This window comes from Uloborus diversus, chromosome 6 (genome assembly GCF_026930045.1).
Source record: "Uloborus diversus isolate 005 chromosome 6, Udiv.v.3.1, whole genome shotgun sequence".
Classification (NCBI taxonomy): Eukaryota; Metazoa; Arthropoda; class Arachnida; order Araneae; family Uloboridae; genus Uloborus; species Uloborus diversus.
Window position 1 is genome coordinate 58,150,275 of NC_072736.1, and position 288,358 is coordinate 58,438,632.

The following is a 288,358-nucleotide window of genomic DNA, read 5'->3' on the forward strand; positions in this document are numbered from 1 at the left end:
TTTGTCCAGAGCGAAAGGCGCACTTTTCCCGTTTATCAACGTCAAATTTATTACATTAGCTTAGCTTAAGTTCCAAATTATTTTAAGTCTACCTTTTCAACGGTTAGTTCAGTATACGATAGAACAAAATTAATCTGTTCAATTAAAAAAAAAAAACTATTTCTAATTCTAATCGATATTAAATTATCTCTGAAACTGATAAGCTTCTTACTGTCGGTATTTTTAATAGAAAAACTTTAAAATCAACCGCAGATTACCAATACATAGGGAAACTCCGAATTGAATCTCAACAATAATTCCATCCGGTATAAATCTTCAAAACTGAGGAGATACATTAATTGAATACGTAAAAAATTCAAAAGTTTATATAGAACTAGCAAAAATACCCGGCGTTGCCTGGGTTAGCAATAATTATCAGAAACAATCGTTACTTGCATTTGTTTTCTGTTTTAAGTGAAAGAACTTAAAAACACACCTTTTTGACGTGACTTAAAATCTAGCTTCTTCCTTACTCATAAAACTAAAGTAGCAGTAAGTAAAAAGAGTAAAATAGTATTCATTTAGAAACGAAAACATAAAATTTAAGCGTATACAAATTTGAAGAAATTCCGAAATATGAAATTAAACTTCACATGTTTAAAAAGATTTATCAGTTAATACTTTTTTTTTTTTTTTACATTGAGTCTTACCTTCTCTGTATGTATATTGAAGAACGAACTGTTTAAAAAAAATGTAGCCGCGCGCCCGTGATCCCCTTAAACTTGCTTTAGTTATTTTGGAAAATTTTAATTATTGTGGGTTCTTGGTGCGATTTAAAATATTACCAAATTTGCGGGAATCGTTTTGGGATACCTTGGATAATGCTCCCCCTCCTTAATTTGAAAAACGGTATGTTACTAATTTTTGTTAAAGAGATATTGTCGCCATATGCTAAGATACTTTTTGTCACCATAAAATGGCGCTAAACAATTTCATCCGTAATGTTTCCAAAATAAGTAGTAAAATTTGGCGATGGTTTGAATTTGTGCACAAAGTCACATTAATGAAAGTTTTTGTGCTGTTTATGGATTTGCCTAATTTAGTTGCTGGATTATTTTACAGTAAAAAAAGTTTTTAAAGATTCTCTGATTGACGATATTTTGTTTGCATGGTGAAAGCCGACAAACATTATTACGTAGTCTTTGACTTCAAAAACCGTGACAGTTGAAAAAATTGCCAAATGCATCCGCTACTGAAATCAACCTGCATAAATTTTGGCGAGGTTTCTGCTGTTAGATTGGATAATGATTAAAAAATCCAATCAGCACAAATAATAAAAAACCCTCATTAATTACACTAAAGTTCCGTTTAAATGGAAAATAATCAACCAAATCTATAGTTATTATTAGCCAATCTTGGGGGAAAAACGTTAATTTAAGATTTGACTTGAGAAAAGCCTCAAACAGTCAGACGAAACACAAAAACAATCAACAATTCTAACTATGAACTGGGAGTTGAGATGATACACTAAATAATGAATTGGAATGAGGAAAGCCTTCGAACATGGAACAAAAAAGGCCCGTAACTCGTTTTTCATCCAACTTAGAACTTTCTAACAGATGCCATCTTCAGCAGAAAAATAAGCGCTTTCGATGGACACATAATTTTAATATGTGCACGTATTTTTTAACCGTCATATTGGGGCATTTATGCGAAAATTTGGACAAATTAGAATAAAAAAGGAACTATCAATCGGATTTTTATCGAACTAGTCTACAAACCTCCCCAGTACCAAAAAGAACAAACGGTGAAAGTTTCAGCCAAATCTGCCAGGTAGTTTCTGAGATCTTAGGGAACAAATTTACCAAAGTCCATTTTTATATATATAGATGCTCTTACATAAAAAAAGTTTTTTACCTTGTGCAGAACATATATGACTTAAATTGTTAAAATAGTCGTAAAAATAGAACAAAAAAAGTTTTATTCATAAATCACCCCCCCCCCCCCCCCACACACACATAAAAAACTTTAATGCAAATATTAGTCTAAAAATTAAAATATTTACGTCTCAATGAAATTTTTTTCTGAGAAAAAAATCATTTGTAGGTTAAAATTAAAAATAAAAATATTTCATCTTGACTCGTGCCAGCACACAGACACAAACACACATGCTTACACACACATACACGTACCCCTACACACAAACACACATACCCCTACACACAAACACACATACCCCTCCACACACAAACACACGCGCCTACATACACACACTCGTGATTGCGAAAAACATAATTTGAATTCAAAATGACAAAATTCAAATTAATTTTCTTTTTTTTTTTTTTTTTAATATTACTTTGTCGAGAAAGTAGGCTAAAAATGAGCTCAAAATATCGCCTGTAATCAAAAAGCAATATTATTAAAAAAGGAAAAGGTAAAACATCGTGATATGAAATATACTTTTTAGTTTTTAATTTATCGTCTGCTACTGTTTAATTTTATAATATTTTTTTAATATCTATTGGCATCTGTTAGAGTTGTTTATGTTCTTAAGATTTTGTAGGGCAATTATTGCTATTCGGTGATTCATTAATATCTTTTTTTGTGAAGTAAAGCGCCTTCTAATTTTTTGTACTTAACAATGTCTATGTGCGCTGACTCAGTTCATGGCCCCACTGAATGCGCTGGCGCTTACCAGGCCTTGACAGTTTTTGACTTTCTTGTGTTAAACCGGGGCAACTATTTCTGCACTTGAACATGGCCACACTAGATGGAAAAACTTCAAAACTTCATTTTTGCCCATTCTGACCGCAAGGAGGCGCCACAAGCCACGATTGCATCAACCAATCAACGACAAGTTTCAAAGCTTGTTTATTTTAATTAATAAATGAAACAGAAAACAAACATCAATATTTCGCAAGATGCTCAGAAATATACCGAATTAACCAATTCGAATCGAATCAGTAATGTTATTCAGCTGATTATTTAATGCGTAAATGGAGCATTTAAAGTTGGTTTGGCAATTTTTTTTAATTTAATTTTATATGCTCATTTATAGTTTGTGCTTCATTTGTTGGATTATTTTACGCTTAATGGAGAAACTTAATTATTCAGAGGATTATTTTTTATTTTAATGGACTTTTTGATCTTGTTTCTAGGCTTGCTTCGCTTATAAGTCTTTAAAAAGACAAAATAGTTTATGGTATCGCCAAATAAGTAACTTGAAATAGTCCCTGACAATAAATAAAATTGAAACTAATCGCCAGCTTAAAAAATGCACCGCTACGTACCTATAACGGAAAATTACCCCCCTAACCACCCTTTTTTTATTTTAAGAAATGCTAGATATTTAGAGCTGCTCCTAATGCTATACAATTAGTACAAGATTACAAAAATTTGTAAGCAGATCTTAGACTCCTGCGGATTCTTGACGGTCTACTGTGTGTGTGTATTTTATTTTTTCAACAGAAAATTCATATCCTAATTTTCGCAAACTTGGCGATCAAATTTCTTTCAAAGTTTCTAGTTCAAAGCTCCTTCCTCATTCATTTTTCAAGTGTAGAAAATAGTTTTTTATGACTAGAATTCAATGTTTACAGGATTTTACATCGCTAAATATTTTAATTTTCTTAAAAATACAGTCGATTTGCGATAACTCGAAGTCCGATAACTCAAATATTACTATAACTCGAAGTTTTTATCAAGTCTCGACTTTTTTCTCTTTAATTCCATTCTAATTATTCTAAATAACTCGAAGTTAACTTCTTTCAACTCGAAGTTTTTTCCAAGATTACTCGAAATTTATTTCGAAAGAACGAAAAAAAAAAGAAAGAAGTGACTATGGGAGGATAATTATTTCACCTTCACTTGCAATCCGAATTTGAAACGAATAAAGATGTGCACATTTCCTGAAGTAGAATCAGCTCTATTCAAGCGGTTCCAGCATGCTTTTGATTTTTTTCTATCAATACATTGGATTAAACTGTGTATATTGTGCTAAAAAACTTAAGTTCTGTAATTTTGTCTGTTATATGTACATATTAATTAAAGTATTCGATGGTTTTTAATATTAAAATATCAAAAACCAAAACTATCGTTATGTCAAACTTTCGATAAGTCGAAGTTTTGCGTCGGTCTTTTTACATTCGAGCTATCACAAATCGAATGTATGTTTAAAAATATCTTAAAAATGGCAAGTAAAAAAAATCATATCATTGTTTTGCTTTTGCAACGACAAAATAAATTTTGTACGGAACTCTCCCCTGCTAGGATTTTACAAAATATCAACACTGTTGATATTTTGTAAAATAATCTGTTCCCCATTTTTTTATAAAATTAGTTTCACAAATTCATGTGTAGATATTTGAAGAGTTTCTTTCCCTATTGCATGTATTTGTTAAATGTTAAAAATAATTAAAAAAGAAAATAATAATTTGAATTTTGGCTGCTTGAGTTCGAATTAAGTTATTCAGAATCATGAATTGCGATAGGATCCTACTCGTTGGGTTTCTTGTTTCTACAAATGGAATGAAATGGAAATGACCAAGAAATTTGCACCCGTCATAATATGACTGTTGATTTTCTAGAATAGGTAATACGAGGCCGTAAATAAGATAAATATTTTATGACCGAATCTGACCTTTATCATAAAAATTATTTACTGCGTGAACACTTAATAACAATTGAAAAATATATTGAAGTAATAGCACCTGGGATGCTATAGGTAAGGCGGGAGCCTAGGGGTGGGGATAGAACCTGAGCTAAAGTGAACGCTCTCCGGTCTGTGCGCCTTCCGATGTGTGAGTGAACACCCAAACCTGTTTTTGTGCGGACTTTTTTTTTGTGTAGTTTATAAAAATTATTTATAAAACGAGCGAAAATTATTTATCAAACTAGTGCGTGGTAGTATCATCAAGGGTCGACAGGGATCCGATGGGAAATCACTGTGACTTTCCAAAAATTTCTTAATTCGGGAAATTTTTCGGGAGTCGGCAAAATGATCATCGCTTGGTTTATTTTGATTTCGTATAAATATAATATTTTGGGTATTTTCTACGTGAGACTCTTTTTATGCAGTCCCTATCCACCGCATAAAAAAATATTTTTTAACTCAGTTTCGAAAACGTTTTAATGCTACTGGTGAAGTTTCAAGCATTTCTTTTACACGATTTTTTTATGCGGTCCCTATTCACCGCATAAAAAGAGGATTGGGTGTATATATATATATATATATATATATATATATATATATATATATATATATATATATATATATATATATATATATATATATATATATATATATATATATACATTTTTTTAATGCTCAAAGCGTGTGAAGCAACAGGGTCGTTTCCGAAATGTTAAGGGTTTTTTTTTTTTTTTTTTTTTGAAAGAACATTTTTAAAATCATAGGATCTGACCATTTTTTAAAATAACTTGACTAAGTTTAATATTAAAAAAAAGCATTAATCGGTGCGCTTTCATTGTTTACGCTTTTGCCGATGACATCACAAATGATGAAATGCCATTCACTGATGCCACTCACAGAGCACAATGTTCAATTAGTTTCTTTACTCACAAGTGTTGGCAACTATACGATTGATAGTAAGCGTAGAGTGCAATATGTAATTCGCTTCTTGATCATCATAACGTAGAAACGCGGTAGACAGATGCGCCCAAAGTACATCATTTGTGACGTCATAAAGACCACGCCTTATTTTCAAAATCGGACATTAAAAAAAAAATAATTAAAAACTAAGCTTTGGGAAAATGAAAGTTTTTTCTAGCTCCATGTTATTTTTATTTATTTTTTGATTATGCTATGAATTTCCTTTTGTAAGGAAAAAAAATCTGCACTTTTTCGAAATAGCTCTTGTGCACTAAATGTTTGTGCATCTCTATGCGTATTGTGCACTAATATACTACTAAAATGTACACTAATTTTATGAGATGTGCTAAAAATGGACGGGGAAAAAGATAAATGACATTATTTTGGTGTCCGTAAAATATTGGTGCGAGAACCACGGACCCGTCGTAGAACCATGTATTAGTCACACTCTGATTTTAAATGTTTTTAAAATTATGTTAATGGTTCATTTTCTTAAATTGCCATCATATTTTTAACTTTTCTATTGCTCTTCTTCATTTGAAAAAGATTATTCCTAACCAGGCCTGTCTAGTGGGGATATCACGGGGGGGGGGGGGGCAATTATGACACCCCTAAATTTTCAAACATACTAAAATTATGCATTTTGCTCGTATTTTGTTGTTTTTTCCCAAACACAAAACCTTTGCCCCCTTCCCCCCCGCAAATTTTTAAATGTCGGGCCTGTTCCCAAGCGTACATTTTTAATTAAATTCTATTCGTTGTAAAATATACACTACATTACGAGCGAAAATAATGGCAATTGTTAACGCAAATTCCTATACCCCCCGCTCTAATCCCCATCAGGGTCAAAAGGGGCAATGAATGACCCTCTCAAGTTTTGATAAATGAATGTATTTACAGATTGCGGAGCGTGTTTTTTTTTTCTCGATGTAATTTATTGAGCAGAAAAATTTAGCATGGAAATGAGCATGTAAAATTAGAAATGAGGGCTGCCTGCCATATATCATCAATCTTAGAACTGTTGTATCCAAAAAGGAAACCCCAGGGGATTTTCAATAAAACATTTGAAAATTATTTGCAAAGCTTTCAAAAAAAAAAAAAAAAGTTTGAAAAAATATATTAAGAATTACGCATTAATATTTAAAAAAATGATATGTTTTCTGTATTTAGTTTAAAAAAAATATTACGCGTAATTTTTGATATGATATTAAAATAACAATAAGAAATGCTCTTCACCTTTGTATTACAATGTTTATTCAGCACTTTTTCTCTTTATTCCTTCTTTTGAAATTAAAATTTTCGTCTAATGACGTACGCTCGTTAATAATTCGAGAAATCACGTATTCACAGATGCCAAAGCGCCAACGCTCACAATCACGCCAAGTGGAAACAAAAACAGGGGTAGCCAGTGGCGCCCTCTTTGTTGCCATGAGTTTCAGCGATTGCCACGGCCGTTAAGTATTCAGTGGGGCCATGCTCAGTTGTAATAAACGAAATCTTGAGATGAAGATCATTCAGAGCTGCGGATCGATACAATTTTTTATTTCCTTTTAGTTACGAAATTACTAAACGAAAGTAAGTAATTTAAAACATATTAATAAATTTTGCAACGAGAAATTGAGCAAAACAGTAAAATTTCGGTTGAAAAACTGTTTATTAAATTTTTAGATTATAAATATTGTGTTTAATAGCGCCATCTAGAGACAAATTCTTTTGTGTAAGTGCTAACAGTCCACGGAACATAGTTCCTATTTCAATTACTAACTAAAACTTAATGAGACAATTTCAGCGTGTGAACAATGTATTTTTCTATTGAGTTCATCATTTATAGTACATTTCAAGCGAGTTCACGTAGTCCCTAAGATTGGGAAACGAACTTGAACGATATTTGCACTCGGCCCATAGACTATAGTTTCCTATATACTTATCAGCTTTAACAATTTCAGAAAAGGCTACCCATATTGCAGAAATTGGAGATTCTTAATTTCGTCACTGGAGCTCCACGTCGCTTTCCATTTCCATAGCAACGCACATGCGCAGCAAGTGTAGTGCATTCAAAACTAATTGCAATAGACTTGAGTTTCGCGCCATTTCATCATGGAATTATAAACATTCGTCTCTATCGTGCAGTTTGCTTATTGTTCTGTCAATTGTCATTTTCCAATTTAATATAGTGGCATCGGTGGAATGTTTTCTTTTTTTATGCTTTGTTACGTTCTTCAAAATGTGGATGTATTCCGTGCCAAGTTCATTATGGATTACTTTGAATACTTTTATTTTTTCCTAGTAAGTTCTTTAAAAGATTTCTCGTTTTACAACACGTAGTTGAATTACCGTCAAACTTTATCAGCGATTAAATTTTTCATGTAATATCTCGTTAAAATTTTTCATTTTAAATTCAATGCAGTTTAGAAAATTCCAGCCGTTGTTTAATAGAGCTCGATGTTCTTTTTTTTATTTTTTTTATTTTTTTTAAAGATTTTAACTTGAATATTAATTCTATCCTTAATACTTTTGGAGAAATTTCCAATGAAAATCCAAATTATTATTTATTATTTCAGTAACATAAATTTTCTGCAGCACTAGTAATTCTAAAATTATCTCTCGTAGCATATTTTGATTGAATAAAAGGGAGAAAAGGAGGAAAAAAACAAAAGAAGCGAAAGAAAGAAATTCCATGGTTTCCCTTTAATTTTCGTTTGCCTACAGAACACCTAAGGGGCCATTCATTAATTAGTAAGGGTCCTAAGGGGGAAGGGGGGTTAGAAAATCTCTACGTACCCTTACTTGGGGGTGGGGGGGGATCAAACCCATCCTTAGGTAGTATTTTCCAAGTCGATATTTTACTTTGAAATCGCGCTTTCAAGTGTTTTGGCAGGATCATACTTCATTTGCATCTGAAGGGCATGGGCGGATTGAACTTGGGAGGACTTTGTGCATAATAACGACATACCTCTCAAAATCTTAAAAGAAAAAAACCTTGATTTTCTTTCTTTTTTTGAATAGTTCAGAAGTGAAAATGAAGAGAATAACGAATGTCCTTTTCTGATGGGAGTGGGGGAGAGGGGACAACGTACACTGTAGTACAAGTAGTAAAGCTGTCAATGGGTTGCTGAAAATGTGTGAAAAACAGCTATTTTGAAATGAAAATGATTAGGGCAAGTATTTTAGTGAAAACATCGACTGATCAAGCTATGCGTTCAACTGCAAAACGTGAAATAATCGACAGTTATTTCAACAAATTAGAAGCTAAAACAAAGATTTGAAAAAAAAAAAAAAAAAAAAATCCAGATTTACCTATAAACTAAAAAGGCTATAGCTTAGGGCACCCACTTTGTTGAAGGCCCTCAACTCCCGAAAATTTCATGATCTAATATGTAAAAAGAAAGAAAGAAAAGGAAAATTACTTGAAAAAATAAATTTTATTTTAAAGTACTTTAAACCTTGAAAATAAGGACAAGTGTGGATACAAATCATAACTTTTTAACTTTATAACAAAAAGTTCAGTCTAGAACTAAACGAGCCTACTTTCCCGTATACCCATCTTACTTTCTAGTACCTGATCAATATTCTCAAAAATAGCAAAAATCGCAAATTGTTTCAAGCATATTTTTTAAATATTTTAAGCTTATTTCTAGGAATAAAATATTCCTTACTTATCTAAAAAAATTAGATGCGTAAAAAAAAAAAAAAAAAAAAAAAAAAAAACGAACAAATAAAATAGCAGCACTTTTTAAACAAAGCAGCTAATACGCTTTTTTCCATTAAAAAAATTCTTTAACAGCTTTCAAAACGAAAGACTAATAATTAAAATTAATAAGCTTATTAAAATAAATAAATACATCATTACAAAAAAAAATCGTTTCTGTTTCCCCTGTTGCCAAAAATAATTCTTAAATTAATTAATGCACTTACCAAAATAAATAAAAACAATAAAATGTCAACTTAAAAAAAAAAAATTTTCATTGCCAAAAAAAAAAAAATCGTCTGCGCATATCTTTATGTAGAAACAAAAATGACTTCGAGTTTATCCGCCGAAAACTGAATACCTAAATTAAAACTATAGTGTGAAAATAAAAACAAGTCATATCAACAATAATTATTTCACAGTTAAAACCATAGCTGCGGAGTCGGAGTCGGAGTCAATCTCATTTTGAGATAAAGGAGTCTGAGTCGAATATCCAAGAATCGGAGTCAGTCATTTGTCATTCGTGTATAAATTTTTGCCAAAATTACGAAGTCAGAGTAGAAGTCGGGGAGTCGGAGTCCGATTAATTGTCGGGCACAGGAGTTGGAGTCAGAGTCAGGTGCCCCTAAATTCTCGGAGTCGGAGTCTGGTGTCAAGAGCTATTTCCAAAAAAATTTGTTTGAAGTAAATCCGCCTTCAAGTACGGAATCTACATTGACTTTCAGTTTCCCCGTAGGCGCTAATGTTAACGGATTTGAACTGTTCAAAATTGAACGGAAAATTGTTCAAATCAAAAAGATATTTTATGTGCAAGTTTCTCATCAGAAACTTTTTCCTACGAAGTTTGTTTGAAGCAAATTCGCCTCACAGTTCGGAATTGTCTTGAATTTCCTCGTAAGCGCTAATGTTAAGTTTTTTTAAACTGTTCAAAATTGAACAGAAAATAGTTCAAATCAAAAAGTGAAATATGGGAATGAGGTGTCCTCGCTGAGATCTTTCGAACAAAAAGAAGTTTGTTCGAATCGGACTATTCATTCAAAAATTATTAGGGGGGGGGGGGGGGTGCAGACAAACAGACCGACAGACATTTTTCCCCATCTCAATACCCTACTTTCCAATTTTTAATTTTCAATATTTATTTAATTATTTTATTTATTTTTGACTTTTTTTTTTTTTTTTTTGAGATATTTTTAACATGCGTTAAGCCTTCTTTCACGCTTTTTTCTTCTTTTTCTGACTTTTACTGGGAAAGTAGGCTAAAAAATGGGAGGGGGAAAGGGGAGAAATGCCGAAATGTGTCAAATTCAGCTCTTTGCCATATCCTGCAGCTAAAATCCTGGTCCTTACGTTTCTGTAACATATTACTTGAGATATTTTTTGTGACTCATATGTTTCATATCTTTTTGTTCATTTAATTCTGAATGTTGTATTTTGGAAATTCTTTTGTATTGCTTGTACAGTGAAGCACCGTTTATACGTTTTTGAAGGAACCGTATGAAAAAAGCGTATAAACGGAAAAACGTATAATAGGTGTACGATAATGTGTATTAGACTCTGCAGGGACCAATTTAAAAAACGTGTAATTGATAAAAGCATATAAAAGAGAAACGTATAAACGGTGCTTCACTGTATTTATCTTACTTCTACTGCATATTGTTAATCTGTTAAGCACATAGACTAATAATAAGAGTAAACCGAGCTTTCCCAGACTTGCTGATGAAAAAATTGGTTCATGGATACATCATGTAACTGGTGGGAGGCTTGACCAAAACATTGGCAGTATGGTTGCTAGATGGCAGGATTATCTATAGTTTAGCACTCTACATGTATTTTAAGATGTAAAATGTTTTCATTATAATTTTTTTCCAGGTGCAGAGATTGAACTGTTTTTCTTTTAGTTATGCATTATTTTGACATTAGTAATTAGTTTTTGATCACAGTTTTCTGTAACTTTTATTTCATTTGGAATTGCTACGCAAGCGTTGGCGTAAACGTTTGCGTTAACGCAAAAATGTATTAATCGGTATCTTAAATTAAAATTGTAGGTAAAAATCTTACCGTTTGCCAATTCTTTTTGAGCGCTTGCATCTTTAATTGCTTAGAGAGTTATTGAAATTCAATAAAGAAAATGCACGATACTATCTAAACGAAAAACTCACTATATTAACATAATATTTACAATTTAGAATAACAAATTTACAAATCGGACTCTCTAAAAGATAATTCTTCCGTATTCCATCAATTCTATTTATTTTATTTCTCACCGGCGTTGATCGTCTGCTACGATCAACGCTCGATGTTGCTAGGATATCCACCAGTCACATGGTTTGGTTTATGAGCAGCAAAAGGGTTGCCACATAGCTCGGTCTATTCTTATTATTAGTCTATGGTTAAGCCCGAAAAGATTTTTTCACTACTTCTATTCCTTTTCGTGTTCTGCACTACTTGTAATTGAAAAAAAAAGTTGGTAGAAGTGCTTTTTTGATCCGAATACAAACGTGTTTTTCAGATTATTCCAAAATCAAATCGAGTGAAGAAATTGAAGTTTCACTAATGATTTCGAACATTTAGAATACTAATGTTTACCAAGTATGATTTGGAGTAATTTTTTTTTCCTTTTTTTTATTTTTCATAAATAAGATGAGTGAAATAAATTACTATGAATTATTCAAATTATTGCTTCTCTTTCACAAGTTCATTGCAACTAGTGTAACTGAATGAGTCATATTTATTGAAAGAATATCAACGAATAAATTTATTATCGCTACTTGAATTTCTTTTATAGCACAATTCTAGGGTATACTAAAAAATGGTTTTATGACATTTAATTCGTTGAACATCATACATACTGGTAACATTTTTTTGCAAGTTGGTGGAAAATAATTCTACACTAACACACATGATAGTCACGAAGGGAGGTCAGAGCGTCAAACGCTCTTATAGTCATGTGTAAAAATAAGTCATGTGGTGCCATCTGTTTCCATGATTTTCAAGGATCGTTACTTCTCTATACATGTAGATCTAGTGAAGCTATGTTTAGAATGACCGTTTGTGAAATAAATAAATATTATAAGTCACACGTAAGAGCTGAATAATCTGGCAACAAATAAATAAATGGGGTTTTTCCCACCAGTCAAAAGTACTACTTTTAGTCCCTGAAGTTCATAAAATAAGAAAAAAAAAACATGAAGCGAGGAAAATCTTTTATTTTCGAAACGTTAAAATTTTTTAAAATGTCCGATTTATCAAATAACGCGTGTTTTTTACGACGCCACAAGTGATGAACTTTGGCACTCACTCCACTGGCGTGCTGAATGCTTACGCTTGCTGTCTACCGCGTTTCCACGATATGATAATTCAGAAACGAATTAAATATTGCGCTCTACCAACCATATCGTTGCCAGTACAAGCTAGTAAAGAAGTGAATTACATATTGTGCTCTACGCTAATGGCATCAGTGAATGGCATTTCATCACTTGTGATGTCATGCGCAAAAACGTAAATAATGAAATTTAATCTACGCACCGATTTAGATTATTTAAAAAAAAATCCAATTTTGCAAAATTATTTACAAAATAGTCAATTCCTATGTTTTTAAGCATGCTCTTTCAGAAAAAAATACTTTTAAAATTTCGGAAACGACTCCATCGAAAAAAACTGGAAAAGAAATTGTGTCACTGGCGTCTTTTTCTATTTTAAAAAGACAGGATAGAGAGACATTGTCAAAATCTTTATTTACCTCGTAATACATTAAGAAGACTGAACAAGGCAGTCAGTAGTATCAACAATAACATAACAACGAACTGGCTATCGTACAAAACATTTAGCAAACTCTACACACACACACACACATAGAACATCGAACACTATGTACAAAACAAATTCTCTTACACACATACATGGTTGGAGATTTTCTTTTACCGTTTCAAGCAAATTAAAGAATTGGCACTTTCGATACAAAAGCTTCTATCGTAAGAATGCATCATTACTTCAAATTTCAGTTTGCGTTGCAAATTAAGAAGCAACCATTACGGTGCACCCATGTAAAGTAATTACATATCAATTCTGTGTGATGGATTCACATTCAAAACAAAACATGGTCTATTTCCCATTTTGAATTCATTATACATACTGTGTGAATCTGAGAAAAGGGGCCAAATTTTAAAAAGTAACAGAGTATAAGAAGATTCGTGTATCACATAGCTTTGCAGGATCAGAAATGCGTTCTTCGTTCAAAAAAGGGACGTTCTACGGGAGTTCGATGTTAAAACAAAATTCTCTTGGGATTGTGCATGTGATAAAATATGTTTTTATGATAAAATCAACGCTACCGAAGAAAAAATTGAACAAGAAGTTCTGTTTAGAACTAGACGAGCCTACTTTCCCGTATACCCATACTACTTTCTAGTACCTGATCAATGTTCTCAAAATAGCTAAAATCGCAAATTGTTTCAAACATATTTTTCCAATATTTTAAGCTACTTTCTAGGAATAAAATATTCCTCACTCATCTAAAAAAATTAGATGCGTAAAAAAAAGAAAAAAAAAACCAAAACGAACAAATAAAATAGCAGCAACTTTTAAACAAAGCAGCTAATACACTTTTTTCCATTAAAAAAAATTCTTCAACAGCTTTCAAAACGAAAAAAAAATAATAAAAATTAATAAGCTCATTAAAATAAATACATCCTATCAAAAAAAAATCGTTTCTTTTTCCCCTGTTGCCAAAAATAATTTTTTAAATGAATTAATGCACTTATCAAGATAAATAAAAACAATAAAATGTCAACGTAAAGAAATACTTTTCATTGTCAAAAAAAAAAAAAAAATCGTCTGCGCGTATCTTTATGTAGAAACATAAATGACTTCGAGTTTATTCACCGAAAACTGAATACCTAAATAAAAACTTTAGCGTTAAAATAAAAACAAATCACATCAACAATAATTATTTCACAGTTAAATCCATAGCGACGGAGTCAGAGTCAATCTAATTTTGGGATGAAGGAGTCGGAGTCGAATATCCAAGAATCGGAGTCAGTCATTTGTCCGTGTATAAATTTTTGCCAAAGCTAGGAAGTCATAATCGAAGTCGGGGAGTCGGAGTCCGATTAATTGTCGGGCACAGGAGTCGGATTCGGATTCAGGTGCCCCTAAATTCTCGGAGTCGGAGTCTGGAGTTCGGCGTCAAGAGCTATTTCCAACAAAATTTGTTTGAAGTAAATCCGCCTTCAAGTACGGAATCTACATTGACTTTCAGTTTCCCCGTAGGCGCTAATGTTAAGGGATTTGAACTGTTCAAAATTGAACAGAAAATTGTTCAAATCAAAAAGATATTTTCTATACAAGTTTTTCATTAAAACTTTTTCCTACAAAGTTTGTTTGAAGCAAATTCGCCACACAGTTCGGAATTGCCTTGAATTTCCCCGTAGGAGCTAATGTTAAGTTTTTTTGAACTGTTCAAAATTGAACAAAAAATAGTTCAAACCAAAAAGCGAAATACGGGAATGAGGTGTCCTTGCCGAGATCTTTCGAACAAAAAAAAGTTTGTTCGAATCGGACTATTCATTCAAAAGTTATTAGGGGGGGACAGACAGACAGACCGACAGACAGACAGACAGACAGACCGACAGACATTTTCCCCCATCTCAATACCCTACTTTCCAATTTTTAATTTTTCGATATTTATTTAATTATTTTATTTATTTTTGACTTTTTTTTGTTTTTCGGGATATTTTTGAGATGCATTAAGCCTTCTTTCATGCTTTTTTCTTCTTTTTCTGACTTTTACTGGGAAAGTAGGCTAAAAACCGTTGTATACATATGTTTTAAGGTAGTCACACATTTTTTTTTTTTTTTTTTGAACACAGAAAAAGTCTTGAGCTTGCGACATGATAATACGTCACCAAGAAAGCCAGTTTGTTCTATTAAACTAAAGAGCTTTTTTTTTTCTCTCAACACTTATAGTGTTCAACAGAAATACTATGAATGTATTAGACCAAGCTCATATTAGGCACTCAGTACGTGCAGAAAAAAATGTTGATCTTCAGAACTCCAGCAGAACGCCTTCCACCGCATGATGAAAGCATTTACTACCCCTGCAATGCTGCCCCTGGTAGCATATTTCGTTTCATAAACGTTTTTAAACGATTGTGTACGTTACAACAGTTTACAACGTTTATAGAATGTTTCAACGTTTCGTGTGCTGCCTGGAAAGTAATTCCGAATGGTCTAGGTTTACTCTACTCCCTCTTAAAGTCTGACCCCCTTTTTCAGATTCACCCTGTATAATGCATGCAGCATATATATTACAAAATTTTTGCATACCTTTTAATGTATATTTTGTCGTCGGATAAAATGTAGAAAATTTTAAATGTATATTTCATTTAATCAAAGTAATCACTAAAACAATTTCTAAATAAATGCCATTCGAAAACCCGTATTTTTACATTTAGAATATTTCTCTACATTTTAAAGCCTTTCTAAACGTTGTCAGTTTTTCTTTCTTCAAGAACTCATTGCAAAAAATCATGATCTCTGAATTTCTAATAATATTTTTGTTAAGTATAGCATAATTGCTTTATTATGCTATAGTTTAAAAGCTTTTTTCTAGTAACTCTAAATTAGTAAATACAATAGGCAACAAAGGAATTCGCATATTACTGTTCAGTTTTGCTGGATAAATATTGAGAACATTTTAAAAGAAATAAAGAAATTTTAGCGACAACATTTTTATGTTTTTCTGTTAATTGAAGCTAATGGAACTTTTGAAAAATTCCTATATACACTATTTAATTATTTGTTTATATTTTTTCCCTTTTGCAACAATTCAGTATTTTTCTTATTTTGAACGGTCTAAAAAAATTACTTCTATTTTGGATACTCACTCTAATTGACATTTTAAAAAGTAATTGTTATTTACAAGTAATTTCAACAAAAATTGTAAGCGAGAGATCGCTTACAACTCACTTGCGATTAATAAAAACGTTTGCAATTGAGAAAAAATAAAAAATCAAACTCATGAAAAAATGCAAAGAGATAAATGTGTCTTGACTCAGTACGACACAAATATATCTGTTTTTGCTTCCTTAAATTACAAATAGAAATTTATTTTTTTTTGCAATAAAATTTTTTATGTTATACCATAAATATTCTCAACTGCCAGAATTCGTTAGAACGGCGTTTTTAAAAATTTAATTTGGTTTTACTTTTTATTTTTTCACAATTACCCTACAGTTTAAAATGACTTTATTCTTTTCTATGGAGAAAACTAATGCTTTTACGTAGCTCGAATAAATAAGCATCACTTTTATTGCGAGTTAAATACATGTCGCTAGTAAAAAATATCGAACAAAGTTGTTTATTGTAAAAACAAGGAGGCATAAAATCATGTTAATGTTCCAGTCAACCGCTAAGTAATTATGTAAATCTAAATTTATACGGTTATAGTTTTCGACATTCCGCGTATTTCCTTTTCAGAATCGATTTCATCCCTGTCAAGTTGTAGTGAAATACGTCGTTTAATTACTTTAGTTTTTTTCTTGTTTAAAAAGCAAATTTTTCAGACAATGCAATTAGTGTAAACAAATGCAATTTTACACATGATGCAGAACGGTAGACGTTCCCAAGTTGCAACTGCAATATTGCAATAACTCAACTGAAAATAAGCTCATGGTTTATTATAAGACAGTGGGTACAATGCTGAATAATAAATAACAGAACAAAGCATCTTGTCCAATGAAGGACGAATTTCGAGAAAAAAGGAGCGCAGGACACACATGAAGAGTGACGGACAAACAAAAATATGTGCGAAGAGACAAAAATACAAAAACGAAAAATGATGTTCTTGATGCTTTTTAATCTTTCGGGTTGGCAACAAACGATCAAAATTGTTTACAACAGGAATATGATTAATGTTACGCTGTGATATATTTTTGTGCACCGTATTCTCATCACTAAGCAGACATTTGCTCTAAAAAGTAATCTAAACTCAAACTAATACCATAAGAAAATAACTTTATACTTAACTGTGCTTTTAACAAAGTGGTCTTTTAAATAAAAAAAAGTAATCGTTATTGAACCTTTTATACTGTTATTTTTTGTAGCAGTAAATGAGAACAAAGAACTGAATACTTGACTGAAGAAGATTAATTTAGAAACATTGATTTCATTTTTATTTTTAGTCGTGGTATGAAGAAATATCATGCAGTAGTTGCCCATGGTTGATAAAATATTTCGTCACACCCCGTTAACTGGTTAAACGAGTTCACAGCATTTTTGTGAAAAATTCGAACAACTTAAAAAAAAAAAATAAATAAAACTTAGGAAAAAAAATATAATTTTGCCATATTTGTAAAATCTTATCAATTTAGGAGGTGTGAAATATCTTCTTCATCGGTACCAAAAGAGCAAAAGGGCGGGAAAATCGTGTTTAATTTCTGGTTTCTCACTGTTGATAGTTTTTTCTCTTTTCATTCAAAACTCCTTTTCGAAAAGTTTTGTATTTTTTCATTCGGACCAGTGTTAAATTAACTCACGTTTCCAATACATGGTTATTCACTATTCCATCTGAGATTTCGAAGAGATGTAGCAAAAAAAAATCTAAGACTAATAAAGCAAAAAAGAACATTTGAAAGACTGCAGAAACTATTCATTTAATTTACATATCCTGCAAGTATTCTAGGAGTGAACATTTGGTTATACGACGTACGTGCAGGCGATAGTCCAGTTCTTGCCACAGTTTAACTTCTCAACGTTGTACTTTCAACGTTCTTAGCAGCACGCGTTAACGGATTTCGTCCAAATCATACAGAAAAAGTTGTTAAAATATCTGTATTATTTGGTATTTTGCAAACTCCCTACGTACATAAGGATGGCATGTTAACGGGTACAGGCTTTTCAACCTCTTTTTTTGCGTAATTTATACTGCATTTACGGAAAAAGTAGACCAGAAGTAAACAAACAAATTGCCATAAGGTTTGCCGCTATCCCAGTTTCGGGGATTTTTTCTTGCCGTGAGAAAAAAGAAAGTCAACCAATAGTATTCGCATTCGTCGACGTTTTGGCATCAGTTTGTTCTCATCCAAGCCAAACGCGTGATGGAAGTCGCCAAATAGCGTATTTCTTTGTTTAAGGTTAGTCTATCTTTCCCGTGAACGCAGTGTAGAAGTATAACGAATAACGGTTAACGCGTGCTGCTAAGAACGTTGAGAGTACCAGATTGAATAGAATGAGGTAGGAACTAGACTATTGCATAGACGTATCCTTTGACCCAGGGTTCCTAAATATAACACTTGCGCGACAAGTAAACAAAACTAGAATGCGTTTTGTAAACTATCAAATATTTTTTATGCTATATTCATCTGAGTTTTCTTACTGCGGTGCCTCGAAAATTCAGAGGGAATTATGAATAGACCTGAATAATTTTCTTCAATCGAACTTATGCCGCATGAGCAACAGAGCGCTAAAATGTTAAAGATTCTCTTTGCACTGATAGGTCCTTACCATTGAGAAGGAATAAAAGATGGAGAGCCTTCATTTCTTGAAGCAAGGATCCCAAGTCACGTTATATATTTGAAAGTAAAGTCTTGGAAGAAATCAGGTTTCTATCACACATTTTACTTGAAATGTGTCTCAAATTCGTCGAAGTTGAGCGATGTGACTTGAGATCTTTGCCTCAGCATTTCTTAAGCCAATGATTGGACTTGTTCCCTCCAGTCACTAATTACCGCTCTAAGGTCCCTACGGTTGCTTTGAACTTACATTTTTCCCCTGCGAAATGTATCCATAAAATAAATGCTTTAATTCCATAATACGGAAAAAGTATCGTCGTATTGAAGAAGAATTACTTCCCACTGCTTACTCTGTCGTGGGTAGGTAAATGGCAGTAACTGCAAATTTTTCATTTTCCTTTTTTTTTTTTTTTTCATTTTTGTCACCTATTGTATGTTAGCTTCATTGTACAAGCTTGCTTATTTGGTTTCAGCTTAAAAAAAAAAAAAAAAAAAAGCAGCTCGAGAAGAACGTCTAACTGCAATATTTCCTTATTGTTAGTATTGAATCCGAAACACGTTTCTTCAAATATCTTGAAAACTCTTTTCTGCACATACTGCCGTTAACCTGCCCGGGCAGTACTGTTATATGAATCAGAGGAATAGGGTTTACAGAAGAAATCGCTCAAAACTGAAAGATGAATGTGACTCAAGACGTTCAGTTCTAGTGGCTCAACGAAGTACTGATACATCATTCAGCGACAGGAATACATTTTGCCTAAACTGTGATATGTACATAAATATACAAGGATGAAGCATTTACATAAAAGAATTACCGTTTCATCATATGAGCTGTCGTAACAAGTAAGCTAAATACAAGAAATTGAAATTTTTGCAAAAATTCAAAGGATAAACAATGGTGTTAATAAATAACATGTACATTTTCTGTCTGATTACAAAGTCAGCATTCTATTTACAAAGCAAAATGTTAATGACTCTCCAAATTCTACAAAATGCATTTTATAAAATAAACAGTGAGATAAGTTTGCAAATGAGTAAGTAATTTCAACACACACGATTTACTAAGCCAAAACTTTTCAGTTAACTATGGGCGTTGCCATTGGAGTCATTAGAAATTTTTAGACGATTTTATACATTTAAAATACAGCTGCAGTGGATAGAACACAAGGAATATTACCTACTTTTTTTTTGCTATTGGAGATGCTTATGTTAGGGCAAATTATAGGAATATTTGTAAATACCAACCGTTGAAACGAACATTTAAAAGAATTTCATAAAATTGCAAGAGAACTTTTAAATGATTTTTGGAAGATTTAGAAAATGTTGGTCCGATATTATAATGTTAAATGCATTTGTACTCGTATTTAGACTAGTATACTGTTCTGAGATTTAAAAAAAAAAAAGATTAACAGTGAAAAGATATGTATAATGGATAAGAAACAATTTTCGGGGTATTAACACTCTTTAGTCGGGGAAATGTTTATTAAGGTAGCGTAATTAACTATCGGAATGGTAAACTGGCTATTATTCAGGAGCAAAACAACAGAACAAATATATTAATTGATTTTTGTTTTATTTTTTGTAGTAAAATAGAGGTTTCTTAAAAACCTACTAGTAATAAAGCAAATTTTTCAATTTCGTATAGAATCTGTAAACCGAATTGAATATAAACGTAATAATTATATCTTCTCTCCTACTTTTCATACAGACTAGCGTTTAAAACAATACAATCATTCGTCATTTTAAATTGTTGACCAATGTAAAACACAGTGGGGCCTCTTCTGTATTCAGTTTGAAATATATTTTCGATTAAAGTTAATTAAATATTGTTCCGATAAAAATTAGAGCAAGGTAAATGAACAAGAGAAAAAAAAAGAAATTACAGAAATTTTTAAAATGAATTATGGAAATTAAACATACAAATAAACAGTACTTTCAACTAGACCGCTTACTGAGATCAAAATTGCTGGTATCTGTGATTCCACAAAGGACACACCATTAAACATTAGATATTAAAGAGTTAAAACTTGCATTGTAAATATATTTTTCAAACTATTTCTTTCTTTTAGAAACTACAAAGTCAGCAGAATTAGCACTTTTTGAAAATTCCACATTCTTAAGAATTTTCATTGCATGTAGCCTACAATCATAATCACACAATGGAAAATGTGTGCTTCATAATCAAATACAGAGCAATGCCAGAAAAATTAGCTTGACAGCAGATAGAATTCAATACGAAAACCAATTCTGTGTTGGAAATAAAATAAAAAATACTTTTTAATGCTGTTACAACGAATTGTAACCTTCTCGTTTATTTTTGTACTTTCAATTTAAAACGTATGGAAATATACAGGGTGATTCATAATGAATTGAACAAAAAGAAAACATGATTGTGAACGTTGTAAATGATATACAGTGAAACCTGCGTAAGTTGACCACTTGCGGTGCACTACTCGAGTGGTCAACTTAAACAGGTGGTCAACTTATAAAGGTTGATTTGTATGATAATGGCTAATTTCGTGCCTGAAAAAAGCGGTCAACTTAGACAGATGGACAACTTTACAGGTTTTACTGTATTTAGAAAATTCAAATTTACCTCAAAACTACTTTTATTCAAGTTTCTACAGGTGTTCAATATGTGCCCTTCGGTGACACAACAAATGTCTACACGATAATCAAGCTCCTGCCACACTTGTGATAGCGTATCCCCTGTGATAGAGTTCAACATTGGAGTTATCCGCTGCTTCAGTTCCTCTAAGTCTTGAACAAGTGGAGGCACAAACACCTTGTCTTTAACGAAACCCCAGAGAAAAAAAAATCACAGGGCGTTAGATCTGGTGATATCGGCGGCCAATGAAGACATGTCAAATCCTGTGGCCCAGCACGGCCAATACAGCGATGGAGTAGACGCTTGTTCAAACGGTGGTCCTTTACGAAATTTCGTGCGAAAATGTCTCTGCACATCAGTTACCGAAGAGGTTTTGGCATATTCGAAAACGCAATACGCTTTCTCCTGCATGTACGACATTTTGTTTAACAGCACCTCTAGTGGCAAGTTCGCCATTCGATAATTTTTCAATGTTGTCAAATAAAACTTGTATAATTGTACTTGTAGAATAAATTTGTTTCGGCTGAATAAATCCATTACGGCAGTCACACTGCGCTATTCTTTTTGGCCTATTCATTATGAATCACCTTGTATTATTATTACTTGATCATTTAATATTTCTATTTAATTTAAACTGACACCGATTTTATGGAGTAAGGTTGCACAAAGTTTTTTACAGTGAATGGAGAGATACTTTTGAATCAGGTAAATAATTCATTTTAACGAGTTTTTAAAATGTTTTATGTTTATTATTTCTTAATTTTGAATAACTGTATAAAACTTTAGGAGTGTTGTACAGTTTTATGGCAATAGATGCAATAACGCTAATGGATTGCGTGTGGGACAGTTAAAAATAAAGAAACTGAATCAAAGTTATCTTGGATGACTAAATTTCGTTCAAAATGCTAAGTCAATATTTTAAATTTCAAAAGAAAGAAAAAAACTGAGGTTGTGCTGATTGAGTAGCATTTTGTGACGTAAGGAACAAGAGATGCTTTGTCCAAAATAATAATAATAGTAATAATAATAATAATAATTTCACTTTGTAAATAACATTTGCGAGGAGTCATATCGCTACATATCGGAGAAATATCGATACACAAAACGTTTACACATGAGATGAGTGATACCCGTTTCATTGTTATAAATAGCATCACCAATTGAGAACACAGAATTTCATAGATTTCCATCGTGCCACGAAATTAAAACATGCATCACCACGCGCAGCGGAAATAGGTTTATCTTTCCAACACGAAATTTAAGCTGTTCGAACATTTCCTTCAGTTTTGTTCCTTTTTAAGACATTAAAGGGCTGAATTTAGTATAATACTGTAACTTTTTTAATGCAAACTTGTACCTTAATACCGCAGCCCGACCACGAAAGTGACACAACTCAAAATTGTTCAAAAACGTACAATTGATTGAAGAACATTTTTTTCTTTTCTAATGGGGCTGCGTTAGACGCTTTACCTCCTTGTAGGTCTAGTGTGATCCCCCAATTTTAATCCATTCTTTCGCGTGATACCACTATCGGCGGATGCTATTCAGGAACCGACTGGACTGTCGGCCCGCGGGACGGTGCGCCCTCAGGCCTGTGTGGCTTCGGATTTTTTTTTTGGCAACCTCAAACCTGTGCAACTTCAGTTTTTTTTTTTTTTTTGTAACCTCGAGCCTGTGCGCCCTTTGGGAGTCAAGGTTGGCCCAATCTTGGGGAACTCAGTCCGCTCTTGACAGCGGCGTACGCAGACAAATCAGTTCGGGGGGGGGGGGGGGCTGAGCTCGAAAGTCTTTGAGCTGGGGGGGGGGATACATCATCGAAGAGAATTCCACGCACCCCGGTGGCTCAGATACAACTTAAAGCTGTAAATCGGGTTTCTGAATTAAAACTCGTTACTAAAGACCGGAAGAAAGGAAAGAATAGCTTATATTTCATCTTGAAATAATTGAATTTCTCTTTCTCTTATCGTTAACAAATTGTATCAATGATCAATGAAGTAACTCAAAATAGTTAAGGAACATTTTGCTGACATGGGGTGGACCGAACTTAAATGTTCGGGAAGGCGGATATTCTCAATTTGCCGAATGGATTTCCAAATTTTGCCGAATGATAAAATGCAGGTGTGCATACAAAAGTACATCTAATGTAGAAAAGGACATTCGGGCATTTGAAAATTGCAATGTTACAACTATGTCTCTAAATTCGCCAAACTGTCAGACATTATTTGCCGAATGAGGAATATTTTGGAAGGTCACAGGGACCTCCATGACCTCCCATCCGGACACCCCTGCTGACATGGCACAAAACATTTGCCCTATCTACTGAAGAAGTTTAAAATCAACAATTTTGAAAACAAATAGTTGATTTGTTTACTTAAACCAAAAGATGTTACTCAACTACGAAGCTTTAAGTTTAAACATTCGATAGAAATTGAACGTTTATTTCAAAGGTTTTCCATCAGTTAGTGAGAAAACCATTGAAGTAGATGCTAAATTGATGTTGTTCTAAATATACTTATAAATAGAGTTGTATACCCTTACATGCTACGAACTTAAAACAAAATCATGGAGTGATCAAAGGTATATGCTCAATTGCCAAGTTTATCCTTTACATTTCCGAAAGTATGATACTTGTGCAATAGCCAAGTAAAACGCTCAATCGTTTCATCAATTTTCAAATTAAAAGTTACATCTTTCTTCAGGATTTAGTTTCTAGATAATCCTTTCGATGAAAACTAGGAAGCTATTTCGAGCCAGTTAGGCTACAAACTTGGCTGTATGTAAGTAACTATACTCGCTTTGAGATCAACCACACGTAGAATTCATTGAATTCAAGCAAATAACTGTTCAATGGAAAATGAACCTTTTTTTTTTCTTTTCGTGGCACGACGGGAGCGTACACAAAATAGTGAGTCGAGAAGAACACGAAAAAAGGAACTGTTTTTCCAGACTTAGAACAGCACAACACATCGAGTTAGTACTAGTGGCTGTTTCCAAAGACGGGCTAGGGGTGTGTTCACTTCTACTTGGACCACTAGAGGGCTCTTCGCCGCCGCAAAATCGGAATGTGATGACATCTACACGGTTTTGCTGCCTGGATCGGCAAGCAAACACACATCAAGGAGTGGCAGCAGCTACAGGTGGCCATCGAACACATTCAGGGGGATGAGATTCGTCTGCTGGACTGGAGTTTCTGAAAAGGAATCGCACACGTTTCAATACTTCTCCAAGACATAATGAAAGATCACAAATGCAGTTGGATGGATGAAAAAACTAATTTCGAATGAAAAAGAGAAATTACATTTAAGTCTACCAGCTTCGGAAACTCCTAAAACGCATATTTCTCAAAAAAGTGTTTTTTAGTGAAAGTGCATTTATGTGAAGCATAAGATCATTTCCTCCACCTGATCGCAGAAAAAAATGCCGTTACTTCAACGCAAAATTTTATAGCTTGATCATCCTAACCAAAACAAAAAAATATTTTATTTTTAAAGAAAAAGAATAATAATCGAAATTGTGACTTTTGCACCCGTTGAACACTATTACTATATATTACTAAAATCTATTGAAGACAGTTGATAATTCGAGCTCAGTATCAAAAGCAAATTTATGCGTATTACTTGTACAATTGGCGCTTGTGTGCTTATAAAAGTCATCCCTTGACCACCCTGTATGACGAGTCAACTCAAAAAAAAAAAAAAAAAAAAAATCTGATATTGAGAGTAACTGACAGTTTAAATTGAAAATGTATGTAAAAAATATTCCCGTACTATCTATCAAAGTAGTTACCTTGGCAGGGTCCGGCGTGCCTAGCCTCCAAAAGGACGCCGTACTTGCAGGCGTCCTGCATCATATGGCACCAGGTGCCATAGGTGTAGTTGTTAGTGGCGCAAAGGGGCTCCGTCCTTGGAACTGCTGGACACCGTCCAGGGCAGGTGACGCATCTGGGAGGGCCTCCCGAGGGGTCCACTAAGCAACGCTTACCCCTACGACAACGAATGTTGTCGCACGACGCACCAGCTGAAATAAAGAAACAGAAAAATTATAATTGTAAAGGAGGTGAGATCTTCATCAAATTTTTACAATGACTTATTTTAGCATAAATAGGGAAAGAGAGAGAAGGATCAATTTTATTTCCTCTCCAGAAGACCTGGGATATAATGTGTATAGTACACTCTACACTGCATTGATAAAACTAAAAGTACCCGACACTATGTGTTCCAGTGTATGCGTATCAATACCACAGGAGATCAGAAGGTCTACCAACAAAGTTTCTCATTTTTTTCCTTACCATAATAACTCGTATTGAGAATTAAAAACACCTCCAAAAAATTAAGCTTTTTTGGACAATGTAAACGGACTCATTAATGTGAAATCACACGCCCTTTTTTAACCAAGGATAGTTTTTTAACCGTTTAGAAAACCTTTCCTCCAGTAGGTGATCGCAGGAACTAACTGTTCCAGGCCACCATGCCAGTGTATGACAGTTATAGGCCAACTGATGAGTTTTTAGTCCTCGGACTGTGATATTTGAGTTCCAGTTCGTTCCACGCACGCTCTATATGATTAACGAGATGTGAGCTCTGTTGTCCACACTATTAAGATTAACCACCTAAATTGGTTCGGCCACGTTATCCGCCTTGACAATAGCTGCATCATATAAAGAGTTTTAATGGTCAAATCATGTTGTACTAGAAGACGTGGAAAATCAAGTTCCATGGATGCTGTGGAATAGGATTGCATTGCCTTTAGAACTGAGAGAGCTTTCCTGCGAATAGAGGAGGCTAAAAACTGCTGGTACAGAAGGCCTCGGCCCACTCTAGGCTGTCGAGACATGTATGATGAGCTACCGTGCCATGGCTGATGACGATGAGCTCTGAGAAGCAAGTCCAGTTTTTTAGAATACTGTTCACCTTTGGCATGTTGAGCTGCGCTGCATGACTGATTCAACGATTCCATTACTTGAAACAGGGGTGGGGAAAAACGGCTTAAGAACTTGCGAATTTAATTGGCAGTGTATTGTCCATTTGGCGAACAATATTACAATACCTAACTATTAGCAAGTGGTACAAGATTTTCTCACCAATAAAATGTTTGCAATGGTAGTCCAACCACACCTAACAATGCCTCTTCATACTGTTTGCTTTCCCTTGAAAAAAAATGGACTTGTTCAAGGCCATAGCTCAACTTGGCGGAGCTGAAAAGTACATATCATCAAAGCCCGGCTGTCCAGCTTCTTAACCGTATGTCTTCAATATTTCTATCAAAATATACATTGTCAAATCATTGGCCTGAATTCGATATTTTTACCTTTTTTGCATTATGGTACATTAAGAATTATATTTCACTCAGGACTGATAGCGATTAAAGATCCCAGTGCAAGAAGGGAGACCCTCCTCAACAAACTTCCAGGAATCACATAATAAGAGAAAAATAGTGATAATAATAATAATAATTATTACTATAATTTATTATTATTGTTATTATTATTAACATTACTATTATTATTATTATTAATGCTAATATTATCATTATGCTATTATTGTTATTATTATTATTATGGTAGTGATATTAACAACAATAACAAGTAAATAGCCGGCTGGTGGCATGATGGTAAGGCTCTGGACCCGGGTTCTGGCTTGCCTGCGGTGGCCAGTCGGTGGATTTTCGAGATGCAGGAAATCATCAGCGCCCATGTCGTATGATTATGCGGCATGTAAAAGATCCCTTGGGTATTCGCTTGGCTTAGAAATCCCTCAGCAATATTGAATTTTTTGCGCAATTTCGCATCTAAGAGAGCCCAGGTGCCTCCATCTGGTGGAAACTGTGCGTCTAAAACTACTTGTGTTATGCATCAGCACCTTTATGGTGGTACATGAAAGACTGATGCCTTGTTGGGGAGCGCACTAGGTCTGGTTATGGCCAAATGGCCTCTTACACAGCCCCACTTGGAACAAAGAAAAAAAAAGTAAGTTATTTTTTTAACATTTTGAATGTATTATTATATCTTATCATATCTTATTTCTTATTGTATTATTATTTTCCTCCATGAAACCCATTTCAATGGGTTGGTTATCAAATTAGATATATTTGGTTAATTCAAATTGGTTATACTTAATAAAATATCCAATGAGAGTCTAGTGATACAAAACACTTTAGTTTTAAAAGAATAATTAAGTTACTGAGGAGCTATATCGTTGTCCTCGTGAATCATCGCATGAAATAGCTTCTTTCCTTTAATACCTTGCCGAATAATACTGTTTAGGGGTGTCTCGTTTTTGTACGGAATGAAAGATAACATTTATCTTCACACAATTTCATTGTCAATCCCAAAATAGGCTAAAAAGAAATCATAGAGCTGTCCCTCTCTAGTACCAGTCTTCAATTGGTGCACTGAAACGACACAAAATTGGTTCGCAGGTTGTACCCAAGGATTCCCGAAATAACACGCCTCTCCACTTCCTCGTCCCGAGCGGGATAGGAATAGGACGAGAGGGGAGGTGAAGTTGTCTACCTTGGCAAGGTCATTGAAATCAAACGATTTGCATACGAATTTTGCCGACGGCTGGCAGAAAGAGAAAGCGAGGCGTGTTTACATTTCTGACCTAACCGGGAGCAACTCTTTCCCGGCTGGTGACATCTTCAACGATGGTACATCCCCTCCCAGACGAAAGGACGATTACAATGCAGCGTTAGCAATGATGCTGCTGCCCCTCGGCAAATCGTTAGGAAGGTTAAAACGTGACCGATAGAACATAGGATTTTTAACATTGTCGTTCCTCAGATAAGATGCAGTATAATTTCGTTCCACAATTTCTCTATTTTCAGTTGCCTCATTTGTATATTAATAGTGTTACTGCATTCATTGGCATAAAGCTGAAGAGAAATTCCTGAACTATGATGCAATCATCTAAAATGAAGAAATAATAAACATTTAAGACGTTTTAGAAACCAAGCCATTAAAATGAATTATTAAACTGCTTCAAAATTATTTCTCCCACCTTGAGCAACTTCAACAAAAAAAAAAAAAAAAAAAAAATGTAACTCATAAATAACTAATAAATTTAATTAAAATGTTTACCATTAAAACAAAAGAAAACATAATTTAAGTCGATGTGATAGGGTCTAATAATTTTAGCAACAGTGTATTTTTGTTTCATATTTAGTTGTGTGAACGTGAACTAGTAGCAGGTTGTGATTGAAATTTGACCAATTCAGTTGAAAATCTCTCTCTCTCTCTGCTTTTCAGTCCGACAGAGGCATTGCTCAAGAGTATTTTATGTTTACTTTCATGCAAAAATGTAGGTTTTTACTTACACCTTTGTAATTGTTGATTAGAAAAATTTTGCAAATAAACTTTTTCAGCCACTGCCAAACTAAAGTAGCTAAATGTAAAGAATTATCTCTAAACAAAATATTATAACAGCGAAGGAAGTAAAATCATAACAGTCATTTTGACATTGGAGGGGGAAAAGACAAGCAAACAATAAAGAAAATTTGACCAAAATATTTTTTATCTGATTGGTTAATGTACTTGGTATAAAAAACCATTTCTATCACAGAAAAGACAAACGAATATCATTAAACTTTTTTTTAAATAGCATAATAGTAATAAAACGAATTAGCTCCGTAATTTCTTGAAGATTTATTTTTTTACGTAGTACTTTTAGTCGTTCAAATCGACTTAAAGCTTTGAAAAAAGTTTAGTTTCTTGCACAAAATAAAATCAAACCTTTCGACTGATGTGCAATTTATGGCGTGAGAAGATTTTTTGCCCCTGAAATCGGAACTTTATATGTGAAAACGTTTCTTAAAATTGAAATAAAAAAATAATAGATTAGCGAATGTTAGAAAATTTATTTTTTGCATGCATCAGTGGCCCAATAGATTTTGAATTTTATATGCTTCTTCACCCTGATTTCATAGTTAAATACTAAAAATAGAAAGAAAAACTATCGGTGTTCACGGCACGCATTAATGTAACGATTAGGAATTCATTTGATTCTTAAAGTTATGTCCATGTTTTGCAGCTTGAGACTTCCGGTTAGATGCATTTTATGTGTGACAACATTTTTAAATGGTGATTATTTTAAATTAAAAAAAAAACAAAAAAAAAGAAAATAGTTGAAGATATTGACTGTCAGCACCGAGACCTTTTGCATCAAGATCGCATTAATCTTATAATTGCGTCAGTACGGAGTCTTAATATAATCGGTAGTATGTAAGGCAACATTCTTTTTCCTGTACACTTTTTTCATCAACTTGTCTCCAGATGAACAAGTAAAAAGCCTTCCGCATGAAAGAAAGGTGCTCATCTTTTACCAGTAACTGTATTTACGTAAAACAACTTTACTGTCCATTCAATTATTCCCTTCTGGCGTACGCTTTTATCACATTATTATTATTTTATCACACTTCAATTCATCATTTTTTGCACTTTCTTGTGGGATATATTTTTGTAATAAAACCAAATAGCGTTTCTTTGTTTTTTTAAATGTTATTTATCAAAGCAGCGTGAGTTTAATGCTCGATATAGCTACTAAGTTGCACATGTAAAAAAGCACAAAACATTAGTGCCAGGAGTTCGGATTCGAGTCCTGGTCATTAGTCGCATGGATGTCATTGCTGGGTTTGCTACTTTCTTGTCGCGCTCTGATGGTACAGAATCAACTTCAAACTTTAGATCCCTCTGTGATCTTTATAGGGGAGGGGGTACTTTATGTTCAGTCAAACCAGAAAATGCTTCTTTTTTTTTGCTTCAATACTGATGCAGTGGTCGTCGGGTCACTGTTTCAGTATTAATACAAACGAAAGAAGAATGTTCATTCTGGAAACAGGTGCTCTTTCTCAGCACGCATAACAAAATATGTTGCCTTTTGGCGACTTTTTCATCAGACCATTGGGAACCTAGTGAATAATGCGATGGACTCGGAATGGGTACAGAGCATGTCACTGTAAAACACCCACCAAGTACGTGTTCATAAAATCCTGGGTTCCGAAAATCCTGTGGTCGGTTCCGAGCAATCATCTTGGCATGCTACTGTAGAATTTCATTAGCATGCTGAAATTGAGGAGGTCTCAGTTACGCTGTGGCATTTTAAAAATCCCGATAAATTAATTAAACTGTTAGGTGCGGAGATCGCAGGAGTTGCAAAGTTACAACTTATTTTAATTGTATGTCTTATTTCATGTCTGATTTTGCGGCAACATTCAGGTTTGAGTACTCTCTCCCTATATAAACCAGCATGTAGATAAATTAGTACAAGAATAGATTTGACAAGTTTATCAAGAAAAAAAAATAGCTGAAGAAGCATTTTTACAGCAGCCCTAAAGAGCTGTCATGTTTGGCAATAAGATACACCAAGAGTGTGTTTTTCGGTCGTTTTGAAATTTGGCGAAGAAGGAGAAAACAGCGGAAGGCAAATGTCCACCAGTCAAAATACGCAAAGACGTCCCGGGCCATCAGGTGAAGCGGATGCGCAGACGAGGGCTTACGTCAGCGGCTGTGAATGTGTTAAGGTTCCATCCATCAGACGAGAATTAAAAGAACGGCAGCTTCTTTGTTGCAGTTTATGTCGGGAAGAGTTGTTTTCAAAATAACTAAGTTAAGAGTCGCTTTCTTTTCTTCTCCGTGCCATCGATCTTAGTGAGTTGTCACTTTGTACGGCAAGTAGCATTCGGGACTTTCTTGAATCTTCTCTTTCCTCGACTTAGAGCAGAACTTTTTTTATTACCATCTGACGATGTTGAACGTAACATTGCTCATATATTTTGGAACAAGTTTTGAACTGTTTTTCACAGTTATATAAAGCCTGTGACGCCTCAAAGTCTTAATATTACGTTCATGATGATAATTGGATCCAGTTATAGAAAAAACTGACGCTTCACACTTTTCAATATCACATTGATGGTAGTTTGAACTTGATATGAAAAGATTTACATCTTCACACATGTTTTATATTACTCTCATAGTAGTTTGAGCTAAATATTGAAAAATTCGTCACTTTACAACCTTAATTTCCTGTTCAAGGAAATTAAGGATTAAATTTAAAACCTGATTTTTAAAGAACACTGTCACTCTTCTCCTTACCATCTATCTTAGTGAGTTGTAACATTCGGGACTTTCTTGAATCTTCTTTCTCCACGACTCGGAGCAGAATATTTTTTATTACCATCTGACGATCTTGAATGCAACCTCATATTTTTTGGAGCAATTTTTTGGACTATTTTTCACTGTTATACTAAGGCTGTGACGCATCACAGCCAAAAAATTACGTTCATGGTAGATGGATCTAGTTAGAAAATCTGACTATTCACACTTTTTAATATCATGGTATTTTGAGCTAGATATTGAAAAATGCGGTACCTCACAAACTTAATCTCCTGTTCCAAGAATCTACAACTACTTTTTTCAGAACATCATCTTCTCCTTACCATCAATCTTAATGAGTTGTAACATTCGGGATTTTCTTGAATCTTACCCTTCTACTCGGAACAGAACATTTTTTATCATTTTCTGACGGACTTGAACTTGATTCATATCTTTCAGACTGCAAATTTCAAACGGTTTTTCACTTTAATTTGAGCTACATATAGGTATATTTCGCTTTACAATCATGCATAATTTATAGTAATATTTTTTCGAAAATGTGATTCTTTAAAATCGGGTCTATTATTCATGCTCACCCTGTAGTGTACAAGTAAATAGACTTACACAACATTACGATATCATCTGACGATGGCGATATAGTGAATCATCTCAAAAAGATCGTAAGCGTTGTGTAGTTTGTTTATAACAAAAAAATGTGATGATAATTTCAAACCCTATCATACGGTAAGAGTTAATGGTACCTACTATTCCGTCGATTAATCACAATTATCGCTAGCTTAAAATCATAAAATCTAGCCAGAAATCTTAATCCACCAAGTGCCAAATTAATGTTTGAGCGATGAGCTCACCTCTGCACTTTCCCCGGTAGGCTTGAGGCACGGCCTTCCCCTTGGTGCAGGCGGCCTGCCGTAGATGGCATGTGCTGGGATAGGTGTTGTTATCCGCCCCGCACACGGTGTCAGCTAGTAGCGGGCCGGGCGGACAGTACTCCTGGCAGCGGACACAGTGCGGTCGTAAGACTTGATCAAGCAAACAAGTCTTGCGGCCGCTGCAGTGCACCCGCTCGCAAGTCTCTGTAATAATTATATTTATGAAAATTATACAATATAAAATATTAATAATAATAATAATAAAGAGAGAAAGAGATAAAAAATGAAAGAAGAGGAATATATAGTGAAAGATGACGTTTCTATACGGACTCTTGAAAAATGACGGGTATAAAATAATGTTTGTTTTTAAATGATTTTAATTGCACTAAAAACTGCGCATTTTTTATTGGTTTTTTTGGTTTGAAGAAGTAGCAATGAAAGGAAAAATTTTGTAATTTTATTTTTGGAAGGTGGGTGCGGCTAGTGGCCGGAATGAGCTAAAAACAATTAGAAAAAAAAAAGGGGAAAGGCTTTCGCCTTGCTACCTTCGACGCGAACACGTAGAGCTTTTTTTTTTTTTTTTTTTTTTTTTTTTGCGTATGATCGTTTAACAATGGAAAACAACAGCCATTTTTGTTTTTAATTTTAGTGCACCCGAAATGACCTAAAAACACTAGAAAACATTTTTTGTCTCATTTCAGTGCAATATTTTAAAAAATATTTACAAGTAAAATAGATTATTTTCGCTTTCCTTTGAAACGGGGAGTCGCGTGACTCTCCGAGAAGTGATGTGCGTGTACCCCTGCTTCCCAGTCTCTTTGCGTCTCTGATGTCCGTGTGCATTTTGTAGGGTGCTTTAGGTATTTGTGTGTTTATTTAGGGTATTTCTAGTGTTTATTTATGTGTCAATAATATGTTTTTATTGATCATCACGTGGTTGAATGTTATCAGTTTCCAAACCATATCTTAACTTTAAAGAAAAAAAAAATCACTGTGTAATGTCTTCAGAAGAAACTGTTCTATTTTCTTTCCTAGCTCTTGCTTGCGCTATTGTTCAAATTTCAGAAAGTTCTCCCAAATTACCCTAGGGAATGAAGAATGAATAGATTAAAAGGGAATGACACTTTCCAGGAATTTTGAGAGATGTCACACCTGCAAGTGCTCAAAGGTCACTTGAGTTTGTTTTAGATGAACAGAAAGCATCACATAAACACAATACATATTATAATCAAGGTAAATAATCTTGCTTTGAAAGAATATTATCAGCACGGAATGCTGGCAGAAATTCAATTAATTTCATATACCAAACATAAAAGTTATTTCATGAGTTATGAAAAGAAGTTTACATACATTTATTATTATTATTATTAATATTTAAAAATAAAAAAGAACTATCGGTTTTTAGTATCAAATATATGACTTATCCAGACCCGGATCTGCGTACATGCAGACCCCGCAGTTCGGGAAGAGCGGAGGGGGGGGGGTACATCCTTAAACGGCCCAAGAAATTGAAAAGAACAAAAAAAAAAAAAAAAAAAAGAAAGAAAGAAAGAAACTAGCATGAGGACTTCTTAACGTTGCAAGGAAACACTGCTAGCCTTTGGGGAAGGGCTCTAAAGATTTTGTTGCAAAGGGGTCCAAAATTTATAGATACGGGCCTGGACTTATAGACCAAGAGCTGACCCCCGAAAACGCGATTTATCTCTTTTATGGATTGTGGCCGGTTAAAATAATAAAAAAATGCAATTTAAAACTTTGGCTCGAATCCCCCCCACTAATTTTGGGTCACACGACTGCGTGGGTGGATGAAAGGTCAAAAAAAAATGAAAAATATCAAAGTGATGAGTTAAATGGCTAAAAACTATATAATAGCATTAAATTAATAAGAAAAAACCCGTAGCGAATTTCCCCCCCAGCTATGTTGGGGCGAATGTGGTGCCCCCCAGGGGTAAAGTATCGATTATGAAACTTAAAAAAAAATGATCACTTTCGTGGGGGGGAATTTTACATGGTATTAGTTTCATTATTTTGATTGCCAAAAAAAATTCCCCCCCAGTAACTATGGGTCAATTTGTCAAAAAAAAATTTTTTTTTGTTCCTCTTTATTTGGTTCAAGTCGAGTATTATTCGAACTTACGCATGACTGTTTAAGTTGCAAAAAAAACCCCCCCAAAGTTTGGACGTTTTTTCATTAAAAAAAACTTGTAGCAATCCCCCCCCCCCCCACACCTATGGATGGGGTTGCTACGCGGTGCGCAGTTTTACAACGTGGTGTCCCCCCCCCCCCAGGGGTGAATTGTCGATTGATTAAATTAAAAATAAATGATCACTTTCGTGGAGGGAATTTTACAGAGTATACATTTAATTGCAAAACAAAATATCTCCTCCCCAGCAATTATAAGTCTACTAGCTGCATTGCCAGGCGTTGCACGGTCTACCTCAAAAATGTACGTGTATTCGGCGTTCCAAGCATTTTATACAATTATATAAATTTTCTCGCTTTCATTACATTTCTTATTGCTGCTCCACTCCTATTAGTCAAAGCGCAATGTTATATAGCCTATAGCCTTCTCAATAAATGGACTATTCAACACAAAATGAATTTTTCAGTTCGAACCCGTCGTCCCTGTAGACCAAGAGCTGAGCCCCCAAAACACGGTTTATCTGTTTTATGGCGGGTGGCCGGTTAAAATAATAAAAAAATGTGATTAAAAATTTTCGCTCTAATCCCCCCCCCTCCGCCCACTATTTTCGGGTCACACGCTGCATGGGTGGATGAAAGGTCAAAATAAAAGAAAAATATTAACATAAGTGAAATGGCTAAAAATTATATAATAACATTAAATTAATTTAAAAAAAACCACGTAGCAAATCTCCCCTCCAGCTATGTTGGGGCCCCGAATGTGGGAGCCCCCCCCCCCCAGAAGTGAATATCGATTGTTAAAATTAAAAAAAAAATCACTTTCGTGGGATTGGGGATGGGGAACTTTACAGGGTATTTGTTTCATTATTTTGATTTCCAAAAAATCTCCCCCTCCCCCCAGTAACTATGGGTAAATTTGTCAAAAAAAAAGTTTTTTGTTTCTCTTTATTTGGTCCGAGTCCAGTACTATTCGAACTTTCCCATGACCTCTTAAATTGTAAAAAACAATTGCAATTATTTATTCGGTAAAAAAACACCGTAGAAAATCCCCCCCCCCCATCTATGTTAGGTCGAACTTGTTGCCCCCCAGGAGTGAATTATCGATTGATTAAATAAAAAAAAAAGATTACTTTCGTAGAGAGGAGGGATTTTCTCAGAGTTTACATTTGATTGTAGCAGGAAAAAAAATCCCCCCCCCCAAAAAAAATGTTTTTAATTTAAATTAGAAATTTTGAAATATTTTTCAAAATGAAAGGAAGCAATTCAGCGTCCGTACATCTGCTTCTACCATTGTGTGCTCAGCATGAAAAGAATGAAGGGGAAAGTATACGCCTGTGATGATTTCTTCTTGCTGTTTCGAGGGCAGTTTCGTCAGTGATCAACTGTAGCCAACACAGTGAAGTCGTTATAGCTGTTGGTTTTCTTTTCGGAGCACGCTGTATCGCATCCTTAAACTGAAAACGTAAAAAAATCCTTTTTTCAAAAATATATTTTGATGTTTTTATATTATGAGTGTTTTAAAGGGTAATTTTAAGTGTAGCCAGCCACCAGATAAAAGATAATTTAGTATATTATCTCTAGAGTATACATTTAATTGTTTTAATTGCAAAAAAAAAAAAAAAAAAAAACTCCCCCTACCCCAGTAATTATGAGTTTATTTCACAAACAAAAGTGATTTTATGTTAAAATTGCAATAACGACTTTTTTACTTGTAAATGTTAATGTGTTAATCCGATGCGTTAAATGAATTTTTAAAATAATAATTTGGAAATTCATATAGATTTATTTACCTTCAGCATATTGGTTGTGATAGTGTCTATCTAGTTTGATAAAAATGTTCCTGAAATCTCGATGATATAAATCTGCTTCTGTTAAGAACTCGGAAAAATCTAAATGACGGAATTTCAGTTTTCAGTGTTTTCGAATCTTTGAAACTTTTATTCCTTCAAATAAAGTTTCTGTCAAAACATTATCTTTTATCTGGTGGCTGGCTACACTTTAAATTACCTTTTAAAACACGCATAATATAAAAACATCAAAATATATTTTTGAAAAAAGGATTTTTTTACGTTTTCAGTTTAAGGATGCGGTACAGCGTGCTCCGCAAAGAAAAACCAACAGCTGTTTTAATGTTTTGACAGAAACTTTATTTGAAGGAATAAAAGTTTCAAAGATTCGAAAACACTGAAAACTGAAATTCCGTCATTTAGATTTTTCCGAGTTCTTAACAGAAGCAGATTTATATCATCGAGATTTCAGGAACATTTTTATCAAACTAGATAGACACTATCACAAACAATATGCTGAAGGTAAATAAATCTATATGAATTTCCAAATTATTATTTTAAAAATTCATTTAACGCATCGGATTAACGCATTAACACTTACAAGTAAAAATGTCGTTATTGCAATTTTAACATAAAATCACTTTTGTTTGTGAAATAAACTCATAATTACTGGGGTAGGGGGAGTATTTTTTTTTTGCAATTAAAACAATTAAATGTATACTCTAGAGATAATATACTAAATTATCTTTTATCTGGTGGCTGGCTACACTTAAAATTACCCTTTAAAACACTCATAATATAAAAACATCAAAATATATTTTTGAAAAAAGGATTTTTTTACGTTTTCAGTTTAAGGATGCGATACAGCGTGCTCCGAAAAGAAAAACCAACAGCTATAACGACTTCACTGTGTTGGCTACAGTTGATCACTGACGAAACTGCCCTCGAAACAGCAAGAAGAAATCATCACAGGCGTATACTTTCCCCTTCATTCTTTTCATGCTGAGCACACAATGGTAGAAGCAGATGTACGGACGCTGTATTGCTTCCTTTCATTTTGAAAAATATTTCAAAATTTCTAATTTAAATTAAAAACATTTTTTTGGGGTGGGGGGATTTTTTTTCCTGCTACAATCAAATGTAAACTCTGAGAAAATCCCTCCTCTCTACGAAAGTAATCTTTTTTTTTATTTAATCAATCGATAATTCACTCCTGGGGGGCAACAAGTTCGACCTAACATAGATGGGGGGGGGGATTTTCTACGGTGTTTTTTTTACCGAATAAATAATTGCAATTGTTTTTTACAATTTAAGAGGTCATGGGAAAGTTCGAATAGTACTGGACTCGGACCAAATAAAGAGAAACAAAAAACTTTTTTTTTGACAAATTTACCCATAGTTACTGGGGGGGGAGGGAGATTTTTTGGAAATCAAAATAATGAAACAAATACCCTGTAAAGTTCCCCATCCCCAACCCCACGAATGTGATTTTTTTTTTTAGTTTTAACAATCGATATTCACTTCTGGGGGGGGGGGGCTCCCACATTCGCCCCAACATAGCTGGAGGTGAGATTTGCTACGTGTTTTTTTTTAAAATTAATTTAATGTTATTATATAATTTTTAGCCATTTCACTTATGTTAATATTTTTCTTTTATTTTGACCTTTCATCCACCCATGCAGCGTGTGACCCGAAAATAGTGGGCGGAGGGGGGGGGGATTAGAGCCAAAATTTTTAATCACATTTTTTTATTATTTTAACCGGCCACCCCATAAAACAGATAAACCGTGTTTTGGGGGCTCAGCTCTTGGTCTATAGGGACGACGGGTTCGAACTGAAAAATTCATTTTGTGTTGAATAGTCCATTTATTGAGAAGGCTATAGGCTATATAACATTGCGCTTTGACTAATAGGAGTGGAGCAGCAATAAGAAATGTAATGAAAGCGAGAAAATTTATATAATTGTATAAAATGCTTGGAACGCCGAATACACGTACATTTTTGAGGTAGACCGTGCAACGCCTGGCAATGCAGCTAGTAGATTTATAATTGCTGGGGAGGAGATATTTTGTTTTGCAATTAAATGTATACTCTGTAAAATTCCCTCCACGAAAGTGATCATTTATTTTTAATTTAATCAATCGACAATTCACCCCTGGGGGGGGGGACACCACGTTGTAAAACTGCGCACCGCGTAGCAACCCCATCCATAGGTGTGGGGGGGGGATTGCTACAAGTTTTTTTTAATGAAAAAACGTCCAAACTTTGGGGGGGTTTTTTTTGCAACTTAAACAGTCATGCGTAAGTTCGAATAATACTCGACTTGAACCAAATAAAGAGGAACAAAAAAATTTTTTTTTTGACAAATTGACCCATAGTTACTGGGGGGAATTTTTTTCGGCAATCAAAATAATGAAACTAATACCCTGTAAAATTCCCCCCCACGAAAGTGATCATTTTTTTTTTAAGTTTCATAATCGATACTTTACCCCTGGGGGGGGGGCACCACGTTCGCCCCAACATAGCTGGGGGGAAATTCGCTACGGGTTTTTTCTTATTAATTTAATGCTATTATATAGTTTTTAGCCATTTAACTCATCACTTTGATATTTTTCATTTTTTTGACCTTTCATCCACCCACGCAGCCGTGTGACCCAAAATTAGTGGGGGGGATTCGAGCCAAAGTTTTAAATTGCATTTTTTTATTATTTTAACCGGCCACAAGCCATAAAAGAGATAATCGTGTTTTGGGGGGTCAGCTCTTGGTCTATTATCCATGCTTAATTTCTCTTAATCATTGATTTAAATGAAAAATTATTTTAATAGTTTGTGTGTCCTATTAAGGTTACTTATTTTTCAAAATTCTCACAACTTTGATAGTAACTTTTTTTTAGGCCCTTTCTTAAATTTCTATAAATATTAATTTGTGTGTGTGTGTGTTTGCATAAATTTTTGAAAAAGAAAAAGAAAAAGCTAACATTGTTTAAAGAAACTTATATTACCTTAAAATGACCTAAGCTTAAAGTTATATTTTCATTCAGTTGTAGTTTTTCTTTAAACTGTCATTAGTAGTATTATTTTTGTATTTATATCGCCAACAAATGCTCTTTAGGGTAAATTAGAGTTGAAAAAATAAATAAATAAAGAAAGAAAGAAAACACTGTTTAAATTTTCTGTGAGCTTGGAAATATCGACTCTGTAAGAACACCAAAACACAATTTTGACAAAACCTTTTTCAAAATGAAACAGTATTGTATTTATTTTTGTTCTTGTATACTTTGTCCGCAATCTGTACCTATTTTTGAAGAAGTTGAATATTTGGAAGAGAAATTAAACTAAAACTGATTGTATTTTACGTTTTACATCAAACAACATCTCAGATATTCTTTTTCTATAAATTAGTTTTTGTTTCGCATACATGTTTTTGGCATTTAAATAACGTGTTTCATTTTTCTTAATTTGCTTATAAAATTTTTTCTGAGTAGCAGCAATAATGAAAGGGATTTTGGAGTTAACAATGTTGTAAATTTTCAAATTTAGTTTTAAAAGCATTGTATTTGAAAGGGACGATTAAAATCGCATGCGTGCGGTAGAACTATCCATCGATGGCAGTCAAATCACGAAAATATTTACTCTGCAGCCTATTCGACTCTATTTTCTCGTGAAGATTAATTTTCCCGGCGTATTCAGCACTAACTTAAAAAATAAACCAAAAAATCACACCTCAGAGCTTTCAGATACGTCATTGATTTTAACCAAATAATATTAATAATAATAATGCTGGTTTGTAATGTTATTTTCTGCATATTATTAGGGATGCACCGGATAGTGATTTTGCCGGATACCGGATACCGGATATCTGATGCCCCCTTACCTGCCGGATTCGGATATCCGGGCCGGGTATCCGACATTTCGATTGCATTGCATGTTCGCATATTTTTCTACAACGCCGTTTCAAAACAATAAATCAAACTTGTTCCACATATCATTTCTTTAAAAACATGTTAAGTACATTCAAATGTACTTTTTTAGAGCCTCTATATTTTAATTTAGGAATTGCGCTATATATAAAACGAAACATTAAAATATTGTTTTATTTCGACAGATTTTTTCCGAAAGAGACAAACTTTCGACAAAAATTAATTCTGTATGTAATGTACTACACATGGTTTAAACTTTTAATTATTCATAGTTGAAATCTTAAAGGTGGTATAAAGAGTCGTATTTGTTATTAGATTTGCATGACGTGTAGAATTTTTTTAAACTTCATCATAAAGTAATGCATTTTCTTGTTTCCAATTTAGAAAAAACAAAAAATAAAACTTTGCTTTGAAATCCTTTTTATTACAGATAATACACGTGTAAAATTTTTCTAACATACAAGTTAAAAAAGAAAATATTAAAACAGGGCCAGTTTGACTCAAAAAATAAATAAACATAAATAATCAACTTAAAATTTTACTTTAATTCCAGAAATAAAGGTACATTTTCTCTAAAGATGCAAATTAGCATCTTAAATACAGGGGTGCCCCCCCCTAAGAGCAAGGGCCCGCCCCCAAAAACCATAAATTGTATATCAACTTTCTAGAATCCTCGTTCTATTGCACAATAATCTTTGTAAATCAAAAATGTGTTCAAAATATGAAATGTACATTATGAATAAGGAATATATAGAGGAGCATCAGCGTTCAACTCCCATTGAAAACGTATTGCAAGGGAGAGGGACGTGGTGTACGAGGGCACAATGGGGTGGTTTCCTTCAGTCAAAAGTATTACTTTTAGTCATTGAAATGGATAGAATGAGCAAAAAAAAAAATTACATGGACCCAGAAAATACTTTTATTTTCCCAACAGTTTTTTTTTTAAATTAATTTTTAAAATGTCCGATTTTTCAAGCAAGGCGTGGTCTTGATGACGTCATAAATGATGCAATTTGGTGCATCTTTCTACAACGTTTCCACGTTATGATAATCAAGCAGCGAATTAAAATTGCGCTCTACGCTTGCTATCAACCATATCGTTGACAATACACGTGAGTAAAGATGCGAATTAAATATTTTGTTCTGTGAATGGCAACAATGAATGACATTTCATCATTTGTGATGACACACGACAGAAGTGTAAACAATGAAATCGCAATGAATTAAGTAATTTTTTTTAAATATTAAACTTAAATAAATCATTTAAAAAATGGTCAGTTCCTATGTTTTTAAGTATGCTCTTTCAGAAAAAAATACTTTTAAAATTTTAGAAACGACCCCATTGACGTCAGGCCAATCAGGGGTCGTTTCTTCTCGCGGCGCATTTGGAACAACTACAATGCTTAATAAATAATTAATGAATTTTTTGTGCGAAGAAAGAATTCGATTTTAGGATTAAGCTCATTTTTGATAAGTTAGCATAAAAATTTGGAAAATTTACGAGATGCTGTTGTTGTCCATTCATCTCCGTGGAGCAACCGGCTGTGAACCAAATAGTTGGCCGTTCAAGCCCACCCGAGAGAACGATACATTTTTTAACATTGAAGGGGAATAAAAATGGTAGTCTCGGGACTGTCCTACAGAAGTTATGCTTTTATTGATTAACATAATTTTCTAATGTTGAATGGTAAATTTAACTGGATTAACTAAAACTTAATTCGATTAGTTGTTTCAAAGTAGCTTCAAGATTATTAGCTTACGTTATTCAATAAAAACCTAGCTTCTGTCGGCCAGCTCCACGCCCCCCCCCCCCTTTTCAAACATGAAATGCTTTCAATAGTCTCAACCCACCGTACGTAAATTTAAAAAAAAAATTTGAAGCACTTAAAGCAAGAGCACTCACTCTGACACTTCCCAAAATATTCGACGGTGAGGTGAGGCACTCCTTTGCGGCACTGCCTCTTAAGGAGTCGGCACAGGTGCTTGTAAGTCCTCCCGTCGGAACCGCACACCTCTCCCATCTGTCTTTTGCGACGAGAACACGGTGGGGCGCAGACGCAAGCTGGCCGACCTCTCCTCAGGACGCATCGCATACCCCGTCCACATCTTACACCGTCGCAGGACACTGAAACAATACCACAGAAATATTCAGTAAGTTACAGTACACAAGCCAGGTCTAAGTCAGAACTACAAGCAATGTACCAACATTCCGGTTATGCCACCCAGGAACTGCAGTTTCGTCCTACCCTGTAAAAACATTTCAGTAACGTTCCTGGAAAATAATGGACAGCTAATGAGTCCCAATGTCTGCCAGTAACATATCTTGCAAAATACAGGAACGCTTTCTGCTAAAGAAATCTTCCGGTAATATGCAGTCGTATATCTGGAACCTTCAGAGAAAACTTAGTAATGTTTGGAACTTTCCTGATTTGAAAGAAAGTTCCTAAAGCATTGTTACAACCATGGTCAAAGCTAAGAGAAGACCAAATTGTAAGTAAGTACCAGCACTTGCAAGTACGCCTCACTTGCTTGTAATTCTTGCAAAGCTGCGGAATCCGGAGGCTTATATTTCACTCTCATTGGGAGCTTTGTCAATTTGGACAGACAGGCTGTAATCGAACTGAAGCCGATACACTTAATAAACATCCTCAGTTAATCTTTGAACAGGTAGTTAAAATTATTTCTCTCAACAGTGATAAGTCTGTATTCGTGCAACTTGTTGCAATTTATGATACTTTTGACAGATTTTCACAGGAAGTTGATATAAACTTGTAAAATCCCGGAACGTTGTTTGAAACTAATCCTTGACGTTTCAGAATTTTCTTACATTGTTGTTACGGACTCATCAGTCTGAATCAGGCTGAGGGTAATCCCAGTGGCAATGACAGGACATCTGCCTCTGACTCGGGTAGTGGCTGTTCCAAACTGATGAGTCCGTTACAAGGACGAAACTGCAGACTCTGGACGGCAAAACTGGGCTGTTGGTATATTGCTTATAGTTCTACCATAGAAATAGTCTCAAATTCAAAACATGCGCAATAGTGCAAAAAACGCTAAAATATGGATATACGTAGTGAGAATCCAAAGTGCTGTAAAAGCACTTATTTTCGTGAGTTGCAATTTTCGTGAAGAAGATATCGGTGATTTTGAGAGCTGAAAATTTCACGAATTTTAAACGAGCAAAATGAAAAAATATATACATATACATATTTCGCCAGGGTTAAATCTTCTCGATTACGAAGGGGGCGCGAAAATACGTGCTTTTACAGAAAACAGAGGCACTGTAGTGTGGCTCTGATAAATTTAATTATGACCGGCACAATGTTAACCTCGTTTTAGGGTGATAAGAAAGGGTAATTGGCGTTAGGTTAATTGCGTACTAGTTTCGCAAAAGTACTCCAACTGAAATCCACGCTAATAGTCCGTCCCCTTTAAACTCCCCTCAAAAAAGGTAAGCATTGTATAGGTCATAGCTCAACTTATCAGAACCACATTGTACTTGAGTTATTTAAAGGGCGTCAAATTACTCCTTGACATTTTTTGGAGGAGGGAAATTCATCATGGTGCAACATTTTATTTTGTTTCCAGTTTGTTTCAAGTAATTCCTGGTCTAATCAGCTCATTATAGCGAGATTTCACTACATTAGGTAATCCTTCTTTATTTCTAAAGACGAAAAATTAAAGAAAACCAATAATTACGAAAGCTATGAGCACATTGGAGCAAAATTGCGTTTTTAGATATTAGAATTAAGATTTTATGGTTAAAATTTATATTTACATTGGTTTTCTGAACAATGGACATGTTTACCATATTTGCGTTTAAATGAAAGATTAGTTTAATATCATACTTAATAAGAAAACTTTTCTAGGGGGGGGGGAGCTATCCATGATTTACCAAGAAAGGAATTTGGAACATTCATGATGTTGTCCAAGAAGACGTTACAGAGAAGTAGTGATCATTTGGAGAAATATTTTGTGCCAGTGTGATTCGCACAAGAAAATCTGACATAGGATATAGTTGAACTTGACTCGATGTTCGAACGTTACCTGTAATGACGCACGAAGGTTCCAATGACAAAATTTCTGTTGAAGACATATTCGTCGATGACGTGGGGGTGTGAGAAACTGGTTCCCTTCTCAGAGAAGACAGCTGTTGGCATTTCTCTTCTGTTTTTTTACCCATCTTCGCCGTGACTACAAACAATCGAGCATTCTTCGTCCTGTTACGTCACCCGGTTTCAGCAGAAAACTCCGAGATCAGCTTTGAGAAGACGTATGTACGCAGACTTAATTACTAATTAGCACCGAACTTGAATGCAGATATCTTCTGCAGAATTTGTAATTGACATTGCAGCCTATATTTGCGCTAAAAAATCGCATGCTAGTAATTTTTAATCACTAATGTAGGTTCAAGTTAGGGGGCCCCATGGGAAATAACGGTGACCTCTCAAAAAATCTTTTTTTCGGCAAATTTTGTCTTACGATTCGAAAAATTATCATGATTCGAAAAGTTTATCTAACGATTCGGCAAAATGGGGTTGTTTCCCTCAGTCAAAAGTATGTACTACTTTTAGAGTCACTAAAATTCATAAAATGAACAAAAAAAAATGGAGCGAGGAAAAAAATTTTTATTTTCAAAACGTTTAACTTTTTATTAATTTTTTAAGATGTCCGATTTTTCAAATAAGGTGTCGTCTTTATGACGTCACAAGTGATGAACTTTAGGGCACTACTCCACTGGTGCATTGAATGCTTACGCTTGCTGTCTACCTTGCTTCCAGATTAGGATATTTAAGAAGCGAATTAAATATTGCGCACAACGCTTGTTGTCAACCGTATCGTTGCCAGAACATGTGAATAAAGAAGCGAATTAAATATTGCGCTCTGCGTTAATGGCATTTCATCACTTGTAATGTCATATGCAGAAGTGTAAAAAATGAAATTTAATCTGCGCACCGATTAAAATGATTGTTAAAAAATATTAAACTTTGTCAAATTATTTTTAAAATGGTCAAATCCAATGCTTTTAAGCATGCTCTATCAGAAAACAATGCTTTTAAAATTTCGGAAACGATCCCATTCTGCAAATTTGTCCGACAATTCGGGAAAATTATCATAACTTGGGCAAATTTTATAACGCGATACAGCAAAACTATTATAATTCTGCAAAGTTTGTCTGAAGTTTCTGAATAATTTGGATTCTAAGCGACAAATTGAGAGTTTCCGACTTCCCAAAAATTTATTTTCCGGGCCTCCACTGGTTCAAGTGCTGGTTTATGTTTCTCCTAGTACTCAAAGTTATATGTATTGTTCTTTCTCTAATAAAATTACCAGTGCTGTACTTGGCGAGGGGGGGGGGGGGGAGGTGCCGACCGCCGAAGTATTTATGTTTTTTTTTCTTCCAAAAATAATGCAAAGGTAATGTAAATTGGTTCAAACCACCTTTTTTTTAGTTGAGTACCCCCAGATATTTTTTTCCAACTACATCACTGAATATGCAGTAAGTTACCGCAATTAAACTGGAGTGGTAAAATGCCGAAAAGCAAGTACTGCATACATTTTAAATTGGATGAGTACAGGTTGTACGTTTGCCAAACAACGAACCGAAAATTCCGTAATTTTAATGGGAACAGAATTTTGGTTAGTATAAGTCGAAATTCGCGGTCGTAGTATTGCAAATTTGAAGCGCGCGGAGTGTTTTATGTGCACAAATAAAAATTTTCATCACTTACAAAAAAAAACTTTTTTTTTTCTCTCTCTATCTTTCCCAGTTTCGTTCTATGCAGTTTTTGCTTTCTTTTGAATTCTCGAAATGAAAGGCTTATTTAAAAAGAGAATTTTAACGACTAGGGAGAAAAAAAGAACTTTTGGAAACTTCACATTAAGATAGTAGTTGATAGAATGAATAACATTTAATGAAAGAAAGATCAGTAAATTCAAAACTCATATTTACTTCAAGTGAAAAACCAATGAACATATTTATATTAAATGTTTGACTTAGTGCTGAAAGTTGCTTTGAGCTTTTAACTTACTGTTCCATGTATGTTCCATCATGGTCATTCAATGACTATGACGGAGCAAATACAATGATTTATATTCAATGATTTGTTGTGTTTTATTCATTCATATACATAAACTCTGTAGATCGTGAACTAGAATACTTAAAGATGGCAACAGTGCCCCCTTGTACAGGACGCATCTAAGAATCGCGTTTACTAACAAATGCAAACGCGATTTTGCTTCATCATTTTTGACACAAATGAAGTCAGTATTGAGATATTGTGCAAGATTTTACTCGATGTTACTTTTCGGGAAGAGAGGAGGGGAGGGGCGGGTACTTGTGAACTGATTGAGGCGGCAAAACAAGTAGCGCTTTACGTATGATGGCACAGGAACATTCAAGTCAAGCACTTACACTGCGCAAGTTTCTGTTGAACAGAAGCAGAGTCGACAGTTGCAGTTGATTGGCTAGTCACGTTTAGTAGAAAGCCAATCAGAGCAAATGTTCTTTCAAAGTGACTCCAACCTCTGTGCTTCAGATTCTTTTCGTGATAACACTGTTCAAACTTATGCGACGCTTTTAGAGTTTAATTCATTCCTTTCGTCTTATGAATGAACATAGATAATTTAGCAGTTCATTATTTTTCCTTCTTTTCATTGCTAAACTTGCAACTAGAACATTTATGTTTTGTCTGTTCTGATAAATTAGAATTAAAGGCAATCACAATAAGAACCGCTCGTCCATGACATTATCACTCTCCTCCAGCCTTCGGCTCCGACTTCAACTCCATTTCCCCAAAATCAGTCTGGCTCTGACTCCGACTCCTGTACCCCAAAATCTATCAGATTGTGACTCTGCAGCCTTGACAGAAATACAGACTCGAAGGGAAAATTACCGACTCCGATTATTTTTAAAGCCTTCGAATCCCGAATCCAACTCCTTTACCCTCAAAATCAGTGCGGCTCAGGCTCCACCACTACAACTCCGAACTTGCAGCCCTGGTGTTTGCTGAGAAATAATGATTGTTGAGATAATTTTTTTTTTATTTTCATTCTAAAGTTTTAATTAATTAATTTTATTTTTGGCAACGGGAAATAAAAGAAAAATCAGAGTGCATCATTAAAAAAAAGCTGTGCAGACGATTTAATTTTTTCTAGAAGAATATTAATTCGGAACTCCAGCGCTCGAATACGCTACCTTGCGGTGATTTATAAAACTGCGTCTGCACCTAAAACATTGCCACGTTGCGCATCACGTGTGTCTGTTGACGTAAACACAGGCAGTTTGTTCTGAGTATTTATTAACGTAATCGATGTGTCTTAGTTTGCTTTCAGCTACAGAAATTAATTCGTCCCTTAGTAGTATTCTCGAGCTTCTCAAAATATTGTTAGTTTTTCTTATTTCTTTCAAAAAAGTATTAAATGGTGGAAGCGTAAACAAGAAAAGTCTGGATTAACAAAATTGGATAACGTAATACCAGGTAAAATTTTTTATTGTTTTGTATGAATTTGTAAGAATATGAGTTTTTTTTTTAAATCTTAAATTAATTTAACTAATCATATTTTACAGCAGCATTTAGTTGGAATGGACAGTATGCAAAATATTTTCTTGAATTTATTATCGTAGAACAAAATGAAAAATGTTTAACCGAGAAAGAATTTACTTTATTCCTTTTATTCTCAGCTGAAAGGTTTCGCCAAATTTGTTTAGGGTTATAGTAGTTTTAGTATTGTGCAAGCAAAGTAGCCTTGGCGAGTTTTCGCATTTTTAGTTAAACCATTTTTAATTTTTATCATGAGTAAAATAAAATGATAGTAAGATTACAGAATTCGATAAGCAAAAAGAAATAATGGTCAATCAACTGAAAAGAAAACTACCACCATATATAAACTGTGAGTACACATTTTATTTATTTTGTTCTGAGTGAATTTGAATCAGTTTTTCAATTCGATGGAAAAAAAAACGAACTTAACAACATTGACTGGACACTTTTCCTTAACCTAATTCCACATAAATGATTTAAATAACCTTTGTTACTACAGTATCCTACTGAAATAGACAGTATGCAAATAAATTTTCTTGAAAATATTTATCGCAGAACAGATTGAAAAATCCAGAAAGAACGTTAAGAATTTGAACAATAAAAAATAAAAGTTCGCCAAAAATCTGTTTATAGGCTTATGGTTTTAAAATTATGTGAAAGAATAATGTATCTTGACAAGATTTCGCATATCAGGTAAATCATTTCCATGACGAATGAATTAAATGCATGATTTCTTTGGATATCCAATCATATAGTCATAGAAATAAATTATCTAGTGTTAAACGTTACTCTTGACAGTCTGCCACGTATGTGCACTATGTGACAAAAATGTCAACAAATGCTGGAAATGTCACGAAACTGAACTTAATATGTACTAATGTATAGAAAAAACGGTACAAAATGAAAATGCCGTTCGAAGCGAACCAAAAATTTATGAATTCCGAATTCAACATCGTGAAAATGGCTGCTTCAGAACAACTTACTGTGTGTTCTGCATTAATTGTTTACTTTCGTAATACTTTTTGGTTTCTAATCTCTTTCTATATGGGTCAGAATAACCAAAAGACTTTGAAAAATCTTTTCAAATGAATAAAGCGAAAAAATCATACATACGAACAAAAATCACAACACTTATAGCATTTTCTTCGTTACCACATGCGTTTGTTTTAGTTTTCAATTCCGCCATTAGACAGTGACTGCAGTGCCCCCTATAGTTCGTTGGAGTTGCGAATAAAGAGGACCTTTTCGCACTTATTTATTTTCTAAAGTAGTTTTTAAAAGTTTTTGACAACGGGGAAAAAATAAAACCAGATGCGCTCTATTTTTACTCAAAAGAAAGAGTAACAAACGATTTGTTTATTTATTTTTTATAAAAATGTATTTATTTTGATATTTTTTACATTTTGTTTATTTATTTATTGAAAACGATTAAAGAAGTTTTTATGGAAAAATATATTAGCTCAATGGCTCCATTATTTAAAAAGTGCTACTACTTCGTTTATTTACTTTTTACGTAAGTAATTATTTCATCAGATGAGCGAGGCATATTTTGTTTTTTATAATGAGCTTTAAATGCTAAAAAAGGTATGATTGCCATAATTTGCAGCTTTAGCTAATCAACAGAATATTGCTCAACAGCTCGAAAGTCAATGATGATTGTGGCGCGTAGATAGTGAAGTAGGCGCGTTTAGTTCTGGACGAAACTTCTTGTTCATGTCTTTCAAAAGTCCGTACAATTTTCATGAGAGTACTACTGTTTTTCGGGACGATTTGGGACACATGCTATTGATTCGCGGACCATAAAACGAGTTGTAGAGAATTGGGACACAGACAGAAAATTCGGCGAGTAGGGTCACCGGCTGCATCATCCTGTATGAATGGCCGAGTTTCGCAAGCCTGTAAATGGGTTTTTCTGATTCAGCTCCGAGCCACTGCGGTGAGTGGAAGTGGCGATCACTCTGTGGAATCGGCAGCGGTGCACCTCTTTTCACTCAAAGCCAATGATGTACAGGGTGCGGAGCAAGTTCCCACAATTTTGTTTAAAACGTTTTTTCGGCGTTAAAATCGTATGTTGGCGATTTATTTGGCACATATTGTTTATTGGAATTAAAAGTATTTGAGATTTAATCATTTGTTCTTTGTTAGTTCATTGAGTTAGTGAGTTATGAATCGTGAAAATGTGCGTGTTACTGTCGTTGAATTATACAAGAAGGGAATGAAAAAAGGGAATGAAAACAGCCGATATTATTCGAACGACTGGATTCAAAAGTAAAACAGTCTATGACGCTGTGAAACGCTACAAGGAGACATGAGGGGCTGCCGACCGTCCACGGAGTGGTCGTCCAATTACTGCAAAATGCTTGGAATGAAATAACGGTGGATGCGTGCGCGAGCATCGTCGGCAATTTCAGACTGCGGCTCCGTAAATGTATTGAAGCCCAAGGAGCCAATTTTGAACACTTGTTATAATGTTTTTATTACTTTCTTCTATATCTAATATATAGAAGAAAGTATTGGATTCGTGCAAATTTTCGAATTTCGAATTTTGACGGATTCGAACGTTTTGAGGTGTGCTGAGTCCATTTCGACTATTTTTGGAAAATGTCTGTATGTGTGTGTGTATGTGTGTCACGTCTGTGTGTGACCAGTTTTTTGTGGCCGCTCTACAGCAAAAACTACCGCACGAAATCGAACGAAATTTGGTACAAATATGTGCCCCTATGTGAACTTGTGCCCATTGGTTTTTGGCGCGAATTCCTCCAAGGGGGGTGGAGCAATGGGACGTTTTTTTGAGTTACGCGTGATTGCTATTCCTCAGGAAGTAACTGGCGGAATCAAATAAAATTTGGTCCATATGTTGCCAGTAACAGGAACAGGTGCTGATTAAATTTTGGTGTCAATACCTCAAACGAGGGTTGAGCTATAGAACGTTTTTTGCCGTCAATTGTGACTGCTGTATCTCAAGAAATAATGAACGGAATGAAAAAAAAATTATCTTCAAGTAGCCCTTAGTGGGTATAAGAGCTGATTTTATTTTGGTATCAACAGCTAAAAAGGGGGGTAGCGCAATCGCCCGTTCTTTTTTTCCATTGTGAGTACCCTATCTCAGGAAGTAATGCTACGTTCTGGTTGAAATTTGGAATATATGTGAATCCATAAGTAAACAGGCTTTGGTTCAGTTTTGACGCCAATCGCTTCAAGAAATATTGATTTTTTTTTTTTTTTTTTTTTTTTTTGCGAATAAAAATATCTTTATTAATACTACAACAATAAGAAAGATAAATCGTAATAGATGGTCGTCTGCGTATTTCTCGTGATCTTAATTGAATGGAAGTGATCGGAAATATTATTTCAATGACTTAAAATTTTTAACTGTTGCCATCTCATGTTTGTTAACAAATAAAATATTTGTAATTGATTCAAGCAAGGCTTTTAAAATAACTTTCAATTTTCGCTCTTTGCTTTGCTTTTGCAATGATTCAGACATTGGGATGGTCGTCAAGTTTTTGCATGTATAATTTTATTTTTGTTGGGAATATTGCTTCCTCGTCAAGCATGGGGAGGGATCAGAAAAAAAAGAAAAATATAGAAGAAAGTTTCGTGATGGCCACAACATACTAGTTTAATGTTATTATTATTGTTTCAATAAAGAGTTTTTATTGCTTTAACTAGTTGATTTGTTGAATTATGTGTTAGTTACAGCCTATTGAAATATCTAATAAAATTGTGGGAACTTTCTCCGCACCCTGTATTTAGAGGGCATACGGCGGTACGAGGCATATGGCTTCCGGTCTGTTTGGAAAAAGAGCGTATACCCTCTGCTTTTTCTTATCGATTTGATTTTTTATTTGAATGATTTTTTTTTTGATTGAAAGATAGGCATGAATTAATTTTCTTCCGATTTCATTTTCATCATTTCTCTTTCATTTCTGGTAAGTTTATCGTAGTTTAAATAGGAATATGTATCTCACCACCCTGCTATTAGGGATGCGTTTTAGAAAAACACTGCATACATTTTTTCTTCATTTTCATCTATAATCCAAGTTACCCATCATTTTTCATCTAAAGTTTCAGCGTATATCCACTTATTATTATTATTTTTTTATATATTTATGTACATTACACCTTCTGCTACTTTTAAGACTACATCATTTTTGACAGTCAATGTGGCAAAACTATAAAAAAAGTTTTAAGTTAAAGATTTTGCAATATTGCCAATAATAGGGCAAAGAAACTATAATTTGCAGTTTGGCGCTTGGCCTGCAGCGATATTTTTTTTTCCGCATTAACAAATATGTTTTCAGCTATTATTTTCTCTTTATCAAACATGTGTAAGCTTTGTAATTTTAAAGATAGTACTCATTGAATAACATAGACAAGAAGCATGCTTCTGTTTATGAGAAGAAGAGGTGAAAGATGGTAATGCAGAAAAGGATGTTATCAAAGTGCTTCATAAAATCTGCAGATCATTATAGATTACTGTCTCTCAAATACTAAAATAAATAAATAAATAAATTGAATGAAGCAGAAATATAATATGAAAATAAAATAGTAATTGTGAATGGAAGCGTAATAAATATTGAACGTCCGGTGAAACAGCACTAAAAATAAAAACAATACATACGGAAAAGAGAAAAAAGATTCAAATAAACTAGATAAGAGTCGAATAGCTTTTAAAAGTTAGAGAATATAGCTCGGTCAGCGAAAGTTTCGTATCCCTTTTACAATTCCCTCATACATGGTTTTTTCTAGAAAAATCTCCGCTATTTAACCGCACTCCAGTAATTTAAGTTGAGGTTCTAATTATTTAATTTAAACATTTATTTTGGTTTTGAGCAGTAAAAAATATATATTCAGAGATCTACACGTAAAACTCAACTTGTAATACAGACTAATGATAGAAACCAAAACAATTCGCATTGACTTTATCCGAAAGGTATGTAGTTGGGGAAATCTAACCTGGCAACGTCATTATGCTGTGATTAGGATCTGCGTAGCTTTCTCAATGCAGTAAGCTTAGGTTTGCCTCAATTATAGTAAATTTTATACAAAATGTGCACTGTTAAAAAAGATCCTGAAATTTTACGGTAAAAGTTACTGGAATCCATGTTGCCAGTAACTTTTACCGTAAAATCCTATTTTACTGTAAAATTTTACGGTAGAATAAACGAGAGTAAAAAAACGAAAAATGCCAACAGCAGGTTTCGATCCTGAAATCTTCGGATTGGCAGGCGGCTTTGCTGCCCACCATACCAGTCGGGACGCATCAAGTTACGGGAAATACGGTGTTATATGCTTCGGATTGTAAGTCACGTGGTGTATCAATTAGCCCTGCAGTTATTTATTTTTTTCGGTACAATTTCCTGTAATTTGTTCGTGTAATGTAAACACACCATTTTACAATAATATTTACTATAACAGATTCCTGAATTTTTAACAGTGTGTATGAATGAACTTTTGAGTTGATAGGTCAAATGCTGGCCTTAGGAACTTTAAACAATATTCAATACTAGCCTCTATGAGACAATACAAATGCTTTTTATCCAAAAAGATTATTAAAAAAAATAAATAACAAAGAAATAAAAATTCAACGAAAGGAGCCCGGGGGTGGGGGGGGGGGGGCTCTTCATGCTTTATTCCACAAAATTTTTATGAGTAAAAAGCAACAAAATATGTCCTCAGAATTTTCACTCATAAACAATTTTGTTCGTTGACGCATTGACAAAAAAAAAAAAAAAAAATCTGAATTCAAAATTTTCTTATCAAAAAAATAACAAAGTAGAATAATAGTTGGAGTTAACTGAAACATTATATCAAACAGTTTCAGAGAAGGTATTTAATGTTCAGAGAAAGAAATATCTGTACATGCACATTTCTTTCTATCTTCCCGTAATACATTTGGAATTTAAACAGCAGTTCTCAACGGGAACTTCGCTTATCGCATCCCAAGATGATTTGAGTCTCCCAAATCAGCTTTTATTTATAAATATTATTGTATTTGATTAACTTTTAAACTCTTATTATCTTCCTTTTAATTTAACAATTTCTTGAATGCCTTATGCACTTTCTACGCAGACGAAACGAATGCACCATACTGAGTGATATAAATGTTTCAGTAAACTTCTTATTTTTCAAGAAAATCCTTCCAAATATTTCGATTCATCTAGATATTAAATCCAATAACCATGATTTTATGAGCCAATAAAAAAGGAAACTCAAACTTAGTCCGTTATCATAATACTTTTCGAATCTGTTACAGATCTTTTCAAAACAACAATTTTCCTGTTAGAATTTTTTTAAAAAGGTACAGACATTCGAGAAATCACACACTGAAACTTGAAAAATGATTTTTATTCCATCAGACGGCAACACTGACGAATACTCTTCTTTTTTGTTCTTCAAAAGCGAGAAAAAATACGGCCGGCACTTTTATTCCACTTCGATAAAGGTTCGATTATTTTCCAGGGGAAGATTTTATCCTCCCAGTTTCTTCTCTTAGCTAGTTTGCAATGCGTGACATACGAAAGCGCATTCCCCTAAATTAGCCTTATGTCGTCGAGTGAAGTGGCAAAACCACTTCTGGGAAAGGGAGGAGGACCCCCCGACCGATACTCGAACAGCCCTCATTAGTCCGTCTGCGACTAGAATTGGATTTTGGTTAACAAGTGCAGCAGAGAGAAAGTTTTAAACTCTAACACGGAGGTCTGGTTTCGCATTGTTAGGGACACAAGTATCCTATGTGTCTGCGCTGCTTTTTTTTAGTTCTCTTATGAGCATAAAAGAGTTGTACCGCACACCACAGGAATATAGTTTAACTATAACTGTAAACTATAGCGTGGGAGGGAATAGTTTTTTCCCCCGTCGCAGATGACAATGGAAGAGACCGAATCAATATGCATTTCTTCACAAAAGACACTTTTCAAAACTTCCCATCTTTTTTATTTATAATTTTCTGAAATATTTTAAATAATTTTCTAAAATATATTTAATAGTTAAGCGAAGTTAAAAAAAAAAAAAAACTTGTTATCACTCGTCAAAATAGTTATTTGAAAAATTTTAAAGTATCACGCCTTAAACGGAGCGATGGAAAAATAGAAAAAAGGTATACAAGTAGGAAATTCGTCAAGAACTGAACGAGACAACTTCTCTACACGCCGACATCGATTTGTAATTTTAGTTTTCTGTAGGGTTTGGTTTCAAATAATCCTTCACTTCAGTGGAAACAATTATTTTTTACAGCACAATGTCTAAATTTATTAGGTGATAATTTGTTCAGTTCAACAAGGGAGATGTTATTAATAAAAAACCGTTGTAGCGATATTTTTAGGTGATATTAAGCTTTTTTTCGTAATTTAAATTTTTTCTCATTATTTTATGGGAAAATAAACTAAAAAATGAGCTTTTTCAACCTTAACAGCTAGTATGGGAGTAAAAGTCAAGTTTTCGAAATTGCTGCAATCTTTTCAATTGCTGCGTGGGTTGCCTATCTACAAAAAGATTTTTGCATAGACTGCAACCAATTGGCTCGTTATGAATCGTAACAGTTTTTTCATATCTGCATTGTTTCTTGCATGAGCATGTGTGAAATTATCCAATGAATTTCTTTGTATAAAAGCAGCAGCTGTACTTTATAGTTAAATAATCAGCAGAAAATGTGCAACTATTGTTGTGCGAGTAAACATAAGTATGATACCGGAAATCATTTATTATCCACTAAAAAAATAACAGAAAGAAAAGAAAAGAAAGAAAGAGAGAAAAGGGGGGGGGGGAGGGGTGTTTTTTTTTTTTTTTTCCTTTTCACAAATAAATGAAATTTTATTTCAACTATTTCCCTTGTTCCTGTTATGAGCATGTGTAAAATTATGAAAAGAATTTCTTTGTATAAAAGTAGCAGCTGTATTTCATCACTAAAAAATCTGCAGAAAAAGTCCGACTATTGTTATACGAGTAAACATAAACATGACACCGGAAATCTACCATCCTCTTCTGAAAAAAAAGGAAAAAAGAGAGAGGAAAAGGGGGAAATTATTATTTTTTTTTCATAGTTAAAAGAAATTTCATGCCAACTAACCGTAATTTTTCGAAACTGTCCTGCACGCGGTTATCAATATTTGTTTCGTGGAGAAAAACTACTTTTTGGTTTCCACTTAATAATGTCTGAAACGGTACTTTCTTCGTCTTGACAATAAATACATAAATAGCAGAGGAATTCAAAGAAAAAAATCCATCCATTGAAGAGAACGGACTCGGCCAGATTCCCCCCCCCCCTTCAGCAGATAGATGCCGCTGAATAATGTATGAGTTCTTCCTTCTCCACGTGCGAGCTCAAGGTCAAAGAAGAGAGAAAGAGAATGTTGTGGGAAAAGGATGAATCAGAACACGCGCTCAGTGCTTCGGACTGCAATTAGCGCTTTGCCGAATTATTGCTGAATTGTATTCTTCTTCAATAGACGCTCACGGAACGGGTTAAAATCAGGAACTTCGAATTGGAACTGAGCCGAAAAAAGGAAAAAACCGCTATTTTGGTTGGAACGAAAACCAGAACTGAACCGGAAAAAAAATTGTTTGTTTCGGTTCGATGCATTTTCAGTCATTTTGTTACTGCAACGAACTTGTCAGTACTACATAATTTAGCTTTAACCACATAATTATCGTCATGCGCAGTTCTACATTTATGACAGAAATTAAATATAATTCTGTCATAAATGTGTAGTTTGTTTCTAGTACAAACTAGAATCTACATGAGATAAATTTTTTCTTTCGGAACTGAACCGAAAACCGCTATTTTGGTCGGAACGATAACTGGAACAGAACCGAAAAAAAAATATCGGTTTATTTCGGCTCGATACATCTTCACTCATTTTGTTATTGTAACATTCTTGTCAGAATCAGAATTTTCTAACTTCAACCACACAATTATTATCATTATTTGCACATTTCCACATTTATGTCAGAATTTTATGTTTAGTATAAACCAGAATCTACATGAAATAAAATTATTCATTCGAAACTTTACCGAGAACCGTTATTTTTGGCGAAGAAAAAACCGGAATTGAACCGATAAATATTTTTTAGTTGAACCTAAACGAAAAAAACATCACGGTTCGAAGTCCTAGGGTAGACCGACCAGTGAATGAACAGTTAAGCACAATTTCATTTTTTAAAAATCCTAGTAATTTTAAATTCTATACTATATAGATCGTGATAGCTAAAACATTTTAATTGATCTATGTAAATATCTATAAAAAATCGCGGAAACTTAAATGGTAGGGTCTGGTGGGGGAAAGTGGTCAATGGGGTAAAGTGGTCATACGTCAAATAAATGACTATAGCTTGGAAATAAATGTTCGAATGAATGTGAAAATTTTATTTTAGATTCGGGGAGTTAGAAACTACATTTTGAATACAAAATTTCCAAACCTGGCAAAATTTTATTTGGTAAAAAAAATATTTTGTGTAAATATGAAAATTTTAAAAATCTAAACATCTCTTTTAACTTCTTTGGGAAATTTTGTTTGTTAGAATTATGAACAAATTGACGGCACAGGAAGTTTCCTACATGTCTTAAGATCGCTTACTCATTAGTAGTTAGCTGAATATATTTTAGATCATTTTTTAGAACAATTTCAGTAAGATGGGGTAAAGTGGTCATAATATTAGGCTTAACGATTATTGTTCTTCTAATGTCACTTAAGAGTTATGTATAAGGCAGATATGAATTAAATATTAATTTCACTTAATATGCATTGTTTTTACCGTAAATGGGGTTAAATATACGAGTATATACGTATGCATACGCAAATACTCGTGTAGGCACGTATACAAACGTATTCACATAAATGCACCAATAAAAACGTATATGGGTATCTGCGATATGGGTATTTTTTATCTATGCAGATATACATTCGACTATACAAGTATATACTTGCTTTTACTCGTATGTATACGAACACTTATATACTCAGGTAGACACGTATATACACGTACGTACTCGAGTAGATACTTACATACAAGCATATGACATACAAGTATACAGGGTTAGTTTAAACTCTTGGGAAAATTTTTACCAGGTGTTAGAGGTGAGGATAAGAAGTAAGAATCACAAGGAACATATGGTCACAAACACAATGCTGACGCGCTACATGCACGCAAAGCCAAAGACTGATGGATGCAAAACAGGTCACAAATTTGTTACACTGAGACAATTTTGCACAACATTTTAGGTTGTAAGAAGGTTTTAAAGCGATTGAAGAAATTTGCGGCCTGCAACTGTAATGCATGCGTCGCAATCACAAAGCACTCTCTGTTTTAATAACGAGACTTTTGAAAAACACTCATCCGTCGCTGCGCCTTTGTTGCGATGCGTGTATTAGAACTACTACGGACCGTAACTTTTAGAAAGTGCTCAAAATATTTCTTAAAAACTAAATTTTGAGTAAAATCATCTTTGTGTAAAAAATTTCTGACCTGTTTTGCATCCATCAGTTTCTGGCTTTGTGTGCATGTAGCGCGTCAACGACCATAAACTCCTTATTATTCTTTGCTTTTTATCCTCACCTCTCACACACCTTAGATTTTTGCTCAAGAGCTTGGATTCACTCTGTAGGCATACATGTATGTAAGCGTATATACTCGTGAATACATATATGTACTGGTTGACGAGTATGTACGGACACGTAAATGTACGTATATACGTTTTTCAGGTATATAATTTTGTTTACACGTATATATACGTATATACTCGTGCTTCCATATATATTTGTATATACGTGAGTAGACACGTACAAACACGCACTGGATGCATCCACGAATTAACTCGTGTATACCCGTATATACATTTATGTACAGTTATGTATATACCCACATGCACACTTGTACATATATGCGTATATACGTCTACTATACATGTATATACTCAGGTATGCACGGTATCTACTCATATATGAACGTGATTACTCATGTTTACACGACACGTATATACTCGTGAATACACGCATATATTAGTGCATATACTTGTAACCATAAATATAACTGAAATATACAAATATTAGGGTTATTTAATACGGTTTTGCATTTATTTTTAACTATGACCACTTTACCCCATGCTATGACCACTTTCCCCCATCCCATGGGGTAAAGTGGTCATAAATACAAAGGGAAAAGAAAGTGTTAGAAAACTAATTAAATCAATATTTTTTTTTCTAAACTTCAGTGTACTGTGTTCTTTAATAATGCAATGTAAAATAACAACAAAAAAAGTTGAGGTGTTTAAATTATTTGTTGTATTTATTATCCACCAAAGTTGAAAACCTACGATTTTATGACCACTTTACCCCACCAGACCCTACCGCTTCCGACTTTTTTAAGTGTTTAAAGAAAAAATGGCACAACGACCCAGTGAATGAACACCTCGAACCAGTAAATGAACACAAATTGGTCCAGTGAATGAATATGGCAAATTTTGATTCAAAGAGAAACTAAGTTTCTTTGCGATCTATCTATCTATCTATCTATATAACTATCTATATCTATTTATCTATCTATCTATCTATCTATCTATATAACTATCTATATCTATTTATCTATCTATCTATCTATCTAAGTGCTTATCTATATATCTATCTACTTATCTATCTATCTACCTAACTATCTAGCTATTTAACTGTCTGTACATCTAAATATCTAAAATCTATTATCCTAATCAATTTATTTATCTATCTATCTACCTGCTTTTTACCTGTCTATCTATCTACCTACCTATTCTATCTCTATATTTATCTACCTATATATCTATCTCCATATCTTCCTCTATCTATTTATCTATCTATATACAAACATACATACATATCTACCTATCTATTCCCTCTCTTTATATATATATTTCTATTTCTCTATCTCTCTATCTACCTGTCTATTTATCAAGAGAGATAAAGATATAGAAAGATAGATGTAGGTAGGTAGGTTAATATACAGATAGAGATATAGATAGATAAAAGATAAAACTCAGTAAAAAGTGCCGTGTTTACAAAGACAAAAATAAAGAAATTATAAAAATATATAACTAAATCTATATATGTATATATAAATGAATGTTTGTCTGTATGTCATCCATGAACTCAAAAACTACCCGGGAGATTTAGCTGAAACTTTCACCGTTTGTTATTTTTGGTACTGGAAATGTTTATAGACCAGTTCGAAAAAAATCCGATCGATAGTTCCTTTTTTATCCCACTTTAAGTCACAATCCATTGGATAAATACGAATAAAATTATCGGCTGCAGAAATTAATTCGCGTGAAAGATCTCATTGATAAGAAGTTAGCTGTTGCCATTTTTCTTGAGTTTGAGCAAATAAATTCCTTCTTTATTGTTTTATGACTTTTCATGCAACGGGGGGATTTAAAACTTTTTCTATTTGATATTTTCAGCGATTGATTGATCTTGCAAACTGCGTGAGTACAAAATTTGAGTATAGTCACGGCTTCACTTGATACCTGGACCGATTATTATAGAAATTGCTATATATATATATATATATATATATATATATGTGGGATGCCGAGCTACTGGTAATAACTATGAAAATGCTTGTATTCACTTATAGAAGCACTCATTGATGACATAATTTTAGCTACTAAACATTTAATGATAACTAAACTACACATAACTAATATTTACAAAAATGATTACAATGCAGAAGTGCAGCCGTCTTGCTGCTCGTCTTAAACCACGTCTTACGTCTTTCGTCTCCTCAAAGTTAATCACTAATCAAAAAGTTTTACCGCCCTTGGCGCTGTTCGTTTTGTCGCCGGACTCTACGTCGTCATCTCTTGGCGAGTTTTACATACAAGAAAGCTAAAATGTATGAAGGGCTGTGCAAGTGTACCAGGGTGTACCAGAGTAGGCACCACAAGTTCGGCCGTCCTGCACTCGACTGGACCTCCAGGCGAACCTGAAAATATAGTAAGCAAAAAAACAAAAACAAAACAACAATTAAACTAAAATTAAATTGGTTGCAAAAGTTTTTCGTCTTCAAAAGTTCAGTCTTTGATTTGCCCGTCTTAAAATTTCTCGTCTTCACAAAAATGTTCGTCTGCAAATGAAAACTGTCCGTCTTTAAAAATTGTTCGTCTTTAAAAATATTTCGTCTTTAAAATTTTTTCTTCGTCCTCGTCTTTAAAAAAATTCGTCTTCGTCTTTAAAAAAATATCGTCTTCGTCTTAAAAAAAATATCGTCTTCGTCTTTAAAAAATATCGTCTTCGTCTTTAAAAAATATCGTCTTCGTCTTTAAAAAATATCGTCTTCGTCTTTAAAAAATGTCGTCTTCGTCTTTAAAAAATTCACCTTCGTCTTTAAAAAAAAAAATCTTCGTCGTCGTGCGTTTCGTCTTTTATCATTTGTTTCGTCTATCTTTCGTCATTTGTGTTTTCTCTCATCTTTTTCGTCTTCTTTTGGTATTCGTTTTTCGTCTTTAAATTGAAAGTATGGACAGTTGGTTACAAAAAGTTGGTGTTCTCTTCTTCTATTTTTTTACACTACTTTGCTTCTTTTTTTTTTTTTTTTTTAATTAACATTCCGAAAAGTTGTTCCATGGTTTAAGGAATTCTGCGCATGTTGATGTGCAGTTTGGTCCTTCGTGAGTTCCTTCTTTGATGACATCAAACGTATTTCCTCCTTTCACCTTCGTTATTCTGTACGGGCCTAGGTACTTCGGTTTAAGTTTTAGGTGAGGTCCAAATTGCGTTCTTTTGATGGCGACCAAATCGTTAACTTCGTAAGACTTCGGTTTTTTCCTTCGTAAATTGTATGTCTTCTTGTTTTCTTCCTGAATTTTAAAAATTTGTTCCTTCGCATGTTTTCTCATATCTTCTCTTTGGGCTTCAAAACTGGCTTGAAATTCAACTTCAATCATTTCTTTCAGCTTTTCAAGTCCTGCAACCTTCATCTTCGTTCCAAAAAGTAATTCAAATGGAGTTTTATCAATGCTTCTTTGATATGTTGAGTTAATGGCTTGTTGCAGTTTATTCGTGTGCTTGTACCATTGAGTAGGGTTTTCCAAGGACAATTTAGAAAGAATTGCAATAATTGTTTGATTAATTCGTTCGACTTGGCCATTTGCTCTTGGTAATCCTGTCGTTATGAAATGGTGATTAATGCCTTCTTTTGCGCAGTAATCAGCAAATTCACTGGAAGTAAATGCTGGTCCTTTATCGGATATTATTTGTGAAGGGTTTCCAAATACAGTCTTTTGAAGCTCTAATTTGGCTATGGTTTCAGCAGACGTCGTTGTTTTTGTTGGGTAGATCCATACAAACTTAGTAAAGGCGTCAACTACAACAAAAATGTGTTTGTAATTTTTGTTAGTACTCTCTAAGGGTCCAATGTGGTCAACATGATACGTTTTCAGTGGGACGTCTTCTTTATGCAATGGATGCAAAAGACCTTCTTTTTTTCCCTTTTTATGGTTCAGAAGTATACAATGGACACAGTTTCCTATTATTTTTTCTATTTTCTGTCTTAGTTTTGGGATAAAATAATATTCTTCTATTTCCTTTTCAGTATACTTGATACCTGAGTGACTTTTCTCGTGCGCATTTCTTATTATCTCTGTTTGCATATTCTCTGGCACAACCACTAATTCTTTACCTTCAACAAATTTATATAATATTCCATTTCTATCACAATAATCTTCATAATCTGAAATTTTAAGTAATTCCTTAATAGTTTTAATTTCAGTATCTTTATCTTGAGCTGATTTCAGCTGTGGCAACAAATTATCGACTGAAATGCAAAACACATCGATAGGGGAGCGGCTGAGAGCGTCAACATGTGGCATCTTGCTTCCAGGACGATGTTCAATGTCATAATTAAATTCTTGTAGTAACAAAGCCCAACGAGCTACACGGGTACATAAGTCTCGTTTTGACAACGTTTTCTCAAACGCGGCGCAATCGGTTACAATTTTGAAATGGATACCCAAAAGGTAAACACGGAACTTCTTTATCCCTTCGATGACGGCTAGGGCCTCAAGTTCATAACTAGAATATTTCTTTTCGGCATCAGTCGTTTTTCTACTCATGAAATAGGTTGGATGAAAAGTCTTTTCATTTGGGGGTTTTTGCATCAAAATTGCAGAATACCCTTCTAGGCTAGCGTCCGTATGAAGTTCAGTCTCAAATTTAGGGTTGTAGATTCCCAAAACAGGTGTGTCAGCTAACAACATTTTTAATTGGTTGAACGCATGTTTTTCTTCGACTCCAAAATGAAATTTTCGATCCTTTTTCAAGAGATCACTTAACGGCCTAGCTATTATGGAATATTTCGGGATAAACTTCCTAAAATATCCTGTTAAACCTAAAAAGCTTTGAACCTTTTTCAAATTAGTCGGCTCTGGAAAATTAAGAACTGCTTTAGTTTTTAAAGTAGATGGGAAAATATTTCCACCCTCGATTACATGTCCTAAAAAATCAATACGTTTTTTCAAGAAATGGGACTTCTTAAAATTTACTTCAAGTCCGTATTCGCTTGCAGTTTTTAAGACCAGTTCAAGCCGTTCAATACCTTCTTCGGGAGAGGAAGACAAAATGATTATATCATCCATATAAGGCAAAACAATACCTTTATTAATTAATTCTCGAAAAATAGTCTTGATATATCTTGTAAAAACCGCCGGAGAGTTACATAATCCGAAAGGGACTTGGCAAAATTGGTATTGTCCTTCATGCGTTACAAATGACGTATATCTTCTGCTCTCTTCACTTACATTTACATGAAAAAAAGCGTTTTTGAGGTCAATAGTACTAAAAATATTGGAGCCCTGCAGTCTATCCAAAATATCTTCAATTAGTGGAAGGGGAAATCTATCTTTTACTATAACCTTATTTAGTTTTCTATAATCAATGCATACGCGCGGTGTCCCATCTTTCTTTTTTACAATAACCACTGGACTGCAATACTCGGAGGAACTGGGTTCCACTACACCTTCTTTTAACCATTCGGCAACCTGAGCTTCGACGATCATTTTTTCTGAGAATGCCAACCTACGGGGATGATGAGATATAGGTACGTCATTTTTTACCAAAATTTTTAACTCAACATTAGTGGTTTTAATTTTTTGAGGCACATAGTTGGAAATCATTGTCTTTACTTTAGATCTTAAATCAAGAGGAATATCAGGGGAAATATTCATTTCAACTTCTTCAACACATACATTAATTGGCAAGACAGATAAAACATCATAATGTTCTGCATCTTTGGGTTTAGCTTGAATCGTAACACCATTATCATCAATTATTGTTATTCCTTGCATCAAAACATTTAGTCCGATAATTACATCGCAAGCCATTATTTCGTTATTCACCACAACTACATCTGCTTTACATTTAAAATTGTCAATTTGAATATCACTCTCAAAAACTCCAACTGGTTTTACTTGACATTTACCGAATCCTGACAAAACAGTATTTAAAGGAAGTAATTGAAATCGCTCACCAAGAGAATTCAATTTCTTAAAAACTGATTCCCGAATTAATGTGGCTTGTGACCCTGAATCGACAATAGCATTTTTTACCACTGAGTTACCAATTTTTACTTCTTTATTTAAATTTTTCTTCTTTGGAACATTTAAATGAGCAACGTCTGGTTTCTTATTAGGGCAATTAGAAGCTTTGTGCCCAAAATTTTCGCACTGAAAACATTTAAGCCCCTTATCCTTGTGTACACAATTTTTTGAAATGTGGTTTTTCAAACCGCAATTGTAACAAATTTTTTCCACGTAGTTTTCCTTGTTGGTGTTATATCGCGTCTTCTCATTATTTTGTTCATAGTGTATCTTATTTTTATTGTTTAAATCTCTTTTGAAATTGGAAGTATACCCACTCTTTTTTAAGCGATCATCATTTGACATTTTTTGCTTGGTTCTGTCGAAAGGTTTCTCATTTCTAGCCAAATCATTTTTCATTACTTCGTATACTTTGAGTTTTTCTTTAAAATCATTTATATCGCGCGCTCCATAAAGAATTGTTTTATTTTCCGGTTTATCTTGAATTCCCTTTATTACATAACTGATAAGAGATATGTCATCAATACGTCCAGAAAGAGCCAATTGTTTCATCTTTAAAAAATATTCTTGCGTAGTCTCAGAATGTCGCATTTTACGCTCGCTCATTAAACTATGAAGCGAAGCCGAATTAACTTGTGTTGAGTATTCTCTGATTAGCGCTTTCTTTAATTTTTCATAAGAATTAATATTTTGTTCGATGTTGATAAATAATGCGGCATTTCCTCCAAAACAGCGTTTAGCAAAAATAAATTTTTGAACTTCAGTAAGGTTAAATAACTTAGAAACACTTTCAAAAGTTTCTACCCAAGAAGAAATGTTCTCTTGCGGTTCTGCATTAAATTTCGGCAGGGAGTGTTCAATATCAGAATAATGTAAAAGATAGCTCGTAGCCAAAACATTGCCTGAATCAGAATAATTAATTACAGGCGGCGGTGCTACTTTGTTTTCAATTCCCGCAGATAAATCGTTACTAATAACTTCCTCGTTCTGACCGGACTGCTGATGATCCGAGAATGAGTCATCTTCTGAGTGGGAATGTTGTTCGTCAAGCTTTGACAGTTCCCCAATATCTGTCAGAAAGGAGAGAATGCTTTTTGCCAACTCAGATTTATTTCCTTCCAAGGGAATGTTCAAAAGATTTGCAATAGTTATTATTTCGCTAAGAGAAAATTTTTTCTCAATGTCTTTTAATTTATTTTTGAATTCATCTGATTCTGAGTTGTATTCAAATCCCGTAAAATTTCTTAAGCGCTTTCTATTGGAACTATCCCCGTTATCAGAAAATATAAAACGGTGGAGAAGCACTATTTTTTCTCGCTTAAAGTTTCTGAGCGCAAAGTCAATGTTTTTAATCTCTTTCAACTGCATATTTGAAGAAAATAAATTCACTCACCCCTTTTCCGGATGCTTGAAATCAGATAATCCAACAGAGAATTTAAGATAGTTCACCAGGAACAGTCACATTTCACTCAGTTCTTTCTCTCTTTTTTTTTTTCGGAAACAGTATCAATTAGTTTTCCGGTTAATCACACTTGCAAACATTATACTCCAAAAGAATTTTGGTGTAGGCGTTCCTCATATCGATCCTTAATCCCACTTCTGAATTTTTTGTGGGATGCCGAGCTACTGGTAATAACTATGAAAATGCTTGTATTCACTTATAGAAGCACTCATTGATGACATAATTTTAGCTACTAAACATTTAATGATAACTAAACTACACATAACTAATATTTACAAAAATGATTACAATGCAGAAGTGCAGCCGTCTTGCTGCTCGTCTTAAACCACGTCTTACGTCTTTCGTCTCCTCAAAGTTAATCACTAATCAAAAAGTTTTACCGCCCTTGGCGCTGTTCGTTTTGTCGCCGGACTCTACGTCGTCATCTCTTGGCGAGTTTTACATACAAGAAAGCTAAAATGTATGAAGGGCTGTGCAAGTGTACCAGGGTGTACCAGAGTAGGCACCACATATATATATATATATATGTATTTTTCCACGGAGAAGGTGCATAATATGCTCATTGAAGCCACTCGTCACCAGGTGGCACTGCAGAGTAGCAACTTCTGCCCCGTTCAACCGATTGTCATGAAAATCAGTATAATGATGTATTTTTTTGGTTGGCGTAGCAACGCGCGTCGGGTACAGCTAGTACATAAATAAATAAGCATATAAAACCATCTGCATTACAAAAAAGTACGAAAATGAAAATATCTCAAAGAAACTTCAAATTTCTTTTTAAATCAAAAGAAATTTTGCCATTGTTCATTCGCTGAGTTTTCGCAATTTTTCTTACCCAGTGACTGAACACCCCTCTATCTGAAAATCTACGCATTCCGCATTGACTGAAACAATTTAAATCCATAGCCTAAATATGTATACTTAATATTTCTTTCGTAGAGTTAGAAAATAAAATTTATCGATAAAAATAATATGTATCAAAATAATTGCTAGCACGAAACCAGTCTTATTATTTTGAAAGAGAGAAAGAACGATTCACGGCAGTAAAAATTTCAATTTTTTTTCAGGAAAAAAATACGTATCCAAAGTAACCAATCAGGTGTCAGATAGCTTAGAATATCAATAAAGAACGCTTTTGTAGTGGATTTATTCAGAAAAAAATTTTTGGAAGCTTATTTTTTTTTAAAAAAATGACGCGCTGTTCATTCACTAGGTGGTGTTCACTCACTGGTCGGTCTACCCTAGTTAAAATACTTATTAGGGGAGGCTGCTGTACCCACGGACGGTTGTATCTACGGACGTTGATCGGGAAATTCCGGGTATCGTCGAGAGGTCGAGAGACACCGGAATTGGGGTTCAATGTGTGTGTCACAGCTCTCTCCAGTACCCCAGAAAATTTCAACGCCATTAAACGAACATATAGGATTCTATCACATTCTTTCGGTTTTAGTAAGAGCTAAGTAAAACACATGATTTTTTTTTTTGGTCCGTCGTGGATTGTATTATGCATTTTTGTTATGGGCATCATGTTTCCCTATGTTTTGAAGGTTTTGTTTCGGATTTTTTAAGGTTGTAAAACTGGGGTCCTGTCGATGTGACTGGCTTGCAAAACCAAAATGGCATACCTTTTTACCCAAGGACACATAACCATTTGTACCCACGGACGGCAATTTTTAGTCTCATTGTGTCACATGTGACTCTTCTTACAATGTGAAGTACCTCAAAATGGTTCCTTGTCCTCAACGTCTGAAATTGACTTTCAACAATGATGATGAATTTGAAGTATATGGCTAGAAGATATAGTGTTGAAGTAACCCCCACCTGTTGTGGGATCTACAGACCGTTAATCCCAGCTGTTTTCATTTTATGTCGACTTTTCTGGATTTTTACAGGTTTAATCTAAACTGAGTTTTTTGTAATGGGTTAATTTTGTTAAAGGTTTCAATTTGCATATAAATTGAAGTTATTATATAGGTAGGGGAAACCCGGGCAACGTGAATACCTTAAGACTTTCTTAATTATTGTTGTTTAGTTATAACTGGAGGAATTGAAACAAATGTTCATATTCAGTCTTTATTTAATGAACTTACATAATGCAATAACAGTTGTCCTTAATATTAATTAAACTATTAGATATAAGGCCAGTTTGCAACAATGGCATGAATATCCACTTTGCCCAGCACCCCGGGTAAAGTGGATTCGGTACTAGGGCAAAGCAAACACCAATATTATTTGTCATGGAACTAAAGATTGAAAATAAAAGAACAATCGAAAATTATAGGAACGTATTTAAAAAACATTTTTTGTTGCAATGCCAATTATTGTAGTTATTACAAAGAAAATTATTAGGATTAAATCCTCCTGCCCTCACCATAGACGTCGATTCAGGAGTTCATAAAGTCAAGTTAGTATGACGTGTTAAAATTCATTGCAGCCAGTCTTCTCCTGCTTTGTTATGTTTATTCCAGCTCTAAGGATAGTATAAATGGCTGCGTTTTGCATACTCAGATGTTGGACTCATAACTTCATCCAGAGTAAGGCCAAAAAACACCGCGTACATACACTGGTGTGCAAAAATTAAGGACGAAGTCGAAAAATTAGCATATCAGCTGAACGAATAGGCAGAGCGGACAGAAAGACCAATCAGGAGATTAAGTAAGGTGATGTTCAGTAGCACATGCGCAGATATGCAGGCAGACGTAATGTGGGAGTGTCTGAGTTGTATAAAGCATGTTGTCGATGTAAGATCAGTATTTCTGGCAAAGAGATTGCACGCCGTATAGCAGTTAAAATCACACCGAGTTGCTGCCTCAGCGAGAAATGGCGAATAATCAATCTGTTAGACGACATCTGGATGCTTTTACCCTAGGTCAAATCATTGGGAAGTTGGAGGAAGGCCGCAGTGTGACAAGTGTGGCTGCAGAGTTTGGAATTGCTCACAGCATCGTTTCACGACTTTGGAGACAATTTCAAACTACAGGAACAGCTATCCGGGGGTTCAGTAGTGGTCGTCCACGAGGAACTACACCTGCAGATGACCGGGATACTTACAGCCAGAAGAAACAGGCGGCAGGCAGCGGGAGAAATCGCTAGACACACGACACAGGCGACTGGACGACCGATATCGCGTTTTACCGTGGCCAGAAGACTGCATGGTGGTGATCTATTTGCACGACGCCCTATACGGTGTGTACCTTTAACGCCTGCCCATCGGAGAAGGCGTTCCCTGTGGTGCCGGGAACACCGGAATTGGAGAGACAATGAATGAGGACGAGTACTCTTTACAGATGAGAGCAGATTCAGTCTGAGTAGCGAATCTCATCGCATACTCATCTGGAGAGAGCGGGGAAGCCGCAATCATCCCTCGAACATCATTGAAAGGGACAGGTATGGAGATCGCGGTGTTCTCGTTTGGGGAGACATCATGCTTGGTAGTCGTACAGACCTTCACATCTTCGACACAGGTTCAGTCAACGGGACCCGTTATTGTAACGAGATTCTTCTTCCATATGTGCGTCTTTTTAGAGGCGCTATGGGTCCGCAGTTCCTTTTCATTAACGACAATGCACCATGTCATCGCACAGTAGCTGCCGAACAGCTCTTAGAGAGTGAGGATATTGAACATATGGATTGGCCGGCACGATCTCCGGATCTCAATCCCATCGAGCATGTATGGGATTTTCTAGGCAGACGCTTGGCAGCTCGTACCTTACCACCAGTAACGACTCGGGAGCTTCGATTGGCGCTGCAAAACGAATGGGCAGCAATGCCTCAACAACTCATTGACACCCTCATTCTCAGCATGGGCAGACGCTGTGAAACCTGCCTAGCAGTCGGGGGAGATCATATCCCCTACTAAAGACCGGATGTTTCTTGCTGAACACTCATCACAGGGATGTTTCGGCCTTCAGTCGCATTGCGCTCCATGCTACTTTTTCAATAAAGCTTCTTTTTATCCCTCTGATTTCTCTTTTAATAAGTGTTGCTTACATTACACATGTCCTTACGTATTGGGGATCTTACGGTATTAAATGTGTTGATTTGTAAAGCTTTTGTACAAAGTTATATTGAAAAAACCGTCTCATCCTTAATTTTTGCACACCAGTGTATCTTATAGAGAGACTATTTCATTTTCTTGATCCTCCGTGAATATAGGACGGAATCGACCTAACTGTGGAGAAGAAATTCCACTTTTGACATGTCAATATAGTTTAGCATAAGCTGGCGGTTTTTTTTTTTTTTTTTTTTGCCGTCCCTTTAATCATTTTTTCCGCCAAACACAACCTTATAGCCGCTTGCATGTTTTCTTTACTCCAGGACCCCCCTCCATTTTTTTTCGTTTATACAACATCTACAATTAATTTTAAAAAAAACCGCAATCAAGTACATAATTCTATAAAACTGTATAACTTGTCATGACCGAGCAAAGTGAATAGGGTGTCCACTTTGCCCAATCCGCTTTGCCCTTTCGGTATTTTTTTAGGTTATCTCAAATTACTAAAAAAAACCATAGCACCTAAACTCGTCATCTACAGATAGTTGAAAGCTACATAATCAAGCATCAAATCATACTCATAACGAAGAACATGTCCCAAATAGTATTAATGCTACAAACTAAACTCTTACCTCTGTAAAATAATATTGTTTTCCAAAAAACACATTCTGTCCGCTCATTGACAGCGCGCGACGCGAACTCGTTCCGACGTATTTGCCGCGCACGGAGTGCCAACAGACGATCTTTGCTATGACAACATGGCTGCCGACCAATGAAAAATTTGGGAGTTATAGGCAATATTCGCTTTGCCCGTGGTATCCACTTTACCCGGGTTTCCCCTACATAGAGAGCCATACTAGTCATAAATCTAGTTTGTTTTTTCAAAACATATTAATTATTCATAACATCATTGGTTAATTTTCGAAGTGTACTTTCTGTTGTTTATTTTGTATAGTGTTTTTTTCCAATGGATGTTTGAAGTATTTCAATACAAAATGGCTTATGAAAATTTATTGAGTATAATTGAATGCTTCAGACCTATTTATATGGTGAAGTAAAGGAAAAAGGAGACATGACACTTGAATTTTAAAAATGTTATATTCTTTCACTTGCCATGTACCATTCTCTTTAGAAATAGATGAGTTTTCTTGAATCTTAACCTGTTTCTCCCAAATAGTTTGATGACTTTTAGAAAATCAAGTGCAAAATCAAGTTTTCTCTTTGTGTTTTTACAGAGCAAAAAATCTCTTTTTTGTTACATGCTGTAACTTCAACAAACTTGTTAGCAGCACATAATATTTAGTTTAACTTTTATCTTTTGAATGTCTAGTTAAACATTTTGGTAAGTAATTTAAAACTTTTTTTTTTCAACCATGAAATAGGTCCATTACTAAGGTGACAATTTGCTCTCCTTCCGTTACCAAAATACTACATCTCAGTTAGTTCACCTAGTTCACCAAGAGCCTATTGAGTATAGAAACTAATGTTTTTTATGCAAAGCAGAATTATGTCCCTTGTCAAGGAGGCATAGTTAGAATTTTAATATAGCTTTAATTTATATGGTTTTTAATGATAAGGGGCCATTCATTAATTACGTAAGGGTCCCGAGAGGGGGGGTGTTGGAAAAATCTCTACATATCCTTTTTTTTTGGGGGGGGGGGGGAGTCAAACCCATTCTTACGTAATATTTTCCAAGTCGATATTTTATATTAGAAATCGTGCGGTCAAGTGGTTTGGCAGGGATCACATTTCATTTGTGTCTGTGAGGTAAAAAGTGCATTAGGATTAACTGTATTTTATTTGTTTTAAAAAGAATGAATACTGTAAATTATAATAAAAGAATCGCACTATGTATGGAATATTTTATTTTTAATTAGTATCGCATCATATACAAAAACAATGTCGAAAAAACATTCAGTCAAAATTCCAGCTTTTTAGTAAATATTTCTTTACACAAAAAGATGTAATTTATAATAGTGAATTTAATAATGATTCCAGCGATGTAAGATTCGTTATTTTATTGTTTTGAAAAAATGAAATGTTACGTAAGAATAGGGAGGAGGGGTTTGAAAAATCTTATGTACCCTTACATGGGGGGAGGGGGGTCAAAAATTGCCAAAATCATCCTTACGTAATTAATGAATGGCCCCTAACGGAAGGACAAAAAATACGGTAACGGAAGGACATTTAACTATAAGATGGTACAGGGTAAAATTTTAGAATGGTAGCACAAAACAAAATATTATTTAAAGTCTGTTTCGTGATTTTATTTCTTCTATCGTATGTGATGAAAATCATGAAAATTACACTTAAAAATTCCTAAGCATGTGAAAATCATTTTGATATGACATATTTGTGATATGACAAGCCAATTCAAGCAGAAACATTTGCTTAAAATCTTGAAATTTATAATGGAACAATACAGTATTGGAACTGCTTTCAGATTTGTTGCCACAAATCACAGGAAAGGACTGTTGAGAGCATTGATTTAACCGTTAAACGTACTGCGAAGACTTCAGTAAATTCATAGATCAACTTTCATAAAGGTGGATAAAAAATGATCCAGAAATATCCATTCTCATCTTGGCAAACAAAATATACGCTAATTTTTGAATCCTGTAACAAGTTACGTTATTGAATATACTTCAACAAATTGAAGGAGATTTCACTTTAAAGTCAACAGACTCACTTTGAAAGTCAATAAATAATGTTGAAAATGAAGATGCAGCTGAATCAAAAACAACAAATCATAAGAATATGCCAAAGGATTCATTAACTTTTGGACAAGAGTTGCTAGTTGGATGGAGGGGAAAGAAATTAACTAAGAGCAATATTGCACGGGTACTTCATATAGAACATGAAGGAATAGAAATATCTTGTTTGAGAATGCGCAATAATGGAGGAATGATCTTCGTGTTTGCTGAGAAAAAAGATAAATGTTCTATGGATTATGATAAAATTATTGAGTATTTAAAGGAGATAATTTCCTTTAAATACTCAATATGTATTTAAAGGAAATTCTCAGAGAACTGTTTCCAGAATGTAACAGTTGTCTTCGGCATTAGATATCATTGTTTCAGACTGCTGTATGAGCTGAATAAATGTTTGTAAGTTGAAATTTACTAAGTTTAATTGTTTTGGACTTCTTGTCCTTCCGTCACCCTTAACAAATACATAATTCATATGCTTAAAGTAGTTATTTTTTAAAACTAGAGGTCAAAATGTAATGATTGAACACTCCCACATGTGCTCTAATTTTTATAGAATTTTCCCTTTTATAGTTTAGCTGAACTTTTGGGGAGAACATGATAGTGTGAAAATCATGTGGCAAAAATGTCCTTCCGTTACCATTTTTTAAATTTGATTTAAAGAAAAAGTTACTAACAAAAAAATCTTAGCTTTGGCTTTTTTAGCAACTTACTATGATGTGTATAAAAGTTTATGCATCAGTTTTTAAAAGCATATGTATTTTGATATGCTCACAGACAGAAATGCATCGGTTTTTTGTAAAACTGTCGTTTCGTTACCGCTGGCATTCACCATATATTATTTTTTTTATATGTCCATGGGTACAAAGGCACCTGTCCTTGGGGTGAACGGAGTGTTGCACTCACGGACAAAAAAGATGGTTTTTACGAAAACTATTTTGCGGTTGAAAGCTTTGAGATTTTCACCTGACAAAAATTGCCAAATTAGACGATAAGCTGTAGATTCTGCCAGGACATTTTACCGATCGATTATCCATTCACAGATACCAGCAAAAATTGAAAAGCAAATTTTGTCCGTGGGTACAGCAGCTTCCCCTATTTTGTAACTCCCAGGAGCTAAAATTAAGACGCATTAGAAAAATATTTCATCAATTTCAATTTATATATATATATATATATATATATATATATATATTATACTCTGAAAGTTTCCTATTCTTTTTGTTTCTTCAAACAATCTTACGTTGAATGTGACATGACAATGCAGAGCTAGAGTAAAAGCCTGGAATAAAGTTTTCATAGTATTTTTCGCTTACGAACTTGGCGCTTCATTGTGGGTGGTATCATTAATGCAAACACATAAGCAGACATCTGGGTCGATTTGACGCGCGATCAATACGCTAGTGACAACTACTTGACAAGTATTTGCAATATTAAATGAGCTCAATGGTTACCCAATGGGTGGTCAAGGTGACCTTCTTTGGCAAAATCATCTTCATTCGGTGAAATTTGAAGTTCCATTCGGTAAAATCATAATCTATCTGTTCTATTCGGCAAATTAAAAATTTCCGCTCTCCTAAAATTTAATTTCGGGGCACCACTATTGATATCATTTCCATTTTGTTTATGAATTTTAAACATGTATTTCAATCACGGAAGAAACATATTACTTCTGCACTGTCTACGTTACACAAACTATCATCTTCGACATCTCACTATGATAAATAATAAATTTCGATTAGCTTTCTCGACTCGAGCGCAGAGGTGCGGAGTTGCAGGAAAAACGATCGACTCCAGAAATTTTAGAGCCATCTATTCCGACTCCTTTACCCCAAAATCAGTCCAACTCCGACCCCAATTTTTAAAATTTTAAATCTTCGACTCTCGACTCCGACTCCTTTACCCCAAAATCAGTCTAACTCCGATTCCGCCAAGCTCCGGAAGAGTTGCGAACTTTGGGAGAAAGTTAACGACTCCGATCCCGATTCTTGAAATTTTAAACCTTTGACTCCCGACTCCGACTCCGCAGCCCTGCTTGACCGAAAGCCCCATCATTCCGGTTCTGCTGTTGGTTTGTTCTGCGACAGTCAGCCCTGGAATGACCGATAAAATGCCGGCATGCGTTTTCCAGTCACTCACCTCGAGCGTTCATTTGAAAGAGCTATAATTCATATTCCTCTTTATTTACATGGATGTAAATAAAAAGAAGAGTTCTTCTTTGGGACTCTTGGCTCAAGGTGAAGGTCGTTGTGGAATTTACGGACTCGTGTTGTGCGAAGTCCATTCGTCGTTTGTTCCTTTGACCGACAGCATTCTATGCAAGAAGAATCTTTCGACTATAACAATGGAATTTGCCATGTGCCCTGGTAGATATGGGTCAATTTTAAGAAAACAGTACAAATCATTCCAGACACTTTTGAATTTTGCTTAGAAATTTTAATAATTTCCACCCAATTTCCCTAATATATTTAAAAATTGATTCTCCTTTTATTTGTGTATAAAAATATATCAATGGTTTGTACATAAATAATTTATGAAGAGCTAAAGTTATATTGACCTCTCTGTGCAGTTGAATGAGCAAACAAGTCTTTTAAAAAATCGTTCTAAGCATACATATTATTCCTAAAAGATTTTTTTTCTGGAGGGAGGGGGGAATTGCTTCCTTAATACCTTATCAAACTCAAAAAAAAAAAAAAAAAGCATCATTTTAAAGATTTCCATTACTTAGTCACCGCTTTCGATAAAAAATAAAAAGAAATTTCACATTTCGGTTGTTTTTGTAAAAAAAAACTGATTTACTCTGTATTTATTATGTATTGCTTCAATGTATAGCATTCCAAAATGGATACAAACTGTCTCGATTCGAGAATCGTGCTAATAACGCTGAGATTGTGAGTTAGAATTCTCATCGGCCGAAAAATACGGTTTACTTTCTAATTTTGTTCAGCAGAATTCTGATCCAAAGTCCCAAGAATCTACAATCTTAACTCAAGACTCTGCATGCTCCAAACCTATTTTTTTTTTTTTTTTTTTTTGTAAAAGAGAAATTCTAAATTAACCGAATGAAGCTCTAAATTTTTCCTACCAATAAAAAAATAAATAAATGAATGAAATTAAATAAATTATGTGCTTGTGCAGTTGTGCATGTCTACATATATCTACATCATATGAGAAGATACATTAAGCCTCATCAAGTAAGAGGTAATTGCTACGTTGCAATACTGTCTCTTTGTCTCCAAAATTTTGAAATACTCATTCAAAATTTGACAAATAAGAAATTTTTTCGAGGGGTCAGTGTCCTCCCACGAACTTCCATCGAGGTGCCCTGTATAGGAGCCTTTTTGAGGCATTTTCGATACCGATCACACTGTTTACCGGAACACCCTGAAAAGTAGTTTTTATTTTTGCAAGGAATCGCAAATTGATTTAAACCTGAAAATTACCATTTGCTAATTGCAATCATCGATTTTATCAACAAAACTTGGGTTCAGTCGGTCGGTTTTCAAGAGTTAGAAATCGGCAGCATCCATATCGTATGGTTATACGTCATGTAGAAGATGCTTCGAGAACTCGTTTGATTTTGAATGCTCTTAACAAAATTAAATACCCAGTGCAGTTTCGCATCGAAAGCCCATGTACTTACATCTGGTGGGGAAACGGGGCGTAAAAATTCTCGTGGTAGTGGCATCCGCCGATAGTGGCGCCGCATGAAAGAATGAATGCTTTTTCGGAGGGTTCACAACAGATCTGCAATAAAGTAAAGCCCAAAACGCAACCCCGTCAGAGAAAGAGAATAAATTACCAACAAACAATTTATCTATAAGGTAAGTTAATTTTCATTCAGGTTTTAGGTTTCAGAACGTGTGAAATACTGCCGTGCTAAACGCATAAGTCGTATCTGCATCTGAGTTCCAAATGAGAAATTGCCGTTTAAAGATGTGTGCCTCCATGTATTTGATACGGATGCAAATTTTTCAAATTTTTTTAAAAAATTGCATTTGCAAATGACCATAGAAAATTGTATGTAGGTAAAATTTGAGACAAGGAACTGCTTGGTGACCGTAACTCAATTTTGATTAAAAGTGCAGATACAACTTTTGTGCTTCGCATGGCAGAACACTGCTCTATGCTATTGTCTCTGATAACTTAAAAGCTCAGAAGCATGAGGGTCTTTTGTTTACCTTTGCAAGCCTTGCAGACAACCCCCCCTCCAAGTGACATCCAGAAAAAGAGTTCACCAGATCGCAGATCCTTGGGGCTCCATGCCGTGGTGGCACCACCGTCGCTGCAGCACTCTTCCCGCGTCACGTTGGTACGAAGGCTTTCCGAGCAGCGGCCTTGCCTATTCATGTCGCTCCAGCACTGGCCACCTGTAAAAAAAAAGAACTCACACTTCAGCCGAAAGTTGCAGGGATGAATAGTTGCTCATATAAACTTGTCGGGATCTATAGTTAAAAACACGCTCTCCAGCCTCTTTCATTGGCTCATACTGTTCTAACGGTCCTTCGTGGTGTACTGGTCTGTGTGGTACACTAAGACCGTGGTGGCCTGATCGGTAAAGCGTCGGACTCGTCACCGAAGAGTCTCAGGATCGATGCCAGCCGGTTGGAGATCCTCTGTGTTTGTTGATGGTGACTGCGGCACGTTAAATATGTCGTCGTCACAAAGTCCTCCAAGTGAATCAATACCCCTGGGGGTGATGGACTAGGCATTGCTCTAATTAATCTGGACCAAAAAATAGATCATTCTTCACAGTCCCATTCTATCGGTTAAATGACAAATAGGGGTAGGTATGGGGGGGACCCTGGAGTGGGATATATGATATGTGTGGCGGTACACTTGTGTTTTTCACCCAGGCGAACCATGTCAATCCCCAACAAGAAAAGCAGCTGACCGCTTCCACGCGGCAATGCATAGTAATTTAAATAATTCATCATGCTATAAAATAGGTAGTTGGAGAGAAAAGCAATCACACACACACACACACACACACACACACACACACACACACACACACGATCATGAGAGACTCAACATTCAGTACAGCACAAAAAAGTTACAAAACTCAACTATAACCCCCTGAGAACCTTGATTATTCTCAAATACTTTGATATATTTTTCGCTAAGTTTATAGATAAATTTCGCAAAGCAATCACAGTTAAGCACATCAAAGATTAAATAAACAACTAAAATCATATTAGTCCAGTAAAGTCTGGTAATTTTGCACGAGTAGGTTTTATACATGAAAAATTATGTTAAAAAAAATTCTTCATTTGGAATTTCAATCACCCTAGATCCCCCAACTTTCTTTGCACTCTTAAATTATCAAACGATATAAATTTATAAATTGGGGCGAAAGAACATATGGCATCCAATCACAGAGTAACTGCAGATCAGAGAGGCTCTCTAGCTGTTTTGTAGTTCCGCAGCGCGAGAGCCACCATGGAGTGTGTGAGGAACAAAGTGACATAAAATTGCATTTATAAATTTAACCCATGTGTGCGATATTTTCTGTGTTTAAGAAAGAAAGACGCATTTCTTTCTTATCTTTAGAATCACTTCGTCTGCTTAGCTTTGCATTGCATGTTTCTTTCAGATTTTCCGCAATTGGATCTTATTTTTAGCAAAAAAATGTTTTGGAATACATTTTTAAATTAAACACTCATTGAAGGTAGCTATAATTAATATTTCTTTAAATCATATCCATTCTAATTTTTAATCTGATCTGATTTATTAACCTTCTTAGCAACAAAATATTCAGTAGATTCATTTAAAACGTGCTTTTCATTTTATCCGCTTTTTTTTTTTGTCTTTAATATTACATTGGGGTCACTTCTGAAATTTTAAAAGTATTTTTTTCTGAAAGAACATGCTTAAAAACATAGGTTTTGAATATTTTTTAAAAATATTTTGACAAAGTTTACTATTTTTAAAAAATATACTTAAATCGGTGCGCAGGCTCAATTTTGTTTTTTATGCTTATGCGCATGACATCACAAATGATGAACTGCCCTTCACTGATGCAATTAGCGGAGAGCGAAATATTTAATCCGCATCTTTACTCACATGTGCTGGCAACGATACGGTTGATAGCAAGCGTAGAACGCAATTTTAATTCGCTGCTTGATTATCATAACGTGGAAACGCGATAGAAAGATGCGCCAAAGAGCATCATTTGTGACGTCATCAAGACCACACCTTCTTTGAAAAATCGGACATTTAAAAAATTAATTAAAAATTAACTGTTGGGAAAATAAAAGTATTCTTTGGGTCCATGCTTTCTTTTCTTTCTTTTTTTTTTTTTTTTTTTTTGCTTTTTCTATCAATTTCAGTGACAAAAAGTACTACTTTTGACTGAAGGAAACAACCCCATTGATGCAACAGCAAAGTCGGTAGAAGTAATTCGTCGCACTGCCTTGAAAGGCGCTGGACGAAATTTTTGACTGCAATTAATTTATTGGAATTGATATATATTTAGATTGGCCTCTGATCGGTAATTACTCTGTGCATCCAATACACTCTGAAACTAAAGCTAATAATGCAGTGCCTTGTAAAAAATTTAAAAATCGGGCAATTTATTTGAATTGAATTCTCATTTATAATTCACGCAGTACATAATAGTGATTTGCAGCATTTTTTTTTCGATTGCCGTTTAATTTTATGGGGAGAATTGTTTTGATCCAACTTCCAACTATTGTTTTTCTCAAGTGCGCACTGTTCCTCAACGCGTATAAAAACAGACAAAACGTTTACATCTGTAGCTGCTCATAGTAGAACAAGCGAGAAAATTCATTCACTGACAATATTTTATCGTAAAAACAAAAACAATGCGTAGTGGCGTAGATTCCCACGTTTTGGAATAAACAGAGCAATGAAAGAGAAAGTAGAGTGAACGAATTTGTGAATGAATGGTAAACAGGGATGACCTCAAACAGGAAACCTAGTTCAGTGTCGTCTTGCGTCCGCGCAAAACATCCGTTGACCGGCCACAGCTTCTGCAGATGCAGGTCTCTTGCTTCGCCATCTTTGTTTACATAACCTAAGGGGTCATTCATTAATTACGTAAGGGTCCCGAGGGAGAGGGGGTTGTAAAAATCACTACATACCCTTACTTGGGGGGGGGGGGGGAGGTCCAAACCTGTTCTTACGTAATATTTTCTAAGTCGATATTTTACATTAGAAATCGCGCGGTCCAGTGGTTTGACAGGAATTATATATTTTATTTGCGTCTGGAAGGTAAAACACGTATTAAGATGAGCTAGTTTTTATTTGTTTTACAAATAATGAATAAAGTAAAAAAAGAATTGCACTATGTATGGCATGTTTTATTTTTTTTTAGCATCGCATCATGTCCAAAAAAATGTCGAGAAAATATTCAGTCTAGATTCGAACTTTTTGGTAAGCATTATTTTGGAAAACGAAATGGAATCTTACGCAAGAATAGGGCGGGGGGAGGAGTTTGAAAAATCTTACGTATCCTCAGATGGGGGGAAGAGCGGTCAAAATGACTAAAATCAACCTTACTTAATTAATGAATGGTTCCTAACTTGGTATTTTATGTGAGAAAAGCGATACAACCAACCTTTTTCTTTTTTACTTTTGGGCAATCACGAATTGCTCATTGCTTGACCGCGGTAGATGTTCCTTTGATTTTATATATCTATACTTAAAATGCAAAATCTTGTGATCCACGGGCCCCGCGAACATGTCTCTTCTCCTGGGTGGTTGTGTCCAAGTTCCTAACTTCCGGATCCGGAATCAACTTAATTTCTTAAACCTGACCCTTTCGACTTCACACAAATCAGGACAAAAATAGCATTCAACATCCAAACCCTGGCATTCATTTGAATTTCGGCATTTTGATTCAAATTATGTTTTTCTCAATTATGATTCCGATAGGAGAAAATTGCAGAAACAAGAAATCCAACGTGAAGGTATCTATCGCAATTCGTGATTGCGAAAAACCTGATTTGAATTCAAGACTTCAAATTTCAAATGAATGCCAGGGGTTGGATGCTGGATGTTGTGTGTTGCTTATTAATATTTTTAATTTATTTTATTTTATTTATTTATTTATTTAATTATTTTGAAGAAAGGAGAAAGCTTTAACAAAAGCCTTCAAAACTGAAAGTTGAATCCTCCATTACTGCAAAACTTGTTTCTTTTTGGCAAAATGTCAAGAAGAGAAGCTATATTGGCGAACAAAAATATGTTTCAGAATATTTATTTAAACAAACTGTTAATAACAATATATAAGTTATTTAATAGCTTCTTTATTCGCACCATTTACTCTGTTTATTGATCTGTTTAAAATAAAAAAATCCTACTTTTTCACCAAAACTAACTTTTAAAAAATGACGTTCAGTCATTCGGAACAACTTTAATAGTACAGTAAAAATAGGGGTCGGACCCAAACATCCAAAAAAAAAAAGCTAAACCTGGTGCAAATTGTTTATTACCCTCCCAATAAGAACAGGTAAAAAGTCCCACCCCATTGTGCGTCGGGTTTTTGAATGGGGGGCATCTAAAAATTGCTGTTTTTGGGTATTTTTCCAGAATTTTTACAGAAAATTTAAAGTGAGAATATTATGTTGTACTAAATTTAAAAGCATGAAATTAAAGGTGTTTGACCCCCAAGAGGGATGACATAACCCACCAATGCTACAGAGCCCCCCTATCCCCGTAAAACGAAGCAGTACCCCCGAACCCCCCTCCATACATTTCATATGGAAACATTATTTTATGCTAAGTTAAAGTTAGAAATCGAGTGTGTCCATCCTCCAAGATCGATGGTGCACCTCCTCTCAAAGCTACAGCACCCCCCCCCCTCCGTCAAATAAAATAAATCCTCACCCCCCCCCCCTTTTTATTTCAAGTACAAGTATTATTCCATGCAAATCTAAAATGCATTAAATCAGGACTGTCCACCCCATAAGAACATAGCTCATCTCCCAAAACAAAATTATATACTAAAATATTATCCTCCCCCCCCCCCCACCCTCTCTGATGGTGCACATTTGATTAAATGCCCAGAAAAATTTCGCTGACCTGTTTTTTGCTTTTAAATGATTTCTTCTAATCTTGTAACAAAAAGTCTTCGTTATCAAGATGTTTTTTAGAATCTAGATCCTCAGCAAAATCGTTATTGTTGCAGCTATGTCTAACACAGTTTGAGCATATAATTGAGCACTTCAGTCCACTTTCAGACTTTTCAAACATTCACTATATCCAATGAACCCCTCAGAGCAAGCACAAGATTTGAGACGCAGAAAGTCTTCTAGAGCAGAAGGCTTGGCTGTTGTAACAGGACGCAGATTATATTTCTGTGGTGATTTCTTTGCACCCATCAAAAATGACACTAACTTTCCCATACTTACAAGTGACCACTGCATTGCTGGCATATTTCCTTGAAGCTTACATATCATTACCAAAAATATGATCAAGCAGGTATCTTCCATCCATTACATATGAGGCAGTGAGAAGCAAAGGGATGTAAATGGCAAAATTAAAAATTTGGAGATAACCAGTACAAATGGTTGGTGAACCTCTCCTCTATCTTGGGGCAAGAAATGGTACTAGTAGACCTGGTAGTTGCTTCTATACAGCATGATTTAGAAAAGAAAATCAATGAAAGCCTACCTAGGATCTTATCTTTAAACGCGTTTTATTCAAAACTTGAATATGTCCACTTACACCCCTTTGCTTCTCACTGCCTCATACATGACACCAGCTGTTCGTTCGGTGATGTTGGATGAACCTTTTGCTTCAGATAATAGCACTTTAGCGATACAAGATTTCTTTCCTTCTGAAACTAGATTCATCGAATACTGATGGAGGATCAGCGCATAACTCGTACCAGAAGATTTCAACAATTTGTTATTCCATCTTTACTGTTCATACCATTCGGTGTAAAAGATGGTTTGGGCTTACACATCTTTACAGATAGTAACTACTCTCTCAACAGAAGCTAAAGACATAACTGTTTACCTCCTTTGCAAAGAAATGCCACAAAATTGTTTGTCTTCAATATCCTTTGATGTTACTACCCGAACGTTATAGGTCTCATAGTAATTCATCTTATCATCAACGAGCAATACCACTACCAACTTGAGAGGGAAGAAACTTCTGGGAGCTTTAGAGACAGATTGTGATTTCTAAAATGGGAGACAATAAGGTGTAAATATTTAGCATTCTATTGTTGTATTGCTCATTGCTCTCATCAAGACTTGTTCTATCGTTGAATCACTACAGGTTCTAGACCACCTGAATTTGTCACTGCGTTAGATCGTTGGATAGCTGATGTTTTAGCTGATGTTTGATGTGATCAAATTTTTTTTATCGCATAATGCACTCAAAAGTTTAAGATAGTTTTGCAAGTATATGTCCGCAAATTTAGCATAATTCACATAACCAGCTGTGTAAAAGAGAGGTAGCTCGGTGTTTGCCAATGAGAACCCCCACCGACTTGGCAATTTTGGTTTGTCCCCCCTTACGGTGATGGCAAAAGATTGTAGAAAAGTTGAAGTAAGTTAATCAAGAAGTAGGGAAACTTTGGTCAATTTGGACTTTTTTTAAGCTGCACAGGAATTTTGTTTTCCAGCGCTCTAAACAGTTTAATAACTCCAATCACAAATAATTTGATAACTGAGCTCGCTTAGATCTTTTAGAATTATCATTCTGACATTACCATATCATTGTGTGGCATTTTGTACTTCGGAAAAGTTTGAATCAGGGAATTTTTTTCGTGAACTTCACTGCAACAGTTCATTTTAGAATGTAAATTCAGGGTCCCCCCCCCCCCCAAAGCGATGGCGCACCCCTTAAGTGTGACGGAGTATCCGTCCACAATAAAAGCCCTCAAAAAAGCAAGAAATACCCCTTGAAAAAACTGCCTTAAAAATTTCACTGACGCAAAGCTTTCCCCCCCATTCCCCCCACCCCGCCTGCGCACCCCTGTTAATTAGAATTTTTTTCTGTGAGAGTTTGTTATTTTACTATTATAGAGTGGTTTCTGCGAAGTTTGAGAATTTTTTTTAAGTAATAGAAATTATTTTTATTTAAATAGAGGATTATTTCGTCCCCCCCCTTCCCCCCAAAACCCGACGCGCAAAGTGCTGGGACTTTTTACCCCTTCTTGCTGGAAGGGTAAGAAGTAATTTGCAACAGGTTTCACCTTTTTTTTTTGGATGTTTGGGTTTGGCCATTTTTTGGCCTAATTTTACTGTACTATAAGCCGTGCAAGTAAACTTTACACCATTTGAAAATTTTTAGAGAAAGAAATACCTAGACTGCAAAACGCAGTGTTTATCTTTAAGGGTATAAAATACAATTTTCTTATCTTTATTTTACAAAAAAAAAGAAAGAAAGAAAGAAAACGATAAAATTGTGTACAGTTGTGCGATATAATTTTTCATGCAAACCAAAACCATGCAGTTCAGTTTCTAACTTAAGGTAACATGTTCAGTTGCATCCAGCAGAAGTCATTTGATTGCTGTCACATTAACTCACTATTTATGTAGAATTTCCGTTAGTCTTAGCTCTGAAGCAATGGTAACTTCGGGTTTCTTTTCTTAACTGTAGTGTTTCTTTGATTGCGGATTGAACGGAAGAATTAAATCCAGGCTCGACGAAAGGTCATGTCAGCCTAGTCGGAAACTAGAGACCCAGGCCTTGCGGGGGGGGGGGGGGGGCGACACTGACGCAAAAAAAAAAAAAAAAAAAAAGAAAGGGAAAAAAAAGAAAGGAAGGAAAAATAGAAAGAAAGAAAAGGGGGAAAGAAGGAAAAGGTATTTACTGTTGCGGCACTTAAAATAAACATAATTGTTTTCCAGTAAACAGTTTTTAATTTTCTTTTTCTTTTTTTTCCTTTCTTCCTTTTCTTTCTTCTTTTTTTATGGGGGAGGGGAGTAGTGACAAAACTGACTATAGGCCCACTTTGGCTCTTTGCAGCCCTACTTAAGTCTTTGACAGACAGGGAGGGACCCTGCTGCTGTAGCAAGAGCGCTACGGAGCTGTATTTTCTCTGGAACTAGAAATCTACTCTAGGGCTCTTCTACTTTTTATTTATTAATTTTTTTCTTTTTAACTAAGAAACTTAACTAATTTTAAACAACTATTCCGTGCTTTTAATGTCTGATCTGTTTGTGTGCGATGCGATAATATTTTCCTCACTAAGATGTTAAAATTTTAATCAGCGTATGAAATTTACGACCTCTGTGGCACATTGAACTCGGAATCGATTGGAATTTGAACATGTTTAAATTTAACGTAAAACACGTGGGCTAATCAGGGTTGGCCAGATTGGACCCAATTGGGTTGGACCCAATGGGTTTTTTTGAAAAAACTCATTTAAAAAAACCCATTATTTAGCCCACTTTTGTGTTTTTTAAAATTTTCTAAGTTTTTTTTCAAAAAAATTAATTAATTGAAATATTTTCACAATTTAAACTTCTTTTTTATTTGTTCTTCACCACAGACAGTGAACATAAAAAATGAATTTCGAACTTTAATAGTATTTCTTAACTCTTAAAAGCATTAAAAAATACTTCAAATATTTTAAGTAAATATATTTAACTTTTTTCTTTCACTGATCTCAATAAATAACTCAAATTATCTTGATTAAGTCCTGTCACGTCCGATTTTCTCAATATTTGTAGAATGTACAGAGGAAACGACTCTAGCTAAAAGGCTTTCATGTGAATTATTTTCTGCAAACCAACATGTCACAAATCTCGAATAAACAAGATATATTTTTTTTTTAGAAATTAACGGATTTTACAAACGGCCGGTTAGAAAACAGAGTAGGATGTACAGCATTTTTTTCATTATCTTACGAAAAAGTTTAATATTTCTTACTCCGTACAGAAATAGAAAAACCGGCAATACAAAATTCAAGGAAATGTCTTGATTAAGCTCGAATTCAGTAAAAAGGGATTTAAACTACTTGAGGTTCTACAGTAGTTTTGCATAACAAAATGAAATACAATAAAGTAAAATGCAAAAAAAAAAAAAAGTAGGTAGCAATTAAAAACAAACAAACAAACAATAGATTTTATCACTCGAGAAGTAAATTTGCCTTAATTGTTGGTAATTATGGAAACTAAAAAACCTGAAACTTCACCATTCGTGGGTTTCGTCATCTTTTATACTTTTCTTCAGAAAACGCTGAATTTTCCAGCTTCTTTTTTCCCCAAGACAATTTTTGTGCTTTGTCCATATACTTACGCTACAATATGCTACAAGTACTCCACATTTTCCCTAAAAAAAAGACAAAAAACCCACATTTCTTTTAAAAAACCCAGCTTCAGTTGGGTCTTTTTGGGTTTTATTTAAAAAAACCCAAAAAACCCTGGGTCCATGGGCTTTTTTAAAAAAACAGGGTTTTGGCCAACCCTGGGGCTAATTGAACGTTATTTGATTGAATTTTCAGTAAAAAATGCGCAAATGTATTAGGAATTTTTCTTTTTTAGTACAAGATAAAATCAAATTTAATGTTAAAAAAGTATATTTTAGTAAAACATCGACTGTTACACCTTAAGGCAGCGGTCGGCAACCTAAACTGACTGAAGATCTATTTTCCAAGTTCAGGGAATACGAAGATCGATTTGGAAGGGGGGGGGGGGGGTAAATGGTCGTGTTGCATTTGCGGTTAAGTTGAGGTTATGCAACTTCAAGTTATAGGCAAAATCTTATTAAAATAGACTTTATTACTAATTAAATAGTTGCATTAATTTCACAAAATAATGTTATGTGAACATTAACTCACATAAAATATTTTCAACCATAAGTATATTGCATGCTTTAAAAATGATGAAATAGTGACCATAAAAAGTTCCGCTGAACATAAAAAGTTTGGAAACTTTTCAAATAATTTGGACGTTAAACCTAATTTTGTTTCAGAAAATGGTACTCCGGTAGAAAACCAAGGGGAAAAAAATGTCACGATCGACAGCAAATAGGCTCGAGATCGACCGGTCGATCGGGATCGACGGGTTGCCGACCGCTGCCTTAAGGAGTAAAATAATGGTTCTTTTTGGAGTTCAAGAGATCCCAGTTCCGAATATTATCCGAACCCTTTAATCGTTTTTTGTGAGATTTCATGAATGTAAAAAATCTTGAATTATGTTGAAATAAATAGTTTTTCACAAAACAAGTAAAAATAAAAAATAATAGTAAAAAAAGCTTTAAAAAAAACACGCTTTTGTAGCAGCACAAACTAAAAAGTAAAAAATTATCTTTGGAGATTAAGTATGATAAAATATAACAATTAACTTAATGGTAAAAAATCGTGGAATGCTGTCCATTTATTCTTACAAGGACAACAAAAGAAAGAAATTTAAGACAAGTGATATGAAGCACCGCACGCTTTTTTTGCATTAAAGCTAATTTTTTTTTACTCTTTAGTTCATATTGCTACGAAAGCTTGTTTATTTTTTATTTTTTTAGTTTTTAAAAGAAATAATTTATTATTATTTGTTTATTTTTTTATTTATTTACTTCAATTTTCGCAAACATTCATACCCTTAGTAGACACTACAACAGCTTTTTTAGTCATGAATTTGTCAATCAGTGATTGAAGTAATCGGAAAAATGAATAGACTGAGAATTGAGTTGTAATGCATAGTATAAAAAATAATTAACTACAACCAGGTCCGCGCCAAGCCTGTTCGGCGCCGTCGTGCAAATGCAGTGTGCCTTTATGCAGTGGCGTCCGGCGAAAATATAGTTAATACCCGGAAACAGGTTTTTTTAGACAAATATGAAGTTGGGGGAAAAAGTTTGGCATTTAATTTGTTTTTTAAAAAAATGTGTAAAAATGTGTCCTAAATTTTGGATTACAGTGTATGTTTTTACTTCATATCTCGAAGATATTTCGAATTCAAGTAGCTCCTCTGATATGCTAATGTGTTTTGGTTATAGAAAATATTTTAAACGTCAATGTTGGCGCCGCTCTAAATATCTCTCTAATCTCTAATTGATGAATAATTAAATACTTTTATGCCTGTTAAAACATGACAACAGAGTACTACTCATTATATTTCTAAATTGAAGTATAGAGGGTATTCCACCCTAAAATCTGAAACTGAAATTCTTTCCGGTAAAACCAATATTTCTAAAATACGGAATCTTTAAGAAGGCATTGATTATGATAAATAAAACAAATTCATTGTCCATAGCTCTTTCAATGCGCAAATAATTAAAGAAAAAAGAGAGGGGGGGGGAGGAATCTAGTAATATGATCAACTGGCTATTTTTTGGAAGAAAAAAGGTAACCAAAATTGATGTCCACAATATATGAATATGACGCACAAATAAAAATATGCGAATGGACTTACATTATTCAAAACCAAAATGGGGAATGAATTTCTTGCCCCTCATATGCTCACTCATTGTGTACTATAGACATACCGAAATAGCATTCACGGCTCCACACGCTCCACATAAGGAAGAAAACTGTTAATGTATACAATAATTAGAATCATGTGTTTTCAATGTAAAAGATTGCGCTTTTGAATAGCATATTTAGATACAACAAGGCATTAATTTTTCCTTTTAGATAGGCAGCGATCGGATTGCTTGTTTAAATGAGCAGTGTAATTTCACAGCCACAATTGGATATAATCAGGGCCTGGTAAACGCACGGTTCGGCAGGTCCATGGACCTGAGCACCACAATTTTAGGGATACCAAAAATGGGGTAAATTTCTTCCTTCTTTTTTGGAAGCTTCCACTTGAAAAGTGTGGAGATTTTGTTGTAAGAGGGACTCCAAATTCTGCCAGGGCCCGGGCATCACTTTGGCTTGATCAGGCTCTGGATTTAATGAAAAATTTTTTTTTTTTTTTGGTAAGAGAGATTCTTATTATTTTTGGAGCATTTTTGATTGGTAGAGTTCGGCGCCTTTTTGACTCTGGCGCCGTCGTGCGTCGCACGACCTCGCACATAGGGACGGCGCGGCCCTGACTACGGCCTCTTACCCCAGAAGATTTTTAGTGTGTTTAAAAAGTTTCGTTTCCTTTCAAACAGCTATGAATAAAACATGTTTAAGTATGAAATGAATAAATGCCTTTTGTGTAACAAAGTAACAATTATCAATAACGTATATCAAGCACAAATTAGCAGATCGATTGCAGCCGCGTGTTTCGCTGTTTCAAGAAACCCCTTTTTCAATGAGAAACAAAAATGTTTCCATTCATAAGCTCGCTTATTTTGCATTGAAAAGGGGGTTCCTTGAAACCCCAAAACACGTGTCTGCAATCAATTTGATGATTTGTGCTTGATATACGTTGTTTACCATTAATAACATGTAAAAAGGTGTTTCCCTCTCTTGAAAAAATAAAGTTTTAATAAGTAATCGGTGATGTAATTCTCTTCTAACGATATACATCACATACTGCATAAAATTTTTACTAATAATAGAGCTCAAAGTTTGTCGGGATATCTGTCCGGAGTGACGTGCATAGCGCCTTAACCGTTCCGCCGATTTTCATGAAATTTGGAACAAAATTAGTTTGTAGCATGAGGGTATGCGATTTTTCAAGAATTCGATTTTGTTCTTTTTCTATTCGAATTTTAAGCCACCATTGGTCGAATTAATTCCTCTGCAGCAATACCGAGCGAATTATCACAACATGGACGAGTTAACTACCATAACATGGAGGAGCAAATTAACGCTGCATACTGGCAAGAAATTCGTCATCCATTATTTGTAAATATACAGGCGAAACGAAATGACCTTTTAATTTTCTACTACGGGAAAAGCCGTACGGGTACCGCTAGTATTTAATAAAAGAAAGACGACGTTATGCGATTGGTATAAAAGGAGTGTGAGGTCCAAAATGGCTTCGGAATGAGGCTGCAGCCGGCGGAGCGGGAGCTGGAAAATGCACCCGTGAAAGAAAAAAGAGAGTTGTTTCTCCTCATACTCCTAAAGAAAAACCTGTGGAGAGATACGTCTAAGCATCCAGCATGTTTGCATTTACGACTACATGGGATGCTATCCTCAAGAGTAAAATAGAGCCGAGTCAAAGTTTTTTGGAGGATGTTTCTCAAAACTTTTATGTGTTTACTAGAATAAAGTTTCAAAAGAAGAAAAACGAGAGTTAGAAAGATGGTTTACTTTATTTCTTTTGCCGGTTCTTTTCTCTTCCTCACTCTCTTTCTCTTTGTGTGTGTGTGAGTGTAAGTCTGAGTCTGTGTGCACGAGTGTGTGTTAGTCTGTGTGTACAAGTGGTGCATTTGAGTCTGTTTTTGAATGACTTAAGAGATAAAATTTTGTGCATTGCACCCAAAACTATACTTCCTGAAAGTAAGTGGGTATTAAATATTTGACTTAATAACTATTTGTTAACGAATGAAATCCTATTTAAATTTACTTCATCGTATTTGCCATTTATATCATAAACTATTAGGTAAAGAAAAACCAATTTCCTTCTCCATCCATGAAGTTAATGTAGGCAGATAATTAAGATTCAAACTGAGATGGACTGATGGGAAACAGAGTCCTATTCAGGGCCCCATCCAACCTGTTAAAACAGCCGTGGGAAGGTAAAGCGCAGTATCTGTAGAAATGAGGTTTTGAGATATTTGACGATTCGCGTCTTAGATTCCATACTAACAATGGCGAAATGATTAAATTAGACCTTTTATAGGTGCTTAATTTTCAGCGAAAAACAAAATTAGCAATGTTTGTACAATAAAGCTAAAGTAGGGGAGACTGGGAAATACTTGATCCCCACTTTAGTTTTCAATTTTTTTTTCTCTGCTGCAAATTATCAGTTTAAAAAAAAAATAAAACAAAAAAAAAAATGCTTGAACAATGGTAATTTTTTCCTTTATCTGAGAGTATTTTTTTAAGTTGAAGTTAAGCAGATAGTTTTGGTAAAATAATTTTTTTCAATATTTTTATAAAGGGATCGTGTATTCCCACATTAAGGGATACATGATCCCGCTGAGAAAATAGATAGACTTTCCATTAGATCAGCAATTTACTAATGGATTTTAGTTTTCTACACAATGCTTCTTAAAAGTAACACTATGTTTACTTTTTTTTAAAATTAGATTATAATAATGTGACCAAAAAATAACATTGTTTTAAATTCCACTGGGAAACTTGTTTTTAAAAAATGCACACAACTTTAACGTACTTTTTGATCAGTTATTTGTTATCCAATACAGTTGTGAACAATATATTTAATAATAAAACTAACAACTTTTTTAAAGTAGTGTAATGAAGCTAACATTGCAAAAAATACTAAAAACAAATAGGATGATAAGCACAAAAATCAATTTATTTTCTTCTTGTCTACTTGTCTTGCAATAATAAAATTAAAAGTATGATAAATTGAATCAATTTCCAAAAAGAGGGAAGAAAATGCAAGTATCGGCACACTTATAAAAAAAGAAAGAAAAGAAAGCCTAGCATATGTATTCAAAACCTGAAAAGTCAAATGCAAACAATTCGTTTGATGTAGTTCTTCAAGTAGTGCTCAACCCAACTGAATGTGTGCAACTTAACACATCTATTCTCATTTACTACCCTTCTGTCAATTTTTCGGAAAAACTAGATTGATTAGGCATATCTCCTTTTCGCTTTAAAAATCTTATTTCAACCTCTGGAAATCCAACTCTGCATTCTATTCGCTATTGGGTCTAAATATCGGGTAACTCACCTTTTTTTTTGTAAATCTAACTATATAGCAAAATCATTTAAATATGGATTCGACATCTGTTTCAACTTGTTAAAGCTCATTTGGCTGATCAGAACATAATCCATCAGTAGAGTTAGTTTATGTTTATATGTTTGAGATGTTATGTGGGTTACAAGTGCAAACTGATATTTTAATTATTTAGCATACTTACTGCAATGGTGTTTACATCTATCACTCATACTGTGATAAATTTAATTATGTTAACATGGTTTTGAATGTTTAAATCTAAAGTCAAATAAGTAAACAACAGTTATATTGTTTTCATTGTGCTTATATTGTCACAGAAGCACTTGATCCTTGGGATCATGTATCCCTATAAACGAAGGGATCAAGTATCCCTAATATGAGATTTTTACAAACATACTTGTTCTATTATTAACAATCAGTAGCAGTTTGCTAAAAATATGCGTTAATTATTAAAGATACTTTAAAATTACACGTTGCAATTTTTTTAAAGTTGTATATCGTCGCATCAGAGCAACAGTAAGACATTTAATCCCAGGAATAACATTAACTTATCCTACTGTTGCTCTGAGGCTTCGATATAACAGATAATGTAAACTTCAGAATGTTTTCCTTAAAAATGTTTTCCTTGACACATTTAGACAATCATTCCATGAGATAAAACAAAATGGCTGAAAGTTGCCAGTTTTCACGTACAAGTATAACTTTAACATTATTATCAGGTTTCAAATCTCTACTTAAAGATTTTGGTTCATTTTTGGCTGTGGGATCATGTATCACCAGTGATCAAGTATCCCCAGTCTCCCCTGCAGCAGATGACAAAAATGAAAAGAAAAAAAGAAAAAATTTAAAATGTGCAGATACTGCGCTTTACCTTCCCACGGCAGAACACTACTTAAGTAGGAAGTAAGGGGGGATCCTGTAATGTAGTATAGTGTGACTCACTGAATCCTTCAAATGCAATTTGAAATTTAAAGAGAAAAAAAATCATACAAAAATTAAACTACATGGAAAATTTGTATGATAAACACTAAATTATTGTTTATATCAAAATTAAATTTCCCAAAAGGATCAAAAGAATGACTTACAAGTTCAAATGTTTCCGTTTACCCCAAATTACAGCATGTATGTGGCAAGCGGAAACACCTAAATTACCCATCAAAAACAGAAAGGCAGTTGTAATTCGTTAATTTGTAACTAAATAATTATGGTTACATTCCACATGACAAAATACAAGTATAACAAAGAAAAGTTGGTTGGTTATTTCGCTTTTGTAGATCTTTTGCAGAAGAGAATTTAAGGGAATACCAAACTTTGGTAAACAGCTTTTTTTAGTGACATTTTCAAACAACGATGACTTTTCCACCCCGTTGTTTAGATAACATGCGGAACTCACAGAATGTCCTCTGTATTTTGGCAAGTCATCACTTAATAATAGTAAACACGCCAAGGGAAATGACTTTCTTGGGAGCACTCCACGTGGTATTTATTCTTAAAGTCATTGATCGGGTTGTCGCTAAGGTGCGTTGATAGAGTGAGTCAGGGGTGGCTCCAGGCCTGGAAATCTGAACGACAGCCCTGGGACCAGCGCGACTCGGGGTTGCGACTGATTTTGGAGTAAAGGTGTTGGTGTAGTGGGTCGAAGATTTAAAATTCCAAGAATCGGAGTCAGAATCGGTCATTTCCTCTTCGAGATCACAATCTGCCATAGTTGCAGAGTCATAGAGAAAGTCGGACTGATTTTGAGACAAAGGAGTCGGAGTCGAAGGCCCTAAAAATGCCTGAGTAGGGGTCGGTCTTTTTTCTTCCGACTCTGCAGCGGTCAGCGGAGCATTACACCGACTCATTGTTACTGGCCTGATGTAAAGAAAATTAGTTCCTTCCCGTTATAACTAATTTTCGTCATTTTTAAGTTTAAAAAGAGAATGTTTGATCTAAGTTCAAGACTCCAGGCGGTGATTTGTTATTGTCCATTCCAAACACGTGGTTGATATCGCCAAATAGCGTATTTATTTATTTGCATCGAATCTACGTTTTCCGTGAATGCAGTATAGGTTGTCTAATTTCTGGGAACCATGTGGGCTGCAAAAGAACGTAAATATATGGCTTATCATAAAACAATTATGCAAGTAATTTAAATATTATGACAGAGAGTGTCTTGACTTGATAATTTCTCTTGCAAAAGGGAAAATCAACAATCTTCAAGTTTATCGAATGCACTTGTTTTTCATAATCATAAATCACAAATTGAAGAAGCAAGTCCATTGATGAAAATCGTTTATATCTCGATTTATGATCATATTTTTTTTTTTTTTTTTTTAAGAAAAGCACTTTTTACACACACTTTGCAAAAGTGACTGGAATGTCGACACCAAACTCTGAGACAGTTGTGGGCTTTGATTTAGTTTGCCCTTTGACGTATGTCTCATCAGATCTAGTGTCATCAAAGCTTTCGCAAAGAGATTCCTCTTCGATTTCGCAACCCTTTGAGGAATAAATATCGTCTGTAAAGGACGTCTTCTCTCATCTGGCAGCACAGACTGCGCGTCGTCGTCGAGACTCATCGGTCAAGGTCACCCCGACCATCTTCCTTTCCTTCTCACCTAGAACGTAATCGTTTTCCACATCAAGCCAAAAGCAGCACAATCGGCTCCGTATAAATTAACGCAATCATACGCACCGAATCCACTGCGGCACGTGCCCCTATATGACGGTTTCGATGCTCCATGCTTAACAAGCAAATACATTTGAAGCTATGCTTCTTGTGGGACGTTGTGCTGTCTCAAGTGAACTGGTAAAAAAAATCGACATAAAATAGCGTTCCACCTCTTACCTTCGATGCGGCATGTGCAAAGCTTTCTTTATATAATATCGTTTAATAATTTATCTAAAGCGAAGCTTCCATGGCGTAATCAACTAGTGCGTTCGGCTGTTAAACTGTTGGTGGTTCAAGCCCACCCGGAGTAATAAGTTTTTAATTTTGTATTTCTTGATTTTTTTAAATACTTCTAGGGGTCATATCAATTTGAAAACTTGTATGTATACTCTAATCAACGGATACTTTAAACTCGAGAGAATTCTTAGTTAGATCTCATTTTTGCATTGGACGCAATATTAAAGGAATTGTACAAGAAAAATCAGGACACTTTTTAAATTTTTCAAAATGTGTAGTGTAATTTTCAAAATCTGGTCCTTTTTTTTTCTTTTTCCTTTAAATTTTCAGTTTCATTTCAATTTTTTCCAATAACCTCTTCTTTCCCCTTCTATTTCATTTTAAATAATAAAATAAAATAAATAAATAAAAAATACATGAATACGTTGTTCATACCCCTACCGTAATTTGAAAATTTTGAATCAAATGGCGACTCGACAGCTAATTTGAAGCCATTGGTTAGGGGTAATAAATTCGTTCAGCATAGTTCCTCGTTTTGCACTGCAAAAAGGTTCCGAATAGTTACTGATTATTTCCGTAGAACGTTTCGAGATTTCATAGGTTTTCTTCTATTTCTCCGTAAAATTAAGTATCTTTGCAAAAAAGATTCCTGAATTGCTGCAAGTTGCACGAATGCAGATATTTCACTGTTGTAAAAAACGTTTTTAGCTACCAGTTTAAAAATTGATTGAACGTGTTTCTTAAGCACATGGGCTTCAGTTCGATTATGGCCCGTCCAGATTGACAAAGCTACGAGAGCAAAGAAGTCACTGGATAGCTGAAATTTTGCAAGACAAGAATTGCATTCGGGGAAGATAGTTGTTCCTTACTTGCATTCTGTCTCAGCTTTAGCCATGATTGCATTTATACAACTGGCGCTTTCTTAGAAAATCAGGAAGCCTACTTAAAACCTACCAAGTTATCGTAAAGGTTCCAGAGACATTACTGGTTTAACCGGAAAAATTTCTAAATTTTTCAGAAAGTTTAGAGGATAATTTCAGAAAGGTTACCGAGATTTAGCGGAAAACTTTCCTGATTTTCGCAAGATATGTTACTGGCAGAAGTTGGTGCTGCCAGTTTTTTTCCTAGAACGTTTCTGAATTGCATTTTGCAGTGCAAGCAAAATTTCAAAAAAAAAAAAAAAAAAAAAAAACAGCGTATAATTGGCTGAAATTTATCCAGCGTAGCTACTAGTTCTATGTAAATGTAACTTCAATACAAAAATAATTTTTCAATCAATTAATGAGCTAAAATTGACTGATAGGTTAGTTGGCAAAATGTACCAATTACCAATCACTACCGATTTTGTAAATGCAAGTATTTTTGCGAAAATGAAGATATCAGTGATTTAGCGAGATGAAAATTTCGCGAATTTTATATGAACATAACCGAAAGTTGAAACATCTGCCGCGAAAAAATATTTTACTTGGCTTAAATTAACACGATTAAGACGGGTTTGCGAAAATTAAAGCTTCATGAAAATGCGTTGCATCACTAATCTAAACCCTAAAGTTAAGATTAAAGTCCCTTTTTTGAAGAATTTTGATTAAAATTCATCTAACTTATTTTTAGTTAGTTGAAGAATTTTTATTAAGACACTTTTTCCATAAGGACAAACAAAAAATCTGTTGGGAGCCCTGAAATAGATTTAAAAAAAAAGGAATATCAGGACCAAAAGCTAAAAATTGGGACAAATCAGAGCAAAATATATTTTACCAGGAAAACCAGGAATATCAGGACAACTTCGAACTTCGAACTCTGTCTTTGTAGAACTTCAATTACGAGAGATAATAATAAAACACCATGCATTTTTGTTTTCGTAATATTGGAGTGAAAACTTACTCTCATATAAAATATTAGAACCAATCGAAAGAAGAAATTTTTCGACTTATAAATGGAATTTATACGGAACTTCCAAATTAGAACTGGAATTATACCCTATTTAAATAAATTTTTAGTACAATTCTGAGCTTTGATTCACACGACTGGTAACGATTTCATTTTTGGCCAACACGGAGAGATAGCTCCATAATATGAAAATTTTATCTGTGGTTATTTTCTGTTTGTTAACAAATAAAATAGTTGTAACTGATTTAATAGGAGGATTTTTAAAAGATTCTCACTTTTCCCTCTTTGATCTGTTTTTGCGACTATCAAAACTTATTAGCTGTGACTAACTCATTTCCCGTGTTTTTGAATGTTATCTAGAAATCATTTTATTGTATTTCAGTTTTATGTGTGTTCTGACTGCAAGATTCATCTTAATGTGAGGGCGTATTTTGCAGGTTTTTTTTTTTTTTTAAATCTTTAACTGAATATTAATTCTTGTAATCCAAAATCATGATTTATGTCTTGGATTTTCTTGGTCAACGTGCACACACCGTATTGAGATTGGCAATACATGTTGAAATCAAGTGCTAAGATGGTTGACACCCCTTCTTTGATGAGCCATTGTTCTAAGGCCATAGAACATTCGTCTTAAAAGAAATAAATAAATACCTTTGTGAGACAAAGTAAATGGCAATAAACAACATTATGACGCACAAAATTAGCAGATTACTGCAGATCCATGTTTTGGGGCTACGGGGAACTCTCCTTTTCTCAATGCAAAATAGTAAGCATTTTGCATTGTGGATTGAGCAATTTGTAGCTTTTACCGGATATCTTTGCATCCAAAAGCTCACTATATGGGTTCCCTGTAACCCCAAAACACGGGTTTTGCAGTAATCTGGTAATTTTGTGCGTCATAATGTTGTTTATTGCCATTCATTAGTCTTTGTCTTTTTTAAAGATAAGGTTCCAAAGAACTTCAGCATTCGTAGTTTTTAATTGTGTTTTACATTCAATGGGGCACAGAATATTTTTTCAGTTATTGTACTCGATTCTGCTCTTACACAGTGGCGTCCTCACAAAGATTTACCTCCAAGGAAATAATGGAATAATTTTTGACTCACCCTCCAGATGACTCAAAATAGCACTCTCAGGTTGAATCACAAAAGGAGAAAAGTAAACAACACCATGACGGAAAAGAAAAAGTGCCACCTCCTCTCTATAAAATGAGAGTTACTTATTTTTGTCCATTTTTGAAATCGTGCCAAACAAACAAATTTATTTACTCGCAGAACATATAGTTGCATTACTTTTCTGTCGCTCATCAAAAGCTACTCTTTTCAGTTTCCTCTTATTCCTTGTCATAAAAAAGGAAGCAACTCATTGGAATAAAAGCCCGCCAATAACCAGAGTTAAGAGTTCAGCGAAATTACCAAGTGATAATAACAAATTATGTTAAGTTCATCCTCAGTATAATTCATTAATAGTTATTTTGTAAAAACAATTTCGACACCAGTCAAATTATATCTTAGCTTTTGTAAAAGAAGCAGTCGAAACCTTTGCACAATGAAATGAGTAAAAATATGACAAGGTGTATATGTTTACAAATAAAAGCATTTAAAAAGATTAAAAAAAAACTCTGCAAAAACAGCTCATCTTTGCTTTTGTTGGAGAATTCAGTGTAACATGATTCTTGATAGCCTGATTATGCAGTATGCTAAAGGTATTTGGAATCAGGTACTCTCGGCATCAAACGTAAATTCCTAGCGCAATTTCGCATCGCGAGAGCCCATCTGGTGGGAATATGGGCCACAAAATTATCTGTGCCATTGATATGAACACCTTAAGGGTGGAACATGAAAGGCTGGATGCCATATCTGGAGATAGCACTATGTCTGCGAAAGGCTAAGGTCTCTTACAAAAACCCACTTGAAAAAAAAATGTAAAAAAAAAACAGTCATAGGTCGAAACATTGAAAGTGTTATTCCGTGATGCATAACAGAAACCTGAAAAAGTTACTGAACTACGCAGTGAGAAGTGTGCACAGTAGAAAAAATCAATATAGAAAATATACAGCTAAAAACAGGGGCGCACACAGAATTTTTGAAGCCCATCACAAATGACATTTACGGGGGCCTCTCCATATTGTTTACCTTTGCGCTCTATATATATTTCACCCCTCATTTTAAAAATTTCGGACTCCCTTCAGGTTCGGGCTCAGGCCAACAGGTGAATCACCCCCCCCCCCCCCCGCCCCGTGCACGCCCTTGGCTAAAAATAGTAATTTTAATGTTTTTATAATACACTCTCTGTTTTAAAACAGACAAAATGAAAACGAAACACAAATTCTAGATTTTCTCTCTAATATATCTTTATCATGAGAAATTCTTGAGTTAGATCGGGTTTAAAAAATATCATTCATGTTTACACTATGTAAAAATTTAAAATTAAATAACCTTCTTAAAATATCAGAAATAATAAAAAACGCAAGGAATGTCCAATACGAAAGAAATTTCCGGGAAAAAAAAAGAAAGAAAAAAAGAAAAAGAGGAGAAATAGATAAAAATAAATGAAGCATTTTACACGCAAAAAAAAAAAATAAATAAATAAAATAAAATAAAAATAACTTGAATTCTGAAATTTTGAATTCAAATTATGTTTTTCGCAATCACGAGTTGCGATAGGACCCTGCTCATTGGCGGCTATTGTTTCTAGAAACGGCTCCTGTCCCTCCAAGCCAGCCCCTCCTCCAGGGCGGTTACGTGTGCATAGTTTCGTGTGTGTGTGTAAACCTGTGTGTATGCACGTAGGCGTGTGTATATGCACGTGGGTGTGTGTGTATGTGTGTAAAAGCTTGTGTATGAGCGTGTGTGTGTGTAGACCTGTGTGTATGTACGTAGACGTGCATATGTATGTGTGTAAAGGCTTGTGTATGAGCGTGTGTGCGCGTATATGTGTGTGTGTGTGTGTGTGTGTGTGTAGGCGTGTGTGTGTGTATGTGGGTGTGTGTATGTACGAGCGCGCGTGTGTGTAGGACATGGACGCCATCGATTAGGAGAAACGGATTCCAGAAGGCAGTGCTCAGAGTCGCGCCTGCAGAGGCCGGTGGGCGGTGTTGCTAGTGTACCTGGTCCAAGCTGAGAAAGGAACCAAACGCCAAGGACGGTCAAGTGAGAACGATAAGCAATCGTGATTGCTCAAAAAAAAAAGAAGTCGATAGTTTAAAAAAAAAGAAACAATTTTTTCCTAAATAATTTAGCTTTTATGAGTTTTATTCGTCACGCAGTAATAACAGGTTATGTGACTCGCTATCTACCAATCACAAAGCAAATAAAAAGATATAACACTAACCAGCTGTAGGAAAACAGCAACTTTGTTAGTTTAATAATGATGATAATAATAATAATAATAATAAATTGACTAATAATATGGATGATGATTCCGCCGCATGCAGGTAAAGGACCGTTGCTGTAATTTTTTGTTATCGATTCTACGTTAGTTTTACTGTAGAAGCTTGCTTAGTACAGTAAAACCTGTAAAGTTGACCACCCTTGTAAGTTGACCACCTGTCTATGTTGACCGATTTTGTCAGGAACAGAATTAGTCCTATCTCATATAATGAAGGAAAACCTCTGTAACTTGACCACCTCTCTATCTTGACCACTAATGTTCGTCAAATTTGGTTAGGAGTATTGTAAAAAACCCTTTGTAAGTTGACCACTTGGTTTATTATGTCTTTTTTTTTTTTTTTTTTTACTTTCTTCAGCAAATTATTTTATTTTATTATTTATTTATTTTTTATTATTATTATTTTTCATAGCTTTCCAAGAATGTTTTTAATGCTTTGATGACGGAACAGCATTTTACTAACTAAACAGCAGCATAAAGCTTAATGCTGCTCTTTATTCTCCAAACTTGTTTTTCATTTGTTGTTCTATTTGAGATAGTTTTTTGTACTCTGTTCAATGAAAATAGGTGTCAGTAGTAAAGTTCAAAGTCTTTTCTTTCAGTTGAAATTGTTGTGACAACACAGGAACTGTGCTAAAAAGAGAACGCCCGGATCTATACATTTTGATTCCCCTGCAACAAAATATGTAGGGCCCATACCAACAGGCCAGAAGTGTCTCTTAGTAAAGTGAAGAAGTCTTAGTAGTTTTTTTTTTCTATTTTTTCTTCAATTTCTAGGGCCCTTAGCCCCTTTAAGGACGAGGGCCTCTCGCACTGCGGGTACGCAGATCTGGGCTTGCTAATGAGTAAAGTTACATGTTTCTGGTGCAAGGGATTAAGAGATAGGACATTTTGATTTTGCCTTTATGAACTGGGAGAGTCGAGCTTGTTGCTCTTTGTGCTATAAGTTTTACATAAAAAGGCTTCAAAAAGAGCTGAACTTGAGATTAATAAAAAGTATGAAATATTAAATTTAACTGAAAATGGAAAAAGCCAGAGAATATTAGCTGGCATATAAGGAATTTCTAAAACTAAAGTGTCTAATATAGTTAAAAACAAGGAAAAACTAACAAAATTATTTGAATAGTATTTTTAATTATTGCTTCACTTTCAATAATATTAAACAATGAAAATGAGTTGAACAGAAAGAGTAAGGGTGAATTCCTCAAAAAATGAATACATAGTGCAAGAAATGACAAAAAAAAAAAAAAAAGTATTACCGCCCTTTATAAGTTGACCACCTGTCTAAGTTGACCGCCAAAGTACTGCACCGCGAGTGGTCAATTTACACAGGTTTCACTGCATTTAGTTTCCACAGAAAAAAAAGCGCAAAAAACTTCAACATTTTCCTATTGGTAGTATTAAATCCAAAACGCGTTTCTTCAAATATCTAGAAAACTTAGTTCTGCTGACACTGCCATTTACTTACAAACGACATAATAATAACAATAATAATATAATAATAATTACAAAAATAATAATTGGGACAACAATTTATTTTTGATTTCAAAAGACTGTTGCATTTTTAGTTCGCTGCCCATTATTATAATTAAGTCTCTCATAAAAAAGCTCATCTATCGTGAAACCATTCAATTTATAGTTCAGCAAAATTTAATAAAGTTATGATTTTATATAATTCTCTCAATTATATTCAGTTTGACTTCCATATACTTTTAACTAGCTAAGCTAAGTTTGTTAAAATTAATAATAATAACAATGATGATGAAAATGTAATAATAATAATAATGATGATAAAGTAATAATAATAATTGTTGTTCTTCTTCTTCTTATTATTGTTGTTGTTGTTGTTGTTGCTGTTATAATAGTAATAATAATGATGACAGCATTAATGATAACAATGATGATAATGATGACGATGGATAATATTAATGATAACAATGATGATGATGATAGTAATAACAATAATAATGATAACAACTAAAATCGTTCTTCGGTTTAGAAGATAGTTGTCAATTTGACTGCCCAACATTGGACTTAAAGGTTTCAAAAAGAAGTTTATCGTGAAACCAATCAATCTGTGCGTTTAGAAAATATAAATGAAGTATTAGTTTTCTGCATCTTCTCAGTCTGATGACCACTTGTTTTATAAATAAATATTTCTCTTACTGAGTTATGCAAGTTAAAATTGATGTTCTGAAAAACTCGTGATAAATACTTCAACAATTATTGACCAAATTATACAAATGATGAAGGGAAAAAAAGTCATCTATGTAATAATAATAATAATGATAGCAACAACAACAATAATTGGGACTAAAAATATGTTTTCCCTGAAAAATTCAGCTTAAAAAACTTAAGTAAAAACCTACTATTAATAAATGTGCTTATTATATATTTTAGTAGCTTAAAAGTTTTTTTTTTTTTTTTTTTTGTTAAGTTACTTTTTTTATTTAATGTGAGGCTAAGTATTGTTTACGTACTAGTTTAGATTAAAGCTGTGAAGAAATAAATGTACCAAAGAATTTCCGTCGGAGAAAAATAAGCTCACATAATAAAAAAAAAATGAAAAATCAGAAAGTTTCAAAAATTGAGCGCCCTTCTTTTTTTTCCAGCTTAAACACAAAATATTTTTACACTCGTAACTGTTTACCTACTGTTACACCCATCTCCGACTTCCGGCTGACAATTATTTCGCGAACGTGCTAGCTCGAAATATTTTCTCACGTGGTTTAATATCCACTTTCCTTTAAAAAATAAAATTCTGCACTTTGAGTAACCACTTCTCGTAAAAATCACGTGTCGATTTCAGCTGTGTCCTTGATGTGATTTTGTGTGTTCTCTTGACGATCGAAAGTTGGGGAAAAAGAGAACGCGCGGGAACGAGAGAGAAAGAGAGAAAGACTTTTTTTCTCCTCGAACAGGTGAGCAAGATCGTCTGCCAAGGAATTCCTCGGAGCTCCCAGACCAGACGGCAGGTGACCTTCAGCGACCTTCGTGGGTGGAGGGAGAGGGTTGATGAGGAAAGGAACGTCCTCGCCTCTCCTCCGCTGATTCCACGATCAAAACATGCAGGCGATCTCTGTTATTACGAGAACGCATACAACAAATACGCAGTAACAGCCGGTATTACTCAACAATTAACTGATTGTTTGAGAGTCTGCCAAGAAGCAGAGTTGGCGAGTCTTGAATCCTGCCATTTAATTGTTGGGACCGGAGTCATAGCCAAATGTACAACCAGCCCAGACTTACCGGAAAATTGCAAAACTGAGCGTTGCATTGTCCTAAACTCAACCTTGACTCAAACTAAACAAACTATCATTTGCATGAAAATCATATGGCAATTTATTACAACTCGTATTGTATTTAAAAAAACATAGCCACAAAAAATAACGTGAACCCTATCTTAATGTTTTGTATAGTAGGGAAATGTGGGGCAAAGTGAAATGGTGAAATAGTTACATCGTTTTTAGCACCACTTGTCTGGTAATATTTTAACTATGAAGTACCACATGTAGTCTACTCCAGTCAGAAAAATATATCTCTGAAGATGAAAGTATATGATAATGCAAGCAATTTTCAAAAATTGATGCTCGTATTAGAATATTTTGTTGTAAGTTAAAAATTATTTTTGTCATCATAAAATCATGAAGTTTTTATTAATTTAACATTTTTAATATGAACTGAGACCTACTAATATTCAGTGCAGTATATATAATGAATTAATATTAAGCTTATTTGTGTTTTAAATGTTTTGTGCAATTAGTTAAATGCATGCGGGACAAAGTGGATGGGGCAAAGTGAAATAGTTCATTTCGTTTACTTATTCAATTAGTTTTAAAATTCCTCATGCATTCATTTTCTAATTAATTCATTTGATTTGATTCAGTAGAAAATTCACTTATTTATTCAATCATTCACATATTTTCTTATTAATTCACTATTTTATTCGCTCATTTACTAATTCTACTATATGTTTATCAATTATTTTGCTTCTTTATTCCTTTATTGTTTCGCTATCTATTCATTTATTCATTCAGTATTTTAGTTACTCATTCATTTGATCAAAACTATTTTTAATAATCAATTTAAAAATATTTCATTAGAAAAGTATTTTATTTTTCACTTTGCACCGTAAAAAAACAAGGGAAATTTTCCCACCAGAAATAAAAAAGAATGTTTCGATGTAGGTTTTATTATAAAATATATTGTTCTTTCTTTATGTAAAGTCAATTCAGTAATGGTGGGTTGGAAGGGGAGGGCTAAAAGAACTATGGCCCCCTTCTCTAATTTGGTCAAAACTTGTAAGACATATTATAAGGATGCACCGGATAGTGATTCTGCCGGATACCGGATTCCAGATATCCTGCGTTCTTCATTTGCCGGATTCGGATATTCGGTCCGGATATCTTGCGGATATCCAGCTTTACAGTTGCTTTTAGTTACATTGCTTGTCCACATAATTTTATGTAATGCTGCATCAAGATAATGAATCGAACTTGTTTCACACATTATTTCTTTAAAAACATATTATTATTAAATTGTTTTATTGTTGACATTTATCTTTACAATAAGCCATAATTGTAATTAGACTTGCATGACTTAGAAAAAAATAGTAAAAACAAAATAACCTTGTTACTGTCCAACCACGGATTGCATGGAATTTCTAAACGTCCAGATAAGACGAATCTATGTGAATAAGGGGGAAAACTAAAAATTTGATGCGCCTATTCCACTCATTTGAATAAGACTCTGCTTCTGCAAAAGCTGACATCGGTAAAAAAAAAAAAAAAAAAAAAAAAATCATAGATTCGTCCATTTCCGGCTGTAAAATGGATGTTGGTCTTTCCATACAATTAGTGATGTAAAATACCCGGGTATTTATTTTTAGGGCTAAATACCCAGGGTATATACCCGGGTATTTATTTCAAAAATTTGTATTCAATTAAAATACTTTTTTGTATGTATTCTACTATGTATATATATAACCAATCATATAAAAAACAATAAATTTTTGCCCAAAATTGTATTTTGATCACATATTTAAAGAATTATTGTGTGAAACAACTTAGCAATCAAATATGATATTCACATTAAATGTGTTGGATATGCCTCATCAATGTTGATAGCCAAATTTCAGATATAAAAAGTAATTCTACAAAATGTAAAAAGCTTAACTGGTTACAAAAAAAAAAAAAAAAAAAAAAAAAAAAAAACATCATTTTTTTAAGGTTCTTGTCTTTTATAACCCAGTAATATGTCCCATGTCCTTGCATGACATCAAAATGTAACGAAATGTCGCTCAATTTGTTATTACTATTTATTTACCTATATATTTTGCGAAAAATTCCACCAAACCTAGTTCAAGTGTTCAGGCGTATTCTGCATATCATTTTCTCATTAAGCCTTAGATTTCATTAAGATTTTAATTAAAAAAATTATCATACATAAATTTTTATATTTTTAATCATTCCTTTTTTGGTTTATGTTTTTAAAAAAATCATCATCTTTTGATACCACCTAAATTTTTTTTGCAAAATGCGCAATTCCTAGGGGATTTACCCTGCCTTCAGATAAATACCGGGGGAAAAAATATTTATCTTCCCACCCTACATTACTAATTGGGTGTATTAAAAATAGTTTGAATAAATTTTCATCATGAAGTACCGGGGAGCAAATGCAATTGAGCAAGGCAACAGAAAACAATATTTTGATTTATTTATTTATTTTTTTTTTGCTTATTAATGTGAAAACTGTTTCTATATTTGCCATGTTATCACTTAAACAGCAATAAAATAAATAACATCATGGTTTTAATAACTTCTCTGTTTATTCTTCCAAGTTCATCATTGAATTGCTAATACTTCTCCAATTATGATATTGAAATGAAAGATTCTTTGGTTCACGATATGTTTCTTTCATAATTTCATCAAGTCTTTCAATTAAAAATATTATAAACTGTGTAATACATATGTATGTATCAGTTTTACCAATTATTTCATATTAAGATTTTGAAAAAAAAATTCCCATTCACTTTTTGCATTTTTTTTTTTTTTTTTTTGTAAAATACCCAGTTTTTGGGTATTTACCCAGGCATTGGGTAAATACCCGGGTAAATACCCCAAAAATATTTACCTACCCGCTGGGTATTTACCCGATCCACATCACTACATACAATCCGTGGTCAAACAGTATAAAGTAATACATTTTCTTGTTTCCAGTTTTGTAATGACATAAACAAAATTTTGCTATGAGATTATTTTTATTAAGAACAGTATACACATGTAAAAATTTTCCTACATTTAAGTAGAAAAAGAAAATACTAAAACGGGCAGTCTTCACTTTTTTTCACATTCTTTAAAGGTGCAAATTAACATATTAAATTTATTATTAAGAGCAAGAATCTGAGAGAGTGTCTCGCTTGTAATTTATGCCATCTCAGATTTTCTCCAAAAAATTAAAAAATTAAATTACTACTTATCTTATTAAAAGCCCAAATCCAGAATTTTTTGTTCTGAAGTTGAGTTGTTCAGTTTTGATGGGCCCCTAAAGATCAATGCGCGGCAGCAAAAATTGAGCGGATTTTTAAGGCATGGAAATTGCTTTGAGCCAAAATTGTTGCCGAGAAAAATTTGCCTCCAAATTCTTTTTATGTATGAAAGATAGAAGGTTCAAACTTTACAAAATGAATGCTAAATTTGTGGTAAGTTGTTGCAGCAAGGTCAATGAAGGTCCTAGTGGAAAGTGGCATTTTGGATGGTTTTTTTTAGCATTTTTGAGGTCTAAAAACAGATTGCATCAGTTGCCACGGCAAAAGTCCTGTCGCTTGAAAGGTAAGTATATGCACTTTAAAAACATGCATAATTAACTGAGGCAAGTTAAATGTGCTTTTCGATACATTAGGCCAAAATAGGGAAAATGTCACATTTTACTGATATTCGAACTGTCGTAACGCCTTGCGCGAACAACATATTGAAAATATTTTTCGCCCTTGTTATGCCCTATTATTGATCTTACCAGAACAGTTAATTCCATTGAGGCGAAATACTTTTAAAAATTTTTAAAAATTAATAACTTTGCTTATTTTTGTCGTCATGGTTTTTGCTTCTTCATGCTACTTGCCTAAATTACTGGTATCATAATAATCCAGTTTGCAATACAAATTGATATTTTATTGTTCTGTGACACATACATGAAATTTTCGACAGTCATTTAATTTAACAAAAGACATTAATAACATTTAAATTTTGTATATTTAAGTGCAAATTAATTTAGTCAACATTTTCAGTGTGTTTATATTGAAGGTCATGATGCTGCTTTAGCAAAACATGTCTATGACGCATTTACATGTAAAGGACGTATAAAAAATGCTAAAATTTAAGTTATTCAAATTAATATAGAAGGATGTTCCATTGAAAGAATTAAAAAGCCAGATATCCAAACATACCATTCTATTAAACGTAAAAATAATGGTATGATATTCAGAAAGTATTTTGAAATTGGTTCAAGGAAAGAAGTTACGTGTAGCAACTTGAACTTTAACTGCAGTTTTCAGATAATTTGGCTATTTAGCTCAGAAAAGAAAAAAAAATTCGACAGAAATTAGAGCCGGAAATATGTATGTAAAATTCGTAAGTTTACAGTTTTGTTCTGTACACGACTTTACTTGCACATTTGAAACTGCCGATGAATTATTAATTCATACAGTAAGAGGCGCGAATACAAAATTCCTAAACTTCTCTTAGGGATGAATAAAGCTAAAAATATATTTGCAGAAAGAATGGAGACCATTACAAATAGAAAAAGCTACCCAATTATCAACTCTTCTGAAAGTGCTAATGCATCGAGTAGCTATACAATGTTTTCAAGTCAGGTTTCACAACATGGGTGGGCACTAAAGCTAAAAAAATAAAATAAAAAAAATATACACGCAGCTAAACCAAAACCAAATTTTTTCTTGAGTGATTCAACAAAGGAAAAGAAAGAAAATATATGTACAGCTCATAATACAGTAAAAATGATGATATGTTTGACTGTTCAGTAGGGTGGGCCGAAATTTTTTTTTCTATTTTTGGATAACGTGCAAAAGTTGCGTAGTGAGCTAGTTAACACTCACAAAAAATTTCTTGGATATTAAAAAATGTCTAGCCTGCCCAATTTTACACTGAAAAACCGAAAAAAAAAGAAAAAGAAAAAAATGAATTTTGCTCAAATTTTCAAAAAAAAAAAAAAAATCTAAATATTTTGCTGGAATGCAACGAAAATGTTATATAATGAGTCAGTTCGAGCCCATAAAATGTTTTATTAATTTTAATGAATATTTAACCGCACCTTTCTGACAACAAAAATTGAAGAAAAATGAAAAAATATTGGATTTCTTCAAACACCAATATGAGTTTTTTTTTTCAAAATTTATTCATAGACTGATTACTTAAATCGCACTAATTATCACAGTAATTATTATCACGCAATAGTATCATAGATTTTCTAAAATTACATATAGAGAGAATGAAATTTTGAAAAAAAAATCTACAAATTTGATTTTTAACACCTCACGCATAATGTTTATTATATTTTCGAATAATATTGTCCCTTGTTATCAAATGATGGAAGTTCTTTCCTAGCTTGAAGTTTGGCACGAATATATACATCTCGTGCATTATTCACCTCAAACTCTTATTGCAGCTTCGGTTATTAGTTTCATACAACATTCCACAGCCTGCGTGGTCACAAGGAAATTTCTCGTAAGTTAACTCTGTTGGCTGTTCTTTGCACATTTCGTTCAAGTCTTGGTCTTTTAGATGCATTGTAAGAGGTATTTCTCTTACAACACAGTTGGCCCAATCAACTAAATCAACGGCTTCAAAATTGAGTTTAGAAAGCTTAAAAAGTCGCCCACCATCTGAGCTCTTCGTCTTCTTATTTCTAGAGTTGAAAACGCGCCCAACTGCTAATTCCCGAATGTATTTTCTAGAGTCAAACAACATTATCAACGGTAGCTGTTCAGGATGAGCGAAATATGCATTATTTGAGAAGACTTTGAAAATTATCTGCTTAACTTTGTCTGGAAATTGCCTTGCAAGAGAAATCATTTTCCAGAGATGTTGGGCACCATACTGGGCCACTGGAGACATTTTATGTGATTGGTTCTAGAGCTCTTTCCGGAAGTAAATTTTTTTAACTCACACAGTTCAGAACTGACTGGAAGAAGAGCTTTAAGGCGTGACAAAGGGGGACAAAACCAACGAGGATACGGACATCGGTGACACACAACCAAAAACGTTCACATTGAAATTTTTGAGTCATAGTGATAGTTGAGTCATAGAATAGAAATGATCTTTTTGGTTTGTTAGTGATTTAAGATTCTATCATGGAAATGGCGCAAATGATCATGGATGCTTTAATGCTCTTACAGAGAAAAATTCCTAATGAATGCCAAAAGACTATCATAGCCAGCTCCTCTTTATAAACACGATACGAAATTAATTTATGTTTTCTTTATGCATGTTGTGCATAAAAGTCGATATAAGTCTACATGAAACTTATTATACAATTAGTCATCACTAGAATGAAGTAGTTTGCTATCTACGGAACCAAACTCCTATTTTAACATTAGTATTAGGTCTCAATTTACGCGGTTTCGATTTACGCGGCATTTCCGTGGAACGTACACCCGCTTAAAACGAGGGTCCACTGTAATAAAGTTCGGAAAAAGGCTCGACGAGGAACCTCAGCCCCATTTCACCAAATGTTATCACCAAACTGTTCTAAAAATTGCGTTTTTGAAACAAATTTTGCAAATTTCTACCGGAGGGTCCTAATATATTCTTCATTATACTGTATATGTTTATTTCAGTAGTAAGAAACCTAATACGTATTTAAAGTTCTAACTTCAGGAGATTGAGGAGAGACCCCTTAAAGAGAAAATTTTATATTGTTTAAACAGGAGTGTCTGTCAATTTAAGAGAGCGATGGCTACCCCCCCCCCGCCCCCCAAAGATTGAGAATACTCGTAAAAACGAAGAAAAAGACTGTCTAACTTCTCTAAAACAAACTCCCCACTCAGACCCAGATTACCCCCCCCCCCCCCTTGTTCGAGATCCAGATCCGTCACTGCTCCTAACGCAACCCCATTAGAGAGAGAGCAAAAAAAAGAAAGTAGTAGCGCGAAAGATTTCAATTGCAGCAGTTTGGATAAAGAAACCGAGAAATATTCACCAGCAAGGCAAATATTTCAACTAGACCTTTTTTATCGCCTATTTATTTTTCTCTTGATCGGTATGATATACCTACAAAGTTTCGATGACATACCTTCATAAGAACGAGCTCTAGTAACTTTAATTAAAACCACACTGTGCATTAAACTAATTAATGTTGAAAAATATTCAAGTAAAAAAAATCATTTGATTATAAAAAGTCCACACTTAATATTTTGAGGTGTGTGACCTTCAATCCCCTTTCCCCGTGAATGCAGTATGGATGGATGAAAATTTTAATTAAACTTATTTTTAACTATGCAGACTATAAATTCAAGAAAAAAATTTAAATAATCAATTGTGATTAATATGTACATTTTTTCTGATTATGCCACGCGCCAGAAACTCTCATAGACATCAAATTAAAAGGTAAAAAAAAAAAAACCTAAATTATATTTTTGAAAGTCTGGGGTCAAAGCACCCATAAACCCATAAGGCACGCGATTCAATTTAAATTTCATTAGTATCAATTTCCTTTTTAATAACCTTTTTCTTTCCCATCAAAATTTTACTTTATATTGTAACTTTTTAAATAATTCAATAATCACTAAAAATCATTCCGAACACATCAGCCTCAATCTGAGGGGGGAGAGTGTTTGACCGTCTAGACGGTTTAATTAAATATTCCGTTAACCTTCAGGAAACTTTCTTTTCCCCGGTGATTTAAGAAAAAGGATTTTTAATTAAAATCTTTTTGATACATATTCTTTTTCTATTAATGAAAAAAAGCTTAAATATAGTCAAAACCGTTTGGGATATAGTTTAAGCGGCACGCGATTTTTACATTATACGCATATAAAGAATAATGCACTCATATTGGAATAGTATATATTAAGATCATTTGGCTGAAATAATTCATTTTCAAGTCCCAACTTTAAACGTTTTCCGGGCTACTTAGCTCTTATTTCTGGTTACTGTAACTATTTTAAATGCTACCAGTTTTTTTTTTTTTTTTTCAATTCAAAGTTTTTCAGAAACTTATTATATCTTTCTCCGTACTCTGATTTCGACGAGTTTTAGTTTAGAGATCCAAATAAAATTTTCAGTAAAAGAAAAACTATAATTTCAAAGGCAATACTTCTCTTAGATATACAGGGAGTCAGAAAAGTCCTTGACACATTTTAATCAGTAATCTTAAAAAAATCCCTCTTCCTCTTTGCAATATTGCACCCCATTTTCTTTGAAATTTGATAAATTAAATATAGTTATTATATGTATGGAAAAATTGCAGCATTTATATTTTTCTTAATTTAATCCATTTTGGGGGACAGATTCAACGGATGAGTGCGCTCGACCATTTTTAATTTTTTTGAAACTCATATCCCAAAAAGATGAATATGAATGATGTTTAAAACCACTTTTATTTTTTCTCTAACCTTAACCCTTGATTTCTTAAGGGTCATTAAAGTGATTTTTGCAGTCAAAAATGGCACTTTTAGACCTTTGCATTTTGACTAAAATCTTTTTGAATTACATTTATGGCAGTTAATTTTACGCTTTGATGTTAAAGTACATAAGATGATAGTCTCACATGCAGAGTTACGTGGCTGTAACTGAATAATTAAAATAATGGCAACAGGTTGAAGTTCAAGGTCAAATGTAAAATTTTTACTCATTTCAAAGGGTCATAACTCGCTTAGGGGACGGAAGCACAAAATGAAGTATGGCAAAAACTAATCGCTGGAGTCACACTAATGATAAAATATAGCTTTAATTGTATGTTTGTTTACCCTTTACAAATTACAGCCCCTCAAAAATCAGAAAATTGAGAAAAATGACATTTTTAGACCCCTGTAAACCAAAAGGGGATGGAATTAAAAATAAAATTTCTTGACCAATTGAATATTCCATTCAAGTACTATACATGTTATATATATTGTTTTGTGTATTTGGTTTGTAAAAAAGATGCAGGTCTTTGAAATTGAGCAATTTTGCTAGTTAATTTACGCACTAAAACAGAAATAAAAAGTGTGAAAACTTCATTGCACTTTCTTAAATGGCTTATATAGTAATATATTATACTGAAAAAACATATTTTAAATATAAAAAAACTATTTTAATTTGATAACTTAGAAATATTTGGACATGAATGAGGAGTTCATACTTGATTGACAGCTTAAGTAGTTAATTTATAGACTATCTACACACACAATTTTTCAATACACACAATTATATGCTCTGTACATTAACATATCTAAATTGCCTTAAACATATGCAAAAACATTATTTATACAAAATTTAAATTTTAAAAAGTGCGTTTTTTATTTCATGTTTGAGTGTAGTTTTGGAAAAATGAACTCACCTAGTAGTCCTATAGTTGTAATGGTGACTCAAGTATATGGCGTTTTAAAATGCTTTACCAAGGCACATTCAGAATTTGATACTTGGAAAATATATTAGGAGCAAGACAATAACAGGGGTTCTAAATTTAGTGATCAACACAAGCTATGTCATAACTTTTTTGACAATAATGGGCATTTTCCTTTGATAGTCTTTTTAGTAACACACTATTCTTCATACCTATTGCTAGGGGACAATAATTTTTCAGTGATAATATTTAAATACGGTGGCATAAAGCAGTGATTAAATGTTGTATTGGGAATTTTATTTGCAGAGTCAAACCTTTCTTACAGCATTTTTTCAGCTAGTTTAATATACTGAATGCTCACAAGGATACATGCAAAGTTTAGTAGCAAAAATACAGAAGGTATACATTTCTGTAGGAATTAAAATGTGACTTCTAGTAGTTCTTTGCAAGCTAGTCTTAGTAGTATCAATTCTTTTTACGGTTCTTCTGATTCTGTTACAATGTCCATTACCGTGTGATATTGCATAGAAATGCCATTCAGCTCTCAAGTTGACATCCGTTTCGTGATTAAATTAAGAAAGATCTTTCAATTTTTGTTGTGTATTTAAGTAAAGTATTTCAGTACGCCACATGCTGTGTCACCACCAGAACTATAGTACTACTGTGTGAATTCATTTTCTTAAAACTACACTGAAGCAAGAAATGAAAAACGCACCTTTTTTTTCCTTTCAACTATGTAGATAATGCTTTTGCACGTGTTTAGGTAAGTTACATAAGTTAATGTACAGACCGTATGTTTGTATGTATTGAAAATTTGTGTGTGTAGATAGTCTATAAATTAACTACTTAAACTATCAATCGTGTATGAACTACTCATTTATGTCCAAATATTTCTAAGTTATCAAGTTAAAATAATTATTTTTATACTTACAATATGTTTTTTCAGTATAATATATTACATAGAGCACAATATACGTAATTTAAGAAGGTGCAATGTAGCTTTCACACTTTTTATTTCTATTTTAGTGCGTGAATTAACAAGCAAAATTGCTCAATTTCAAAGATCTGTATCATTTTTACAAACCAAATACACAAAACAATATATATAACATGTATAGTACTTGAATGGAATATTCAATTGGCCAAGAAATTTCATTTTTAATTCCATCCCCTTTTGGTTTACAGGGGTCTAAAAATGTCATTTTTCTCAATTTTCTGATCTTTAAGGGGCTGTAATTTATAAAGGGTAAACAAACACACAATTACAGCTATATTTTCTCATTAGTGTGACTCCAGTGATTAGTTTTTTCCATATTTCATTTTGTGTTTCCGTCCCCTAAGCGAGTTATGATCCTTTGAAATGAGTAAAAATTTTACATTTGACCTTGAACTTTAACCTGTTGCCATTATTTTATTAATTAAGCTACAGCCACGTAACTCAGCATGTGAGACTATCATCTTATGCACTTTAACATCAAAGCGTAAAATTAACTGCCATGAATGTAATTCAAATAGATTTTGGGCAAAATGCAAAGGTCTAAAAATCCCATTTTTGACTGCGAAAATCACTTTTGATGACCCCTAAAAAATCAAGGGTTAAGGTTAGAGAAAAAATAAAAGTGGTTTTAAACATCATTCATATGCATCTTTTTGGGATATGAGTTTCAAAAAAATTAAAAATGGTCGAGCGCACTCATCCGTTGAATCTGTATGGAATGACCCTTGGGTGCCATCCGCCAGAATTTAAGATCTAGACTAGGAGTTCTAAATCCCCTGCCTGCCAGAGTCCTTAATAAATGGTAGCTCCTTTTGACTTTTGGTAGCCATTTTTTAAAAAATACATATACAGTCGACTCTTGATTACTCGAAGTGCTGTAACTAGAATATTCCTTTATCTCAAAGTTTTCATTTGGTATCAAAATAATTTAGTGTTTTCAATAAAGTTGTCTCTATAGCTCGAATGTTCTTCTTTTAAGTCTTAGTTTTAACGAAAGTTTCGTTTTCATGTTATGCATAAAAATGCAGCCAAAGTGAGAAAAAAAAAAGTTTTTTCTCCTTTAGACATCGATTTGCTTATCAGCTTGAGTGAGGGGAATAATTTATTTACAATAGGGGGTGCTTATAAATCCCCAGTGTTGCAAGTGTGAGCAGTAGCCGATTGGGCTACTTGCTGCCGTGGCTGACGTCCTAAAACTTTATTGCTGGCTGATCATTGAGAGACTTTAAATGTTGGCAAACATTGCAAAAAGTGGTTTTTATTTTTCTGGAAGACACAAATAAGCTGCTTCTAGGACAAAACAACGTTTAAAAGCAATACGAACTGAAATCAAGCGAAGAAAAATTAAGCATACAACATACAAACTTAATGAGGTTTTAAGAAGAGAAAGAAAAAAAATGTAAGCAGTCAAAAAAAAACTTCCTTTTTCGAAGTATCAAGATAAAAATTTATTCCTTGTACTCTCTTGAGATTAGTGTTTCCAACGTGGATCGCACGCCTCACCAAACGGCTTTTGGTTTTTCTCAAGAAGCAATCCAAAATTGTACTTTTAATTGTTTTGATTAAAAGTAATTTCCTTTTTTACGTCTTTAACCTTTTTTTTTTCTTTCATTATTGCATCTTGTTTGAAAACTTTTGAAAAATCAAATTGATGGTTTTTTTCATGTTATAGCCATGTGAAAATTCATACACATTTACATTAAAAATAATAATAATAATAAGCGTCTATGGGGAAATTTTAGACAACTATAAATTCTGAACTTAAAAGCGAATTTGCTTATCCTAAACTTAGTTCATTTGGATTTTTTAATTAGGCTATTTTCAGAGTAGTTTTTAAAACACGTAAAAAAAATACCATTAGCAATTACGTGCGAATTTTAAAAACCCATTTATTTATTAATTTTTAAGCTAAAAACTATTGTTCAATACCAAAAGGATGAAAAAACTTCAAATTCTGAATATATTCTTAATTTTTCTTCGCTAGAAATAGGAAAAATTTATTAATTAAAATCAAAATATTAATTCCTTTTACAAAAAAAGGAAGTACTGTATTCGCGAAAAAAAATTTCACTCAAAAATCGACCTTAATTTCCATTTTGCTCATTCTCGACTGAATGTTGAGTGTTGAGTTTTTTTTTTTTTTTTTTTCGATCCAATCACACGTGGATATATACCTAAGGACGTATATACGCACGAAATATCCATTTTGACGATTCCCGAGTTAATTACAACGAGCTTTCTCATGACGTCTGTATATACGTATGTATGTCCGTACGTTCATATATTATATTGCATAACTCAAGAACGATATGTCCTAGAAAGTTCAAATTTGGTGCGTAGACTCCTAGTGGAGTGTAGTTGTGCACCTCCTCTTTTGAGAACATTCGGGTGTTTTTAAAGGCGTCTTTCGCATCTTTTTGGGGAGAAATCAATGTTAATTTCGATACAAACTCAAATGGAGTTATAATTTGGCAGACACTTGGCGATATATCGCCAGTCTTTTGATCGCCAACTTTTGTCATCAACATGGCGACAAATTTGGCGATTTTCTTTTAAATTTGGTTTTTATTTGGCCACTGTTGGTGATATTTAGAGAGTTAACTATTGAATCACATTAAAATTTCCAATAATGGGGAAATCATATTAAATTGGTTTAAAGGGAGTCGTGTGATGCACACATCAGCTCGTTTTTTTTTTTTTTTTTTTTTTTTTCAAACTTAACGTAACGAATTGGTTGACTGAACCAAAGCGAAATAAATTCAAAGCGCAAATGATTTGATTGTTGCATAAAATGAATCTTGGGATGATTTTTGTTTAAATTTTAATTCTAAAGTTTTCAATAAAATTTTTAGTTCTGACAACGGAAAAAGAGTTGTAAATTATTTTATTTCTGATAAAAATTAGTTTATTTCTGTTTTATTTTTTTCAGGTGGACTTTCATTGCTTTTTTTTCCGCTCTAAAGTTAAAATTTAAAACGTTAGGTGATTTTTTAAACGAAAATAAAAACAGAAAAGAAACAGCTACCTGCAAATGCTTTTATTTTTTATAAAAATTATTTATCTTATTTTTAAAAAAAATGCTACGATTAAAGAACATTTTTAAATAGAAAATCTGCTGCTTTTGTGTTCTATAAAAGGTGCATTTACTTTGTTTATTTATTTTTTACGCAATGAAATTCACGAAAGAAATATTTTTTTGTAATTGTTCTGCTTCTCAATTTGCCTCTTGTAAAATTGTACGCTTAAATATTGGACAAAATTGTTGATCTTCAAGTGTTGATAACAGAAAAGTCATTAATAGTGGAAATTGACATAAAATTAAGGCATAATCGCTCGAGAAACTGAATTTTACGCAATTTTAAAACTGTTACAAAAAAAAATGTATTTTTTTTTTCTTTTGTAGCGATGTTGAATGTGGTTAATTTAGTTGTTAAAAGTATGTGGAATTAATTTTTATTCAAAATTCTGTCAATGAGTTCCTATTACATTACTAATGAACTGTATTATGCGTTATTCTTTGTAAATTAAAAAATATTGATTTACAATGATTCGTATGCACCACAAATGAATGGTAAATCGAAAAATCAGTTGAATGCAAGAATTTTGAATGAGTCGAAATATACGATAAAAATTATACTAGCTAAATTTTCCTCGTTTCTGCCAAAATTTTGTTGCACGCTTTAGTTTAAAACAAGACATAGGGGTTATTGAATAAAATAATTATTTAATTGTTGAAAAAAAGCATAAAAAACCGAGTTTATGAGATCTTAAGTTTTAATTCATTTCGGTTCCCCGAAATAAAATGAAATAGAAAAAATTTCAAATTCTTCTCGAAACAAAGAACAGAAAATGCAATATTTCTATCCAGCTGCAGAAAAAAAGAAAATTTCCGAATTTATTTCTTTTTTAATTTATCATATGAACACTTTCATTTTGAACAATTTCAATGCTATTACCTGCACTTTTTTTTTCTTTTTTGGCCTTAAGCATTTTTCAAGCAGTAAAAAGAGACAGAAATGGAGATTTTTTTGAAATTCTTTTATTTTTTTTCTTTTAATTTTTTCTTTATTATTTTATTTATTTATAGTTTTCTCATGACATTCATGAAAATAAACGAAAAATAGTTTATACATATATATATATGTAAACTATTTTCTTTTGTATATATCAAAATTGAATGTTACCCATGTGGGTTGTTCGTAAATTTTCACAAACGTCATCCCATAATTTGTTAAATTTAGTATTTGTTGAATATGCACAAAGCGATGACGTATTTAATAAAAAAAAATATTTAAAAAAATCTTCTATCCAGGACTAACTTACTAGGGGGGACCCAAAAATAACCGGATTTTTGTTCTAAAATATTTATACATTACTTTATTCACAAAATTTCTTTAGTCTCCTTCAAAGTGCTCAATACGGGGTGTCGAGGAACGACTGGCCAGTGTGTACGGGAGCGTTATCATGATGAAGGAACCATTCTTCCGATCGCCCGCGCGAGCTCCAACTCACTCTTGTTTCTTCTAAAGTTTTGTCAATCGAAAAAAACGACGACTCTCGTTGATTTTTTGGTGGATTTTTCAACGTTTTCATCATTTCTAGACGTTGAAGAGCGCTCAGAGCGAGCACGATATTTGACATTCATGCTACCACTTTTAAAGCGCCCAAACCACTCGAAAACTTGTTAACGGCTCATAGCATCGTTCTTGTAAGCTTGTTGAAGTATTTGGTAAGCTATTCCGTTACCGACTTTTCAAGCAGGAAGCAAAATTTCAAGCTTACGGTTTGTTCTTTCAAATCTGCCATAATGAGTTCGCATGCGGAAAGCAACAACACCTGAGAAAACCAACACTACGATCAGACGTTATCAACTAAACTGACGCCACTTGCACAGCTGGTTTGTGAAGGTCTCTACTTGAGCCGTCTAGCTGGAGAACACTCTACTACATCTAGGTTTGGCATCGCACCATTAGTCCGGTTTCTTTTGGGTCCCCCCTCGTATTTCGAGTTGAAAAAATTCACACTCGACTTAATTAGCAAGTTGATTACATACTTATTTTAATTAAATTGAAAAACACATAATTATGTTTTTAAATTATAGCAGCGATTGACAATAAGACAATAATAGCGTTACATTAGGTAAATTCTTGGACTAGAAAAAAAGGAACTGCCACTGACCCGGACCAAAATAGAGCGCGACGCGGAAGCGGATCGCTCCCTCTGTCCTGTTTACCAAAGGCACCTGCTCTGAGGGGTTAAAATTAGAGAGCAGTCCTTTACGAAGAAGAAAAAGTCTAGCAGCTAGTCGGGAGCATTTATCCATTTCCAAGTTAAAAGAATAATAAGAAAACATATTTAAAAAGTAGTAATAACAATCAAAAAACACATTTAGCATCCAGCAGCGGGTATTCATTTGAATTTTGACATCTTGAATTTGAATTATGCTTTTCGCAATCACGAATTACGGTTGGACCCTACTCGTTGGGTTTTCTCTTTCGACAAATGGTTCCTATCGCAATCATAAGGGGCCATTTATTAATTACGTAAGGATGATTTTGGCAATTTTTGACCCCCCCCCCTTCACCCATGTAAGGGTAAGTAAGAAGTTTCAAGCCGCCCCCCCTATATTACGTAATATTCCATTTCGTTTTTCAAACTAATAAAATAGCGAATCTTACATCACTAGAATCATTAGTAAATTCACTATTATTAAAAAAATTTTGAATCCTTTTAATGTCAAGAAATATTTACTGAAAGGAATCTAGACTGAATTGTTTTTTCAACAAATATTTTTTGTATATGATGCGATACTAATTTAAAATAAGACATTCTATACACAGTGCGATTCTTTTATTATAGTTTACACTAATTATTCTTTGAAAAATAAGTAAGAAACAGCTCATCCTAATACTTTTTCACCTTCCAGAATCAAATGAATTATGATTCCTGCCAAACCACTTGACTGCGCGATTTATAATACAAAATATCGACTTAGAAAATATTACGTAAGAATGGGTCTGACCCCCCCCCCCCACCCATGTAAGGATATGTACATATCCCCCCCCCCCTCGGGACCCTTACGTATTTAATGAATGCCCTTCAAGACATCAAAATTCACATGAATGACGGGGGGCTGCATGCTTGACGTTGCATCCTGGATGCTGGATGTTGTGTGCAGGATGCTGTTTTTATCTAAAGAGGATTGTGTAAAGTCGAGAGGGTCGGATCAGAATAAAGGCGATTCCGGGGGACATGGGTGCCTCCGTCATGCTCGCGGATGCCGGAGGACCTCAAAAGTGATCCGGAACGCCAACTTCAATCAAATGAAGACAACTTGCAAATTCGCTAGTTGTCCTCATTTCATAGAAGTTGACGATCTCTAAAATGATTAGTGATTAGTTCTAAAAAAAATTTTTTTAAAGGTAGTTGGAATTCGTTTTTGACAAATTCAAATTCAAGATTAATGTAGCAACTCTTTAACGAAACAAAAAAAAAAAAAAGAAAAAAAAACCTTCCGAGAAATAATAGTTATACGCACTAATAATTTTTCCTCTACTTCAACTATATAGTAGGGGAATGTGGAGCAAAGTAAAATAGTTAAGATAACTTACCATTAATGAACAAATTAAAAATTTGCTTTGAAATCTACAGTACACAAAGAAAAAACGATTTATTTTATAATACAACTTGCATTTAAACATTTTTTTTTCTTTTAGCAGTAAATTTGAGTCTTCAAACAAAAAAAGTGGAGCATCTTCACTTTCTTTTTCATGGGCAAAGCAAATATATATATCGCTCGTATGGAAAAGGAGTACAACAATACGAAATTTTAATTTTTTTCCCCCGCTTAAAGGCCTACAAAGGACGTACGTTATCTTCTTTGGAAAATAATGACAGATTTTTTTGTTCAAATATTAACCACTGGAGAGCACAGTAAACTTACTTTTCTTAATGCAAATTGCCTGAAGAGTTCAACTTCAAACGCTTCTCCTGTAAAATTTCATTTCTTCATATTGTGGCACTCTTCATCCAAATGAGCGATATATATATTTTCAATAAACAATTTTCTAATTTTCAATCAATTAATAAATAAATGCGTAAATAAGACAGTAAATGATTAAATATAAGTAAACGAAATGTACTATTTCACTTTGCCACGCATGCACTTCACTAACTGAGCAAAATATTTGAAAAACATAAGTTTAATATTAACTAAATAAATACTGCTCCGAATATTATAAGGTCTTAAATAATATTCAAAATGTTAGTAACAAGAACTTTATCATTCGATAATAACAAAAATAACATTTAACTTAAAACAAAATATTGCCATACGAGTATCAATTTTTGAAAATTGCTTGTATTATCGTCTGTTTTGATCTTCAGAGGTAATTTTTTCCTGACTGGAATAGACTATATGTGTTACTACTTAGTTAAAATATTACCAGATAGGTGGCACTAAAAGCAGAGTAAATATTTCACCATTTCACATTGCTCAACTATTTCACTTGGCCTCGCTATTTCACTTTCCCCCACATTCTCCTACTTGAGGAAATACAGTCGAAGAGTGTGAATAACGCTTGAAAAAGAAATGAAATAAAACTAAATAACATTAGAATAAGGATAACAATCATTACAAAATATCGCTTGCAAAAGACTTTGAAATAGGAGTAAATGATTTCATCAAACTTTTTAAGCAGTATACTGCATCAAAAGCCCGTAAAAACCCATTTACGAAATTGCTTACATTTTATTTTCATGTACTAAATTTCGTTCCCTTCAGATTACTTATTTAACGAGCTAATTTTTATATTGCAGACTCTCCCAAAAAATCAACAATATCATTTTGAATTTCATGATGTAACTCCCACACCTTAAGCATAATTTTTCACCTGTGATATCAATCTTCAAAATAGATTTATATTGTGTGCTAAGAGATCTACCTATTCGTAACAGAAAAGACAGTAGCTTATTGTCATTATTACTTTCTGCAAAATTTAATAAATAGATAAAAATATTAAATTCGTGAAATTTTTCAAATTTCAACAGATCGGCACGCTTTGAGGTGTGCTGAGTCCATTTTGACCGTTTTTTGGAGAATATCTGTATGTTTGTCAGTGTGTGTGTGTGTGTCTGTATGTGTGTGACTGTTTTTTTTTTTTTTTTTTTTTTTTTTTTGTGGTCTTTCTAGCGCAAAAACTACTGCATGAAATCGAACGAAATTTGAAGCACACATTTGTCCCCATGCAAACTGGTGTCCAATAGTTTTTGGTGCCAATTTCTCTAAGGGATGAAGTAATCGAACGTTTTCTCCATAATTCATGACTGCTATATGTCAAGAAGTAATGGATGAAATCAAACGAAAATTGGGCTTTGTTTAGACCCTAGAAAGTACAGCTGCTGATTCAATTTCTGGTGCCAATATCTCAAGGGGGAGTTGAACAATCGAGTGTTTTTTCTCGTTACATGTGACTGCTATATCTCAAAAAGTAATGAAAAAATTTAAACAAAAAATGGCCCACAGATATACCTAGAGGGTAAAAAAGCTGATTAGATTTTGGTATCAATAGCTCCAAAGAGGGTGGTGCAATTTAGCGCTCTTTCTTGTTCATTGCGACGGCTATATCTCAAGAAGCAATGCTACCATTTTTATAAAATTTAGAGTAAACGTGAACGTACGTGGAAACAAGCGTCGATTCAATTTCGGAGCTAATCCTCCAGAAGGGCTGATTTTGGTCATATTTTGTGCTAGTTAAACAGATTATTTAAAGCAACACTGTGAAAGATAAATCCCAATAAAATGTTTCCACTTGCTATTCCCTCGAGAAAGCCTCTCGAGCCATTTAATTGTTGGCAAATGACCGGAGAAATCTGTATCATTTAAAATATTTATCTCTTGCCATCCTCTATTTGTCAACAAATAAAATGTTCGAATAGTAGAATTTTGTAGCCAACGATTGCATGAAGCATAATACGTTAGATCCAAGAATTCATGGGATAGATATAAGAACGGATAAAAAGGTTTCGTGATGGCCACAACATACTAATTTTGGTTAATTATTAAAAAAAAATATATATATATATTTTTTGTGCACTAAAGTAATTTTTAATAGTTTGTTTCTCATTGTCGTAAGGGTGTTTAAATAATTTTATCATATTGAACAAAATACTAACGTGTTTTTTTTTACTTGGAGACATTGATCTTAAGAGAAGTTGCTAATATTTTTACAACTTATTTTTCCACCGTTTTTGAGTTCACATAATGGCGTTGTTGGTGTCTCGCACTTCAATCAACTTGAGACGTGTAACAACTTAATTCCCAAACATAAAAGTGTTTTTTCTTTTTCAAATGCTTAGAAATAACCAAAAAAACTCAAAGGAAAGAAATTCCTCTTAAAGTACACTTCTTAAAAAACTACAGGAGCACAAAAAAGTGAAGAAACCGTTGCAGGGTAACTTTGCAGGGAAATAAAATGGAACAAAATACATGTGTAGCAAAATGCAATACAGCAAAAAAGATGCAGCAGACATTTGTGTGGGAAATTAAGTTCCTTGGAACGGTAGAAAGAACATGAACTTGAGTTTCAGGGCAACAATGTGGTTACATGCAATTGACAAAATAAGTATCGTTTGGCAACGATATGGGATGTTAAATTTGTCGTGTGGTCCACCCGAACTGTTAAATATTGGGATTGGAGAATAACATTCTGCTAGTGAAGAAATGATCTTCAATAGATTTAGAGCTTCAAGTCGAAATCTTTTAACTCTTGAAGTCTTGAAGGGTAAAAGAAGGCCTTAGTCTTATAGCAATATGTCGTCTGACCTTGTCCCAATTATGCTGTATCCAGTTGTGAAGACAAGCAGTGTGAGATCTGACATTATAACGCCTTAACAGAAAGGAATCATATTATCAGAATTTTACCTGCTATCATAATTTTATAGAAAATTTCCCGCCAAGGTATGACGAGTGAAAATTACTTCTACATTTGAAGGAAGCAATTGCCAGTTTGGTGATAATTTGATAGCTGAAATTTTAAACCTAACTCCAGCCTAAATTTGATAGATGAAATTTTAAACCTAACTCCAGCGTAAATTTAGCCTAAACTTCAGTAGATAGCGCACATTGTTGACCGCTTTTTCGTTTCTTCATTCCCCTGAAATGACAGTCTTACCAGTAAAACAGTTGGATCCAGTTCAGCGTTGTTACAATAAAGCATTGCTCTGCATGTTGAACATTACCAAAACATATTATCAAGTTATCATGCCGTGGCGCGAGTTTCATCGTTGATGACGAAAGCGTTACTCGATCATTGGCTATTATCTGTACGAGAGCGTGAATATAAAAAGACCACAAAATATATCCGGACAACGGATAAACGAGTTTCTACTAGACTTAACAATTCTAGATTCATATAAGCAATATAAATTTAGTCATACAATATTCCGCACAAATAGGTGAAGGTCACTCCAGAAAATTTTCGATATTGTAGTTTTAAAATCGCAGTTTTAGATGATTTTTGATGATTTTTAGGGAAGAGAGGTTCAGGGACCACGCCCCAAAATAGATTATGCTCTTGATGATCGTGATCTATGCATATTCTTTCAACTACTGTGTGCTGCACGCTCCAGAAACTTATGAAAAAAGATCTCAAAACAGACAGTTTACTGTTTGTATCATTTTAAAAAAATGGGTCAGTGTCGCAGACGAGCTATTCCAGATACACCTTTAGAACGAACCAACAATTAGCAATACAGCAACCAGAATTAATTGGAATTATCATGTAAATTGTACTGAAATCAGTGAGATATGCTAACTAGCTCGAGTTATCTTGTTCTCCATGAAGAAAGTGATTCAATTTCTGGTAGCCTCTAACTTGAAAGTATTTTTCGTGAGTTCATCAACTGTCAGTAGATCATGTGATTTTGAAGGGTTTTTTTTGGTTGTTCCTTTGATAGGTTATTCGAAGATGCAGCATTGTATTCAACTAGTTCAGATGCTGGCACATCTTCTCATGTTGAATCGTCATTGTTGTTCTTTAAGGAATTTTCTGGTAAGTTTTCTGCGGGAAAAGTGGTCATGATCCTTGTGGTTCAGTCAAAGTTGTCACTTTGTCGAACATGACGTCGAAGTTCCCTCAGCGAGAGCCATGAGGGCTTGCCTCAAAGAGAGAGAAAGTGAGAGAATCCGACGCGAGAAGTGTTTTCGCTTCCCAAAATACTTCTCAGCTGGTAGAGCGTATCAGCATCGCTTAATGGATGGTGCCAATCTGTCCTCGAAAAGCAGGAACATAAATCTCTTCGTCTGCCAGCCCCATCCCCGAGAATGCATCCCAGGCACGATTCTTTCGTGCCGACCAAATGCAATGTCGACGTCACATGCCTTGTTCAGCATCTCCAAGAAGCATTCGAACTGAATTCTTGACCTCATATTGATGAAATACCTTAATCAATAAATTGTGGTTTGTATTAATACGTAAGAGTTTCAGGACTTCATTGTAAATTGTACACATTGACTCTCCACGTTTCTAATGATGTTCAATGAAGACATCGGACGCCATTTTAATTAACAACGTTTTGACAGACGATTTTATCTTTAGATGATTTTTCACTGTTGCCAGATATGATAAGAGGCCCGTTATTTCAAAATTTTCCGGAGAGGGGAAAGAAATGTATTCAACACATTTTATCGAAAAAAAAAAAAAAAAAACTAGCGAAGTGCATTAAAAAATGCATAATAACATTTTGTTTTTAAAATTGGGAGGGGGGGGGGCACCTGGTCACCCAAAAAACGGGCCAGCATAATAATATTTTACTTTTTATTGATTTAATTACTCTTGCTGTGTAATACATATGTTAGCGGCGGCCATCGTAAAATTATTACGGTTATTTGTACACGGAGATTTGAAGCTGAATATCATTCATTAGTGTGATGATTTTACGATGTTTATTGGTGCCCTAGCGGTATTAATTCGACGGTGTTTGAAAGTGTGAGAACCACATAATGCGGCTAACGGAAGTAGCCCTAGGGGGTTTTCCTGTTCCATCTTCGCCCCAACCTTACGAAATGGAATTTTCTTTCTGAATCATTCTACACATCCCGTTGCGTTCAGTTCTCACCCGTTAACAGCAAAACAGCATCCATCATTTGTTCTTATAGTGAATTCTTTTGTAATTGGATGCCGCTGATATTAAGTTTCTCAGTATTTAAGCGCTTTTTTTTTTTTTTTTTTTTTTTTTTTTTTTTTTTTGTTCCTCGTTTTGAAAGTATTTGTTTCATAGTTTTCGGTAAAAACTCTTCCATTTTTGTAATTCCTTACCAGAACATTTTATTTTTAACTTTCCACTTAAAAATGTCTTTATTTTTCCACTTAAAAATGTTTTTATTTTTCCACTTTAAAAACTGTTTCATCATTTTTCTTCCCAAAACTTTTCCGTAACTCTCTTAAAAAAGCATTTAAATTTTTTCTCATTAAAAGCTATTTTATACTTTTAATTCAGCATTTCCGTCTTTATGTATGTACCTATCCCGGGCAAAGCCCGAGGCCGGCCATGTTCAGGGGGTCATTATAAAATGAGAAATTTAAGAAAGTAAAATATTGTAAAAGGCTCCAGAGCATTTTTACACCCGATGGAACCTCACGTACTTACGACTGCTCTCATCATCGTAAATAACAAGTAGTTGCAGAAAGAACTTTCTTATTAGGGGAGCTAAGAAAAATGAAACCAAGTAATATAGTAACTTTTAATTTTTACTATCAAAGAACTCATTATTCCTGCTTGATTTCTTTTCTCTTGTGATGAGAAACTGGTTGCCAAAGCATTTTTTAGTCACCCGGGCTTTGTCGGAACCAGATCATCATAATACATTACTATTGTCATATTATTAGTCGCATAAACAGTACGAGTTATAGTAAAAAGATGCAATGTTAATGATATGAGTCAACTAAGTGAGATTCATTCACCTCACTCAATTGATTTGCATCAATAATCTTTTTTATTTATTTATTTTTTTAATGCATTTTTAATTGCCTCATTGATGCAACCCCAAACATATGAATGCAATTTTACACGATCGTCCATTTCAGCATTATTTTTACCAAAACATTTTCTGCACATTCTTCACACATGATTCTGAAAATAAAATAACTTTGTCAAACTAAGTTGAGGTTGTTTTAGTGCTTTAGTTCGATTCTCGAAAAGATGTCCCATGCGTAACGCTAAGTTTTTTATTTTATTCAAGTAACTATTAATTAAATATGGGATTAACTGTTATGCTTTGATAGTATATTAAAGCATGCATTATTCCCCAACAGCATTATTTTTTAAAGGCTTTGGTTAGCTGAAAAAATTTAAAAACTTAGCCTTGCGCACGGGACATTTTTTCGAGAATCGCCCATCAACTCTTCAAATGGACCTTTTTTTTTCCCATTTGATTCCCTTTTGTTGTAAAAACTAGCCTACGGTTGAATAAATTCGAACTATCAATGCTACAGTTACAGTACTACGTATATCGTATCAGTAAACAGTTTCTGATTTTTTTTTCTCCACATTTGATATTATTTTGATGTGTAAAGTATCTTATGGCTGAATAAATACGAACAACGGTTTTACGCGTTTCCAGAAGTGAAGTGATTAAACTCGCACAGTTCAGAACTCACTGGAAGAAGAGCTCTTAGAGTGACGAAGGAGGCCAAAACCAACGAGGATACTAACGTCGGTGACGCACAACCAAAAACGTTCACATTGAAAATTTTGAGCCATTTCTAGACAATAGAAATGATGTTTCTGATTTGTTAGTGAAGGGATATTCTATTATGGAAATGACGCAAGTGATCATGGATGCTTTAATGCTCTGCCAAAAATGGGGTCGTTTCTAATATTTTAAAGGTTTTTTTCTGAAAGAACATGCTTAAAAACATAGGATCTAACCATTTTTTAAATAAGTTGTTTAAGTTTAATATTTTTAAAAAGTTACTTAAATCGGTGATCTTTCATTGTTTACATTTCTTGCCGATGACATCATAAATGATGAAATGCCATTCTGTGTTGCCATCCACAGAGCAAAATATTTAATTCGCATCGTTACTCACGTGTATTGGCAACGATATGATTGATAGCAAGCGTAGAGCGCAATTGTAATTCCCTTCTTGATTATCATAACGTGGAAACGTAGTAGAAAGATGCGGCAAAGTGCATCATTTGTGACGTCATCAAGACCATGCCTTGTTTGAAAAATCGGACATATTAAAAAATGAATTTAAAAAAAAACTGTTGGGAAAATGAAAGCATTTTCTGGATCCGTATTATTCTTTTTTTTTTTTTTGCTTATTCTATCCATTTCAATGACTAAAAGTAGTACTTTTGACTGAAGGAAACCACCCCATTGTACACAAAGGGTAAAATTATGTTGTATCGGCAAACAGTTTCTGAAATATTTTTCGCGGAATGCAATCGCGACCAGATAAAATTGTTTACACTTTCCAGTGTCGGCTCTAGAACGCCCGGAACAGAAATACAAAATCGAAAAAAGCGCGCTCTCCTTCTCGAAAAAGAGTTAGAAGCAATAATGAAGTGTAAAACAAGAAACAGAAACGCGAGAAACGAAGAAAAGCAAAACACGCGTCTCACATAGCTCCGTGGGGGGAAGGGGCGGGGAAAAAAAGCGTTCTATTTCCGAGCATCGTAAATCTGCTGGCTTTTTTTGTTTGGAGTCTCTCCAGCTATGTTTACATCTATCACCGTGGCTTCGCATGTCCGTCTTCGACTCGCACGCGGACCACTACCCCGCTCCAGCATCATTTTCTTCGGGATGATGTTGTAGGATTTACTCCCCAGTGATTTTCCCTCTCTCTCTCTCTTTTTTATGGAGCAATCACGGATTACTTTCGATCCGCTCTTGACCGAGTTGATATAGCTCTGACTTTTCATATTTCCATGACGACGAGAATATGTCCAGCTCGTTGTTTCTGAAATTTATTTGAAAGAATTCTGTACCTCAAAGCCAGAGTGACGTTAATCCAAAAATTGCAATTTTCTGTTCATTAGTGCATTGTATGTGGAAGCCTATTCCGCATCGAGTCATGTGAACGAAGTTCTTTATGAAAAAATCCTTTTCAATTTTTTACCAGGGGTAAAAGAACGCGCGTTCCATCCTTTACCTGCGCCAGAAAAAAGTTTTCCTCTCTACTGTAAAATTATCATGACTAGTCGACTCGTGCAAAACTCCGCACTGTGCTTTGAGTCGTTTCAAACGGCATTCCACTCTTTAAAAATTTCAAAGAAAGAATGAAGAAGAACAGAAAAAAGTAAACGGAAAAAAGTACATGCACAAAAGAAGGCATGTAATTTGAAGACATCAGTAACAACACTTCGTTAAATACAATGTTGTGATAGTCTGTTCATCGCTCACTTTTTGGTAGTACGGTTTTTCAATGCAAACATAAATATCATTAAAAGCTTTTACTCGTAAAAAAGCAGTATAACTGTGCATGTGAAAAAACGGGTTGTAGCAAATACAATTTTGTGTGAGCCTCTGACGGAAAAAAAAAGAAACATTAAACGGATATTTATTGGCACGGATTCAAACTTGCGCCATTCTGATTATCAGCATGACACTCCAACCAACCGAGCAAATGTGCTGAATTTCGAATGCTATTCATTTGAAGCAATGTGTAATTTAAAAAAAAAGATCATAGTTCTATGTTTTGTTATTAGCCAGCATAATACGCTTTAAAAAAAGTCGTAAAATATGGAATTTGATTAAGGAATAAGGAAGATCTCACGTAGCGATTGAAACAAACATTCTAGAGAAATAATTAATATGGTTGAAAAGAAGTGTTTTTATTTTTGAAAATTGATACAATTTCCCATAGCAAGCTGCTGTAACCGTTACGGTTGTGATGCCAGCACATGTTTTTCTTTTAATCCAACACTTAAAATTCAAAACCAAAACCAGTTGAGCAGAGTCCGTTTTTTAAGTGTAATTTTTCGAACGTAGACAAATGTTTTTTTTTTTTTTTTTTTTTTTTTGTCGAAAGCAGAGGAGAAAATAATTTCTTACTTATGAAGTTGATAGTAATTTTAATGTTTTACTTCGTATTCGAATAAACAGTTAAAGGTTTACATGGCGAAACGTGTAATTTCAATTAGGAGTAGTATTTTTTTATTTATATAAAAGGTCGAACACTGCTATTAGAAAAACTACATTTCCTCGGGAAAAGATAAAAATTTTCAGCACAAAAAAGATTCCTTTGAGGTCTGAATATTCAAATCTATTTTTTTTTTTTTTTTTTTTTTTTTGCTTACATTGCGCTTAATTTTCTGAACGGAGTCAAATCTTAAAAAAAAAAGAAAGAACACCTTTCGATTAATAGTCAACTTATCATGTTTTGGAGATGTTTGATTACAATGTCATATTTTTTTACCATTTTTTATTTTTTTCACATTTCATGCATTAAAAAAATATTTTTAGTACTAGTATCATCCTTGAATTAGGTTCATACAGAGTAGAATTGAATAAAGAATTTTCATACAAATTTTCAGAACGATTGGTCAATAACTCTTTGAGCTAGAATGCCCAACAGTTGAAAAAAAGTTCTTTCGAGAAAAACACTTTTGAAAAAAACTACTGTGACGTTTCTGAATCTCCACAGTCACTTAAGTGTTCATTAGCATCGGAACTAATCGGAATTTTTCACTGAAATTTAGGTAACATATTCTTGAACAGTTTTAATTTTTTTTTTTTTTTTGACATTAAAAAAAGTGGATTTTTTGACCCGTCTAAACTGGTTTCCCTCCTTAAAGGGGGGAGGAAATTTGAAGTGCCAGCGAAACTGGAGACTAACACAAAATATCGCTAGAAAAAAAATCAAAAATGAATAAAATGATTTGTTAAATATTGAAAAATTATAAATTGGAAAGTAGGGCTTTGAGATGGGGAAAATGTGTCTGTTTGCCTGCCCCCCCCCCTAACTTTTGAGTGAATAGTTTGATTCGAACAAACATTTGTTTTTTGAAAGATCTCAGCGAGAACACCTCATTCCCACGTTTCACTTTTTAATTGAAACAATATTTCATTCAATTTTGAACAGCTCAAAATTTTTTTAACATTAGCACCTACGGAGACGTTAAAACAGAGATAGATCCCGAGCTTAAAGGCGGATTTTCTTCAAACAAACTGTTGGAAAAAGCTCTTGATAAAAAAAGAGCTATTTTAAGGATATTTTTTAAACAATTAAAAAAAAACATTAACGGCAGCACGAAAAAAAAAAATTGTCACCAAAAAATTTGAAAAAATTTGCAGATTCTGAATATATTCTCGATTTGTGGTTTCAAGAATCAGGAAAAAAAGTGACTAATAAAAATTGAGATACTATATAACGTAGACTTAACATTGACGCAGGTCAGAAATAAATATGACTGAATCAAAATGAAATTTTAGGGCCTTCGACTTCCGACTCCTGTGCCCCAAAATTACTTCGACTCATGCTTCATGCGCTTCGCATTTACCAAGGATGGGCAACTTAAGACCTCACGAATAGCATTCGGTCTACCTTGTACCCCTTTCCCGATCGCTGAGGATAAGGGACTAAAAATGCTCAAGTAAAGCACAAAATACAAAAACATGTTTGAATTCATAAATGGCAGGGCAGTTACAAAGGCTAAACAAAAATTGAGAGTCTAAAATTCGCGCTTTTTTTTAATCTAGGCAAAAATGTATTTTAAAAAAAAGCAAAAAAAAAAAAAAACTGTTCAACTTTAAAGTTTTACCCCATTTTTAGCAGAGAAAATATTACACCAACTGTTACTTCTTCGAACACTCTTTCGATGATAAAAACTCCTCTAATACTTATCTTTATCTTTTTTTACTAATAATAAAGCTGAAAGTCTCTCTGTCTGGATATCTGGATCTCTCTCTGTCAGGATCTCTGTAACGCACATAGCGCCTCGAAACGATTTTTCGAAAATTCGATTTTGTTCTTTTTTTATTCCAATTTAAAGAACATTTTACCAAGCAAATTATCATAACGTGAACGAGTAAATTACCAAATTATCATAACGTGGAATCGTAACACAGACGAGCAAATGAACATAGCAAATTGGCAAGAAATTCATCATCCATCATTTGTAAATATACAAGCAAACCAAATGACCTTTTAATTTTCTACTACGATCAATGCCGTGCGGGTTCCCTCGCTAGCACCAAACAACTATATAAAATTAAAAATAAAAAAAAACCCTGACTGAGTCGCAACTGGAAAATCAAGAGGAAAAAAATGAAAATCCTTTTAAAAGCCTTATATACTTATTAAAAATCAATTTCAATTGTGTTATTTGTGAACAAATAGAAACTGGCAACAGATAAACCTTTTAAGTCATTGCATTTAATTTCCTTGTCGCCCAATAATGAATTCTGTGACCAACCGCGTGAATAAAGGCTTAACCGTTATTAAAATCTGCTTCAAAAAAACGTTTAATTCGAATTCTATGTAACATGGAAGTTCCAAACACATTCTACCAGGTGCAGAAAAAAAATCCCTTTATTTTGGTATCAAATTTTAAATTTTTTAAATGTGTTTTCACTGCAAAAATCACGAAAAACCTTTTAGAGGTTTTAATTAATATCTTCGTTAATTAATGTTATCCAAAGACACAACCCAGCAAAAACACCCTCGATCAACTCTCCTTTCGAACATTTTTTTTTTCAAAATCAGTCCATCTGTTTAGACGCTAGAGTGCTATAGACAGATACACAGACACGTCAAACTTATAATCCCCTTCCTTTCTGTATCGGGGTCAATAACAAGCAACGGTAAAATTAAAAATTTTAAAAAACCCCGACTGAGTCGCAATTGTAGAATCAAGAAGGAAAATTGAAAATCCTTTCAAAAGCCTTGCATTATTAAAAATCAATGTCAAGTATTTTATTTGCTACTAGCAAAAATACCCGGCGTTGCCTGGGTCAGTAATAATTGTGAGAAACAATCGCTACTTTCTTTTGTTTTCTGTTTTAACCGAAAGAACTCAAAACACACCGCTTTGACGTGATTAAAAATTGAGCTTCACCCTTAACCATAAAAGTAAAACAGCAATAAGTATAAAGAACGAAAGAGTATTCATTTAGAAACGAAAGCGCAAAGTGAAGCATATAAAAATTTGAAGAATTTCCAAAATATATCTAACAAAAACAAAGATCACTAAAAAAACTGTGCACTTTATTTACTTAAATAGTACACACACAAAAAAAGAAAAGAAAAAATGCTCTCTACTATGCTTACCTAAGTGTGCAAAAAGTGAGTTTCCAAATGTTTAAATGACTTTAGACTCATGTTTGCTCCGGAGAAGCCTTGATTCAAAATTTACATTATGATTACTTTTAATGTTGCTGTTGTTAGGCAACGAATTTTCGAAACTATGGGTTTAACCTTTAATCATTTGATGTGGAAATTACATGACATTTACTGTTTTCGATCACGACGTTCATAAACTAAGTTTTTTAGCAATAAATTATAGCCTAAGTTTTTCCCCGATTATGTAGCTATAAATGGTGAAAAAATGGTTAAAATCCCTCCAGTAGTTTTGAAGTTTACCCCGGACATCCGGACAGAGATTAGCCTTTTATGTATAAAGATGAGGATGCAATTCCTAAGAAAGCAATGTCATGCTTGCTCCAGAGAGGCCTTGATTCAAAATTTACATTATGATTACTTTTAATGTTCCTGTTGTTAGGCAACGAATTTTCGAAACAATGGGTTTAACCTTTAATCATTTGATGTGGAAATTACATTACATTCACAGTTTTCGATCACGTCGTTTTTAAACTAAGATTTTTAGCAATAAATTATAGCCTAAGTTGTTCCCCGATTATGTAGCTATCAATGGTGAAAAAATGGTTAAAATCCCTCCAGTAGTTTTGAAGTTTACCCCGGACATCCGGACAGAGATTAGCCCTTTATGTATAAAGACTAGCAAAAATACCCGGCGCTGCCTGGGTCAGAAATAAATGTAAGAAACAATCGCTACTTCCTTTCTTTTTTCTGTTTTAACTGAAAGAACTCAAAACATATCACTTTGACGTTAAATATAAACTGGACAGGCAACAGAACTGGAAATTGGCAACAAATAAAAATTTTAAATCATTGCGTTTTATTTTCTACTCGGCCAACAATGAATTCGTTTATCAATCGCGTGAATAAAGGCTTGTCCGTTATTAAAATATGCTTTAAAAAACGTTATAATTCGAATTCTATGAAACATGGAAGTTCCAAACACATTCTATCAGACGCAGAAAAAAAATCTCTTTATTTTGGTATTGAATTTTAAAAATTTTAACTATGTTTTTTCCCTGCAAAAATCGCGAAAAACCTTTTAGTTGTTTTTAATTAATATCTTCGTTAATGAATGTCATCCAAAGATGCAACCTAGCTAAGAACACTCTTAATCAATTCTCCTTTCGAACACTTTTTTTTTTTGTCAAAATCGGTCCATCCGTTTAGGCGCTAGAGTGCCACAGACAGACAAACAGATACATAGATACATAGATACACAGATACATAGATACACAGACACGTCAAACTTATAACCCCCTTCCTTTATGTTTCAGAGGTTAAAAGTACAAATCTAGATTTTTGGGGAAGCACACGATCAGAAAAATACGTGGGATCAATTGAGTCAGTGAGAAGCAAAGGAACATAAGTGCCAAAATTAAAACTTTGAAGATAATCAGTACAAGAAATAGGGAGACCTCTCCTCTGTTTAATTGTACTGGTAGCTTTGGAAGGTACTGCTATAGAGCCTGATTTGGGGAAAAAAATAATGAAAGCCTACCTAGGACATGTACTTCAGACGCGTTTTTCTCAAAACTATCAAACGTCCACTTGCATCCCTTTACTTTTCGCTGCTCAGGGTCGCAGAGAGACAACGTGGGCCCCTACTCAACTATGTCACCGGGCCCCTCCCGTCCACCAAAAAAAAAAAAAAAAAAGATAAGGGGAAAAGAAAAAAAGGGCGGGGAGGGGGAGAGAGAAAAAATCAAAACTGCTAACGAGAAAAAAAATTAATTATATTTAAAGTGCCACAACAATAAATACCAAAAGAGTAAATATTACTTAATCTTTACGTTTTCTCTTATTCGGAGTTTTTCCCCCTTTTTCTTTCTTCCTTTCCTTTTTTTCTTTCCTTCTTTTCTTCCTTTCTTTTCTTTTGTGTTAGTGTCGCAGCCTCCCACCTAGTTTCCGACTAGGCTGACATGGCCTCTCTCCGGGCGTATCGCCGCCTCAATTAACAGCAAGAAAGATTTCCTTTTCGTTAAATCAAATCATTTGGTTTAGTGTCATGACTGTGCACAGTCAAAAAATTTCTCCATGATTGAAACAATAAAAAAATGTTTACTGATTAAGAAATCATTTCAAAGTAAAAATTAATTACGAACCCGAAAAGCAAGTGATAATGCAAAATTTGAAGACAAGATGCGCACAAGGAGTCCATATCAATCCAAGCAGTGGGTTATTTACATAGTTTCAGACGTTTTTCAATTTAACACATGTTACAATTAGGAAAAAAGTAAGTTACAGACATATTTTTGTTTTTCCCAAACATAAAATTTTGATCCGAGATACAGCCCACTAAATCTGGCAATCAAATGGCTATTCTTCACTTTCGATTTCCAACAAAATTTTCAACTTTATCTCCGGAAATGTGATTTAAATGAAAGAAATGGCTTCCCACGGGTCTCCCGATTTTTATTATTTGTTAAGTACATATTATTATTATTTTATTTTCGTGAAGCCAAGCATCTAAAAACAAGTGGAAAACGTAGTGACATGCAAACATTTCTTAAAGTTACAGTTTTTATGCAATTATATGCACTAACGTCAAAAGAAGTAAAAAAATGCAATTTCATATAATCTGAGCTCTGATGATAAATATAGATTCAGAGCAGGGCACATTCAAACTTTTGATATTTTAGCTGGCATCTCGAATATGAATCAATAACAGTAACTCAGGGGTGATCCCTACCAATGGCGATGACGCATCCATCACAAATCCTACGGATCACATGCCCAAAAACGAACCTCCGAAACGAGGTCAAAGAACCCTAAAATTATCCCCCGCATCCTTCTTGTGGGCACTCCTGAAGAACTAAATGGAAGATGAAAAGACGGCAAAAATAAGCATCATGAAAAAACAGGCATTTAAAAAGGGCAGTTAAATTGGTGACTTAAATGGAAGAAAGCCTCGAAAACATGGAACTATTTTCAAAGTTTGTAAAGTTTCAGACTTTTAAATCAAATCTGTACAAAATTATAATTTTTAGAAATAAGGAAAACGCTTGCCGTTCAATTCTTGGTATCGAAAACTCCAATTTGACGCAAACGAATTAAACGTTTTTACTTTACTTTTTAGTTTGTTCTGAACACTTCCTAGTTAGTCACGAGCGGATGCAGGAAAGATAGTTTTACAGAAATGGTTGCTGAACTCGCGCTTATAGTTGAACACGAGACTTTATGGAAAATTTGGCGACTATTAGCAGTTTAAGTGTGAAGTAACGGAGTTGCCCGAAGGACCAATTTGAAATATCTCTATCATACCTCTCTGTAAAACCGTTTTTCTGCTTTTGTTAACTACAAACTTAGGTGTGAAAGTATTTAAAACACGTTCGTCTCCTCGCTGTAAAAAAACATTTCATATTCTATTTTTGTTCCTCATATGCACTAGCGCAGCCAGAAAGACCTTCTGGAGGGGGTTATCTAATCAAAAAAACCTTCTGGAGGGAGTTTTTGATGAAAAATACTTTCTAGAGGGGTTTTTCGATCAAAAATACTTTCTGGAGGGGTTTTTTTATCAAAAATATTTTGGAGGGGATTTTTTGATCAAAAATACCTTCTGGAGGGGGGTTTTTAGATGAAAAATACTTTCTGGACGGGCTGTTTTTGATTAAAAATACGTTTTGAAGGGTGCTTTTTGATCAAAACAGCCCTTTCATTAGCATAAACTACTGTATTAGAATTTGCATTTATGTTAAAATCAATGGCTCTGGGGGGGGGGTTCACCCCCTTTCCCCCTTCGCTGCGAAACTGCTCTTATGTGTTCCATTTCGAGACTGTAAGTACAATTTCAGATTTCGAACGCCAGCAAGAACATCAAATTTATTTTAAGGGATGAGTACAAACTCTGTAATTACTATACTATAACAGGTGTCAGAAAGTGTAGGAATCGATAAAATTAAAAATTCGTAGAAAAATAGGCATTCACAATGCATAATCTCTAACACACAAACATTAAACTCTCGCTTATCCGTGGTTCGGATTATCCTCGAGTCAATCGAGAATCAAGGAAACGTATTTTCGCTGTAAGAAACAAAAATTTATGACTGATTTATTTGAAAAATTGTAAATTTAAAGTTCTTGGCTTTTGTTTAATGTTTTGCGCTTTCATTATCGCTCGGATGCTTCTTCTTAATTAGTGTGAAATTTTATTGTCAATAAAATACAAAACATTTTCACTGAATTCGATATATTTTTACTGTTTGTTCGAAGTTTTATGAATAATAATTAAGGTCAAGTACATGAAGAAGGACAATTTTTACCTTATTGGCTTCTCATTTTTAGCTTTTTTACGGTTTTGTTATCCGCGATTTTCACTATCCGCGTTACCCGTGCCACCAAGTAGCGTATTTTAGAGGGGGCAGGGACCCACCCCCCAAAAGGATGAACTAATTTAACTGTTTTATTTATTAATTTTTAATTGACTTCTCTTTTGCATTTTTTTATATATGTAGTTAATTAAAAAGAACACAAAACACACACACACAGCATATTTTGAATAAAAAAATTTTTGTTTTCTAAAGAAGTAATACTGGAGTCAGAAGCCTACAGTGGTAGAATACATTTAACTCACTGGTTTCGAATTTAAGGGAACGTTTTGTCGCGAGTCGTTCACTAATTATTCTTTGATGGGATCAATAATTAACATTTTTTCAAAAAATGTGTAGGCGCACCTCCTAGAGTCATTTTGATCCAGGAACCTATTTGCGAAATAATATATTTCTTTCTCAGCTTATCAAAATTGTAAAATGAAAGAAATCATATGGTAGTTTCTTGAAAAAAACCATGTAAAAAACCATGATTATAAATGGAATCGGCATGTAGTATCAATATGTTATCTCAACTGTATCATAGCTTTAAAAACAAATCAGCAACTGCTTTGAAATTCACACATAAAAAGTTTCTGAATTCTTCAATAAAACTTATATGTTATGAAGTTATGATTTTCTTAATCAAATAATATTTTGTAGTTGAAATATAAATTAATTTATAAAACCTCAAATGAGGTATGGGTTTATTTAATAACCTTGATCTCGTGTTTATATCATATCGTCATTTTGATGATGTTCCTAATTAAAACCCCGCTCACTTTATAGCATCTCGGTGACATTATATTGGGTTTAGTATTTAATTGGCTTGGAACGTTAAATATGTTGTCCGTCCACATTCGACGTATATTAGTGCAGCATAATATTCATTTACTTAGAAGCAGATTCATTGACCTAAAGGAATCCTTAAAAAGAATAATAATAATACATTTTTTAAAATAAAGACATGAAAACTATGTTATGAAACATCGAATCTGTGTGTGGGGGGGGGGAATATTCAATTTCTGGACCCCCTTCAAAGGATTTTTCTGTATCCGCCCCTGGTGCCACTCAATTCCACGGATAATTGAGAGTTTGCTGAACATGACCATGTAAATGCATTGTTTCTTAGTTAGAATGAAGTATATTTTTCTTGATGGGTGGAGAATAAAGTCATGTTGTGTGAGTAATGTACATGATCATTTTTTTAAAGCAAATTGATAATTTTGCTACTTCAGTTGGCTGATGCTACAATAGAAACATTAATGTCTAACATCAGGTATTAATTCTACTAATTGTTTTATGCGCGGTAAAAAGTGCACTTTAAAATTTTTAATAAAATTCTGCAAATGGGACACTTTTTTGAATACTTCCTTACTTTGAAAAAAAAGGCATCAAATTAATCGAATTATACTCTCAAAAAATGTACTCGAATCAGAATTCAAAAAAAAATTTCGTCGTTTCTCTTTTGTTATGCGCAATTGTAGGGGAGACTAGGGATACTTAGTCCCTAGGGATACATGATCTCATAGCCAAAAATGTAGCAAGATCATTAAGTAGAAATTTGAAACCTGACAGTTATATTAAAGTTATAATTGTACATAAAAACTGGCAACATTTTTTTTTCAGTCATTTTGTTTTATCTCAAGAAATGATCGTCTGAATGTGACAAAGGAAATTTTTATTTAGGAAAGCATTCCAAAGTTTACATTATCCGTTAAATGCAACTTTAAAAAAATTCCGAAGAGTAATATTAAAGTATAGACGGTCTTTAATAACTGAGACATCTTTTTAGTAAATTGCCACTGATTGTTAATAATAGAACAAGTATGTTTGTAAAAATTGCATATTAGGGATACTTGATCCCTTCGTTTAGAGGGATAAATGATCCCAGGGATCAAGTATCCATATGACAATATAAACGCAATGAAAACAATATAAATGTTGTTTACTTAGTTGACATTAACTTTTAAACATTCAAAACCATGTTAACATAATAAAACCAATCATAGTTTGAGGGATTGATTTAAACAATCACTACTGTAAATATGCTAAACAATTGAAATATCAGTTCGCACTTGCAACCCACATAACACCTCAAACATCTAAACATAAAATAAGTCAACTGATAAAGATCAGTCAACTGTTCAGATCAGCCAAATGAGCTTGGACAAGTTGAAATAGATGTCAAATCTTTGTATGAAAGAAAAAATAAATGATTTTACTATAGTTAGATTTACAACAAAAAAAGTGAGTTGCTCATTATGTTGACCCATTAGCGGATAGAATGCTAAGTTGGATTTCTAGAGTTTGAAATAAGTTCTATGAAGCGAAGAGGTAATACGTTTAATCAATCTATTTTTCCTGAAAAATTGACAAAATGTGTTAAGCTGCACACATCCAGTTGGGTTGAACGAACTTAAAAGAACTACAACAAACGAATTGTTTGCATTTGACTTTTCAGATTTTGAAAACATATAAGCTCGGCTTTCTTTTTTGTGAGTACACTGATACTTACATTTTTCTTCCCTCTTTTTAAAATTTAATTCAAATGATGAAACTCTTAATTTCATTATTACAAGACAAGAAGCAAATAAAATGATTTTCGTGCTTGTCATCCTATTTTTTTTATTATTATTTGTTGTAATTTTAGCTTCATTACGCTACTTTAAAAAAATTGTTAGTTTTATTTATAAAATATAGCTTTTTTTTTTTTAACAACTGTATTGGATAATAAGAAACTGATCAAAAGCAGTGGTTGGAAAAACTACATTTTTCTTTTCGAACTACAACTACAACTACTTTTTTCAAAATGTAGCAACTACAAACTACTTTTGAAAAGTAGTCACTACTTCGCTACTTTTTAAAAAATAAATGAATTAATAGCATACACATAATACACACCGTTTGAGGATTGAATGAAAAAATGAAAAAATTGTTCAGATTGATATATTGGCTTATTTGAAGATGGAATATTGCTATAAATTATTAATTCTTTCTTTCCTTATTGAAACGATTCCTCAATCCAAATTTTTTACCATTAGCACTAATATTCCCTGCAAGAAAGGATTTAAAAGCATCTTTTAATCAAAAGAGAAAGACTTTAATTTTCATTATATGAGTTAATTTTAAAAGAACTTATATTTCGTGGTAATTAATTGCTTTTGAGCTTCAAGCTAGCGTTCCGGACCTGGACACTATCCCTTTTCTTAAGCTCCTGATAAAATGAAATTTTTCAATTTTACCGAATAACCTCAAAAACTCACAACATTTAATAATTGACTTTTAATATGTTAATATATCAACACTCAATCAGTAAAAAAGAAAAAGTAAAGAAATAGGAAAAATATCCCAAAAGGTACTACTAATTATCCGAAACATGAAACATAACTAAAAATGCTTACTTTACTTCAATGTGCAATTTTTAACAACAGTGGACTTGGGCTACAACGTAATTCGACTAACGCGAAATGTCTATATAGCAAGTTTTACTCGAGAAACGAATTTTGCAGCTGACGCGAATTCCTCTCCTGCTACAAGAAAATTTTCGGAGTGGAAGCGCAGGGCTTATATCACCTTCTTTCTTGGGTATTAAATATTAGTTTCGTGAATGGAATTTCCCTTTAGCATCATTGAAAGCCGAAATTCCCTGCACCGTACAGTCGAAACATCAGATTGTTAACGTACAAATCGCCGCTCCGCATTTTTGTCGTTCTAAATATGAAGTTGATGAAACATAATTTCACATAAGCGAGCTGTTTATCTAAAGTTTAAAACGCAACCCTCGCGTAACTTGAGGTTCGACTGCATGTGCAAATGGCATTGATACCGAAAGCTTTTTGCTTAACGGGCAAAGTTTGCATGAAACGGAAAAAAATCGTTTCTTTCTTTCTAAGCCATTCAAGGCGAAAATTGGAAAAATGTGAAAGTTTCTATGCCAAACAAACTAATGGCGTCAAACAGATACAACGTATAGCGTCAAAAAAAAAAATGTCAGAGGCCAGTTCGTATTTTTCAATCTTACGAATCTGATTGGTGTAAGTTTTACTCACATAAGACATGCACCAGTCAGATTCATTTGAAAACGCGTTTTTTTTTTTTTTTTTTTTTTGAAACTTTATTCAAAAGGAGTTTCTAGAAATCGATACAAATTACTTTTTTTGTAGCGAACTACTCGCTAACCTACTTTTTTAAAAAGTTGTGCGCTACACTACAAACTTCCAAAAAAAAATGTAGCTACTACAGTAGCGTCGCTACTTGTAGCGCGCTACTTCAGCCACTGATCAAAAGCATCATAAGTTCATGAAAGTTGTGAACATTTTTTTTTTACAAATGTCTAGTGAAATTTGAAACTGTGTTATTTTGTGTTCATATTATTATAATCTAATAAAGGAAATTAGAAATTGTGTTTTTTTAGAAACATTATGTAGAAAACTAAAATCCACAAATAAATTGCCGGTCTAATGAAAAGTCTATGTATTTTCTCAGTGGGATCAAGTATCCCCCATGAAGGGATCATGTATCCCTAGATGTGGGGATACATGATCCCTTTATGAAATTTTTGAAAAAAAATATTGTACCAAAACTATCTGTTTCATTTCAACTAAAAAAATACTGTCAGATAAAGGAAAAAATTACCTTCCTTCGTATACTTTTTTTTTAAACTGATAATTTGCAGCAGAGAAAAAAATTGAAAATTAAAATGGGAATCAAGTATCCCCAATCTTCCCTATAATACAGTATTTATTTTAAATCTTGAACTAAATTTTTGCAATCAAGGATAGCTGGCATGTGATTGGTCATCTTTCTAAATATTAAAGTTTTGAGTAACTCTCAGTCTATTTTTAAAGAATTTTTATCAATGCTAAATCTTTACTAATAATAAAGCTGAAAGTCTCTCTGTCTGGATGTCCGGTGGATGTCTGTAAGATGTCTGGATCTCTGTGACGCGCATAGCGCCTAGACCGTTCGGCCGATTTACATGAAATTTATCACAAAGTTAGTTTGTAGCATGGGGTGTGCACCTCGAAACGATTTTTCGAAAATTCGATGTGGTTCTTTTTCTATTCCAATTTTAAAAACAAAATTATTTTAAAATGGATGAGTAAATTACGAAATTATCACAGCATGGAACCGTAACATGGGCACAAGCCAACTGGCGAGATGCGAAATTATCAGAACGTGGAACCGTAACATGGGTACAAGCCAATTGGCGAGAAAATTTACCATACATTATTGGTAAATATACAGGCGAACCAAAAGACCTTCTAATTTTTCTATTACGGGCAAAGCCGTGCGGGTACCACTAGTATTACATAAAAAGAACTTTAATGAATAGTTATATTTGATAATTTATCCCACAATCCATGAAGAAATGTCAAAAAATAAATTATGTACTATTATGTATTGAATAAGAAATGTGAACAATTCTAATATTAAACAAAAGATATTGATTGTTTTTTAATAAAAAGGCTTTTTTACTTTACAAGACATAAACTGAACAAGAAAAAACATATTGCATAGGTATATTGGTATAAAAAATATTTAAGTCAGGTATAATTATAGGAAATTTTTCGTCCAAAAAAAAACTGTCATTAATGCTATGTTAGGGTTTAAATTCGAATGACAAAAAATATATATATTGAATAATTTTAAAAAAATACGCAATTCGGAAAAAAAAATTACTGAAAAAAAAATAATAATAATAATTCACAAGATGAGATTTATTGTTTTAAAAAAATAATAATAATAAACAATTTATACATGCGAAAAAAGCAGCCAATAATATTCAATTTCAGAGAATGAATTTTGTTGCCACACCGCAATCATTCACGTGACTCGCTATCTGCCAATCACAAGGATTTTAAGAAACGACAGGCCTTGAGCAAAGTCACGACATTGTGCAATCTTGCTTAATCCAAAAAAAAAAAAAGTGGTTAAACAGGCATATACATTTTCCTAAAACCTTATGAAGAGGTTTTATGCACTTTTGCATGTGCTTTCTGGTTAGTGTTTTTGCAGAAAGGGACAGCCAGTGAAAGAATTAAAAGACGTATGTTGGAAGTATTATTATAACCTATTATATCAAATCAGTCGCCAATCAGTACATATAATCATGCATCATCACAAAAATAAAATTAAGGAACAAAATTCTTGCGTGTATTTTAGATTCTGAGACAGACGATTTAACTGAAACAGTAGCTGTCATATCCAACGGATGAAATTGCACCAGCCTTTTTGCAAGAAATAAATTCTGATCTAATTGCCATTGGAGTTGAGGGAAAACAAACGCTCGTAAATGTGTCAGAAATCGGTAGAAATAACGACAATTCGCCGTCAAAACAAACCATTAAAGTTAGTTCGCCAAAACAGCCCTCACGTAACGTGTTATTAAAATTTTTTTAAACAAAACATCGGAGTCATGTCATCCTAAAATAAAATCTTCGACCTATTGCGTGCTGTCAGCTGTCACCGCATTCCGCATGTGCTATATTTTGTTTTCAATTCAACGATCTTTCTTGGAACATTAGCTTATTTTTATTTATTTATTTTTTTCATTTTTATTTTTAGAGCTTTGCGATTGTTGTATTGTTGTTTTATTAGAATTTCACATTTTCTACTGAAAAATAAATGAAGAAACCGTTTAAATGAAACGTTTCAATCATTTAATGGTGTAAAGACATGATTTAAATTAAAAATTCTGAATATTAACAGCGTTTCATTTCTTGCTTTGGCAAAATTACTAGTTTGTAAACAATTTTGACTTCAATGTAGTCGACTGCGACGATGAGCTGGCCAATCAAGACTGTGCCTATTAAGGAGCTCCCCGGTTTTAAATTAATTATTCCCTTCGCAAAGCAATGCGTCAGGAGGGGGGGGGATGGCTTTTTTCCCTTAGTTTCGCTTATTTTTATGCATAAAACGAAAACGAAACTTTCTTAAAAACTTCGACATAAAGTGATAATTTTTAGAGATAACTTTGTGTTGATAACAGTAAATTATTTTGGGACTGAGTGAAAACTTCGAGATGAAGGAATATTCGAGTTATAAGACTTTGAGTTGTCGAGAGTCGACTGTAATTGAAGATAAGAACACTTCAGTCCTATTCATGAAAAACAAAAAAGACTTAATCTTCCAAAAAAAAATTTTTTTTTTTTTTTTTGAAAATGCTTTGGGATTCGGTAGTAATCACCCAATAACGAATAAGCCGATGTTAAAGTACGCCATATCTCTATAACTTATGAAAGGGATAAGAGCCCAATATTTTCCCTAGGGGGTCTAAAACGAATTCATTTCCTAACAGTGAGTATCCATAATTTCAACATGCTGAAAACTCAAGACTCGATTTTCATGAATAAGTGATGACCACTCGGTAAAAACAATCGTCTGCGATCGGAGATGCACCCCCGCCTACGGAAGAAGCACCCCTCCAACACGGGCTTAACTAAATGGCATCGGCATGCAAATTGGCGCGAAGATTCCTCCAAGAGATCTGTTGCGGGCATTTGACGGATGCCTCTAATCAGGATCCTTTTCTCTCTCCCCTCCTTCAAGAACAGGTGGGACTAAGAGAGAATTTATACGACACACAACAGTCTCGAGATAAGAAGAATTCTGAAGTTTGCTCTATAAGAGTTTCTGGAAACACTTCCGAATAGCAGAAATGATCCTCCGCAGATCAATGAGGAGTTTTTATGTTTAAAGCTATATTAGTGAAAAAAAAATCAACATTAAGCAATATCAACATTGATAACGCATAAAAAATCAAATACGTTTTAAGCAACATCAATATTGATAATGCATAATAAAATCAAATTTAAGTAATATCGACATTGATTACGCGAAAGAAAATCCAATATTAAGCAATATCAACATTTATAAAGCATAAAAAATCAAATATTAAGGAACATCAAGATTGATAATGCATAAGAAAATCAAATATTAAGTAATATCGACATTGATAACGCATAAGAAAATTAAATAATAATAATTTCAACATTGATAACGCATAAAAAATCTAATACGTACTAAGCAACATCAATATTGATAATGCATAAGAAAATCAAATACTAAGCAATATCGACATTGATAACGCATAAGAAAGTTAAATATTAAGCAATATAAACATTAATAACGCATAAAAAATCAAATATTAAGCAACATCAAGATTGATAATGCATAAGAAATTCCAATATTGAGTAATATCGACATTGGTAACGCATAAGAAAATTAAAAAATAATAATTTCAACATTGATAACGCATAAAAAATCAAATACGTATTAAGTAACATCATTATTGATAATGCATATGAAAATCAAATATATTAAGCAATATCAACATTGATTACGCGAAAGAAAATCCAATGTCAAGCAATATCAACATTTTATAACACGTAAAAAAAATCCAATATTAAGCAATGTACAGTTGTCCCTCGTATAACACGGTACTTCTACAACACAGTTTCGATATTACACGGTATGAAACTTGAATTTAAAGTTTCATGGTTTTGATATAACATGAATGTTATCTTTAAAAAAGATGGAATTTCATTTTTGTTTAATACTTTCTGTTAATGTTTGATAACTGTAATACACGTTTTCACTTTGTTTTTATGAAACTTGGTTTTGATATAACGCAGAGTACACATCCCTTGATTTACAATATTTCTTAGTCTCGAATACCACGTTTTCGATGTAACACGGAACACGGTTTCGATATAACACGATACATCTTATATAACCTGATTTTTCTCATGCACATACATAATTAGTATTAAAAATAAGTAAAACGGTTTCGATACTACACGGAACGAATTAACCGTGTTATACGAGAGACACCCCTGTATATCCACATTGATAACGCATAAGAAAATCAATTATTAAGCAATATCAACATTAATAACGCATTAAAAAAATCAAATATTAAGCAACATCGACATTGATAACGAAATGAATTTTTGATTAAAATCAAAGTTCGGGGGTCGGAAAACTTATCTCGGGGAGCTTTTTTTATTTGTAATAAACTCACATTGGCTTTGCTATGTATTCAAGACTAAAATCCTCTTAAAGTCTCCAGACGTTCTAACCTAGATCCAGAGATTCACCATAGATTTATTGAGCCCTGATTAAATACCCAGGTTTAATTTCTGAAAAACGTAGGGGAATGTGGGGCAAAATGAAATAGTTAAAATGACTGAGCTATATCAAAACGAACAAATTGGAAATTTGTTTTGAAAATTTCAGTGCATAAAGAAAGAGCACTTATTTTATAATAAAACTTGCATTGAAACAGTATTTTTTAGCTTTGGCAGTAAAGTAAGTCTTCAAAAAAAAAAAGTGGAAAAATTTCACTTTTTTTTTTCATGGGGCAAAGTGAAAAGTAAAAAATTTTTTGTATGAAATACTTTTTATTCGGTTATAAGAAATATTTTTTATCGAATGAATCGGTAAACAAAAGGTTGAATGCATAAATGAAAAAATTCTGAAACATTAAACGAATAATTAAAAAAAATAATTAATGTATGAAGAAAAATAATTGAGCGAGTAAAAGAATAAATGAATGAGAAAATAAGTGAATGAAGAAAGAAATAGATAAATTACAAAATGAAGAAATGTAAATGAATTAATAAATGAAATTGTAAGTGATTGAGTGAGTAAACAAAATTAACTAATTCACTTTGACTTGAATAATTGAAAAAAATACTAAAAATACAATTAAGCTTAACATTAACTAAGGTAATATTGCATCTAATATTAGGAGGTCTCAGTTAATATTTAAACAGTTGATATATAACAAGAACTTTGTCATTTTACAATAACAAAAATAATTTTTGACTTACAGCAAAGTATTACAATATGAGTATAATTTTTTGAAATTGCCTTTATTATCAAATGCTTCAATCTTCTGCGATATGTTTTTTTTTCCTGAAAGGAATAGTATACAAGTGGTACTACATAGTTAATATATTACCAGATATGTGGCACTAAAAGCCAGGGGCGGCAAATAGGAGGGGCAAGAGGGGACGGTCGCACCCCCAAATTTTTAGAGAAGAATGGTAAAAAAAATGGAAGAAGTCAATTCATGTTAATCGTAAATAAATTTTCATGAGCAAAGATTTTCACTGGTTCTCAGTAATATAGTTGATGAAACTCAATACATTTCCATACATGAGCAAGTGTTTTCCGTTATTTGGATGATGATTTAGAAATTCATTAAGCATTTACCGACCTTTTCAGAACAGCAAACAGTGATGGAGAGTGGTTGTGGAAGGCCTGTGCAGTGGCGTAGCTGCATCGTTTTCACAAGAAAATTCCTTCGTATTTTACGTTCATTGTTATTCTCATATTTTTAATGTTTGTTTATTTAATGAGTGTTCATCATTTTCTTCTGCTAGAAACACATTTCAGCTACTCAACGCATAATATGTTTTCATAAACTTCTTAAAAATTCATGCTTTTTTTGAAAAATATATCACACATCCAATATTTTCTTTGGGGGCTCTTTCTATACAATCCTGGAATGACTCAAAATGGTTTTCAAGTTTTAAAACCATAAAAATGCTACCATAAAACGATAATTTCAAAGCAATGATTTTGGAAAACGACTCTTTCAGTGGTGAAAGAGTTGATGCCCTTTAACATGTCTTCATTTAAATTTTTATTCGCTTTGTTTGTATAGTTTTTGAACAGTGCTGTACTCCATCAAAACATTTTCAATCCGCTAACTTTAATTTTCGGACTGCTCAAGCTTGAGTTCAGTCTACAATTGACACTATTAATAAACGTCACATAGTTGTATGTATTTCAACAAAGCGAGGAACTTTTCAAAAAAAAAAACTTGAAGTCAATTTTAAAACGGCGAAAAGAATATTTTTATAGTGAATTTAGTGTATTTAGAGTGAATTTAGAAGGGGTGATCAAAATGTGCATGATGATGTCGAATCAAACATTGGTTTAAAATTTCGAATAAAATAATAGATTCAGTTTCTAATGAAATCAACACAAAATTTGATAAATATTTTTCTCTATTATTGGCTCTATAATAACTAGATTGAATATTGAAAACTAAAAATAAAATGTTTCAATTATGAGTAAAATTTATAGCATTTAGTATAATTTATAGTAAAATTTATAGAAAGAAGAATTGTTTAGAGAGTAGAGACTAGACTAGACTATTCGATGATTAAAAATAAAGACCATCACAATTTTTAAAGTTACCTGGAGGATTTTCAAATGCAAGGTCTGAAAGGTGTGCTTTCATACGTAACTTTATTACTTCAATTATTTTCTTAACTAGTATTCCAATCAACACAATTAGTAGAGAAAGATCATTTTAGTGTCTTAGGTAAATTACAGTTTTTGTCATAAAAATTTAAATCGTTTTTTAACACTAATTTTTATTAATATTAAACCCGTTTTATGATTACTTCCTGTTCGCCAATATGTGTTTCGTTCTATACCGAGGTAATTCATGTGTAAGAAACTCGACCACCCAAATGAAATGCTGAAATGCCGCCCTGCTAAAAGCAGAATAAATATTTCACCATTTCACTGTGCCCCGCTATTTTACTTTGCAATCACATTCCCCTACTATGAATAATTTAAATGCAGATTGAAATTCAAGCAATTGCGATTACGTTGAATCAATTTGATTCACATTCTTTTAAAGCAATAGATAGTCTTTCGTTTCGTTTTCGTTTAAGGGAAATAATCTTTTCATTCGTAGCGAATATGAAATTTTAAATCTATTTCGGTCACAGATTCATTTTTCCTGTCAGTTTCAGAGAATATTATTACCGTGTTTAAACACCTTTCTAAGAGGTTCGTTTTCCACGATATTAATTTTACTGCAGCCAGTTCTTCCGTTGATTGTTAAAGTATTTTCATCGATTTAATTTAAAATTATTATATTCCAAAAATAAGGAAATGAGTAAATATACCCAGTTAAAAAATTTAATAATGATTAAAAGAAAATAGCTCTTTATTAGCTTTGTTACAATTAGTTTAGTACAAACTTCTTTTATTGATTACTTTAACTCTAATGTCTTTACATTCATTTAGTTCTCTTTTTCATTGGCGTTCAAAAAGGGGTTCCTTCTAACCCCGAAACAAATATCTACTCTTTTTGAAAACTTGCTTTTTTGGTGTTTTTGTTATGATATTTACTTTGAGCTGTTTTCTATCTTTCTTTTCACGTGTAGAATGGAAAATTTTTAAAAAAGTAGAGAATATGTTCTTTAAAAAAATCAACTAAAAAAACATGAAAATTGGAATAAACATCACAAAAATGAAAAGAAGAGTAACTGCAGAAAAATGAAAATTCTGAAAGTAGGCTTATGGAGAGAAAAGAGTTTTGTGCATATGTAAATGTTCATTCAGTTCCTAATAAGTTTTAAGAGAAATATACGATTCGAGGAAGACTTTTTTTTTCTCCGAATATTTTCTTCAAAGAACCTTAGACTCACGTCTCAATTTTTGAGTAAAATTATTGTTCACTTTTGGACAACTTAAAAGGGGGAAAAAATCTAGATTTAACAAAACGAAAAATGTGTCCTTAAACAAAAATTAATTTAACGAAAAAAAAAAACCCTACTAAAATTGGTTCGATAGTAAAAAACATCACAATAATGAAAATAAGCAAAAGGTAATGCATTCCTAACATGCATACTGTGTTAGTCCCTTCAGTTCTTAGATTTTCAGAATTCTACTTCAAAAATGTTACGAAATACAGGGCTGTTAAAAACTTTAAAAGTGCAAAATAAACGGAAAATTGTGACATGCAAATGAGTGTAACTTCTATCGTTCTATCCTAATTACAGTAGAATAAAAATTTAAGAACCATTGTAAAATTAAAGAATAGAGCTTTCTATTGGTATAAAACATGGCTTTTTCACGACAGGTTTAAGTTTCAAGGTTCACCGTGCGTCAACGGTGTGAACGTTTTCATGTGTTCACCATGGTTCAATTCACCGTGAATTTCGACCTTCAATGTCTAAAAATACGCCACCTTAGAATTTCTTTAAAAATGTATATTATTAGCGTAATTAAAACAATAAAATTAAAACAATAACATTAGGACAGAATTAATGTAAAACATGTAATAAAAATACGTAAATATTTCTGATTTTTTTGCAGTCCCTTGCCATTGCGATCCCAGCATAAGTTTTGGCGTAGTAGAAGAACAGTGTTGGAGCTATATAAAATGTATTTTTTTGGAAAAATTCTAAGGGAGCGTGTTTTGAGATATTCAAGGTCAAAAGCCAAGGTGAATGACCTTGAATCTGAAACCTGTCATGAGAAAGCCATATTTTATATTAATAAAAAGCTCTAGTCTTTAACTTTACAATGGTTTTCAAATTTTTATCTACTGTAATTAGGATAGAACGATATAAATTAGTCATTTGCATGTCACAACTTTCCGTTTATTTTGCACCTTTAAAGTTTTTAACAGCCCTGTATTTCGTAACATTTTTGAAGTAGAATTCTGAAAATTGGCAGGATTACTTATCTTGTTGTATGTATCCTTCACACGAAATTTCATTAAAATTGGAAATGGTGAGGAGGTCAAGAAGGTGACTGACCTGACATATGGAATTCCACAATGTAAAACAAGTAAACATTCTTGATTTTTTTTCAGTACCTTGTCATTGCGATCCCAGTCTAAATTTTGGTGTAGTGGAAGAATAGTGTTAGAGCTATAAAATATATCTTTTTAAAGAAATTCTAAAGCGGGCATGTTTTGAGTTATTCAAGGTCAAAAGTCACGGTGAATGACCTTAAAACGTAAACTTGTCGTAAGAAAGTCATGTTTTATATCAAGGGAAAGCTCTATTCTTTAGCTTTACAATGGTTTTCGAATTTTTATTCTACTATAATTAGGAGAGAAGTTACAGTTATTTGAATGTCACAACTTTTCGTTTTTTTTTTCGTACTTTTTCAGCTTATTGACAGCCCTGTATTTTCGTAAAATTTTTAAAGTAGAATTCTAAAAATTCGCTGGATAACTTATTTTGACATATGTGTCAATCACACCGATATAACACGGAACACGGTTTCGATATAACACGGTACATATTGACATGATTTATGATATGTACGTGATTAATTAGGTTAAAAAATGAGTAAAAAAAACATTTATAAAAAAAGTCTTGTATAACACGGTTTCGATACTACACGGAACGAATTAACCGTGTTATACGAGGGATACCTTAATAGGACTCTATAAGTAAAATTCAATACATTATTTATTTTAAAACTTTCGATTAACCAAGGTTCGATTAACCAAATTTTGTTAAAACGAAACCATGAAAATTGGTTTGATGGTGTGAACATCATATTCAATCTTCATATATATAATAGCCAATGATCGAGTAACACTTACGTCATTAACAATGAAACTCGCACTACGGCGTGATAATTTGATAATTGACATGCAGGGAAATGCTTTATTTTGACAGGGCTGAACGGGATCCGGTAACTTAACTGTTTTACAGGTAAGACTGTCATTTTAGGAGAATGACAAAACGTAAAAATGGTCAACAATGACCGCTATCTACTGGAGTTTAAGGTTAATCCACTGGAATTAGGGTTGAAATTTCAACTAAAATCGCCAAACAGGCAATTTCTTCGTTCAAATGTCGAAGCAATTTTCACCCGCCATACCTAGACGGGCGTTTTTCTAGTAAATGCACAAAAACAAAAAATTCTGAAAGTAGGTTCATGGAGATAAAAGATATTTGTATCTCTGTATTAGTCCCTTCAGTCCCTAAAAGGTTGTGAAAGAAGTATCCGATTCGGGAAAGTCTTTTTTTTTTCTCAAAAGAATTTTGTTTGAACGTTTTAGACAGTTCAAAAGAAAAAGAAACTACAATAGGGCTCAAATGATAAAATTCAGTTAATCATCCACTAAAAAAAATTCGATCCATCAACAAATTTCATTAGAAAGAACATTTAATATAGAGTGCTTGTATGCAATTGGATTTTCTGATTTCCTTATTTAAGGTTGGTTTTGAACGGTTCCGAAGAGAAAGTTCTTCGATTTTTGTCTAAAAAACATTAACGCTGAAATAAAAAATCTTTAAACAGAATTTAAAAACCTAACGAATTCTTTTTTTTTTTTTTTTTTTTGAGCAATCACGATTGCTTATTGTTCTCACTTGACTGTTTTTGGCGTCCTATCATTTTATTTTCCCACCGCCACCGTCCGCACCATCACCGTCGACCGGCTCCTCACGATGCTGCTCCTATAGCGAAAGCCGCCTCCAGGTTGCATCCATGTCCTACACACAGGCGCATAGATACACAACTATACACACACGCACACATACACATACATACAGACACCTACACATATACACACAAAAGAACATCAACACACACATACAGACAACTACCCACACATTCATGCCAGCACACAGACACAAACACATATGCCAACACACACATACACATACCCCACCCCCACGCACACACATTCATACACACAACTACCCACACACTTATGCCAGCACACAGACACAAACACACATGCCCACATACACATACCCCCTACACACAAACACACATACCCCCACACACAAACACACATGCCCCCCACACACAAACACACAAGTCTACATACACACACTCGTGATTGCGAAAAACATAATTTGAATTTAAGATGTCAAAATTCAAATTAATTTTTCTTTCTTTCTTTCTTTTTCTTTTCTTTTCTTTTTTTTTTTTTTTTTTTTTTTATAGATGAGCTAAAGAAAAATAACGAACAAAAGTAATTTTGAAAAACATCTATTTTACATTGATGGAAAAAGTGCTTTATACATTTTACGGAAAATTCAAAATATCATTTAAATCATCATAATCACTAGTAATCGACTGTTTAAACCTTTCCACATCGCCTATTATTTAACCAAGCTTAGTTTTATTCGTTGCTGGGGATTATCCGATAACTAAATAGCAACCCGGTTACGAATTGACGTACTACTGTTTAAGTTAAGTTTTTTTTTTCTTTCCCACCTTCCTTCAACTTGCGTGCAGGCAAGTGATTTCAAAATTTTCCGGGGAGTGTGGGGGGGGGGGGTGCAAAAAGTTTGTATTCAATACATTTTATACGGAAAAAACAACAATAAAATACGTACACAAATGCTTTATTTTATTATGTTTCTAAACTCAGGGAAAGGGGTTAAATTGACCTCCTTCCCCCCCCCCCTAGATGGCTCAACTGACAGACCTGCTCGCGTGCAGTTTCAAATATATTCTGTAGTGAATATTTTTCTTCATGTACAAACACATATTTTTGTCTTTCAATTTTTCAAAACTCTAGTAAGCATATAAAATATTATACCCTCGTTGGTAAAGCTTGTTTACAGCATAATCTTTTGGGAAAAACTCGAACAATCATGAGAGGTGTAACTTAAGGTTTGGAACTCATGTTATACCAAGAGATTTCGAACTAAACATACTGTGCAAGTGCGGTGCTTAAGATGATTTAGAAAATCGACAAATTTCCAGATTTGTTTCGCATTCGTTCTAGCTTGTTCAAAAGGGCTTAATACTGCCAATCTTTACCATGCAAGAGGACACTATCAATATGTTATTGTAAAAAGCAAGTCTTCAAGTACTCTTTTCCCCAGATTAGAACGATGGAACACAAACATAAGTCTGGGATCTTCTTATGGTTCTGCAGGATGTCCTGGTTCCAGCAATGTCAAGAACTCGATAGTTTCAGTGTCAAGAGCAGATCCCGACACAGAGCCCGTGTTTCTTTCTTAATGGAGGAAACCACATCATTAATCTTCACAAGGGGCTGGATGCAATGAACTCTCCTACTACCTCGCACAAAAACTCTTTTGTTGGTCGAATTCTTCTTAGAATCAAACGGAAGTGACTTCCCTCAACCGATCACAAATTGTCGTACAGAACATTCCAAGCAGAGATTATGTTCCGCGACTGCTTTTACTAATATTCTGTTGAGATGCAGAAAGTCGCCATTTTACAATTTTGTTCAAAAAATGCTTCGTGGTAAAAACTCAAAACACAGTGTAGGTAGGCCAAAAGACGAGATTTCGACAACCTACTGTGCAACTATAATACAGAGTGTCTATGAATGATGGACCCGATTTTCAAAAATCGTATTTTCAAAAGTACTCGACGGAATACAATAATTAATGCGTAAAATTAAGGAGAAAAGTACCATGTTTTTTTTTTAACCTTATAAATGTTCTATATGGGACCCTCTTGTCGCACGGCATACGTCCATTCGATAATCTAGTTCATTCCATACATTTTCTAACATGTCTCTGTTAATGGTTTGTAATGCTGCAGAAATGCGTTGTTTCAATTCTGGGAGCGTTTTCAGCATTGGCTGTACAAAAACACCGTCTTTCACGTAACCCCATAGATAGAAATCGCATGGGGTTAAGTCTGGAGATCTTGGTGGCCATGTGAATAACGTTAAATTATCGTCACCCGTACGGCCTATCCATCTGTGTGGAAGCACATTGTTTAAGTAACTACGAACCGTCAAAGACCAATGAGGAGGTGCTCCATCTTGTTGGAAGATAAGATCGGGATTGTCCTCAAGCAGTTGCGGAAATAACCAAATTTCCAGCATGTCACCTTTTACAGTAAAAACTTGGTACTTTTCTCCTTAATTTTACGCATTAATTGTTTTATTCCGTCGAGAACTTTTGAAAATACAATTTTTTAAAATCGGGTTCATCATTTATAGACACCCTGTATATTTTCCAATATAATTCCATGTCGGAAAGTAGGATCTCCTTCTGTTCACATGCAAATGTAACGGGTTTGAACTCGAGAAGAATGTTTTAAATTAGTGAGCGAACTGTCTAGAAAAATATAACGTCAAATATTAATCGTTTACTAGCTGCGTGCCCAGCGTTGCACGGGCTACGTAAAAAACGAAAGAGATGTCCAATTGATGTTTTTGCATTACTCTGACATCAGTTTCTAAATCGCTAAGGAGTAAATAAATACGCGTAATGCAAGGTTTGCAAAACACCAGTAGAGCATATTTTTCGCAAAAATCTCTTTAAAGTTAATCCTAGTTATCGATAATGCAAGTTATGCGTATTTTCAATTAGCACAAAAGATAAAAATACATGCATTATCAATTATAATCTGTGCTCACTTTAAACTGAATTAAATCTAATAGACTATATCTGAAACATTTGTTTGTACAATTACGATCAGCTTTTTACATAAAATGACACATACTTTTTGGTTGCTTACGTGAAACTAAAGCACCAAGACTTAATAAATACCAATTAGCATTAATTTAATACCAAGTCATCAGATTCGAATTAAGCTTTAGTTAAAATCCTTAAAAACAATATTTTTGTTCGATTCTGTTTCACTGAAAGAAATTCAAATAATCTTAATTTAACATGTTCTTTTAACGATACAAACTGTATTTCAAAAATAGAAACAGGAAGGAAAAAGAGAGTTATTACAATTCGAAAACTCACCCATGTGACGGGAAAAAGTCCAACAAAATAAACATAATTAGTCGCACATCCTAAATGTACCAAAATATGAGGTCGATGAATAATAAACTTACACTACAATCAATAAACATAGCTAAAGAAACAACTTTCATATGCTGAAAAAAGTTAAGAACGTTGAATGTAAAAAATAAAAAAAGGACAGACGATAAAATAAAGGCTTTGTCAGAATAGGGCAACCAATTTTAAACTAATTTAAAATGAAATTCTAGATGGAAACGTTGTTTTAAGATTTGGACAGCAGCCAAAAAATCTCTTTTAAAACAATTATTAGAATTTTACTTGCTCGCGCATATGCAAAATGGCAACAGGAAAGAAATAAAAATTCCTTAATAACGTTATGTTAATTAACGTTTTAATTAATGTCTCTGCTAATTAAAGTCGCACAATTACGAGATTGGTCCCATTGTTTTCTTTGGAAAATTTCGAATTGAACGGTATCTCGTTTGACTCCCGATTCGAAGTGGTTCTAGAGAAGATAGATCTTCAGACAGACAGACAGACGCGAACAGATTTTAATATTATAGTGGATTTGACTCTTAAAGAGGTTTTTACAGCACAAAAAATGCGTTCGTTAAAGGAACTAAATAAAGGAACGAGCTGAAGAAGAATTTCAGCTCGTTCCTCCAAGAAATTTAACTGCTGGTGCTTCTTCGTCCCTCGTGAAAGATACTTTGACGGTACGTTACTTTTTGGTAAAAAACATCATTAATGCGCTGTCGGTTTTAAGCAAATTGATTCAAGAAGAAATTGAATTTTTCATTTAAATTTTGATTTCCTCCCATGCCCTAATTAAGTAATTTCTTCCCTTTACATACTTTTAAAGGCTGTTATGTGTTTTTTCATGTGTGTATTTTTCATGTGTGTTTTTTTATGTGGTATTTCATCTTGAATCTGTGAACAGCTTTTCATTTTTTTTTTTTTTTTTGAAATGAATTAGAATTAATTCCCACGACTTGTTTTTATTCTTCACTAGTGATACCCGCACGGCTTTGCCCGTAATAGAAAAATCATAAGATCTTTTGGTTCACCTGTATATTTACAAATAATGTATGGTGAATTTTCTCGCCAGTTGGCTTGTACCCATCTTACGATTCCACGTTATGATAATTTCGTATCTCGCCAATTGGCTTGTGCCCATGTTACGGTTCCACGTTTTGATAATTTCGTAATTTACTCGTCCATCTTATGATATTTTTTTTCTTAAAATTGGAATAGAAAAAGAACCACATCGAATTTTCGAAAAATCGCTTCGAGGTGCACCCCCCCCCCCCCCCCATGCTACATACTAACTTTGTGCCAAATTTCATGAAAATCGGCCGAACGGTCTAGGCGCTATGCACGTCACAGACATCCAGACATCCAGACATCCTCCGGACAGAGAGACTTTCAGCTTTATTATTCTAGTCCAGTCAATAGGTAGAAAAAAACGGGCTTGCCTTACAAAAAATGGGGTCAAAGATTTTTTTTTTAAATTTGTATATACTAGTGCCAATATGAAAAAACCAAGTTATCCAACACGAAAGACCTCGGGAGAAGGTTTGGGGGCCGAAAACCCCCCAAAATTTATGACTTTTTGTGTTATTTTCAAAATATCTCGAAAATGGTTGAAATTACAAAAAAACTTCCAATACAAATGTTAAAGAGGATTAAATTTCCTTCAACTTTTGTCGCTATAACATTTTTGTAGCATGAAAAGCAAGCGAGTTACAGCTTCTTGAAAGTCACACTTTTTCTGAACCCCTCAGCGAAGTGCGTGAAAGCGCATCGGATAACGGAGGAAAAAAGGAGAAACGCCGGCAATCTGACCTTGGAAATCATTTGTCTTTCGCAGCTGAGGGTAAATGCCTCTGTTCCCTTTAACTGAAACAAAACCCCTTCATTCCATTCCCCCTCCCCTTTTTTTTTTTCAAATGCGATGTATCGACTCAATAGCTACTCATGTTGGTGGTCACTTCAGAGTTCGAGCGAGAGTATGATTTATCAATCTGTATGTTCTGTATTACATATTTTTTTCCAGAAATGATTACGCCTGACCAAGGTTTTTTTTTTTTTTTTAATTTGCGAAATTAGTTTGAATGAACGCGAAATAAAGATTGTCAAGGAGAAGGGAATAGAAAATCTTCAAAGATTCAGCGCAAAACGTCGAAATGAAGAACATCAGCGTTTTTGTAGGACTTAAAAGAAGTGACAATTCACACTGCCTGTCACAAATGCTATATCAATGAGCAATCAATCTCTTAACTTGAAGTAATGGTTGAACCTAACATGTTAACTAAATTCCTAACGAAAGGTTTCTGGGAAATTATAACAACAAGAATTGTCTTATTCAACTTCTTGAGACATATGTATTTCGAAGAGTGGCATTGAAGTCAGGCAGACTCAAGAAGATGCCGACTTACTTACTATTCTTTCAAAGGCGAAGGAAATTGAAAATGTTGTAATAGTGGACGAGAGGATATAAATCTGTTGGTGCTGATGACAGCTTTAGGACAGCCTTTCAGCAACTTGTTCTTTTTAAAACCTGGAAGAGAGAATGCTTGTGATTTGTTCCCCCCCCCCCCCCCCCACTAAATCCTTTAAGTTTGACCCCAGCAATATTCTTTTCATCCATGCATTTAGTCGGTGTGATACGATTTCGGCAATCTTTGGCCAAGGGAAAATTAAGTTGTACAACATAGTCAAAAAAACTCCTGAAATTAAGGAAGCTATTGAAGTATTTATGAACCCAATCAGTCATCATGATGCCGTAGCTGCAGCTGGAAAAAGCATTTTGAAAATATTATACACAGGTGACTTAAAGTATTTGAACCTATCTTTGAATACTTTGCGATTTAATCTTTTTATAAAACTAGTATACAGGGCCAAAATAAATCTTGCAGGGCTACCTCCAACTTTCGAGGGGGGGGGGGGGAGATGCTGGAAGTTATCACTCATATCGGTGCTACCACCAAATTCAAAGTTGGTTGGGCAACATAATTGATCCAGAGAAATGGGGTTGGGAACGCAGAACGCAAGGTCTAATGCCTGTTGACACGAAAAGGGATTCAGTCCCTCAGACTCTTTTGAAGTGTACCTTGTACCTGCAAGAAAAATTGTACTGGAGCCTGTTTTTGTCGCAAGGCAGGTTTAAAATGCTCCAGCACGTGCAAACACTGCAGTGGCACAAATTGTGAAAATGTTGCAGAGATTTCATCTTTGGATGAGACTGCCGAAAAAGATGATTTGTTCCAAGAGCTTTAGGAATCACCGCAACAAGGAGATGAACAATTAAAGGACCACAGCTTCTTTCTACCCCCTACAGATTCTGAACTGGGAGAACCTGGGCTTTCAAAACGGCTTCGAAGAAGATAAACAGCGTATTTTGTTGTCCTTTTTGTATTTGCTTTAAGGTCAAATGAATCTCCCTGTAATTTTGATGTATGTATTAAGCTTTTACAGTTGGATTTTCATTTTGAAAGGTAATTCTTTTGGGTTTTTCATGCCTTAAAAAGTCAGTTTCTGCAGAATTTTTTCAAAGTGTTCATTACGTATTACTATTGTACCTTCATTTATGCATTATTATGTCTATTGTTTGCTTATTATCACCCTAATATTTATTCATTCATATTTATATTCAAATATCGCTTTTTCACTTGAAATAGAATAGATGGTACGAGTTATGTGCTTTAAATGAATGTGAAGATTATGTAATTCAATTGCAAACTGCAATATAAATCACATGTTATTGGAGTCTGATGAAGACTACCTCTGTCAGACCAGAAATATTAGTTCATGAGGGTTTATTATTATTATTGTATCAGAGCATAGGATGCATGATTGTGTTGATTGTGTTTGCTTATTAGCTGCCTAATATTCATTCCTTCAGCACATTAATATTTAAAAATCGCATCTTTGTTTGCAATAATTAAACTAGAATGTACGAATTATGTGCCTCAAATGAATGTATATATTGTGTAATCCAGTTACAAACTGCAATATATCATCTGTTATTGGAGTCTAATGAAGACTACCTCTGTCAGATCAGAAATGTTAGTCCGTGAGCAGTGGGGAAGGTTTTTTTTATTATTGCATCGTCGTATGTGCTTTAAATGAAAGTGTATAAATGTATTTCAGTTCCATATTACATAGTCTGTTTTTTGGAGTCTAGTGGGAACTAATCTGTCTGCCAGAATTTCTACTCCGTGTCCGGTGGGGGAGGGATGGGGCAAGAAACAAACTACTCAAACTGTCGATAAACTCTCCTGAAACTAAAGTTTCTATTCAAGTTCTAATAATTATGACGCCTTGCTTTCGGTGTGAAAGCTTTTTTTTTTCGGAGTGGAGGAAAATGACCTATTTTCAAAGAGCTATAGCAAGCTTGCTATTTGTGCTACAAAAAAGTTGTAAAAGCAAAAGTTGTAGGAAATTTCATGCTCTTTAAACTTTACATTTAATACTTTTTTCTAAGTTGAACTGTTTCGGAGATATTTTCTAAAAAACAAAAAAGTCATAAATTTTTGTGGTTTTTCGGCCCCCAAAAGTTTTTCCGGGGTCTTTCGTGTTGGATAACTTGGTTTTTCCATGTTGGCACCAATATGTACAAATTAAAAAAAAAAAAATCTTTGACCCCATTTTTTGCAAGGTAAAATGTATCTATTGACTGGACTATTAGTAAAGATTATTGAATTTATCAATTGCTTCGCGAAGATTGTACTACCGACGGTTGGACAAAGATTTTCTTTCTTCGTCTTTCTCTTCTTTCTTCGAGCACCTTCATATTCTGATTCATGAAAGTGAAAAATAAAAAGGTTGAGCAATACTCTTCATTATTAGTATCTGTCGACACAATGTTGGAGTAAACTAAAGTTCCACTTTCGACACAAAATGTCCTTTTTGAAATCTTTAATGAAATGAAGAAATGTAGTTTGTCTTCAAAACAGAACTAGCGGCACAAATATGTTTCGTTTAGATAGATAGCGAAATAGCATGTTAGTAAGCCTTTGTACAAGTTAGTGCTTGAAATACAACTGATATTATTCCTGAATATAATACCGGAAAATTGAAACATTATCTCTGTTATTTCCGCAGTTGGAGAACACAGTGCGTAGAAGGACAAAATCTAAACAAACTGAAAGCTTAAAGACAAACAGAAAAGTTTATCTACAGAATAATGTTCACCAGATAAACATCTGCCAAGTTTAAGTTTACCAGCTGCCTCTGGTTACAAGATAGTTTACGATCCCCCATGGGAATATTTTGAACATGGTTTACGTTTTCTAAACAATACACGTTTTGCTTTGAAATATGGATTTAAGGATATCGAAAACTTCTCCGTCGGACGCGGGTTTTTATCTAATTTTTCCTTTAACTTGAATATTATTCAATATGAACAAAAATAGTGAGGGAAGAGAAAAAATAAAACAAAGAAGAAATTTCTTTGGAATTCTTTTGGAAGAGCATTGTTATTATTTTTTTCCTTACGGAGCCTCCCCAAGCTCTTAAAGCGCACAATTTGATATTGATCTCTAAATGTAGTCACGATTCAATTTTTACCGAGAAGTGTGAGCTCAAGCATGTAACATACTAAGTCAAAATTTCATTAAACTTCCGATTATTATTTCTAACCAATGTTCGGAAAATTTCAAAGCTCCGATAATCGAATTGTACATGGAAAATAAATTAAAAATTATCAAAAATCCTCTTTTCCTCGAATTTTTAAGTAAAAACTCATAATCCTACATTTCACGCAAGGCCCGACTATCACACTGGGCACGCAGTGTAAGATTTTGCGCCTTTTTTTTTTTACGTGGTGAGTTTTAATTTTACATAATGCAAAACTAGCACATTTGCCTCTTCTTCAAAATCTAAACCCCTGGGATTGCTGACAACAAGCAATAACGAGAACATTTCAATCTTCTTCAAAATCTAAACCCCTGGGATTGCTGACAACATGCAGAACAGTATTTTGGCGTGCTAATAAGTGACTTTCGGTCACTGAAGACATTGTTTTTTTCTTTTTTGTTATTGCTTCGATTAAGAAAAATTTCTGGAACCAAAGTTATCAGTCTCTTTCAAGTCAGAGCTCAAGGAAGAAGAGCTTTCAGAAGGGACAAAGAAAACGAAACCATCGAAGATACTGACACTGATGACATAATCAAAACCTTACACATTGAACGTTTTGAAACATTTCTTCACAGAGGCAAATGATATTTTTTATTTATTGAAGATCTCGTAATGGAAGTGACGCGAGAAATCAAGGATGCGTTAATGCGCTTCAAAGAATTGCAGTAAAAGATAATTAATGACTTCCAAAAAACACATAAACAGCTATTTTCATAAACAGTTAATTTATTAAAACATTCTTATTGAACGTCGGGCTTATTTATCGAAATAAACTTACATTCAGAATGCTAGAATGAAGTTTTTTTTTTATATTTCAAATCTCTGGAACCTAACCTCTATAAGTCTTCAGTTACGTGGTTTTGATTTACGCGGTATTTTAGAGGAATCTAACCCCCGCGTAAAACGAGAGTCTACCTGCACAGCTGCTGCAGATTTTTTCAGACTCGAAGTAAACCTGAATTTCTCACAAAATGTGCTTATTCCGCTCTAGACTTGACATTTTCGCATAATAGTAATAATAATAATAGTCATTATTATTATTATATGGGTGTAAAAATCGCTCGCAATTTAAAGGTTATAGTGTTGCCAAAACAAGGACCAAAATGCGACATCATATTTCAAAGCAATTTAAATAGAAATAGTTTCGTTTTCACAGTCCAAAAAATTTTTTAAAGGGAATTTTTTGAAGCATATAGATCTTCATAAGAATATAGAACAGCCTCGTAAGCTCATAGGAAACCTTGATAACCGTATAGAAAACGGTAAAATTTCAGTGGTTTCTGCCATCCTTGGACATCAGGTTTCAAAGCAATTCATATTATAACGGTTTTGATTTCTCAATGAGGAAATTTTGTATTTCTCATACTTATGTCTGAAATATTAACAAAAATATAGGGCATTCTGATGGGCACATAGGCAATCTCGATAAGCACATAAGAGCCAGAGTTTCACTGATTTGTACGCTTTCGATTCAATCCTCATATTCAGGATCACGATGACACTGAGTGGTTGATTTTATTAATAACTAATCCACTACTGTGTGCAGCAAAAAATCACCATATATCCGACAATCAACAAGGGGAAGTCGTTCAAGAGCACTTTTGCTGATACGCATTAAGAAAAAAAGTTAGAGGATGGAATGTTCTTAAGGTGAACGAATTGGAAAAAATGAATTTTTGTATCTCCATACTTCGAGTCGACAGAAGTAAAGGGATGAGAGAGAGGAGGGGGATCGGAGCGAAGGACGTTGCCAACTTGTATCGCTCTAAGCTTTCACGTCTAGCAGATTTGTCTGTCAAGGTCACTCGCTTTCCTTTTTAGATTCGCACTTTTTTCTTCCTCTGGCGTTCGTTTTTATGATCAGCTCCGATATTGGCGGCAGCAGATGTCGAACAGACAGAACAGGCCCCAAGAAGAGCGTTGAACTTCGCGCGCGCACCCCCCGGGCGACAGACGGCGGCCTTTTGTGAGCTCGGACCGACCCCCCCGGCAGATGACCCTCTCACGAAGAACATTCCTGAAACAGACGATCATCACTGGAGACACTCTGGATGGATACACACGATACTACTTTGCTGAAAGTGATGTTAATAATGTCGAATGCAAGGGGGTGGTGCTCAGAGTCCGAACATCCCCCTCGAAGAGAGGCTAGAGATTACGCTTACAATATTAGATTTTTACCTTTTCTTTTAAGACATGAAGGAAATAGGCCAGAACACGAAAGATATATTTTTAACTAAAATGTCTGAAAAACATCAATGTGCTCAAAAATAGCGTCTGTTATCCAAACGGTTTTTTGGAACACGTTTTGTGTTCTTCTGAACTGAAGTCAAGAGCCTCTAGCGATGTCTTTCTGAACCACTTATGAGCCTCATTGCGTTTTCCTTCGTCCTTGAGAAAAATGAATGGCAGCACGTAGAATTAAATAGAGTAAATGAGGGAGTGAGAAACCGTTGTCCCGTCACTTTCCGCCTATAAAACCGCTTTTTTTCATTGCTGTGTACACAGATGCATTGTCATCACCGAGCAACGGTTTCCCCACTCGACAGAACTGAAGTCGATTTTTTCTCTCCATTGCATCACGCAATCGCTTCTGCACTTCCAGAATCCAGAAGTGATAGGATGAATGTTAGATACTGTAGTTTACTACTGCACAACAACCACTGAGAACTACTATGAGAGAAATTTAAGAAAGCACCCACATAATCTTTCGTTTTGCACTGGTTTCACATGACCGCTCCTTACTTACTGGAGATGATAGGCGAGGATTACCTACAATAGAACACACCAAGAGCAGTCAACGCAAATATATTGATTACTGGAGATGGTAGACGAGGATAACCTACAATACACCACACTAAGAGCAGGCAACGCAAAAGTGTTAAGCGCTGGCGATGGTACATGAGGATTACCTACAATAGACCACACCAAGAGCAGGCAGCGCAAAAATGTTAATTACTGGAGATGGTAGACGAAGATAACCTACAATGGACCAAGAACAGGTAACGTAAAAATGTTAAATACTGGAGGGATACAAAACAAAGGAAATACAAAACAAAACAAAGTCAATTCTTTGAATCAAAGGAAAAGTATAAGAAAGATGAAGATGAAAAAATAATTTATTGAGGGTTTTATGGAAGTGTTATTATCTTCGTTTGACAAAAACTTTTTTTTTTCAACCAATCTTTTTATTGCGAAAATTCTTCTTTCTGACGGTCAAGATATTCAATTATACTGCATGAAAAAATACTTATCTGTTCATGTTTATATTTAGTCAGAAAAATCAGATAAACCTGGGGAATTCTAAGTTTGAACTGTAAAGAAATTGGCAAATGCAAGCATTATGATCCGAAGACTAAAAATACAATTTTTGTACCGCATAATCTATATTTAATTGCTTTTCACAGCAGTAAACAGTTCATTGAATAACAATCGCTGTATGACAATACGTTACACGTGCAAATCGTGCAGGTCGCACCCATAACAAAACTCACATCCGCAATGCAAGGTTAAATATTGATTTAAAAAAATTAAGAAATAGAACGGCAGCATTCCCCCCCCCCCCCCCCCCCCCCCCGAGATGACAGCTGGTACATTTTTGTTCAACAACAAAGAAAAAAAAGAAACTCATGTGTCCATGATCATTTTTTGCAGAGATTTGGATGTAAGTCCGTGTCTTTTTCATGTCACACCCACAACATGCACAAATAATTATTTTTTAAATACGAAACAGTTTGTAGAGAGTTGATACGTCATATTAATAGTTCCCAACCTAGGGAGGATATAACTCCCCAGAGGACGATAAATTTATGGTGGGCGATAAGTATTCAAAGAAAAAAATAAAATAATAATTTAAAAAAGAATAAATAATTGAGAGAATAACTGAATTGAAAATGGATACGAAATTTATTGTTCCTTCTGAATTCAGAAAAATAATTATGGATTAAGAAACGAAACAAACTGTAGTTCAGGAGCGTCCTCCTCATCCTCCGGAAAAGTTTACAATTTGCTCTCTCGGTAAGTCTCGGAGGTCGGAACGAGGAGAGATTCGCTCAGCTATCTTTTCTACCACTATTTCTTCTGCTATCACTCTTCATTTTATTATCCATCATTTATAATCCCATTTATTTGATGTCCAAAAGGTAAATATTGACCGTACAGAGCTGATTCAGTTTTCGACCCTTAAAAAGTGTTTAGTGAAAGATCTAACGCAGGCCTGGGTCTATAAATTTTGGACCCCTCTGCAACAAAATCTGTGAAGCCTAAAGGCTAGCATTGCATATTTGCAACGTTAATAAGTCTTAGTGCTAGTTTCTTTCATTTTTGTTTTAAATTTCTTGGACCATTAGGCCCTTTAAGGACTGCCCCCCCCCCCCCCCCCCCCCGCTGCAATTTGGGGTCTGCGGATACGTAGATCCGGGCCTGATCTAATGAGAATCCTGAACTTTTCGAGAGCAAATATCTTAATTTTTATTGATTACTTTGGTCAGTTAAAAACTAACATGGGGGAATCGAGATTTGACGACTTGATCAAACTAGACAATGCGATTTTTTTTTTTTTTTTGATTTTTTTTAAAGCCTTGATAAACTTGAAGCTTGATAACTATTTGGAGACAGAGTTTCCCGCTTTCCAGTATATGACTGTGAGGAGAAATTTGTTTCTGAACAGTACAGTTATGATTTAGCATGTATGGATGCATGGACACTTATCCACAACCATGGGGGGGGGGGGGGATTGAACCACTTATCTCTTTGGCAACATAATTTTTTAGTTCTGCTCCTCGATTTCTCACAAAACAGAAATAGACATTGACAACAGAATTTGACAGTTTACTGACATTACCTGATCTATGATTCAACCTGTGCTTGAATCTGATGTACATAATGACTGACATTGAAACCAGAAATGAAATCCACAAAGCACAAGGCAGTCATTGAAATGGTAAAAATAAACAAATAAGTTTTCAAAGTTTCTTTTTTTATTTTCTTTTTTATTTTTATTTTTATTTATTTATTTATTTATTTATTTGAATTTTAAATCTTAATGTTTTTAGTTCTGAGCTCACTCTTGATTCAAATTAAAAAAGAAAATATATTAAAAAATTTACTCCTGTTTTTGATGAGTAGGTCAATGATCTTAGGTATGTATTTTTCCTTCGAAAATCAGTTCTGTTTGAAGAAAAACGCAGAAATTTTTTTTTTTTTTTTTTTTTTTACTTTCTTTTTTCTTTCTTTTTTAAGTTTAAGAGTTACTGGGAAAAAAGTAACGTTTCATTTCAAGGTTCAAGGCATTAACATTTTTATAATATTGATGCTCACTTACACCAACTTTAAGATTTTTGTAAGGAATAAGAAATGAGGGAGGGAGGGGGGTAATAGCTGTTAGTCAGACTCTAGAGGGGGAAGATGGGCCAAAACAAGTTGGAAACCACTGCGATGAAGATACATTAAGGTTACTTATAATTCAAATATATCAAAATTAAAAGTCAAACTTTAAATATCCTGGGTTAAGGAAAAATAATATATGCGTACAAATGTCACACCAGCAGCAATGAATTGCGTAATGTACTGTACAAGGTGTCCGAAAAGTCCGTGAAATATTTTAAAATTTAATAGAAAAACAAAAGTTTGTCGTATGAATATGTTGCTTGCGACATAATGCTTCACAGGTTCAAGAATTGCTTATGACTTTGTAAAAAAAAGGAAAATAACATAAAGAAAGAAAAAAGGAAAAGGGTAATTAGGGTAGACCGACCAGTGAATCAACACCTAAGCGCATTTTCAGTTCCAAAAATTCATAGCATCGTTAAAAATTGTAGTATCTGCCTCATGACAATAAAAATGCATTAAATGATGTATGTAGTTATTTTTAAAAAATGTGAGAATTTTTATGGTTCTGCATCAAGTTTTTTTGGGGGGTTGAAATAAAAAAAAACTGCCCTGAAGCCATAGTGTTTCGATTAATACAAGCTAGGTGGACAAAAGTCAAGTTCTGAATTCATCATTTCATCTCACAAAATTCAAGTGTTCCTAAATTCACATAATTTAATTGTTCAAGCTGGATATTATTTATACTAGTAAGTGCCTTTTTTCCCTAATTTAATTATTCTATCTAATAATTAAACAATATTTTTTTTAAAAGGTAAACGGAGGAGTTTTTGCTCGTTTAAAACCTTTCAAGTAATGGTAATGATTTCAACCGTTTGTACCTGGACTAAATTTTTTGTATATAATAGCTGCACTTCTGCCATTATTAATAAGGCGTATTATAGTCAGCACACTCGAATACAATATATTTTTTTTCTCTAGAGTACTTTCTTTCGAGCAAGTATTTCTTTGAAGAATGATAGAAGCACCCAAAGCTTGGGTAAAAAACAATATGGTGTACTCGAGTGTGCTGACTATAATACGTCTTATTAATAATGGGAAAGCTGCAGCTACTATATACAAAAAATTTTGCCCGGGTACAAATGGGTACAAGTCATTCCTATCACTTGAAAGTTTTGAAACGGGCAGAAAATCTTTCGTTCATCTTTAAAAACAATTTTAACATCGTTTAACTATCAAATAGATTTATTAAATTAGGGAAAAAAAGCACTTACTAGTATAAATGATATCCATCTTGAACAATGAAATCATATGAAATTAGGAACACTTGAATTTTGTGTGTCGAAAGATGTCTCTTGTTTAGTCTATTACACCTTTGAACCTTATTACTCACGTGACGGAAGGGAGTTAGACATCTCTACATAGTATAAAATGAAGTCTCCAAAAAGCGTCTGTGTGTTTGAACTCGCAAAACTGGAGAACTACCCGCTCGCTGAAATTTTCACAATTTGTTCCTTTAAGTCCTGAAAAGGTTTGCAGACAGATTCGAAAAAAATTCGATGGATAGTTCTTTTTTTATTCCGGTTTAGGCCCAATTTTCACAAAATTTCCCGAATATGGGGGTGAAAAATTATTTGCACATATTCATATTATGTATCAGTGGAAAGAGTAGAGCTTCTCGCGTTCTACGCAATTTGTTTCAATGCTCTAACTTACTTACGGCGGGGGTTATTTGTTTTCTTAGCTCAAATTTGTTTAGGCTTAGCCGAAATTTCGGCAATACTTTCTTCATTGAATCTATCAATAATAAGTGAAGAAATCGTACCACAGTTTTCTTTTTGACACCATTATAAAAAGCGACATTTTTTACTCCAGATCTATCTCGACCTACGGTCGAAAACTAAGCTTCTATCTCGAAAGGAAAAAAAGTTACAAGCCTTTTTAAATTAAGTTCAAAAAGTCTCATTTGCATTCAAATTGTTAACCATTTTCTTTCGCATTTTAATTCCTTAAAATTATCTTATTTTGTGTTGTTCTCATGGTTACGCTTTTTAAATCCATCTTTCTCGATTTAATTTCTTTAAAGTATTTTAGTATCTGTCGTCATTGTTTGGGAGGGAAACTTTGCATGATGTTTTTTATTTATTTTTTTAAGCCTGATTGTTGAATATACGTCACTTGATACAAGTTTTATTTTCAAGGTAGACCGGGCAAAGCCGGGCAACGCAGCTAGTAAACAAATAACTAAGTATCATGTTTGGTTTATTGTTTGCACTATCCCAACACCAAAACTTAGAATTTTGAACATGACTTTTGTCCATCTAGCTTGTACTAATCGAAACACTGTGTGACCCAGTAAACGAACACCCCAACCAGTGGACAAACGCAGCAATTTCTTCTAGTCGTTTTTCTTTCTGGAAATGGGTGGAAGGGCGATACTATTACAAATTCATGTACGAAAAATGTTTTAAGACCTTATTTTTTCTCAAAAAATACGACGTGTTCATTCACTGGTCGGTTTATCCTAGAACCCCTTTAGAGGACTGACCACCCTATCCGACATTTTGGTTCCAAGACAGCTTTGGATCCAGCCCTGTTTCAAATATTTAGAAATATGGTATTATAACTCCAGGTTGCAATGTCGTAAAATAATTGATGATAAGTTGAGTAAAACGTCCCTTTAGGTAAATTTAGATGGGACATTTTTTTCTCAAATCAAATAACAGTTCAGCAGCAGATATTTCCTGTAATGGACCCCATTCTTATACTTTACTTAGTTTAATTAGATTAAGTATATCTCCTCCATATATCTCCTTCATTAGGACAATATAACTATCGAAAAAATTTTTAACCAATGGCATCTACAGCTTGGCAACTAATTTTCTGCAACGTGGTTACAGTACAGACACTAATGTTTTCAAGCGTATAAATTTGGAACCAAAGTGTCGGAGATTCAACTCCCCTTTTAAGTGGCCTTAGTCTACCCTATATAAGCAATTGCTGTGACCGTCAAGTGAGGTGTTAAATCATTTTGTTAGATACAGGCCTTGACAATTTTTGACTTTCCTGCGTTAAACTGCCACAGCCACCAATCAAATTCAGCGTTTCAATGCAGCTAAAACATCCACCAATAATAATCAATGTTTCAAAGTTTGTTTATATTTTTGATTGGACGTCGCCCATTTTGACCACAAGAGGCACCACTGGGAACCACTGCATCGACCAATCAATGGCAAAGTATTGGAAAAAGTTTGCCCTGTAGCGTCCTCTTTGTTGCCATGGGTTTCAACGATTGCCACGGCCCGTAAGTATTAAGTGGGGCTATGGTTAGGCAGAAAGCAATACCTTTCATTTCCAGAGTTTAATGTGTGTACCGTTTGTGGACATGGGCACCGCTTAGATGTAGTTCGAGCAACATACGGTGCACACATTGAGCTCTGGTAATGAAAAATATTGGTTTATATTTAATAAACAGATGAAAACACCTCACGTGACGCTTATTTTTCTTACTGTCACGATATAGCGATCACTTATAGTTACTTTTTATTTATTTTTTATTTTTTTTTTTTTTTTTTAGGATGTCATAAAAATTCTTGAAATTGTTAAGTATTATGGCGCAAAGTGTATATTCATAAACGAAAATTTGTTGTTTTTCAATGAAACTTAAAAATAAGGACTTTTATTCAAGGACTTTTCGGACACTCTGTTTTTAAATCAGATATTAAACCCATCTTCAGTGTTTTTTTACGTATTAATTATTAAGTTAAAAACTAGGATTGTAGTTTCTTCTACACAGTATTTTGTTGGCAATGACGGTTGATGGTTTACAGAAGGTTGAATTAAAACACACACACATTGCGTGTTCAATCACACCTGTAAAAAGAAGATACAAATTTGACCGACGAGTTTAAAAATAAAAAAAAGAACTGGTACAATTTTTAAATATATTTATGTTGCGATGTTGAGGTATTTCAAAGAACATATATTTAGCATAGACGTCTGTGTTAAAGACAATTCTCGCAATTCTGACTTCCAGAATCAGAAAACTCAAAAGACACAGTGCTTTGAATGCTAATGACATCGCCAAAAAATCGTCTCGGAACAAGCCCGTGTTTCAGAATGTGCAAAAGCACGGAGTATAAAAAATGCTAATAACTGATCTCTTATTCAAATAGTTCTCCGAATCAAGAAAGAGAAAAAAAAATGAATTAGAATGTAGCAAATAGGTCGTGTAGTTATTAGTTAACCATTTTGCTCGAAACTGGTCCGTCTAGTCCCGAGACAGCGATCTGGCTGACAGATTCTTATACAATGTCGTTAACTATGAGTAATGGTAGCTGAGAGAAGTGTTGGCCGAAATGATGAATTGGCGAATCTTACACTTTCTCCTCGTAGCGATCACCAATCTCTCTCACCCATTAAAGAATCATTTTCCATGAATCTTGACAGATTTATGTTCTTCGCTTGCTGATGGATATCTAACCGCTAATCTAACTGATTGTATTTTCGTGGATGGCTGAGGACTAACTGTCGATTAAATCAGTTAGTGGCCGTTAACCAGTAACACGGAAGCCTTATGCTTCCTGTTGTTATGAAAAAAATTGCACCCGACTTGTGGATTAGAGATAGTAAGACACGTGGTTTGAGGTTGAAACAATCCAAGTTCGAATACTTGCGTTGTAAAGTTGCTTTCGAAAAATAAGAGGCAATTACTTTTTGAAACATATTCGGCTGTCATCAAAGTTTCTAATGCGAGACTTTCTATTTTTTTCCTTGGAAATGCATATGGGGACAACTCTCCCTCGAAGTCCTCAAGAAGACCATCTTCTCCAAAACTAGCGATGAAGCTGGACTTGAAACCTGGATGGTTACCACGAAGTCAGCAATGCTCTTACTCTTTTTATGCATCTGGTGCTATTCCAAAATCGAAAAATAAATATTAGAATATAGAAACCCATTTCTCCCTTTAAACGGCGCGGTCCCTCTAATGCTATTTAGTAGCCCCTTAGAATGATACACTCCGCCCAAAAAAGAATAATCTCTAACAACCCCCCCCCCCCCCTCCTTAAAAATTTTAACTGCACAACCTGTGCCATGGGCGACCACCCCTCTCGTGAACACCCATGAGATAGTTGAAATCTATAGTTTACTGAGCGTTATTTTAAGAAATTTATGAAAGTGTTCTTGTCGAAAGCTTTCCTTTATGACAGTTAAATTTAACTGTAACCGACCGCTCTTCCACATTTATCACCCTTTCAGTAAATAAATAAGTCAAAAACTAAATCATCGTGAATGGCATCTTTTTAGAACACCCATCTTCTGTCACTTTATAACTATCAACAAATCAAATTATAAATACATACATTGGTTGTTGGAGTTGATGGAGAAAAGACCTCTCTAGACACATATCTTTTTTGTAAACTATTCAGCAAGTGTCATTTGATTTTCGTTTGGAGGACGTTTACCAATGCACTTGATGATAACTCGAAGATATCTTTCGTAATTTGGCACCAACCAGTATCAGCATGTACAGACAATTGGAAGCTCATATATTTTAGTTTTACATATAAAACATGATATTTTGGCTTAAATAAAGTAATAATTTTTATTTTTCATTCATAATAGAAATAGAATATCTAATAATAACATATTTCACAAGATTCTATTCCATACTGCTACTACTAGTTTTTCTCCCGTACTTTTGCATTCTCATGCCTCATCGATAACTTAAACTCTTAAATACTTAATATAGAAGCAAACATATACAGAAAATTTGCTTGTTTACGCAACTACCAAACTGCAATGAAACTATTTCTAAAAACAGCCATCACGTTCAACTCAAAAAAAAAAAAAAGGTTATTTGGGCTTTAAGCCTAAAGCTTATGCAAGCAAACCTTACAATGTAGCAGCAATGAGAAGAAGGTAAATCTTGAAAATACAGTAGAACTCAAAACCATAGGAAATGACTTTCCCGTTCGTATAAGTCTAAGATTATCACATTGTCTCATCATCAGGACACTCCTTAAAAATAAATAAATAAATAAATAAAATAAAAAAGAAATCCAGTTCCGTAATTTATCTATTTTGCTACTTGCAATTCTTTTATCGCTACAAAATCATATTTATTTCTGCTCCAAGAGCATAACACTGCAGCCTATGTTGACCTCCTTGAAGGGGAGAAATTACGCCCCGAATGCTAACAGTTTACAGTACTTGTACTCGAAATTCCACAGAACAGCAATAACCTCAGGAAGCAGTAAAACTAATCAATGTTTCTAGCGTACTTAGCATAGGTGCTCAAGAATTCTTAATTATCGAACTAATATTCTGAAAATATCCAAGGACAGCTAAAACTCTCCCAATTTGATTAATCGTTGTTTTAAAAGAATTAAGTCTGCAACAAGTAAAAATTTCTTTACACGTGCCTTCGAATTCGTTCTTCCGCATCCCCCCCCCCCCCCCACCCCCTGATCACCTGTGCTGAAATACCGAGGGCCAATTATTCGAAGCTCGACCTTGGGTTCGAATTCGTCATCTGTCACGCTGTACATTCTCTTTCGGAAAAAATTCCATTATGATGATTCGATGCCATTTTTTTTTCTCTCATAGCTTTCACTATTTTTTCCCCTCGTGCCTTTGATTCTTCGCAATTTTGCACAGCACACCTCGTGACTTGAATCCTCCCATCCGATGATGAATACTATGTGAGGATTGGGGATTTGGGACACATATTACCTGAGTGCACGGCAGCCAGAAAGACGTTCTGGGGACAGAGAACTTCCTTTTACGAATACATTTCCTTCAAGTTCGGCTGCATTAAAAATTATACCATAGACTGTCTGACGCTTAAGAACATTTCCACGGAAAACGGTAATTTTATTTCCGCACCTGACGCCTCATATATTTCTTTAAATATAATAATAAAAATGGGTAATGATTTTAATGTTATTGCTTAACAAATTACAAACGAAATGTGATTCCTTAACCAAAAGATTTCGTCATTACTTTTTTTAATAATTACTTTTTAATGGAATCGTCACGTGCGAGGCTAAGTGACTACTTTTTCGCCGAATGGCCCTATACATAATTTGTTTTCAATGGCTTAAACTATTGTTTCTCAACAAATGAGATGTTTCCTTTACATTGGAAAGTTTGCTCTCAAAATCTACAATTTATTTAATCATTCATATACTAATAGAGCCGAAATATTAACTAATTCATAAGCAAATAACAAGAGGTTGACTCTGGATATGCCGCACGTGACGCATGCAAATAAATAAAATTATAAATAACAAAATTGGTTAAAAAAAATATAACTGTGTCAGGAGTAGTTTTGTATTAAATGTAAATTTTAAAAAAATTGCTTACCCCTGTTTAATTAAAATATTAAGACGCATGACCATGGGCGCCCATATGCAAAATTCAAAGGGGGGGAGAGCTCAGAAATTTTTCCAATGGTTTAGCAGAACATTTTCCCCATAGAAACCGATTTCAGTACAGATTAGAGTTATTAAAATTTGAAATTTTTAATAACTTATTCATCGATGAACAAAAAAGAAAATTTTTTACGTGTTTACAAAGAAAAACGCACTAAAAGCAAGGAAGTTCTCATCTCAATGGGGGGCTCGAGCCCCCAGTTGCCCCCCTTGCATATGACAAAATGTTAATAAAATTTAATCGTCTTTTCGTCCCGCACGTGACGGTGGAATGGCCCTTAAGAACAGTTTCATTTCCAGAAGTTAATAATATCGTAAAAAGTTAGCATATGGTACATGAATTCAGAAATTTAGAGGGGAAGGGGGGAAAAAGTGCAGCAACCCAATCAATGAATTCGTCCAATCAGACAAAACAAATTTTTTAGCTTTATTTATTGTTTTGAAATTTTAGAGACAAGATATTGCTGCCGATTCAACTAAGAAAAAAAATAAGTCTTATTTTTTTTAAACAGTTAAAAAAGTCGATTCAAAACAAACTATTCATTCACTAAAATACTAAAGGAAAAAAATGAATGAAAATAACTGCACGAAACTAATTGTCTGTACTTCAGCTGATTGCGAAAAAGAACTCAACCGAAGTATATCATTATTACACCCACTCGAACAAAGATTACACAATAACAGTTTGAAACACAACGTTCACACAGCACCAATCAGAAAATTTGTACCAAGGTGTAATTTCAGGATCAAAAGGTTGACTGTTTTACCAAGAGATGACGGTACACCTTCTACAATAGCACTTACACTAATTTAATATTTAGCTGCACAGCTATTTTCTTTTGCAATGAAAGGGAACAGTGTAGTAGCCTAAACAATTTCCTTTAATGTTGGGTATTTTTCGCAACGTCAAATCTGTTAATAATACACATTTAGTGCTCTTTTTTTTAACTATAATTTGTTAGTTATTTTTTAAAAGAATTTTGCTCTATTTCTTGATGTTATTATAATTAACATGCAGGCTTTGGAAGATAATTTAATGTTACTGACAAATCCGTTACCGTGTTACCGGTAACGGATTTGACAGTTTTCCACATTAAGTTGCTTTTATTCGAATTTAAATAATCCCCAACTAATAAACGGTCATGCCTCTATTAACAGGGACAAAAAACCTAAACAATTCAACTAAGTTTTATTTATTTATTTATCTATTTATTTTTTACTGCCTCGTGTGTCAGAAATCAATTTGAAGTGCCTGGTAACGGATTTGGCATAGTGATCCCACAATTTTGAGAAAAAAAGCTCACAAGAAGTGTACCGCAAATAAAAGCTCTGAATTAATTACATTTTCAAATATATCTATCAAGAACATGAGCAACGTTTTTACTTTTGATGTGAAATTTAAAGGAGAAAAAGTGTGTGTGTTTTTTTTTAATTGTATGAATTTATTAAAAACTAGTGGTACCCTCACGCCTTTGCCCGTAGTAGAAAATTAAAAGGTCATACGGTTCGACTGTATATTTACAAATAATGGATGATGAATTTCTCGCAATTTACTTTCTTAATTTGCTCGTCCACGTTATAATAATTTGCTCGTCTATGTTATGGTAATTCTCGCGGTGCACACTTCCATGCTACAAATTAATTGTGTGCTGAATTTCATGAAAATCGGCAGAACAGTCAAGGAGTTATGTGCGTCACAGAGATCCAGACACAGATTTCTGGATACCCAGACAGAAATCCGGACATACAGACAGCAAGTTGAAAACTCTTAGATCCCATAAGATAAATTTTAAAAAAAAACATCCCTTTTTCATCAGAATTCAGGATGGGGCATAGTGAGACTGTTTCAACCTTAGAGCAGGAATAAAAATGGAGGGAGCAAGTCCAATCATTGGCTTAGCAAAAGCTGACCCAAAGACCCCAAGCCACGTGACTCAACAACGGCGAATGGTTGGCACGTTTTGCGTGAAACAACTGAAAGAAACCTGATTTCTTCCAGTGCTTCGCTTTAAAATCCATCACGTGACTTGGGGTCTTGGTTCCATGAATGAAAGTCTTCACTCCCTCCGTTTTATCTCTTCTAAATGGTCTCAACCTGCCCCAACTATCACTGTCTCACTGTACCCCACTCCACCTTTTTCTTTTCAACATTTTAAAGAGTTTGTTTAAGCCTGTACTAAATGTTTTCAATGATAAGTAGCTACATAAGTAGAACAATGAAAGTTATCAAATGGTTATTTTTTATTCATAAAAGAAAATGTTACAATTATTCGAGGCATGCGGGAGTCAAAGAAAAAAAAAAACTGCCTTCTTGAAATCAGAAAAATAACGCTCATTTGATTACAAACACAAGCAACAACTTCATATTCCAGAATTTACAAGGTTGATTGTTGTAGATTCATGGGTGTCTGGCATTATTTACCTATTATAATTGAAAAATCCAAAAATTAACTTTGTTTCACTGTAACCCCACGTCTCACTGTGCCCCACCCTCCGCTAACTCAGTGGCATTGAAAGATTACTTGAAAATTGAGGAAAATGTAACAGCACGTGAATGCTTGTTCAACGAAGCTCTCTTCGTAGAGAGTCTTGCTTGTGCAGATTCTGATCAAGATAATGATGAAGAATCTTTACCACCTTCCAACTAATCGGCAAGTATCAGATTTTGCAAATACTTTACTGTAGAACCTGAGAAATTCCGACTACGTGGATAAGTATAATTATGCTTACAAACATAATGCAGTGGCGCACCTAGCATGGGTGAAACCCGGGGTGGTAATTTGTGTTGCCCTACCCCCCCCCCCCATGCAAACGCAAAAAATAAAAAAAGTTTTTATGTTCTATGTAAACAGGAAAAAGAAATTCATTAAATTTTAAGAAACAACTACATTTTAGTAAGAATGAAAGCTTTCACGGCCGGTATCAATGAAGAAAGAAGCCCCCTTTTTCCGCTGCAGGAGTTTACAAGATCCCCTGTTACTGCGGATAGACTTACATTGAAACAACAAAAAGAAGCGTTAATACGCGAATAAAAGAACCCAAGGAAATTGCCGTCTGGGCCACATTGAGAAACCAGCAGTCGCGGAACACACTTTTAGTGATGGGATCCATGATATTAAATTCAAAGAGACCAAAATACTTTCAAGGACTTCTCACTATTACGCCATATTCAACAGAGAAGCGATCGAAATTTTCAAACATGCCAACAATTTCAACAGAAAGGAAGAAGGAATTAAGATTAACAAACTCTGGCATGCTGCACTTAGACGGATCATCCCGAGAGATACTTTCAGCCAACCAGAAACAGCGACGGACGTTCAGCAGCCAATCCCCAACTAGAAAGAAGAGAGCTCAAGTTTCAGCCAACCAGAAACAAGGCCGAACGTTCATCAGCCAATCTTGGCCCAAAACGAAGAGAAAAAGCTAGTTATTCTTTACTAATAATAAAGCTGAAAGTCTGTCTGTCTGGATCTCTCTCTGTCAGGATCTCTGTGACACGCATAGCGCCTAGACCGTTCATTTTTTTTTCATGAAATTTGGCAAAAAGGCAATTTAGTTTGTAGCATGGGGGTGTGCACCTCGAAGTGATTTTCCAAAAATTCAATTTTGTTCTTTTTCTATTCCGATTTTAAGAACATTTTACCGAGAAAATTATCACAATGTGGACTAGTAAATTACTAAATTATCATAATGGGGAACCGTAACATGGGAGAGCAAATAGCCATAGCAAAATGGCGAGAAATTCATCATCCATTATTTGTAAATATATAGGCGAACCAAATGAATTTTTAATTTTCTACTACGGGCAAAACCGTGCGGGTACCACTATCCCACATAAATAGTGACAATACTTCGAAATCTGCATCAGTGGCTAGGAAGTCGCTTCCCTGGAAGCTTCGACCACTTAAACACTGAAGATGGCCGCCGCAGATGCGGTCGAAACGTTTGGGGAAACAACACTCAGACCACGGCACAAGAGCCCGGAATCTCACAACTTCATCAACTACATATTTGTTTCTCGAGATTTTAAGTGAACTAATCTACAAAAGACAAATAAAAATTAGGAAGACTTTTCATAAAACTATCCCTAGACGCACGTGTGCAGACAGTCGATATGTCAAAAAAGTAAGGTTGGTAGGGGAGGGTGACCCAAAGCGGGTAGGCCTTCGTATGCCCCCCTAGGAGCGTGGGCAGAGCTTTAGTAATAAGGGTATCACTATACCATGGAGCTTGGGGGGTTTAGATAACCACCAGAAAAGGGGTGCGGATGGAGGGTGGAGAAACAAAATTAGGTGAATGTAGAACATTGGTGGCATCTGAATTTTTTCAAAAGGGGATTTTTAAAATGGAGTCAGTGAGTCAAAACTAAAACTGAGAATTGGAAAAATGAACCTAATCGTAAGCATAATATTTGCATTCGGGAATGTGGGGTTCGGGGGTTTCTCCCCCAAGAATTTTTTGAAATTTTAGTCTTTAAAAATGTATTTTAGATTATCTCTGGTAATGTTAAGGGGAAAAGGTTTAGGGACGCTTCTCCCGTCCATTTTCCGAAATCGAAACTTTTAAAAACGCAATTGTTATCTCCGATTATGTTGAGAGGTGAGGTGTTATAAGGAAAAATCCCCCCCCCCCGAAATTGCTTGAAATTTTTGCTCTGACATTGCAGTTTAGACGATCTTTGATGATATATAGGGAGGAGTGATTTGAGGGCTCTCCCTCGGAATACTTTAAATTTGATCGAAGAACTTAAAATGAAGTTCAACGATCTTCCAACGATGCTGTTGAGAGGGGGATGCTCTCCCGGAATTTTTTCGAAGTTAGCTTTTAAAGCGCAATTTGGAAGATCTTTGGTAATATTAGTGGGCGGAAAAAATCGTGGACTGCCTCGGTATTTTCCGAAATTGAAATTCCAGATATGCAATTGCAGGTGGTCTTCAATGATAATATCAGGGAGTTCGGGTGCAATCCCTCGCAATTTTTTTGAAAATGAAGTTCTAAAGTAGAAATTTTAGACGATCTTTGATGATATTAAGTTGAGCGGTGGTTTAGGGATTCCCGGAAAATATTACAGATGGAGGTCCTAAAAACGAAATTTTAGACAGTCATTCAGGTGAATAGGGTGCGTTTCTCGTAGATTTAGGTTGGGCGTTTCTCGGGAATTTGAGTAGGAGCGCTATCCTTGAAGCTTTTCGGAATTGACGTTCTATATATGTAAAAGCCATTTCTGATGCCGATAGTTGAAAGGATTGGGTTTGGGAAATGTCCCTCGCCATTCTTTCAAAATCAAAAGTTTCAAAAACGCTCTTCTAGGCTACCTTTGGTAACGTAAAGTGAAGGGATAAGTTTCGGGGACCCCTTCCTTCCCCCCCTTTTTTTTTTTTCGATATCCCTATCTTCTTTTTTTGTTTTAATTACTGATGAAAATATTGTGGAAACCCTTCCCGAGTTTTTCTTTTTTAAAACCATTTGAGTGATTTTTTTTTTTTTTTTTTGGTTATAAATATTTCAAATCAAGGCCTGATATTTTTATTTGTTTCGAATACAAGTGTTTGCGGTCTTAGTAAACTTGCCAAAAGTGCAACAGAAAGAGGAACCGTAATTTGTCAAGATTATTTCGAAAAAATATTACGAGTTTAAAGTTGATTACTTAAATAATTTTTTCGAATGAAACTGGTTACAATAGCGCTTATAAGAAAAAAATTAGACACTCTCTAATGCTCTCTCCCCTTCCCCAAAGAAGAAGAATTTTGCATGCATCGCGCGTCTCCTGGTTCTGCTTAATACTTCTACATTGTAGTGACGTAACTGGGAGTGGTACGAGACTACTTTTCGTCCAGAATAATCCCTCATTTTCTAAAAGGGAAGGGGAGGGCATTTTAACTCTGAATGTGAAAAGAAAGATTTTGAAACATTATTCAAACACGATAGAATATATATTACAAATTATAGGGGGCAAACTCCTCCCAGAAATATTACAAAAGATAAAACTAAACCTGTGTTATAAAAGCGAAAAGTGCAAAAATTTTCTGGGGGAAAACTTCTCCTCTGACATTATCGAAAGTCGGATAAAATAGCATTTTTGGAGCTAAAATTTCGAAAAGTTTCCAGAGGAGCTTTGAATCTCTCCTCTCTCTAACATCACCTGAAGTCGTCTAAAAATACGTTCCTCGAACTATAATTTCGAAAATTACAGGGAGAGAACCCTCGGAGTCACTCCTCTCCCCCCCCCCCCCCATTTAAAATAGTCAAAGGTAATCTACAATTACGTTTTTTAAAAATTCAATTGCAAAATTTAGCGAGGGACGGACCTTGAATCTCTCCCCTCCCGAGATCTAACATTATCAAAAATAGTCCGAAACTGCGTTTTTACTACTACAATTTCGAGACTTTTCTAATGAAGAAATCCCCGGAACTCCCTACTTCTGCGTGAATATTTTACTTACGATTAGATTCTAATATTTCATGATGAATTGCTAATGTTATTTTCAATGATGAATCGAAGGATGGTATGGAGGGAAGATGCTATCCTTTAAGGTCACCAGGGACACTAAAGATCCCATAGGTACGCCACTGAGCATTTTTAGTTATCACACCAGCATCTTAATTTTTCTTTCATGAAAAGCATGATGCTCCTTTTACTAGGTGTTAAAATCTTTGAACTTCATTTGTGTAAAAAGGGGGTAAAAATTCATTTGAAGGTTGTCAGAAAGAGCTTCCATTCAAATTTAGAACCTGACTTGATTTCGTGAAACATTAGTTCTTCCTCTCTGCAGCGTTTCATGAAACCATTTTTTTTAAAAAACTTTCATAGCATAAATGAAATGCATACAAAGAAGCGATGAAAGCTGGGTGTTTGTTATGTAGAAGCTGGGTTAGGAGAAACTTTTTTGCCAGTCAGTCACAGCAAAACATCATGATGCTCTGGACTTTTAACCTCGTTGATTTTTTTTTTAAACTAATGGGGGTCCCGCGGTACCCCAGGTGACCCCGTGCGCACGCCTCTGTAAAAAGCCCCCCTTCCCCATGGTGTGAAAGCGGCGATACATACGTATGCCGTGCTTATATGAACACCCTCGAGTTTTAATTAGTCCCAGCGAAACAACAGTGAAGCGGCATGGCACAACCAGGCTTTAAAAAAAAAAAAAGATACATTTCTAAAAAAAAAAAATGAAGTTTTGAAAATTGTAATTAGTCGAAGACCAGCTTATTTTTTTTATTGTCCATAATATAACTTTATTCTGACACTATCCACCTACAAACTACGATAGTCATTTCATTTGATTCTTTTTTTGAATTTAATGTTATAATTATTGAAATAAAAACGTACTTTTGGGCAAAGCGGGTATAGGATTTAATCATATATTTATTTATAATTTCTTGACTCGTGTGCTAACTTAGATTTTCTATTTCAATAGGATAAGTACAACGTTAAAAAGTTATTTTTTAGGAGGGCAATTAATTAGTATATTAATTTAATCAGTTATTTCTTTATTTTTACTAGCAGTACCCGCACAGCGATGCCCGTGCTAAAAATTTAATGGAAGGCCGTTGAATAAAAAAAATTAACGCCACCTCCCCTCTGATGTGAAATGATCATTTTTCTTTGTATAAAATGCGTACACACCTTTTCAAAAAAAAAAAAAAAAAAACTATTACAGTTTCTTTGGAATTAAAAACTTTTCGTCAAATCATTAAATTCGATTTACAGTTGCTTTAAAACTCTATTTAGCGAGTGAAGCTGTTTTTACTGCAAATTTAAAATATTTTCCCAAATAAACAAAAAAAAAAAAAAAAAGACATCAAATAATATCTTTCAAATGCAAAAATAGTTCCGCAACTCTACTGTTTATCGCAAACTCGCCCAGCAACCACGCTATCATAATTCATCCGTCTAACGGAAAAAAAAACATCCAGTGGAACCAGGGTCGTCCGAAGAGCAGACGGCGCCCGGGGCGAAAGTTTCCAGGCGTCCCCCCCCCCTATACACACAGAGAAATCAAGTTAGTTATAACATCAATGCATAATAGATACTTATTTTTTTTACTTATTAATGAACAGAACAATCAAAGGGCTATGCATGATACAATTTAAAACAAAAGCAATGAATCCGTTTCGAATATTTGTGAAACATTAATGCCCCAAAAACTTTTCGAAAAAAGGGAAATTTTGAAAGTCCAAATATTTATCTAGTAAAATGTTATCCCACTAGATAAAAAACAATCAATCAAAACTGAGTTGGTTATTCATATTGATCAAACTAAGAACACAATTAAATAATTTTCTGATTATAAATAAGAAAATGTATTTATCGAAGTAAATTACATCAAAATTAAATTTCGATCTGAACTCATCCACTGATTCTTTTCAAGAGTTTTTTAGTTTTACTTGTACCAACTTAATACCAGCTTTCATATATTTTATAAACAAAGCTGTTCTTCTTTTGCATCATGTTATTCTTTGCATTTCAATTAAACAGTGGTGGCTCGTGAGAGGGGCCAGAGGGGGCCCGGGCCCCCTCACTTTTTTCAGAAGACAATAATTTATAACTTTTTATTAATTTTCCTTTTTTTGTGCGTACGTGCTTGAAATTAAAAAAAATGAATTGCACGGTATTATCCTGCATATAATCCGCAGATTATCTGTTAAAAAGTGTAAAATTAATAAGGTGCGGATTATACGTTGTTGCGGAGTATCTGTGCGTATGTGTCCCCCGCCCCCTCAACACCAACGCTTTGAACTTCAATATTTACAGCAGTATTCGCAAAGACCATTACCCTGCTTGTATGCTATTTATTTTACATACCTTGAATGTTCTTACGCGATTCAGGTTATCATAAAATAAACAACATGCAGTAAAGGAAGAGGGCTTCATTTGCACAAGATTAGACCGTTTGCTCCTTTCTTGACTCTTTGTCTTCAAGTAATTCACGTATTATAACGACAATTTAGAGAAGCAATCATTATTTTTTAGATTATTTTTATATTAGTTTTGTATTTTCCTTGAAAGTAATTACTTCTTCACGTTTTAAATTTAGTTGCTAAAATAAATTCAATGTTAATAATTTAACAAAAAAATTTAAGAAAGTTTAAATATTAATTTTATTTTAAGTTCTTTTGTTTTCTTTCAAAAACTACGAGTGAGTGCACCCATGATCTGCCCCCCTCACTTTTTCAAGGCACGAGCCGCCAACTGCCCTTGAAACTTCTTTATGGTTACGTCACTGTACGCAGGGGCAGAATTCAAGCAAATTTGGAGAGAACTAGACAAAGGAGAAGTACCTTTTGTTTGATTCTAAACAGTTATATTCCCAAAAATTGTATCTGCTTCAATGATACAAAGGAAACGAATGTTTTGGAGACTTAGAGAGAGAGGAATAATTTCGTGTCCTAGAAAAAAATAGAGAATCATTGCAATGACTCCCTATTTTGTGTCTATGACTGTGTATGATACGCAAAAATCTGGGCATTTTATACGATAAGGGGCGCCGCAAAGTGCCCCTCGTGAAAATGTCGTTTTCGTGTGAATGTCGTCGTGTTCCGTCGAAACGAGGGGCGATTGCCCTGCTCGCCCCCCCGTTGGGACGGCCCTGAGTGGAACATTCAAAAATCATCGTCAGGAAAAAAGAAGAAAATGTCGTACATTTCACTCCGATAAAAACAAATCAAAAGTTTCTTTTCTTTCAAAACAAATCGCCAAAACAATGAATTACATTTACGGTTGCTTTAAGACAACAATCCTAGACTGAACTGCTCAGCGCCTAACGCGCCAAGCGACCACGCTACCGGAACCCTGCCCTTTTGCAAGTGAAGCAGGTGTTTTCTCTTTGGCAATAATAAGTGTTTCGCAAAACAAACAAAAAGGTATAAAATCACATTAACAGTAGCTTTCAAATCTTTATATATTAAGAGCTGCGTTGCCCGGTTTTACCTGGTCTACCTTGAGAATAAAAATTGTGTCAAGTGACATATATTCAACAATCAGGCTTAAATAAAAGAAAAAACACCATGCAAAATTACCCTTCAAAACAATGAAGACAGGTATTAAAATACTTTTAAGAAATCCAAATGCGAAAGATGGATATTAAAAACGTAACGATGGAAACACGAAATAAGTTTTTAAAAAAATGCAAAATAAGAAAAGAAACAATGGATTCAAAAGGCATAAAAGTGGAAATGCAAAAATAAAATGGTTGACAACCTGAATCAAAATGACATTTTTCGAATTTGATTTAAAAACGCTTGTAACTTTTTTTCCTTTGAAGATAGAAGATTCGTTTTTCGACCATAGGTCGAAAGAGATCTGGAGTATAAAAAATGTCGCTTTTTCCAATGGTGTCAAAAAGAAACTCCAAAAAATGGGGGGAAGAGGGGGAGGCGGGGGATTTCCCCCGGACATTTTCAAATTTGTAGTCTAAAAAATGCATTTTAGCTTCATATTTTCAAAAACTAACAATTCCACTCTGGGTGTCTCCCCCAGACAGATGACACCCAGGGCGAACCGCCCCACCCCTCTATTGACGCCACTGTCATAATGATCCCGGAAGCAGAATTTCTTTCACTCGTCTACAACGCAAATTGAAAACCCCAAAAATAAAATGCCGCCCCCTCCCTTTCCAAAAAAAAAAAGAGAAGAAATACCCCCCAAAATACACCTACCTAAAGTTTTCAAAACGCGCACCTTGACCCTCCCCTCCCTCTTAGAAGGGCATCTCTGCCTGAATCGCAAGAAGTTGCATGAATGTAGACTTCTCACTGTAATTGAAATATTTTTAACTACCAGTTTTATGATATACTCAACTTCTTTATTAAGTGTTTCTCCTTCATCTCAGTTACGGTTCTTTCTACAGCAGCCAACATAGCGAGTGTAATCACCTACAAGATTTTCAGTCAATAACAAAATAAGAACATTTCACCGTAGAAATGAGGAGAATTGATTAATTAGAATGGAATCAAGTGAATACCAACTATGTTGTAAAATGATGAAAAAAAAATTGCCTTAATACGTTATAGTTAAACGAACCAATCAAAAAAACAAAAAATGCTTATCAGTTATTTTCTGTTTATCAAACCACACACAAATATGACCATGTCCACTCCCTTCTCAAACCATTTGTGTATGACTTTTGATTTATCTGAAATCTAAGAAGATATATGAGTAACAAATGAGATTCATCATGATGGATGCTCTGAGTCAAGGTTAGACAGCTTCTAGGGATGCAACTATATAGAGCCGCAAAAAGTAAAAGGTGAAATCAAAAGCAAAACTAATGTTTGGTAGTTCGAATATATAACAAAATCATCACTGCCGTAGAAAGTTAAAGGGCATTACTGCAAAATTTTTCATTTTTCTTTTACTTTTTTTTTTTTTTGCATTACCCATCCACTCCCCCCCCCCCCCAAAAAAAAATTTCTCGCTTTCGAATCGGGTTAAACATAATAGTTTTAGAGCGTTTAATTTCTAGTCAAATTCACGGGGGGGGGGGGGGACTAACAAATACCATTTGAACTGAAATATTGTTGGATTGTTTCGCCTCGCCTTCTCAAAATTTACAACGTGGACTATATATATATATATATATATATATATATATATATATATATATATATATATATATATATGGTTTATTTATTTATTTATTTTTTCCGAACGTATGAATAATTACAAGGAGAGTGGATTCAACTTTCTGGTTTGGGATGGAGTCATTAATAGATGTATACAATATGAACCTTGAAACGGTAATATAATAGCCACTTAGCTAGGAGGCCCAAAGGTTTCTCCCCCGGAAAATTTTCGAAATTGTAGTTTTTTTAGGACCAATTTTAGACGATCTTTGGTGTTGTTAGGGGGATAAAAGGTTCGGTGGCCCATTCCCGTTAATTTTTCTGTATTGAAACTTCAAAAACGCAATTGTAGATTGTCTACTGTTGTGTTAGGGAGAAGGGACGGGTTCAAGGGCAACTCTCCTACGATACATTTTCAAAATTGTAGTTCTAAAAACGCAGTTTTAGACCATCTGTGGTAATGTTAGGAGAAAAGGAGATTCGGTTGCTCGCCCCCGGAAATTTTCGCGATTTAAGTCTTAAAAACCCTATTTTAGGCTATCTATGGCTGGGGGACAGGAAGTTTTCTGAAATTGATCCTCTAGAATTACAGTTGTAGCCGACCTTTTTGACGTTAAGAAAAGTTTTCCGAAGCTCTTCCGGAGTTTTCTTGAAATTGAAACCCTGAAAATCAATTTCAAGACGATCTTTAATAATGTTGACCAGAATGGGGGTAGGGAGAAGGGTGCGCCACTTAAATTTCCGAACTTGTAGCTTTAAAAACGCAGTTTTGATAGATCTTGATAATGTTAGTGGAAAATAAATTTTACTGTCATTCCCCCGGTTTTGATTGTGTTAAGGAGAGAGGTGTGGGATAAAGGGCTCTCTCTTATAAATTTTTCAAAATTGCAGTTCTAGAAACAGTTTTAGGTGACTGTTGATGATACAGAGGGTGCTATTCGGGCGTTACAGTGGGGGTGCCCACCTGGAATTTTTCCAAAATGAAAGTTGCATAGCCAAAAAAGATGGATCACACACAGCTACTCTGTGATAGATATTTTTCGGAAATCCTCAAAAATGGATTCAGCTATTCAGCACACATCGAAAATCAGAACTCGAGAATTTTAATGAATCAAATATCCGTCTATGCTTATCAGATGTTGAAGAAAGTAAAAATCAATACGAAAAATAATTAAAACACCTTAAGAACAGACTGTTCTGCTTCCATCAGCAAAAACCAACATCACTGAAAGTTTTAATAAAAATCATCTAATGATGAATTGAAACAATCAGTTTAAAAATGGTAGAGAAGATGATAGTAAAGTGAAATGATAATTCTACATAAACTTAAGCTAGTTTATGAAGAAAATATAGTAGTTGTCTATTGGAAGGATTAAAAATATGTTATTCACAAACTTCAAAACTAGTTCTTAACGATTGTCTAGGTGCAAATGAATCAATGAAAGACTAGAACATAGTGGTCAGAAATATTACAAACAATAAATAAAGGAGAGGGAAAAAATTTTTATTCTAGTCATTTTTGATCTCTCTCCCTCTCATCACTCTCACACGTATTCATCGTGCAGAATTGTGCTACTTCCATAAAATTTATAAAAAATTGAAAAGAAATCAAATAGTCTGATCCAGCTTTGAAATGGACACCAACTCCATCCCGTCTCTGATGTTCCCTTCATTGAAAAAGAGACACGGTCATTAAATTTTGAAAAGGGAGTACGTGAACAAAGTATTACTTACGCATCTATTTCTTGTTGAATAAGTTTAAATATTTTTTCCTTCCAAAAATCAAAAATTTCATGTTCTAAAAAAAAAAAAAAAAAACTTCTAGAAAAAAAAATCCCCCCCCCCCCCCCAAACCAAAGAAAATTTTTTTTTGATGGCACAACTTGCGCCATAACCCCCCTCCCCTCCCGCGCGTGGGCTCCCCTGCATTACGGTCTTTTTTTTTTTTTTTTTTTGCAATTTTGCTTTATTGCGCAAGCTTGCTTATTCGGTTTCTGCTGGAAATAAATCTCGAAAAAAACGCCTAATTCCAACATTTCACTATTGTTGATGGGGAATAAAACCCGCGTTTCTTCAAGTATCTCAAAAACCTGCGGATACTGCTCTTGACCTTCCCACGGCAGATTAGCACAAAATATTTTCAGATATATTAAATGTTTCTATTGGTCTTCGTTTTTGTGCAATTTTGACTAATATAGATAAGAATATCTGTCAGCACATTTGTGAAGAAAATCTGAAACAGAAAAAAAAAAGCAAAAAAAGAGAGAGAAAGAGAGAACGAAAAGGGTCCCCCCCCCTGCTCTGATGAGTCCAAGCAGGACATTCAAAACATGCATATATTGTGTATAGTGAAAAGTTGTTGCGGGAAACTTGCGCATGGTCTTATCCCTGACACATTCTCATAGGTGTAGATTGCATGGAGACAAGTAGCGCATTCTTACATAACACATAGGAACCCAACTGACCGGCCGTTTTTTTTTTTTTTTTCTTTTCGCTTTCAAACCTGTGCGCCTTCGGGTCGTTCTTATTTTATTTTGTTTTATTTATTTATTTATTTAACTTATTTTATTTATTTATTTATTTATTTTTTATTTTTTTTAATTTTAATTTTATTTTTATTTATTTTTTATTTATTTATTTATTTATTTATTTTTTTACGTCATTAAACCTGTGTTCTTCTAATGTGCTTGCTCCCTTTGGGGAGTAAGCACATGCCACCCTCTTGGGGGAATCAATCCGTCTTTGCATGGACATTTTGTGAGAGACCGCTCTTCAGGTACATTCCTTTCTTCAGAGGAAAATTTGGATAATTTTTATCTCATTTTAATAAAAATCGTCCAAGCAACTCTACTTCATTACGCTTATGTATTCCCCGGGAAGATAAAAAGCATTATCTACAAATTTTTCGTTTTTGTTTGTTTTTTTCTTTTTCAAATTTCTGTGCCTCAGAACCAGAAGGACGTAAGTCACATTATGGTAATTTTACAGGAAAGAGGAAAAAACTTTTTTCTGGCACATGCAAAGGATGGGACGCGCGCTCTTTTAACCCTAGTCAAAAATTGAAAAGGTTTTTTTTTTTTTTTAAAGAATTGCATTCACATGGCTTGGTGCGGAATACGCTTCTACATCCGATGCATTAATAAATGGAAAATCGCAATCTTACTTACGCTAGTCTAGCTGTGAGGTACAGATTTGTCACCTATTTTGCTCCGACACGTTTACAGCACAAGCATGCTTAGTTGGTTTCTACTGAATATAAAAAAAGCATTTTTACTCCAGTGGTCCAGCTTCACATTTTAATATTTATTGATACCGGTGAGAAAACAAAAATTCTTTTCTTCTAGAATCTCAAAAAGTTATTTTTTGTAGATACTGCTGTTTACTTGCCCGCGAAAAAGCAGCGATTAAATAATGATTTTTTTTTTTTAAATTTTGCATCAAGACATGAAATTTTTCTGTACTTTCAGGAAGGAAGTTTTACAACATAAATTTAAAAAAAAAAGAATTGGAGAAAATCAACAAAAATTGTACTAAAATTTTACGTAAATTATCGAAAATTTTACGTAATGCTACTTCGAGCTGATTTATTCTCAAATGCTACAGTAAACGATTTATAATGTTAAGTTTGCTGGTTGATTTTGAGTCTATATCAATAAGGTACAGTTAAAATTTGAGAAAGTTAGTTATAAACAGTGAAATTTTAATAATGTGCCACAACTGGGTATATCGTTCACACCCACCACGCACTAGTTACGTAAACTAGCTTTTCGACGGTATGGTAGAAAAAAGGCATCAAATTCTAGTTTGAAATTAATAATTACATTTCTCCATGTTTTTGAAATGATTTATGATTATTGCCGCTGGTGAGTGATGTTAAAATGTAAAGAATAAGAGTCTTAAAGACAATCTTGGGTTTGAGTGATTGAATGTGTTTTCGGTGTCATGAAGTATTTATGTGTCGCATCATCGGAGCGTAGAGCAGGGTGGTGGCATTGCTGACCTCAAAAGGTTTTTAATTTTTAAAAACGAGTAAAACATGTTTTTAAAGAAGTTGGGCATCTTTTTAATCAATGCAAAGTTTGGTATATTTCTCTAATGTCACATTCAATGTGATAATTTTTTTCAGTAGTTTCTTTTAAAGTAATAAAGATAACTTTTTAATAAATGAAGGCTCATAAATGTCTTGACGAATAGAAGAAAATGGAAATTTAAGTAGGTTTAATAAAAAATTCTAATGGTTCTAAAATTTTTCGGCTAAGAAGGGTTTTTTCCAGCTCTCAAAATCTAATACTACGTTTTAGAAAGTTTAAGATTTAACAAAATCTTAAGAAAGTGCACGACAGAAGTGATAATCAACTCAGTGGTGTTCCCATAGGGCAGAGGTTCCCAACCGGTGGTTCGCGAACCCCCAGGGGTTCGCGAGGTGCAGGAAGGGGGTTCGCGAAAATTTCGGTGCAATGACGGATTTTTCCTAGTTTGGTAAAAAGTTATAAAATATTCAATTTGCACACATAGTTACTAAAAATTTTTTTTAATTTGAAAGCACGCCAGACTCTTTTATTAAGCTCAAAAAAAAAATCTTTCAGCGGTTTTATAATCTTGGTTAAAAAGAAATTTTCTCATTTTTTTTCGATAGACAACAAAAAGAGATATCCTTCCTTCTTTATTGCGAGGCGTCATGCAGAAACGTTGTATTAAGCTGTGGCGGGGATCACGATGACCTTAAAAAGGCGCCATCGCGTGGAGTCAATCAAACAATATACATAATATACATATGTCGAAAAAAATAAAGAATTCTCAAACAATGCATCATAGGGGTATTATTTCTAATCTGGTTGAAATATAACTCGGGAATTTCCGTCGAATTCAGTCATCGAATAGCAGACATGACAGCAAAAGGCTCCAAACTTAAAATTTATTACTGGATTTTACCCATCTGTTCGTTTTCAAAAATATATAACATCAGCATGCTCATAGTTCTGGGGAAATAGTTGTTAACAGACGTATTTAGAGATACTTTAGAGATGCTTGAAAACAAGTGATTTTGTTTGCAATTGGTTTTGCTACGTGAACTTGCTACTCTGTTTGTGAAGTTATAATCGTGTTGGTAATTTTTATGATTTAATAACTTTCTGCTGTTATGGATCGATGGTTGAAAACTGGTAGTTTGGTTGAGCGACAAATGGACAAGCAGTCAATCGATCAACCCTCAACATCAGCAGTAACTTTCGAATCAACACAGGATATTGAAACAGATAGCTGTAATGAACTGCCGCCTCCCCCGACTAAACAGAAAAGTGAACTAGGGGAGAAAAAAGGAAAAAAGCGAAAATATGACAGTGACTATTTACAAATGGGCTTTTATTTTACTGGAGAAGAGTCTGAACCTAGACCGCTTTGTCTTCTTTGCAACGAAGTTCTAGCGAACAGCAGTTTGAAACCGTCACTTCTGAGAAGACACCTCGAAACAAAGCATCCGACACACAAGGACAAACCTATCGAATATTTTAAAAGAAAATTGGAATATAATAAAAAGTGTAGCGTTTCTACGTTCCTGTTAGAATCCAACGAAGATAGTAAAATGGCCCTTGAAGCTTCATATCGAGTCAGTTATAGAATTGCAAGATCTGGACAGCCACATACAATTGCAGAAAATTTAATTGGACCGTGTGCTAAAGATATTGTTAAGTGTATGCTGGGAGAAAAGTCAGCAAAAAAAAAATTGACCTGGTTCCGCTATCAAACAACACAGTATCACGCAGAATTACTGATTTGGCAAGTAATGTGGAGAAAGAACTTGTGAATAGAATAAAAGAGAATAATTTTGCGATCCAGCTTGATGAGTCGACTGATGTAGCAAACGCTGCAATATTACTTGTCTATGTTAGGTATATTTTTAACGATACAATTAAAGAAGATGTACTATTTGCAAAACCTTTGAAAACCAACACAACTGGAGAAGCAATTTTCGAACTGGTCAACAGTTACTTTGAAGAAAATGGAATAGATTGGTCTTTGTGTGTGGGTATGTGCACGGATGGTGCAAAATCAATGACAGGAAAATTTGTTGGCTTTGTGGTGCGAGTAAAGAAGATCAACGAGAAAATTGAATGGACTCATTGCTACACTCATAGACAAGCATTAGCATGTAAGCGTATTCCCGCAGAATTATCCGCTACTTTGAATGATGCGGTAAAAATTGTAAATTTCATAAAATCACGTGCCACAAACTGCCGTCTATTTCACGCGCTTTGTGAGGAATTGAGAAGCCTTCATGTTACTTTACTTCTTCACACAGAAGTTAGATGACTTTCCCGTGGCAAAATTTTGACACGCTTATTTGAATTGAAGTCAGAAGTCCAAGCATTTTTTGTTGATCATCCATTTCACTTGTCCACTTGCATATTCGATCCTCTTTGGATGCAAAGGCTTGCATATTTAGCTGACATCTTTTCAAAATTAAATGAATTAAATCTATCCTTGCAAGGTGCAGTTGTTAATATTTTCGTTGTATATGATAAAATTGAAGCTATGGTAAAAAAATTGAATTTCTGAATCCAATGCCTGGAAATGGGTGAGTTTTCTTGTTTCACTTCTCTTAGTAGTTTTTTATCAGAAAACTCAATGAAACTTGATGAAAGCGTTAAAAGAAATGTATGTGAACATCTGCAACATCTCGAACTAACTTTTGACGAGTATTTTCCTAATAGGCGTAACGTCCCTCTCTCAAACAACTGGATACGCAATCCTTTTGAAGGAAATCCATGCTTAGAGAACACCCTGACATTACCTGAAAAGGAAATGCTCATCGAGTTATCCTGTGATAATTCATTGAAAACTACCTTTAAAGAGCTCTCGTTAATTGACTTCTGGCTCAGTGTAAGAAATGACTATACTGTTTTGTCCAAAAAAGCAATTCGAATTTTATTACCATTTTGTATACAACATATCTGTGCGAGAAAGGATTTTCCTCCTATACTTATCTCAAAGATAAATATCGAAGCAGATTGAATGCAGAGCCTGATTTAAGACTCAAACTGTCAGACATTGAACCAAAGTTTCAGTTTCTTTGTTCCGTCAAACAGCCACAAATATCGCATTAAGGATTTTTTCCCCAATTTAAAGTATGCTTAAAAAAAATAGTTGGTTTATAAAACTTCTTGTTTATAATTTTTCTTGTAGATGTAGTTTTAACTTTTTATTAATGTTTGCACTTAATGATATTTTACAGTTATATTTTTGTTTATTGCAATCAAATGCTGCAAAAAATGGAAAGCAAACATGCTGTTTTTTTATTGTTTCTTACATGTTACTAATTTCAACATCAGGGGGTTCGCGAACTTTTTTGCCTGTTCCAAGGGGTTCGCAAAGAGAAAAAGGTTGGGAACCGCTGCCATAGGGTATAACTTCATATACGCCGTATACTCTCAAACATTTTTTAGATGAACTATGAGGACGTTCCCCCTGCCTCGTGAAAACTTTTCAAATATGCACACAAAAATTGTTGAAATCATTAAAAAAAAAAAAAAAAAAACATTTTAAAAGCCTATTTTTTTTTAAATTTTAGAATGTGTTATCAGCTCCAAAAATTTTTGGACACTGCAAAGCTAACTTTTCGGAAATTTCGAATCACAAGATTCCCTCAGCGCACGTAAAATAGCGGAGAAAGGGCGGTAAAAGCACATCTAAGCGCAATTTCAGTTTCAAAAATTCACGACATCGTAACAATTAGCATTTGGCTTTGCTTTTAAAGAAAACCTTTATGTTTCTGCGTCTGGTTTCTTCAGGAAGTTTGAATGAGGAAAAGTGCACGAATTCAGTGAATGAACACCCTCAACCAGTGGACAAAAATAATATATATATATATATATATATATATATATATATATATATATATATATATATATATATATATATATATATATATAAATTGATTTTAAAAAAAAACCTTTTTTTTTGGAAATGTATGAAAGGAAGCTAGTACTGCCCATTATATAAGGAAAAAACTTTTGAAACCTTAAAAAAAAAAAAAAAAAAAAATACGGGTGGTTCAATCAGGTAGTTTATACACTCGTAGGGCAACCTTTTTAAGAAAGAATAAAATCGTTCAATTAATAACGGTGGTAATTTTTAGCTTTGTCAAGAAATATTGCCAGATATATTCGATATGTGTGAGTTAGTTTCGTCCTCCCCGCGTGGGAAAAGTTCCTGCTACTTTCCTCTTCACAACAAGCGTCCGTTTCTCTTTCAAATGGGCAACAGCAGAACTAACCAAGAAAATACAGGTTAGGAAAATGGTTTGTCACAAGGACGTAGCCAAGGGGGGGTCCATGGGGTCCGGACCCCCCCCCCCTTCCCGAAAGACCACTGTCTGCTTTTTCTCGGTTGTTGCACCTCACGACAACAAAAATTTTCGAAAGGGAGAAATTTTATGAAACCCGGTATTTTCCCCATAAATATTCCCATTTATCGACAATTTTCCCGCGTCCGAGTCAATTCAGAACACGAGAACCTCGTGAAATAACTGCGGGTTCCGAGTTGCCGCCGGTCTCTTCCTGTGTCGCGAAGAATCCGTCCGAAAACGACGAATTTCCAATTCAACCCAACTGGGTTGTGACCTTGAAATTCGGCCCCTCTCCCTCAGCCCACCAAATTGCCATCGGCAAAGTAATTGAAAACAAACATTCCCCAGTCTCATTGGGGTGGTTTTCTTTCTTTCTTCTTTTCGTTTTGACTCTTTTCCCGTTTGGACTTGATTTCCTAGACACATGCTGCAAGAAGGACAGCCAGAGTGAGGTGCATCCCTGGTGAATTAGTAATTGAAATTCCTATTATTTTCTGTTTTAACACACAGTTTTTTTCTACCACGCGCTTATAGGAAACATATCTTGAACAAAATTGTAATCAGAAGAAAATTAAGTGTACATAAACTAGGTAAGTTGTAGTGTTTTTTTTTTTTAGTTTTCTTAACAATACGAGAAATTTATGTGTTAATATCTTTTCCCATTTAAAAACTAAGTTCCGACAGCAACGAAAAAAAAATTCTACACATTTCGTGTGATTGAGGATGAGAAAAAATAAATATTAATTATTAATTTATTTTTGAACTTTATATTTTTGGTATGATTTATTTCAGATTCATTTTATATTTTGATTAATAATCTTATTTAAACTTTTAGTTTATTTTTAACAATAATAGATTACTTATCTCCCCGGAAGCTTACAACTTTTAAACTGTAATCCTGAGAAGTTCGTTTTTTTTTTTTTTTTTTTTTTTTTTTTTTTTTTTTTTTGAACATAAGTGAATAAATAAATTTGAAGTTGATGCAACGAAATTACTTTTCGCTGTATCAAAATTTTATGAAGCGAAGAATGAAATTGAAAATTACTTGAATATTTTACTGTAATCAGTTTATGAAATTGCAAGTTCGGCCATATTAACACATGTAATTTAAAAGTAATTATTAGAAATTCGTACTTTTAAATCTTACTGAAATGTGAGTCTATGGTCCCAAGAGAAGAGCAGCTAGTCATTTTTAACTGAAGAAAAAAATCTTTCTTCGATGTTGTTCCGTTTTTCAAGAAAAGCATATTTGTATTTGTTTCATTGGAATAAATTTTCTGATTAGTATTTACCGCCTTTTTACTGAGGAATTATTTAATAAGTGTCTATGCATCCATCATTAGTAAATTGCGAAGGTAGCATTAAACGTAACAAAAAACGGACATGTGCATTTAACTATAAAATTATTAGGTGAAAGTTTCTGCTATTTACTACGCATATAATTAAAAAAAGGTCAATGCGAGGTACATTTTCTTGTGTTTTTCACGTCTATATTAGATTTTTTTTTAAACTCTTAATTTCTTCAAGTTAAAATTATCTGCTATTTCTTGCAATAGAATATCTTTTACTAACATCACATAAAAGAAATAAAAAAAAAAGTCAATACCTACGTTATAAAATATGATATGCTTTCGAGAATACAGGATGATTACAAAATCGCTCCTAGAATGGAAGTTATACCAATTTGAAAATGAAAGAATCAGAAGTGTTATTATTGTTAAATGAATTTTGGAAGGTAGATTTAAATCATTACCGGATTTTTAACCACAATCATTCTAAGATTTTTTTTACAAAAGATTGTCTTTAGGCTTTTGAACATTAGATGACTGTTGAGCAAAAAATTTATAAACTGAGGCTATAAGAAACCTATAAGTTTTGATTTCAAAAATTGGCTAGCTTTATGCATATTACATATTGTTGAAAATGTATCTAATTTAATGCTACTGTATTATCGCAATCGCAAACGGGACGAAGATTACCTTAACGATCAAAATTTGACGTTTGATTCCAAATCATGGAATTTTCGAGTCGAACACTTGCTTACTGCTAATAAAGACAGTAAAGTAACCAAGTTATAATCAAACATTGACACGATAATTCGTAATAGAGTATATTGCCATTTTCCCTGTAGTTGTTTACAATTATATTTTTTATTTGAAAAAGACTGATTTGTACAGAAGTTTTTTTTTTGTATTGGCAGAATAAACTGAACTCGTGTTTGGTGGTGAGATAGGTGGGTGCGATGCCTCCTCTTGATCTTTTAAATGAAACATCAAATTGAAAAACTCAGAGGAAAATCGCCAATAATGTTTAAATCATTCATGACCTTATAAAAAACATTTATAAAAAGCAATCATTTGCATTTTTTCCAAAATGTTGTTAAAATAAAAATACATAGATGCTTAATTTCATTCACCATACATTCCACTACTTGACAGGTAAAAGATCTCTCAGGTATTCGTTTGGCTTGACAAAATTAAACCCCTAGTGCAGTTTCGCACCGAAAAGAGCTCAAGTGTCTCCATCTGGTGGAAACTCGGCATCGAAATTTCCTGTGCAGTCACATCCGCGCCTTAATGGTAGCATTTGAAAGACTAGATGCCATATCGGTGGTTCGCACTAGGTCCGAAAAGGCTAAAGCCACTAACGAAGCCCCATTAGAAAGAAAAAAAAATACCATAACGGGTCCTAAGATAGCTTATTTTACCAATTCGTTTTGCAAAAAAATAATAACGATTTAAAAAAACGGCAATACGCTTTTTTTTTTTTTTTTTTTTTTTTTTTAATGATTGCAACAAAGGAAGTCTCCATCCTTCAAAGAGTTAATAGTTTGTTCAAGTTTTTAAGTGATGGTTAGAAATGATAATTAGAAAACGGATAAAATTAGAAACTTCATTCAATTTCGTATAATCAAAAGAATGTTATAAAGTAGATAAATAAAGAACTAAATAACAAATAAATACCTTTGTGCTGAAACTTGGATTACTGATTATTTGAAATAAAGAACTAGTTCAAGCTTTTTAAATGAAACCTTGCTAATATTTTCGTCGAGAGGGTGGTTGAATTTTTCCAGAAATCTTGTTCAAATCGGCCAGGGTGGCGGAATTACGTTATATTGCATTCATAGTTATACATTCGACTCGATAGATATATATTTCTTTATTTTTTTCAAATAAAATGACTTGTACATATTTTGTTGAAATATATTACAAAGCTTTAATATTTTATTAAACTATTACCTACGTTTTCCAAGTAATCCATAGAACAGTTTTCGTTTTCCGATTTTCTTTTATTGTGAACTTTTTATTAATAGGAATTATATCACTCATTTTCAAAGCATCAGAACAGAGGAAGCTTATGTGATGGAATTTTTCTATCCATGTATGAAAACTTAGTATGGGAAAACTTTTAGTTTAATGTTAATTTTATAAACTGACTAATTTTTTTGCCACTTAATGTAAAATTTTTGTTAAATAATTTTTTAATAAATGCTCTATCAATTTCAATTATTTAATTAATTTTAGTTAATTATCATATTTTAATAATTAGTTTTAATTGGATTTATTTTTTAACGTAAATATGAGCTACTAATTTTGCCTTAGCATGCCTCCTCTTTTGAAGTTCGTGAAACCTTGGACCCCCCCCCCTTAACAAAGTTCTAGCTACGTGCCTGTTTGTCATTTAATGAAATACAAGGGTTATACAATATGTATATACATAACATAGTACTAGGACCTGATTACCGCAAAGGCCAACTAGGGCTGGGACTGGGGACCCATCTTCTTAAGGGGCCCAAATTTTCAAATACTTATGCATAACATTAAAAAATCATGTATTTTGTGAAAAAAATAAGAAATAATGATTTATTCATTGAAAACAGACCTCGTTTAAATATTGTAAAACATTATTTTAACATTATTTTGCGTTGATTTAAAGTGATAGAATACAGAGGTGGGCCTCCAAATTCTTGTGGGACTTGGGCCTCACTTTCAGTTAGTCGGGCCTTGCATAGTACCAATACGCGCATATATAACATACATAACGCTACAGTATGTAATTACAATATTTTAAGAATTAACAAAAATTAACTCGTTTTTTACTGAACGTAAATGAAAAAGTAAAAAAAATCCAGTACTTTATGTACTCTGTGAGGATTTATGATGGAGTAATTAAACAATAAAAAATGAATGAACCTCTGAAAATTACATCGACTTTTCGCAAATAAAAAAAAAATGAAATGAGTGAATGTAAGCAAAACTTGATTGAAACTCATTTTAAAAAATCGTCTGAGAGAACTTGCTAAATTCTTTTGAGTTTATTTAAACTTCATGGCAATGCGTTCGGTTTTTTGACTTTTCGGATTTTGACGGTCGGACTTTTGACTGTTTCTTCAAAAAGAGAGCCAAAATGAGCTAGTGAATAATTGGGAAAATGAATTTTATTTTTTCTCTGAGATATTAAGCGGAGTGCGAATTGACTCACCTTTGGCATGTGGGAGGATCGCCAAGAGTGTGGCCGCGATCGCCAGGTGCTCGGGTCCGAACATCCCTTCTCAGAGGCAGAGCGGACCGGCTCTGACTCTCTGCTCTCTCGTCTCAAAGGAAGAGCGACGGGGGTTGCCAAGTGCGAAACTTCTCGTCGCCAAAACACGCGATCGCTTTTGTTTTCACTAAATGATTGGCTCAGGATGGAGAAAAAAAGAAACCGAGTCGAAAAGACAAATTGGAGCAATAACTCAGAAAGGCCGGAGCCGAAGGGTGAACAAACAGATCGGAAAGTATCGCGCGAAGTTTTTAGCTGTGTAAGAGGAGCAAAACAGTGCGCGAACTTTTGATTTGTGCTGAAAAAGCAGAGTATTAAGAAAAGTTTTGATTTATGTTGAAAAATCAAAATGGCAAGAACAGTTTTGAGTTTGGTTGAATAGTCAAAATACTGCGCAAAGTTTTTTGAATTAGTGTTGAAAAATAAAATAGTGCACTAAGTTTGGGTTTCTGGTGAAAAATCAAAATAATGCTTATGTTTTGATTTATTTTGAAAAATCAAGAAGTTGAGCAAAAATTTGATTTGTGCTGGAAAATCAAAACTATTTGCTAAAATTTTATTTCCATTTAAAGTCGAAATACTAAGCAAAGTTAGAATTTTTTTTGAAGAACTAAAACAGTGCACTAAGTTTTGATTTTTACAGAAAAATCGAAATAGTGCCAAAACTTTTTTTTTGTGTTTAAAAGTCAAACTAGTGCGCAAAGTTTCTATTCCTGTTAACAATTCGATAAACTGAGAAAAGTTATTATTTGCTGAAGAATTAAAACAGTGCACTAAGTTTTGTTTTTTGTTGAAAAATCAAAATAGCGCCCAAAGTTTTGATTTCTGTTGAAAAATCAAAATAGAGCGTCAAGTTTTGCTTTATGCTGAAAGATTAAAATAATACGTAAAGTTTTGCTTTATGCTGAAAGATTAAAATATTACTAGTAATTTTGAAATGTATTTAAAAACCAAAAACGTGCGCTCAGCAGCGGCGTAGCTAGGGAGGGGCGGAGGGGGCGGTCCCAGTGGCGGATGGGACAGCATGAACCGGCCCTGGCATTTACAGGGCAACCGGCCCCTTAATTAAGACTTGCTCCTTGAAGAGGAGACGAACCCCTGCCCTTTAGTTTTTCAAACTACCCTCCCTTTAGTTTTTCAAATGTCAAAGAGAGGGCGGATACAGCTTCTAGTTTTAGGAGGATGTCACCATTAGAATTTGAGGATTCAAATTAGGAGAATTGTGTTTACGAATGTGGAGAAAGGGAATTAATAATACGAACAACTGCGTAGTAAAAAGTGCAATATTCGTGCAGATGATGGGGGGGGGGGGGGGAGGTTCGGGGGTTCTCCCTCGGAAAATTTTCTAAATTATAGCTTCAGAAACATATTGTTAGACTATTTTTAGATGATCTTGGGCGATGTTTGCGGGAGCGGGTACTTGAATTCCCTCAAACCTTTTTCAAAATGAGAGCTTTAAAATAAGAGTGTAAGCTATGTTTAGAAACACTAGGGGGGGGGGACGAGAAAGGGTTCAGGAATTCTTTCTAGGCAATTTTTTGCAATTGAAGTTCTTCAACAAGTTTGTTACCGATAAATTGCCTCCCCCCCCCCCCAATTCAGTATCTGAAAACCTTGTGCAATAACGACTGTGAAGAGGAGGGACCCTTCACACGATATCGCGTGAAAACAGAATGTATAATTTTAATGAACGTCTTAGAGTATCTTTGGCAATGTTAATGAGAGCAAAAGTCCCCTGCTCCCCCCCCCCCCTCCGAATTTTTTTTTAAACTTGTTGTCTTAAAAATGCATTTTAGATCAGAGGTTCCCAACCGGTGGTTCGCGAACCCCCAGGGGTTCGCGAAGTGCAGGAAGGGGGTTCGCGAAAATTTCGGTGCAATGGCGGATTTTTCCTAGTTTGGTAAAAAGTTATAAAATATTCAATTTGCACACATAGTTACTAAAAATTTTTTTTAATTTGAAAGCACGCCAGACTCTTTTATTAAGCTCAAAAAAAAAAATCTTTCAGCGGTTTTATAATCTTGGTTAAAAAGAAATTTTCTCATTTTTTTTCGATAGACAACAAAAAGAGATATCCTTCCTTCTTTATTGCGAGGCGTCATGCAGAAACGTTGTATTAAGCTGTGGCGGGGATCACGATGACCTTAAAAAGGCGCCATCGCGTGGAGTCAATCAAACAATATAGGGTCTGGTGGGGTAAAGTGGTCATAAAATCGTAGGTTTTCAACTTAGGTGGATAATAAATGCAACAAATTCTTTAAACACTTCAACTTTTTTTGTTGTTATTTTACATTGCATTATTAAAGAACACGGTACATTGAATTTTAGGAAGAAAAATATTGATTTTAGTAGTTTTATAGAACTTTCTTTTCCCTATGTTTTTATGACCACTTTACCCCATGGGGTGGGGGAAAGTGGTCATAGCATGGGGTAAAGTGGTCATAGTTAAAAATAGTAGCAAAACCATTATAAAGAACCCTAATACTTGTATATTTCAGTTGTTTTTATAATTACAAGTATATTCACGAGTACATGCGTGTGTACACGAATATATACGTGTCGTGTTATACACGAGTAAACACGTTCCTATACGAGTAGATACATGTATACATCATATACATGCATGCACGTGCCTACTCAAGTATATACGTGTATATACGAGTATATAAGCATGTATACTTGATTACCTACAGGAGTGTTTGCGTGTCTACATGAGTACATACGTATCACATGTATATACGTGTCACGTATATGTACGTGTCACGTGTATATACGAGTATATACGCGTATAAACGAACATCATATGCGCGCATGCACTTGTATCTCGAGAAAATACGTGCATACTTGAGTATATATGTGTATAGTAGACGTATATACGCATATATAAGTGTACATGCATACATATACGGGTATACACGAGTTAATTCGTGGATATATCCAGTGCGTCTTTGTACGTGTCTACTCACGTATATATAATATAGAAGCACGAGTATATACACATGTACACGTGTACACACGATTATATACCTGTATAGACCTATATACGTACATTAACGTGTATACACCAGTACATGTATGTATACACGAGAATATACGCTTATATACATGTCGGCCTACAGAGTGAATCTAAGCTCTTGGGCAAAAATCAAAGGGGTGTGAGAGGGGAGGATAGAAAGATAAGAGGAAGAAAGATAAGAAGCAAAGAATCATAAGGAAGTTATAATCACTGACGGGCTACATGCACACAAAGCCAGGAGGCAAAGCAAGGCACAAATTTCTTGCACAAAGATGATTTTACCTAACATGTTAGTTTTTAAGAAATATTTAGAGCAGTTGTTGAAAGTTACGGTCCGTAGTAGCTCTAATACACGCATCGCAACAAAGGCGCAGCGGCTGATGAAAGTTTTTCAAAAGTCTCGTTATTGCAACAGAGAGGGATCTGTGAATGCGACGCATGATGTTTTTCAGCTAAAGGCCATAAATTTCATCAATCGATTTAAAACTTTCTTAAGTCCTAAAATGTTGTGTAAAATTGTATTTGTGTAATATATATATATATATATATATAAATTTGTGACTTTTTTTGCATCCATCAATTTCTCACTTTGCCTGCATATAGCGCGTCAGCATTGTGTTTGTGACCATATGTTCCTTATTAACTCTTGCTTCTTCTCCTCTCCTCTAACACCTTTTATTATCTTGCTCAAGAATGTAAACTCAACCTGTTCACTTTTAAATCATATGCTTGTATGTAAGTGTCTACTCGAGTACGTACGCGTGTGTCTACCTGAGTATATAAGTGTTTTTATATATACGAGTATAAGCGAGCATATACGTGTATAGTAGAATGTATAGCTGTGTGGATAAAAAATACTTGCAGATACCCATATATGTATTTATTGGCGCATTTATGTGAATACGTCTATGTACATGTCTACACGAGTATATATGCGTATATATACGCATATGCTCGTATATTTAACCCCGTTTACTGTAAAAACAATACATATTGAGTAAAATTAATATTTAATTTGTATCTGCCTTATACCTAAAGATTAACTGACATTAGAAGAACACTATTCGTTAAGCCTAATATTATGACCACTTTACCCCATCTTACTTAAATTGTTCTAAAAAATTATCTAAAATAGATTCAGCTAACTGCTAATGAGTAAGAGTTCTTGAGAAATGTAGGAAGCTTCCAGTACAGTCAATCTGTTCCTAATTCTAACAAACAAAATTTCCCAAGGATGTTAAAATAGTTGTTAAGATTTTAAATTTTTCACATTCACGCAAAATATTTTTTTTTTTTACCAAATAAAATTTTCCAGTTGTAAAATTTTGTATTCAAAAGGTAGTTTCTAACTGCTTTACTCTAAAATAAAAGTTTCACATTCATTCGAACGTTTATTTCCAAGCTATAGCCATTTATTTGACGTATGACCACTTTACCCCATTGACCACTTTCCCCCACCAGACCCTACATAATATACATATGTCGAAAAAAATAAAGAATTCTCAAACAATGCATCATAGGGGTATTATTTCTAATCTGGTTGAAATATAACTCGGGAATTTCCGTCGAATTCAGTCATCGAATAGCAGACATGACAGCAAAAGGCTCCAAACTTAAAATTTATTACTGGATTTTACCCATCTGTTCGTTTTCAAAAATATATAACATCAGCATGCTCATAGTTCTGGGGAAATAGTTGTTAACAGACGTATTTAGAGATACTTTAGAGATGCTTGAAAACAAGTGATTTTGTTTGCAATTGGTTTTGCTACGTGAACTTGCTACTCTGTTTGTGAAGTTATAATCGTGTTGGTAATTTTTATGATTTAATAACTTTCTGCTGTTATGGATCGATGGTTGAAAACTGGTAGTTTGGTTGAGCGACAAATGGACAAGCAGTCAATCGATCAACCCTCAACATCAGCAGTAACTTTCGAATCAACACAGGATATTGAAACAGATAGCTGTAATGAACTGCCGCCTCCCCCGACTAAACAGAAAAGTGAACTAGGGGAGAAAAAAGGAAAAAAGCGAAAATATGACAGTGACTATTTACAAATGGGCTTTTATTTTACTGGAGAAGAGTCTGAACCTAGACCGCTTTGTCTTCTTTGCAACGAAGTTCTAGCGAACAGCAGTTTGAAACCGTCACTTCTGAGAAGACACCTCGAAACAAAGCATCCGACACACAAGGACAAACCTATCGAATATTTTAAAAGAAAATTGGAATATAATAAAAAGTGTAGCGTTTCTACGTTCCTGTTAGAATCCAACGAAGATAGTAAAATGGCCCTTGAAGCTTCATATCGAGTCAGTTATAGAATTGCAAGATCTGGACAGCCACATACAATTGCAGAAAATTTAATTGGACCGTGTGCTAAAGATATTGTTAAGTGTATGCTGGGAGAAAAGTCAGCAAAAAAAATTGACCTGGTTCCGCTATCAAACAACACAGTATCACGCAGAATTACTGATTTGGCAAGTAATGTGGAGAAAGAACTTGTGAATAGAATAAAAGAGAATAATTTTGCGATCCAGCTTGATGAGTCGACTGATGTAGCAAACGCTGCAATATTACTTGTCTATGTTAGGTATATTTTTAACGATACAATTAAAGAAGATGTACTATTTGCAAAACCTTTGAAAACCAACACAACTGGAGAAGCAATTTTCGAACTGGTCAACAGTTACTTTGAAGAAAATGGAATAGATTGGTCTTTGTGTGTGGGTGTGTGCACGGATGGTGCAAAATCAATGACAGGAAAATTTGTTGGCTTTGTGGTGCGAGTAAAGAAGATCAACGAGAAAATTGAATGGACTCATTGCTACACTCATAGACAAGCATTAGCATGTAAGCGTATTCCCGCAGAATTATCCGCTACTTTGAATGATGCGGTAAAAGTTGTAAATTTCATAAAATCACGTGCCACAAACTGCCGTCTATTTCACGCGCTTTGTGAGGAATTGAGAAGCCTTCATGTTACTTTACTTCTTCACACAGAAGTTAGATGACTTTCCCGTGGCAAAATTTTGACACGCTTATTTGAATTGAAGTCAGAAGTCCAAGCATTTTTTGTTGATCATCCATTTCACTTGTCCACTTGCATATTCGATCCTCTTTGGATGCAAAGGCTTGCATATTTAGCTGACATCTTTTCAAAATTAAATGAATTAAATCTATCCTTGCAAGGTGCAGTTGTTAATATTTTCGTTGTATATGATAAAATTGAAGCTATGGTAAAAAAATTGAATTTCTGAATCCAATGCCTGGAAATGGGTGAGTTTTCTTGTTTCACTTCTCTTAGTAGTTTTTTATCAGAAAACTCAATGAAACTTGATGAAAGCGTTAAAAGAAATGTATGTGAACATCTGCAACATCTCGAACTAACTTTTGACGAGTATTTTCCTAATAGGCGTAACGTCCCTCTCTCAAACAACTGGATACGCAATCCTTTTGAAGGAAATCCATGCTTAGAGAACACCCTGACATTACCTGAAAAGGAAATGCTCATCGAGTTATCCTGTGATAATTCATTGAAAACTACCTTTAAAGAGCTCTCGTTAATTGACTTCTGGCTCAGTGTAAGAAATGACTATACTGTTTTGTCCAAAAAAGCAATTCGAATTTTATTACCATTTTGTATACAACATATCTGTGCGAGAAAGGATTTTCCTCCTATACTTATCTCAAAGATAAATACCGAAGCAGATTGAATGCAGAGCCTGATTTAAGACTCAAACTGTCAGACATTGAACCAAAGTTTCAGTTTCTTTGTTCCGTCAAACAGCCACAAATATCGCATTAAGGATTTTTTCCCCAATTTAAAGTATGCTTAAAAAAAATAGTTGGTTTATAAAACTTCTTGTTTATAATTTTTCTTGTAGATGTAGTTTTAACTTTTTATTAATGTTTGCACTTAATGATATTTTACAGTTATATTTTTGTTTATTGCAATCAAATGCTGCAAAAAATGGAAAGCAAACATGCTGTTTTTTTATTGTTTCTTACATGTTACTAATTTCAACATCAGGGGGTTCGCGAACTTTTTTGCCTGTTCCAAGGGGTTCGCAAAGAGAAAAAGGTTGGGAACCGCTGTTCTAGATGATCTTAGGTAATGTTAGGGAGAGAAGAGGCTCGGGAATCCTCGGTACTCTCCAGGATTTTTTTCGAAATTGAAATCTAAAGAAAGGGATTGTAGGTCTTCTTTCATAATGTAAAGGGGACCGACAATTCTTAGAATTAAAAGCTTAAAAAGCGTTATTTTCATTGACTTTCAATGACGTGAGAGGGAGGAGTTTTCGGGAGGTGATTCGGAATTGAAGCCCATAAAACGAAATACGAAATTTAAAACGACCTTTAGTGATGCTGGCGAGCGTGTTCGGCACGCTCCAACGAAAATTTTTCGAAGTTAGTTTTTAAAACCCAGTTTTTGACGATCTTTGTTAATGTTAGTGGATGAAACTGTTCGGAGACTCTAATTCGGTAATTTTTCGAAATTTGAATTTTAAAACGCAGTTGTAGATGGTATTTGTAGATGTTATCAAAGGTTCGGGGGCTTTTCTTAGAAATCTTTTCGGAAAACCGCTGAAATTTTTCTAAATAGAAGTCCTAAAGACGAAATTTTGAATGATTTTTTTAAGGATGGGGTGGAGATGTTTCTACAGGATTTGGGTGATCACTCTTCTGAAAGCTTTTCAAATTTGAAGTCCTAAATATGAATTGTAGGCCGACTTTCATAACGGCAGGCAAAAGGAGAAGGGACTGGGTTCGGATTTGGAAACTCTTCCCCTGCACTCTTTCAAAATAAAAGTTTTAAAACTCGTTTAAAAACCTCTTCCCCTCTCCCCAGTATTTTTTTCCAAGACTATTTTAGTTCTTCGGTTTTTCTATAGTGAAATTTTCAATTTCCAACCAGATGTTTGTGTTTGTTTGATGTTAAAGCGTTTGGGATTCGTTGAAATTATCTTTTAACATTTTGGACTGATGGGATACTTTTCAGTGACACCGCAGGTCTTCTTTTCCCCAACTTTATTTTATTTTAAATATCATGCCTCCAGCTAGAATTTCTTGATAGAGTTTTAGTTTACTTCCGTTTTATAAATTCAAACACTTGGTATTCATTACAATACTTTAACTCTCCCTTACTGTATTTTAACCTTTTTTCTATTGAAAACATGCTTTGGCGGCCCCTATGAAACTATAATGATTTTTTTTATCTATTCATTTATTGAATAAGGGGAAATCTCCCCCCCCTATAGCCAGGGCTAAGGCAGAAATACATGAAATACACTGCCAGCTCAATCAATTCCAGCCGAGGACTGCAGTTTCGTGCTTATTAGCACTCATCAGCCCGGCATAGGACTAACTGAGCTGGAGGTGGAAAACCACTTAAGGAAGCCTCCAGCTCAGTTAGTCCTATGCCGGGCTGATGAGTGCTAATACGCACGAAACTGCAGTCCTCGGCTGGAATTAACTGAGCTGGCGGTGTATTTCAAGGGGAAACTTGTCATAGATTTGTACTATATACTGAATACTTTTTTCATTGAAAAAAATGTTCGAAATTTGTCAGAATGACTCGAAAAATTTCAGGTGTCTTTAGTTAGGTACTATAATAAAGAACCGTGGATGTTCCTAAATAGTATTCATAGGTTTAATGTTTTAACATTCAAGGGTTGCATTTTCTTTGAAAATTTTGCTGAAAAAATACTTTTTATCACTGGCATTCCACTTGACATTTTAATACTACTATTTACTATTATTTTTTTAAATACTAAGAACGTTTTCTTTCTTTCTTTTTTTTTTATCACTAAATTAAAATTGGCAGCCTCTCATGGCGACGGCCCAGCCTTTACGTGTTCATTGTCCCCTTACGGGCAGCTGTTAGGGCCTTAGAAGGTCCTCAACAGTTATGCAACAACGTTATCTTATCAGCTGGTAAATTTAGAAACACACAGTAAAATATCTTATTAATCACAGCATACGTTGAAAGGGTTCTTTTTTTTTTTAAATTTTGTAATCATTACTTTTCTTGCAACGATTTTCGGATAAGTCGTATAGAAATACACCGGATTATTATGATACTTGCAGAGATATTTAAATAGCTTTTTTTATAAAAGGAAGAGAAAAGAAAAGAAAAATCATTTATTGTTTTTATTTTTTAAAAAAACTATTTAATTGAAAATTCAAAGCGGCCCAAACAGATGCGGCCCCCCGGGCATTTGCCCGCCGGCCCCATCCGCCACTGGGAGGTCCGCCCCGGGCGGCACGTTTTGGGGGGCGGCAATTTGACACGTTTGATCCAAAAAACTTTAACGCGTTTTCCCAACAAGGAAATCATGCTTTTGATCTATTACTGGAGGCAAAAAAGAAAAAAAGTCTTCGAATTTTAAGGTTTTAGTACAACTATGGTAATAAAATTATTCTGCTACAAAACATTTGTTTTTCTTGTGGACATCTCAGCACTATTGTTTGTTTTTTCTCTTCTCTCGACTGAAGCTACAGACTGAAAGAGGTGGTAGTGTAAAGTCAAGGAACCATTTTTTTTTTTTTTTTTTTTTTTTTTTGCTGTTAAGGTTAACTATTACAGAGGAAACAATAAATTTCATAACCTTTCGTTATACAATGAAGCTACCACTTGATTTTAAGTAAGTTCCGAAGAAACCACCCTATTTAAAAAAAAACCACATTTTTTAAAGGAAAGTGACACCAAGAGTAAAAGGAGAGGGGTCTCAAATGGTGGACGATTTCTTGCTCATTTTCAAGATAGCATTACCTGTTTCAACAATTTGCTTTGATTGGTTATTGACTACAACATTTTAACTAAGACAGAATGAATTATATGTTCATTTTATTAAAAAAAAGTTATTCACCAACACGAAAAATAATTACTTGTACTACTGCACTATATGAACTAATTCCTTTATACAATACGTTTCATTTAGTCATTCATTTTAAGGAAAGGTTTTTAATTGGTAAAATGATTTCTAGGCAAAACATTTCGCATTTTGACCTCTATTGGTAAAAAAGAGAATCATCCAAATTTGGTCTCGAAACATTTCCAAGGAATAAAATGCCCACCTCATCCATTTACATCTCATCTTTTAACCTAATATTGATTATTGAGTTTTTATAACTTCAATACCAACAAATTCCTGAGGGCGGTCAAGCCCTGACCCTTCCTGTATAATGACCAAAGATAGTCTAAAGTGTGTATTTAGGACATCAACTTCAAACTTTAAAATCCTAATCTCATCCAATGTCTCCATAAATAGCTTAAAGTTGGGTTTTTGAAACTTAAAATTCAGAAAAATTCTAAGGTAAAGATCCCAGATGCGCACGAAACCACCTAATGTCATAACAGTTGGCTCCAAATTTCGTTTTCAGAAATTTCTGAGGGAAAACCGCAAATCCTTTTTTTCTCAGTAGTGAAGAGCTTAAAATGAGCAACAGTTTCGAAAAAGATTTCGGGTGGGAAACCTCCCTCCGAACTCTCTCTCTCTCATAACGTTGTGCGTCAAACAACGACTGAAGTAGCGTTTTTAGGACATCATTTTCAAAAAGTTTCCAGGGGAGACGGAAAACCATCTGACTTCCCAACATTTTTGGAAATATTTGGAAACTTATGCCGTCAAAGATAGCCTACAATTGCGTTTTTGAAACTTCGGCATCGAAAAATTTCCAGAGAGCTCCTCAACGTTTCCTATTCTCTTTATCGTCATCAAAAATAGACTAAAATTGATTTCAAGTTTGAAAATGTTTCGGGTGGAAAATCTAGTCTTTGTTGGAGTTAGGGGAGACACTTACACCACTAGATACAGTCTACAATTACGTGTTTTTCAATTTTGGTGAAAGGTTTTCCGGAAGGCGCCGCCGAATCTTCCCCAATATCTTCACGTATCCAAAAATTGCCTAAAATTGCTTTCGAAACACTTCAGTTTCGGAAAATTTCCTTGAGAAGTCCCCACCGCCCTAACATCACCAAAGAATGCATAAAACTAATTTTAATTTTGAAAACATGGAAAAAAAATAAAAACATTTGGAGGGAGCTCCAAGCATCTTTTCTATAAGCGTTACGAAAAATTGCTTGAAATTCCGAATTTTGACTTCACTTTTGGAATGTTTCGGTGGGGCTCTGAATTACTTTTTTTTTCTTCTGCAAGAAAAATAAGAAGGAAAAAAATAAGTTTCTTTTCTTCTTTATTAAAACCTTATCAAAATACTTTTTACTATTTTACGTGTCAACTATTTCCCATCAAAAAGGGCGGCACATCGAGGAACCGCCCCTGGAGGCAGAAAGTGTAGCTACGCCACTGGCGCTCAGTATTGATTCATTTTGAAGAATCAAAATAGTTCGCGATTCTTTGACTTATGATAAAAAAATTAAAATAAATGTGTGTTTTGCTTTATGTTTAAAAAATGAAATAGAGTAAATTTTTTTTATTTGCGTTACACTGTCAAAATGCTGCACAGCATTTTGATTTGTACTGAAAAATTAAAATACGCACAGTAAGTAATAAAGTTTTGGTTTATATTAAAAAGTGTAAATAGTGCGCAAAGTTTTGATTTATTTCACAAAATCAAAACTGTTCGCGAAATTTTGTTTTATGTTGAAAAATCAAAATAATGCTTAAAATTTTGATTTTTGCAAAAAAATCAAAAATGGGCTGGAAGTATTGATTTATGTTAAAGCCAAAATAGAGCGAAAACTTTTGATTTGCTGCATCATCGAAACTATTAAAACTTTTATTTGTGTCAAAAAATCAAAATACTGCGCAAAAATTTTGATTTATGCTGAAAAAATCAAAATATTATGAGTAGTTTCGATTTATCTTTAAAAATAAAAGAATCAAGCACTTGTTTCATGTTGAAGAACCAAAGTAGTGTGCAAAGTTTTGATTTACAGTCGGATCTTGAAAACTCAAAACTTATAACTCGAATATTCCATTCCTTTATTTTGAAGGGTTTTTTGGGTCCCAAACTCTTGAGACTTGTAGAAACTTCCCATAACTCGAACTACCAATAACTCGAACATTTTAGCTGGTTCTTTGGGACTTCGAGTCATCGAGGGTTGACTGTATGTTGAAAATTAATATAGTACCTTATATTTTGGTTCATATTGAAAAATCAAAATAATGTGCAAAGTTTTCAATTATGCTGGAAAATCGAAACAGTGCGCTAAGTTTTTAATTCTATTGAAAAATCAAAAAAGGTCATTAATAGCGGACAAAGTATCAACAAATGTTTTCAAATTAAAATAATACGCGATGGTCTGTTTAATGTTGGAAAAGAAAAATATTGCTCAAAGTTCTGATTTGTGCTAAAAATAATTTAAATGTAAGAAGTTTGGGTCTCAGTAGTCTAAATGCACGTTGGTTTAAATTAGTAGTAATGAATGAAATTAAACAATGTGTTGCATTTATGGGGGGGGGAGATATCGCACCCCTTACTAAAATATACAGCAGCACCTCTGCTTTTATCAATGGATACATTTACACCGTGCCCAAGAGAGCAAAAATATAACTTTACTGGGCTATGAAATAAAATTTCTTTGGAAAACATCTTGAACATAAAAAAGTTTTCCATACTAGAAAAATGTCTGAAAATGAAAGAATTCATTCAACGCAAAGTAACTTTTCAATATTTTATTTTATTCATTTATTTATTTACTAGTGCGCACGGCTTTGCCCGTAATAGAAAAATTAAAAGGTCTTTTGGTTCGCCTGTATATTTACAAATAATGTGTGGTGAATTTTCTCGCCAATTGGCTTGTACCCATGTTACAGTTCCACGTTTTGATAATTTCGTAACTCGCCAATTGGCTTGTGCCCATGTTACGGTTCCACGTCATGATAATTTCGTAATTTACTCGTCCATCTTATGATAATTTTGTTCTTAAAATTGGAATAGAAAAAGAACCACATCGAACTTTCGAAAAATCGTTTCGAAATGCACCCCCCTATGCTACAAACTAACTTTGTGCAAAATTTCATGAAAATCGGCCGAACGGTCTAGGCGCTATGCGCGTCACAGAGATCCGGACAGAGAGGCTTTCAGCTTTATTATTAGTAAAGATTTTACGTCGCTTTATTTATTTATTTACTTATTTTTCTTCGATTTTATTTATTTAGTTATTCATTAATTCAATTTTAAAATAGTTTTATTCTTTCATCTGCATCAGATCACTGCTGAAGCGCATGATGGACGTGCCGAGTCGATTACATAGATAAAGCAGGTTAAGAAATAGAACCTCCGAAGTGAACATTTTCAATGATTGATTCTCAATAATAGCCACAAATTGCGCCTAAACCCATGTAAAAATTCCAAAAGCTTTATATAAATAAACCACAAACTCCAAATTTGAATGTCCGGGGTAACTCGGAAACTACCGGACCGACTAATGTTCACAGTCTGACTAGTTTAGGAGTGGAAAGGTTTATAGACCAATTCGGAAAAAAATTGATGAATAGTTTTTTATTTATTTATTTATTTATTTATTTTATTCGATTTTTTTTCACCCAAAAATGGATTTTCCTACTCGAAATAAAAATGGTATCATTTCGATTTGGTTTCAATCGAAAGAGTGGGGAAAAAAATTTAGAACATTTTCTACCTCTGGTAAAAAAAAAAGTTGAAGGAAATAATTAATGAGGAAAAAGTTACAAGCATTTTAAGTAAGGAAAAATCTTTTATTTATTTATTTATTTATTTTTTTTTTTTTTTTTTTTTTTCAACCTTTGCATCGCGATCATTATTTTCCAAAATAATGCTCAAATATTCTTAACGTTTTTTTTTTTTTTTTCCAAATCAGATGGATGTCCCACTTTACCCCATATGACCATACGAACGGATAAGTGCGCCCCCCACTTTTTACTTCAATTTAAATCAATCCCATCTATAAAAAAAAATGAGGTAAATGATTATTACTTGATAAAGTATGTAAATTTTTAATATGAAATATTGTTTTTGTAAAATGCCCCCATTTATGAGCTATCTACTTTCATTTAAATCTGTATACCGGAAACTGTTAAAACAAGAAAGAATATAATTACGTCTGCGAAATTTATTGAAATCCTTTAGTTACAACATATTTTTACTTTTACAGATAACGGTATTGAATAAACATAGTACAGTTGATTAGGATCAAGTTTGGTAAATGAGCAAAAATTATAAGTTGAAGAAGAAACTGGAAATACTAAATGGCAGCATCTTTTTGAAGAGTGCCTGAGAGAGAGAGAAGAGGGAGAATTATTATCACTTCCATCCTCAATAATAATTTCAACACCATCTGCATCAGACCAATAATAAAAAGTTGCAATTTCTATTATTTCTTGAAATTTTTACAGATTTTTTAAAAATTCGCATCGTTAACTTCCAAAATAAGAGCTATCTAATACTTTGCGGTCTTTTTTGTGAAAGTTTTAGAAATATATAGTCACAAGCTTTTGCAGTTTTTTAACTAAACTATCAATATCTCCTAGGTTATCATAATTAGCTTGTATTCCATCCATAAAAATGTCGACATCATAGTTGCTTTTTATTTTAAAACCGTCACTATTATGAGGGGACACACTTTCCCCATGAAGAGGGGATCCACTAAACTTTAGCAGAGAATATTTACGGGGTAAGTGGGAACCCTCCTCTTAACCACTTATCAAGAATACTTTGTGCAAAAACTGCAATAAAACTAACCAAAAAAAAAACACTTCTTTGAAAAATGCTGCTTGAACTCCCTTAAAAAATAAAAAATTAAAAAAAACTCAGAAAATTTATTTGACTTAAGTTTTATGAATCGGAAAAAGTTACATAGAGCGCAAATGTATGCAAAAGCAATCACTGTAATGAAATGTAACATGATTGATGTAAAAAAAAAAGGATAAAAGCCATGTCGGCTTTTTTTTTTTCAATTTTTTAACTTTTTGTCTAATATTAAGAGAATAAAGAATCTATTTTATTTGAGGACGTCTAATACTTTTATATGGAGTAAGTAAATTTATGAATTAACTGTATTTTGTATTATGTTTTAGTTTAGGAATGAAACTCCATATTTCGCATTTATAGCCTTAGGTTGGCAAAGAAAAGGTTTAGTGGAGGATCCAACTTCTGGTTTTGAAGTGGGTCGTTATCGGAAAGGAGAGGGTCTAATTGCAGTTTTCGGGCACGAGGGGGTGTTTAGGGCGAAATCTCTCTTTAAAATATAAGTCCTGAAAGTAAAGATTTAGGCTATTCGCAACTCCAACGAACTATAGGGGGCACTGCAGTCACTGTCTAATGGCCGACTTAAAACCTAAAACAAACGCATGTGGTAACGAAGAAAATGCTAAAAGTGTTGTGATTTTTGTTCGTATGTATGATTTTTTCGCTTTATTCATTTGAAAAGATTTTTCAAAGTCTTTTGGTTATTCTGACCCATATAGAAAGAGATTAGAAACCAAAAAGTATTACGAAAGTAAACAATTAATGCAGAACACACAGTAAGTTGTTCTGAAGCAGCCATTTTCACGATGTTGAATTCGGAATTCATAAATTTTTGGTTCGCTTCGAACGGCATTTTCATTTTGTACCGTTTTTTCTATACATTAGTACATATTAAGTTCAGTTTCGTGACATTTCCAGCATTTGTTGACATTTTTGTCACATAGTGCACATACGTGGCAGACTGTCAAGAGTAACGTTTAACACTAGATAATTTATTTCTATGACTATATGATTGGATATCCAAAGAAATCATGCATTTAATTCATTCGTCATGGAAATGATTTACCTGATATGCGAAATCTTGTCAAGATACATTATTCTTTCACATAATTTTAAAACCATAAGCCTATAAACAGATTTTTGGCGAACTTTTATTTTTTATTGTTCAAATTCTTAACGTTCTTTCTGGATTTTTCAATCTGTTCTGCGATAAATATTTTCAAGAAAATTTATTTGCATACTGTCTATTTCAGTAGGATACCGTAGTAACAAAGGTTATTTAAATCATTTATGTGGAATTAGGTTAAGGAAAAGTGTCCAGTCAATGTTGTTAAGTTCGTTTTTTTTTCCATCGAATTGAAAAACTGATTCAAATTCACTCAGAACAAAATAAATAAAATGTGTACTCACAGTTTATATATGGTGGTAGTTTTCTTTTCAGTTGATTGACCATTATTTCTTTTTACTTATCGAATTCTGTAATCTTACTATCATTTTATTCCACTCATGATAAAAATTAAAAATGGTTTAACTAAAAACGCGAAATCTCGCCAAGGCTACTTTGCTCGCACAATACTAAAACTATAACCCTAAACAAATTTGGCGAAACCTTTCAGCTGAGAATAAAAGTAATAAAGTAAATTCTTTCTCGGTTAAACATTTTTCATTTTGTTCTACGATAATAAATTCAAGAAATATTTTGCATACTGTCCATTCCAACTAAATGCTGCTGTAAAATATGATTAGTTAAATTATTTTAAGATTAAAAAAAACTCATATTCTTACAAATTCATACAAAACAATAAAAAATTTTACCTGGTATAACGTTATCCAATTTTGTTAATCCAGAGTTTTCTTGTTTACGCTTCCACCATTTAATACTTTTTTGAAAGAAATAAGGAAAACTAACATTATTTTGAGAAGCTCGAGAATACTACTAAGGGACGAATTAATTTCTGTAGCTGAAAGCAAACTAAGACACATCGATTGCGTTAATAAATACTCAGAACAAACTGCCTGTGTTTACGTCAACAGACACACGTGGAACACAACGTGGCAATGTTTTAGTTCCATCGGCAGTTTTGTAAATCACCGCAAGGTAGCGTATTCGAGCGCTGGAGTTCCGAATATTTGGTCACTTAAGGGGTTCATGACGGATCCCTCCCTCTCCCTTCTGTATCCACGCTTGAGTCCCACCTAAGAGCCAAAATCTTAATTTTTCAAAGGTTGAAAAAAAGCAACAATAAAATATTTAAATGCTACTCAACGGTTCCAAACTCAGAATATTGCCTTTAAAATGTATAATTAAGTATACTGACTAATTTTTATCACAGAAATATCTCCAAATGCCTTTTAATTTCAATCTAAAGCTTTATGGTGCGGTTCTGCACCACTTTTATCTATGTTCTAAAATCTAAGATAGTTGACAGCGAAAATAGACCTGTCAGTTGCTCAATTAATATGAAGCCTTCCAAGAAAAAAAAAACTTTAATGCACTAATTGCAGCGTTCCTCAACCTTTTAGTATTAGCAATGAAACTTAAGTTTCAACATCCCAACCCTGAGCTTCATGAAATAACAACATAATTAATAATGCATTTTTAGTATTTTAACACTAAATCTACAGCGCGAAACATCTGCACTAAAACTATGGAGCTTTTGTTTTTAAACTAAATAATGGATTTCTATCATTAAATATTAAAATTCTAGTTAGAGTCGTCGCGCTGTCTAGGGGGCATTTTACAGGTTGCACTAATGATATAAGTATCATTAGTGCAACCATAGTATAAGACAAAAATCTCAATTTTGAGACCTAAAATTTTCGTGGTTTGTGTAAAACTTGAGAAATAAAGGTACTTGAACAAAAATAACATTGAAAAACAACGAAGAACTATCATAAAAATTAATTGTACACAATTACGTGTGTGTTAGACTATGTATGACACCTCTATTATAGCTGTATACGTAATATGAAAAAAATATATACATGCTTATTTTTCCCGCCTTTTTCTAAAAAAAAATGTGTTTAGTTACTAGTTTGTGCTCAGTTTTCCACAGTTCAAGAAATTTTAAATGAAAAGTGGAATATGTTGAAACCTTAAAACGGTTTACTTGCAAAAGGAAATACTATGTGTTATTTATTCAAGGAAAATGCGAAGAGTTTTAAAAGAATTTTTTAACTGTGCTCCACTATACTATAAGTCGTTGCACTTTTTCGAACATACTTGGAATAGCAATAGGAATTCGTAAACAATAGTACTTTTAAAATTGTTCGAAAATATGTCCAAATATTTTTAAAACTTTTAAGGTTTCATTGTTAGAATAAACGTCAAACACCATATAGATTTATTCTGTATATATCACGCTTGGATGAGTTCGTGAGAGCAAAAAAAGAGTTTTTTATTTCTTTCTTGCCGAATGGCAAGGATCGGTTATTTTCGAACAAAATCAGGTAACCTTCAGGAGGGTTTATTTCATGTGAACACAAGAAAGGAATCTTATCCATCTTATAAGTTTCTTATAGTTTCTTGAAATTTAGCCCAGGTGTACTATTGATATAGACTTAGAAAAACATGAAATTTCACTGAGGTAAAAATGCATTCACTCTTGATTTACAGGACAGTAATAATTCGTTTAAAAAAAAGAGCTGAAAACAAGAAAAGGCAGTTTTTTGATTAATATGTCTCATTTTCGTGACATCGTGGCATGCAAGAGGCACAAGGTCACTTATTTATTATGTAATAGTACATAAAAAGAACTATCCAAACAAATAATGGACACACACGTCGTCAGAGGATATGATATTTATTCTGATCATTTTTTGATCATTTCTAAAATTAAGCTCATGACTAGATGGAAAAAGCCTAATCATAAGTATAATAGACCTGAAGAAGTTTTCCGGATACCTCTGTTACAACAAGATAGCGTAAGAAATTTATACCGTTTGAAGCAACGTTATAGAACGTTTGAAGCAACTGATCAGAGAGGCAGATTCAAATGATAATGTCAATGAGGAATGGGATAACATCAAAAATTCGATCCAGAAAGCGGCATACGAGGCGCTTGGAAAAAGTAGGTAAAAATACAGAAAAAATGCCTGAGAATTTGGAACGATGACATTTAGAAAGCTGTCAAAGAAAAGCAGATGGCCTTTAGGAATATGCTGCAAAAGAATACACATGAAACAAGAGAAATTTATAAAGAGAAAAGAAATCTAGCAAAGAGTTAGTCATATTAAAAATGATGTGCATGGTAGGCAGATATTGGCTTACAAGATCCTTAGAAAACTGAATAAGGAGAAGAGAGACAATGCAGACATTAATATCATTAATACGAAAAAAATGGATTGAACATTACAGAAACCTCTGGTATAGCCCAATTACAGCTATAGAGTTAGATATCGTAACAATATATCAGAACATTGGTTACATTGAAATGGGTGAGCTGCAGGATGCATTGAAGACTATAAAAAACAGAAAAGCTGTGGGTACTAAGCACCTGAACGTGGAGCTCCTAAAATATGGAGGAAGCTTACTGCATGAAAAACTGCTCCATCTGTTTAATATTTGCTGGAAAAATTGTGAGATTTCCACGGACTGCAAAACTAGTAAAATTATATCTATCTTCAAAAAAGGAGATAGATATTGCGGTGGGAATTACAGAGGTATTAGAATACTTAATAGCACCTATAAATTATACAGTAAGATAATTAATAAAAGGCTACGGACGATTATGGATCCGTTTTTCTAGAGGAACAATCTGGATTTAGGAAAGGCAGATCATGTATGGATAATGTGTCTGTAGTAAAACAAACAATTGAGAAGCGTCGAGAATTTAATCTAGAAACACATATGATTTTTGTTGACTTTGCAAAGGCTTTTGATCGTGTAGGTAGAGAGAAACTGTGGTCTATATAATCAAGCCTGTATTTACGTGCAAGCTATAGCTTAGGGGCCCCCAAAGTCCACAAATTAGCATGATTGGTACCAAAAAAACAAAAGAAAAGTAGATAAAATAAATTTTATTTTTACTGCTTGAAAACATTAAAAAATTGGAAAAGTGTGGCTACGAACCACAAATGGGGTTAACAATTTGCCCCCACAAATGGGGTTCCCCGGTAGGGAGAAAAAATGCCAATATACGTCAAATCCAGCTCCTTACTACATCCTACACCAAAAATGTAAAAATCATGGTTCTCATGTTTCTGAAACATATTACAAATTTTTGTGACTCATATATGTTTCATATCTTGCTATTTATGTAATTCCGAATGCAATATTTTGGAAATTCTTTTGTTATTGCTTGCTTTTATCTTACTTCTGCATGTTGTCAATATGTTTAGCATAAAAAAAAAAGCTACCTGTATTCATTTTTTGTTTTCTGCCTTTCTTGCAACTGAAGAAAAGTTGTTGTCATGAGAAATCTATAGTTTCTTTTTCTTTTAAATTTAAAATAGCTATTTCTTACAAAAATAGAAAAGGACTAAAAATTTACAATTAACTACTAAAATATCAGATTGGAAAGTACAAATGGAGTGCATTAAAAAAATTTATCTGTTCTAGAGTCCTTGAAAGTAATAAGATAAGTATTTGAAAATCTTAAGCAAAGTGGCCTCCAATTTTATTTCTTATCAAGTGCATAAATTCTGAATTATTCAATTGGGCAGTATGTTACTCTCTTGTAACCTGTTTCTAAATCTGTACAGTACACCGTTTCTTTTAAAGCATTTTTTGCTATTGATCATTTTATGTTTAATTCATTGTTGTATTTGTCAGTGGGATAGCGGAGTGATTAAAAACTTATTGTACAAAAAGCCAATATGAGTAAGTAACAATGCATTGTCTTTTCTCTTCCCGCGCTCTTTCTTTCTGTCAACTGCTGTCATTGGTTTGTCGAATCAAAAACAGTTTTTACTGTGTATTATCTTAATTTGCGCAAGAGTATATAACTTTAAGAAAGTTTTGTTAGATTACTTTTGTCTTGATAGTTTTGTAGTTCGAACTACATCTTATGAGGCTTCAAAATGCAGAATTTTATATCTATTTTTCAAAATTTCCTACGGAGGAGAAACCCCCCGGACTTCCTACAATTGAAGATGTTATTTACTCCACTTAAAGGGGAGTCCTGGGTCACTTTCTTGATACCATTCCCCCCCCCCCTAAAGTCAATCCAAAAAGGACAACACAAAAAAAGCATTTCAAAAAGAGCAAAGAAGTAAAAGTATTCCTGAAGGTATCAGAGGAAAGATACAAGCATAGTAAAGAGGGGGGGGGGAATAAAAAATTGCCTCATACATCACCGATAAAAAACGTTGTTCAAAAACTACAAAAGGCGCCCATTATATGAAATAGCTTAGGGCCCCGTTAAGTCTAAATCCGGCCCTGTCTATAATGGAAAAAAAAGACATTCCTAGACATCTAATACAGGCCTATCAGTCTCTTTATCAAAATACAGACATACTGATTGATACAGAGAAAATCAAAACTATTCATAAAGTACGTCAAGGTTGTGGTTTATCCCCAAAGCTTTTCAATATTTGTATTGATGATATCATGCGTACTTGGAAAGCATTAGTAATGCTAGTATTAACCTAAATATGTCAACTTATGTTAATACATTACTCTTTGCTGACGACCAGATTATTATCCAATCAAATGAAGACGATCTTCAAAGATCCACATACATACTCCACAAGATATGATAAGAATATAATAAGAAGATCTCAATCCCGAAAACTAAAACAATGGCATTTAGGGAAAAAGAGCCAATTAGAAGTACAATTGTTATTGATAATAGAATTATTGAACAGGTGAAGCACTTCAACTACCTAGGATGTGACATCCCCTTTGACCACGACAATGATGTCCAAAACAAACTACATAGGTTTCAACACTTATGTGAAACCCTTACAAGAACCCTAAAGAGAAAAACAAGAAAGAAAACACAACTGAAGTTCCATAAGGTTATGGCGTAGCCAACCTTACTATACGCCTCCGAAACATGGACTAGGAACATCCAAGAAACTAGTAGAATTCAAGCAGCAGTATTTGCGATCACTGAAGAACTGCACCCCAAGAAACTAGTAGAATTCAAGCAGCAGTATTTGCGATCACTGAAGAACTGCACCATCCAAGACAAAATAAGGAATGAATATATTCGAAGGGAATTACAGATATTCAGTCTCAATGAAAAAATTACAAATATCGAAACGATTGGAAAAACCATATTCGGCATATGACACGAGGGAGACTTTCAAGAGCTGCCTTTTATTAGAGACCAAGGGGCAAACGAAACCGTGATAGGCCCAGGAAACCAGGGCTGTGGAGTCGGAGTCGAAGAGTCGGACTCGGACTGATTTTGGGGTAAAGGAGTTCGAGTCGGAGTCGTTAGAAAACATGCCGACTCCGACTCCGGGCTTCTTTTTTTCTTTCCTTTTCACTGACTCTCCTTGCATTTTTTAAAAACTGACTACCAATTGGTTCGGTTACATGTATAAAAAGATACTAATGAGAAAATAACTGCCATTATGGCAATCAGCTAGCTTGAGTGCTTACCGAACTTTCTGTAGCCGTCCCCTAGTTTGCTTGCTTTTTAACTTAACTAATAGCAACTGTCAGCGAACGGTTTTGTTGTCTAACATTTTTAAGTAATCACTTTCAAATAAAAATATAGTGTTTTGTTCGATCTCAGTTATAAAATAGTAAAAGAAATGTAACAAATTAGTAAGTCGTGGCCCTAGCTAAGGTTGAAACGTTTAAGGGTGGTCGGCAAATTCAAAGAAGTTCTGGGCGCAAAAGCACGAATCCAAAAGATTCGATGAAATAATCTAATGTTTTTTTCTTTATTAAGACTATTTCTATAAGCTTGGTTCTCACTAAAAAGCATGGAACAAAATAAGTGTAAATGATTTCATGATTACAACACTCAGCTATTCGTACAAATTATCATACCGCCGCATTTCGTGTAAAATTAGCTCCTGACGTATATGTGCCCTATTTTCGTTGAAATTTTATTGATGAAATATAATTTAAAATATATTCGCGAAAATTTTTAGAATTAAAGTATTTATATTTTTTATAAACTCTGAAATTAACTTTGGGTGTCATCTACCAGATGAGTGTCACCTGGGGCAAACCACCACCTCTCAAAAACTTGGATTTAGAAAAAAAAAAAGCTTTTTTTCTCTCAAATTGCAGCTTTCAAAAATTGCAAGCACACGATTTGATCAATATCTATTTGTTAAACATTAAAGGGGGGGCAAATTACAGATAATCCTTTTCAAATTTTTTAAAAGGGATTTTTAAGTCATCTCACTTTTTAACTCGTAACTATTGGAAAGTTTGATTTTTAATTTGAATTTCTAACGTTGTATGCGTCTTAAGTTTACAATAAAAAACAAAATGTGAAATTTTCATAAAAAGGAATTAATATTTTTCAATCTCTGTTTAGAGGTTTTCCCCCTTCCCCTGAAGGGAGAGAGGGAGTTGAAGAAATACAATTAAAAAAACTTTAAAAAATCCGGAGTCGGAGCCGGGAGTTTCAAAATCCAGGAGTCGGAGTCGGAGTTGGCCATTTTCCTTCCGACTCCGCAGCCCTGCAGGAAACGGTGGGGCGACCAAGAAGTCGGAACAGGCTATATGCCTAATCCTTGACGATGTCGATGATGATGATGTTTCATTTTACAGCATTTCGTCTACGCTGTTTTATGACATAAAACATTATATCATTTATGATAGTTAAGAAAGTTCCAAAATTTAGTTTAAAGTATAAATTTAATTATTTTGCAAACAGAATTAGAAATTTTGAAATTGATACTGAGAATAATTAGTATTCTTTTTTATTTATTTTTTCATGTAAATGTGGCATCAGAATCTCAATACATACTGACAAAAATATGAAAATATTACTTTAAAAATATAGCTCTCTTTTTTTTTTTTTTTTTTTGAAAACATTGCAAATGACGAACGGAATCTGGTGACTTTGAATGAATAAATAAACGAGCTGATGTGTGCATCACATGACTTCCTTTTACGCCAATTTTGTGTAAAAGGAAGTAAAAATTCTTCTTCAATTCGAAATTCATTTTTAATGCATAAGAGAAATAGAGCACCTGTAAGCATTTTTTCTTCAATTTTCGAAAAAATAATGCATCTTCATAAAAATGGTTTTGTTATTTTTCGATAGAATTTGCATTGAGTTTACACCTTTTGGCCATAACTGGAAAAATCCCAACCGACGGGCCTGCCTGTTTTGGGACCCGACTCGGAATCGCAGCAGTATGCGTTTTTTATGGGGAGCGGGGGGGGGGGAGGGCTTGGCGGCCAAGTTGACGAGGGGACCACCTTGGCTCTCGACGACGCTGAGTAAATACAAGTATTTACTAAACAAAGAAAACTCAGGGCCGACGAGAGGCTTAGCCAGAAACTAGGGACCTCGCCCTTCCGAAAGTTCGGCGAAGGAATCAGAGTAGCATAAATTCTATAAGTTTTATGGGGAAGAAAGTGCCCGGTGACAAAACTGTCAAGGGGCTCGCCTTGGCTCTGGGCGGCTCCGAGAGAACTAGCAGTGACTGTAGCTTCGTTCTTGGACAAAAAAAGTGTATTGTATGGAAGAATAGATATGGTAAAGAAGCCTGGCCTGAACATTAAAAAGAAAAAAAAAAATCTGCTAAACCAAAATATGATGTGAAAAGCTAAAAATGATATTTTGGAGTAAAGCCATAGATTTTTCAGAAAGCAACAGCCCGAATTTTGAAATATTTATGGAAGTCTTAAATATAACTATTGACAATTATTGATGAATTGACGGTTTGAACTCCAGGGTTCGTACGGGTCATGGAAATCCTGGAAAGTCATGGAAAAAATTTAAGCCAATTTCAGACCTGGAAAAGTCATGGAAAACTGAAATTTTCAATCAAAGTCATGAAAAATTATTTAAAGTCGTGGAAAAATGTCCTGGGTAAAGAGAAAACAACAATAGATCAAAGAGCATTAGAAATTTTGAGTGATTTAATGCACATAATGCTATTAAAACTGGAAAATTGAACAAACTGAATTTTGAAATCTCATTGCATCCATTTCTGTAGCAGCTGCTCGTCTTTTTTTTTTTTTTTTCAATATGTTTTTATTGCTTTGATATCACTCATTTTGAATTTATCATTATTTTCAACATTTTCTCAATTTAATATTCTGTAGTAGCGAACTTGCACGTTCTTGATTTTGTCATGCCCAGTCAAAATAACGCAATTGAATTTCATCCTAGTCTATTTCCATCACTCGTAAAAACTTCATTATGAAATTTATAAGAGTTTATCTTAATTGGTTGAAGGTTTTGGAAAATGAAGATCTTTAGTCAGTCGATAAAATACAGAAATGGGGAATTCTAACACTTACTCTAAAACAGTAGTGCTAAACGTACAGCCAGCAAAACGAATCCATGCGACAAACTCTGCTACGTTCAATGTCAGGTATAAAACACTTGTTCTGGAATTTTTAATTCTATAAATTTATGTATATACTAGCCGCCTGTGGCGACCAACTGGTCGGCCTTTTTACGCCATTCGCCTTTCTACGCCAGGGGTGCCGCCTTCGGCAGCTGCTTAAATAAATTTCGTGGCGGTGTCAATCAATCTATATCTATCTATATCATTAATAATTTGAATAAAATATTTTCTAGATCTGTCTCCAGTTTCGTCGTTTGGAATATTTTTAAAGGAGGAGGGGAGACTCAAACGACGTACTCTTCATGCAAATTTGGTCGAAAAATAACAAAATGCACTTCCACTTTTATGTGAAAGCATTGTTTTTTCAAAGTCATGGTGTATGTGGGGGAGGGAGGGGAGCATTGACATCCAATGTGCAAGCAGCCACCTACGGCGGCTGTTTGACTAACTTGTCATTTACCTTTTTACTTCAAGTTTGCCGCCTTCGGCGGTTTTTTAAATAAATTTGGCAGCAGTATTAATCAATCCATCTCTATCTTTTTTTGTGCCATTCACATTTTTACGCCAAGATTGCCGCCTTCGGCGGCTATCTACCTTTACAATCTATCTCTACATTTTCTTATCCATCTCTATTTATTTTGACCTCCTCACCCATTTCCTAATAAAAACAAAGAACACTCAAAAAACCGCTTTTTTTTTTTATTTAAGTAGAACAAAAAAAAAAAAAAAAAAAGCTCAAATTCCCCGTAGTGTGCAAAAAGTAGCGTTTGACAAAGATAAAAAAAATCTCGCTGTTTTTATTGAATTAATGCGCACAACTATGAAATGTAACGTAATATAGATACAGCGAAAGGTCCAGCTTGGGGGGGGGGGGGATGGAAAAAGAAATAAATGCAATCCCTAAATAAAACAAAAAAAAAGAAAAGAAAAAAAGCAAGCGCTGCCGAAAAAACACGTGGTCATCACGTCAGAAAATGTAGAAGTAAGCTATATAGTAAAAAAAAAAGATTAACATTGCTTGCGATTAAGATTCCATCGTAAATATCGAATCGAAACCCAAGTAGTGACGTCACAGGCATAAAAGATTGAAGAACGCTTTTTTCGACTGATGCGTGAAAGGACATGATGTGTTCAGCATTAAAAAAATTTTTAAAAAAAACTATTGCGTATTTTTAAGAACTTTTTTCTTTTGAAGAGGGCGAAATGTTTTTACTATTACCAACTTAAATTTCAGAAATGAGGCTTTGATACTTCTCGCAGGATGATATTAGAAAAAAATAAAACCCAGAAAAACATGCAAATTAAAGGTTTTTTCAAAAATTCATGAAAAATACAAAAATTGCTCTATCTTCAAAGTTTTTTTGTTCATCATATTTAAAATTAAATTTCCGACACTATAGTACCAAAAATATTTGTCTGGCGCGATTGGTTCGGGGTCTGTGAGGTTAAAAGTACTAAAAAGTGCTAAAAATCACATAAAACATTAAATAACTTTTTTTCTAATTAAAATATCAAAAATCGAAGCCCGAGGTGCACAACTTCAGCAAAAACTACACCTGTATACCAAATTTCATCTTCCTAGGCCTTACCGTTTTCCCGGGATGCGCGCCACACACACACACACAAACATCTTATTTTATTATATGTATAGAAGATTTGAAAAGGTGGATTTGAATCAAAAGATTTATTCACTGAGGAATGTTTTTTTTAAAAATAAATATCTGGTTTAGAAACATGAATTTATTAAGATTAAATGCACAGTTTATACTAAAAGGCAACTTTTGAAGCAAATATTATGGAAACTTAGTAATGACTTATTCAAACTTTGTCTTATTCATTATCATTCTGCCTGTTTATTAAAAAAAAAAAAAAAAAAAAAAAAAAAATTAGACATTTAAGCATCATTATATTCCATTCACTGTATTATTACTTTACTTAAATTTATACGAAGAAGACAATACTTTAGGTTTACACTGATATTTTTTCAATGACAAGTAAGTGCTTCGATGAGGTAGCGGCATTCACGTAGAAGTTTTGCTAATGCAGGGATACCCACCTGGGGGGAGGGGGGTCATGGCGCAGACTACACCATTGAAATTTTTAGGGGGGGTGTTTTAGGGGTATTTTTCTCATCTTTGGGAGGGCTCTGACTTTAATGGGAGGGGGGTCCGCGGGATATTGAGGGGTGTACCCTTAAAGGGGGGGCACCCCTGGCTAATGCTAATTTCCGGAAAAAATTGGCAAGTTTTATATTATGTTGTACTATTCTCTTCATGTAACAAGGTCATGAAAATGTTTATGAAGTCCTGAAAAAGTCTTGGAAAAGTCATGGAATTTTTTCATCCAAATAGAGTAGGAACCCTGGAACTCCTCCCGCGCAATCCTCCACCGCATTTACTGCTAATGGAGCCGTAAATACCTACGCATTTATTAATTTAGATTATATTTCCAGTAAAGCCAATGCTTTCGCAATGGTGCTTTAGAAATCAAATTTCACTGAATGCATTTGTTCGGGTTTTACAGATCGTTAATGAGCACAATTTTATATCTGCTATCAATAGCACGGAAGCTATTCGTTGTAATCTGAATATAAATTCAGGACTTGATAAGATGTATGCCATGGGCGCCCATATGCAAAATTGTAGGGGGGGGGGCTCAAATATTTCAACCATGGTTTAGCATGATATTTTCCCCATGAAAACCAATTTCAGGACAGATTAGAGTCATTAAAATTGGACATTTTTAATCACTTATTCATTAATGGCTGGAGAAGAAATATTTTTACATTTTTGCAAAGAAAAAGGTACTAAAAACAAGAAAGTTCTAAATTCTAAGGGGGGACTCGAGCCCCCCTTGCCCCCCCCCCCCCCCCCCCTATATGGGCGCCCTTGATGTATGCGAATGTCCTGAAAAGTATCCATAAAATTAACTTACAAAGCATTCTGAAAATCGTTTCCCGTTGAAGGAGAAGTTCCCGAACTTGTTAAGGATGCCTTAGGCTGGATTTCGACTTAAGGACTTTCGACCCAAGCTATTTCTGGTGTGGGGCAAAATATTTTATTCCGGACAATTTTATTAGCAGAAAAATAGACCATTTTTTCATCATGTAGTGGTGTCACTACGGGGAGGAGGGTAAGAGGGGGCGGGTCACCTTGGGTTTCACCCATCTAGGGAATGACACACAAAGTGAAATTGCCAAAGGAGACAACCAAAGTGCAAGTTTTTGAAAAAAAAAAAAAAAAACAAATACTTCAAATCAGAAATTTTCCCCCAATATTTTCAATCATATTTACTGTATCAAAAGCAGTTTCATCACCACGGAGTGGGGGGGGGGGGGGGGGTTGGTTCGCTTGCACTGGGAGTCATCCTCAGGATGAAGCTTATACTACAGAGGTGTGAAAATTATTAGAATAATTGTGAAATTTATAGTAAATCCTTCTTATATCAAAGAAACATTACTTTTATTTTAAAAATGTTGGTACATTTAATATTGAGGGGGCATCCTCTTATTTTTAAAAAAAGATACTATCTGTCTTGGCATTCTTTTTATAAGTTTTTTGCAAATAATTTGTATTTCCTCCTTACGGTACCAAATTTGAATGAGTAATTCTGTGAGACAGTTCTTGTCTGTGAAGTTCTATTTCTTTAATTATTTTTCTTTACAATAGTTCAGATATTCTATACTGGGTTCATATTTGGACTGTTTCCATGCCGTGGAAGTTTTTTTTACATATTTTTTTGCATTCAAAATTTTGGTCACAGATAAAGCTTCAAGACACAGAACTCCGTCATGCATAAATATGAAATCTCCATTCGGAAATCAAACTATTAACTAAAACCTTTGATCAAGCACTTTTTCATGTTGATACAATATTGATACCTTCTACAATGCTTAAACATCCAGCATCCTGAGCGAAAATTACGCTCCAATCCATACTTGGGTGGTGTGTTTAACCATTTGTATACGTAATGCTACTCGGGAAAATACTTTACTGGTACTTCTCCTGACATACTGACTGCTGTCTTTTGGTATTTTAAGCATTGATTTATCGGAAAACTATACCTAAAAGGTAAAAAGTACCTTAGTGCATGTAATTTGCAGGGAAATATTCTCATAAAGAAAGTTTTAGCCACCTTTATAAACAGTTCTGAATCTTTAGTTAGTAAGCAATAAATTTAATTTTAGGAAAGAGACTGAACAACTAGAATTTAACAGAACAGTTGAAGGAAAATTAATATTTCTCACCTTGGTTCAATTACTAGTAAATAGTTTATGCACAATTTTTGCATAAACAAGTCTCTTTGTCATAGCAAATTTGATTTCAGCCGTCTTTACGAGGATAACGAGCACCGAGTATAACTAAGATGAGCTTTGTACAAATAGAACAATCATATACATTTACTCCTTACACTTATAGATATATTTTTAATTCATGATCAGTTGTTTTTCTGTTAGTTTTGGCAATATGAATTACTTTCATTTCTGTTTTTTGCAATAAATTTACTTATCTACTGCGTTTTTCTACTCTGGAAGTTATTTGAAATTCAAAGATCTTTTTTATTCTACACGCAGATGCTTGCAAAATTTTTGGTTTTTAGCAATTTCTTGTTGTGTATAGTGATTTTCTTGGAGGAGACATTTTATTGCTGCTAGTTTTCTAGAAAAAATATCACTTTTTTCGCTCATGATCACGCAATAGTTCTTTAACAAAAGAGAAAAAAAGCTGCCGATTATAAACTAATTAAAGCTGCGAAAAAAATTGCATTAAGAATAAAATAATACTGATGCCAACCCATGGAAAGAATAGGGTCAGGTGGGGTAGAATGGGTATAAAAACAGGTAACTTTGAAATGATTATCAAACTATTCAAATCTGACAGCCAACAATTAAAAAAACCACAACTGAGTTTTTACATTTCAACAATACACTCCACATATCCATAGTTATTGTTACTGAAATAATTTTATTGTATTGTGAAAAAGCTATTATTTAAAAGTCTGCTTTTGTACCCATTCCACCCCATGGGGTGGGGTGAAATGGGTGGTATTATTTAAAATTAAATTTCAGAGTGAAAACATGAACTTATTTATTATTTTTTCACAAAGATATTTTACTACAATGGTAAAAATCTATTGAACAATATAGTCTGTAATTTCACTGCAATTAAAGGCATAATGTTCACGATTATTAAGGATTGTTCGACTTAGTTTTTTGATGATATGTTCTTCTTCAATCTCCATTTTTTCATTATTAAGGAAGGTGAAAAAAATTTCCATCAAAGACTTCTTAAGAGTTTTTACAACATAAGCACAAGTATCTAAAGATTCTAGAACTTGAGCAATAAAATACTTTTTTAATTTCTTAGCAATGTATTCAACTAGCACTTAATCTCCTGTAGATATTGCACTTGCAAGCTTAGTGGAATGGATGTTTGATTAGATTAGTTTTTGGTACATTTAGTCAGCTCTGGCTTTATCTAGTAGTTGCAGGGCATGACCCGTATTAAGCGGTTGGCAAATGATAATTTCATTATCGATAGCATGCTTTTATGTTTCATATGTCGGATGGCTTGCATGTCCTTTTAGACGCCTTGCGAAAAGTTTGAACCATTTTTCAAAGATGGTGTCTTCCATTCAACCAGATTTAGTGCAACCATAAGCAACTCCATAACATAAGGATTTCAGAATAAAAAACATTCGATAAAATGAACAACTTACTTCAGAGAATAACTTTTAATGAGAAAAATTATAATTCCACAGTCTATGTCATTAAGCCTAATGTTATACCCATTCCACCCCACTTAAAAAAAATTGACATATTTCTTAAAATGTATGGAATTTTCTTTTTCTGATTTTTTCAGTTGACAAATGAGACTTAATTAAATGAAAATAACAGCGATAGAATGCTATCTAAATTCAAACAAAATCCCAAAAACAAAGTTTTGAAAATATCAGTTAGTTTTGATTTTTACAATGCAACTTTCAAGAAGGCTGCCACTAAACTGGCTGTTTCCATTTAGTTTTTTCTTGAACCAAAATAAAGTCAAACTAGTGTAAATAACATGAGTGTTTTTATTTTTTTTTTAATTGTTTTTTTTTTCTGCAACTCAAAAATTAATTGTTCAATTCATCAACGAAATAGCTTGATTATTTGGGAGAGCAAATTTTCCATTCAATTCGAAAAACGACAGTTCAACATTTTAAACTTGCTAGAACTTTAATTAGTAATTGGAACATATGTAGTACATTGAAAATTGTGTAAAACGGATGGCACATTTCAAAAGGTTGAGCAAAAAAGGCTCATTTCGACATTTAACAGCATATTTCAAAACTCAACATCGACGGCAGACGAACATTCGACAAGCCACGAGCCAATACAGCAACGCCCTTTTTGTATGAGTCTAAGTGTTGCCAACAAACAATTCAGAAAACTATCGAGCGCTCGTGACATTAATAAACTACCCATTCCACCCCACATACCCATTTCCACTCCACCTCACCCTATAAAATACTAGTACAGCAAGCTGGCAGTTTTTAAATTTATTTTAAATTCGATTGTTAATCAAACACATGCTTTATGCAATGCGAACTACTTCATTACTTTAAATCAAATGTTTCTCTATTTTATAAATGCCAACATTCTACAAAGTAATGTCCCCAAAACTACTCTAAAGGAGTGAAAATATGATTAGAATAACAAAACAAATTATCCTTCATGAATTATTGCAAGTATATTCAAAATTATTGAAAGTAAAACTGAAAAAATCACAATTATTCAAATAATTTTCACACCTCTGTAAATTGGATTCAAGAATTCATGGAAAATATAAATACTTTTAATTCTGAAATGTTTCCCAACATTTAAAATAATATTTAATTTATTTATATCAAAAATAGTAGTAACACAAAGAGGGGAGGGGGGCATTTACGCTGGCTGATATCCTTCTGGAGGGTGACACCCAAAATTCATTTAAGAGTTACTGAAAACTATAAATGCTGAAACTCTGATATATTTTAAATTAGATTTAAGCTATCAAACGCAGTAGCATCACTACCGGAGGGTGGGGGGCGCTTGTGTCGAGTTGATAACCCTTTAGAGTGACACTCAAGATTTATTTAAGAAGTTCCTGAAAAATATAAATTCTGAAATATTTATTATGAATATTCTAAATTAAATTTACTCTAGCAAATGTTAAAAAGAAGTTCATCCCGAAAAGAAATTCAAGTCAATTTGTTTTTACTAAAGTTGATTTGTTCATTATTATTTTAGATTCTTTCGGAGCACTTAGAATTGGGAGGCGTGTTTACAAATGTTTTTATGCAGATGTGTGCAGAACCTTTTTACTTTTTTTTTTTTGTTTAAGGCGAGAAAACAGGTACAATATAGACAGTACCAGAGCGCCGAATTTAAGTAAAGACCTAATTTTAAATTTAGTTTCAGCCTCGAGCCTATACTGCAAGATTCGTTTTTTTTTTTTTTTTTTTTTTTTTTTGTGTGTGTGTGTGTGTGTGTGTGTGTGTGTGTGTGGATAAACAGAAAAAAAAACTGGTAAGCAATTTTTAATTTTTTTTTCTATAATGTAGTTTAATCGTTTCATGTTATTTTTTCCCCTTTCTTTACTTTACAATGATTCCATATCATCCGATAGTTTAATTAATTAATTTTAAATAACGTTTATGATCAAATATGCTCTTTGACTGAAAATCTGATTTGAGAATACATTGTTAGAATTACGCGCAAGAAAGCTTGATGCTATTAAAAAAAATCAACTACATTTATGAAGTTGGCGATGCTATTTGTGAAGAACAAAAATTTAACAGACAAAATTTAACAGTATGTTACATCCAAGAATTCATAATATAGATACAGAAGGGAAAGTTTTGTGAGGGTCATAACATACTAGTTTAATGTTTGCACGATTAAATATTAAAAACACGAGGTTGAATTTAAATCTATTCTGTCTGCTTGACCATTGAAACAAACAAATGTAAAAAACAGGAATAAATAAGTAGATATTCTTTATTTGATTGCTAGATCAAATTTCTAGTATTCCATGAAATACTCTGTCATTATTTAGTTGGAATAATCTTTCTCAATCCAGGCAGAGATGAGGGTTACCTTCAAAGTGCTTGAAATTTTTTAGTTTTACATATGTTAAGATTTGGAAAAAAAGAATTAGTTACACATATTCTGTTTTTCCCAAAATAAATTTCGGCCCGAGGTACAGCCCTCTAAGGATGCCAAACTGGAGGCCATTTCTCATTTGCGATTTTCGACAAATTTTTTTTAAATACTTTATCTCCGGAAAGGAGACAATATTTTGTTGCAGTTTTTTGTACTTGAAAACCAATAATGTTTTTTTTTTTAAGACGATGCACCATTTGGAAATAGTATGTGCTTAATTATTCTTTCTAAAGCATTTTGAAAAAAAACTAATCTAATTTTAGAATTTTTTTTCAAAAACGCAATTTTAAAAACTTTGCGGTTGATCAGCATCATTCATTGATTACTACGTACCCTAAAAAGGAAGGCTTCCACTGTTGATCTTCAGAGGTTTCAGAGGCGTTTAAAAAAACGAGGGGTTTTCAGGAACTATGTAAAGGTAGACTTGGAAAACTTGAATTTAATTTAGCAGAAGATCTCTTCCAGAAGATTCCAGAAGACTCTTTTAATTTAGTTATGCAGGATGAATTTGATAAAATCTGCCAAACGAAAGAGGGTGTTAGAAGAGCCCAAGTTCAGCATAGAACCACCCATTATCCAGTCCAGTTCGTGACCGTAACGGAGTTACGGTAGTTAGAAGAAAAACGAGCCAAAAAACAAATTTCTGAGATTGAGACTGATTTCTGAAAATCCTGAAAAATCTGCACACAAAATAAGTACATATTAAAAAAAGCAGACAAAATCCTATGAAGAATACATTTTTTCATCAAGATAGTTACATTTTTCAGCGAGCAACAAGCTTTGGAACATGCTAAATACTCAAAGTTAAATTGGCACCAAAATCTGCAAACGGCCTTTTCAAAACAATCGCTTGAGCTACAATTAGTTAAATCTATCAAAAACTAGTCCACTAGCTTTGACATGATATCCCAGAAAATCTTATTGGGATTCAAGTTCGGCAAAAATTAAGCCTTTTTTTTTTGAAACATTAAAATCAGCGTTTGTCAGAAAAAAATGACTAGTAAACGTATCACAGCCTTTTAAGTACAAACTCCCCCAACGCAAATTTCTACTTCCATCTGTTTTTTACACAAAACACAATTTTTATACATAATTATGATAAAATGAGTATGTTTTCGCCTCGTTGTTTTTTGCCAAAAAAAAAAAAAAAAGGCTGGACGAAGGGGAAAACATACGCCACCCTCTTAATTTCTAGGTGCGTTTTTTTTTTCTCTAGTTTTCGCTACATATCGCAAAAACTAATATTTGCGGATAAAACTATTTATGATGAATTAAAAAAGCATAAAAATGTTATTTTTATTGTAGTTGTATGAAGTGCGAGGATATTTAATTTCAAAGTGCGGTGATTTTTTGGAAAAGTGACTATTATTTTCCCAGCTTTTCTCAATTTTCTGGTCTGCGAAAGTATTGCACATCACTTTTCGTTTCACTTCGAAGTCTGGATCAATGTTCTTGAACTTAGAAATTACATATCTCTGCCCGTATAACATCTACAGTAAATATGAAAATGTTATTTTATTTTCAGTTGCCACTTTATTCGGGGTTCGTTTTGTTAAATTAAGAAGGTGTACGTAAAAGTAATACGTTAAAAGAATCTTTAGCGCAACGCTGAAAGGTTGCGCGGAGAAAGGTTTCGGCCAGCAAATTGGCTGAAGACTAGGTTCTTGTTTTAATAGAAAATGAGATTCCTGAGCGACCCGGCAACTAAAAAGGGAAAAAAGTGCTATAAAACTAAATTGAAAGTGTCTACTCGCCTCTTGCTATTAAAAAAAACTTTGAATTTTCAAGTCTACCATTACATACACAGTTCCTAAAAAAAACTCATATTTTCAAATGCCTCTAACTCCTGTATTAAACTCAAAACTGGAATCTTTGTAATTCATGGAATGTAGTACTCAATAATACTGATCAACAGTAAAAGAAAATCAAAAATTTTAAAACTACCGTTTTTGAAAAAAATTCAAAAATTGATTTAAAAATATTTTTTTAGAACGATAAATTAGACACAGATTTCCGAATGGTGTATATAGTTTTAAAAAGGAAATTATTATTTTTTCGAATTCAAGAAAACGCAACAAAATATCGTGAACCATTACAGAAATAAAGCAGTTTGAATTTTTGCTTTAAATCGGAAGTGAGAAATGGCGCCCAGGTTGCCATCTTTGGCGGGCTGTTTCTTGGGACAGAAATTTTTTGGGGGAAAAACAAAAGATGCATGCATCTTACTCTTTTCTGTATTTTAACGTATGTTAAGCTCAAAAACCTCCGACCCCATAAAGGTAAGATTTTCGCCCCATAATTGGCATGGACTGTGCCAGTTGTAACTAAATTTTTGATTGTAGGTAAGAACGGAACATTTAGAAAGCTAACAGAAAGTCACTTTCAGTTCTAGTGAGAGATGTTAAGAGAGGAAATGTTTGATCGCATTGCTTGAGGTGAAACTTAACTCTGCAGGTTTATTTAATGTACCATGCAGCTCATTCATGCTTACTTTAAGTAAATAACAAAAATCATTTATTAACTAACCTTTTATGTCGTTATTAATTGATGATCAACTACTATTTGTGTAAAATGCAATCTGCGCTAGTAATTGACCAAAACGGTCAATTAATGAATATATGCTACTTTAAAAGCTTTCTTTTCAAACCAAAGAGATCGTAAACATTTTTTGCTTAAGATAAAATAACAAACCTTATTCAGAAAAAGGTATTTTTCCCAGTAGACGATAGAATGGTTAATTAATAAATGTTTTTGGTCAACCGCTAAATAATAGAAGATTATCGACATATCTCAATAACTTATTTGATTTTTTTCCTATAAGAAACACTCACTGTTAGTAGGAAAAAATATCAGGTTCGACGAGAGTGTATGTCAGCTAAGTCGGAAAACTACTGCCTGGCCTGTGGAGAGGACCAACCTCGGAATTAGAACAGTGCAGAAGAGGATATTGTTGCGGGGGGAGGGGGAGGAGCGGCGATAAAACTGACATGAGCTCTCGGTGGCCCTGAGTTTAGATATTTCTTGATTTAACTACATTTCCCACCAATGATCCGTTATGAAGTACAAAAATAACGATTTTTGAGAGTGAAATACGCCTGAAGTGCGATTTCTGTGGGGCCTAGAACGTAAGCAAGGAAAACAGTTTTACAGAAATTGTCAACAGAAAATGTCACCTAAAGTTGATCATGGGACTTAATGCTTCGCTCAATATTACCATGCTGACAATGGGTTTCGGATCCTCCTTTTTTTTTTTGCCACCGTGTTTGGTGATATCTCGCCAATTCCGTTTCCGAGCCTAGTAATTTCTAAACCATTTCCGATCGACTATACGAGATGTGTCTTTTTCAGCGAGGAAAAAAAAAATCACCAACTGCTTGATACATTTTTCTTATAGTTTAGAGTCAGTTTTGGCGTTGATCCCATTGATACTAATAAAACTGCGATCTAAAGATATTTGTTACAGAAACTGTTGGAGTTTTCTAAGCTACTGTTTTTGCGTGGTACATTTGAGCGGATCAGAGTAACACGGCCTCTGTCTATGTTTCAGAACACATACTAATATTGTCGCACAGCGCAATCTGACTGATAATCAGTGTCACAGTGGCTCAATCGGCAAAACCGAAGCTAAGCTTCGAACCCATCGGATCCTGGATCGAGCCCCGCCAAGACGTTTCAGGCATATTAATAACAAAATTGTGTATTTTAATGAAGAAAACAGATTATAAACGACGAGAACACTAGACAATACTTGAAATACGTCGGTTATACACACCCGTTTCAACGGATGCTCTGCTGATAACCAACAACTGTACTCAAAGTAGTACATGCAACCACACGGATCACAAGAAAGAAAGGAAGTTAGATGGGCGCACGTAAGACTTTTCGTCACACAAAATTACTACGTCACTTCCGTCACACAAAAGTTTGCCTATCAGAATTTCAAAGCCCTTGCATAAAAAGTTTTACAATCAGGATGGATGTCATTTTAAAGATTTCTATGGAAATAATTTTTCAGTGACAAAAAAAAATTAAAATTAAAAAAGCCCTTGCATAAATTTTTTTACAATGACGATGGATGTCATTTTAAAGATTTCTATGGAAATCATTTTTCAGTGGCTAAAAAAAATTTTTTTAAAGATCTACCAGAGAGTCATGTGATCTCCATGTCAGATTTGTTTTCTTTTGAACTTGCATTGGATTGTTGTCCCGAAAATCCTTACATTATCATTTTTAAAACATTACAGATCAACCGAGAGAGCATCATGCTCTCCTTGGAAAGTTGGAATGACAGTTATGGTGAATATCATTATTTAGATATTCAGTCAGCATACATTATATGCACAAACATTCTGGGAATGAAGTGGGCAAAAATCCGTCGCCAAATGTGGCTCCCGTTCCTATTCTGCGGAAGTAGTAAAACTAAAACTCCATCTCTTTCTGCGCAGGCGCTCGGGTGGGAGAGGACAGGGGGTGTGTTACGCTCATTGACGACCATGCACTCCCGAGCTTCCATTCACTTTCCATGACGTCACGAATACGAGCCCTTCAACACGTGGCCGCGCGGGAAAGCTCGAACTGGAGCGTGGAGGGAATCGAAATTCAAGGCTGGGAATCGGAAGGAATTCCTCATTTCTTCTCACTTCGATTATTCGCCGAGTTATTTTTTTCTTTTTCTTCGTAATCACATCTTTTCGAATTCATTCCGCCTTTTTGTTTTTTTCTTAACAAAACTTTCTGCTTTCTTTGGTGTGAACGTGAACACGGAATTAAGTCGGAAGATCGCAGGCGCCCAGTTTGCTGAACATACTCTGCACACTTAAAGCTTCGTCAGCTCATGAGATTTAGTTTCATTGGAGTATTAACAAATTGATGCATTGTGAAAAGGAAAAGGCCAAATCGTTCTTCGTGTTCCTCCTTCAAAGCGTACCTTTTGCAAGTTATTTTAATTGGCAAAACAAAAAAAAATTTGATCTGCATTGCATGATAAAAGCAAAATACATTAGCAAACTTTAACCACTGCACTTTTTTCGCTTTTCATTGCAAAAGAAACTTTATAAAGTTCAACATGGAACAATCAAAGTAATCATCAGTGTCACATAACTTTTCTTTTCATTCTTGCATGAAAGGCATGATATATATACATTGAATGCGTAGTTTATTTATGGCAACACAAAAAAAATAAGAGCATACCAATATGTAGGAAAATCTATGCAAGCTATGATTCGAATCAAAGTATTAAATTATTTTATTTTTTCCGCTTGGATTACAGACCCTAATGGGGGGGGGGTCACTTTTTGAGCCACAATGTCTCTACTTTTAACTAGCCCACTCGTAGTTTCGTGCGAGTGCTGCACATTTATTATCTTAAAGCGAAAGAAAAGCTCCTAGAGTGTTGTATAGTAATCGAAAATTAAGAAACAATAAATATTAAAACCGTTCAAAGTGAATTATTATCCTTGCAGTATGATACTAGAGATGTGTCGATTAATCAGTCACTTAGCCAAGTGATAAATATCCAATGATAATGATGTTTTGGTACTAGATTAATGGAGATTTATGAAGACACCAAAAGATAAGGGTTTGATGAAAGAGTGCTGGTTTATTGTCACAATAAAAATATTATATGCCATGATCAAAAAAAGTATAGTGGTGTGTACATAAATTATAGCCATTACTAGAATAAATACTGTTAGACCTTGCTGATCAGCAAAAAGATTAAAATGATAATTTACATATCAGAATTAAAATATGATGAGCATTCAAAAATTATTATACTACATTTTAGCTTTAAACTATTGCAGCACAGGTGATCTATTTACAGATGATATGGAATGTTACAAAAATAAATCAAACATACAACCTCTAATGTCCAGACGCACGTGGATCGACGACACTTTCACTTTTCTAACTCAAAGTGCTATTTTCACAAGAAAAACACACAAATCGCCCCGCACACGATTTGGTGAACGGTTGTTGATTTTCTTTTAGCGCTTTTTGTTACTGGATAGTTAAATACTTTCCCGATGCATGAGGATCTCCATTCGTGAGCATTGTGCTCATTAGATGCATGTGAGCCGGCAAGGAAACTTTGACCGTTCTTTCTATCTTTCCATAAGGCGTCTGCAAAAATCAGGCGATCAAATCAGGGATCCGGATCTCCACATAAAGATCACTAAGCAGCATCGGCGGTTGTTGAGGTATATTTGTAACACTTCCAAAAATTCTCTTTTACACCATTGCAGCTGAGACAGTTCCACACAAGTTGTGTGCGTGACCCCCGAACACCAAAAAGTGCCGGGGAGTCGATGAGACTTCTTAAAGCGCTTATCACACGATGCAACTTTTCACCCTATTCCATCCAATACCGGACTAGTCCAATATACCTCAGGTGCTTCGGCCAAGATCGACGTCATCATTTCTATTGTTCCCCCGTACGCGAGTTTAGTCCAAGATTATAGCTTCCGAGCAATAAAGTTGGGTAGAGTTTGTCTTTCGACCAATAGGAAAGCATCTGAGTGCACGGGCAAATCCAACATGGCTGACTGCTTGAATCCGAAGTAGAAGACTAAGAAATTTATTAAATAATGGACTTTATTAGCGAGAAAAAATGTCTATGGGATGTTAAAAGTCCCTTGTACTGCATGAAGATTTATAGGATATGGTTAATGAGGGAGTATTTTCAAGGAATTGATTAATCAGCGATTGCCGAAAGCATGCATACTCCTTACATACGGTAAAGATATCCTTTTCGATGTTTATTTATTTGCTTGATATAGTGCGTGAAAGAAAAATCTTAAATGCTGTGATACCTTCAGTTTTATTGTTGTTCGTGCTGAAATTTCGCCTGTAAATTTGGCTAATTCTTATATTAATTCGTAGTTTTGGTTAAAGGTACATTGGCGACAGTACCGGTACATATCGACGCCAAATGATTGTTTACATTTTACTGAATCCTTGTCAAATTACTGGAAAAAATAACAATCTTAATTTGATTATTTGCCGTATTATTTCTCATAGTGCGTATGTGCGAAATGTAAAACTGTTTACATAAAACAGTATCATATAAAAAGTAGGCTGATGCTTGATACATAATTTTTATATTAAATGTTTGTAAAATAGTTTTTGAGGTGTTCTAGAATAGTGAGAAATTCTTAATTTCATAAGATTCAAAAACAACTTTTCATTTTGCAGTGCTAATAAATCAGTATTAATCCTGCTTGCAAATAATTATCATTTTGTCTTGCTTTTAGTGTTAAAAAAAATTAAAATTAATCTATGTTATTGCTTTATCATGATTTAAAAGTGAGTTTCTGAATCATTTTGTAAGAGAGCTGTACATAATTTTTGCTTCTCAGTTACAAGGATTCCTTTCAGCCATTCATCTGTGCAAATGAATGAAGAAGGATATGAGAAAGACCTTTTAGTGAAATCTTACCATTAAACGCTAGCTGGTTTATCGATATTGACAGGTTAAATAAATTAAATTATCTGTCATATTGGTTAACTTGCTGGTTAATCATTTCATCCTTTGAGTTCCGGTGCCAAAGTAATTGAAGAAAACCACAAGTCACTGAGGCATTTACAATTGTAATAGTTCAGTTGGTGATGGCTATGTTTTAATGCAAGAAAAAAAAACCAAGTTTTTCCCATTTGAAGAGAATTCATTGCATTTAACCAAGAAGAAATGAAGATTTGAACCCAAGCATCATTACTTTGAAAAACCTAGAAATGTATTCCCTCTACTAATTTTTATTACGATTTCATAGTATTTTTTTTATTCTGTTCTTTTATTATAGTTTATGCTATTTTTTTAACGAGTAGTTCTTTACCTGAGTAAAGCATGATTGGAACATTTGCTATAGTTTTTATATTTAAAATAAACATTGTTATTCAATTTTGTGTACTTGCTGTTCATGTCATTACTTTGCGAATATATTAACAATGTTGCACCAATTATTTGGGAACTATTCGGTTTCCGGCTATTTTTTTTAAACAATCCGGTATCTGATCCAGCCAGCCCACACCGTACGGAATATCTGACAGATTTTTGCAGGATATCCAGTAGTTAATCTGATATTGATATGGGGGTTATCCGGTATATATGTGGGGATTATCCGGTATGAAGTGGGGTTTGATGGAAAATTTTCAATTAAATGGGAAGATGTAATAACTTTTCATGTTTCCTTCATCAAGTTTTGCCTTTAGTAGTTAAGATAATAATTTACATTTTTTAAGACTCTACCTGAATTTTTTGAACACAGTAAGATTTCTTAAAGTTGATTTTTTAATTATGAGTTTATTAATTTCTTTTTTAAAAAATAAACATTTTTAGCACAACTCTTAATGATGTATTTTAGATGTTAATTTGCATTTTTTATGACTATGTAGGGGAAAAAGGGGCACATTTGAACATGGGTCACATGTGTACATGGCATGTTTTACTAAGATAACCTCAAGCAAAAAATATTTAAAATTCTCAAAATATGACAGTACCAGTCCTACCTCTTGGTGACATAATCTTTGTTTTAGCGGGTGTTGTATATAATTTTACCAATATGTCCTTTCCTTGTAAAAACATATTTTAAACTAATTATGGAGGTAAACTTAGCTGTTGCAAACCATTATATGAACATGCAAGTGAATTTATGACATAACTTTTTAAATTGAATCAACTTCTTTTGAAAGTCAGCTGTAAGGTAGATAAGATGGGGTACTTGTGAATATAACATCTTCCTGCATATGTGAACACTTTCCATACCTCTTCCATAATACCTGTACCTCAGAGCCAGACTGATGTAAGTCCAAAAATTGTGTTTTTCAATTCGTTCATTATTATATTGTACGTAGAATCCTATTCATTCCGCATCGAGCCATGTGAATGCAATTCTAAAAAAAAATTATATTAATTTGAATTTTTGGCATCTTGAATTCAAATTATGTTTTTCGCAATCACGAGCGTGTGTGTGTATGAATGCGCGTGTGTGTTTGTGTAGGCGCATGTATGTGGGTGCGTGTATATGTGTGCATGTGTGTGTGTGTTGTGTATGCAGTGCTGTGTGTGTAGGAGTTCATGTGTGTGGTAGGCATTTGTGTCTGTGTTCAGCGCATGTTCAATCTGTTGCATGCGGCAGACAAAAGTTTTTCCTCTCGCCTCTAAAGTTACAATTATATGACTTACGTTGTTCTGACCTGAGGTACAGATATTAATATTAGGGTAGTATTAGGGTTGAAAACACTACGTACTGGTGTCGGAGTACAATTAGTTTTGGGATACAGGAGTCAGAGGACCAAAAATGTTTTCAAAAAATTCTGTGTACAAGCATGGAGAAAGAAAATCATTGAATTAGTAATTTAAACTTTTTCATTTTGTAAAATTTTTGACCTGAATAGGGAAAAAATAATCTTTTACTAATAATAAAGATGAAAGTCTGTGTCTGTCTCTGGATCTCTGTACGTCTGTTACGCGCATAGCGCCTAGACCGCTCGGCTGATTTTTATGAAATTTGGCGCAGAATTAGTTTGTAGCATAGGGGTGAGCACCTCGAAGAAATTTTTCGAAAATTCCATTTTGTTCTTTTACTATTCCAATGATAAGAATATTTTACCAAGGAAATTATCATAACCTGGACAAATAAATTTCCAATTTATCATAACATGGAACCGTAACATTTGAGAGCAAATGAACACAGCAAATTGGCAAGAAATTCATCATCCATTATTTGTAAATATACAGGCAAACCAAACCACCTTTTATTTTTCTACTACTGGCAAAGCTGTGCCAGTACCGGTACTCAATAAAGTAAGACAAAAGGGATGAAAATAAGGAATTTCTGCCGAAGCTGCAGAGTGGGAGTACGACTAATTTTGGGGGTGTCGTACCTCCGACACCTGAGATGGAGGCCCTAAAATTTTCTCTAGCATTTCTTTGTACATGCATAGAGAAAGAAAATCATAGAACTAAATTATTCAAGCAATTTTTCATAATGTACATTTTTAATCTGAATAGGGAAAATATAATAAATTAACTTATGAAGTAAAACAAAAAAAAAAAAGATGGAAGTAATGAATTTCTGCCACAGCTGGGGAGTCGGATTACGACTAATTGTATGGTACAGGAGTCAGAATTGGGAGCTAGGCATTTCCCTTCAATTCCGCAGCATTAGTAAAACCATTTGCATTTCATATTCCTTTCATTTTGGTTCAGTCATGTTTATCTCTTGTGTCAATATTCAGGTCTACGAGATATGGCATTTCAATTTTAGTGATAGCTTTTTTATCTATTCCTTGATACCAAAAATTGAGAATGTATTCAAAATCTGCACAAATCCCCCCACCCCTTAATTTTTTTAGGTGATAAAAAATAATGTTTTCTGTCATTCTGAATGTTAAAAAATTTTCAGTTGTTCAAAAAATACTTTTAAAATAGTTAAATTGACAAATACCTTTTCTATATACATGTTCATCACCCAGAACTTTTTCCAACTGTTTATTTGAAGCAAATTCACCTTTAAGTTAGGGATTTATCTTTGCCTTAAATTTTCCCTTAGAGGCTAATGTTACATTCCTCTGATGCGTAAAAAATGGAACAAAATATATTTCAAATCAAAAAGTAAAATCTGGAAATGAGGTGTGCTCGCTGAAATTTTTCAAACAGAAAGTTTGTTCAAATCTGACTATTCACTCAAAAGTTATCTGTGTGTGGGGGCGAGGGGGGCAGCAGATTTCTAAATGTATTCTGTGGGAAAAAAAGCCTTTTTGTTATTATAAAATTGATATAAAATTAATTTACTTCAGCTGTTAGTCTTTAGTTAATTAAACCTACATTAATAGCACTTTTTTAGGAAAATTTTAAATTCAATAAATTTCTTCTGCATTTCTGCGCACAAACGAGGTGAAAAAAAAATCATGGAACTAAATTATAAAAGCCATTTTTCATAAGGCATTATTTTGAATCTGCATAGGGAAAAATTAATAACCAAACAAATGAAGACAAAAAAGACAATTTTTATGCAGTTAAAATTTGGCACCTTTTTTTACTTGAAAGTGAACAATAACAAGATTTTTATTGAAAAAAGGAAAGAAGTAAAAAAATAGCATACGGAACAAAAAAAAATGTATCAAAATAAAGTCCTTTTTTTCAAACATTATTTACTAAAACTATCGGCGATGAAACAAGTAAAAAAAAGCCCGCATGAAGAGATAAAAACTTATTTTAGCAAACCAAGTATTTGTTTTGAGAGCAGACGATACGAACTTTTACGGCAACCCACAATAGTAACGATGACGTCATGGTTTAGAAACAAGTCTGAGCTCTGCCAGTGTTGGCTGGTATAGAGCAGAGGTTCCCAACCGGTGGTTCGCGAACCCCCAGGGGTTCGCGAGGTGCAGGAAGGGGGTTCGCGAAAATTTCGGTGCAATGGCGGATTTTTCCTAGTTTGGTAAAAAATTATAAAATATTCAATTTGCACACAGTTACTAAATTTTCTTTTTAAATTTGAAAACGCGCCAGACTCTTGTATTAAGCTCAAAAAAAAAAAAAAAAAAAAATCTTTCAGCGGTTTTATAATCTTGGTTAAAAAGAAATTTTCTCTTTTTTTTTCGATAGACAACAAAAAGAGATATCCTTCCTTCTTTATTGCGAGGCGCCATGCAGAAACGTTGTATTGAGCTGTGACGGGGATCACGATGACCTTAAAAAGGCGCCATCGCGTGGAGTCAATCAAACAATATACATAATATACATATGTCGAAAAAAATTAAGAATTCTCAAACAATGCATCATAGGGGTATTATTTCTAATCTGGTTGAAATATAACTAGGGAATTTCCGTCGAATTCAGTCATCGAATAGCAGACATGACAGCAAAAGGCTCCAAACTTAAAATTTATTACTGGATTTTACCCATCTGTTCGTTTTCAAAAATATATAACATCAGCATGCTCATAGTTCTGGGGAAATAGTTGTTAACAGACGTATTTAGAGATACTTTAGAGATGCTTGAAAACAAGTGATTTTGTTTGCAATTGGTTTTGCTACGTGAACTTGCTACTCTGTTTGTGAAGTTATAATCGTGTTGGTAATTTTTATGATTTAATAACTTTCTGCTGTTATGGATCGATGGTTGAAAACTGGTAGTTTGGTTGAGCGACAAATGGACAAGCAGTCAATCGATCAACCCTCAACATCAGCAGTAACTTTCGAATCAACACAGGATATTGAAATAGATAGCTGTAATGAACTGCCGCCTCCCCCGACTAAACAGAAAAGTGAACTAGGGGAGAAAAAAGGAAAAAAGCGAAAATATGACAGTGACTATTTACAAATGGGCTTTTATTTTACTGGAGAAGAGTCTGAACCTAGACTGCTTTGTCTTCTCTGCAACGAAGTTCTAGCGAACAGCAGTTTGAAACCGTCACTTCTGAGAAGACACCTCGAAACAAATTATCCAACACACAAGGATAAACCTATCAAATATTTTAAAAGAAAATTGGAATATAATAAAAAGTGTAGCGTCTCTACGTTCCTGTTAGAATCCAACGAAGATAGTAAAATGGCCCTTGAAGCTTCATATCGAGTCAGTTATAGAATTGCAAGATCTGGACAGCCACATACAATTGCAGAAAATTTAATTGGACCGTGTGCTAAAGATATTGCTAAGTGTATGCTGGGAGAAAAGTCAGCAAAAAAAATTGACCTGGTTCCGCTATCAAACAACACAGTATCACGCAGAATTACTGATTTGGCAAGTAATGTGGAGAAAGAACTTGTGAATAGAATAAAAGAGAATAATTTTGCGATCCAGCTTGATGAGTCGACTGATGTAGCAAACGCTGCAATATTACTTGTCTATGTTAGGTATATTTTTAACGATACAAATAAAGAAGATGTACTATTTGCAAAACCTTTGAAAACCAACACAACTGGAGAAGCAATTTTCGAACTGGTCAACAGTTACTTTGAAGAAAATGGAATAGATTGGTCTTTGTGTGTGGGTGTGTGCACGGATGGTGCAAAATCAATGACAGGAAAATTTGTTGGCTTTGTGGTGCGAGTAAAGAAGATCAACGAGAAAATTGAATGGACTCATTGCTACATTCATATACAAGCATTAGCATGTAAGTGTATTCCCGCAGAATTATCCGCTACTTTGAATGATGCGGTAAAAATTGTAAATTTCATAAAATCACGTGCCACAAACTGCCGTCTATTTCACGCGCTTTGTGAGGAATTGAGAAGCCTTCATGTTACTTTACTTCTTCACACAGAAGTTAGATGGCTTTCCCGTGGCAAAATTTTGACACGCTTATTTGAATTGAAGTCAGAAGTCCAACCATTTTTTGTTGATCATCCATATCACTTGTCCACTTGCATATTCAATCCTCTTTGGATGCAAAGGCTTGCATATTTAGCTGACATCTTTTCAAAATTAAATGAATAAAATCTATCCTTGCAAGGTGCAGTTGTTAATATTTTCGTTGTATATGATAAAATTGAAGCTATGGTAAAAAAATTGAATTTCTGGATCCAATGCCTTGAAATGGGTGAGTTTTCTTGTTTCACTTCTCTTAGTAGTTTTTTATCAGAAAACTCAATGAAACTTGATGAAAGCGTTAAAAGAAATGTATGTGAACATCTGCAACATCTTGAACTAACTTTTGACGAGTATTTTCCTAATAGGCGCAACGTCCCTCTCTCAAACAACTGGATACGCAATCCTTTTGAAGGAAATCCATGCTTAGAGAACACCCTGACATTACCTGAAAAGGAAATGCTCATCGAGTTATCCTGTGATAATTCATTGAAAACTACCTTTAAAGAGCTCTCGTTAATTGACTTCTGGCTCAGTGTAAGAAATGACTATACTGTTTTGTCCAAAAAAGCAATTCGAATTTTATTACCATTTTGTATACAACATATCTGTGCGAGAAAGGATTTTCCTCCTATACTTATCTCAAAGATAAATACCGAAGCAGATTGAATGCAGAGCCTGATTTAAGACTCAAACTGTCAGACATTGAACCAAACTTTCAGTTTCTTTGTTCCGTCAAACAGCCACAAATATCGCATTAAGGATTTTTTCCCCAATTTAAAGTATGCTTAAAAAAATAGTTGGTTTATAAAACTTCTTGTTTATAATTTTTCTTGTAGATGTAGTTTTAACTTTTTATTAATGTTTGCACTTAATGATATTTTACAATTATATTTTTGTTTATTGCAATCAAATGCTGCAAAAAATGGAAAGCAAACATGCTGTTTTTTTTATTGTTTCTTACATGTTACTAATTTCAACATCAGGGGGTTCGCGAACTTTTTTGCCTGTTCCAAGGGGTTCGCAAAGAGAAAAAGGTTGGGAACCGCTGGTATAGAGGATAGCTCGAACTTCAGCGTTGCTTGGACTTGTCTCATGTTGGATCGTGTGATAAGCGCTTAACAAAACTACATTCTTGTAGAAAATTCCACGAACTACTGAAGAGTCGGAAAAACTGAGACCATGCCGGAATCTCACAATTAACTGTGCGGTTGCAGTTACAGATGGTCGAAACCGCGAGGTAGAAAAAGCAGCTTGGTGCGATAAGAGTTATCACATGCGTGGAGGATGAAAATGCAGTTGGGGACAGGTGTGGCAAATCATGATTGTCACACCAAGCTTTTATAATCGGCCAAATTTTGTCGATTAATCGGCGAAAAAAAAAATTGTACTTCAACAAGAAACTCATGAAAACATTTGTTAAGAATAAATAAATAATTTTCTGCAAACATTTCTATAACATGTAGTATAAAAGTGTACAGAGTAAAAACGAAACAGATAGTAAGGAAAAAGCGTGAAACTGAATGAAACATTAAAGGATCATTTCCTAAGTTTATAAGTTTATGTTATGACACAACATTTTTTTTTTAGTTATTTTGTTCCTTTTAATTATACATATGATTACATCATACATTTTGCAACCAACTTTTTATTTTTTATTTTTTATTCAACAAAATATTAATCATTATTAAATATTATTTGGATAAAAAAATATTGAAGTACTTTTTTTTTTTACTAACTGATGGTTGAAGTAATGTCATTTATTTTAATTTACTTTTTTCTAATTCTATATTCTCCTTTAATTTTCTTTATTTTTTCTTTAATTTTCCATAATTTTGAACAATATACTTATGTACACAACGTTGCAACAGCAACATTTTTTTATGTGTCGATACTTTTCCTTTTTAGCATAGTGCTTTTAAATATTTTTTTTAATTTTCATAGCATTAAATGGCTACTAATAATTAAAAAATAAATTTAATTTGTTAGTGCTTCTAAATTAGCCTGCTGACCACAGGCTATCCCTAATGTTTTGAAACTTTCATCTTCAGTTAGCATAATGTAATTTTATTAACAATAGTATGAAAATTGGATCAAAGATTTTATATAATTAAAAACTGAGCTTATGTATCTATGTACAGTGGCTCCCAAAAGTGTTCGTACACCAACGACTTTCAATGAAATAGGCCCCTATGCATTTCTTAGAATTAATATTTCGGAATAAGTATTTAATTATAAGATCTATGATCTATTTTTAACAAAACTACACGAAAATTTTTAATAAAACATGAAAACTTATTGTTTTAAAAATCAAAAACCAAAAAGGGCCGGAAATTTTATCTCAAAAAAGTCTTCGTACACTTTGAAAAAATCTCAAAAAATTAGTAAATAATCTAACTTTTTATAAAATTATTATTTAGTAGAATATCATGCAGTATCAACAACAGCTTTTAAACGTCTTGAAATAGATTTGCTTTTTCTTTCTTTTTTTTATGTAATTTCTGAATAAGTATTCAGCCGCACTTCTAGTCTTACTGTTTCTAGTTCGCTTTTCGTTTCAATGGTGTATTTTCGTAATCTAGCCGCCAGATATCTCCAAATATGTGCCATTAAGTTTAAATCTGGCGATTGAGGAGATATTTCTAAGTTTAAGGACAACTTTTGAGGCACCAAACGCAAACATGTACTACTTATCTTTATTTTGAGAAAAAACAAAGTTGTTTCCGATTGCCAAATTTTGGGCTAATAGTTTAAAATTGTTTTTTGAAATATTTAAGTGAACAGCATGATTCATCATTTCATCAAAAAATTCTAAATTTCCAAGTCCTGATGCTGTTATGCACATAAACACACACAAGAACACCTTCATCGTCCTGATTAATTGATCCAGCTAAGTTCTTAAGATTAAATTTCTCATTTTTTCTTCTATTGACAATTATGCAACAACTTAACCCAAAATATTGAATTTATTTTCATCTATAAGTAAGGCGTTGTTCCAAAACGTTTTGAGCTTATTTATCATTGATTTTACGACGGGAAGCGAAAGTTTACTGTTTTTCGCACAAACACGAAAATTTGTGCGGGAAGAGGTCTCCTTTAATCCAGCTAATCAGAGAACTTGGCGAACAATTTTAGGTGAAAATTAAAACGTAAAATGTTTCATTCAATTCTGCAGAAACTTTTTCAGCGCTCAAATGTGTATTTTTCATTTTTTTTTTTTTATCTGTAAACCTCCGATCACGCTTTGTTAACTTTGCCAGTTGACCTTTTCTTACCTTGTTTTCGATCCGATTCTTGTCTTTAAAGCATTTTATCAAGTACTTCACTATAGAATGGTATAAATTAACTAATTTAGAGGCATTTCAAACCAATTTATGGCTACTGTGAGGGAAAAAAACTCAAATTTCGAATCGTGTTTGTTGTTTTCTACGCATACCTGCCATTTTAACATAATAAGCAGAATATTAGGGAATAAATAAACAAAAAATTAAAGGCAAATGACTTTACAGTGTCATTACAATGCAAAAATAATAATAAAAAAAAACACATATGATAATTTTAATCATGAATTTATTCGAAAATATTGCAGTGAACGATGACTTTTGTGGCGTATTTTTTCTCTCTCTCATCGTTTTTTGACAAATTTAAAAAAAAAAAAATTAGCAATATTTTGAAAAAAAACTACTGGGTTTTATTCAGAATGGCATAGGAATGGTGTGAAAAAAAATAGGACTTCATATTCGAATTCAGTTTTGCGTTATTTTGGTTTTACTACAAAATTTCAAGGTGTACGAACACTTTTGGGAGCCCTTGTATGTACCTATGTATGTCCAAGTTACTTCTCTCGAACGCCAGTGAACTGACCATCGAACCAGTTATCGATAGATTCGTATTTTTCCCGTCTTTATATTTGGATGTTTAACACAACTCGTTCGCACCCAGCGTCACGCGGACGCTACGCAACGATTCCTCTCCTATCAACCCAGCGTCACCTCTCCGCTACGCGCTCTGATCGACGCTGACGTCCCAGCGTCACGTATATGCTTTCTCGAAATGGAACGATTGAATTGAATATTTAAACGATAATAGATGGCGCTAAATGGCTATAACTTTGATCATATTCGGGTCACATGGTATTTGACCTTCATGTACACGCTTTAGTTTCTTATTTGAGTCTCAATGGGATAGATTTTTTTTATGTAAACAACAGTGAATAACTGATCTGCGCATATGATTTATGAGGTCTCAATTGCTCTTGTTTATATCTTTGCTTCTCTTTTTTTTACGAGTAATTGAAAGAGATATTCATCTAGTTGAATAAATTATGGGGGAGGGAAGGAAGGTTAAAATATTTTTGCGTATGTGTTGCAGACTTTTGGGATTCTCCGTTCAATGAGAGTAGAGGAATGATTTCAAGAGGCCTGAAGTTTATGATTATTTTTGAATCCTTTCTGATATTGTTCTTCTGTATTTATTCTTTTTCATTTGGAGAATAGAAAACTGCAATAAAAATGGCTAGCGAAGTGAGTGAAAGGGAATGTTTTCGAGTGAATTATGAAGCAGTTTTGAGACTTGTCGCGTGGGAATATAACTAGTTTAAATTCGTTGACCTAAATTGTTTTAATTAAAATTACCTAAGGAACATATTTTTTTGCTACATTTCTTTTTCTTTGATTCCACACTCAAGATGTCAAACTCTTAACTTTGTTTTTGTGCACATATCATTTAATTTTGTGCACATGGTTAAAGTTTTAGTATTCTACTTATTTCACTTCCTTTTAATAATGTAATAGTCTTTATATTAATAATTAGTAATCAGTAGTACATTGTTTAAGCAAAATTAAAATTTCAAGCCATTATTTTGAGATGCTGATTTTATATGAATATTTTTATTTAGTTAGGCTTAATTGCTGTAAATGCTCGGGCCGATAGCGGCGTTCCATTTCAGAACGTTCGGTCCCGTAGCTGCGCTGGTCCTCAAGGGGTTAACACAATCCTCTAATAATAATTAGCGGAAATATCAATTAAAAACTATTAATTATGATACCTAGATTTCGACATAAAATCCCTATTTTTCAAAGGCTTTCCTCCATTCAAATTATTGTTCCGTGCTTCATCTCAACTTTCCGCAACGATGCTTTTATTAAAATATGTAGCAATGAAGAAAATCATTGAGAAGAAAGATGTGTTGCCATTTTTTTTCTCGAGTATGAAGAAATAAAACTCTGGCTTTTGTTATGAGGCTATTCATGTAATCGGTGGATAAAAATGTTTCCTTTATGGTTATTTTTCCACACTCTGCCACGAAATTTTACTGATTTTTTTTTTTTTTTTTGTTCAAGCTTGATTGTTGAACACGGGTCACTTGACATAACTTTTATTTTCGAGATAGACCGTGCAAAGCCGGGTGACGCAGCTAGTATAGAATGAAATATTGAAATTATTCGGGAAAATAATTTCTTTTGTGTGGAAAAAATAAATCGTCTCTTAGAAATAAACTTATAAACTGTTTCGAAAGTCAAAATAAAAGAAAGAAATATTTACGAGAAAATGACAGTATCAAAAATAATAATTATGATTATTAATCGGCTCTGCATAGTATTTTTTTTTTTTTTTTTTTTTTTTTGCGCGCGCGTATTTGAGACTAAATCACTCAAAACTTCTCTTGTGCAAAAGCTCAATTTTCGATAGTGCTGTTTTTTCAGTTGCACCACAAATTTATAATTAGCTTCATTTTTCAGTTCCTGAACATGTGTCGAACGAATCCTGAAAAGTCCTCTAAGTTCCATGTGAGCTTCTATTCAAAATGGTGGATCAAAGATGACCGCCTTATACATTTTGCTTTCCTTACATCTAAGTCAAAAATGAAGTTTTTTCAGTTCTAAAAAAACCTGTAGATTCTAGAAGTAATATTGTTTCGATACCTAAAAGAGCCAATAAAAAATTTCAAACAGTTTTTTTGACACCAAAATTGAAATTTCTGTGTTCTACGTATAATATGCTGCAGAACAACATTAAGCAACTAAACTAAATAATATTTGTGGTGTTTTTAGAAAAATAATTTCAATCATATCTTTGCCATTAGTTTATATTCTTCGATTTTGAAAAATTCTACGTACTCTGTTTGAATTGATACTTGTATTTTACCGACATTTCCCCATAAAAAGCTACAAACATATATGATCTGTATATTGTGTTTTTTGTTTCAAATTCAAAATTTTCCTTTTAAAAGATGCATTGCTAATCTGCGTAGCTTCTTAAAACTACCATAAATCGTAAAAAGGAAACAAATTTTTTTCTTGATTTTTTGATTTTAAGTGAGAATTAAAAAAAAGAAAAAGAAACAACACTCACACACAGTATCGATAAAAATTCGTCACAAATGGTTCAAAACTTTTATTTTTATTCACGTATAGGATGTAGATGCACTTAATCAAAATTATTAAAAATCAATATGTAAACCCAATACCCATTTTTTTGACTAGTAAAATAATAACAAATTATTGGAAGTAATAATATAACTTCCAGTGTTACAATAAATTCAGAATTTTCTTATTGGAAATATTCTATAAAATATTCGGACAATAAAAGGTTGAGTAGATATTAAAATCAACATCGTTCACAGTTTGTCAAATTTGTTTTATAATCCCGATTTAGATCTTTCGTTTGAAAATTCAACTGTCATAGCACGGGGTGAGATTGTTTCATATCACATGTGTTAATAATACCAATAGAAAGAGGTTAAATTTAACTAAGCAAAAGATGAAGCAGAGGGCAGCACATTTTAATCTTTCCATAAAAAATAGACAGAGATATTTTTACTCAATGCGAAAGGAAAACAAATGTAAGCTATCCATGCGACTTTTTCTACCTCGATTTCAAAATATTTAATCTGTTCCGAACTGATTCAAAGTAGTCATTCATTTGTTTGCAGGAAGCTGTAACGTAAATATTCTTCACACCTCACGTTAAAAAAAATGGCAACCCTCCCTGTCTGGTGATTTAAGTAATTTGTAAACGACTAATTTCAAGAGAAATGTATAAATAATTTTGTTTTGAGGACGTAAATATTGACGTCAAACAGAAAAGTAAACTTCTTCGTGGGACAAAGAATGATTTCAGCCACGCTACGCAGAATTAGATGACGTCATACTTCCCAGAGTTACATCATTAACTTGTAGTATCCTAGAAGCATTCCTAGCAATCGGGATGTGCGGACGATTAAAGAAACAGTCAAATAATCTTTTTGATGAGAAAATAAAAAGTATTTTTTGGACTTGCGATGAAAGTAGTGCTGTTCTATCATAATTCTAAAAAACATAGAAAAGAAATTCTCTGGGAAAAAATGTATTTTCATTAAATATAAACTGTTCTAATTCGATTTGAGGAAATTCACTTACCGGAAATTGAAGAACAACTTAACATTTTAAAATGTGAAACTGTTCCTTTTTTTATTTGGTTTTAACATAATACATTTCGCCTTTTAAAACGTAATATTTTAGAATTTTCCTTTAGGAAACAATTTTTATCGTCTATTAAATAGAATAAAATGTTACTCGTATGCAATGAATTGTTATATGACTAATCAAGCTGTCCCGTAACTTGCTTTAAACACGTATAATAATCCAAATACCTTTTAGAATTTTTATAACAACTCAAATAATACTTATTTCTAGCAAGAACGCGATTTTTGTGATAAAAAACATTAGTAAAGGTGTTATATTGAGCTATAATCGTTCTCTTTAAACATAGCCAAGTCCATAATTTCAAAAAAAAAAATTTTTTTGGGGGGGGGGGGGAGGGGGGCAAAGGGTATTTACTTAATGCAGTTTAGAGGCAAAATACGTGCCAAGTGCTTTAATTACATTATGTTTTCAATGTTTATGTAGACAGTTGTTACAGCTCCTTTCGTTTAATAGCTTATGGAATACTGGTTGGGAATGTTTCATTTCTTTATAGAATGATTCATATACGTACTTCGATGTAAAACACAAAGTCTGAAAATTGGAACTGCCCCCTCCTGGCATTCACTTTTCAATCATCTTTACTAATAATAAAGCTCAAAGTCTCGATGTCTGTAGGATGTCTGGATCTCTGTGACGCGCATAGCGCCTAGACCGTTCGGCCGATTTTCATGAAATTTGGCACAAAGTTAGTTTGTAGCATGGGGATGTGCACCTCGAAGCGATTTTTGAAAATTCGATTTTGTTCTTTTTATATTTCAATTTTAAGAACATATTTCGGAGCAAAATTATCATAAGATGGACGAGTAAATTACGAAATTATCATGACGTGGAATGGGAGTAGAGCGAATGAACATAGACAATTGGCGAGAAATTCGTTATCCATTATTTGTAAATATACAGGCGAACCGAATGACCTTTTAATTTTCAGCTAAGGGCAAAGCCGTGCGGGTACCACTAGTGTTCAATAAAAATCTTTTTAACCCCCGACGCAAGAAGGTTATTTTTTTCCGAAAGGCGACTTGATCGAGAGTGTCTTATTGTGTCTAATTAAAGTCATCTTTGTATGATGTTAATTACCAAAGATATTAATTAAAAACCGAAAAAATCAGCATTTTTGTAAAGAAAACATGGGGTAGACCAGGGCACGTTTACGCGGATTTTTTTCAATAATTTTTTTAATTTTTATGTTTTAACTTAGGAAATTTTAGACGTTGCGGTTTTATGAAGCAGTTGATGGAGTCAAAGCTGGTAAATTCAGTTGTTGCTCAGTTTGTGTTTGAAACCGTTAAAAAAAATTATTTTTGAGTCCAAGTCGGTTGCGTAAACTTTCCCCGAACACGGGGCACGTTTATGCATATTTATTTTGACACCTAACGTGGTTCTGTTAGTGTTTTGAACATAATGTCTTACCATCGCTGAAATAAAGCAATTTTATTACAAACTGAATAGTGTGTAAAGTTGAAGCTGAAGGGGCATGAAGACAGCACTACATGATTGCAAGCTATAAGATACAAATGTGTAACTTAATTAAAAATTAAATGGTAATTTTCAAAATTAAATAGCCGGAAAATACTAAAAAGGTTCGAGCCAGTTTGGAGCAAAAAAAAGCATCACGAGCACGTTGGGTTTCCTAGGAGCGAACACGCCGATCGTGGGCGTCACTCCTCGCCGAGGCGAAAACTTGATTCTTCTACGCATGCGCGCCCGAGCTAAATCGACGTCGTGAATTGCGACACCGGAATCCACTTGACTTTGATTTCAGCGTCACGGCGAGGAGCGACAACGAAGATCGGCGATTCGCATCTAGAAAACCAGGGCTTAAGACACAGTAAAAACGTGCATAAAGGCGGTGCTCCGACGTCAACGCGTAAACTTGCCCCGTTGCCAAATTTAGATATATTTTTAACGTGCAAAAGATTTTACAACATTTCAGTTCATGCAAATACAATTCTCAAAAAAGGATAAAATTCTGCTATTTTTTATATATTTGTTCTTTCTTAATTAAGCATTATTTATTCACATTAAGCTTCAAAATGTTCAACACCAAATTTACTCAACTTAGTAGAAAACAGATTATCCTTTCCGCATGCTAGACCGAAGCTCGACTGATGCTCAAAAACTTGTGAGAATATTTGCTAGGGAGTAGCATCAAAATCTGTTATGACTGTTGGCTCTCCAGATATAATTCGTTTTGGAAATAGGGCACTGCGTAAACGTGCCCCGGTCTACTTTATATGTACATCTACAAACATTAGCACCAATTGAAAGAACGAATTTTTTTTGTGTATGGTAGAATTTGTTTGGAACTTCCAAGTTATGTATAACTGGAGCTATTATATAAAACCTTTTTTAGAAGATTTTAAATGTAATCTAAGCCTTTATTCACGCTGTTGAGTACGAATTCAGTGTTGGCAAGCAAGAAACGAAAGTTCAATGATTTAAAATTATTTTTTTAGTCATTGAATTTTCGCTCCTTGTTTGCCTTTTTATTTGTTGCTAAATTAAACACCCTGTAATTAATTTTAGTAAAGAAAGGTTTTTAAAAGGATTAAAAATATTTCCTTGATTTGCTTTCCCTACTGGCAAATTTTAGTAGGCGTGATTGTCCTTCCTTTTCTGTGTTTCCTATGTTATTTATCTCTAGAATATTTGAATGTATTTAAACTTAATATTTTTGTCGCCTTAGAGTAAGAGTAAGGCATCTAATCCTAGGAATAACTGTAAAATATAATACTTAGGGATGACGTCCCAAAAATTTCCTTATTCGGAAATTTTGTCTGACAATTCGGCAAAAGTTGGAGTTCTATTCGGCAAAATTTTCATCGTTCGGCGTGATTTGGAGTTATATTCGGATAATTACGAATTTCCACCCTCCAAAAAATTAAGTTGGGGGCGCCCCTGATCCTTTTGTTGCTTTGCGGTGACGATGTGCTCTGACCCGCAAAATTTATCGCAGTATGAGGTCGGCAATCAAGGTTGCATTTTCTTTAAATTTTAATTTAATACTAGAGGACCCGACAGACGTTCTTTTCAAACTTTGTAAATTGAAAAGTTAAAAAAATTTCAATGAACTATCAAGTGTTTGAACCGTTTTGTTGAAAAAAATAAGTAAAAAGAAAATGTTTTAAGCTGCTTTGTGTCAAAAGTATATTTCTTACAGCTTGATTTATCTAATGCCCACTGAGCAGTTGTTTCATTAACTATTTTTTCTCCCGTACTTGATGGTTTGTTCCTTCAGCCATACTCAAAGGATAAAAAGCGTCCTCAGATATTAAGTGTAAAAATCTAACTATCCATTTAGAACGAACGGGAAATCCCGCTGCAACATCCCCCATATGAAAAAGAGTAAAACAATCGAAAGGATATCCTTTAGAAAAATGATGGTAAAAACAGTTCTTTGAATAAGCGAAAATCACCTTACCCCCCCCCCCCCCCTCCCGATGTAAATTGAAAGCATTCTTCAAATAAAATGACTAAACAATCTTTAAAAACGAAAAACAATTCTTTGCAATTTGCAATATTTCGCCAAATAAACAAAAAATACAATAAATTACATTAACAGTAGCTTTAAAATGTAAACAAATGATCACGCAACTCTATTGTTTATAGCCAAAGTCGCCAAGCCACCACGTTACTGTAATCCAGCCGATCAGTGAGCGAAGCCAACTCCGACCGATTAGCGCTCCGATCTTCTGAACGAAAACTTTTTAAAGCCTAATTTGTTCTTTCCATTAAAGATAAAGATCTTCCACTGCAATGATCTTTTGTGTACAGAACTACCTTGTTGTAATTTATTTGGACGAAAATAAAATTTGTTTCGTCTTTGAATTCCATCATCTTTTCCTTTAATAATATACTGATTAGTTAGATAGGGTCTGGTGGGGGAAAGTGGTCAATGGGGTAAAGTGGTCATTCGTCAAATAAATGGCTATAGCTTGGAAATAAATGTTTGAATGAATGTGAAAATTTTATTTTAGAGTAAGGCAGTTAGAAACTACATTTTGAATACAAAATTTTACAACTGGCAAAATTTTATTCGGTAAAAAAAATATTTTGCGTGAACATGAAAAATTTTAAAATCTAAACACCTATTTTAACATCCTTGAGAAATTTTGTTTGTTAGAATTAGGAACAGATTGACTGTACAGGAAGCTTCCTACATGTCTCAAGAACTCTTACTCATTAGCAGTTAGCTGAATCTATTTTAGATAATTTTTTAGAACAATTTAAGTAAGATGGGGTAAAGTGGTCATAATATTAGGCTTAACGAATATTGTTCTTCTAATGTCACTTAATCTTTAGATATAAGGCAGATACAAATTAAATATTAATTTTATTTAATATGTATTGTTTTTACAGTAAACGGGGTTAAAAATACGAGTATATGCGTATATATACGCATATATACTCGTGTAGACATGTACATAGACGTATTCAAATAAATGCGCCAATAAATACGTACATGGGTATCTGCAAGTATTTTTTATCCATACAGCCATACATTCTACTATACACGTATATGCTCGCTTATACTCGTAAACTCGTATACATAATAACACTTGTATGCTCAGGTAGACACGTCTATACGCGTACGTACTCGAGTAGACACTTACATACAAGCATATGATATAAAAGTATACAGAGTGAGTTTACATTCTTGAGCAAATTATTAAAAGGTGTTAGAGGAGAGGATAAGAAGTAAGAATCAATAAGTAACATATGGTCACAAACACAATGCTGACGCGCTGCATGCATGCAAAGTGAGAAATTGATGGATGCAAAAGAAGTCAAAAATTTATATATATATATATATGTTACACAAATACAATTTTACACAACATTTTAGGACTTAAGAAAGTTTTAAAGCGATTGATGAAATTTGCGGCCTTCAGCTGTAATACATGCGTCATTCACAGATCCCTCTCTGTTGCAATAACGAGACTTTTGAAAAACTTTCATCAGCCGCTGCGCCTTTGTTGCGATGCGTGTATTAGAGCTACTACAGACTGAAACTTTCAACAACTGCTCTAAATATTTCTTAAAAACTAAAATGTTAGGTAAAATCACCTTTGTGCAACAAATTTGTGCCCTGCTTTGCATCCATCAGTTTCTGGCTTTGTGTGCATGTAGCGCGTCAGTGATTATAACATCCTTATGATTCTTTGCTTCTTATCTTCCCCTCTCACACTCCTTTGATTTTTGTCCAAGAGCTTAGATTCACTCTGTAAGCCGACATGTATATAAGCGTATATTCTCGTGTATACTACATAAACTGGTGTATACACGTAAATGTATGAATATACGTCTATACAGCTATATAATCGTGTTTACACGTATACATGCGTATATACTCGTGCTTCCATATTATATATACGTGAGTAGACACGTACATAAAGACGCACTGGATGTATCAACGAATTAACTCGTGTATACCCGTATATGTATGTATGTATGTACACTTACATTTGCGTATATACGTCTACTATACACATATATACTCAAGTATGCACGTATTTTCTCGAGATACAAGTGCATACGCGCATATGATGTTCCTTTATACGCGTATATACTCGTATATACACGTGACACGTACATATACGTGGCCCGTATGTACATGTGACACCTACGTATTCATGTAGACACGTATCCACTCCTGTAGGTAATCACGTATACATGCTTATATACTCGTATATACACGTATATAATTGAGTAGGCACGTGCATGCATGTATCTGATTTATACGTGTATATACTCATATAGGAACGTGTTTACTCGTGTATAACACGACACGTATATATTCGTGTATACACGCATTAACTCGTGAATATACTTGTAACTATAAAAACAACTGAAATATACAAGTATTAGGGTTCTTTATAATGGTTTTGCATCTATTTTTAACTATGACCACTTTACCCCATGCTATGACCACTTTCCCCCACCCCATGGGGTAAAGTGGTCATAAAAACATAGGGAAAAGAAAGTTCTATAAAACTAATAAAATCAATATTTTTCTTCCTAAAATTTAATATACCATGTTCTTTAATAATGCAATGTAAAATAACAACAAAAAAAGTTGAAGTTTTTAAAGAATTTGTTGCATTTATTATTCACCTGAGTTGAAAACCTACGATTTTATAACCACTTTACCCCACCAGACCCTAATCCTTAAAGTATTCTTGACATTGGTGCCAAAACTCAGATGGATTTCAGCCGAGAAACAAATGTTGCTAGGTACGGTACTTTCACGGGATTTAAAATCGTTGCTTTCAAGAAATGCGAAGGCTCCACTCTCTCTCTCTCTCTCAACGTTTTATCTATTCTCAATTGCAGACCCCGAAGAGTTCCCATTTTTCCTACTTTTTCCTATTTTTTAAAGCTCTCTCCTTATTTTCCTACTTTTTCCTTTTTTTTCCCTACTTTTTCTTTCTTCAGTATAGCACTTCTAATTGTGCATTGATTCTTATTTTTACAATGCCGCACCGATAATTTTCTGCATGTTTCAATTTTGAAAAGCAAAAGAAACAAGCGGATCCTGAACTTTTCATTGACTGACTACAGTAATTTCTGGAAGGAACGCCACGGCGTCTGCGTGTTTAAAAGTTAAATTTTCGTAAGTGACTTTTTCACCGTTGCTGCGTTTATGATCGACTTTTCTTTTTATCGCCCCGACTTCAGTCCTACTGTTTTAACGAAACAATAAAGAAATGGATACCGGCACATTCTGATGCAATTATATATTACTTATAGAAGCTTTAGTTAAAGTAAACGGTCGACTGTTCGAAAAGTGCGGGAAAAGCAGAATTTCCCATTCACCAATTTTTCGTAAAGATGATTACAAGGGAAATGGAGCTCTATTTAAACAGAAAGGCAATGTAAAACCTTAAAAGGAACGTAAGGAAGCAAAAAATGACAAAACTTGTACACTGTACATATTTTCTTGATGTTATTACAAAATAAAAGCTACATGTAACAAAAATTCGCAAAAACGGAACACTTCAAAAATAATCGCAGAACCTTTTTCATACATGAATATGATTATTGTTCATTCTAAACAGGAAACATGAAAAAATAGTTTATAAAATTTCAGTTTCTTTCCTTGCAAAGAGTGTATTTGCACCAAAAAAAAAAAAAAAAAACCTCGGCAAAACCTAAATGGGCAAAACGTTCCCGATTTTTGGGGAAAAATCGGAAATCAATTTAAGTGCGAGATTCCGTTTTTATTTCTTCACATTTTTAAAATTTGGGTGGGGGGGAGGGGTTACAGCCACAAGCATATATGTACTGTATTTATTTTTCTTTTTAATGGGTATTTTCTAATCTGATATATCATCAATATCGAGGAGTTGCTCCCCCCCCCCCCCACTCTCAATTTCGTGAACAATTTCCAGATGAATATTTTTGTTGTATGGTGAGGATTGAGTAAAAATGTTGTGTTTACCATGCATTGATTTTTTCCTTTTTGTTCCGTGACAAAAATTTTGGAAGAAGGAGGTAAAAAATCATCAAACCAATAAAACAATATTCGTTTTTATTTCTTGATTAAAATTAAAACTGGCCCGTCATTTTGACTTTCCCTCGGAATGGCTAGCGAAGTATGTATACTGAATGCAAATTTTGTCTGAAAATAATAAAAACCACACAAACTTTTATAGTTAAGCATTAATTTTCTAAAGCCAGGGAGGGGAGAAATTGACCCCACCGACCCCCCTAAATGACGTTCCTGAAAGAAAAATTTTGTTGAATGCTAAAAATATGTAACATAATACAAACCTTTTAGTTTACCTATTTCGTTATTTATTTAGTTTAATTATTTTATTATGAATTTTATGTCCCATATTTAAGAACAAATTTATTTTAGTTCTGCATTTTCAGTCTTTTTCCTTTTGTTTTTCAAATTCAAACATCTGCCCCTGTTTATGCATGAATGCATGTCAGCTGCTGATTACTTTAAACTAAAATTAAATTAATATTTACTTTTCTTTTTGTATCGCAGTTAATGACAACAGCAGCGGAAAGTGTTAGTATTTTCAAATGATAATTGGATGCTCTCGAAGGAATGTTTTCGTTTTTGACAAAACAAATCTTTAACAAAAATGGTTTTATTGCACCAAAATATGAGTTTTATTATTATTATTATTATTATTATTATTATCTTTTTTTGCGATCGCTATATTGCATTTCATTCTTTTACACTTCAAATTTTTATTACTGTACTGTTGAAAGTTGTTTTTTTATTCGGATTTTATTTTTGTATTTAGTACCTTTGTTTCCTGCAGTTTATTTTTCATACTGAAAATTGTGAACTTGTTTCTTTCGTTTTGTTTTTATGAGTCGGCCTTTCATTAAATCCCTTTAATACTTCAAAAGTACTGTTACTTTATTTCTGGGACAGTTTTAAATCAAAAATACTGTTAGTTTGTTTTACATTAGAAATAAAGTTTACCCTAAATCTGTTTCCTCTTGACGTGTGTTCAGTCCTATCTCTTCCTATTTTTTCCTACTTTTTTAAGTGATTTTTTTCCTACTTTTCCTACTTTTTAAATTTTTGACTCCTTATTTCCTACTTTTTTCCCCAAAAAACCACTTTGGGGTCTGCAATTGACACATCAGAGTAAGAAATTTCATCACAAAAAGCAGAGCTGGCTTTCTTATTGTCCTTTGGCAACGGGTTAAATATTTATATCAGTTCTCGCTCAACAATGGGTTAAAATAAATATTAATCATTTGGGAGATATAACCATCCAATCTTTAAATTAATTAATTAATTAACAAAAACGTTTCCGATTCGATCCATCGCGCTTCGAAACCATGCTTGCCACAACTTGATTATACACAAAAAATTTGATCAAAATTGGTTCAGCCGTTTAAGAGCCTTATGGTGACAAACGTCCGCACGGAAGATTTTTATATATTAAGATTAGCATTGTGTTTGCGACGATTTCCATTTAGAGTAAGAAGTTGCAGCGGTGAAATATAAAATTTAATGTCATGTGTATTTTAATATCCTTTAACGTTGATCGCTTGTATGTACGAATATAGGTAAGAAAACTATCGAGTATATTGGTGTCCGTGTGGCGTAAAAGAAAATTCTGTATAAACTAGAAAATCGCCCGTCAAGGTATGATAGAAATAGCTTCTACATTTGAGTGAAGCTATTGCCTGCTTGGTGTTATTTTGATAACCCTTAATTCCAGTAGATAGCGTCCGCTGTTGACCACTTTATCGTTTCTTCATTCTCCTAAGATTAGTTCTTCCAGTAAAACAGTTAAGTGACCGGATCCAGTTCAGTCTTGTCAAAATAAAGCATTTCCCTGCATGTAGAACGTTACCAAAAAATATAATGTTTGTACGTTCTCTAAGCAAATTCACAGTTTACATCGAATCTCGACCTAATTTGGCAGAGAGGTACTTGGGCACCCGAGAATGAACGTATAAGGATTCTCGAACGCCAGAAAATAACCGAACCGTTCGGATTTTAATTTTAGGATCGAAAATGACGTTTTTCTATAATATGAGGACGAAAATATGCTAGCAAAAATTAAAATAAAATATCCATAGAAACCTCTGATTTTTCTGCATCAGATAAATTTGTTCCAATATTCCAACGTAGTTAGAACGTGAATTATAATTGTTTTTAACTAATTCCATGCTAAAATGTGAATTCAATTAGAAATCCATCGTTAATCTCAGCCATTGTTGAACAATACTATTGTTAAAACTTGTAGCGTGAAGAAAATCTTCGAGAAGAAAGATCTGTTGCCAGATTTTTTTCTTCAGTATGAACAAATAAAATTGTGGCTTTTGTTTTGATACTTTTCCTGTAATCGGGGGATTTAATTTTTCTCCTTTTTGGTTACTTTTCCGGAATTTTCGGGATTTTTTTTTTTCCAAGCCTGATGTTGAACACTCGTCACTTGACAAAATTTTTACTTTCGAGGTAGACCTATAGACCGTGCAAACGCAGCTCATATAAAATAAAATTCCACAGGTATTCAAATTACCTTATCATTTCTTATTTTGAGTAACATCCCCTTCCTTTATAAGAAGATGGACACAAAAATTACACTTCTGAAATTAAAAATATTTTGTCGGATTGAACGAAAAAAAGAGTTATGCATAAATTAGGCAAAAAAATCAAGTAACATTAATAACTAATTATCGTTCAATTGACATAAAAGACAAATTTTCCACAAGGCAGAAATATTTTTTTAAATTCTTAACATCAGCTAAGAGAAAGTACAAGTACAATAGTTTATAAGGGAAATTTGTCAAATTTCAGATTCTACCAATCTAACAATTTTTCACTTTTCAACCCAAACATGGATGAGCTCATCCAATGTCAAGCATAAAGTTACCAGAGCCACCCTTTATTGTCATTCAAGCTTTTTTAAGGATATATGTAAAGTGGAACAGCTATCAGCAAAGCGCTCCTCTAAGTTTGGCAAACCGGAGGTACAGTGGCTCCCAAAAGTGTTCGTACACCTACGACTTTCAATGAAATAGGTCCCATGCATTGGTTCGAATTAATATTTCGAAATAGGTATTTAATTATAAGATGTATGATTTATTTTTAACAAAAATACACGAAATTTTTAATAAAACATTAAAACAATTTTTTTTTAAATCAAAAACCAAAAAGTGCCGGAAATTTTGTCTTACAAAAGTTTTCGTACACTTTGAAAAAATGTCAAAAAATTAGTAAATGATAACACTTTTTGCAAAATTATTATTTAGTAGAATATCATGCAGTATCAACAACAGCTTTTAAACGATTAAAAACGGGAATAGATTTCATTGTTTTTTCTTTCTTTTCTTACGCAATTTCTGAGTAAGTGTTCAGGCTCTTTTCGAGTAATACTGTTTCTAGTTCGCTTTTCGTTTCAATGGTGTATTTTCGTAATCTAGTCGCCAGATATCTCCAAATATGTTCCATTCAGTTTAAATCTGGCGATCTAGGAGATATTTCTAAGTTTAAGGACAATTTTTGAGGCACCAAACGCAAACGTGTATTTTTTCTCGTTATCTTGATAAAAAACAAAGTTGCTTCCGATTACCAAATTTTGGGCTAATAGTTTGAAATTGTTTTTTAAAATATTTAAATGAACAACATAATTCATTGTTTCGTCAAAAAACTCTAAATTTCCATGTCCTGATGTAGTTATGCACCCTCACACAAGAACACTTTTACCGTCCTAATTAACTGATCCAACTAAGTTCTTAAGATTAAATTCCTCATTTTTTCTTCTATAGACAGATATACAACAATTTAACCCAAAATGTTCAATTTATTTTTATCTATAAGTAAGACGTTGTTCCAAAATGTTTTGAGCTTATTTATCATTGATTTTGCGACGGGAAGCGTAAGCTTACTGTTATTCGCACGAACAAGAAAATTTCTGCAGGAAGAGGTCCCCTTTAATCCAGCTAAGCAGAGAACTTGGCGAGCAATTTTAGGTAAAAATTAAACATAAAATGTTTCATTCAATTCTGTAGAAACTTTTTCAGGCCTCAAATGTGTATTTTACATAATTTTTTTAACTGTAAACCTACGATCACGTTAACTTTGCCAGTTGACCTTTTCCTACCTTGTTTTCGATCCGATTCTTGTCTTTAAATCATTTTATCAAGCACTTTAATATAGAATGGTATAAATTAACTAATTTAGAGACATTTTAAACCAATTTATGTCTACTGTGAGGGGGAAAAATCAAATTTCGAATCGTGTTTGTTGTTTTCTACGCATACCTGCCATTTTAAAATATTAAACTGAATATTAGGGATTTTTTTGTTTATAAATAAACAAAAAATTAAAGGTAAATGACTTCACAGTGTCATTACAATGCAAAAATAATAATAAAAAAAACACATATGTTAATTTTAATCATGAATTTATTCGAAAATATTTCAGCGTACGATGACTTTTGTGGCGTATTTTTTCTCTGTCTCTTTGTTTTTTGACAAATTTCAAAAATAAAATCTGGTAATATTTTGAAAAAAAAAAAAAAAACTACTGGGTTTTATTCAGAATGGAATAGGAATGGTGTGAAAAAAAAAATTGGACTTCATATTCGAATTCAGTTTTGCGTTATTTTGGTTTTACTACAAAATTTCAAGGTGTACGAACACTTTTGGGAGCCACTGTATAGAGGACGTACGATAGTACATTCACAACAAAGCGCATCAAATGCCATCAGTAGTAATGTTACCGTTTACTTGGTATCAGTTCACAATGTTTAAAACAGTTGATCGGTCCGCCTCTTGTGAAATAAGGTCAGTGATTTGGTTTTTGTCAGCAGGAGAAATTCATCGGCGATAAGGCTTTTGCCATCTTTAGTGTTATGGTTGCATAACAACGCTAGGCCCCATACTGCGAAAGAAACCCAAACTCTGATCAAGTATTTTAGAAATGAAGATAAATGAACAGATAAATGAAATAAAAATAACAGGCGTAAATTTATATCGAATGAAGCTACCCCGCTCGGCTAAGCGAGCCTATACATGCTTTGCCATCGAATCATAGAGATGCTGAATGTCAAATTGGGAATAGCATCTCATATGGCTTCAATCTGAGGCCAAAGTTCATCCGTACCAACTGCCGGACGAGACGCATGGGCGTGTCTCCGACAAACGCAATCCGAGACATGCACGATGGGCGTTATATCCGGAAAACGGGCAGGCCAAGGAAGTAGCGTAACCTGTCGTGCATCGAAGAAGATTTGTACGTTACGTGCGACATGTGAACGTACATTGTAGTACTGAAACACTGCACCAGGAATGCTCTGAAGAAAGGGTAGTACCTCCAGCGTCACAGCGTCCCTGAAGTAGCGCTCGCAATTGATATTACCCGTAATTTAGTCTAGATGGAACTGCCCTTCATATTCAATAGCGCTCCTAGGCACCTGGCGTTAGGCCGGTATGACGTTGGAATTCACACTCTGGGAGGTGACGTTCCCATGTGTAACGTCTGACGCGTAGACGTCCATCGTTATAGTGCAGATTAAATCTGGACTCATCCGAGAAGACGACCTAGTGCAAGTCTGCACGGCATTGGGCGTGTTGGTGGGTCGTTTGAAGTCGGAAGTAACGATGGTTGAGAGTGAAGGGAATCCTGTATAGGGAGAATCCTTGCATGCTGGCCCTGACGCAGCAGACGTCGACGAACCGTGGATGCGGCAAGTGTGACTCCTATAGCCATACTCCAACGTTGTGCTAGCGTACAAGAGGACGCTATACGATCCATCACAGCTAGGCGGGTGAGGTGTCGATAATCCCGTGACGTCGTATGGTTGCGTGGGTTGAAGCGAGCCCTTCAGCTAATTTCATCGTCATCTGTCCATCTTTTACAAATAAGTATCAGAGTTGAGGCATTACGCCCCGTGCGGGCACTGATTTCTCTATAGGTAAGTTCACCCTCACACATGCCAATCATGCAGCCACATTCGAACTCCGTTACTCGTTCACATGACGCTCTGCGTTTTGGAGTACTAGAGAAACATCTACCATAGGCAGATAATCATACAATGATTTCGAAAAACCTTCACAGCCCTTTATATACAGAGTTTACGCCGCAGATCAGAGGGCGTTTCTCGGTCCACGCATGCGCGACGTCTTTGTAATTCTAATCGTTTGCATAACTTATCCTGCTATACATTTTCTGTAAATTTCTGTTCATTTGCATAATTTCTTCTTGGTGTTGCAATTTTCACAAACATGGGTGTATATATCTCTTTTTTATGGGTGTGAAAAGAACTGATGTTTTTTTTTCCTAAAAGGGGGGGGGGGGCATAAATTTTTTTTCTAAGGAAAAAAAATGGATCTTTCTTTTGGACCAACCCTTGTGCGTAGGTCATTTTTTATATCGGCAAGGTTCTAAATAGTATTCATCACAATTGTGAAATCTTAGTGGGCTACAAACACAAGTGCAGCAAGAAAGAATTTCATAGCGCACAGTTTTTTAAGAATAATTTTGTTATTTAGTGTGAACAATAACCAATGCGTACGGGAATAAACGCTGCCGGTTACAGAGAATCTGAGTCTGCTATACAAAGAAGAGTTGGCCCCCAAGCCGAGTTCATTAACCTCTGCTACTGCCATGACAAATGACAGGGCTATAAAATCTTATCCCCGCCCCCTCGGCAAACGATCGTAAAAAGAAAGATCACGTATAGTCTAGCCCTCCTCCCCTCCTCAGTGCAAAATGATACATTCTCTCCCTATGATTACCTGAAACAGCTACCTGTAGTTGGGGAATTTCGAACAAGTGCAGAGAATATTCTGATCTACCAAAACCATAAAATTTTGGTGCACTCATGGATGTTTTCACTGGACATTTTCAAATACTGTTTTGGAACAATTGAAATTTTTTCAATGTAGCACCTACAGGAGAAACTCAAACATTTTTTTTTTCAAAAATTTGTAAGACAGAAAATTATTTTTACCGTTGAAAAGTCGAAAAACTGAAAAGATTCAGTGAAAGAATAACTCTTGCGGAAAGGTTTAAGTTACATATTAAATACCGAGGCTGAAGTCGCTCGTGCCTAGTCTAACCGCCTTGCGGCTAGTATTAAAATAAAGTGCAAGTAACTGTATTTAAAATGAGTTATGAAACTGCTGTTCTAATTTTACTGTTACTGTTACAACGAAATTTTAAGTATTATAAAACACTACTTTATTTTTGCACTTTCAATTTAGAACGTACGGGAAAAAAATATTACTTGATCATTTAATATGTTTTGATAATTTTAACCATTCAATAGTTTAACTTGAAGTATAAGTAACTTAAGTGTAACCGTCTAGAAGAATATTAGTTGAAAGTAAAATTTTTGCTAATGTGTAACTTTTCAAACAATTTCTCAGAAAGCATACATGGGTCATTCCATATCAAATCGATCAAAAAAGTAAGATTTTCAAGTTGACCCCTTCCGATTTTTCTAAAATTTTATACAGGGGTAGTGTTTGGTAATAAAAGTAAAAACCCAAATTTCTAGATTTTTAATACAAATATTGTTTGATAGAGGGTCATTACAAAAAATCGAATTTTGGTAGACGGAGTAACTTTTGAACACACAAAACTTTTGTTCTAATTGCACTACATGCAAAAACTTGATACCATTTTAAAGCTCTTAAGACGCGCTTTAAGATGGTCTATTACATGATACAAAAATGCAATCTTAAATTTTGAAGGTCATTCAAAATTACCTTTGACCTTGAATATTTCCAAAAGTTATAATTTTAAAAATCTAAAAAAAAAAATGTATTTTATATACACTATTATTTTCTTTATTTGTGCCAAGTTTCATGTTGAAGCAACACTGGGATCATGTATAATTTAACACTTTTTCATTTTTAAGGTCATTTGAAATTGACCTTTGACCTTGAGTATTTCCAAAAGTTATTATTTTAAAAATTTGAAAAAAGTATATTTTGTATACATTATTATATTCTTTATTTGTGCCAAGTTTCATGTTGGGACAACACTTGGATCATGCATAATTTAACAAATTTTCATTTTTAAGGTCATTTGAAATTGACCTTTGACCTTGAGTATTTCCAAAAGTTATTATTTTAAAAATCTGAAATATATATATATCATACATACTATTGTGTTCTTTATTTGTGTCAAGTTTCATGTTGGGACAATTAGGGGATAGGCTATAATTTAATGATTCATGCAACGGATGTTTGACGATAAATTGAAAAATAATGATATAGCAACGTTTGGCAGACGATAAATTAGAAATGTAAAAATATTTTAAAACTACATTTGCTCTATTTTAAATATCGTCTGCAGATTGACTTACAGATGCTATTTTCCCTGTCTGCGATGGGGGTGGTCCCGGGTTCGAATCCCGGCTCGGGCATGATTGTACTTTCTCTCTCCTGTCCTTGTCCTTGCTTTGTGTGAATGTGCTGTTATGCTGTGAATGATTGCCTACCCTATTAACGGGTCCCTATGGCTTCTGTGTATTGTGGAAGACGGACTTCACACCAAATTACGGCACAATTGGAAAAATGAAGCAGCGCACCCCAAATTGCCAGCCTTGCTGGCACAAGACAACAACAACAAGGTTCTCATCCCGTTGAGTTGAATCAACTTTTTAGTTGATTCAACTCTTAGGGTAATTGCCAAGCGTTCGCTTTACACACGAGTAAATTTGTTGAGTCAACTCAGTTTTTTTTTTTTTTTCAGGTTTTTAAAATTGTAACTTTGGAAACACTTAAGGTCAAAGGTCAATTCAAATGAGCTTCAAAATGAAAAAATGTATCTTTGTATCAAGTAATACACCATTTTAAAGCTCTGAATGTAAACTTTCAAAATATATAAAGTTCAAGTTTCTAACTTTATTTGTTCCAGAGTTATGGTCAGGCAAGTATGAGCCGGTGGAGCAAAACATTAAAATTTCGACCCCTTATATCTAAAAAACTACAACAGCTAAACGGTCAAAGTTTTTTTTTTTTTTTTTTTTTTTTGAGCAATCACGATTGCTTATTGCTTTCATTTGACTGTTTTTGGCGTCCTATCATTTTATTTTCCCACCGCCACCCTCTGCACCATCACCGTCGACCGGCTGCTCACGATGCTGCTCCTATAGCGAAAGCCGTCTCCAGGTTGCGTCAATATCCTACACACAAGCGCATACATACACAACTACACACACAAAAAACATATACACACACCTACACACATATACACTTACACACACATGCACACACAAACACATACACACACGCATACATACACACACCTACACATACACACACGCATACATACACACACACATACATACAACTACCCACACATTCATGCCTGCACACAGACACAAACACATATGCCAACACACACATACACATACCCCCCTCCACACACACATTCATACACAGAACTACCCACCCACTTATACCAGCACACAGACACAAACACACATGCCAACAGACACATACACATACCCCCTACACAGAAACACACATACCCCACACACAAACACACACGCTTACATACAGATACTCGTGATAGCGAAAAACATAATTTGAATTCAAAATTCAAATTAAAAATTCAAATTGATATCAAAGCCAAAATTCAAATTTTTTTTTATATCACTTAGTAAATGGATATAAACCTGTAAAATATTGTTATAATCTTTGAGCACTCCCTATTTAGGTGTGTGATTTGACATGGAATGACTAACATGGTACGATCCAAAAGTAATCAGCCTTCGTTTAAAAAGACAGATTTATTGAGCTGATCGGTACTATTGCCTAATAGTCTTAAAAATAGGCAGCTCCTGTAACAATGTAGGCGGCTTTTCCATGACTCAAAGGCATCCCTGAAGTCCTGTTTCGAGATATCTGTAAGGGCTGCCGTGACATGTGCTTGGATGTCCTCGATGGAGTCGAAAAGTTTCCTTTTCAGCACTGATTTTAATAGTGGAAACAAGAAGTCAGGAGGCTACAAGCCTGGACTGTAGGAAGACTGGGGCACCACGGGAGCGTTGACTCGAGCCTTCTTCAGTCAGAACTCTCGGCACAAGTTTCGCGCAGACTTTCCATATGTGCAACTTCTCTGTAATAATGCGTTGCACCGGTATTTCCGATAAGTCTAGGGCTTTTGCTACTCGGTAGAGACTCATACACCAGTTCGTATTCAAAAATTCATACACTCATTGTACGTTTACGTGAGGACGAGCCGAGGACGGGCGTCCAGACTGGGGTTCGTCAGTCACCACTCCCCCGCCTTACAAAAGGCCTTGTACGACTTTTCTACTTGCGAATAGAACAGACACTCAGTCATAAAAGCCTGTTGAAGCATTGCGAACGTTTGGGAAGGAAACCGGAAGCAAAATTTGATCTCTTTGTTTTGCTCTGACGAACTTTCCATATCGCCGTGTCACGCACCATCGTATAGGGGTTACTGTTAAAGCTGATGGTACCGCTCCGAAAGCTGGGAGGCAACTGACCTGCGTTGCGCTGTAAAGCCAACAACCCCCACCCAAGGGTGCCCATATGCAAAATTGTAAGGGGGGCTCAGATATTTTCTCCATGGTTTAACAGGATATTTTCCCCATGGAAACTGATTTTAGTGCAGATTAGAGTTATTAAAATTTGATGTTTTCAATAACTTATTCATTAAGGCTGGAAAAGAAATGTTTTCACATTTTTGCAAAGAAAAAAGTACTAAACGCAAGGAAGTTCTAATTTCAAAGGGGGGCTTGAGACCCCCCCTTGCCCCCACCACCATCGCTGTCAAGCAGAGTGAGCTGCAGGGTGTGCATGCGTCAGAATAGCGTCAGACTCATTACTTTTGGATCGTACCATGTACAATACAGAAAATTCTGGTGTAACCTTACACAGAAATTTGAGAAACGTTACTATGGCTATTTACATTACCATGGTGTAACCTTCCACATGTGATGTGTAACTTTACACCATTAGTTATATCATTTAAGTTACTCCAGAGTAGTGGAGGCAGCTATGCTGCACCGATTTTTCGGAGGAAGGTTCCTCAAAATTTTTTACAGTGCATAACATTTTAAAGCACTGCCGGCAAGACAAAAAAGAGGTTTTTAAAAATATTTTAAAAAATTATTTACTTTTCAATTATGAGTGACATAAACTTGAAGATGAAAGATGAAATAATTCCTCAAGGCTCAACCGAGGTGTAAGGAGAATTCCATAGAACTTGATTTTATTTCTAAGAAGAAATTGTGATTTTTCTTGTCTGAACTCTTACTAATCGGTTTCATATATGTTTTTTTTTTCTTTTATACACTGGCTTTTTAGAATAAATTATTTTGTCGTTTAATTATTCATCGCCCCCTATCATCCCTCACAAACTTATCGCCTCCTTGAGGAGCCGAATCACCCCTTTGGGGGCGATCGCTCTCAGTTTGGGAACCACTGGTCTAAATCTTCAGAACCACAAAAGGTACGCACGTACGAGCAGAAGCGTATCAACGTAGCGAAAAACAATATTTCTGATAAAGATTAAAGTAAAAAACAAAAAGAAATATGATTAAATCTGAAAATGTGTCTTTTAACAGTTTCAGATTTTTTATGTCTGTTTTAAATGAATTTTATTCATCAGTGCAAAACTTAATGGGCACCCTATTTATTAAAACTTTTTCGCTTTTGCCTAAATGAAAACTCGTCACTTCCTATAGGTAAAGAGCCTTTTCTTCTAGCTTTTACTTTCATTTTTTTTTCTCCTTAGAATAGTGATTATTTCCAACTGACAAAATATGCAGACATGCAGCTTTTAAAAGACTTTAGTTTTACGGAATAAATAAATAATAAAAATTCCCCTTTGGACTCGACAAAGGAGGACCTATTTAAAGAGGAGAGGGCGACGTTTATTTAAATTTCAGACTCGGAGATAATTAATCAAACGTCCCGTCAAAGAAGAAAAGACTTTCTCCTGTCATGTTGTAACTATGGTAAGACATACCGTCTTTTAGGAAAGGTACATTCATTGCGCTATGTTGCAAGCAGTACATACTTTGTTTTTAAATTGCCTGCACTTGCAAACAATGCTGAAGATTTCAATGTTTTTTCCACATTTTTCATTGAATGAATATCAGCCAATGTCTACTTTTTTTACCCGCTCTTTCTGTTTCTTTCAATTTTCTTTTCTTTCTTTTTTTTAATTTTTGATACTTGAGTTTGTGACGATGGACGTCAGCGCAAAATATTTTTTTTTCTTTTGCAAGTCTGTGTAGACGGGAAAAACTCATTATTAGTTCTTTAAATGAAAACCATTTTGAAGTTTTTAAAATAAAACCTTCAGCAAGTAATATTAATAATTTAGTAACATTTTCTGTTTCAAGTATGTGTTGAAGGGTAAAACTCATTATTAAATCTATAAATGAAAACCATATTAAAGTTTTAAAGTAAAACCTTCAACAAGTAACATTAATAATTTAGTAATATTTTCTGTTTCAAGTCAGTGTTGATGGGAAAAACTCATTATTAGTTCTATAAATGAAAACAATATTAAAGTTTTTAAAGTAAAACCTTCAGAATTATAACTTTCAGTCTTTAAAGTAAAAGTAATAATTTAGTAACACTTTAGTACATTGTAAATATGGGAAGTTTCTTTTCGTTTAAACAAATCAAGGATTTTGTCTTATTGAGGTTAAATTTTCCAATTATATTATAGTTCGCTGACTTTAAATTCACTGTTTAAAAATTTTTTTTTAAAAATATTTTCTCTTTTTTTTCTGCTCCGAAAACAGTGAAACAGGTATCGAACTCACAGCCTTTGATGTAACAAAGTGTTTTGTTTTAACCACGTAACCAAAAGGAGCGTTTCACAGAAAACGAACATAGAACATTAAGCATTGATTTGTTTTGGGGTGCTTCCGTTTTGCGCACAAGGTGAATGTCCTACTCGTATATTCTTATGCATTTATGTTTGTGTCACTGATCCGTAAAAATTATATCATCAAAAAAAATCTCACCTGGACGCCACACTACTTACTTTTACGTCTATTAAATATTACATGTTTTTTGAATCATTAAAAAAAAATAATTAATTAAAAAAACAGGAAACACTTAAATACTTTCTGACCAAATTTGTCGCGAACCAATGCAAAAAAGCGTGATCCAGAGGCTTATTTTCCCAATATCGACAATTTTAACGTCATTCAATGGGTCACTTTCTAAATATCGCCAACAGCTCCAAATTGAAACCAGATTCAAAAAGTAGCTTTTTTCGAAAAATTTAACACCAACTTGGCAATATATAACCAAGTTGGTGACAGAACTTGGCGACTAAAAGCTTGTCGCTAAGTGTTCGCAAAATTATAACATTGATTGAGTTTGCATTGAAATTAAAACTGATTTTCCCCAAAGAGGTGTAAAAGACCCCTTTTGGAACATTAGAATGCAGCCAATAAAGGAGGTGCACAACTAGACCCCACTAGGAGTCTACATACCAAGTTTCAACTTTCTAAGACATACCGTTTTTGAGTTATGCGAGATACGTACATATGAACATACATACAACGTACATGCAAACGTCACGAGAAAACTCGTGGTAATTAACTCGAGGATCGTCAAAATGGACATTTCAGGCGTCCATATGTTCTAGGTACATATGGAATTGCAGTCGGGCCGAAAAAACAGCTCAGCCTTCATTCGGGGGTAAGCAAAATAGAAATTTAGTCCGATATTTGAGTGAAAGGGAAAAAAAAACGTACGAAATTTCAGCCAAAAAAAAAACTTAAAGTAAAAAGAATTCGAGATTAAATTTTGACTTCAGAGCTTCAAGAAGCATTTATTTTTTCGTGAGACGATGTTCATCAAAAACTCAATGGTTGTGAGTGCAATTGAATCGTCTGCACATCGAAGACAGACACACAAACCCGAAAACACCCCATAAATACCGAATCGACTTGCAAAGTAATGAAATACCAAGTGTTTTAATTTTTAATACTATATCTTCCACTTTTTCGAGATGTAGATGTTCCAAATATATTTTTAAAAATGCCATTCGTAAATTAATTGGTATCCACCGCATCCGCCCAGTTGGTATCGCAGTAAGTGATTACGGGCGGCTACATTTTTTAAAAGTTTGTAATTCAATAGCAATATAGAGAGACGATTTTAGAATATGTTCAAAATAAAAAAAGTAAATCGTTTTAAACAAATGAAGTTTAAATTCATATTTTGGAAATTCCTCAAATTTGTATATTCTTAAATGTCGTTTTTTCGTTTCTAAAAGAGTGCTATTTTGTCCTGTTGACTTCACTAGAGTTGGAATTTTTAAAAATTACACAAGCTAAATTCTTTACAACTCCTGAACGTTTTCCTGATTTATGTTGTGTGATTTTTTGGGTGTCTTCCCAGTTTCGCCGACATTTTATTTACCCCTCCCCCCCCCCCTCCCTTGATTTTCAGTTTTCATCAAATCTTTTGATGTATTAAAGGGGGGAGGCCATTTTAAATGTCGACGAAACTGGGGAGAAACCATTTTTTTTTTTTTTTGGTAACTATTTGACCTCTTCCTGTGTTGACCATTAACTTGAATCGATTGAAAAAAAACTACATCAACGTGAGCGAAGCCGCGGGTAAAAGCTAGTATATAATATATTTTATTCTAATAAATAAATTTTTTATTCAGAATTCAAACTATACATGTTTTTTCCCGTGTCATCTATTTCTAAATCCCTTTCTGTCTTTTGCAATAAACAATATATTTTCACGAAATTCACTCAAATGTGGATATTTCCACTCTCATGTGCGAGACAGTTAGAATATTTTTTTCTCAAACGTATTTAGAGTTAGAAGTTAAGAAGTTTGTTGACCAAGTAAAATTACTTTACTTCTGTGGTTTGTTAAGAAACGATTTTTTTATAGATATCTTTTTTAAGTGGTATTTTTTTAAACGAAGTTTACCTGTCACGTGCAGGGCATACTTTTGGAAAAACGTTTTAGACTTCTCAATTCTAGCAAATATCCTCCGAATCAGTTGTTGTAATTTTTAAAACTGTATAATATCTTCGCTCTCCCATTAATTATTTTCTGCGTTAGTTTAAAAAAAAAATACAAAAACAATTAGAAGATCATTTCACGGACAATCAGACGATTTTTTCTGCATGTAGGAATTAGCTTTTATTTAAAAATAACAGTTAAAAAATTAATAAAACAAAACTTTATTTTGCTTAAGAATTCATACATACAGTGGCTCCCAAAAGTCTTCGTATACCTACGACTTTCAATGTAATAGGCCCCAATCCATTATTTAGAATTAATATTTCGGAATAGTTATTTAATTATAAAATCTATGATCAATGTTTAACAAAACTACATGAAATTTTTTTTTAAATATTAAAGTTTAATTTTTAAAAATTCAAAAACCAAAAAGTGACGGAAATTTTATCTCACAAAAGTCTTCGTACACTTTATAAAATGTCTATATATTATTGAATAATCTAAGTTTTTATTAAGTTATTAGTTAGTAGAATATCATACTGTATTCATAACACCTTTTAAACGTCTAGGAATAGATTTCATTCCTTTTCTTTCTTTCTTTTTTTTTTTTTTTTTTTGCGTAATTTCTGAGTAATTGTTTAACCACACTTCGAGTATTACTGTTTCTAGCTCTATTTTCATTTTAAAGCCGTATTTTCGTAATCTAGTCTCCAGATATCACTAAATACGTTACATTAAGTTCAAATCTGGAGAATGAGAGTGTATTTTCGAAACTTTAGGACAATTTTCGAGGCACAAACGTTGAAAACCGTGTGCTTCTTATCGTTATCTTGGTAAAAAACCAAATTGTTTCCAATAACAAAATTTTTGGCTAAGAGTTCAAAATTGGTTTTTAAAATATTTAAAGGAACATCATGATTCATAATTTCATCAAAAAAATCCAAACTACCTTCTCCTGATGCTAATATGCACCCTCACACTAGAACACCTCCTCCGTCATGATTAACTGATCCAACTAAGTTCTGAAGATTAAGTTCCTATTTTTTTCTTCTACTTACAATTATACAACAATTTAACCAAAAATGTTAAATTAATTTTTATCTGTAAGTGAGACGTAATTCTAAAACGTTTTGAGCTTATTTACCATTGATTTTGCAACGATTTCGCACGACCAAGAAAATTTCTGCGGGAAGAGACCCCATTTAATCCAGCTAATCAGAGAACTTGGCGAAAAATTTTAGGTGAAAATTAAACGTAAAATTTTTTTTTTAACTCTGTAGAAACTTTTACAGCACTCAAATGTATATTTTTCATAATTTTTTTAACTTTAAATCTCCGATCACGTTTTGTCAACTTTGCCGGTTGACCTTTTCATACCTTGTTTTGGGTGCGATTCCTTTCTTTAAAGCATTTTATTCAGCATTTTTCTATAGAATGGAATAAATTAACTAATTTAGAGACATCTCAAACCAGTTTACCTCCTCTGTAAGGAAAAAATCAAATTTCGAATGGTGTTTGTGTTTTTTTACGAATACCAGCCACTTTATAGTAATAAGCACAATATTAAGGAATAAATTAACAAAAAATTAAAGCCAAATGACTTATAAGGGTCAACACAATGCAAAAACATTAATAAAATGGCATATGATAATTTTAATCATGAATTTATTCGAAAATATTCGATGTACAATGACTTTCGTGGCGTGTTATTTCTCTGTCTCTTCGTTTTTTGACCCATTTCAAAAAGAAAATCCGTCAATATTTTTAAAAAACCAATGGGTTGTATTTAGAATGACATAGGAATGATGTGAAAAAATATTGGACTTCATATTCGAATTCAGTTTCGAGTTATTTTGGTTTTACTAAAAAATTTCAAAGTGTACGAACACTTTTGGGAGTCACTGTACATATGTGATTTCTGCAGCGAAATTTCTCAGCGGATATTGTGTGCAAGACAAAATATATGCTTTTCCGAAAAATGGCTCTAGAATGCAAAAATAAAAAAAATCCAACAGCTCGTTTTGGAAGCACCAAAGAATTTGTGTAGTAAAAAAATAAATAAATGTATAAGTGAATAGAAAATGAAAAGATTGGTGTGTCATCCAGAAACACCAGCAACATCGAAAACGAAAGAATGAGACCATAAAATCGTAGAGGAAAAAAAACTTTCCATTTTTTTCTTTCGCATTTCTCCGTTGCATTCTTTGCGGCGTGACCCTTGTGATTATCCGCCACATTTTCGGACAATTCTGACTGCCCGAGTCTGTTTCGGAACATTTCGCGTAAATTGTTTCAAAATGGGAGTGGGCGGAGAGCCATCGCTTTCAGCAACTCGTAACGAGGATGGAATGTTTCGCTCAACTTAAGGTAACCAAAGTTTGAAATGAAGGGCACAAAAAAAAAAAAAAAAAGTAGGAGGAGAACATTCCGGTAATTTTTACGAAATCAGTGGGGGAGAGGGGGTAAAGTTCGAAAGAAGAACGCTGTAGAAAAAATCAGTTCAGTAAAAAATATATTTTCGTTCCGCCTTAAGCACGTGTAGTCGATGTAGATGCACTTGGCTCCGTGTAAAAGAGAAAAAGGACAACATTTTAGTCACTATGATGAATTTTTGTGCTTAACCCTTGGAGGACCATGAGATAGCGCCAGATAATTTAATCAGTGGTCAATTGAATCGGCCGCATTAATGAATCGAATGCTCAAAAATAGAACGAAATACAGTTTTTATTATAAACATCTGCAGGATATTTGAATCAAATACGCGGATTAAATGAATCAAGACTGACTATATATAACAAACAGGTGGTGCATCAGAGGAATCTTTTTTTTTCAATCGTATTTTTACGTTCTTTTAGTAAAAAGAAATTTTTTTTTCTTTTTGAAAATGATGAAAAGAGGGAGAGAAATTGTTTTTACACACAATTTTAGGATAAAAATTTTTAAATGAACAAAGTATGATTGTTTTGAGAGAAAGGCATAATTTAAATGATACTTTATCTTGTTTGAATATAAATAAAACGATTTCTTTTAAATTGTATGTAGAACTTCACATTAAAAAAATAATTACACACATTTTTACTTTATTGAATCAGTCACTTTATTAAATCCTAACTGTTTGAAACAAACACGATTTAAATTTCCGACGATCACTGTATGTGTTCCAGAAGTTCAAAAAAAAAATGTATATATATATATATATATATATATATATATATATATATATATATATATATATATATATATATATATATATATATATATATATATATATATATATATATATATATATATATATATATATATATATATATATATATATATATATATATATATATATATATATGTATATATATATAATACAAATAATTTATAAACTATGTTTTTTACATAATTTATGGATTATATTATTGTGATGTCGTATTCTTAACATAAAAAAAAATATTGTAAAAAAAAATACATTTTAATGTTATTTTGAAAACATCGCAAATGAAAGAAATCGATTGAAAGCATCGTATTCACACTGTCATGCTTCTACTATTATTCAAGGTCATTTTTACTTGAAGATTCAATGAAAAAAATGCCATCAATTATTAAAATGTTTTTAAGTTTAATTATAAAGTAATCAGAACTCGGAAAATAGTTGTAAATTTGCTTCTCTAATAGATTATATAGATTCATATGCCTATTTATACAATACTACTGAACCAATTTTCACAAAACTTAAATTAACTTCGCTAATTAAATAAGGTCGAATAGTTTTATTCATGAAAGAAAAAAAATCCTCCATACTCTATTGCAAAGTTTATGGTTCTTAAGACACCTTACCCACAATATAGTTAGTGCAATCAATTTTTCGAAAAAGTTGCCTCTCAATGACTTGACTGAAGTTTTTCGTTGCCTTCACACGAATCCACGAATCAACAAAGTTTAATAAAACTTATTCAAGAAGCTTCTTCACAATCATGTTAAAACTGAACCGAGTTCACTCTCAACTAGATTACTCCGGTATAGGGCAAACGCTTGGCAATGTCCTGATGCGTGTAATCAACTAAAAAGTTGATTTACTCATCGAGATGAGAATAGTAGCGGCACATCAGGCACAGTAAATTGTCGCGTGAAGGATAGCAGGCGATTCCTTCGCTTTTCTACCTTCCGAATAACCGTCCGCTTAATTCAACAAGTTACCTTATGTGAAGGAGGTCTAAAGGGTTAAAGGACCACAATTCATTTTAGTAACAGCATGGAGCAGTAGTGGTATACAGTGGCTCCCAAAAGTGTTCGTACACCTTGAAATTTTGTAGTAAAACCAAAATAACGCAAAACTGAATTGGAATATGAAGTCCAATTTTTTTTCACACCATTCTTATGCCATTCTGAATAAAACTCAGTAGTTTTTTTCAAAATATTTCCAGATTTTATTTTTGAAATTTGTCAAAAAATGAAGAGACGGAGAAATAATACGCCACAAAAGTCGTCGTACACTCAAAGTTTTTCGAATAAATTCATGATTAAAACTATCATATGTCATTTTTTTTATTATTTTTGCATTGTGTTGACCCTTAAAAGTCATTTGGCTTTAATTTTTTGTTTATTTATTCCTTAATATTGTGCTTATTACTTTAGAATGACTGGTATTTGAAAAACATCACTAACACAATTCGAAATTTGAATTGTTTACTCACAGTAGCGGTAAATTGGTTTGAAATGTCTCTAAATTAGGTAATTTATACCATTCTATAGTGAAGTGCTTGATAAAATGCTTTAAAGACAAGAATAGGATCGAAAACACGGTAAGAAAAGGTCAACTGGCAAAGTTAACAATGCGTGATCGGAGGTTTACAGTTAAAAAAATTATGAAAAATACACATTTGAGTGCTGAAAAAATTTCTGCAGAATTGAATGAAACATTTTACGTTTAATTTTCACCTAAAATTGTTCGCCAAGTTCTCTGATTAACTGGATTAAATGGGACCTCTTCCTGCAGAAATTTTCTTGTTCGTGCGAATAACAGTAAGCTTACGCTTCCCGTCGCAAAATCAATGATAAATAAGCTCAAAACATTTTGGAACAACGTCTTACTTATAGATAAAAATAAATTGAACATTTTGGGTTAAATTGTTGTATAATTGTAAATAAAAGAAAAAATGAGGAATTTAATCTGAAGAACTTAGTTGGATCAGTTAATCAGGACGGTGAAAGTGTTTTAATGGGAGGGTGCATTAGAGCATCAGGACTTGGAAATTTGGAATTTTTTGATTAGATAATGAATCATGCTGTTCATTTAAATATTTTAAAAATCAATTTTAAACTATTAGCCCAAAATTTGGTAAGCGGAAACAACTTTGTTTTTTATCGAGATAACGATAAGAAGCACACGTTTGCGTTTGGTGCCTCAAAAATTGTCCTTAAGCTTAGAAATACCCCCTCAATCTCCAGATTTGAACTTAATGTAACATATTTAGAGATATCTGGGGGCTAGATTACGAAAATACAGCTTTGAAACGAAAACAGAGCTAGAAACAGTGAGACTCAAACTGGGGTTGAACACTTACTCAGAAATTACGCAAAAAAAGAAAGAAAAAACAATGAAATCTATTCCCAGACGTTTAAAAGCTCTTGTTGATACTGCATGATGTTCTACTAAATAATAACTTTGTAAAAAGTTAGATTATTTACTAATTTTTTGACATTTTTTCCAAGTGTACGAAGACTTTTGTGAGATAAAATTTTCGGCAATTTTTGGTTTTTGATTTTTTAAAAATTATGTTTTAATGTTTTATTAAAAATTTTCATGTAGTTTTGTTAAATATAGATCATAGATCTTATAATAAAATACCTATTCCGAAATATTAATTCTAACCAATGGATAATGGCCTTTTTCATTGAAAATCGTAGGTGTACGAACACTTTTGGGAGCCACTGTATACAGTCTTTGTAACACAAAAGAGAAAGGAGGGACTAGTCCAATGGGTTATTATTAATTATCCTAAATAATCCTTTACAGTTGATACTTTTTTAGACTTTTTTGGTCATCTATAGATAATAATCAGATTTATCTTTTACCGGGACGTAAAGTTAACCGGAAATTTTTCTGAAAACCGCGACTATTCCGGTCAAACCAGGACGTCAGTCAAGCCAAATTAAGACCACCACAAACGCATATTTACCAAATATCACAAAGTGTGGTCATTGACCAATGAGAGAGAGAGTCGCTTTTCTTCAACAGCAACTGATCTTCGACGATCTAATATTTTTATGAAGCATGGGCAATGTCGTTCTTTTTAATGATCCTATGAGAGGATCGTTCAGAGGACATCGAACTCGTTCATTTGAACGACTTTAAGAAGTTGCTGATAATCTCTCTGAGAGAGTTACACACGTGAATGAAAAATGTTTCATTGGATCAGTAATATTCTTTTAAGGAAAATCAACTAAAATTACCTAAAAGTAAAAAAAATTGCCTATTAATATTTAATTAAATTCTTTTACTTAGGTTTAGATGCATAAAAATTCAGAACAATGTTCCAAATCATTCATCGTTCGAAAGAACGGCCGTTCATTTTTAAGGAGACCGTAATACATTGACACCGCTCATTTTAAGGAGTCGATCTTTCATGCAAGACTGCGAAATTGGTAAGAAAATGGTCAACTCCGGAAACTTTAGAACCTTCGACTCCGACTCCGACTTCTTTACCCCAAGAGAAGTCCGACTATGACTCCGACCTCGCAAACACTTGCAGAGTTGCAAACTTCGAGAGAAAATGGCCGACTCCTACTCTTGAAACTTAAGTCTTCAACTCCTAACTCCGATTCCTTTGCTCCAAAATCAGTCCGACTCCGATTCTTCGACTCCGACTCCGCCGCCCTGCTTTTATACTCGTTCGTTCATGCCCGACGTATCCCTAATTTTTAGCATTACCTGAGATTCTTTCGGAAGGCACGCACCTACGCTGGTACTTTCCTGATATTTAGGCAAAGGCTCGCGCATACCTGTCTGATCGCTCCAAGAACACCGCCCCGATTCTCCGAAAGTCCCAAGGGCGACCGAAAACCTTGAAGAATTTTCGTTGTTTAGTTCTTGACACTTTCGCTCGGATAATTATGGCACTCACCTCGCTGAATTACGTAACTGGGCGAGGATAGAACCTCTTCTTTTTCTTCGGAGAACAATCATTTCTCTATCGAAAACCGTTTCCCGATTCATTCGTAAAGATTTGAAAACTAAAGTAAAAAGATTCTTTTGAAAGCAAATTTTATGAAGTTGAATTTATTTATATACATACACAAGCTGACCCAGCCACGCATCGCTGCGGCTGAGTTGTTGCAATAGATAGAATTAATTTTTTTACTCATCATTTTGATAAAATCAAATTAGTATTTTTTAAAAAGCTGAAAATAGTTTAATCGATTTTAAATCATATGGGATTGAGAATAGGGTGTTTGGCCGAAGTAGGTGCTTATTAAATTTAGTACTTACTAAATTGTCTGCATTAAAAACATTACTTACTGTACTTTTGCTTTGTAAATTAAGAAAGGACTTAATTCGGCCAAACGTGCAAAATAGCTTGAAAATTATAGTCAAAATACCGGAATATTAAGCACTAACGAACATACACTTTTTGAATGTACATTTAATTCATCTAAGCTTTAACTATAATTTTATATTCAATAACTTCTTTACAAAGTATAGTAAATAAATTGTTAACATATAAAACTATAAATCGGGTAGATAACACTCATTTCGAATTATTTTTTCTCTAATTTTAAATTATTAAAATTGAAAATTATATTTGTAGTAATTTGTGCACAATATTCTAAGTTAATCTGTCTTCTGTTAACATGAATAGATTTTCCGGTTTTCCCACACGTGAGCAGGTGACAGTTGCCTATGGGAAAAACAGAGCATTTTCATATCCGAAACGGAAAGACATTGTTTGGCCTCGATATCTATTTATCGCGCAAATGGTTATCGCGGGAATTGAAGCATTTTTAATGGCGTTGAAGATTCTGTAAATAATAATGAAATGTGTGACAACAGAACGATTTCTCCTTCAAAATTTCTTGTCAAAATTGTTGCTTCAAGAACTTTTCCAGTGAGAGTTGTTCATAACTAAACGTATACCGTTGCATAATCTAGGTGGAATTAAATATGGAGAATACTAATGGAAGAATCACTTTTCAACCGGAGATTGTGTTGAGCCATTTCTGGTATATAAAGAGAATCAAAAATTCAGTTGCAAAGTTTACGCTTCGTGTTCATTAACAACTGTAACGATTGATTTAAAAGACTTCAAATCACCGGGCAACAACTGCTGCATTTAAAAATTAATTGCGTCTGCATCAACATTTGTTGCTGCAAAAATAGCGCGATTACAGAGGTAATTATGATTTAAAAAAAAAATATCCGGAAACACACTCTTAATTCGCTTACTTTTCGTCTCAATAGCAGAGCAGAAATTTTCAGGAAACTTTTTGAAACAGTTCAATTTCACTGTTCCAGCAACTGCTTAGAAAATACGTACTATCACGTTCATGGTCAATCGCAGTATCTTGATATTTCGCCATAAAAACGAATGTTTTAAACAGACGTTGATTTCATAGGAATAACTGGTAATGTCTGCCGGAAGTCCCCAGACAGTAGTTAGACAGTAACATTCAAAAGTTTATCCTTGCCTTTCAAATCTTGCATACTCCTACGATCTGCTTCGAGTGAAGGCTTTTACTCATGGACCATACTTATCCCAAATTATAACTGCACTCTTTTGCTACACTGCAATCGTTCCGCGTTCGTTATTTTTTTCTTTAATGTTACACATTGCGTTTGGTTTGTTATGAGTGTCTATTTAAAGCTGAAAGGGCTGTTCGTCTATAAAACCATCTGAAAAAATAGCAGCAATGCCTAACGATGCAATTGCCACTGCAATTTTCTGTTGCGGCCGTATCTTCACAAGACTTATTCTAAAAATGTCTTACAAAAACAAAAAAAAAGAAAGGTTTTTCGCTGAAATTCAGTAACTTTCCAGAAGTTACCCTGAAATACTTTTGAAGAATTCTATAGTCTTCTTAGTGAAAGCCAGTCATGTCTCTGGCACCTTCAGAGAAGGCTAACGTAGGCTAAATATAATAGCTTAGCACCCTCCTGCTTTTTCAAGGAAGCTCCCAAAGTATTAATGCAATCATTGCCAAAGCTAAAACAGACTCGCAAGAAAGAAACTGGAATCTAACTCGCCTGCAATTCTTGCAAAATTACGGAATCCGGAGATTTCCTCGCTCTCATTGGGAGCTTAGTCATTCTGAGCGGAGCTTAATCGAACTGAAACCAATACACTTATTAAATAAGCTCAGTTAATCTTTATATTGGTAGCGAAAAATATTTTTCGCACCAGTGAAAAGTCTGCATTTGTGCAATTTGTAACAATTTAGGAAATCTTTTGACAAAGATAGTTGATTTTCTCGGGAAGTGAATAAAAACCAGTAACATCCCGAAATGTTCTACGGAAATAATTAGTAACGTTTCGGAGTTATTTTAATGCAGTATTATTAGCAGAATGTCAAATGATGTTAGATTTGTATCGATTAATTAACTTACACCGCCATCTATTAGGAATTTTTGGAACAAAGCAATCAATACACACTATTAGTGTTTAATTAATATTTAATTTGCAATAAAAAATATAAAAACTATCCTGTCTTTTACGTTGGACCAAATTACAGATAGGTATGTAATTTGATCAAAATCGGTTCAGTAGTTTCGGATTTTACCCCGAACATACATCGTGTCACGAGACTTTTATATATATATATAGATTACACCAGGGGGGAACGCGCCAGAATGCCGTACCCAGGGGTGATTGCGAGTTCATGAAAAAATATCCGAAAAGGTTTGAAGACAAAACGGGTTCAAACTTACTTACTGCTAGACATATTGAAAACAATTTAAGTAGATCCAAGACATAAATCTAGTAATATGAACTGATTCAAAGGTTTCACATATTTATTACTACAGAGAGGAAATATTAATCAGTCATGTAACGTACGTATTTAAAAAACTGAAAATAATTGAAACAAAAAAACAATTCAGTGTTTAACTTTTTGATATTTTACACAGTTAAAGAGTATGGAATTTCATTTGAAACTTTTCAATTTAATGATTTTGAATAAATTTTATTTGTTTTCCTCTTAACAAAGTGTATTAGACATCAAAAAAGCGAAAAATCAATTCCCCCTAGCGGAAGCAAGGAGATCGCGATTTTAAAAATGAAGGAGCTAAAAGTATAAAAAATAATTCAGCTAAAATTATTTTATTCTTGCAATTTGAAGCTCTACGATAAATAAATTAGTATTAACTGTACGTAATTGGAGTAAAAATAAAATCAAGCCAGCAATTCAAATTTGACTCTTAGACTCTCATAAAGAAGACAGAATTACGTTTGACAATTTTTAATTCATGCCCGGCTTTGCACGGTTCACCTCGAAAATGAAAGTTGTGTCAAGTGACCCGTGTTTAACAATAAAAAATGGCAACACATCTTTTCTTCTCAATGATTTTCTTCACGCTACAAATTTTAATCAAAACATTGTCGCGGAAAGTTGAGATGAAGCACTGAATAACAATTGAAACGGCCTTCGAAAAATAGGGATTTCATCTCGAAATCTAAGTGTCATAATTAATAGCTTTTAATTGATATCTCCGCTCGCAGGATTATGTTAAATAGCTAAACATAAAGACGGGTAGATTACGAATCCATCGATACCTGGTTCGATAGTCAGTTCACTGTCGTTCGGGAGAAATAACTTGGACATACATAGATACATAGATACATACGCTCAGTTTTTAATTATATAAGATTAAGCACATTTCAAAAAGATGTTATTGTTAAAAGACATTATTGGAATTGAGAACAGATCCACATATGCTTCAAAAACAACTTAGGTCATGAAAAGAGTAAATGTTTTTCATGTCATGAACAAATTCAAACTTTTAATTCTTCTATAAGTTTCCTTATACCACGAAGAGAATAAAGAGTTCATTCAATTCCCTTTGATTTGCATAATGGCAGAAGCAGAGACGTTTTATAATATATGCAAAAAAAAGTTTATTTTTCAATAACTACGAGCGGTGCATTTTCAACTCTACACTAAAAGCAATTCAGAAACGTTCTTGTAAAATAATGGGATTTCAGTAACATATCTAGAAAAACAACTGGGATGCTTTCCGCCAAATTTCAGTTTCCTCTTCCTGAAATTAATCCTGAAATCTTTCTGAAGAGCTTAGAAATCTCCCCAATAAAAAACAGTCATGTCTCTGGAATCTTCAGAGAAAGTTTAGGTAAGTTTAAAAAAACTGGTTGGCTTCTTCCAGATTTAACAAGAAAGCTCCTGAAGCATTATTACTCCAAAACTAAGACAGAACTGAAAGTAAGAATCAAGTATCTCATGTGCCCTGCAGTTCTTGCAAAGCTACAGAATCCAGAGACTTATTCGCTCTCATTGGGAGCTTAGTCAATCTGGAGAGACCATAATCAAGCTGAAGCCGATACATTTAATAAATACGCTCTTTACGAATTATTTAAGATTATTAAAGATTATTAAATACGAATCTTTAAACTAGGAACTAAAAATATTTTCACAGCAGTGAGAAGTCTGCATTCGTACAACTTGAAGCAATTCACGAAACATTTCGACGAAAATACTTGATTTTGACAGGAAATAGAGGAAAATCTGATAAAAACGTTCCACGGAAATAATCAGTGACGTTTCGGAATTATTTTACAGTACGAAAAAAAAACCGCAATATATGTTCTCACATGCCCACCATGGTGAGATTTCGAAGTATCGAAAGAACTTAGTTGATGCTGTATACATTTTCCTACCGATGATTCTTAAAACATTCCTTCGTTCTTTTTTTTTTTTTTCTTTCGTGAAGATGATCGAAGGTCAGTAAGATTTCACGATCACCTTCGATCGGGGTGGAAGGAAATTACGAAACAGGTGCAGCCTTTGATTCATTCGATTCCTTAAAACCCGATCGCTTATTGGGGAGCAATCAACGATCCATTCAACTAGTTCGCCGAAGCACTACAAATAGAAATGGCGGTTGAAATTTCAGTGATGCATTTTTTGTGAATGATTCCTTTACTTCGAACGTGGAAGTTAAGAACTTAGCACAATCTTTGCAAGGATGTAGAGCAACGAGTTAAACTGGGTTGCGAGTTTATAGGTTACTGGTATTTTAGTGAGTATAGTATAGTGAAGGTTTTACGAACAGTCTCGAAAAAGATGTATCCTGAAATTATTGGTTGTTAATGTTGTATTATTTTAAATTATATATCACTTTAAGTTGGTTGATCTCTATTGAATGCTTAATTTGTGAAGTTTCCTTATCTTTCTATTCATTGAAAAATCAGTTTTATATTATAGTTGAGGCAAACCTAACCTGTCAGCATTGTGAAGGCTACATAGTTCCAAGAACACACACATTGCGACGATGCCAGGTTAGGTTTGCTCCAACAATAGTAAGTCCCATAAATTTGTTTTAAACAATTGGATTTGCCAACACGAAAACTGGAGGACAGGTATGAGTTTCAAAATAGAAAGAGGAATTTTGATCGAAAGTAAGAGCAAACAAAATCTGATGTGGACGTCCCACAGCTTCTTTCTACGCCAATGCTGCCGCCCTGTCTTAAAAAACAGTACTTCCGTTTTTTGCCCGTTTGTAGTCAACTCCCTTACTAGGTTCAGTATGATGATCTTTGAGGTAGTGAGAAGAAAAGGGATGTCAGTGGCAAAATTACAAATTTGGAGATAACCAGTACAAATGGTAGGTGAGCTTCTCTGTCTTGGGACAAGAGATAGTACGAAAAGCCCTAATAGGTGCTATTATACAGCATGATTTAGAAAAACATTTCCCTGAAAGCCTACCTAGGAACCTATATTTAAACGCGTTTTACTAAAAACTTGAAAATGTCCACTTACATCTCTTTGCTTTTCACTGCCTCATATGTTGTCCTACAGTTGTAGAAAGCAGTAAGCGCACTAAAATATAAGAAACAAGAAGTTCCGTCTAGAACTATACGAGCCTACTTTCCCGTATACCTATACTACTTTCTAGTACCTGATCAATATTCTCAAAAGTAGCTAAAATCGCAAATTGTTTCAAACATATTTTTGATAATTTCTAGGAATAAAGTATTCCTCACGCATCTAAAAAAAATTAGATACGTAAAAAAAAGCAGCACCTTTTAAACAAAGCAGCTAATACACTTTTTTCCCTTAAAAAAAAATTCTTTAACAGCTTTCAAAACGAAAAAATAATAATTAAAATTAATAAGCTTATTAAAATAAATACATCATTTCAAAAAAAAAAAATCGTTTCTTTTTCCCCTGTTTCCAAAAATAATTTTTTAAATGAATGTCTGCGCATATCGTTATGTAGAAAACTGAATACCTAAATTAAAACTTTAGCGTGAAAATAAAAACAAATCATATCAACAATAATTATTTCACAGTGAAAACCATAGCTGCGGAGTCGGAGTCGGAGTCTATCTCATTTTGGGATAAAGGAGTCGGAGACGAATATCCAAGAATCGAAGTCAGTCATTTGTCCTCCGTGTATAAATTTTTGCCAAAGCTACGAAGTCAGAGTCGAAGTCGGGGAGTCGGAGTCCGATTAATTGTCGGGCACAGGAGTCGGAGTCAGGTGCCTCTAAATTGTCGGAGTCTGGAGTTTGGCGTCAAGAGCTATTTCCAACAAAATTTGTTTGAAATAAATTCGCCTTCAAGTACGGAATCTACATTGACTTTCAGTTTCTCCGCAGGCGCTAATGTTAAGTTTTTTTGAACTGTTCAAAATTGAACAAAAAATAGTTCAAATCAAAAAGTGAAATATGGGAATGAGGTGCCCTCGCCGAGAGCTTTCGAACAAAAAAAAGTTTGTTCGAATCGAACTATTCATTCAAAA

At 33.9% G+C, this 288,358-nt stretch overlaps 1 protein-coding gene across 1 annotated transcript; it reads right to left on the reverse strand.

The window, feature by feature from the left end:
• Window positions 1–24,519: 24,519 nt before the first annotated feature.
• Window positions 24,520–197,878, reverse strand: LOC129224706 (follistatin-A-like). Its single transcript, XM_054859255.1, has 6 exons — window positions 197,797–197,878; window positions 76,673–76,861; window positions 42,126–42,347; window positions 32,352–32,576; window positions 25,182–25,412; window positions 24,520–24,585 (listed from the first exon to the last, which is right to left on the reverse strand). The coding sequence occupies exons 1-6, from the start codon at window positions 197,858–197,860 to the stop codon at window positions 24,527–24,529; spliced, it is 990 nt and encodes a 329-aa protein (XP_054715230.1). The 5' UTR covers window positions 197,861–197,878; the 3' UTR covers window positions 24,520–24,526.
• Window positions 197,879–288,358: the final 90,480 nt, after the last annotated feature.

What these genes read in the sequence shown, in the direction of transcription:
- LOC129224706 (XM_054859255.1), bottom strand. Translation starts at nt 197,860, where the DNA reads ATGTTCGGACCCGAGCACCTGGCGATCGCGGCCACACTCTTGGCGATC. An exon ending in ATATTTTGGGAAGTGTCAGA is followed by an intron (nt 32,577 to 42,125) that starts GTGAGTGCTCTT and finishes TAATTATTACAG; the next exon opens with AGACTTGCGAGCGGGTGCAC. An exon ending in GCACGCCGGACCCTGCCAAG is followed by an intron (nt 24,586 to 25,181) that starts GTAACTACTTTG and finishes ATTCCTTTTCAG; the next exon opens with AAACTCCAGTCCAGCAGACG.